At 36.4% G+C, this 205645-nt stretch overlaps 3 protein-coding genes and 1 long non-coding RNA gene across 6 annotated transcripts; 2 read left to right on the forward strand and 2 right to left on the reverse strand.

Annotated features, from left to right (window-relative positions):
- Positions 1–9086: 9086 nt before the first annotated feature.
- On the reverse strand, positions 9087–54494 carry LOC115218023 (aminopeptidase NAALADL1). Of its 2 annotated transcripts, none has more exons than XM_036499477.1 (13): positions 53509–54494; positions 43180–43504; positions 36842–36964; positions 32324–32456; positions 26067–26222; positions 22720–22818; positions 19757–20010; positions 18062–18196; positions 14374–14559; positions 13568–13772; positions 10353–10545; positions 9216–9443; positions 9087–9158 (listed from the first exon to the last, which is right to left on the reverse strand). In XM_036499477.1, exons 1-12 carry the CDS (start codon positions 54162–54164, stop codon positions 9296–9298), a joined length of 2613 nt encoding a protein of 870 aa, XP_036355370.1. In that variant the 5' UTR covers positions 54165–54494; the 3' UTR covers positions 9087–9158; positions 9216–9295. The 2 variants fall into 2 exon arrangements, with proteins under 2 accessions (XP_036355370.1, XP_036355328.1); XM_036499435.1 differs by having other exon boundaries at positions 26067–26240; positions 53509–54493.
- Positions 54495–73463: 18969 nt separating this feature from the next.
- LOC115217406 (60S ribosomal protein L10a-2) lies at positions 73464–77866 on the reverse strand. The gene is made up of 5 exons (XM_029787101.2): positions 77708–77866; positions 77278–77433; positions 75643–75791; positions 75062–75234; positions 73464–73672 (listed from the first exon to the last, which is right to left on the reverse strand). The coding sequence occupies exons 1-5, from the start codon at positions 77710–77712 to the stop codon at positions 73502–73504; spliced, it is 654 nt and encodes a 217-aa protein (XP_029642961.1). The 5' UTR covers positions 77713–77866; the 3' UTR covers positions 73464–73501.
- A 1130-nt stretch (positions 77867–78996) lies between these two features.
- LOC115217393 (ubiquitin carboxyl-terminal hydrolase 47) lies at positions 78997–189849 on the forward strand. 2 transcript variants are annotated; one of them, XM_029787079.2, is made up of 35 exons: positions 78997–79175; positions 80255–80507; positions 120353–120565; positions 130121–130264; positions 132245–132440; positions 135088–135184; positions 138187–138265; positions 141955–142021; positions 142616–142755; positions 144497–144586; positions 146130–146225; positions 146314–146411; positions 147725–147888; positions 149000–149121; positions 150007–150086; positions 150934–150985; positions 154173–154249; positions 154520–154575; positions 157085–157197; positions 159152–159256; positions 160179–160386; positions 163098–163213; positions 164955–165071; positions 166328–166448; positions 166554–167444; positions 171879–171970; positions 173426–173506; positions 175229–175309; positions 177085–177200; positions 179809–179927; positions 181355–181485; positions 182371–182418; positions 183717–183847; positions 184967–185035; positions 186999–189849. In XM_029787079.2, the coding sequence occupies exons 2-35, from the start codon at positions 80469–80471 to the stop codon at positions 187141–187143; spliced, it is 4494 nt and encodes a 1497-aa protein (XP_029642939.1). In that variant the 5' UTR covers positions 78997–79175; positions 80255–80468; the 3' UTR covers positions 187144–189849. The 2 variants fall into 2 exon arrangements, with proteins under 2 accessions (XP_029642939.1, XP_036355462.1); XM_036499569.1 differs by lacking the exon at positions 80255–80507.
- On the forward strand, positions 175607–176774 carry LOC118761580. Its single transcript, XR_004997490.1, has 2 exons — positions 175607–176412; positions 176641–176774. It is a non-coding gene; the product is annotated as an uncharacterized LOC118761580 (long non-coding RNA).
- Positions 189850–205645: the final 15796 nt, after the last annotated feature.

The following is a 205645-nucleotide window of genomic DNA, read 5'->3' on the forward strand; positions in this document are numbered from 1 at the left end:
CTTGGTACTCACTTATTCCAATTGTTCCATATATTTCAGTATTCAATAACACATGTCACACTACAGATGCAACCAGTAGATGCAGCTTATAGGGCAAGCATGGAGCAAACACATTGTAAGACAATCGATAAAAAAAAATAACTGCATATAATTATGTATGGATAATTAATATTTCACATTATACATCAGCCTATGTAATCTATGTATTATATATATAGTTGTACTACAATATATATAATATGTTATTATTGGTAAGAAACTCTCAGAAGAGATGAATAGCAGAAGGGCCTCGGAAAAGAAACAATTCAGGCAAGTGTTTCAGCCCTTAACGTCTTACACTCTAAGGGGGTTGTGTTGCATCCAAGTCATGACACTTGTGTGCCCTTCGGCCAATACTTTTAGCCACTTATGCATTTAAACCATATGGATATTTGACAAGATCTAGCTGGAATTCCTCTCTGTTGCCTCAGCTTTCAAACTTATCTTCTTGGAGTTTAGAAATAACATTGATAGTTATGATAGCTATGAAACATTATTTTAAACTGGAGCATTGGGAAAATACTTTGCAGTATTTGTTCTGGGTCTTTACGTTCTGAATCAAAATCTGCTGAGATCAACTTGCTTTTCATCCTTTCAGGAACAATAAGTAGGAGTTGATATCAACTAATGCCCTCCACTCAAAATTGCTGGCTTTGTGCCTAAATCAGAAACCGTTATTTGCAAACAGGAGCATCAGAAAAATTCTTTGTAGTACTTGTTTTGGCTCTGTACTTTCTGAGCCTAAATTCCATTGAGATCAGCTTTGCTCTTCATCCTTTCAATAAACAATTATTTTCCTCTCATATTAAGTACAACCTCTCATTCTAATTCAATATTTTGAATGACTACATCATCATCATCATCGTTTAACGTCCATTTTCCATGCTAGCATGGGTTGAACGGTTTGACCAGGGTCTGGCTGCACCAGGCTCCAGTCTGATCTGGCAGTGTTTCTACAGCTGGATGCCCTTCCTAACGCCAACCACTCTGTGAATGTAGTGGGTGCTTTTACGTGTCACTGACACGGACGTCAGTCAGGCGGTGCTGGCATCTGCCACGTTCGGACAGTGTTTTTTACGTGTCACCGGCACGGGTATCTTAATTACAATTTCCATTTGATTTTCATTTTCATGTTGGTGTTAACGTACTTGACTCAATAGGTCTCCTCAAGAACAGCGGATCACTCTACGATCCAAGGTTAGCACAGCAGGTCGTCCTGCAAGCCATGAACTCACTTCATTGCTTACAATTTAGAATGTTTTGAAGCAATACATATTATTTATTTCTGGATTTTCATGACAGTCATATTTTGCAGAGAATAAAATGCTTGGTCTGTTTTCATTTTCATTTATTATTAAGTGTATATGCTACTGCTTATTTAGGATAAGAACCATAAGCAAGTCATTGTCAAGCATCATAGTTTTCAGTAACCACCTCAGATTTTTGTAGTCTTACAAGCTGTTACCTTTACTAGTGCCAATGGCACACAAAAAAAAGCACCCAGTACGTGCTGTAAAGTGGTAGATTTTAGAAAGGGCATCCAGCCATTGAAAGCACATGAACACTAGAGCATGATGCAGTTCCTCGGCCCATCAGACCCTGTCAAACTGTCTGACCCATGCCAACAGAGAACATGAGCATTAAATGATGATGATCTTAGAATATGTTGGGATATATTTAGCTATTTAAACTTGTATATAACCTGAATGATTGTATTGTTTTCCAAAACTCTTTTGAAATTAAAGGAGTTTGATCTTTTCTTTTCAAATGTAAAGTGATAAATTTTTTCCATTTATCTTATCTCTATCCAAAATTAAGTATTTTGTCTGAGCAATTCTTTTCCTTCCTATATTAGCCTAAATGTTTTTCTAGTATTTTGTAAATCCTTATACCTCACACCCATTGTGTGTGTATGTGTGTGACTTCCTTCCTCCATAATTTGCAACATGCTTCTTCTTGTTCTTCTTCTTAAAAAGAATTTTTGCTTAATGCAGAGATATCTAAGAAAGGAATTATCACATTACCTATGTCTGTTAAAAGTAGGAAAGTTTAAATATCTGGAAATATTCCAAAAAAAAAAATAAAAGCCTATTTTACTATCTTTCTACCACTTAAACTGTCAGACCATAATTTTGATCCTCTTAACAAATGATACAAACTGCATTGTTCTTGTCTGAGTAAAAGAGAGAATAATTAATAATTTGACTCTTAATATTTAATGTGTTTTTTTTTTTGTTTGTTTGGTTTTGTTTTTTGCTTTTTTGTCTTAGTAGAGAGAGAAAGAAAGGGGAAAGTATAGGCTGGGAAATGGCTTCATCTCTTAAACCATTGCTCTAAATCTTGTATTCTTTATTCAAATCACAAAAATTCTGAAACTTCACCCAGTGACTTTCATTTATATCTGAACATCTAAGTATTATACTCTATTAACCTTACTTCCTACATATTAGGGTATTAGGTCACTGTATACAAGCTGTCTTAAAAGCATATGAATACTTTGCTTTCACTAACCATTAAACAAAAATGTAACTCCTCAGCATTCACAATAATCGCTGTTTATATAACTGTCAATTCTTCCTCTTACGGAACACTAACCACATAAACTTGCAGCTCTTGAAAGTACAAAAGCCTTTGTTCAGAATTAACATGCTTCTGTACATGGTATATATTCCTTCAAATAGCAGCTCATGCATGTACTCACAAAAACGAATCTCACAGTCAATTTTTCTAGTACTCTTTTTATTTTTTCCTCAAATCTTTCATACTCAGATCTTGTATACATTATATATATATATATTTATCTATATACCATCATCCTATGTTAAATATAATCATAAGTGTATGCTCCTGAAAGTTTAAATATAAGGAACACTGACTGCATTTTTATGTATGTTTTTAAACCAATATAAATGTTTACCTTATATTTTTATTTGCAAAAAAAAAAAAGAAAATCACTGCCAGTGAAACTATTAATGACTAAACAATAAGAAATTTAATTCTATAGATGTTATAACACTCAAGGTATCTTGCTATATGGACCTTGTAAAGTTCCATCAAATTATTTTCACCAATGCATACATATAGCCCTTAGCAACCAGGTATGTTGTTATGTTATAACAACATAGCTGGTTTCTAAAGGTTGTACGTATGCATTGGTGAAAATACTAATAAAGCTTTACAGGGTCCAATTATGCTACTAAAGGTTTCAGTTAATGTTAGCTCACACATTTTAAACCATGCTTCAATCTATTTTCCCAAAATAAATGCTCAACAAAGTATGTACTGTAAATTTGAGCATCAGACCCCCTGTATCTAGGTTTATTACAGTAGATTAGTAATATAATTAGATTAAAACTATAGTTGTAATCAGCAGTGATGTGTATTATTTATAACAGTTGTGATTTTTCAGAAATATAAAGTCTGCACCAAAGTTATAAACTAAGATATAGAATTATTGTATATTGACTTAAAGTGAGATCTCAAACATACAACAGTTCTTAAGAGAGATACAATGGGAACCTAATGAAAATATTTATTTCTTTGAACATATAAATAAAACTCACTGCAATAAATAAATATATATATATATATATATATATATATATATAAACTCTGCTACTTCCTACAGTTATGATTGCAAAGCAAATAAAATTGAATACCAATGGATTTTCTAAAACTGCTTTTTAATTGCATTTAAATAGTTTATTTGATGGTACAAATTTTCTCAGAGATAAAATTTTTCCTGCAGCTACTAAACACTTACTTCTAAAGTTTTTTATACATAAAATGATTACCTGTTCATATGCCCTCGTATAGCCACTACATTGTACAACTAGTATTCTAATCTAAATTATATTTCTCACCTTCAGAACTGCTTTCATTTACTATATATTACATATTTACATAATTGTAATGAAATAATCTTCCAGCAAACTAAAGTCATTAAAATATTTCGTATTCCATCCCCCTTAAAATACAGGATTTTGAACCCTGTGGAAAAGAAATCATAGTTATATATATAATATCTATATTGCATAACATTTTTTCTCAATTCTCATTGTAAAAGGCAGGAATACTACAATTTTACATTTCTCTTCATATTTTAACATGTGTTGGAATAACTATTTCAAAATATAGCCATTGCTTCATACCCAATAGATAAGGTACATTAATTTTACATAATCAACTTACCTGGAAGTAATTATCACCTAAGTTGTTACCCAATATTTGGTCAGTTTACATTTTCTCACATAAACTTTTCCATTTATTGGAAAAAATATAAACAGTTTACTTTGTAAGAAATGGAAATGTTGAAACATTTATTCTTTTCTTGTAGGTATTATTATCATCGTAAGTTACTTAGCTTCTGCTGAGAAATTAAATTAGCTCAGTTTTTAAGAAGCCTATGTAATAGTTTTTGAGGTTTATTCTATAATCAAAATCAGTGATCTTGTTTTTTTTTCTGAAGTCCCAAAAACGAGAGTTTACTATTGTCAAAGTAGGACATCCCACATTGACTAAATATCTTCAAATATTTCTAAATCCCATACAAATTAGAAATAGTAGCTTAACAGTTTCTTCCCGAATGTTGATCAAATAAATACAATTACTCAGTATCTGGCATTCAGACACATTCGCCTTACAAGGGAGATCACTCTTTATATACAAAGAAGTCTTTGCAGTTTCCTATTCTTCAATAATTTTTCGAAAGCTAGAACACGGTAATTTATTTAATAGAAGTGTAAACCTGTCTCTGTTGTTTGAACACACAATATATCTCAACGTTTTGAAATCTTTGAGATAATTACAATTCATCGTTCCTTTAATTAAAAACAAAATATATTCTACAAAAAACGTGTTTGAACAGAGTGAAAATTTAAAAGAAAAATTAAATACGTTTGTTTCAAAACTTCCAATAACAAATCTTTCTCACATAGTTTTCATGACCAAATATATGGGTTATATTTCATCCAAATAAATAAATTCGTTTATGCCTTTCAGAACAAAATACATAAAATGTGATGCTCCTTATTGTATGAAGAGTAATCTCCCTTGTGGTGCGAAAGTTTACGTGCATCCAGTATTCTAATCACTATTATGAAGGTTATAATAAGGATAGTGATACCGAAAGTATTCTGAGCTTAACCTATTTGATTATTGATTTATAATGCTAAATGTTCACATGATTTTATGCTACTTTTATAAGTTGAACAAAATATAACAGAAAGATGGTGTATCACTCACTTTACTAACACCACTAAAGAACCAATGCATAATTATCACTAATCACTTAAACAAGATTACATTTTCCTTCCTGAGTTGTTAGTATATGAAAGTATATAAACACTACTGCATTGCTTTTTTTTTTTTTTTTTTTTTTAGGTAATAATAATAAGCGCAGGAGTGGCTGTGTGGTAAGTAGCTTGCTTACCAACCACATGGTTCCGTGTTCAGTCCCACTGCATGGCACCTTGGGCAAGTGTCTTCTACTATAGCCTCGGGCCGACCAAAGCCTTGTGAGTGGATTTGGTAGACAGAAACTGAAAGAAGCCTGTCGTATATATGTATATATATATATATATATGCGTTTGTGTGTCTGTGTTTGTCCCCCTAGCATTGCTTGACAACCGATGCTGGTGTGTTTATGTCCCCGTTTCTTAGCGGTTCGGCAAAAGAGACGGATAGAATAAGTACTAGGCTTACAAAAGAATAAGTCCCAGGGTCGAGTTGCTCGATTAAAGGCGGTGCTCCAGCATGGCCACAGCCAAATGACTGACACAAGTAAAAGAGTAAAAAGGAGTAAAGCTTTGCATTAAAATATTTTTTGCAAATTTTTTTTCTAATTTCTTTTTAAAAATCACTTTTCTATTTCAGTTATGCACGCGTTTTTTTTTAATGTTGTACTGAAATATAGCATGTCTGAGTTAACAATACATTTTTTTTTACACTTTTCACAGTTTTTTAGTTTTTGATAAAATATCAAGACAACTTCATAAAATATATTTTTAAGAAATCTTATATGTTTGAAGACATATTATAACAAATGTATTTTTTATTAAAAGCGAAATGATAAATGTGTTATTATTAGTTTTGTAATTTTTACATTAAATCATTAAATTGATTGATTCATTAGAAAAGTTAAGTATCTATTACTGTAGTGTTTTATAATTTCAGACAATATACAACTCATAATTAGCTTATTTTGATGTCATTCCAATTAAGGCCATCAATTAGACAGTCTAGCAGATTTTAAAACAATCAAGAAAAATAGACTATAAAAATATCTAAGGGTCCTGTGCAGCCCATTATGTAATCCTTGGTACAGAAAAGGACCACTTGTTTTCCACATTCCAAAAACATTCATTGTATCAGACAATCTTCATGGATTACTGGAAAAAAATTGTTAGTTTAATGAGGGTTTTTTTTATGTTTTTATAATACAAATTAGTAGTACATTTATTAACATTATTGTGAAAAAAGTTTCATTTTTTTTTTTTACAAAGGAAATTTTCTAAACTTCTATATTCCATCTGAGTAATTTTAAATGATCAAGAATTTGATAAATTCTTAAAGGACCAATTTATACTTTTTTTGCCCCCCAAAACAATTCTCTAAATGCTTCCTATATGGTTTGTTTTTATTAATTAGAAACAAATACACATTAAAAATATTCTGTGAGTGCTGATGTTGACTCCCTATGTAAATAAAAATTGTTATATTTACTGCTAAACAATTATCCTTTCAGCTGCAGTTAATTTGTAGACCAATTCACTTACCATTGTCTCTTAATGATCACTCTTTGTTTCTTTAAGTTTAGATAACTTTACCCTTCTGTGTCTTGGACTTTAAAACAATTCCATTATAAAATAAAATGCATTAAAAATACTTAACATTATTTCTGATTTTGTTTTGTTTTATTTTTAGTGTTATCTTAAGTTTATTTTGTTTTGAATCTGCATTTACATATTAAACTTGTATTTCTGTTCAACTCCATTTATAATATAATAATGAAATTATTGTATACAGTGCTCAGGTGCACCACAACTTGTCAGAGTATATGCAGTAATGTACAAATGTCTGGAAAGCGAACAATGCATGAGTCAGATACATGCTTGTGTGTGTATGGAGGGGAGAAAATCAGGTGTAGTGTTGGCGAATCTCAGAAAGCATGGAAGTTTTGAAGGATGCAGTGCTCCGACAACTAACAACCGATGCCGGCAGTTTGTTCCACGCCTCAGCAACTCTCAGCGTGAAAAAATGTTTCCTGAAGTCATGGGAGCTGTGCTGTTTTCTTACTTTGTAAATATGTCCACGGGTGTTAGATGGGTGGAGTTTGAAGAGGTGCTCAGTGTTATTGTTTGTGTGATGGTTGATAATTTTATGGGTGTCTGCCAGGTCAGCTGCCAGACGTCGGAGTTTCAATGTGTCCATGCCCAGGGAAGTAAGACGTTCAGGATATGGCAAATGCCTGATGGAGGGTATTCTTTTGGTTGCACGTCGCTGAACAGCTTCCAGACGATTGATGTCCTGGGCAAGATAGGGGTTCCAGACCGGTGATGCAAATTCCAGGTGAGGTCTTACCATAGCTATATAAAGCCGCAGATAGATAGCCGGAGAGCGGCTCACAAAGGATTTGGTGAGTGATGCCAAGACACCCTCAGCCTTCTTGACAATTTTGGCGATGTGTTTTGTCCAACGCAAATCACTGTCGACAATAACACCCAGGTCACATTCACTTGAAGACTTTTTGAGACTAGTGTTGTGGAGGGAGTAGGTGGACGCTGGGTTTCTCCTCCCAAAATGCATGGTGGTACATTTGTCCACAGCCAGCTTGAGTTGCCAGTCCATGATCCACTGCTGCATTGTGTCCAGGTCTGCTTGCAATAGAGATCCATAGTGTATAGGATTTGACCTCTTTATTTCGAGGTACAGCTTGATGTCATCTGCATATTTCAGCACTGTGGCATTCTTTAAGTTGGCATCTATGTCATTAACATATGCAACAAATAAAAGAGGGCCAAGAACAGATCCCTGCGGCACACCAGATGTCATCTCATAGGGCGAAGAGTGCTGTCCTAGAACTGTGACAACCTCTTTTCGGCCGAAAATAAAGGACTTTAACCAGTTATAGAGTTCGTCTCTTACACCCAACACAGAAAGCTTCACCATAAGTTTTTTGTGTGGCACAGAGTTAAAAGCCTTCATGACAATATTTTTAATACACACATAATTTGTATAACAAAATCATTTTTCTAATATATGCTATTAAAAACAGAATCAGTTTTAAAATGCAAATATATTTAATATTTAAAAAAGATATACAATACATATTTTAAAACATTATTACAAAAAGTAAAATTTTTTTTAAGAATGAAAATTTGAATAAGGTAAAGATTATAGTCTTTTCTTAAAATTCAATTATACAGGACTTGAAAGCAAGAATTTAGTTCTTAATTCTCGAAATACGTTTTTATAATAAAAAAAAAATCAGATTCTCTTTTCAGATCTATTGAATGCATAAATGATTTAAAAATTCTTTTTTTAGAGAAAAGAATTTAGAATTATATAAGTCCCAATATATGGGACTTAATACCTGCATCAAGACCCATATATTTTTACACATAAAACATACAATGACATTACAAAATGCTGTCTTGATATTTTTTTTTTTAAGGCACATATTTAAAAGATTTAATATTTGTATTTCAAGTCAATATGTAAAAGTCTTGACTTGATATGGAGAGGATACATTAATTCCACCACACTAATGAGACAATGTTAAACTGTACGAAGTTCGGTTTTAAAGCTGGTGTCATTCGAAATCACAGCTACACCAAATATGGTAGCATTACTACGAAAGGATTTTATGCAAAATGATAAATCATAAACTTTTGAACTGCATCCAACATATTTCAATTACTTTGTGACATTAAAATAAAATCTTTAATTTTGATATTTAAACTTTTGGTGTGATGCAGGTGATTGTGTTTTCTGTTTTGTTCGTTACAGAAATGAAGGTCAACACTAAAATATAATTTGGATTTTTCGCAATCAGATTCAGGTATTCACTTCTGTTTCAGAATCGATTTGCATTGTCTTGTGTAATAAGCCAGTTAAAGCAATTTGTTTTAACGAACATGTTGACCAACAATTAGTGACTTTTTAAAGATGAATGTATGAAGCGTGAGGCAAGTAGATATATTGCATTTAGGAATAAGACTAAATGCCTTCACTAGAATAAAAAGAAATTAAGTTCTCAGTTGGTGAGAGTATTCCAAGCTTGATATAAACGAGTTGTAATGGCCTCTAGAACTGGTTGGGTGCAATGAATAGCCGTGGAACCAGTTTTCAGAGAAGGTGCCAAAGATAGCAGAGATTCCAGAGTGGTAGAAGTATCATTCAACCTGAGAAAATAAATTTGAAGATGCACTTAAAAGAAAACAGCTTTCAAAGGTTCATAAACATGTGTACATTTTAGAATACAATTTTTATAGATTCTATGCAAAAAATTTACACAGGCTGTTGAATCTATGCTGTCAGTGACTCTAAAAAGTGAACATAACACTGCTTTATGTAATCTAGGAGGCTGGTAAATAGTTTTATTCCTACTAGTAAGAAAGAAGGTAATTCAAGACTAATTGTTTCCATTTTATTTTAATAGTATGTGAATGTCCAAAATTGTAGAAATCCTTTATATATACGTCCCCTGCCCAATTCAAGATCACGGCATACATGTACACTGCAACATAATTTCTTTTCCTCAACAGGCCCTACCCCATTTAACATTCTCCTGAAAGAGATCGAAGAGGAAAAGGATCCCATCAACTTTAAACGGAGTCTGGATAGATTCCTTCAAGGAATACCAGATATTCATAATTGGATACAACTCACCCAACAATAACTCACTACTTGAATGGACCATAAACAAAACTTGACTTAAACAGGATTCAAATAATCCTATCAGGTGGTGCTATTAAGTTAGACATGGCCTGGACCAATCTGTGGTCGAAACATATCTAAGTTTTATATCTGAGTGTATAATACAAAATATACTTATACAAGCATATAAGTAAATACAAATCTTGGAACGCTTTGGTTTTGGTAACGTTGAGGAATTTGTATGTTTTTAGTTCATCACTCATAACTGAGTATAGTTCTCTTGATGTCGTAATATAAACTAGAATGGTTTTAGAAAAGGTTAATAAAGGTGAAACAGTTCTATATTACAATTACCAAAGATTTCCCTCTCACCTCTAACTATTTAAACATATTTTTAAAAAAAAGAAAGAAAAAAAATGAATTATTTAGAATACCTGGTGAGTGGAGCCAATATTTTATGCAATACCAATGATTCCTGTTGACAATCTTTTTTTAACCACTGACCATGGGATGATTTTTTATTGAACTTGTTACTCTTCGGTGGAATATTTGAATGTTTAATTGATGCTGGATGATTGATAGTACCAACTAATGACAACATTTTTGACATAGCATCACTAAGGGCATCTGAAAAGAAACAGTTTAGAGTTACTCAACCAAACCAGTTATTGTTCCACTTTTATAAAAATGAAGTTAAGAAAGATGTGGAAGAGAGGGAGGCCCAGGAAGACATGGGACGGAATATCGAAAGCTGATTGCAAGATACTGAGCCTTATGAAGGAGATGTTGTTGTTTGTCCCTACTCGAGCCATGCCTGGCTCATAAGGGCCAGTTTCCCGGTTTCCTTGGCGTATAGGTACCCCACCTGGACGGGACGCAGGTGAGCTGCAAGATGCAGGAGGAAAGAGTGAGAGAAAATTGTGGCGAAAGAGTCAGCAGAAGTTCGCTATTACCTTCTGCCAGAGCCGCGTGGAGCTTAGGTGTTTTACTCATAAACACACACATTGCCCGGTCTGAGATTCGAACCCGCGATCCCTCGACCGCGAGTCCGCTGCTCTAACCACTAAGCCATGTGCCTCCACATGGAGATGGCTAAAGACAGATATCTGGCACATTGCTGTACTCACGAAGGCCTGTCTGCCATAGCAGAACTGATACTACCACTGCTAGTGCCACATAAAAAACAGCCAGTACACTTTGTGGAGTGGTTGGCATTAGGACGGATATCCAGCTATAGAAACCATGCCAGAACAGACAATGGAGCCTGGTGCAGCTCCTAGCCTTACCAGCTCTGGTCAAACAGCCTGAAAAATGGACACTGAATGATGACGATTTTTTAAGAGGTGACGAAATAAAAGTAACAATATTTTAAATCCAAATCACACCAATGACAACTTTGCTTACTCAATAATCCAAAGTCGATAAAATAAACACTAGTCATATAACAGAGAAGAAAGTTAATCAACTATACCCCTTTCTTATAAACATTAGCCTAGTACCTACCAATATAAGAAATCCTTGTTTTACAATGTTTGTGAGGTAGTGCATTTCTTGTTTTTATGTTCCGAATTAAAATGCCGCCGAGGTCGACTTTGCCTTCCATCCTTAAGAAACTGATGAAATAAGTACCAGTTGAATACTGAGGTTGATGTAACTGACTTACCCTTCCCCTGAAACTGCTGGCCTTGAGCCAAAATTTGAAACCAATATTAACTCACACCTCATACATTCCTCTCTCAGAAGTGAATGTGGTAAAAAAAAAACAACCCAGTCTTCAGCAATGACTCAATATTAAAATGTTCTATTACAAGTCTAAGAGACACAAGCACTATAACCCATACATATACATATGATGGACTTTTAGTTCCAACCTACAAAATTTACTCACAGGGTTTTGGTCGACCCAAAGGTGTAGCAGAAGGCATTTGCCTAAGGTACCTTGCAGTGGGACTGAACCCAAAGTAACATGGTTCAGAAGTGAACTTCTTTCCCACACAGCTATGTCCATTTTACAAATAACTGATTTAATTTGGTGCCAGACAGATGCCTTTAATATGTTATCTTCATCTAAGTCAGATATTTCAGTCTTCCAGCTAACCTGCAGCAGCAAACAAGAAATCACTCCCGTGTTGCTCAGTAATGAGAGATCCTGATATTAGCAAAATCACATCTGGTGTAGTTCAGCCTCAGCAAGACACCATCAATAATTTCCTCATCACTCCTTCATGCTGAAGTGGTGATGTCTTTGCTTTTCTGACAAGCCCTAATAAGATCAGAATATGTCCTAGGTTGGTGAAAGTGCATGGCTCAGTGGTTAGAGCGTCGAGCTTACGATCGTGAGGTTTATGAGCTCGAATCCCGGACAAGGCTGCGTGTTGTGTTCTTGAGCAAGACACTTTATTTCACGTTGCTCCAGTTCACTCAGCTGTAGAAATGAGTTGCAATGTTACAGGTGCCAAGCTGTATCGGCCCTTTTGCCTTTCCCTTGGATAACACTGGTGGCGTGGAGAGGGGAGGCCGGTATGCATGAGCGACTGCTGGTCTTCCATAAACAACCTTGCCCGGACTTGTGCCTGGGAGAGTAACTTTCCAGGTGCAATCCCATGGTCAGTGTCGTGACCGAAGTGGGTTTCAGAATGTCCTAGATTATTTCCTTTACTGGCTATAATAATAATAATATCAAGCTTTGTCTGGCATTCGTGTTGGTGGCATGCAAAAAGCACCCACTACACTCATGGAGTGGTTGGCGTTAGGAAGGGCAACCAGCTGTAGAAACACTGCCAGATCAGACTGGGCCTGGTGCAGCCTTCGGGCTTCCCAGACCCCAGTTGAACCGTCCAACCCATGCTAGCATGGAAAGCGGACGTTAAACGATGATGATGATGATGATTGTATATTGTTTCTCCCTCATTGCATAAGTATTTCAAATTAGCTTTTTAATACTCATTTTATTAAACAGGTTAAGACCTGTTGAGGCAAGTGAAAATCAAAATCAAAATCATAATCTATCAACATCAGTGGAATTTGTAGCTGTGATACCAGTGTCGGTGGCACGCAAGAGAACCATCCGAACAGGGCCATAGCCAGCGCTGCCCCGACTGGCCTCTGTGCCGGTGGCACGTAAAAAGCACCATCCGACCGTGGCCGTTGCCAGCCTCATCTGGTCTCCGTGCCGGTGGCACGTAAAAAGCACCATCCTATCGTGACCGTTTGCCAGCCTCGTCTGGCACCTGTGCCGGTGGCACGTAAAAAGCACCCACTACACTCACGGAGTGGTTGGCGTTAGGAAGGGCATCCAGCTGTAGAAACACTGCCAGATCAGACTGGGCCTGCTGCAGCCTTCTGGCTTCACAGACCCCAGTTGAACCGTCCAACCCATGCTAGCATGGAAAGCGGACGTTAAATGATGATGATGATGATGATATAATCTTTAATATTTATGGAGGAATATAATTTTACTATGTTCAATTATGAACTGAAACAAACGAATTGGATCTTAATTTAGAAGTAAATTAATTAGTATTGACAAACAACATGAAGTAATCACCCTCTGAACAGTAAAAAAAGCAGCAACTATATTAATTATTTTGACATTTTCATTTTAAGATGGTGTATAAATACGTGTATATAGGCAAAAAACAAAACTTACTAAATGAAAGAGTGTGGAAAGTACGGCATTTCTCGACAAGAGAACCAACTTGTTGTTCAACAGCAGTCACCAGGTCTAGCAGGCTGTAAGCATTCCCTGGGCCATCAGATAAACTCAACAATACAAGGGAGCTAACTCGAGCTACCGCCGTGTGGTAGCGAAAATGGTGGCTGCTATCAGGTTCTGTTTTTATCTCCTTCGGCTTCTGCAGGAAAAAAAAATAAAATAAAAAAAGCTATCAATATATATTTCCATATTATTGTTATACTCAGGAGAGAATGAGTAATTCAAATATTGAGGCAACATGTTTACAAAGCAATAAACCTTATTTTGCAAGTAAATTCCACATAGTAGGTGCCGGAGTGGCTGTGTGGTAAGTAGCTTGCTTACCAACCACATGGTTCCGGGTTCAGTCCCACTGCGTGGCACCATGGGCAAGTGTCTTCTACTATAGCCTCGGGCCGACCAAAGCCTTGTGAGTGGATTTGGTAGACGGAAACGGAAAGAAGCCTGTCGTATATATGTATATGTGTGTGTGTGTGTGTGTGTGTGTGTGTGTGTGTGCGCGTGTATGTTTGTGTTTGTCCCCCTAGCGTTGCTTGATAACCGATGCTGGTGTGTTTACGTCCCCGTCACTTAGCGGTTCGGCAAAAGAGACTGATAGAATAAGTACTGGGCTTACAAAAGAATAAGTCCCGGGGTCGAGTTGCTCGACTAAAGGCGGTGCTCCAGCATGGCCGCAGTCAACTGACTGAAACAAGTAAAAGAGTAAAAGAGTAAAAGAAAGAGAGTAACTCAAAAAATACCTTAGCAGTTTCAGGTGCATATTTACAGGTGAACTGAATACTGGGAAGCCATTTACTCATAATTTCAGTGTGTGTGTCACTTAATGGCACTAATATACCATTTGAAGTTAAAGGAAGTGGAAGATTGGGTTTCTGGTAGAAAGTGGTAGCTAATATACTCAGTTCTCTTTCGTCAGGATCAGGAACCTGAAATAGAAATTCAGAATGTGATAATATAAGCGTTTCAGTTCTAACCATTGAAATATATAAAATGTTCTGTCAATAAAGAAGAAGAAAAAAACCATTCTGGTGGTAGCTAATATACTCAGTTCTCTTTCATCTTTCATTTTCCCTTTGCAATTTTCAGCACCGAAATGAGTTTCTTTGTGTGTGTGTGTGTGTGCGTGGAGAGAGAGAGAGAGAAAGAGAGATTGACTGAGTGGGTGACGAAGTTTACCTAAACTTTGAATGGTGTAACAATATATCATAATTACATATATCATTATATATCATCATCATTGTTTAACGTCTGCTTTCCATGCTGACATGGGTTGGACGGTTTGACTGAGGATAACATGGAAAAATCACAACAGTGATAAAACTACGATGATGATAAACAAGGAAATTAATCACTACAAACTAAAAGTAATTAATGCCTAGGTCAACTATAAAATACCCGTGTCAAGATCTTTGCTCTTTTATCACAAATTAAAATCCTGGATCATAGGTCAGAAATATTTCTTTAAACCTTATCTCAGTAATGCATCAGATCAATTACAAATTGAAACTAAGTATGTTTTTTTAGTAAACTAGATAAAGGTGTATCAAATCATAAGTACAATTCCCTTTGTCATGTTCTATTGTACTCCTCAAAAAGTTGGTTTCTTTCCTTCAAAGCTTTGATCAGTATATACACAATGCTACAATACATTGTATAACAATGTCAAAACTGTTAAATCATTCTTTTAAAGCTGAACCTGCCAATTGTTGTACGAGGTGGTATCAAAAAGTTCAAGGCGGTGAGCTGGTAGAAACGTTAGCACGCCGGGCGAAATGCTTAGCGGTATTTCGTCTGCCTCTACGTTCTGAGTTCAAATTCCGCCATGGTCGACTTTGCCTTTCATCCTTTCAGGGTCGATAAATTAAATACCAGTTACGCACTGGGGTCGATATAATCGACTTAATACCTATGTCTGTCCTTGTTTGTTCTCTCTGCGTTCAGCCCTTGTGAGTAGTACAGAAATAGGTATTTCGTCTGCCGCTACGTTCTGAGTTCAAATTCCGCCAAGGTCGACTTTTTCTTTCATCCTTTTGGGGTCGATAAATTAAGTACCAGCTACGCACTGGGGTTGATATAATCGACTTAATCTGTTTGTCTGTCCTTGTTTGTCCCTCTGTGTTTGGCCCCTTGTGGGTAATAAAGAAATAGGTATCAAAACGTTTCCGGACTAGTTCTATAGTGTGCCAACAGATGGCAGCACATGCACAGTTGCGTGCACAGTGAAATCTAGCAGTGACCTTCATGAGGCAGTCCGCTGAGTGACATCACTGTGTTTGCAAAGTTGTGAAATTTGTGTTTTTTGTGATCAGGTGTTTGCTGTAGTCTGCGATTTTGACATGGACAGGAACAAAGAACCAACATAAAATTTTGTGTCAAACTTGGGAAGTCTGCTACAGAGACCTTGAGCAAGGGCCTGACTATCAATCAAGAGTTTTACTGTGACATTTTGAAGTGTCTGCAGGGAGGACATTCAGTGAGGAATTGGATTGTTCATGATAACAATACACCCTGTTACCAAGCTCTTCTAACTCATGAGTTTCTCACCAAAATCACCCTGCTGAGAGTTGCTGAAGCATGGAACAAACTGCCGGCATCAATTGTTAGTTGTCGGAGCACTGCATCCTTCAAAACTTCCATGCTTCCTGAGATTCGCCAACACTACACTTGATTTTCTCCCCTCCATACACACACAGACATTTCTACATTACTGCATGTACTTTATATGCACTTTCTGACAAGTTGTGGTGCATCTGAGCACTGTATACAATAATTTCATTATTATTATATATTATTCTATTCACCAGATTTGGCATCTGCAGACGTCCATCTCTTCACCAAGACACCAAGATGAAAATGCAGCTCAAAGGTTGCCATTTTAAAACTGTTGTCAAGATCCAGAGCGACCAGCAGAAAGTCCTCAACTCACTTACAGAAAACAACTTCCAGGTCAGATTCCAAAAGTGGCAGGAATGCTGGGGCCGGTGTATTGCTGTGCAAGGTGACTATTTCGAATGAGATGATGTTAAAACTTAAGTAAACAAGTTATTTTTTTATTAAACATAACTAGTCCTGGAACCTCATATGTGACATTCACAAACTGTTAATATTCAATGTTGTCATTTACCAATGATACTACACGTTTTATTTTTAAAAAATCTATGTGTGGTAAGAAACTTGCTTCCCAACCATGATTCTAGGTTCAGTCCTTCTGCATGGTACCTTGGGCAAGTGTCTTCTACTATAGTCTCAGACTAACCAAATCCTTGTGAGTGGATTTTGTAGACAGAAACTGAAAGAAGACCATTGTGTACGCGTGTGCGTATGTATGTGTGTGTGTATATATATATATATATATATATATATATATATATATACATATACATACACACACATATGTATGTATGTATGTGTGTCTTTGTGTCTGTGTTTGTCACCCCCACCACCACTTGACAATCAGTGATCATGTGTTTACATCTCCATAACTTAGTAGTTCAGCAAAAGAGAGCAATAAAATAAATACCAGGCTGAAAAAAAAAAGTCCTGGGGTCAATTTGTTCAATTAAAACCCTTCAAGATGGTAACCCAGCATGGCCACAGTCAAATGACTGACACAAGTAAAAGATAAAAATATATACTTCATTAGAAAATGTTCTCCCAAAGAAAATGCATCAAGCTAAGATAAACTTCTCAATTCTAACACATCTCGAGTAATCTTCATTTTATAACAGATTCATAGGGTATACAAACCCTTTAGCATTCAGATTATTGTTAAATGTAAAGCTTATTTATTCATATCATTTTGAATTAATCATGCGCTATCTTATAGCTTTGAGACTTCAATGTTGTGCTTGTTTAGTTTTAGGACATTGTAAGGTAGGTGTAAGAGGCTGAATCTAGCCAGTTTGAACACAAAACAACTGGAATATTTGAACTGGATATAGCTGGTTTAACCCTTTCATTACTATATTTATTTTGAGATACTCTGTGTTTCTTTCAATTATTTTAAATATAACAAAGAATTTAGTAAAATAACTTAGTTGTCATTCAGCTAGTTTTAGGAACATAAATTGTGACTAAGATTTGGTGGAAGATTTTAATTCAAAACTTATGAAAACAAGACATTTTACCACAGAACCAGAGCCAGTTTTGGCCGGGTTAGTAACAAAAGGGTTAAGCACTAAAGGGTTAAATGACTGGAATCATCTTTAACTAATCCTGTTATGTTTCTGTTCCCACCACAGAAAGGTGATGAAAATTAACAAATTACTCACTTCGTTTTTGCATTTAACCAAATGAACATAATTGATGAAATGCTTTCATACTGATTCCTTTATCTATTTTTTCTTCTTCTTCTTCAAAACAAAGCCTCCTGTATCAAATAAATTCAAGTAAGTATTCAATGCCCATAGCAAATAATATATAACATACCATATTCATGGCTTTCAGAATGAGAGCTGTTGCCATGTTGTCTGTGTGTGCTGTAAAATGGTTACACCATTTTCCTGCCTTATCCATCAGATCCACATAACCAACACCACGACTATTCAAGATAAAACTGTTTCTCTGCAAAAAAAAAAAAAATAAAAAAATAATAATAATAATAATAATGTTTTGGTATAAAAGATGGGCTACAGCAAATATTCTGCTCAATACCACAGACCTGCTTGTCAGTTGTTTGACCTTAACCAGTTGAGCATGTCCCTTAGTGGGGGAGCATCGTAGCTGTGTGTTGAGAGGAATTGGGAGGGAGGTGAGTAGGAAACATGGGTGTTTTGTTCAACATCCTTAAACAACCCTTATTCAGGGACCTTTTGAGCGGGATGGGTTACTTGCCGGGTGTGTGAGAGAGATAGAGAGAAATAGATGATGCGGGTAGGTATTGGGGTCTATCCACAGGGGACAGGAGAGGGTATAGAGAGAGATGTTCAATGAGAGAGAAGGGGATATGTTTTAGGGATGAGGAAAACATGACTGTAGCAAGTGATGGCGAGGGTAATTGGTGCAGCTGGGAAGGGGGTAGGGAAGATATATGAGGGCATGGGGAGTGTGTGGATAGACATGAGAGTGGAGTGGTCTGCAGCAGGTGAGGTGCATGAGAGGGCGTGAAGAGGGGAAGGTCTGCTGGGAGTTTGACAGAAGTCAAGTAGTGTGTATGTGTGTGTGTGTGTGTGTGTGTGTGAGGTGGAGGGGGGCATGGCCAAAAAGGACATGCATGTGTGCAGGGCCACGATTTCACTTAGCTTGACGTGTTTTCGCAAGCACAACAAATCACCAGAAGTCTCAGTCCTTTGCCATTTCCTCTGTGAGGCTCAACAACTAAAGGTCATATTTCACCAGTCTCTCAAAACACACTTTGTTGTACATGCACACTCACACTGCACATCCAGTGGAACATGTTGGCTTCATTTCTTTCAAGCCTTCGCATGTCCTCTGCAGTCACAGTCCATGTTTCACTGCCATGTAGCATAGTTGTTTGCACACAGGTATCATACAATCTGCCTCTCACTCTGAAGGGTATATATTAGTGTTTATATTGTTCTAATAATTCTTGTAGAAAATTATCTCCACTAAAAAGTCATAGGTGCAGGAGTGGCTGTGTGGTAAGTAGCTTGCTTATGAACCACATGGTTCCGGGTTCAGTCCCACTGCGTAGCACCTTGGGCAAGTGTCTTCTACTATAGCCTTGGGCCAACCAAAGCCTTGTGAGTGGATTTGGTAGACAGAAACTGAAAGAGCCCGTCGTATATATGTATATATATATGTATGTGTGTATGTATATGTTTGTGTGTCTGTGTTTGTCCCACCCCCCACAACATCGCTTGACAACCGATTCTGGTGTGTTTACATCCCCGTAACTTAGCAGTTCGGCCAAAAAAAAACTGATAGAATAAGTACAAGGCTTACAAAGAATAAGTCCTGGGGTCGATTTGCTCGACTAAAGGCGGTGCTCCAGCATGGCCACAGCCAAATGACTGAAACAAGTAAAAGAGAAAGAGAGAAGGAGAGTTGAAAGATTGCTGTCATTAACCAAATATCGAGGTTGATGGATCTTAACATGGAAAAGTTATGTGAAAATTACAACAACAAAAGATAACAAAGAAACAACTTGAATGTTTTGGTTACCTTCAGATATTCTTGGATCCCAACTTCATCGCTGCCTGTAACAGTACCCCATGAATAAAACTTGATGGTTCGCTGTGGATGCCATCCTTCTAATTTGCGAACATGCAAAAGACTGTATATTAACTCCAGTAACATAGCAGTGCTTGACAAACTGGCCATTTGGAAAAGACTGGAAACTGAACTGTTTAAAGTGAGTGAAGTTTCTGATTCAGCCGTTCCATAGAGCCGCTGAGTTCCAACTAATACCATCTCATCTATAGAAATAATGAAAAAAAAACAATAAGGAATCTTCTGTTGTGTCTGGGGAGAGTCATTTTCTTTTTGTGCCTTATAATATAACACACTCACCAGTAAAAGTTTCCACTTATTTCTTATTTTTATTTTCCTAAAATTTTCGTTGCGTCTTGCAACCTTTTCAATAGTCTTGAAATCCAAACACGAAATAAGAAATCTTGTTTCCTCAGAAATGTAGCAAAAGATGTCTGTAACAGTATTTATATATTTGCTGCTTTCTCTGTTGTAGTGCAACTAGAGTTATTTTTTGTATTTCATCCTTTCAGGATGAAAAAGCAAGTACCTGCAGTACACTGGTGTGAAATCAAGTGGTGTTGTACCTCTTCCAACAATTTCTGTTGTTAGTTGTTGGAGCACTGCATCCTTCAAAACTTCTATGCTTCCTGAGATTTGCCAACACTACACCTGATTTCTCCCCTCCATACACACACACAAGCATGTATCTGACTCATGCATTGTTCATTTTCCAGACATTTGTACATTACTGCATATGCTTTATATGCACTTTTGACAAGTTGTGGTGCACCTGAGCACTGTATACAATAATTTCATTATTATAACAAACATCAGCATGTTCCCAAGAGTAGTATGAATCATCATGGTCTACACTAACCTTGCACACACAGCAACATATGTGTGTGTGTGTGAGAGAGAGAGAGAGAGAAAGAGAGAGAGAGAGAGAGAGAGAGAGAGAGAGAGAGAGAGAGAGAGAGAGAGAGAGAGAGAGGAGAGAGAGAGAGAGAGAAAGAGAGAGAGAGAGTTCACAGCTGAGACCCAGTGATGCTCAATGCAGAAAACTCATGGTAATGCTCAGAAGATTTGAACTTACACTTCAAAGTCTTTATCGAGGCAATAAGAGAAATCCAGGTGAGAGAGAGAAGGTACTGTACTTATGACCTTTTATTTTTTTGTCTTTGAGACTAATGGGATGGAGGGAAGTAGCTATTCTGAAACCAAATACCAGGTCTGAATACTTTCAACAGAATGAACTCCACTAAAGGCAAACAAGGACGAGATGGTAGCATTAAACCAGGAGATGAATTAAACCTACCACTCAGGTATATTCGGAATGCAAATTGCCTAAACAAGTACTGAAAGGCATTCCCAATCCAATGCATTTATCAATTCCACTAATCCATCATCCTGGACTGGTATTTTATTTTACTGACTCTAAAAGAATGAAAGATAATGATTGACCTTGCTGAGATTTGAACTCAGAACACAGAAAGTTGGAAGAAATACTGCAAAACATTTTGTCCTATGCTCTAACAACTTTACCAAATTGCTGTCTTAGCCCCCAAAAAAATAATAATAAATAAAAAGTAAAATATAATAAATACTGTTTTCCCCAAAATATGAAATAAAATATAGGTTGTTGTTGTTGTTTAGCACTAGGTTCATGCTAATTAAGCAGAATTTTCATCAAAAGATAGGATGGTTTTGATTGTAATGTCTTTCATTAGAGGCATTCCAACGAAGACCATCCTATCTTTTATTCAAACACTGTATCTAGAACAACATTATCCAATGCCTTGTTCTTATAAGGGATTTATGCAGGTGGTCAATTTGTTAGAAACAGCAGTCAAATATTCCACATATGTCTACACTTGATTTAGCATTTTTAAGATGATACACAACCTATCTGAAAAATATACTAAAATCATGTTTGTGACAGCAAGTAACACTTCATAAACCATTGGGTTGCTGGTGTTTCACTGAAAACATTGTTTCTTCTAATGAAGAAGAATGTTAATTGTAACATTATTTTCATAAATAAATACATCAGAAAGCTAAGACATAACATTGGTCTCCACTTTTTCAAGAGAGAATCAAAGAAAATCACTAATGAAATATCTTCAAGCATGTTTTTTATTATTATTATTATTATTAGCAGCAGCAGTAGTAGTAGTAGTGGTAGTAGTAGTAGTAGTAGTAGTAGTAGTAGTAGTAGTAGTAGTGGTGATGGTGGTGGTGGTGGTGGTGGTGGTGGTGGTAGTAGTAGTAGTAGTAGTAGTAGTAGTAGTAGTAGTAGTAGTAGTTTATTCCTTCAATATTATTTGAAGTACGTTTTCCTGATTGTAGGATTATTTCAAAGTGTACCAAAATTACCATAAGAAAATAACATTTTTGCTTATCGTTCTTCCAGCATTTAATATATATAGGTGCAGGAGTGGCTGTGTGGTAAGTAGCTTGCTAACCAACCACATGGTTCCAGGTTTAGTCCCACTGTGTGGCATCTTGGGCAAGTGCCTTCTGCTATAGACCCGGGCCGACCAATGCCTTGTGAGTGGATTTGGTAGACGGAAACTGAAAGAAGCCTGTCGTATATATGTATATATATATATATATGTATGTGTGTGTGTGTTTGTCCCCCTAGCATTGCTTGACAACCGATGCCTATGTGTTTACGTCCCCGTCACTTAGCGGTTCGGCAAAAAAGAGACCGATAGAATAAGTACTGGGCTTACAAAGAATAAGTCCCGGGGTCGATTTGCTTGACTAAAGGCGGTGCTCCAGCATGGCCGCAGTCAAATGACTGAAACAAGTAAAAGAGTAAAAAGAGAGTATATCTTTCAAAATCAAACAGATTAATCTTAAGGCACAATGATCACTTTTAAGATAACAGTAAGAATCACACTGAATGAAAACATGGGAAGTAATCAAGTTACCTGGTTTGGTTTTTCCATAGAGAGTTCCTTCAACATTGGACACAGTGTGGCTTTTCAAACAAGAATTGAACTTGAGATATAAAGTGTTGTGCCCCTCAACTATAAAAGTAAAACATACATACTTATGGTAATATAACATTAATATAAATTTAACATTTTTCAGTACAAATTTATCAACTACTAGCAGTTGCTCGGGTTTGTAAGGGAAATAACTATATAAGCATTTTTAGAGATGTAAAGTATAATAGCCATCTCAATATGGCTAACCACAAAGGGAGGGAGGTTACTGTAGCTTTTTACGTTCTGAGATTTAATAATACATTTTTAGAGAGTTACTTCCCTTATATAATAGCAAAAAAAATGCATTAAAAATGGGAAAAAATGATGGTAAATTTTTTTTTAAATCGTAGACTCATCGTAGACGCGTGACTAATACCCAGAAGGGCTCGATATGAATCACGACTATACGATACCCGGTTTTGGTTACACTGCTACGCAAAATGTGGGAGTAGTTAGGAATCTAAATCGTAGGAGACAGACACACAACTTCACTTTTATATATAAAGATACTTCAAATCTGGTTATCTTTAATCCTCTATCTTTAGTCTATCTGTTGCCTGATGATTAAGCCATCTACTTGACTTATCAATATCAGAGATTAGTCATCAGTGGATAATCAGTTCTACTGACTTCTAAACAATACTTGTGGAATCCAATTCTTTGTCAAAAAAATAAATAAATGCACCCTTTTAAAGCCTAGCCAGGCTCATGGGCCCGGTTTCCTGGTTTCAATGGCATATGTGTTTCCCAGCTGGACGGGACGCCAGTCCATCGCAGCGTTACTCATTTTTGCCAGCTGAGTGGACTGGAGCAACGTGAAATGAAGTGTTTTGCTCAAGAACACAACGTGTCGCCCGGTCCGGGAATCGAAACCACAATCTGATGATCATGGTGCTAACACCCTAACCACTTCAAACACATTGATACAAGCTAACATAGTAGTTTTATAGTGCAGCCACTACTAAAATAGTGAGTTGTCCTATACTACTATACCTACATTCAGCCAATAGGTTGATTCTTTAGAACGGTGTTTTTCAAGGTGGAGCACAAGTGAATAGAACTTACAATAAAGTTTTCATTAAACTTCTTATTGCCATGACACTGCATCCTTTAAGGCCCTCATGCTTTCCGAAATCCGCCGAAACTACACCTGATTGTCCCCCTTCCATACTCATACACATGTGTATGTCATGACTCATGCACTGTTCTTTTCCTGACGCTTGTACATTACCCTATCTACTATACATACACTTTAGATGAGTTGTAGTGCACCTGAGCACTGTACACAATGTTTTATTGTGCGTGTGTGTGTGTGTGTGTGTGTGTGCACTATATAATAACTTTGTATGCTCCTGGTAGAGTGTATATTTTTAGGAGAAAATCAAAGTGGGACATGGAACAAATAAGGTTGTGAACACTGGTGACTCCAGTGGTGTGGAAATGCTGTCAGCATCATCATTTATGGTTTACATTTGAATACTGAACTGAGTGACTTTGTCCATTAACAATCACCACATAATTAGACTCTTTTATATCTAGAGTAAGAATCAGAACAGATATATCAGGACTGCTAACCAGATATATATTTCTTTACTGCTCACAAGGGGCTAAACACAGAGGGGACAGACGAAGGGATTGAGTCGATTATATCGCCCCCAGTGCGAAACTAGTACTTTATTTATCGACCCCGAAAGGATGAATGGCAAAGTTGACCTCGGCGGAATTTGAACTCAGAACGTAACGACAGACGAAATACCGCTAAGCATTTCGCCCAGCATGCTAACATTTCTGCCAGCGCACTAACGTTTCTGCCGGATATAGACTAGCAACCTCTTCACTGGTTGTCCAATCACATTGTACATGCACTGTATCATGCTAGCAAAGTACCAGTTGAAATTTTAAAAATATTTTAATTTAAAAAAAGTAGTAGTTACACACACACACACACACACACATACACACACACACACACACACATACATGTATATACGACAGGCTTCTTTTAGTTTCTATCAACCAAATCCACTCACAAGTCTTTGGGTAGCCCGAAACTATAGTAGAAGACACTACTTTCTTAAGATACCATGCAGTGGGACTGAACCTGGGAACTTGTGGTTGGGATATATATATATTTGCAGACTAGTCATAAAGACCTGAAGATTTATCTCATCATTGCTGCAGTGGAATCTGTACAGGTTTGAGACTTGGACACTGATCAAGAAACTCAGTCAGATGGTGGATGGGTGCTACAAGAGAATGTTGAGGATGGCTCTGAACATTAATCAGTATAGACTGAGGATGAAGAACTCAGAGTTATACAAAAGCCTCCCAATAGTTAGCTCAAAAATAACACAGAGGAAACTGAGTTCAGCTGGACATGCTTACCGTCATTCAGAGTTGATACTGCACTCAGTGCTCATGTAGGAGCCCCTACACAGACACACTGGAAGAGGGAGACTGAGGATGACATAGACATAGGTTGATGCCCTAAGGTCAGACGCTGGTTTCTGGGAGACACAGGACATGGCAGCAATGATGAGGGACAGAGACCGCTGGAGAGAACTCGTTCATGGATCTTGGGAATTTTACCCACCATAGATAGATACAAGTTGAGCACTGGGGTTGATGTAATCGACTTATGCCCTCCCCTGAAATAGCTGGCCATATGCCGAAATTTGAAACCAATATTTCCCCCAAGACCAGACATGTTATCACAGAAGATTGGAAATGAAGAACACTGCTTGTATGACAGGGACACTCGTTTACAGCTATCATGAAATGTCAAAGGAGAGAGTAACACACACAAATATATACATATAGCAGGAGAGGTTGTGTGGTAAGAAGTTTGCTTCCCAGCCACATGGTTCTGGGTTCAGTCCTACTGTGTGGTACCTTGAGCAAGTGTGTTCAGACTGACCAAAGCCTTGTGAGCAGATTTGGCAGATGGAAACTGAAAGAAGCCTGTTGTATATATATATCTATGTGTGTGTGTGTGTCCATGTTTGTCCCCCGCCATTACCAATTGACAACCGATGTTGGTGTGTTTACATCCCTGTAACTTAGCAGTTCAGCAAAAAAAAAACGATAGAATAAATACCAGGCTTAAAAGATATAAGTACTGAGATCGATTCAGTCAACTAACAATTCAAGGCAGTGCCCCAGCATGGCTGCAGTCTAATGACTGAAACAAGAAAAAGATAAAAGATATACACACACACAATGGGCTTCTTTCAGTTTCCATCTAACAAATCCATAAGAATGTCTATAAAGAAAAAACAATATCATACCTGAGTGGCTGATTCCAATGTTGTATGTAGTGTTTAAACTTCCCCACCATGATATCGGTGCTGCAGTTGTATCAGCAAGAGTGGTAAAAATCCTCAGAGCAAGTGCAGCAGAAATATTGTATACAAGCAAAGACTTATTGCCACTTTCATTCAAATCTGAAAAATTAAATTCATCTGAAATACAAAAATATAAACTTTAAAAGATAGTGAAGCATTGATGCACACACAAAATATAATAATAATAATAATAATAATAATAATAATAATAGTGAAATTATTGTATACAGTGCTCAGGTGCACCACAACTTGTCAAAAGTGCATATAAAGTATATGCAGTAATGTACAAATGTCTGGGAAGCGAACAATGTATGAGTCAGATACATGCTTGTGTGTGTGTATGGAGGGGAGAAAATCAGGTGTAGTGTTGGCAAATCTCAGAAAGCATGGAAGTTTTGAAGGATGCAGTGCTCCGACAACTAACAACTGATGCCAGCAGTTTGTTCCATGCTTCAGCAACTCTTAGCGTGAAAAAATATTTCCGAAAGTTATGGGAGCTGTGCTGTTTTCTGACCCTGTAAACATGTCCACGGGTTTTAGACAGGTGGAGTTTGAAAAGGTGCTCAGAGTTGTTGTTTGGAAGGGTGTTCTGGCAAAATTTTTTAAGGAACAGCTTGATATATTGGTGAACAATCAACAGTATTTGAAAGAATAACTGCCGGCATCAGTTGTTAGGTGTCGGAGCACTGCATCCTTCAAAACTTCCATGCTTCCTGAGATTCGCCAACACTACACCTGATTTTCTCCCCTCCATACACACACAAGCATGTACCTGACTCATACATTGTTCGCTTTCCAGACATTTGTACATTACTGCATATGCTTTATACACACTTTTGACAAGTTGTGGGCCACCTGAGCACTATACAATAATTTCATTATTATTATTATTATTATTATTATTATAAAGATTAATGTTGAAGTTGAGAAAAAGTTAGCTAACAGGGAAGACTAGAAGCCATCTGGATATTGAAAAAGAGTAAACTGTATCATGATGATTCACACCAGATATCAAAATACTGACATTATGACTGCTGTTCAATGCTCTGTGAACACTGTAAAGGCTGTATGTCAGCCGCAATAGAGGATATGAAGCTGTAGCCAACAGGAAGAGACACAGCAGGTATTCTGACTGTGTCTGCGCACCAGGATTCATCCACACATCTTTGAACAGGACTTTAGGCTCAATTCAGAGTTATGCAAAGGTGCTGTAGACTATAGTCAAACCCTAGCTGGAGAGGGTTTCTGTTGGAAGGTCATATGTGTGGAAGCAGAATTCAGCTCTTTGCCATACTTCCAGAAAGAGTCAAAAAATAGCTCTCAGAGAATTTCTATGACTTCACCAAACCCAATTTCTGACTTCTTAATTCTCCCGATTGTAATTCTATACATGACTATGTGTGGGACATGGTTGAAAAGACACCAACTGCTCTGCCTGCAACACCAAAGCTTCCCAGGGATGCAGTGAGAAGCAGATGCACCAGGTTCCAGAACCATCTTGAGGCCGTGGTGGAAGCTGAAGGTGGCTACTTTGAGTAAACTATTACCTCCCATCCATAATCTAGATAATATATTTTGCTCTTTTTGGATGGAATATTGTGCTTTCTTTTCCTTTTATGCAAACTGTCAAATTTAGCCCAAACACCTTGCATATATAAATTAGAATTTATATCACTGATAGATATTCAAATAATGAAAAAGGAACATAATAAAGTATTAGTAGCTTCATACTGAGGAGATGCAACTGAATTAAAATAGTAGATATTATATGATAAAATTTGGTACTTTTACTGCAGAAAGCAGAGATATCTACTCAAATTTCATTACCTTTAACTGCAGAAAGCAATTTATCTTTTGTTGAGAAATGTCTTTTTTGAAACTATTTTTTATTGAGATATTTTAAGTTTATTGAGACAATGTGACTTGGAGAAAATACCAATTCTATTTTTGGTTGAAATAATTAACATCATTATTGGAATAACCATGAAATTTAATTTTGCAGCTAAAGGGCTAAGTATGTTATAACTGAAAAAAAGAAATTTGAATTAAATGCATAAAGGTTATGATATACGGAGATGTACTTGCATAGCGAGTGACTTGATCTGAGATCGTGTGCTGGAACAAAAACAATTGCAGCGTGGAAGGTGTTTATAAGCCATTTAAGAAACACACAAAAACCGTTAGATTCACTTCAACATTTAAGTTTAATTTAAATGTTGAAGTGAATCTAACACTGCAATTGGTTATGATATACTTCATTCCTTTAAGCTTATATTTACTTCATAAATATTAACTTGTGACAAGACAATTCTCTCCCTTACTAGAGGGGGCTCTCTCTATGCAAGGTCTTTCAGGAAAGTGAAATAAAAAAAATGATTTATTCAAAGGTCAAAAATAAGCACTTAATAGTGCAAGGGTGACAAGTTAGAGTTAAGGAACAAAGAATTATGTCACCTGGTTAGAGACATGATGATTGTAGGTCCATCAGACTTACACAAAATTTTAAGTTATGTAGCCCAGTTTGTCTGTGTAATGATTTCTGTCACAATATATCTACACACACACATATATATAGTGCATGTTAGTGTATTGATAATTTTCTTAACAGATGTCAAATTAACACCAGTATGCATATGTATATACTCAAATGTAAATTTAGATGCATTTTCTATTTATATTTAACCATGAACTGGATTTTTTTTCATTGTGGCAATGGTAGTAATTTTATGATCTTCCCTGTGTTACCAACTTACACTTTTTATATTTTTAAGGCTTAGTCAGAAGATGGAGGGTAGTACCTATACTCCTTTTACTAGACTTCTAAGGATGGTATGAGAAAAAGAGGAAGGAACAACTCATTGGATATCCTCAAAATGAGACCTAGTCTGAATGCTTGAAGAAAAATGGACCCTACACAGCTGGTATAACACACTCACTTGATGAAATATCTCAAACACTTTCTTGAGCGAGTCTTTCATGCCTTCATAAGAACATGTGCTATGTGCTAGTTTTTTTCCATTTTCTTCCTTTACAGTGCTGATGCCACATCAAAAGCACTCAGTTCACTCTGCTGGGTAGTTGGTGTTAGGAAGAACATCCAGCTGTAAAAACCCTGCCCAAACAGACACAGAAGTCTGGTGCAGGTTCCTGCCTAGCTGTCTCCTGTCAAACCATCCAACCCATGCCAGCATGGAAGCCAGACTTTAAACGATGACAATGATGATGAAACACTAAAAATACTTGGGTAAAGCAATTTGAAATTATTATAGTTTTTGATAAAGAAATTCATACCAAATGAGAAAATCATTCAAACCTGTACCTGAAATTCTCATATTCTAATCATAAAGGTAAATTTTGCCAAGTTTACGTGTAATAGTCTGACTCCAGAGTCTTTATGAATATCAAAGGATGCTAGGTTGCATAAACATTCACATATGTTGAGAGGCAATGATACGAACACTACAAGTCCATGTTGTGTTCTTGGCAAATCTGTGTAAACTAGCCAAATTTTTACATCTTCCTCCTATTCTGTTAATGATTAGACAAAATCAGTAGTTGTTCACTGAAATCCCCTATTGAATCCAAATGTACAAGCTGCAAGCTGTACTAGAAATAATAATTCTTGTTGTAGGCGCGGGCATGGCATAGGTGTGGGCATGGCTGTGTGGTTAGGGAGCTTGCTTCCTAGCTACATGGTTTCAGGTTCAGTCCCACCACATGGCACTTTGGGAAAGTGTCTTCTGCTATAGCCCCAGGCCGACCAAAGCTTTGTGATTGAATTTGGTAGGTGGAAATAACTGCCATGTGTGTGTAGGTGCTTGTGCCTCTCCGAAAGAGATAGAGGGTTATACTAGAACCAATGGCAATTGCTATCACTGTGAAGGCTCATCACATTATATACACTGCTTTGTCATCATAAACACAGTAATGTTTACAGCAGCCATTTCTATATATAACTAAATGCGTTTATCATGGGGATGGGGTCCAAAAACAAGAGATAAACAAATGAGCAATAAATGAATCGCATCCATATACTTTGTAAATGGAACAAATGATAACTTCATTGACACTAAATTCACAGTCCCAAGAAGGGAAGCTTCCATTGTCGTGTGGTAAGTAGATTGTTTACCAACCACATGGTTCCGGGTTCAGTCCCACTGCGTGTCACCTTGGGCGAGTGTCTTCTGCTATAGCCTTAGGCCGACCAAAGCCTTGTGAGTGGATTTGGTAGATGGAAACTGAAAAGAAGCTCGTCGTATATATGTATCTATATATATGCGTGTGTGTGTTTGTTTGTCTGTGTTTGTCCCCCTAGCATTGCTTGACAACCGATGCTGGTGTGCTTATGTCCCTGTTACTTAACGGTTCGGCAAAAGAGACCGATAGAATAAGTACTAGGCTTACAAAAGAATAAGTCCCGGGGTCGAGTTGCTCGATTAAAGGCGGTGCTCCAGCATGGCCGCAGTCAAATGACTGAAACAAGTAAAAGAGTAAAAGAGAGTAAAGAGTTACTAGTTGAGAATACATTAGTAGCGAGGTACAAAGAAGCCAGCACCATTTTGAAACAGCGAGATCTCACCTGCGACCATTGCCATACATGAGACAAAAACAAGATCTCACCTGCTATCATTATTTAAGGAAAAGACAACATTTTCTCTCTCGTTCTTCTCACGCTGATGCTGAGAAGAAACTTTGAAGCCAGGAGCTCACAGCGGACTTTCGTCATGCTGTGATACCACATGCATTGTCTCCAGAGGTTATTGAACCTCTAGTGTATTGGAGAGAAGGCTAACTATGCACTGCTGTGAAGATGGTTACTGGAAGCAAACCCCTTGTATGAAGCACCTGTGAATAAACGGTTGTTGAATTTACTCCACCTGAGAACTTCATTCTTTGTATTTCCAGCTCCTTGAATCAACAGAATAATTACAATGGAAGATACCCCAAAAGTATCATAAAAACCTTCCTTCCATTATACACTCATCTACATCATTTGTTAGGATCAAGCACCTGTGGGATGACGTCAGCAGCTGGGTGCATTGACCGGAAGCTGGGGCAGCCATCAGGCGTGCGCAGGTGGCGGTGAATTCGGCCTTTCCAACGTGGATCGTCGAGGTGTCAAGACGTGGGAAGACGTCGCTAAGGTTTGGGTGCAGCAGCTGCTATCTTTAGTGTTCGGGTCGGGGCTGTGCCGCAGAGAGCTGTGTTCAAATATGAATGGAGGCACCCGAGCAAAGCGCCGGAGGGTCACAAGGAAGAGAAGGGACCCGTTCGTGTGAAAATAGGGGAGGAAGTCTGGGTCAAGCCACCAAAGGTGCGCTGTACGTCCGAATCACGCACACACCACAGCACCTTTGTATTTTTTCTGTTCATTGGTTCTATGTTGATGGATGAGTAAAAAATCTGTAGAAAAAATAGCTACAGCACAGTCATGTAAGCACAAACAATATTCAGAGTGCATTTTGGGTAGGTGGGCATTGTAGGTGAGTACGAAGAAGGGATGTGCTTTTGTAGAGCAAGCAAAATCTTTGAGTGATTGTCCTTTGTTTATCACAGATCAATTTGCGATATGCATAACATGGTTTACAACTGAATGCACCATGCAATTCTGAATCAGTGATAAATGAGGTTGCATGTGTATATTTCTTTACTACCCACAAGGGGCTAAACACAGAGGGGATAAACAAGGACAGACAAAGGGATTAAGTCGATTACATCGACCCCAGTGCATAACTGGTACTTAATTTATCGACCCCAAAAGGATGAAAGGCAAAGTCGACCTCGGCGGAATTTGAACTCGGAACGTAACGACAGACGAAATATGGCTACGCATTTCGCCCGGCGTGCTAACGTTTCTGCCAGCTCACCGCCTTATGAGGCTGCATGTGTATATGGTTCACTCACCTATGCCAAGGACAACAACTCGTGTTGGCTTTGCAGATACATACAACAAGGAAGCTAATCCAGTAATCTAATAACAGTACTGTCTTGCACTTAACATATTTTGATTCTTTTCTCTAGTTCCTAGCAGGAGTGGCATTACCTTTCATCCTCCATGGATAAAAAAAATAAGTACTCTAAATATAGTCAATATATTCCCTCCAAAAATTGTTTTTGTGCTAACATAAGGCATAAATATCTGAAAATTTATAAAACATATCAAATTTTTATTAGGGCCATAAAAAACAAAATTTTATTACCTGATGAGATATATGAAATAGTATAGCTGTCAGATTTTGGATAGTTTTCAGCAAGCCAACGTGCCTCAGTGTTACTTTCTGGGTCAGTGTATAACAGAACTCCGCGTAGTCCAGCCATTTGAGCATTATATATCTATAATACAAAAAACAAACCTTCGGTTATTATTCTTTATCATATAGACGACTAATAACAATTAAAGTTTTACAGTCAATTTGACTTAAAACTGTGATTTCCAACTCCACTGAAAATCACTAAGCATTTATGAAACCATCTTTATTTCACTAAAGGGGCCAAATCTAAAATGGACAATAGCTACTTTATTTTCATAATATTATTTCAAACAAAGTGAGTTGGCAGGGTCATTAGAATTTTGCTTTAGAATGCCTTGTGATCTGATTCACTGCATTCTGAGTTCAAATCCTGCTAAGTTTAACTTTGCTTTTCATCCTAACATCGTTGATAAATAACGTAGAAGCACAATTCTGGAAGCAATTCTTTTTTTCTTTCTTAGTCTATATGTTCCCTTCATCTCTTTCTCTTGGAATCAGTTATTTTGCCAGGAAATATGGGACATACGCACACACACATATATATATATAACTCCAAGAAAGTTAGGGGTTGTGAGTCCAAATCACTAAGGGATAATATCTATCCAATATACTGATGGTAGAATACCCAATTATTAATACACAAGTGTTTTTTATTGCATTGCAATTAACTTACCTAGTGTATTAAATGGGTGAAGGTAAAGAGATATTTTACCATTAATTTATATCGCAAAATAAGAAAATGGAGGAGAACAATAGTTGGTTCATCAACTTTAGGACATTAAAAATGTTAAGTTATTTATTTATTAAACTGATAATTATAATAACACACATACATATAGTATATTATTCTATGCATATAAAATAAGGATACAAGTAATTATTAAAAAAACATGAATATAAATTAGTAAAATAACTTACAGCTGTTTCAGCCCATAGATAAAAGCATCTCATTCTGCCTATATTAGTCAAGTGTATTGAGATAATAGGCAGTTGAAAATGAGGTACTTGTATATATCTCTAGGCTTCATCAGAGATTATCAAGTACAATCATAATAAATATACATATAAAAAAAAATACACACACATTTGAATATATATATATATATATGTGTGTGTGTGTGTGTGTGTGTGTGTGGAGGCGCAATGGCCCAGTGGTTGGGGCAGCGGACTCGTGGTCGTAGGATTGTGGTTTCGATTCCCAGACCGGACGTTGTGAATGTTTATTCAGCAGAAACATCTAAAGCTCCATGAGGCTCCGGCAGGGGATGGTGGTGACCCCTGCTGTACTCTTTCGCCACAACTTTCTCTCGCTCTTTCTTCTGTTGGCCTGCTCGCTTAGCCAGCGGGGTGGTGTCATTTGAAAGTTAAAACAATGCGAAGCGCATTGTGACTAGCGATGTGTAGCAACATCTGATAGCCTGGTCGGTCACGTGATCACGTCACGTGATATATATATATATATATATATATATATATATATATATATATATATATATATACATACATATATATATATATACATACATATATGGTTATACATAATTAATTATATATACTGAAATATACATACACATCCACAAGTACGTATATAATATTCAGTTATTACTAATATTATCATTATTATTAATATTAGATTATGTGTATTCTGCTATTCACAATACATAGTATATGAAATCTAAAATATAGAATACAATATATAAACACATGTTTATGAAAGATAAAGTATATTAATTTTACAATCAATATTAGTATATCAATATATCATTTATTATAGTTATTTCAATATTATTGTGCATACATATATATATATATATGGGTAACAAACACATGCATATGTATACATACACATATACACAAATATACATAAATACATATATAAATTTTTTTTCCATTTCATCATACTAAAATATACATACATATTATATTTTTAAATGTAATATAGTTCGCAGACTAAGAGAGAAACTTTGTGAGCTTTCTTTTCCGTTATTTATTAATATTTTAGTAGTTTAAATCTTACGGGGATTGGGGAGGGATTATTTTTAATCATTTGCTAAATCTAATTGGTTAACAATTTTGAAATTCTTTGTCTCGGTTACGGTTGGTTGATTGAAAGCCGATGAAGTAAAACAAATTATAAACAGAACATAAATAATTGAAAATGTGAATTCATATGTTTTTATATATACATATACACACATACATACACCTACATATAGATATATATACACAGATAAACATACATATATATACGGACTAATATACAGACATATTAATTAATTTTTAAAGTGATATATTAAGGGGATATTATTTAATATATAAACTTAGTCATAATATGTAAAAGGATAAAATAAAGTTTAGGTCACATCATATATATGAGATCACATTGTATTTAAGTGAATACAGTAATTAAAGATTTAGTATGAACTGGGTAAATATATAAATGGAAATCTGTATGTTGAGGTAAGAACTGTGTTCAGTAGAACTTTTATATCAAAGTACTTTTAAATGTTTACTCAAGAAAATTTGGTTTGGTTGAGTTAAGGCAATATTTATTAAGACTGATTTCTAAATAGAGGAGAAAGTCTAGTTGAGTTTATTGACATACAGAGACATTTATTTAAAAACATGTATTACTTGTTGAAATAATCAGAAAAGGTGTGAAAGTGTTTTGTGTACATATGTAATCAAAAGGTTTTATATGCATGTGTGTGGTGTGTGTGTGTGTGTGTGTGTGTGTGTGTGTGTGTGTGTAGGTGCATAACCTAGTCGTTAGGATGTTGTACTCATGATCACAAGATTGTGGTTTCGATTCCCAGACCAGGTGTTATGTTGAGTTTTTGAGCAAAACACTTCATTTCACATTCTTCTGCAATCATTTTGACTTGCGAAATGTGGGCACACTTGTGCACCTGTACAGGTAATGTTAGTTTGATGAAGGGAGTGAGCTTATGTGAACACAAACATTTGATTTCCATAAACAAGTTATCCAAGTCTATTACTAGATTTCCTCCCTAACCCCTACAAAGAAGAAGATACCTGCTACTCTCTTTAAATTCTTTTCATTTTGCTCTATTTTGTTTAGTTTTTTAAGCTATCTTCTTCTACCTACTCATCCTCTCTCTTATCGTCTTGGCTGCCCCTGTACACCATATTCTGAGACACTACATGCTCATATCCCTTACTTTATCTTAAAGCCAATCCTTAAATTCTTCCTTTCACTTTATCTACCTCTCTTTCTATTTATTTATTTTTCTTTCCTTTTACCACTTGATAGCCACCGCCAATACCATTCTGTTATTGAATGTTGATATGTTCACGTCTTTTTTTATGGATGCTTACAATATCAGGACTTTAAACCACAAGGATCTATGCAGAATTACACCTAAGGACTTATGCACTTATTTCTACAACATCGGAAAGTTGAACTGTGAACTTTTATACTTCTTTTTTTCTTCTCTCTCCTCACCTCCTTATTCCTTTACTCCAGGTCTCTATGCCATCATTTCATTAATCTATACCCTTCTCAATTTCCCTATTTGTCTCTGATGATGGAATATCCCAGAAACAGCTGTAAGACTTAGAATTTTTTCCAGGGAAAATACTGTATATGACTTGAGATGTTTGCCTTGTCTTAACGTTTGTTGTCCTCTTTAACAATTATATATCCACTATATCGAAAATCTGCAATGGCTCCATGACTGCCGTCTTGGCTATAACCTTGGAGCCCTAGTAATCCATTACAGCACTTACCTAGCATACCTAATCATTTAGATCACCTGTGAACTAAACCCCATAATTTGTATGTGTATATATAAAACTTATAATGTAATACATGTCCTTGAAGTAGTAATTGTACGTGGCTGAAGAAGGCTATAGACACACATTTACATCAATTATGCATTGTTATAAACTGTCTAATAAAGGCCCGAAACATATGTACCGCTAAATCCTTTGCATCATGTTTTTATTTTGATAAATATATATATATATATATATATATATATATATATATATACACACACACACACACACACTATAGCATCACGCCAACCAAATCCTTGAGAGTGTATTTCATACATGGAAACTGAAAGAAGACTGTCATATATATGTGTATATTTGTGTGTGTGTGTGTGTGTGTGTGTGTTTGTACCCCCATCATCCTTTGACAACGGATGTTGCTGTGTTTACATCCCCATAACTTAGCAGTTCAGCAAAAAAACACTGATTAATAAGTACTAGGCTTACAAAGAATAAATCCTGGGATCAATTTGATCAACTAAAGGCAGTGCTCCAGCATGGCTGCAGTTAATGGATACCGATAGTATATACGGATACTTTATCCCTCAGTCAGTTATTATAACCACTGACTCTGTTTACACTATACATATACAAACTTACCAAATCATTCTTCAACAACCACACAAACCAATGCACTTTTGTACCTGTTGATTACAAACAGTTCCTTACCTTCTTTGAAATTGGTATCTTGCCTGTTCGTATTATTGCAATCTGGTCATTGAGGGTGACTTTCAGTTTATTTAGGTAAGTAAAGTCAACTGACCTCCCATAATTGGCATAATACAATAAACCCTAAATAAAAACAAAATAGAAAAAAATAGTATTAAATAATTGTGAGAAAACACAAACATGCAACAGAATAACCCTCCACGTCACATTCTGAGTTCAAATCCTGACAGAGCTAGTTTTTTCATAGCAAATTTCAGTTTAACATATAACCATATACAAATGTACATGCGAACAACTTAATGTAACCTTTGTTCATCTATCGCTCTAGGACATGATTCTTTTTACCCTTTGCTTCGGTAAATCATAAAACTCAACTCCAGTTGATCGGTTTATCAGTAGCTTATTTGCTTTTGCGTGGAGGCGCAATGGCCCAGTGGTTAAGGCAGCGGACTCGCGGTCATAGGATTGTGGTTTCGATTCCCAGACTGGGCGTTGTGAGTGTTTATTGAGCGAAAACACCTAAAGCTCCACGAGGCTCCGGCAGGGGATGGTGGTGATCCCCGCTGTACTCTTTCACCACAACTTTCTCTCACTCTTACTTCCTGTTTCTGTTGTACCTGTATTTCAAAGGGCCAGCCTTGTCACTCTCTGTGTCACGCTGAATATCCCCGAGAACTACGTTAAGGGTACACGTGTCTGTGGAGTGCTCAGCCACTTACACGTTAATTTCACGAGCAGGCTGTTCCGTTGATTTGGATCAACCGGAACCCTCGTCGTCGTAACCGACGGAGTGCTTCTATCCATCCATCCATTTGCTTTTGCCCTTCTTTGCATATTTTCATTTAAAGTATGAATTTCAACAAAAAATAACTTACACTGAATCAGCCCGATTTTCACTAATTGATTAAATTTTTAATAGAGAAGGTGATCTATCCCTTGAGAATGAGGATATTATTGTAATGTCGTTCTCTTTGTTTACTCATGCACTGTTCTTTTCCTGATGCTTGTACATTACTCTATGTACTATACATACACTTTAGATGAGTTGTAGTGCACCTGAGCACTGTACACAATGTTTTATTATTATTATTTAACAATTATATATTAACTATATCGGAAATCTGCAATGGCTCCATGACTGCTGTCTTAGCTACAACCAAAGTTGTTAAAGGAACTACAAGTATTCACTGGGGTCAATTCCATCAAATCTAAACATTATCAAACACAAATACTCAATATATGTGCTTTGTTTGTTTTCTGGTAGGCTGCTGTTTAGCACGGTGGAGACAACTCCTTCAGTTCGCCTCCAATTCCTTTCAGGTGTGTGCTGTTGATAAGCTACAAAAATGGTGAAGCATCAATATTTACGTTAATTTGCCAACATCTTCTTTGTTTCACTATAAATAAAATGCACACACACACACATATAGGTGCAGGAGTAGCTGTGTGGTAAGAAGCTTGCTTCCCAACCACATGGTTCAGGGTTCAGTCCCACAGTGTGGCAGGTGTCTTCTACTATAGCCTCAGGCTGACCAAAGCCTGGTGAGTGGATTTGACGGACAGAAACTGAAAGAAGGCGATTTGGGGTGAGCTGCCTCACTTGTTTATGACTTTTGGGTGTTTTAACACCTGCACTTTGAAGGACTCATCTCCGCCACACTATTTTGCAGCCTACAGGTGAACAAGCAAAGCACATACATTGAGTATGTGTGTTCGTTAATGCTTGCAACACTAGTAACTATATCTACTTTATATTTGAATCTATTAAGTTTATTTAATTTCTGGTTTTATAATAACGTCAGGTACTTTTTGGAAGTTTTTCATGCTTGCATATATACAAAATGTTTTTTTTCTTTTGTTACTGGAACCATTCTTTTATCAGCTGGACATTCAGAAACAGACAGCTGAAAACTATTATATAAGAAGTATTGTTGTTTATTAGGTGACCAAAAATATAAATGATACATCAAAATGTAAAGGTTTCTTTTTTACCTAATATACAATGTCTAACAAAATGATAATGAAGTAAGAAGAGCAGAACGCTGGTAATGGAGAGGGAATAAAATGGTAGCTGATAGATAAACACAAGAAAATATCCAAAAAGCCTGCAGGCTTGATCAAACTTGACCACCTATGTCAGACAAAGTATATAAAACAAGAATGAGGAACATAGAGAAATAAATTCATTTTAATTTAGCTTACCAGTGGAAGCTTGTACAAACAAGTAATAGTCAATAGAAATTCAATACTTTGAAAAAAGGAAAGAATTTACTATACAAAGTTACATAATAGAGCTATGTTCAAAAAGTAATGCAAGCGACAACTTTATTTAACATAACACAAAAAATAATTTTTACTAAAAAGAATAACAGTTTTGACCAATAAAATAAAAAGTGTCTGATAGAAATGACAGTAGAATGTTCTTTGACATTTTCTTTACCAAATAAATATTCGGAAAACAGAAATTAATGTGTGAGAGAAAAGTTGGACATAAGAAGCATTAGATGTGGTGTGCAAGAGAGACAACTGCATTGGTATGATCATGTGATGAATATTAGGGGTGTGCAGAGAAGAATATATAAACATGAAGTTTCATTAGTCTTTGTCTGTGTCTATGCTTCATTGGTTTCAGCTAGGGGTCAGAGCAGTTATAGGTTTGTGCCAGGGAGAAACACCACTGATGTTATACTTCTGGTGAGACATCTGCAGAAGAAATTCTTAGCCAAAGATAAACCTTGTACTTGGCTTCTGTTGACTTGGAAAAAGCCTTTGACAGGGTCCCTGATCCCTTAGCTGGTGGTCAATGTAGAAACTAGGGATAGATGAGTGGTTGGAGAGAACTGTACAAGCCACGTATAGGGATGCTGTCAGTAAGGTGAGGTTAGCACAAGTATAGCAAATAATTCAGGGAAGAAGTAGGGGTTCACTAAGAATCAGTCCTCAGCCACCTCTTGTCCATCATAGTCCTCCAGGTAATAACAGAGGAATTCATGACATGGGAGCTCCTTTATTCTGATGACCTTACTTTAATAGCTAAGTCACTACCAGACCTAGAGAAGAAGTTTCAGGTGTGGAAGCAAGGTCTAGCATCAAAGGGCCTTAGAGTTAACTTAGCAAAAATCGAAGTCTTAATAAGTAGGAAGCCGGACAAATCACAAATCCCTTCAGGTAGATGGTCCTGCATATGATGTACCTGGTGTAAGCTATGGACACATAAGAGGTGCAGCAAAATCAAAGGTAGGTAAACTGGGGAGATATATTTGTGTGTGGATGAAGCACATGTGCAACAAACACTGAAAATGTACAGAAAACAAATTTCATCACATGCCAGGGAAAGAAAAACAAGAAGTAGCTGATACTTTCCATTACCGAGGTGAGAAAGTCAGTAGTGGGAGGTAATGCTCTGGGAGAATAAGAATAGCTGCCAGAATAAGAATAGGCTAGGCAAAGTTCAGAGAGCTCCTACCTCTGCTGGTAACAAAGGGCCTCTCGCTCAGAGTGAAAGGCAGATTGTATGATGCACGTGTACGAATAGATATGCTATATGACAGGGAAACATGGGCTGTGACAACTGAGGTCATGCATAGACTTGAAAGAAATGAAGCCAGTATGCTCTACTGGATTTGTAATATCATTGTGCATGCAGGACAGAGAGTAAGCATCCTGAGAGAAAAGTTGGACATAAGAAGCATTAGATGTGGTGTACAAGAGAGACAACTGCACTGGTATGATCATGTGATGAATACTGATGAGGTCAGCTGTGTGGGGAAGTGTCATATCCTAACAGTGGAGGGAACTTGTGGAAGAGGTAGACTTATGAACACACGGGATGAGGTGGTGCAGCACACCTTCAAACGTTGGGCCTCACAGAGGCAATGACAAGGGCCGAGACCTTTGAAGATATGCCGTGCTTGAGAAGACCCAGCAAGCCAAGTGAGATCGTAGTCATGGCTGATGTCAGTGTTGCATAACTGGCCATTCAAACATACCTTCCAATCGTTGGGTGATATGCCATGCTTGCGAAGACATGTTGAACTGAGTCTAATCAATGCTGTGGCCGATGCCAGTGCCACTGTCACATAAAAAGCACCATTTGAGCGTGACAATGCTAGTGCCGCCTGATTAACACCCATGCCAGTGGCATGTAAAAAGCACCTTTCGAGCATGGCTGATGCCAGTGCCGCCCAACTGGCACCTGTGCCAGTGGCACATAAAAAACACCCACCATACTCTCAGAGTGGTTGGCATTAGGAAGGGCATCCAGTTGTAGAAACCTTGCCAAATCAGATTGGGACCTAGTGCAGCCTCTTAGCTTACCAGTTCTCAGTCAAACTGTCCAACCCATGCCAGCATGGAAAACAGATGTTAAATGATGACGTTGATGTTGATGATGAATGCCAATGAATAAGTCATTCACATTTTCTTGTTGGATTCCCATCAACAACTTACTTCTAAGGAGTCTTGTTAGCAGTTGCCACTAAAAGCAACAAGCACACTGTCCAATGCATGTGGCTATATAGTCACTTGACTGGCTAAAAATAGCAGCAAAATTCTATTAAACGAAACCCTATCATCTTAAAAAAATAGGACACCACATTAGTCAGTATAGTCCTAGATGTACAGACAGAATGGACATGGTCTTTGGTCATAAGCCCACTTAATCAAAACTGACCCAAAGTCAGACTAAACATCAACCAACAACTAAACAAGCAAATGAAGAAGCCTCTATGCAGTTACTCAACTTGCTAGAAATAGCAGATAAACTCATGTCCCATCTTCAATAAAGAAAGGACACATTAGACAATGTAGTCCTGAATACCCTAAAAAGATGGGATGGTCATGACTGGAATGCCTGAAGGCAAATAATACAGTGAGCTATAAGAAATTTGACAATGAAGTAGCAAGAATGACCACCAAATTCAAAGGGGACGATGAACAAAAGCTCATGGCAGGATGGTCATTCAACCGATGACATTCATTGATGCTGTATCAAAGAAACCAAAGAACAAAAGGCCAAAGAAAAAAGGAGAAAGAAAAAATGCACTCAACACCAGAGCTGAAGACGCCTCCGAAAGCAAGGGGCCCCACCACATCAAAAACAGTAGAAGAGTAGGGGCCAAAACTAAACGTGGTTCCTCCTGATGATGTCTTTAGCCACTGGATCCTATAAAGAAGCTGTTGAAGTAGCAAACCATGAAATGTAGTTGGAATTCCTCAGATACTGACTGACTGCAGGAAAAGACTTGCTGATAATCCACAAAGCAGAATGACAAAGCAGAGAGATGCTGGACAGTATGACAGTGTAACAAAGGATCAAATGGGCTTGAAGCTCAATCTGGGGTAAAGTTGCAACAAGTAATGATGATGAACCATGTCCCCTTGATCCCAGAGCACAGGGGGAGAATAAAGGATCAAACTGGAACAGAAAAAGGAATGGACCTGGACCAGAAATGGACAATGAGAAAGAAAGTGGTAAAGGAAAGGTAGACGAGGAATTCAGCTGGTGTGGAAAGGTGTTTTCTAGTTACATTGGGCTTAGAATTCACCAAGGGAAGGTGTGTCAGAAGAAAGTGCTTCAACAGTGTGGGTAGAAAAACCAGAAGACATGTGGCTAGAACCGCCTGGAAAGAAACTATAGCAAAGGTCATTCCACAGTTGAATCGAAACAGCCAAGAAAAGAGATAGGCATGAAGAAGCCAAAAATTAAGAGGCCAAAGGCAAATGATGCAGCTAGCTATAAGAAATTTGACAATAAGGTGGCAAGAATGACCACCAAATTCAAAGGGGAAGAGAAACAAAAGCTCATAGCAGAATGGTCATTCACCAGCTGACATTCATTGATGCTGCATCAAAGAAACCAAAAAACGAAAGGCCAAAGAAAAAAAATGCACTCAACACCAGAGCTGAAGTAGGGTGGGCATCACATCAAAAGCAGTAGAGGAATAGGGGCTGAAACCAGATGTGGTTCCTCCTGATGATAGCCACTGGATCCTATAAGGGAGCTGTTGAGGTAGCGAACCACAAAACATGGCTGGAATTCCCCATACATACATACAATGGGCTTCTTTCAGCTTTCATCTACCAAAATTCTATTCACAAGACTTTGGGCAGCCTTTTGGGCAAATTTGGTAGCAGAAGACACTTGCCCAAGGTATCGTACAGTGAGACTGAACCCAGAACAGTCTGTTGGGAACCGCCCTTCTCACTATACATCCATGCCTGTGCCTAACCATGCCTGTGCCTAACCATGCTTGCACCTGCTGAATATAGAAATACTTATAGAAAAATTAGGTAAAAATCAATCTTTCATCATAGGTAAATATTAATTGTTAACTTACTTTGAAGTTATCGCTACTTGTCTCAAACATGTAGCTGTGTTCATCTTGTTCAACATGGTTTGCTTTAGTCTTAGAAGAAATTTTAGGGATGGAACTGCTGTCAGAATTTAAGGTTTTCAATTGGGCACTCAACTGAACTTGTCCTTTCCCATTAACAATCTCCATATAATTAGGTTCTTTTACATCCGGGGTAGTAACTAGAACATTGTATGTAAGAACTTCAACTTTGTCAAGTCCAACTTGGTAAAATTTCTTTTGAATGTAATCCCTGAATTGATTATCATAGTCCTTTCTTGGCTGTTGTGGAAGCTGTTTTGGAAAATCCCTATAACAGAAAGATTTCAAAACAATTATTATATCAATCATTAACATTTTTGCTTTTAATTAACACAGAATAATTTGGTATGTTATAGAAGTAGCCAGAAATATTAATATCAATTACCTCAATTCCTATATTTTTCTTTACTTGTATTCTAACACCAGAAACATTCAAAAACTCTTTCCTCTACTCTACACCAGATCAACCCATACCAGCATGGTAAACACACATTATTTGATGATGATGATGACGATGAAATTAACAAATGCCTCTTCGCAAACAAGGTGGTGGGCTGGCAGAGACGTTAGCACGCCGGGCGAAAATGGCATTAACTGTTTTGTGTATCTAACATTAATATGGAGAAAACGTGGGCAAAATAATTTAGAGAAAGGTATGGCATAAATTTTCTGTCTAGTTTTATATAACAGCTTATCAAAATATAATAAAGAGTAAGATTTCTAAATATAAACATCTGTATAATAAATCTATGACCTGAATATATGTTAAAGAGAGGGAATAAGTTTATTCTTCTTGCCATCTTATATATCTAAAAAGCAAAAACTTTTTCTCCCAGTTAGAGGTCTCAAAAAGCTAGTTAACTGCTTTCGTTTATCTTCAGTCCAGACCTGACCAACCAGATTATTTTTTTTTATCAAAATGATTCCGTCTATGACTATCCTGCCATTCTGTCATTCCACGAGTACAGTTAACCCTGAACTACCTAATCCAATGTGTCTAGATTTTCTAATTGGTAGAGATTTCAAAGAAATTTACTCCCATTACTGCTGGTTGAAATGATTATGTAAAGGCTACCTTGTTGACTTACTTATCTATTTCCTTCTAGCATCAAATCAATGAAAAACATTTTTTTTTTCTCTATCATACGTAAACACTCCAAGTGTTTGGTCACTAGAGTAGACAAAATATATATATATATATATATATATATCACCGTGATCGACCAGGCTATCAGATGTTGCTACACATTGCTGGTCACAATGCACTGCGCATTGTCTTAGCCTTCAAATGACGCCACCCTGCTGACTATGCGAGCAGGCCAACAGAAGAAAGAGTGAGAGAAAGTTTTGGCGAAAGAGTACAGCAGGGATCGCCACCACCCACTGCCAGAGCCTCGTGGAGCTTTAGGTGTTTTTGCTCAATAAACACTCACAACGCCTGGTCTGGGAATCGAAACCGCGATCCTCCGACCGCGATTCCGCTGCCCTAACCACTGGGCCATTGCGCCTCCATATATATATATAAGAGAATCAACTTCAAAAACCACATTGATTAAAAATTGTATGATGTTTGTATTACAGAACAAGTTTGACCACTGGCAAGTGTCAGTGACAATTCCAGATATATTTCAGTCTTATTAGACCTCAGCAAAGCAAGCATACCAGTACTTCAAATTACATATGCAGAGTTGTCATCCTTGCTTTTCTTGACTAGAATTAATAATTAAAGATCATGATTTATTTTTTCTTTTCATTAGGGACAATATTTTGAATGATTAAGTATTTATTTAGACTTACAAAATTAAGTATCCATTTAACTCTATGTGAAATGTATTTTACTTAAGACATAATAGTAATATTAACTAAGAGATTGGTTGCTTGATCACAAAAATATATGAAGCAAATATACAGTATGCTATTTCTCCTTAATTCCACTTTTAATCTAATTACTTCATTGCATATCTTCTTTAATCTATACTACCATATCACTCACTACACTTTCACTCATACTATACACCTTATTTCTGATAAAAAGAAGGGATGGACAAGGTTCAAATGCTCATACTCAATCAAGGCTGTCCTAGGGCTAAACAGAAAGTTTTACCCATGTATGATCCATTTATAAATATTTCATTTGGTTAAGAAGCTTGTTTCTCAAACACATAGTCTTGGGTTCAGTTCCATAGCATGGCACTGTGGGTAAGTGTCTTCTACTATAGATCCTCCAGGTCAATCAAAGCCTTGAGTAGATTTGATGGGTGGAAACTGAACAAAACCCATAGTGTGTGTGTGTTTGCATACACCTTTGTCTAGACATCACATGATGGTTGTAAATGCATATCAACATCATACAAGTGAAGTTGTTCATTTCACAATCTTTCATGATAAACATGTCTTGCTATGGGAGAATAATAATACCTTACCTGAAAACAGGTGAGGGTTGGCAGCTGTAGAAAATTTGCCTCAACAAATTCCATCTGACCCATGCAAGTATGGAAAAGTGGGCATTAAATGATGATGATGATGATGGTAGTACAGTCAATAAAAGGTGGCGAGCTGGCAGAATCGTTAGCACGCCGGGTGAAATGCTTAGCGGTATTTCGTCTGCGTTACGTTGTGAGTTCAAATCCCGCCGAGGTCAACTTTGCCTTTCATCCTTTCGGGGTCCATAAATTAAGTACCAGTTACGCACTGGGGTCGATGTAATCGACTTAATACCTATGTCTGTCCTTGTTTCTCCCCTCTGTGTTTAGCCCCTTGTGGATAATAAAGAAATAGGTATTTCGTCTGCCGTTACGTTGTGAGTTCAAATTCCGCCGAGGTCGACTTTGCCTTTCATCCTTTTGGGGTCGATAAATTAAGTACCAGTTACGCACTGGGGTCAGTGTAATCGACTTAATACCTATGTCTGTCCCCTCTGTGTTTAGCCCCTTGTGGGTAATAAAGAAATAGGTAGTACAGTCAATAGTCTTGTAAATATTGTCACCTAAATGCATTGTCAGTATATATATATATATACATATACACTGAAACTGTCACTCAAACTCAGGAGGTTGTACATGCATCAGACAGGATTTAAAATATTCTGTCTTTGTTGCTGATCTGTTTTCATTCCCCACATTTTAAAGTAATACAACATTAGCAGTAACACTTATCTGATAATCTGTCCTTTGTATCAAAAGAGGTAGCAATTACCTAAACTTCTCAAATATCTTTTTATTCTGCCCAAAACACAACCCTATCACTGATTCCATCCTCAGCATTCATTACACCATCTAAGTAGCATATTTTACTTACTACCTCCAGTTATAAAAATCAAGCAGTTCATATTCTCCACCCCTTGGTTCATCACTCAGCCACACACACACACCTGTACATTTATAATATTTGAGTTGTTGCTATATTTCACACCTCACTGCTGCTTTATTTGCACATTGATTGCTCTCCCTATACAATATTTACTTCATTACTACAAAGAGACGACTATTTTCTTTGCATTGAAAGTATTTACTACTGTGCTGCAGTTGGTCAATATGAATTATTGACTTGTTTCCTGTCACAGACACTATACTGTAATATTTGGCAAAGACAGCTCGTAATGGCTCAATCTACTTAGAGATTAACTACGTACCAAGGGGAGGTACATTTTTACCACTTACAGTAATAAGAATACTTTATAACCGTTGCTTTATTAATTTATAGCACTGGCCTTAAATCCTCCTTTAACCATTGAACATTTAAACAGGCCATGTCTGGCCCAGATATTCTCCTTGCCTTATGTTCAAGCCATACACATCTGGCCTCTCACACTTACACTACAATGTCTTTCGAAAAATGATAATCACATCATAAAAATATCAAAGCTACAAGATAATGCATGATTAATTCAAACCAATATGTTGTTATGTTCTGTTTGATTTTAAAATACACTACACTACCAAACTAAATGACCGCCATACATTTTTATTATTTCATCAGTTGTAATATATACATATATTTTTTTACCACTTAGTCTAGGAGAGAAGGACCTCAAGGACTAGTTGGAGGAAGGTACAAAGTTATCCTAACATCAAATGCTTACTAGAAAATGAACTCACTTTGTTAAAGGTACCCAGGTGATGGTAGTTTAAACTGAGTAACAAATTAAGCCTACAACTGAAGAACTTAGAACCAGATCAAATATTAGAAGTCATCTCATGGAATTCGCTAACATTTCTATCAATCCACTACTTTGAATTGTCATTTTGTTTTATCAACTACCAAAAGAGTGAAAAGAAAAGTTGCCCATGGTAAGATTTGAAATACCTATTTCTTTACTACCCACAAGGGGGCTAAACACAGAGAGGACAAACAAGGACAGACAAATGGATTAAGTCGATTATATCGACCCCAGTGTTTAACTGGTACTTAATTTATCGACCCCGAAAGGATGAAAGGCAAAGTCGACCTCGGCGGAATTTGAACTCAGAACGTAACGGCAGACGAAATACCACCAAGCATTTCACCTGGCGTGCTAACGTTTCTGCCAGCTTGCCTGAACAAATACCACAAGGCATTTTGCCTGAAGGTAACAATTTTGTCACTTTGCTGGCAATGTAACCGGGAACTTATGAGAACAAAGGGATTATAAAAGAAATATTTCCTACCTTTTAAGATAGAAAATAGCTAAGAATAAAGAACTGAAACAAGAGACTAGTCTGCAGAACTAAATGCAATTTGCTAATCTTTGCCACAAACACTACAAATCTTTAAGCAAACACTAACAAACTGGATGGCAAAACAAATGCAACATACTCTGATTATGCTTCTATACTCTGCATGAAAAAAAATTATAGTTTGACCCAGACAAGCATGAAATGTGGCATATCCAAGCATAGTGAGCAATTGGTTGTTCTTAACCATATAACACTTGAATTATCAATGTACAGAAAATTATTTAGTGGTCTTTTTCAACTCAAAGGTAATTAACAATTAAAATTTTCTACATATACTTATGAGAATTATTCAAATCTCTGATAATATAATTGCTTACAAAAAATAATCTTGTTCATTCATAAAGGCTCCTAGCGCTTATCCAATCTTTCAAGTTTGTCATTTTCTTTCCATACCAATGTTATATTTGAATAATAATTATTATTAACAGTAAGTGTAATAAGGTTAAGGATTCAATAAGTTTACATGAATAGAGTTGACAGAGCTAACAATTCTTCACTAAATATATTACCTTGACTTTTAATCCAGCAAATATTCAGATTTTTCTTTTGAATTGTAATACTGTTGAAGTTGTCTGTATTCAATAAAACTAGAAATAAATCCATGCATATCATCATCATCATTTAACGTCCATTGTCCATGCTGGCATGGGTTGGACAGCTTGACCAGGCTGGCACACTGGAAGGTTGCACTAGACTCCAGTCTGATTTGGCATGGTTTTCTATGGCTGGATGCCCTTCCTGATGCCAACCACTCTGAGAGTGTAATGGGTGTTTTGCGTGCCACCGGCACGAGACTAGGGTGCTTTTATGTGCCACCAGCACAGATGCCAATTTGAGTGACACCAGTATCTGCCATGACTGCGATTTTGCTCTGCTTGATGGATCTTCTTCTCAAGTATGACATAATGCCAAAGGTCTCGGTCACTGCCTCCCTGAGGCCCAACACTTGAAAGGAACTCGGCCACTTTGCCTCAAATGAATATCAGGAGAAAGAGATCTGGGTTAGATATTGCTTAAGTAAATACTTGAAAAAAGTGGAAATGAAGTATTAATGGTACAGAATAAATGAAAGTGGTTGTCTCATTTGGCTGCAGACACAATACAGACTGTAAAATGATTCATATTAAGAAATGATGAAAATAGAACATAAAAGTGGAATGTGTTCCCTAACCCACTTATAAGGCCAGTAACTCCAAATAACAACTGATCTCTATCCATCTGGCCCTTCAAACCCATGCTAACATGGTAAAGCAAATATAAATTGTTGATAGATGCACTCAACTTTCATAAATGAAAAACAGGCAAATCGTCAGTTTGAGGAGTTAACCTATATTTAATTAATATAACACATCACATGACCATTACAAGTATCTGAACCCAGTTGAAGACCATTCCCAGATAAAACAGGGTTCAATCTTGTAGCCAATGTAATAGGAAGCTGCCTCATCAATTGGCACTGATGCTGCTGATGTAGAAGTCAAATCTTTTTCCATTGAGGATTGTCTGCATCAGTCAGTATCGTCACCTATCCACAACCCTGATCAATGCACAGACACTCCAAATACTCTTAACTTCTTTCTAACTTTCAAACCCAAATTTTATCCAGCCACCCATTAGATTTGATGACAGCTGCTAAGCCTGGAGTATTCCAAGTTAGCAACTGGTGGGAATTCTGCCAATCTCATACTGACTACTCCAGGCAGTAAATATACTTTGACCTCAACCCATCCAAAGCACATAATGAAAGCCATAAACCTATCAAAATTTACCTGTAACAATAGCAATGAAGAACACTATTTAGAACACCTAGAAGATGTCTCTAACTTCCTACCAACTAGAAGGCTTAATTTTCAATATTCTTATGTCTTCTATTTACAACTTAGACATCTCAAACCAGAACAGCACTGCTTTCATAAATAGAAACCTTAAAAGTTTCCTTCATTTGGAAATTGACAATCTAGTTTCTTTTAACAGCAAAATCACTACACATTATTACGATAATAACATCTAGTTAAAAACAACACACAAACATCTCAGTTTTAGCAAATGCTAGATCTCACATACTTTGAAAATTTCTCATTGTGACTCTCACATAACATTGCCTAAACTACATCCAAAGGACTACAATTCTTCTTTGAGGCAGAAACTACATCAGCCTTGATTAGCGGATGAATCTTGACAAACTCACCACAAACCACATAATTAAGTGTTGTACACATCAGGATGGCTTACTGCTACATACACACACACACAATGTTGATTGCATCCGAACAAGGCTTTTCTTGTACGGGTTCACTTAATGTGTTACAACCTTCTATTTCTATTACAATAGTCTCTGTGACAAAGACTCTGTTCCTCATCCTGATACATTCCCATCTTCCAAGCTTTGCACTAAAGAATTTTCTCAACTCTCCTTCATAAGACTGCTACTCTCTGGAAAACCATCTGTACACACATTCTTCTTGCAGACAGAGATCAAAAGATGTTCAAACTGAATGTCAAGAATATTACTCTTTACTCTTTACTTGTTTCAGTCATTTGACTGCGGCTATGCTGGAGCACTGCCTTTAATCGAGCAACTCGACCCCGGGACTTATTCTTTTGTAAGCCCAGTACTTATTCTATCGGTCTCTTTTACCGAACCGCTAGGTAACGGGGACATAAACACACCAGCATCGGTTGTCAAGCAAAGCTAGGGGAACAAACACACACACACACGTATATATATATATACATATATACGACGGGCTTCTTTCAGTTTCCGTCTACCAAATCCACTCACAAGGCTTTGGTCGGCCCGAGGCTATAGTAGAAGACACTTGCCCAATGTGCCACGCAGTGGGACTGAACCCAGAACCATGTGGTTGGTAAACAAGCTATTTAACACACAGCCACTCCTGGGGGAAAAAAATGTAAAAAAAAAATAAATAAATAAACAGAAGAGGCATGAACTCCACAGGGACAGCAAAGGCGACACATCCTGATGAGTAGTAACTCTGAAAGGAATGAAAAACTATTATACTTCTGTTTTTACATCTACAATGCCTTATAGATCAACCCAGTATTTATCTGGTATTTCATTTTATTGATCGGCGGTGGGGGTGAAAGGTAAAGTTGATCTCAGCTGGATTTAAAATCAGGAGTAAAATGCCATAACTAAATTCCTGGAGACATTTGTCCAATGCTTAAAACACGTCAGCCAATTCACTGCAGACTCTGTGATAGGATAAAATTAATCCCGACCACACTGTAAAATGGTTGGTGATAGGAAAGATATCAAGATGGAAAAACAAATGATAAATGATGATGATGATAAGCGAAAATGACGATCAAAATACAGACGTAGGAAGCAGTCAACAAATTCTCACTAGTTTGCAAATAAAGTTTAAATGACTAAATTCAAATGTTATTGTGATGAATTTGTATCATGCCAATTTTTACATAGTAACAACAAATAATAACTATGGGGATTCGAAGGAAAAACAAGTCTATGACGATTTCCTCGACAGAAGATAAAGCTTCAGGAAATAAAATGCATCTATGAAAATAACCAATCCTAATTTTTTTCATACATAACAAAACATATATATGAGTTGTATAATTTTTCAAAGCGAGTTACTTGCTCATCAAGTTTGTGCCATTATTTGCAATGTTTCAAGAGTTTGGCTATACACACATCTCCAGTTAAATTCAATAGGATAAATCATATATCTGACATGTGGAGAGAGAATGTTGACATGTCACTACAATTTATTCAGTCTAGATTGCAAATTAATATGCACCTGTCAAATTTTTCTCACTGACAGTTGTTATTAAGACGTTTTTGCGAGTATATATTTGTTAGTAGCTAACTACTACTAAAAAATAGCGAATCTGAAGTTCTTTTGTTTTATATGTGTGTCTGTATAACATATATAAACGTTTATGTATATAATTTATCATGTATCTGTCGCCCAACATTGCTTGACAACCGTTGCTGGTGTGTTTACGTCCCCGTAACTTAGAGGTTCGGCAAAAGAGACCGATAGAATAAGTACTGGGCTTACAAAGAATAAGTCATGGGGTTATTTGCTCGACTAAAGGTAGTACCCCAGCATGGCAATATGACCGAAATAAGAAAAAGAATTAAAGAATAAATTCAGGCCTTTAATTCCCCCCATTAAAAATTTCTTTTCAATCATGCTCGTTCTTCCAAAGGAGAGAATGAATTTGACCGACTTTAATAAACATTGCTAAAAGATATTGCTAGTAAAGTTACTTTTTGGAACGGAGACCACAGAGTGTCGCATAACATACTTTTTCTCTTTTCATTTTTCTCCCCCGTAGGAATAGTTCTCTAAATTCCATTTATTTTGGACTCCAGCCAAAATGTTATCTGGAGTTTTATGTTCAACAGTAATTAAACTGTCGAGATAAATCAATAGTTTTTGCAGGAGTCCTTATCACATAGAAAACCCACACCAGTCGTACATTATTATAACATTGAATTGGGAGTACAATGGCAAAATGTCAGGAATTACATTATATTACTCTTCTACTATACAAAATTTTAATTAATTTCATTGGTTTATAATTACTATGAAATTACAATCACGCACAAATGTCTTAGCAGCCCACCAGATTCTAAAATTAAAAATAACCCCACCTGTATAATGCTGTATTCTTCTAATGCAAATCCAAATAAATTATGAACTCTAACAAATTATAGTTCTGATCTCATTTTTCTCACCTTCAGAAGTGGGGAATTAGAGGGGTGTAGAGAATCTTCCAGGTGTATTTTCCTTCTTTGCTTTACAATTGATAAGTGATGACTCGAATGATACAATATGTTGGAATTAATCAGAATTACTTTTGGTTAAAGTATCATAACAGCAAGCCATGTAATGAATTAAGTAAGAGCTGAATCATAATGTTAAAGTTATATCGTATTTTTTATTTTCAATATCCCACCCGTACAAAAAGGGTTATTTATAAATATTCACATTTCAATAAAAGCATATTTCCCTGCCAAAACACTCCAACAAAATGTATAGCTGTGAAAATTAGTAAAAAGAGTTAGGATTTTATTTATAAGAAATATATCACGGGAGCGACACGCTCAATTCAACAGGTTTGTTTAAAACCTGTAAACAATATTAGTACGGTGTGTGCCCTTAAAAAGATATCAAGTCAATTATTTGTGACCTAAATGTTAATTATTATATCTGGTATGAATATCTTAGAGCTTCATTAATTTTGATTTCCCTCATTTTCTCTTTTGTCCATAAAGATTTCTCAGGTACATTACTGAAAATCTTCATGTGGGAATAGAAGCAACGACTCTTTGAATTCTGACACTTTTCATATTTGTATTTGTTTTTTAATAGAAATACAGTTATATATTTTACAGATCCACAAATGATGACTGTTATCATTAAGGCAATTATCAAAATAAAAGAGCGCAAAAAAATAAGCATGAGAACAAATTAGAATGAACTCGTATTTAAGGAAAAGAAGAAAAAAACCAGTAAAGAACAATGAGAAATAGAATGAACTTGAAAAAATTATACTTTCCTACCTAATAAGATCCATCATACGGTTTCCATTAATATAATACATGATATTTCCGTGTATGGACTCGAGATGTCTGTTAGAACAAAGATCGGACAGTTTGGAATCCAGGTGACATTTCTGAAGACAAATCTTTTTATTTTCTGTCGTGTCCAAATAATCCTCGGATGATCCCAAAAGAGGTTGTCTCTCATTTTCAGTGCTATGTGAACCAACGCGAACGTAATAACCGATTAATAATCCCATAAGGAAAATAATTAGAATAGCCAAACCAATTAAAACTAATGTCGAGTTTGAACCACAGGATCCGTGGCGGCTTCGGGTGGTTCGGAAAACATTAGTTGAAAGGGGAAGAGGTGAGTAATTGGCACTTAACAAAGATGAATTGCTGGTTCCGTTACAGTTTTTATCATGAGCACCACTGCAGCTACTGATCCAGTTGTAAGGTCCTTTATAACATAAAGGTATTGAAGAGCTGCTACTGTGAGCTAAAAGCTGTTGAACTTCGTTGTCGTCTTCAGTATGACCCATTGTGGTCGCAGATACTGCACTCCATGGTTCCGATAAATGTTTGTTTGATTCAGTAGAAGTCCTTTTGCAATATATATCTTCATCGAAGTTTACAGTAGCCAAGTCTAAAGACGAGAGCCTATCCGTCGCCATATTTATCACACCTGTATTGTCCTATTAAAGTAATCACAGGTGGAGAAAGGTAAGAGTGATAAGTTGCGCTCACGGTACACACTTCATTGTTCTTTTCCTCCTTCTTCAAAAGAACTTAACATAATCATGCTACATTGAAATGTAAACAATCATAAAAGAAAAAGGAAAGCCTCGTAAATTAAACACGTTCATAGGTAGACGTGTTTGGAAGAACATAAGTAAACAAGAGCAAAGGGCTGACAAGCAAGAGAGCAACTTGCAAATCCGCTCCGTCTAATCTTTTCTAGCGTTGTGAGCCAGGGCTGATTATAAAGTTTTGTTGTCAGCAGTCAATTTGACCGACCACCTGAATATTTCTCTCCCTTCCTGCTTCTTTCGCCTCACACTAATAGAAAACTATATTAGATATTTTATCTCAGTTATGGAGAGAAGTATGTATTTAAAATAACACATACGGGTTTTAAAAGCAAAAAACGACTAAGCAAATTAAAACGAATAATTAAATTAAATTAATCAATAATGAAATTAAAACTAATTCACTGGTTATTTATTAAAAAGAAACAAACTTTTTAGCTGGCAGAATTGATAGCACGCCGGACAAAATGCTTAGCGGCGTTTCGTCCGTCTTTACGTTCCGAGTTCAAATTTCGCCAAATTTTGCCTTTCATCCTTTCGAAGGTCGATAGTAGATTAACCCCCGCCTAAAAAAATTTCAGGCCTTGTGCCTATAGTAGAAAGGATGTAGGCAGCGAGCTGGCAGAATCGTTAGCACGCCAGGCAAAATGCTTAGCGGCATTTAATCCGGCTTTACGTTGAGTTCAAATTCCGCTGAGGTCGACTTTGCCTTTCTTCCTTTCGGGGTCGGTAAAATAAGTACCAGTTTTGCACTCAGGTCGATGTAATCGACTTACCATACTCCATCACCACCACCACCATCAAAAAAAAAATCCAGGCCTTGTGCCTTTAGTAGAAATGATAGATAGAAAGTGTTTAAAATTTACTTTTATTTTTCCACAGAGAGCTAGGACAAATTGCATATAGGCCTAAGGCGAAAACCTCAGTGATTACTACAAAGCTTAATTGATATTTTTAAAGTGGGCATCTTGTCAGTAAATCTATAGGAGAATGAAATTACATCACTTTTATACCTTTCGTTATACAAGTTAATATCCCTTCGCTATTTTTGCACTTGAACGAAAGTAATTTACGTTAGATCGAATCCTATGGACTTTTACGGCAATCAGTATCGATCCTTTCAATTTTATAACATGGAAACTTGCGCTCGAAGTTAAAAACTAACGGAACTTTTACTACATATTAACAGAAATTAATTTATGAATTTACCAATTTATTTTACTGAAAAGTCATCGACTTAATAATGTTCGTGGGGTATCACGTCCGTATTCTGAAGGGATTACTCTAATTAGGTATTAGTCATCATATATTAACATAATTTCAATGCCAGTTTTAGTTAGGAAACAAAAGAGAAAAAAACATTTGTTCACACACACACCTTCTGTGTGTGTGTGTGCGTGCGCGCGTGTGTGTAAGTCGTCTAAAAGTCCATATGTTAGGAAAAAAATGCACTCGTATATGTCAATAGAGTGGGTATATTCTTTTCTACTCTAGGCACAAGGCCCGAAATTTTAGATCGATTCCAGTACGCAACTGGTATTTAATTTCTCGACCCTGAAAGGATGAAAGGCAAAGTCGACCTTGGCAGAATTTGAACTCAGAACGTAACAGCAGACGAAATACCTATTTCTTTACTACCCACAAGAGGCTTAACACAGAGAGGACAAACAAGGACAGACAAACGGATTAAGTCGATTACATCGATCCCCAGTGCTTAACTGGTGCTTAATTTATCGACCCCGAAAGGATGAAAGGCAAAGTCGACCTCGGTAGAATTTGAACTCAGAACATAACAGCAGACGAAATACCGCTAAGCATTTCGCCCGGCGTGCTAACCGTTCTGTCAGCTCACCGCCTTAATAGAGTGGGTATATTATCCGAAAATGGACATATAATACTGTACATTTCGGATAATATATATAAATATATCGTCAGTAGTTCCTATAACCGAAAAAAGAAGCACACTCTAGTACAAAAGAACAGTGATACATTATATATATTTAGTAGATTGTTATGGTTGGTGAGAGGGTGACCATTGATTTTGCACCTATAGCGCTTTATAAGCGCGGAACCAATGGTCACTCTCTGGCTGTACGTGGCTTCCCAACCGCATGGATCCAGGTTCAGTCCCACTGCAAGTTACCTTGGGCAACAGCCTTCTACTAAAGCCTCGGGTCGACCAAAGCTTTGTGAGTGGATTTGACAGGCGGAAACTGAACCAAAAGAATACACACACACACACACACACATATCTTACCAATCGCTTTCGCGCTAGGGGTACCGCGGAGTGTTAGTTAACAATACGATTATATTACCGTACGCTCATCAGATGTAGCCGATTTGGAACGAAATATGACCATTCCATATAGGCTACCTTTGATGAGCATAGGGTTATATAATCGGATTGTTACATAATACTCCGTTGTATTCCTAGCTCGAAACCAATTGGTAATATCATCCGTAATAGATATGTAAAAACTAACACTTCCTTTTTCCGAGCTGAGATTCGACACCGAATCTAAGGATTCTCGCTCGTCTGATCCACCACTGGCCAAACAGGCGCGAAAGAAATTTCTTTGTCCTGTCAAAAAGTGATGGATGGATTTCCCTTCGACTTACGACTTGAGTCATGTTGTTTAAGGTTCAAGTGGACAGGAGACGACCTACATAAGTAATCTGTCCTTCTACCTGTCATGACCATTATAAATACAGCAATCCGTCAAGGGGCTGCGGAGAGAGCCATCACCAAGCAGACAGCCAGCAAGTAACTTGCGCCAGTCAAGCAGCCAACATAGAAGCACATATTCAGCATGAACGATCCAACACAGTAGCAGTCATAGAACATAAACAAATACCATCGGATGACCATAATCACCGAACCTGGAGCTTAACTATGGTCTATCCTTAGCACTTACTCGGCATTACCTGACACCTTTGGGTCTTATTGACACCATTACCTCTCATAACCTATATATATATCAGTTATCGACCAATGGTACCTTTCAGTTTCGCACCTTTAACGATTAGACTGAATGCTTCCCAATTGGCGGTGCCCGTAAAGAAAAAGTTTTCCTACGTAGAATTATGGACAAGAGCAAACAAAACGAAGCAAAATAAGCAAACCAACACTGTGTGATTTAGGACGGTGGACGAGGACAAACAGTTTAACAATATATATATATATACACACACATACATATGCATACTTATATACATACACCGATCAACAAATACATTCATACTTATACATACACGCACATACATTCATTTACATATATGTATGTACATAGGTATATTTTGGGGCACTCCAATATATATATATATATATAGAGAGAGAGAGAGAGATAGATAAGAAAGTTGGTTTGTGAAAGCACGTGGGTGAATATATAGAAAAAAGTAAAGAGTGAAAAAACTACAGAAGGCTTAAATGTTAAAATATATATATATTTGCGTCAATATGTCTGAAGAATATTAGAAAATTTTAAAAAAAAATTTTTTCTCTTATAATGACATAATTTAAAAGAAAGACCGGTTTCGCGTGTAGCTTTTCAAATTTCTTGCGACGTTATGTTTATGTTGAATAGAGTTTTCGTTATATTTAAGTTCAGGAGAGTTCTAAATAAGGGAAGGTAGTGAGTGATTTCTTCCGGTGTAAGGGAGATAATCGCTTAAAAAATTTTCCCTTTCCCTTGGTGTGAATTTCTCTGTATCAGTATGTTCGGATGGTTGAGTCTGGGCTTGTACTTTTCAATGAAGAATGTTCCTTGTTTAGTCTAATTTGTGTTGATGTTCCGAAAGCACATTGGTAAAATGGAAAGATTAAAAATTGTGGTAGTAGTTGCTTTGCGCATTTCTCAATGTGCTCACTAAAGGTATCATTCTATATTCTGGGAATGCAATTTGTTGTCGATGCAGTGTGCATCTACGTCTGAGTGATAGTCCCGTGGAACCCTACATACAACCCCAGAAACAAAGAAGCCTTCACCATCATCACCCAGAATTTACCAATACTTCATAAAGACCCCAAATTAAAGGAAATTCTAAACATACACCAAATCATTAAAAGCTACAAACAGCCTAAATCACTTAAAAAGATTCTCACAAAGGCAAAATTGTCTTCGGAAATTACGGATGCAAGAGTAAAAAAATGTGGTAGATCGAACTGTGCAACATGCCCTTCCTCTTTAAAGAGGGACAGAAATTCAAGATCAAATCTAACTTTACTTGTGCCTCTGAAAACATAATTTATGTCATAAAATGCTCGGGCTGCCACCAAGACTACGTGGGTTCCATGGGACTATCACTCAGACGTAGATGCACACTGCATCGACAACAAATTGCATTCCCAGAATATAGAATGATACCTTTTAATGAGCACATTGAGAAATGCGCAAAGCAACTACTACCACAATTTTTAATCTTTCCATTTTACCAATGTGCTTTCGGAACATCAACACAAATTAGACTAAACAAGGAAACATTCTTCATTGAAAAGTACAAGCTCAGACTCAACCATCCGAACATACTGATACAGAGAAATTCACACCAAGGGAAAGGGAAAATTTTTTAAGCGATTATCTCCCTTACACCGGAAGAAATCACTCACTACCTTCCCTTATTAAGAACTCTCCTGAACTTAAACATAACGAAAACTCTATTCAACATAAACATAACGTCACAAGAAATTTGAAAGGCTACACGCGAAACCGGTCTTTCTTTTAAATTATGTCATCATAAGAGAAAAAAATTTTTTTTTTAATTTTCTAATATTCTTCAGACATATGACGCAAATATATATATTTTTTAACATTTAAGCCTTCTGTAGTTTTTTCACTCTTTACTATTTTCTATATATATATATATATATATATATATATACACGCGGGATGGGAAGGATGTGAGTGGGGTGGGGGAACTGAATTATAATATTTTTATACTCTGTCCCATCTTGAAAATGCTTATTTGGCGCGGTGGTTACACCTTGGAATTTTCTCATCATGCTTGTTTACCAGGTTCTCACTACTCAGCAGAATACTCAATACTTCCTCAAGGCGAAGATCACATTTGCCGGATAGGAATTACATGGGTGTGCATTTTTTTTTTTAATTATTGACCATTTTATTTCGTTTTTCATTTTTGATTTTTTTTCAGTCTCCATATTCGGTCTGCCAGTGAAGTTGCGTATCGTCTGTATATTTTTCGGAAAGACGAAATGTGATTGCGACAACAAACTTTGAATTGGTTTCTCCGAGGCACCTATGTATGGGTATTTATGTTGGGATGTGGAGATTGTACATTTGGATATTATGTTTTTTTTTAGACACATTAGTTCATTAGCGGATTTTTTACGGCATGTGTAGTTATTTGTACTATTATAATTTTCATGTTTATATGTATATGTATGTGTGTGTGTGTGTGTGTGTGTGTGTGTTTTCTGAATGATTATATGTTGTGTATCTTCATCTATAAAATGGTACAGTTTGAGAATGGAAGCCAAGTTTAAATACATCGATTTGCGTTTCAAAATGCAATTTATACCATGAAAGTAGTTTTTTTAATACAAATCTGACGCTTGTGCAGTTTTGTACATATAATATTTCACATTGTAAACGGCGGTGTCCCAGCATGGCCACAGCTCGTGAGCTGAATCTTGATGAAATGAAAAATAATGAAATGAAATGTTTCACCAAAATAAGTACATAGATTATACTTGTCAACCACAGGAAATAGCTACACGTCACTTTCCCTTTTCAGACTTTTGTTTTATGGCTCATCTACACTTCCATTTAAAAAAATAAAACTTTCCGAACATGTTTTTATTATTTTGACCTTGCGGGAATTTCTCATTTGCGACACTTCCCACACTCGTAAAACTTCGGATTTTGAAAAGTTTTCAGAATTTTGGATAAAAACTTATACACGCATACATAATTATAATACATACAAATCAGGTATGGTTTGGCTTTTTAGAACATACACGTATTTCACCAAAATACCATAATAATGACATAACAGTTGTAGAAACATTATGCAATCTTGCACTCCATCATATCAGTGTTCCGCAATAAATATTTTTATTGTGGAACACTGATGAGGTAAAGTGCAAGATAGAATAATGTTTCTACAACTGTTATGTAATTACTACTGATGAGACCTGTATATGTTCTATCAAGCATTAAATACCATACTTGATATATTATTATTACTATTATTTCTTTTTATCACAGGTTTTGTTAGAACTGGAGTCTTGCATGCGCAACAGGCTTGCTGCTTTCTGTTCTTTTCAACTATTTAATACTTTTCTGATTACTCTGGCTGTGCCAAGGAGGCAAACCTTTTGTAACAGTTCTACTAGGCACTCTCTTCCAATTTCCCTTATATTCCTCTTGATGCCTTCTGATACTGTCCCCAAGGACCCAACTGTAACTGGAACCATCTTCACCTTCTTCATTTTTCATAGCTGGTCTATTTCGTACTTAAGAGGATTGTATTTATTAATTTTTTCCCCCCTTTCTTGACTATTCGTGGGTCAAAGGGACATGCAACATCAACTATATAGCACATGTGGTGCATCTTGTCTACCACCACTAGGTCTGGTCTGTTATGCCTTACCACCTGATCTGTTATTCTTATATGTAGCACACGCATACATCCATGCCTATACGCACATACACTTTGTTCTCATGACGGCCTGTCTATTATTCTCTATACATAACGCACACACAAGTTAATATATCAATAAATAGAACTCTCTTAATCATTCTACTCGGTTGCGTCTCTCTCTTTTCCAACTGGCACCTTATATGTATTATTCTAGCCTTTTGAACAGAGTCGTTATTAGATGGTTTCACCACACTTCACCCCGACCATCTACAGAAGCTTTACTTCTTGGACTCACGTTTTTGTGCGCAACAATGTTGTTGAACCTCTGTTAACAGCACCGTATGCAGGTCCTTTCTGTTTTCTTTCACGCGGTTAAGTTTTTCACCATAGACCTTATTGGTCGTAAAGACACTATATCAGGGGATAGACTGAAAAAGGCCTTCTTAGAGAAAACTGTCTGTTCCCACTGCAGACGACAACACACACACAGCATTACAAACACCGCCCGCACATCCACCTTCACGTTCCATGACTACCATTGGGATCGATCAGGTACCGGACAAGGATTCTGGATTATTTTTCCGTTTTTTTTTTCACTTAATTTTTAGTATTCTCGTTTGTGAGAGTAGTCGAGTTTATTTCAGATATTCTTATTTTAAAAGTCATCTCCGGTTAATTGTTGAGAGGACGTTGGTGTTGCGTTCTCTGAGTGCTATTATTATTATTGAGTGAGAGAGCAGTGCATGCCATCAAAGTGACACTGAGGTAAAATATACGAAGCCCAGTCATGACTACCCGTCTGATAAGGGTACACTAGGCACATGCATCACAACCATATGTGCGCGACATGGTGATCTCATATCAAGATAAACAGCACATGACCTCGCAAGTGGGGCCCAGTTAGAATTTTGTTCTGGTCGAGTAACCCATCCCACTCAAAAGGTCCCTGAATAAGGGTTGCTTTAGGATGTTGAACGAAAGACCCCTGTTTCCAGAGGTGAATTATTCAAACCCAAAAGAATCCCTCTCAACACATGGCTATGATACTCCCCCACTACTTCTGCTCGTGATCAGAGATGCACATATCGTCAGCCGCTAAGGGACATGCTCAACTGGTTACGGTCAAACGACTTATTATTATTATTATTATTATTATTATTATTATTATTATTATTATTATTATTATTATTATTATTATTATTACTATTACTATTGAAGGCGGCGAGGTGCCAGAATCGTTAGGACGCTGGGCAAAACTCTTGGCGGTATTTTGTCCTGTCTTTACGTTCTGAGTTCAAATTCTGCTGAGGTGGACTTTGCCTTTCATCCTTACGAGGTCAATAAATTAAGTACCAGTGAAACACTGGGGTCAATGTAATCGACTTATCCCCTTCCCCAAAATGGCTGCCCTTGTGACAAAATTAGAAAGCATTATTATTATATTGCTGTCTTTCGTTTGTTTCTTTTTAAACCACCCTATCCTGACGTTGATGTCTCGCATCGTACTACACTGGATGCTGGATTGGAGTCTGGGACCCACTACTGAGCCTGATCTTCGTTTTGTGCAACGCTTCATATGTATACGAACACACATTCACATATGTGTGTGTATGCGTCTGTCTGTGTATGTCTATGTATACCTCGGTTGTTATTTTTAGATTTTAAACACTCCTAGAGGGTTATTTTATCTACTAATTGCACGAATAGTCTCAGTTAATTGAAGTTTTCAACACACTATAGCAATTATGCGAGACTTTACTGTATGTGTATTTAGTACACAGATCATGACCCTGGGGTACTTTTCGTTAGTTTTGTTGTTGATATAGATCAGTGCTTTTCAACCTTTTTGCTGGAGCGGAACCCCAAGGAAACATTCCACTGGCTCGAGGAACCCCTGTGCAATAACTTAATAGTCTTCTGCACACATATCTGCACAGGAGAATTAAAAATTACTGCCGATTTTAGCAGTTTTGTAACTTCTTACGGAACCCTGGTTGAAAACCACTGATATAGATAACCAACGTCACTACACTCTTTCTATTTCTATATATACTCATCATTTCTGTCTTGCCAACTGAGCTGAATGCGATATTTTGAAGTAATGTAATAAGATAGAAATGTTTGTTATTTTCACTAGTTGACCTTAAAAATACAATCAAGACACACGTTAGTTGTGGCCAATGGTTAGATCATTTGCTTCACAGATTTCCAAAAGTGTTTATCTCTTTTTGTGCATCATATCTGTAGCGTGGTTCAGTGATATCCTCACTGTTTGAGAGATATATTAGAAATGATCTCGTGTTAGATAACAACCATCTTCGGCTATTTTGACCCTGTTGTGTCCACTGCTCTGCTTGGTTGACAGTGGCACAGTTTGTCTCTTGACTTATTTCGCACCAGTGTGTAAGTCAACCAATCACGGCCTTCGGATAAGGTCCTATGACACAGTCTTTTTGGGTTTCACTGGAGCCCACCTCAGGTTATAAAAAAGCCCCAGCATTCACGATTTCTCATCTTTGTGGGACGACCGTGTGGCGTTAAAAAGGAGATGTTTCCGTCACCAACTCCTTTATGTAAGGTCGTATCCCTACATATCCATTGCTTTCATGCACAATGGAATTGCCCAACATGGTCTTTATAGTCTCCAGTCGTGACAATGACGTTGCTGTTGTAGCGGGTATCCAAGACCTAACTGCTAGGTACTTGGTCAGGCACTACGAGTGAACCATCATAATCTCACGAGATTGATCTATAAATTGACAGTCAGCATGAGGCTGTGGCATGATATAGTTTTCTCGAATGTTCACCAATTTAACCTCCTGTCCCCAATAAAAACTGTTTTTGGCACTAAACTAATTATAGAGTGTTGAAGGTGGCTGATTGATTCATGAGCCTCCTCTCTTGCCATGCAAATGGATCTGGACATTTGTGCAGACAACACCAGGTTCTTGGACAGACCATTCTGAACATTCTCACAATGTCTTAGAAATAACGTCTACGGATGCAGGGCAATTTTCTCTCGCTACCCCAGTCGGAAGTTATTAATATTGCTCATTGTAAATAGCCAAATTATGTCCAGCAATAACTAGCGAGTTAAATGTTTGTGAGTTTGCTTCGATTATTATTCTTGCAGCCAAGAATGACCTCTCCATTTACACTACACTATGTTATAATAAAGCCATCCAATTTGGCAATGGTGACACATACTTCTGAAGTATATCAACATTCTTCATGACCAAGTCAAGTGACAAACTTGACACTCTCATTCATTATCAATGTGTCCCGCAAGAGCATCTCATAGAAATAAAAGGTCCTTTTGTTCACCTGCTAGTGGTGTGGTGTATATGCAGAGATCAGTGCATATAACTATTCTAAGATTAATTAGTGATTCACCAACCGTAATAGTTCTGTAGCAAGAACTATTGTCATAGATTATCACATCATTTAGGCTTAAACAGTCAGAAATTGGATCATCCCGCACGTTCCTAATGAATGGTCACATAAACCGGTCATGTGATGGTGTAATACTTGATTGAGTCTGCTTCTTGCGTTGGTCTAGTTTTATGCGGGATACAGTTTTGTATCCAATTGCATTGTACTATAGACCAACCAGCGTGGCAAAATCAAATGCTTGTTTGAACCTGATGGTGTCTTTAAATAGCATAAAGTTTTTCATTTTGGCCAGTGAGGTGAGAATTTTCAGAGAAAGGAGGGAGACTGCCAGGAAGCTTTGTCACATCGTTCTGTTCCTGTTTGCCAAGCACTTATAACCAAGTTTCAACTCATTTGAGAAGCAGACTATGTATATTTACTGCAGACTGTTATATTCATGAGCAGCTTCAAAGCTGCACTCCGTGCGGACTTTTATGCTAGCTCCTGTGGAGGGCTAATTAGGCCTGTGGCTCCAAACCAAGGAGAGCTAAATAGCATTTCTATAGCATGTCTATAATGACTATATGCTCTGGTGGTGTTTGATAAGAGGTTAAGGACAGGTGAGAATTACTTCTGTAATGCAACCGTTCAATTGTTCCTGTCCCAAGTGAATTCCAACTGTTGGCCAATTTGTCCCAAAATTCTTATCTTGACATAAAATTAATGAAGCGAATATCATTTATCTCCCCTTGATCTCTGACGTCATCTGACATGCAAACTAGGATGGCGTGAACCAGCTAATCTTTACCTGCTAGAAATAGCAACCCAAATCCATTTAAATCAGATTCCAATGCTGGATGTTAAAGAACCAAATAAGGGCAGATTTTAAATCCCTGGATCACCTTGATTCCAAGATGGTATATGCCTATGTACAGCAAATGTAGACTGAGATACAGGGGCCCTGGACAGACAGACAGAATTTTAGTTTTATTGATATAGATGTATCCAGCTGGTTTGCAGTACAAATTTATTTAGCGGATGAATAGTGTCGCAGTTCCTTGAAAAGTCGTTTTGTATTTCTTTCCACTACTTTATACAGAACTCATGGAACCAAGAACTTGTAATAATACAAGGGCCAGAGACATGCTTCACACCAGCTAAATTTAATTACTTAGTCTATACAATTTTCTATCAACAATATACTGATTCCACCAAACTTAGCACTGTTATACCAAACAATTTGCGTCTATATTTCTTGGCCTTTGACAGTTTCACTGAGTCTCCCATCAAGTTTATCTTTTGAACACAAAACTCACCCATTCTACATTCATTCTAGTGTTTCTATGATCTTTCCAGATCATATCCTCATTGACACAGTCACCCCTTAGGTTTTGCAACCTGACAGGAAGTGGAGTATTTCAGGTGATGTTTTGGCTATCTGATGTCTGTTTTCTGGATCTGAAAGGAAGAGAGGTGGTGTAATCATTTGATATCAGTCGAGGGATGTTTATTAGTCAGATGTTCACACTCGACCATCCCACTTGTGTAGACCTCAATATACAATTAGTTTTTATTATGATTATCAAGATATTGTTATGGTTTTATTAGCTAAAGCAACTTGCTATAATCATTACTTTACAGCCTGTAGTGTGTACATTTTATTGTACCATAAGTACTAGAAAGGTTATCCAACCAGATTAAAGTGTCCTTTATACATTGTGTCATTTTTTTATTCACAGTTACTGCTTTCTTTAGATAGCTTACGTTTGTCATGAGTTGCAGAGTTCACTTCTCCCTTGTGAGGATTTTATTCAGAGTTTTGGCTCTCCTAGTCAGGCTTCTTTCATAATGGCTGAAGAGCAATGTCTCTCTGCAGCATAGTATGTCAGCAGAAAGTGAAAGAGCTTTATATGTTTATATGTTGTGGTTGTTCGGCTCTGGGTCAACCCCTATGATCCAGTCAAGACCACATGCATGATCTCCTAGAAACTTTCTTGACAAGCTAGTTGAATTAATGACAACAGTTATACAAGGGGCTGCTGAAAGGTTCCTGGCTTTAAGAGTATTGCAAAAGGCCTGGTTGGAGGCCCAACCTTCTGAGTCCTTTTACGGGGTTTAGAAAAACTGAAGGACTGCTGCATTAAGTGTGTGAATCTGAGCAGGGAATATGTTGAATAAAATCATAATCACCTGACCCTCCTGTATTTTCTTTTACCCAAAGTTATGAACTTTACAGCACCCCCCTTGTATTTGTCATCACGAGGAGTGAGGTGGGATAGTTATGACTGCCGTTCTACTGAGCAGACATATTTACTAAACAGGAGGGAAATAAACAAATTTCTTAATAGCAGCAGTAAGAAATTATTTTTCTCTTAGCTTAATTTTATATCTCTTGGTTTCTTTTATTTTCTGTCCATAAAACCAGTAGGAAGGATTGTCCTCTATCCTGGAGTGGTATTTTATTTTTCCCAGTTTGCTGTGAAGAAAGATAAATAAATAAAGGAATTGACAAATGGTTCAATATATCTTCAAAATTTGCGGAGCTTTTTCAGTGAGGTAGCCAATAAGAGAAGAGAAATTTTACAGCCTCGCCTGGCCTCTGTGCCGGTAGCACGTAAAAAGCACCATCCAAGTGTGGCCGTTTGCCAGCCTCGTCTGGCACCTGTGTCGGTGGCACATAAAAAGCACCCACTACACTCATGGAGTGGTTGGCGTTAGGAAGGGCATCCAGCTGTAGAAACACTGCCAGATCTGACTGGCCTGGTGCAGCCTTCGGGGTTCCCAGACCCCAGTTGAACCGTCCAACCCATGCTAGCATGGAAAGCGGACGTTAAACGATGATGATGATAGTAGTAATAAATAATTATCCTTAGTTTAATTTCAGGTTTATGAATATTTATTTCTTTATTGCTCACAAGGACAGATAAAGGGATTAAGTCGATTACATCGATCCCAGTGCATAACTGGTACTTATTTGATCGACCCTGAAAAGATGAAAGGCAAAGCTGACCTCAGCGGAATTTGAACTCAGAACGTGGCGGCAGACGAAATACCGGTAAGCATTTCACCTGGCATGCTAACGATTCTGCCAGCTCGCTGCCTTCTATGAATATTGATAGGAATCACATTAGATATTGTGTGCAGGAGGCAAGACAGCTGGGAGGGTATGTATTGCATATGGAGGATGGCAGTTAACAAAACATAAAAAGCTATCCAAATGGAAGGAATTTGCAGAAGAAAAGGACTGAATATTATATGGAATGAAGTGGTGCAAGTGACTCTCAGAAGAGTAAATCTCACAAAAGAGATGAGAAAGGGCTGCAAAAAGTAGAAAGTGACACTTTGCTAGAGAAGACCTGTTTAATACATGCAAACATAGAAAACAGGTACATGATAACAAAGGTGGCTATGCAATGGCATCAACTGTGCACACACGTGACATCAAATTGGTTGAGTCCTAAAAGAATGTCTTATGGTATTTGTTCCAGCTCTCTCCACTCAAATAGGTAAATTTTGCTTTTCATCCATTTAAGGTTAAGATTAATTAACCAAAGTATCAGTCCAGGAAAGAGCCATGTAGCTAATAATTAGTTAAGCTATGTACATTTGTGCTGAAGCAGTACAGACATGACATATATTTGAAAAGAAGATGCCATTAGTAACTGGAAGCTTTTTACCAATCTCTGCAATATATACAATGCTACCACCACAAAAACACAAAATGTCTTCATGCGATCTAAGAGCTTCCCTGCATTCTTAAGTTCCTTGCAGAACAAGTCTTTATCTACTTGTTGGTTCTCTTAGCTGTAATCCTGCTCAAAAAGCCTTTACATTTTCTACCTTTTTCTCCAATTCTACACAAATCTTGGAACCCCCCCCCCCTACTTTCACCACACACAGTCTCACCTCTATGCTTGAAAATTCCTCTGATCACCCTCAAACAATGCACTTCAGTGCAGCCTTGCCAAACTCCTTCCTACAGGAATCTATTCCAATCTTTGAAAACATGTCAGTGTTTCTAATCCCTAGAAAGGGAACCTCTCTGACTTTGCTAACTACCTTGTCAATCTTAATCCAAACATCTGAAAACAGTTATTTCATAATTAGTCCATGTTCAGCTCTCTTTTGTCACCTTCAGTATAGTTATGAAATTTTTATGTGAAAGTGCATTAGAGAAATGATTGAAGAACAATATTTGCTTGATCATTTCAATATATAAGATATAATATACAACTTCAAGTTGTTTGCAGATCTCTGGTCCATTCTGTATAATTAGTAGTTTCATCTGTGATGCTAGTGAGAAAGACAAAGTAAATGGAATGTATGCAGATAGAGTAACAGTTGTGTTCTCATGCTCTTGACAGGACATAACCGGAGTGAGGGAGTAGCCATGCTTATATTAGTAGGCACTAAGGCGGCGAGCTGGCAGAAACGTTAGCACGTCGGGCGAAATGCGTCGCCGTATTTCGTCTGTCGTTACGTTGTGAGTTCAAATTCTGCCGAGGTCGACTTTGCCTTTCATCCTTTCGAGGTCGATAAATAAAGTACCAGTTACGCACTGGGGTCGATGTAATTGACTTAATCCCTTTGTCTGTCCTTGTTTGTCCCCTCTATGTCTAGCCCCTTGTGGGCAATAAAGAAATATATATTAGTAGGCACTGAATTACCAAAAGAAATCAACTGATATTTGCTTGTGTATTTATAATTTTACTTATTAAAATAGCCCAACTGAGAACCACAGGGTTCTTCCCCGTATCAGTTTTGACCCCTGAATACATTGAAAAATCAACTCTAATCTCTAACATTCTAGCTATGCTTTCTTAATACTACTACAACAGCCTTTACTTTTTTGGAAAGCAGTTGCATCCCATCTCTGGAATATTTCACCCAGGTTTTCCATGTGAGAACTGCAATTTTCTTCACCTGCCATTTTTACTATCTACATATCTTCAAAGCTGAACATTTGGTTTCAGATTTTGACAGAAGGCCAGCAATTTCAAGGGAAAGGTTAAGTCAATTATATCAACCCTAATACTCAACCTGGACGTTATCAAAAAAGCTTGAGAGGTGGTTGGATGGAACCTACACTCCCCTCCGTATGAGAGCTCAAAATCTCTCGTGGATGTGCCATCCAACCAAAATGCAAATATATGGGAAACTACCACCTGTGTCATCTCTTGTGAAAGGTAGGAGAGTCCAGTTTGCTGGACATTGTTGTAGAGCTGAAAAAGAGGTAATTTCTACTCTCCTCTGGAAGCCATCTACTCGCAATACCAGAGGGCGCACACTCTCCTACCCTGATGTAATCTCCAGGGATACAGGCATCCAGCAACAGGACCTCCGTAATGCCATGATGGACCGTGAAGTCTGGCATAGCATGGTAAATTCCATTGTCTCGACCACAGTCGAACAATGATGATGATGAACGACTGGTACTTATTTTATTGAGTCTGAAAGGATGTAAAGCTAAGTCAACCTCAGCAGCATTTGAACTAAGGATATAAAGATGGGTGAAATGCCGCTAAGCATTCTGCCCTCTTCGAGCTGAATATTAGCGACATCAATATCACCAGTCTAGGTGGGGGTTACAATAGCCATAGATAATGCCCCTGCTGTCCTGATTAAAAAAAAAAAAAAAAATTAAGACTTCATATCCTTTAATCTTTAATTCTATCGAATTGTATTTGCTTAATCTATATACTGTTTGAAGTAAGGAGATTATTTTGATCCTTCCATCAGTTACATCTCATTATTTACTGAAGATAGTATTTGAGCTGTCAATATTATATTTTCCAATTCTTTTTTTTTTTTTTTTAACATTAGCAATATCACGGCATAAAAGATAAGAGTAGTGGGTATAGTTATCTCAGAAATTATTTTATTGATCTCACTGTCCAAGTATTTATTAGATTAGTCTTTGTTTCCAATTGCTTCATACTCTTTATAATTATATAAATCATGGTTCCAGGTTCAGTCCCTGAGTAGCAACTTGGGCAAGTGTCTTCAACTCCAGCATTGATCCAACCAAAGCCTTGCAAATATAGATTTGGTAGATGGAAACTGAAAGAAGCCCATCGTGTGCGTCTCCAACCACTGGTGTTTACATCCCTGTGACTTAGCAGTTAGTCGATAGAATAACTATGAAGTTTTAAAAAAATAAGGACTGGGGTGGATTCATTTGACTAAAACCCTTCGAGGTGATGCCATAGCTTTGTAAATGGATTTTTTTTGTGATGGTGTAAGAGCAAAAGATTTGTTCAAAGTTACAACACACACTGTAGCAAACAAGTCAAAGACAAAAGGCATCCACTACATTATCATTTAACCCTTTCATTACTGCATTTATTTCGAGATGCTCTGTGTTTCTTTCAATTAATTTTAAATATAACAAAGAATTTAGTAAAATAACTTAGTTATCATTCAGCCAGTGTTAGGAACATAAATTGTGACTAAGGCTTGGTGGAAGATTTTAATTCAAAACATTTGTACTACAGAGCCAGTTTCAGCATCGAAAGAGTTAACATCCACTTTCCATGCTGGCAAGAGTTAGACTTGAACAAGTAAGGGGAGGGCTACACTTGGTTCCAGTGCAATTAGGCACGATTTCTATGGCTGGATGCCTCTCCTAACACCAGCTACTCCGAGAAGGTAACAGGTGCTATTTACATGACACTGGCAACAGCCATGACTATTTTGGCAAGTGTTGCATATTGCAAAAATGTGAAAAATGTATTTTCGGTGATTCCATGTAACATGGAAGTCAGTCAATAGCAAATGGTTTTCACTTTTATAGAATTCCATGCCACAACAAAGTTTTCAGGAATGCAACAACTTTGTAACATGGAAGAAGCTTGTATTTTCTGCAATACCTACTTTTCTATTATGAGGAATCTTCATCTTCACCTAGCATTTGTTTTCAATGCTGGCATGGGTTGGACACTTTGACTAGAGCTGCCTGTCCTGGCATTGTTTCTATGGCTGTGTCTAGGGAGAGTCATACTGCTTTAATACACACAACAGAATTTTAAACAGACAAAAAGGAACACAGCTCTAATAATGGACAGAGTTAACATCCACTGACAAGGTTGCAAAATCAATGAAAATTTTTGGAAAAAAATAAACAAAAATGGAAATTGAACCGGTGAGTGTGTTAGATACAGACCAAGGTATTCTTGTGGAATGTAACCAGATGAGGCTTACTATTCAACATAGCCCCTCTTGCAGTTTACACACTTCTTCCATCATTGTTGTAACTTTTGGTACCCATTGGTGAATAAGTTTTCATTCTGATGGTCAAAAATAAGTCATCAGTAGTAGATACATCGTTATCACTGCAATGTTGGTTCTCAGCCAAGTAATTTTTCCTATATTGAGAACAGATGATAGGGCCAAATGGGAATAGAGTGATCAATTAGTCTAAAGCCAGTCAGGCACAGTAGCCATTGAAAGCAAGGATCTGTGTTGGGGCATTGCCCTGATGAAACAAGACCCCTTTCATCAATGGATGCAAGTATGATTCAAAAATAAAATAAAAGCAAAGGTGAAAGAGCAACAAATAAAGAGAATTAGTTTTAAATACTCAGGAAAAACAAAAGTCCTGAAGATTTTGAACCTACACTTTTTTACAGAAAGGTTAGACAAACAGAAAAAAAAGTGTCTAAAATGGTCTCAAGGCATGCTGAAACAAATGGAAGATGTTGGTTTGAAGAACATGTGGCAAGGGAGACAACAATGAGCTAATATACATAACATTCAATGTCATTGTTCGAAGCTGGAATGGATTGGATGCTTTGATAGGATCCAACAGGTTCAAGATTGCCCTGATGAAACAAGACTCCTTTCATCAATGGATGCAAGTATGATTCAAAAATAAAATAAAAGCAAAGGTGAAAGAGCAACAAATAAAGAGAATTAGTTTTAAATACTCAGGAAAAACAAAAGTCCTGAAGATTTTGAACCTACACTTTTTTACAGAAAGGTTAGACAAACAGAAAAAAAAGTGTCTAAAATGGTCTCAAGGCATGCTGAAACAAATGGAAGATGTTGGTTTGAAGAACATGTGGCAAGGGAGACAACAATGAGCTAATATACATAACATTCAATGTCATTGTTCGAAGCTGGAATGGATTGGATGCTTTGATAGGATCCAACAGGTTCAAGGACTGCATCATGCCCCACTGTCCAAGGTAGGATTTCTACTGCCTATCATTTAATAGTATGTAGTGGGTGCTGAGTTGCTAAATTATGGGGATGTAAACATACCAACACCAGTTGTCAAGTAGCATTGAGGGACACAAGCATATAAATTTGAAGTGGGTAGGTTTTTCAATATCAGTATATTCCAGTCATTCTGATTCCCCGTTATCTTGATAGTCCTGAGATAAGACCTTACCACTTTCTCCCACACTTTTTGCAAGCTCTATTCACAGTTAAGAAATTAGCAACAGTCATGACTCTGTGACCAGAAGTTCATCTCACCTACATGGTCTCTGCACAGCACACTGGATAAATGCCTTCTACTAAAGACACTCCTGGCCCCTTGGTCAGGAACGACCATGGGACTGTACCTAGAAATATGTCTGTGCAAGGCTGTCTATGGAGCAGTTGCCCATGCATACCAGCTAGGAAAAGGCCGATACAACTTGGCACCGGTGATGTAAACTAATTTCTAGAGCTTTGTGAACTGGGGCAACATGAAATAAAGTATCTTGGTCAAAAACGTAACACAGCCTGGTCTGGGAACCGAAGTCACTACTTCTTGATTGCAAGTCTTGTACTAACCCATCGACAACATGGGTTAACCAAAGTCTTCTGAGTGGATTTGGTAGTTAGAAAATGGAAAGCAGTCCAGTGTATATATTACATATACATGTTAAGAGTGATTATTTCCCTGTCCAGCAATCACACTATTTCCTGTGGATAGCATCTAACTGATTTATTAAAATCTTTCATGCTCTCAAGTTAAATGATTGCCATCAACGTAGTGTAATCTGCTGTGTAAAAGAAGTTTAAGAAACATAGACGGATGGTAAACGATATGCCTGTAACACTTGTAAATAAGCATCAGTAGAATACAAAGTGATGCTTGTTATGCATTTGACAATAATCCGAATGCTAAAGGATTAAACAATGGAAGTGTCCGACAAAGCAGCCTGCTACCATTCAACCAATTAAAAAACAACAACAGAATCTTGGAATTAATATTTATTCTTCTATCTCAAGAATCCCTAATAAAGTCTCTGAGATGGACCCATTGTTGATGTGATATACAGGGCTCGAACATTTTGCCAATTCTTCTTCAGCAACGACACCAAAAAATTGATAGCAAGACTGATGTTGGAGTACAGCTGATCAGGCTTCATCTTCACATGACCAACACACACAGATAGACAAAGTACCTAGCGGAGGAAAAAAAAAAAAATTAATAAACAATCAATATAAAGCACCAACAAAGCCAGAGTCACTCGAGACTCAGCAACACATTTAAATATTGACTCATTTCAATATACAATAGCTATGAACAAAGACTATACAAAAGAATTCTTGGAAGAAAATCTAATATTCTATCCATGAAGTCATAAATATGAGTGAAGACGAAGTTGCTTAAATGGCAGTGATAACAATGTAGTAAAGGAAAAAAAAACTGAAGGAAATGAGATATTGTCAGGGGGAGAGGCAGTGGTGGTGTGTGTGGCAAATTTTTTTTGCATATCCATAATCCCTGACATATCAAATGTAGGAATCTTAAAAAAAAAAAAAAGAATTATTCAAGGAGAGGTATGAAACTGCATTAGCCTCAATGTGTAAATTAAATATACACCACTTTAGGAGAAACAAACGTTTAATAATGTTATAAAGTTTAAAAAAGGGACTCAAATGTACCCCACCTCCAAATTTTAAACTTTTTCAATCCATTTATCCCTATCCATTTATTCATAAGATTTATTTGTCAACTAAATGTGGCGGTCCTATAGAAGACAGCGTTGCTTTTAGCCCTAGGAAGATATATCTATCTCTTTATACACCTATCTATATGCTTATTGAATTTAAAAGCTTCAGAACGTGGTTTCTTGCATATCTGGAATCTGTCATCTAAAACAAAAATAAATTATAAAAAAGTTCTAAATTTAAAATGGGAGGGGGAGAATGACCGTCAACTTTTTGCATATTTGTAGTCTGACATCTAAAATGCAAGAATCTGAAGAAAACAAAAACATTAGCCCCACAAATTCATTGCTTTTGTCATTTTAAAACTTCAGAGTAATAATGAAGTGCTTAACTTTCCATGCTAGCATGGGTCGGACGATCTGACTGAGGACTGGCAAACCAAATGGCCGCACCAGGCTCCAATCTGATCTGGTTGAGTTTCTACAGCCAGATGCCCTTCCTAACGCCAACCACTCTGAGAGCGTAGTGGGTACTTTTACGTGCCACTGGCACGAGGGCAAGCCAGGTTGTATGGGCAACAGCCACACTTAAATGGTGTTTTTCGCATGCCACCAGCACAAGTGCAAGTAAGGCGACGCTGGTAATGGTCATGCCAGGATGGGGCACTTAGCGCCCCACTAGCATGGATGCCAACCATCGAATTTTGATTTCAATTTCACCTGCCTCAACAGGTCTTCGCAAGCAGAGTTTAGTATCCAATGAAGGAAAGGTACGCATAACTGGGCTGGTTACACCCTTGACATAGGCCACGGTCTCACTTGGCTTGCCAAGTCTTCTCAAGCACAGCATATTTAACTGATACAATTAATAAATTGTTACATAAAGAAACACAAACTCACCTTCCTCATTTGGAATTTAATAGTAGCTTTGCAATCCTCAACTTTGGACATTATAGACTCTCCATGGGAGATTGGTGTCGGGAATTTACCAGCTTTGTTCAAACCAGGACCAAGAATTCTTGGAATTTGTTTGATGAGCGAGTCGGAAGCAAGGAAAGCATCATATTTTTTAGCTGAAAAATGAAAAGACAAAAATTTCAGACATTCACAGCCAATCCATTTTGCAATCAAAACCTATAAACATACCCTTGCAATATTGACACAACATCCAAAATAAAGAACACAACTGATATACAGCCATAACCATCTAACAAGAAAAACTTACAGGCCCTTATGCCAACTGCTACAATTCAAATGGTTACTTCACAATGCAATTCCAAGAGGTTTAAGTTCCCATTCAAAGGATGCTAACAATACAGATAGTGTTTTGTAGCGGTGAATAACAATATTTACTAAGATGCATACCCTCAATGAGACCCCACCAGTCTGGTTAAGAATCCCAATAGTTGAGAGAATCAAGCCTCCAATCCAATAGATCTAGGCTGGATCAGTCACCCTACACTACAAGCAATAAGACTCACCCAATTTTTTAACAAGTTTCTTATTCTTGTTCAGCTTCTTCAAAGCGTCGGCATCCATACATTCAACGCTGTTTGCCTTAGCCTCATCAATATGCTGCTGATCACCCAAAAGGCAGACCTTCAACTTGGGACGTGGGATATACTTCAACCTGAAAAAGGAAAGTTATAGCGTAAGTAAAACATACCAGATCGACCGATCACCTTGCATGACCCTCCATATCGAACTCCTATTGGCCCCTTAGTGCACCAGACCACATATGTTTGAAAACCACCGCATCTTGTTTGCCAGGTGCGACATCACTTCTGACAAACTATTTCACTTTTCCTTAAACACCGACGTCCTTTGACACTCACTATACTTTACTCGAGGTGTTTAAAGGATTAGATACAGAAACCCTTTTTCACCATCGGCTATTTCTTTCCAACATATAGACCATATCTAGTTTTAGGCTCGTTAATTTTCTAATCCCCAGCGAATATGGAAACACCATGTCCCTCAACCATCACCGATTTAACCGCGGTTAAATGGCGTATTAAACCCGAAAGGCGTGGATACGATCCATGTCCTTTACCTCGCCCCAAAACCAAAACTAGACGGCAATTTTCATAAGAGAAAAAAACCTACACGTGTCAAATATTGGATTAATCAAGTCATCAACTTTTAAAGAATTTTCGTATTCCGGCAATGCCTAAAAAACGCACGTCAGTTGTGATATCTCATGTCGGATTAAAAAAAAAAGTCCAACAAACGAAACTCATGGAAGTTTGAAATATAAAGACTAGCGGAAAAATTGAATTCTCTAAACTAACTAATCAAACAATATTTGTGGACTATAATTACATGATTTTTCGCACCAGATGCAGGAAAGTAAGTTTTTCACCTACATTCCTCTTAAAGTATTTCGTCCATGCCAACACGTGGCATCCCAGATGGCAACTAGCTCTTCTCGAACGGCAAACAAGTCCCTAACACGACGAAAACTTCTGGTAATTAAGGTCCCTTAATAGCATAGCATCATCATCCAGTGCAACGTAATGAGGTAATGCCACGCACCCGAACAGGTGCACTCTGAGCCCTCCGCTAACTTAATTGTTCTCTCTCATCTCACAGACAAGTAAAGTCTCATCTAAAAACGGTGTACTATAGGGATGGATATACATCATAGAAAGCATATAACAGAAATACCAGCAAGATCAGAGACGGACTCATTTTATGCCAGCATTAAAACAAAAATAATGTACATGGAAACAATTAAGGCTAGATAATTCGTCTACTCACCACAAGTACAAGTTCTGCTATACAGAGCGGTGCTATTTCTTTTAGAAAAAAAGAATAGGACCTCCCCATTTAAATTTAAGACCCTGGGTAAAGGTCCGTAAGGTTTAGAAAAACCCAACTACCTAATAAGTGACTTATAGGAGGCGATCTAACGACTTTCTTTAAAGAAGAAATTGACATAGTGGGTGGTGGGCAAATGAGGGATTTTGCTAGCCTATACATTTGATCATACACATCACATATATAGGTTAGCAATGTTTCTATGATATCAAATAGGATAATTTAACTGTCGTATTGCTCTGCCTCCTAGGAGTCTCTTTTATAGGTCGAATAAATAAAAAGATTGCCGTCCGTACTTTACTGTACCAGAAAACCTCTTATCTTTTTGAGGGTCGTAATTCTTGAGGGCGATTTGTAGATCTACGGATTCGGTAAACCGCCTCTTCTTTCTCTTGGAGAAGGCGAGCATCGCCGCAATTGCTTCCTGCAAAGTATCCTTCGTAATTTTACTACTGCAAAACAAAATAAAAATATATACGTTCAAGTGTTGTAATCTGCATCATTAATTCTATGTAATTATGAACACAAAAACTACGACAAATCGAGACGAGGGATGAATCATGTTCAAACTAAATTATGAAATACAGAAAATCGATTTTTACAATAAATATATAGATATCTATATTAAGAAAAGATATATCAAGACTAAGCAATGACAATTATGAAAAAATTAAGTATTTTTTAAACAAGATGCATGAAATTGAGAGAAGCAATAAATTTACGAACCTCATGGCGAGAAGATGTAGTATCGGAAAGACTGAATTATTGTAAGACCGGCGCAATGATGACTTCCTGTATTTTCGACAAAACTCGGTAAATTCCGGAAGCCGAGAATTATTTAATTCTCTAGAAATTTCTCATTTTGTTTACTTCATTCAATCTCGCATTAATTGGCCTGTTTTGCAATTAGCTTCCTGATTATAGTTATAGAGGAATTTCTAATGGGTGTTTGTTATATATGTATTTATATATATACTTATAACAAAGGCGTGATGTAATTTCAAGAAAGTATGTTTTTATATTTCGAGAAAATTTAAGTAATTTATGCAATTTAAAAAATAAATTCTGATATATATATATATAATTTATAACTTATTGATAACGAGTTACAAGTAAATAAAATATACAGGACTTTAGTTTAATTTTTCTTTATTTTGTATTGTTTAAATTAAGGAAATTGTTTCTGAACTTTGTATACGTAGTTACGTCCCTTTACCTTCTGAGTTCGAATCCCGCTGAAGTAAGACTTCACTTCACGCTTTACAGGGACCAGTGTTGAGGCGATTAATTCCGAACCCCACTAAAAATTCGGGTTTTGTGCCAGTGCTAAAACTTATTTGCGTGATCGAGTGGCAGACAGTATTAGTAGAGCACCGGACGGACAAAATGATTTGCGGTATTTAATTATGTGACCTCTCGTTTTAAAAATCCCCCAAAACTCTGCCCCGGGGTCAAGTTTTCATTATCGTATCTAAGCAATCGATTTGAAATTCTATTAGTCCGGTACTTGGATCGGTAAAAACTGACTGCCCTCGCACTCAAATATATAACCTTGTCTCTAAAACTGTACACTAATTTGTCATTATTGAATGTATGAGCACAAAACAGCAACTCATATTTAATAATCTAAAATTTTACATAAACGTAAACCACATGTCATTTTCATTAATTATACAAATCGAATTTTTCTGCAAATAATCAGTTTTTGTTTTACGGAATTAAATTATTGCGTGAAGAATTTTGAAAATAATTTTTTCTCGATTCATTTTTTTCCAAATTAATTTTTAATTCATTTTTATCGCGAAAAAGAAAAATTTAGGGTTTTATTAAATTATTTAGCAAAAGGTCGCAGATATATGTAAAACATCCTCAAATGTCACTTCCGTATGTGTAATTGCGTGTATATATACACAAGTGTGTGTGTGTATACTTAAGTGTGTGTGTGTATACTTAAGTGTGTGTGTGTATACACAAGTGTGTGTGTGTATACACAAGTGTGTGTGTGTGTATACATAAGTGTGTGTATCCACCACGAGATCTCGCAATTTACCGTTCACTGCATTAGCAGTAGAGTTGATCAGGGACTAAAATACTACTAAAATACCATGATACCTCTGCGAATTTGTCTTCAAACCTGTTTATTCGGGGTCGTTAATTTCCCCCTTACGTCCAAAATCTGTAAAATTGATCGAAGGTAGGAAACACAGAATCTACAACAGCTGACATTTTCGGCTGCATCTTAGTTCCAAACCATGCTTCTTCTATTTGGTAAATTGTTAACCAGCGACTTTGTTGTTATTGCTGCTGCTGCCCGTCGTTGTTCGTCCCTTCAGCTCTTGCCCTCTTCTCAGCCACGGCTTCTGGCTTCTCTTTCTTCCAGTCTCCAACACTCATTTCCTTCAATAACACCTCCCCAATATAAAACAAACTCTTTCTTTCATATTTCTTTGTCTTCGTGTGGTCACACAAACAACAATTCGGTCGTATTACGTCTCTCAGACTAGTTTCCTATGCTTTCATCTTAACGTTTCTTACTAATAATTTAGGTCCCTCCCACGACTCTTACATGATGTTCCTTCGTAAATGTTGGCCAAAGCATTCAGAAAATACATTACCCACTAATCAAAACAAACCATTGCCCAAAACTGATACCCCTTGTGTAAAATTCAATTTATATATTCCTTAATTGTTGTTGATTCTTCTGCCTTTATCCTTACTAATCCTGACTATATTATTTATTCCATGTTGTCCTATAATTCTACGAAAAGCGCTTTCATCCTTCACTAAATAAACTTTGAATTCTGTTCGACAGAAAAGAAAAAGAAAATTAAAACGTAATTTGGAGCCTTTTCACTTTCTATAACCCCTAAGTATTTTAGTTTTCATTATATCCCGAATTATTAAATTAATAATCATTCTACAGTCTTATCCCCAGCTATTTCCCCCTTTGCAATTTATCCCCAAAATTACGTTTTTGTCCATTCTGTTTCTATCGATTTTCCAGTTTTTACCCTCATCTTTATCGTTTCTGTTATATTTACTGTTTCTTCCTAATTCTCCATGAATATTTTAGTAGATTGTACCATTCTTGGTAAACTTATCCTGGGTTTGGTAGTTTGAGTGTAATAATAATAATATGTGTAATAACGTCACTTGTAGCTTAGCCACTGGTTTAATAATAATAATGATGCCCAACATGTAATTAGGAAAATTAAGATAGGGGAAAAAAAAAATTGCTATTGTTGTCAAAATTTCTTCTTTTATAATTCTTAGAGACATGGAAAGATCTATTTTCATCAACTGCATACATTCTGTAAATTGTTTTACCAAAATATAACTATATTAAAAAGAAAGTGAAACAGTATTGTGTAAAAGCATCAAACTTAAATTAACACTCATCAGAAAGCAATTACATTCGATAAGCAGCCACCCGATTACACAGTGGTTTTACAAGTCCAATTAAACGGGGACCTGGTACTAAACAACTATGGTGACTGGAGACAACAGGCAGCTCCTTCCAGCTGACGTGAGTTGATTTTTTTCTGTTTTGTTTTCATTCTTTACTCTTTCTACTTAATTCTTTTATTTTTTCCCCCTATTAATTGTCAATATGGCGATATCTTATTTGACATTCTTCAGAACTGTCTAATTCTATATGAAATTATTGTTTTTTTAATGAATTGGAAATTACACCCATTATGCAAGAAATGTGTAAATATGAAACAGACATTCACGTGCATGTGCGTGTAAAGTTGTAGGTTTTCTTGTGTTTTTGCTCTGAGCTCTTATTAATCTACGTATCAAGATGAAATGTCAATAATCCAAGTTGTGTTTATTTATTCATTACTTCAACTGACAGTGGCATTGCATTTTATCCAGGCCGCAACCATTCTTCTTTTTATTTCATCTACATCTTACCTATATTAAACTTAGTGTTTTCTTAAAAAAAAAACACAAAACCAGCCCCCTTATTCTCAATACATTGTTGACAGTTCTCTTTCCATTCACATGTGGTCATATAGTTTACGACATTTTAAATTCTTTAAGCTCATACTCAGATCCTAATTGTTACTACACTGTATCTGTTGACCTATTAGTTTTCTCATATTACACTTGCTCTTATTGCAAAGTTAATACTAACATGGCTGTGACTAGATTTCATTATATACACACATACATACATACATACATACATATATATATTATGGTAAAAATAATTTTACCTTTGCCCATGTAATACAGTAAATGAATTAATTGCATCGCAGTTCTTAACATTTTATGTATTAACTTTGTTGGGTACTTCACTAGAAGTATATTGGATATATGTTATCCCATGGAGGGTTGAATTTGCAACCCCTATCTCAATTTGTATATATATATATAATATATATATATATATATATACACACATTTTTGTGTATATATGTATTAGTTTCAGTTCCTGTATTCTTTGTCCACCCCTCTTTTATATCGCAAACCTTTACGTCAATATCTGCGAAAATTTTATGATGATCATCTTTATTGCCATAAATGGATGCATTCGTTTTAGTAATTTTTTAAAAACTGTATAAATACATTCATTTTGGTTCGTATCTTTGGTTAAGCGCCTGGTAGAATAAAAAAAAAACGCCTATATTATTCGATATTATTCATTTGTAATAATACTTTCATTTCAGTGGTAATATAGTTCCTGTTTTTTTTTTATATATATTTCATTTTCATTTCATTTAGTTATCTAAGGCTTCTCTTTAGGCCAGAACAAGCAGTATATTTTTGTTGGTTGATGATATTTTAGTCAGCCGACTTTATGGCTATTTCTGTTTTTAGAGAAAGTTCTAAAACCTACCAATTCAGCTTGATATGATGCAATGCGTATTTGGAGAGGAGTTGGCTAAGTCTGCAAATACGTAAAAAAAAATCACGTCTTGGTTCAGGAGTTTCGTGGTCTCCTAGCAACAACACAAAGTACTCTTTTTTTATACTTCTTACTAAAGTGAACTCGTACACAATTATTGTGCCTCTGCACAGATTTATTTTCATCATTTTATGCTATTTAAATTTTTAGATAATTAAAATTTTTTTAGGTATTTCATTTATTCTGTTGGAATGTAGACTTGGTTTATTAATCTAGTATAACGTCTGGAGAGGATAAAATTATTTTTAGCATGAACTGGATTATGATATTTTGTTGTGTCTGGGAAGAGTCATACTGTCTTAATACAGTATTAACACACCGGTTCGATTTCCATTCAATGAAAACATCCATTGACAAGGATATAGATAATGAGTGGAAATCGAACCAGCGGGTGTGTTAAGGCATTATGTCATTCCCCAGACACAACAAAATTTGCTTCAACACAGGAATTCGCATAAAGAACTTGCAAACCAGATACGAAAACGAAGTGGATTATGATATTTTCATTATCAAATGAAAACTTTATACTGTTTTACTGAACTGCCATATATCTACAATAATAACTATAATATATTCGTGAAAAATTAACATGAAACAGTAAAAATAATCTAAATAGCAAATTGTTTTAAAATTTAGTCAGCAAATTTTGGTTTTGAGTTAAGATCTCAGATTCTAGCTTTCAAATTTAAATTCAAGCTCTATAAGTTGATTGTCCAGTATTCAACCCAGTTGATCAGGTTAATCTGGTCCACACTCAGCAATTCATATGAAATATTAGACTATGTATTGGTTGTTCTTTATAATGTGAACTGTTATTATAGAGAATGTAATGTATATTTTACAACAAAGATATTACTCTTTATTTCTAATGGGATAAGAAACAACTAATGTTTAACCCTTTCGTGACCATATTTCTGTTGAGATGCTCTGTGTTTCTTTCAATTAATTTTAAACATAACAAAGAATTTAGCAAAATAATTTTGTTATCATTAAGCTAGTGTTCGAAACATAAATTGTGATTAAGGTTTGGTGGAAGATTTTAATTCAGAACATTTGTACTACAGATCCAGGAGTGGTTTCAGGTGGGCTGATATTAAAAGGTTTAAATCTGTCCACTTCTTTTAACTAGAGGATAACCATTGTCTTAGTTTTCAAGTGATACCAAGTTATATGGTCTTGAGTTTTGAATCTGATTATTTTAAATCTCAGCGAGGTGTATATGTAAAATATATCCAAGCAAGCATAATCCGATGATAATTATGATATATGTTATAAAAAAAACTATGCTTAGTATCATATTGCTTCTTTTAATTTCAAATATTTGTGCTTTATCATGCGAAATGTCTAATTCTTTTTTTGTATGATGTAGGTCCTTTCTGTGCAGATGCCTTTGTTCTTATTTCAGAATCAATTTCTGAGGTGCAGGACAATCTTTTTTGTCCAGTAGCTTGAAGAAAACAGATGTTTGATATCTTGAAAGGGAATAGGTCAGCAATTGATATATGTACAAGCTCTATTACAATCAATAAATGTGAAAGAGTTGTAGTGGAATTTCAGGTAGACTCAGTAAATTGACATTTAAGTACACCAAATGCCTTGATGCAGTTAGTAGTATTAACTATCCGTGTACTGAAAACCATTGGCTATTATAATGGGTCAAGTCTGTGAACTAGGTGATATAATACAACATGAGAAAATAATAACTGGATGAATTTTCAAGATCTGTTTCTTCAAATTCCAAGTAATTGGATCCAACCTGAGAGAATTTTTACAGTTGGATTTGATAATAACAACTAAAGAGATACTAATTATCTCTTCTAAACCATGAAAAATTATACAAACTTAATTATAAGTCTTGCTTAAAGAAGAAATATTACATAATCAATATACTTAGTCTTATAATTTCCTAATTATACTAATTATTTTTGACTGAATAAATTAATAGCCTTCTTGACTTATGTATTATTAGATTTTGGGATTGAAATATCTTCTCACACTCATTCATTCATGGAAGGAAAGTTTCCTTTTCAACTAAGTTCAGTATTTATGTTGAAGTAATGATATATTTCGTTTTTGGATTTGGTTTGCAAGATTCTTTATATGAGTTCATGTGTTGAAGCATATTCTGTTGTGTCTGGGGAGAGTCATTTTCTTTTTGTGCCTTATAATTTAAGACACTCACCGGTAAAATTTCCACTTATTTCTTACTTTTATTTTCCTAAAATGTTTGTTGCGTCTTGCAACCTTTTCATTAGTCTTGAGAGTCAAGTCTATTGAAAAGGTTGCAAGACGCAATGAAAATTTTAAGAAAATAAGGAATAAGTGGAAATTTTGCCGGTGAGTATGTTAAATTATAAGGCACAAAAAGAAAATGACTCTCCCCAGACACAACAGAATAATGGTATATTTTTCCAGACTAAAAAGTTTCTAACATATAATAAAATCCTCTCCATCATTGCAATTTCACCAAACTATCAGTTAGTGTTAATAGATGTGTATTTTCAGAACTGAAGTGATGTACAAGTTTTTTTTGTATTTCTAGCTTTAATTGAATATGAAGAGCATTTATCAAAATGTATCCCATTGTACCAGAAGCTTAATTCCATGCTTATACCATTTGGTTGGCTTAGAGGCAAAAAACATTTCCTGCACACATTTTCAACCACATCCACATTGTTGAACTTCTGTCCATGCAAGAAATGAGCTCAGAAAAGGTGGAAATCTAATGCTGCAAAGTCTAGACTGTATGTAGGGTGAGGCAACACTCCTAACCTATCAATTTCCTCGAGTTTGAGCTTGGTCACATTGGCAGTGTGTGCTGGAGTATAGTCATGCATGTCTTCAACTGACCAATGGTGAGTAGCAAGCTTACACTCTCTTGGAATTCCACCAAACACACAATATGATCTCCTGTTCAAACTGATCTTGTTTGACAAGTTCTGAAGTCTGGCTGGAATGAAACCATTGATTTTTCATCCTCAGTTACAATTTGATGCCAAAAATGGGCCTCTCTAGGATTTGCCAGCATTTGTTTGAAATTGTTCACGCATTGTTGAGTCTGGTCATAGGTCAGTTGGTGAGGAGCTTCTCGACAGCATCTGTTCAAAAGGCCTCATGGAGGTGTCGATTGATGGTGTTTTGTGAAGGGCCAAGTTCTGCCAACAATGTATGAATGCTTGTGCTTGGCTGATGTTTAGCCATTTCAAGCAAGGTCTCATCATCCTCAGAAGGTTTCTCTGACCTTGACTTGTCTTTGAAGTTGTGGTCACTGTCTTTGAAATGTCTGAACTAGTTTTGTGCCACACATTCATTGACTGTTCCTTGGCCTTCCGCATAATTAATTTCTGTTTGCCAATGACCTCGCACTAATTCCTTTTTTCCATAGGTAGTGTAAAATGGCACTTATTGCAATTTTTTCACCACTCATTATCAAAGATGTAAATTAATGAAGAAACAATTAATGTTTGTTATATATGAAAATAAAGAACAAATAATTCAGCATCAATTTGATAACCAGTATCAAATTAATGATATAACATGGTGATACAATTTGCCAAAAATCATCAGTGAAAAACCTTAAAAACTTTTGACTCAACCTGGTATGTATTTGTGTCTGGTCTTTGCGACATTGACTGTGAGCTTGCTAAGAAATATATTAGTTGAGTTTTCAAAAAGAAAGCACAATTATTTCCAGGTAGAAGGTTTTTATTTCTATTTACTGCTATATTTATGTAATTATGTGGAGGCGCAATGGCCTAGTGGTTAGGGCAGCGGACTCGCGGTCATAGGATCGCGGTTTCGATTCCTAGACTGGGCGTTGTGAGTGTTTATTGAGCGAAAACACCTAAAAGCTCCACGAGGCTCCGGCAGGGGGTGGTGATCCCTGCTGTACTCTTTCACCACAACTTTCTCTCACTCTTTCTTCTGTTGGCCTGCTCGCTTAGCCAGCGGGGTGGCGTCATTCGAAGGCTAAAACAATGCGAAGTGCATTGTGACCAGTGATGTGTAGCAACATCTGATAGCCTGGTCGGTCACGGTGATTTATGTAATTTTAAGAACAACTTTTTTTATTTTTACATTTACATTATTTTATGATTTCATGATAAACCTGAATGTTTCTTAAAGGTTAAATGTTGTATTGAACTTGTTCTTCATCAAAGTTGGCAGGTTTTTCCTTTCATAGGTTTTTTTTTTTCCGTATTTTTGATGAGCTTTCCCTTGTTGAAGAAAGGATTTGACATTTTCTTGATCTTGATAGTTAATTGTAAATATGTAAGTTGTTGCCATGGTACTAGGTTAGTACTTTGCTTTTGTAATCACAGTAGATGCTTGGTTTAATTTTGAGGGTTAGTATTTATTTTCAGTGAGATTAAACATTTTTTGTTTTTTCATGTAGTTACATTACTTGTACATCTGTAGTTTTATTGATACCTCTATAGCAATAAATACTAGGAGAATTGAACATTAAAAGTTATCATAGTCCAGTGATTCCCAGTTTTATCTTTAGCCCACATCCCAAGGAAATATTTAATTAATTTTCACACTCCTACAAAAATTATGTCACACTTGAAAATGAAATTGTTAATTTTCCTAATTGCTGATATATATTTTTTAACTGAACAACATACATTTCTTTGGATGAACAAACTGAACTGAGAAAAATATCTTTTGGTTGACTACAGAGCAATTAGAAAAAGCTTTCAGTAGTGAAACCAGTCAATGATGAAGGCTTTCCTTTTGTTGATTTCAGTCACAATTGTCAACATAAAATTCAACGAAGCTTCTCATTCGTGACTTTATCAAAACTCGAGACTTCCTTGTTGGTTGTGGATTACAGGTCTGCTTGTGGATTCTAAGATTTCGTCTTGCTTGACAAAAGGGAACTGAATACAGATTCACGCAAGTATGTCGTTCCATATAGAATGAGGACAAAGGTTTTGGTTAAATAAATCTGCATGTAGGAGCACTCCGCCGGTTATGACGATGAGGGTCCCAGCTGATACGATCAATGGAACAGCTTGCTCGTGGAATTAACGTGCAAGTGGCTGAGCATTCCACAGACACGTGTACCCTTAACGTACTTCTCGAGGAGATTCAGTGTGACACAGAGTGTGACAAGGCTGGCCCTTTGAAATACAGGTACAACAGAAACAGGAAGAAAGAGTGAGAGGAAGTTGTGGTGAAGGAGTACAGCAGGGTTCACCACCACCCCCTGCAGGAGCCTTGTGAAGCTTTAGGTGTTTTCGCTCAATAAACACTCACAATGCCCGGTCTGGGAATCAAAACCGCGACCCTATGACCGCGAGTCCGCTGCCCTAACCACTGGGCCATTGCGCCTCCACAAATCTGCATGTATTGAGTAATGGAGTTCTTAGTTGCTGCCAGAATTTCAAGTTATCTATAATATAATAGGGAATGTTTCCAGTTCATTCTATTGATTACCTGGTTTATCTCTTTTCACTTTTATTAGCCTTTCAGTTCAACTTTCTGACTGTTCTGTCAGTTTTTGTAAACATTTATATCCAAATTTGTATGACATTGCTATCAGCTGTATTGAAGAAACCAGGAAAGAAGGATGTCATGTAACTGATAAAATTTTGAGTTTTTTGACTGAAGTTCTGCATCTGTTGTCTTTCCATTTATTTTGCAGTGTGGTAGGAAGTCATCATCATCATCATCATTTAGCGTCCGTTCTCCATGCTAGCATGGGTTGGACGGTTCAACTGGGGTCTGTGAAGCTGGAAGGCTTCATCAGGCCCAGTCAGATCTGGCAGTGTTTCTACGGCTGGATGCCCTTCCTAACGCCAACCACTCCGTGAGTGTAGTGGGTGCTTTTTACGTGCCACCCACACAGGTGCCAGACAGAGCTGGCAAACGGCCACGAATGGCTGGTGCTTTTACGTGCCACCAACACGGGGGCCAGGCAGAGCTGGCAAACGGCCACGAAACGGATGGTGCTTTTACGTGTCACCGGCACGGGGGCCAGGCGAGGCTGGCAACGGACACGAACAGATGGTGCTTTTACGTTCCACCAACACGGGGGCCAGACAGAGCTGGCAGACGGCCACGAAACGGATGGTGCTTTTACGTGTCACCGGAGATAATCTCAGAGATTATTGCACATTTCAATTAATCAATGATGAAGGCTTTCCTTTTGTTGATTTCAGTTTTAACAGTTTATTCCTGTTTACTATTATATACTATGTCAGTATTTAAAACACTTAGTGCTGATATAAAATGAAGGGCAACAAATAGACACCTTTATATTTACTTTTTATTTTCCACAAAGGATTCAATGTTTGTCCTGTCTTACACTTTCCACTGCCAGTTTTGTCTGATGCTATCATCATCATTGTTCGACCATGGTCGAGACAATGGAATTTACCATGCTACGCCAGACTTCAGTCCATCATGGCATTACGGAGGTCCTGTTGCTGGATGCCTGTATCCCTGGCGATTACATCAGGGTAGGAGAGTGTGTGCCCTCTGGTATTGCGAGTAGATGGCTTCCAGAGGAGAAGAGTAGAAATTGCCTCGTTTTCAGCTCTACAACAATGTCCAGCAAACTGGACTCTCCTACATTTCACAAGAGATGACACAGGTGGTAGTTTCCCATGTATTTGCATTTTGGTTGGATAGTGCTTCCACAAGAGATTTTGAGCTCTCATAAGGAGGCGAGTGTAGGTTCCATCCAACTGCCTCTCAAGCTTCTTTGATAACGTCCAGGTTTCTGAGCCGTATAGTAGAATTGGTTCGACTGTGGCTTTAAAGATTTCAAGTTTGAAGTCTCTACTTAGATTTGATGACCAAGAATCTTTCTGCAGACATCAACTTTCAATATGAAGTTTTTTAGAACTTTCCTATAGTGATCTAATAGCCTTAACTCTTTAGCATTCAGATTATTCTGTCAAGTAATCGTGCATTATTTTGTAGCTTTGAGAGTTTGATGATAAGATTATCTATTTTTAGAATGGTTTTGTAGAGTAAGTGTGAGAGGCCTGATTTGACCAGTTTGAGCATAAAACAAGTGGAATATTTTGGTCAGATATGACCAGTTTAAATGCTAAAAGGTTAAAATGTTAACATGGATTTATATATGCATAAGCTTAATTTTTGGAAGAAGGAACACTCATTCACTTCTTGCATTCTAAACAGTTTCTGACACTCTACAGTGCTTTACAATTGAGTATTGTTCTTGTACTCCTGATAGTATACTAGTTTGGATAATTCAAATCTTATACTGCATCCACAAGGTTATCTATCATTTATCTGTCTTACTGACTTTGTAAATGAATCAAGTATTTACTGTACTCTGTTGCTCTCAAAAATTATTACTGCATACACAGCTCAATACTTTGTCCTACCCGTTCTGTGTTTCAGTGCTAAATTTAATCTTTTTTGAGAACTACTTCAGTATCAACCCTTTAGCATTATTCTGACAAAAGTAATGCTTGTTTATTCACAGTTTTGAATTAATCATGCATTTTCTTGTAGCTTTGAAATTTTGATGTAGTAACTTAATTTTTTTAGAATGAGGTTGTAGGGTTGGTGTAAGAAACCAGACCTGGCCAGTTTGAACATCAAACAGGTAGAATATTTTGGCTGGATATGGCTGGTTTAAATGCTAAAGGATTAAACGTCTTACTATTATTCTAAATACTTAGAAATCTCCAGTGTATGTATTAACACAGACATTTCCTTATCTTCAACTTTCCTTAACATTAACAAATACTTCAAAAATTTTCAGTGTATATCAAATACATACACAGGCACAAATGTGGTTAAGGAATTTGCTTCCCAATGCTGTAGTCCTGGGTTCAGACCTACTATGTGGCTCTTTGGACAAGTATCTTCTACTAAAATACTGGGTCAATCAAAGCCTTGTGAGTGGATTTGGTAGATGGAAACTGAAAGAAACTCATTGTATAATAAATATGTGTGTATGTGCATGTGTTTGAGTGTACCCTTGTCTAGACTTCATTTGAGAGTTATAAATGAGCATCATAGTCATACAAGTTAAGGTGTTCATTTTTCCCAGAAAATCATGTCTGTCCACAGGGGAATATAAATGCATGGAAACAGGTGTTGGTTGGCAAAAGGAAAGGCATCCAGCTGCAGAAAATCTGACTCATGCAAGCATCAAAAAGTGGACATTAAATGATGATGATATATATATACCAACCACATGGTTCCGGGTTCAGTCCCACTGCGTGGCACCTTGGGCAAGTGTCTTCTACTATAGCCTCGGGCCGACTAAAGCTTTGTGAATGGATTTGGTAGACGGAAACTGAAAGAAGCCCGTCATATGTATGTATATATATATATGCGTGTGTGTGTTTGTGTGTCTGTGTTTGTCCCCCTAGCATTGCTTGACAACCGATGCTGGTGTGTTTACGTCCCCGTCACTTAGCGGTTCGGCAAAAGAGACCGATAGAATAAGTACTGGGCTTACAAAAGAATAAGTCCCGGGGTCGAGTTGCTCGATTAAAGGCGGTGCTCCAGCATGGCCGCAGTCAAATGACTGAAACAAGTAAAAGAGTATATATATATATATATATATATTTTGCTTATTAGCCTTTCAACCATTTCATAACTTACTCTCTTTTAAAACTCGGTTTTGAAAGAAAATTGTCTTTGACAGCAGAAGTAACAACCACTTGTTCCTCATTAATTATTGATATAAAAATCAAACTTCTGTTCTAATTATGTCTTTATAAATATGATCCATTTTCATATCACAATGCAGAGTATTGTGTTCTAAGAAGACCAGGAATTTGGATGATACTGTACTATGCAGTAGACTGATAGTATATTTGCATATTGGATGTTGATTCATCTTAACTAGGTAGAGCTTTGTCAATGTGAAAGATGTTTTGGTGAAGAAACTTATTTCAGTTTTGCTATGAACTAGTATTTCTGTGAAAGAATACAAAATCAAGTTGAGTCGTATTGTTTCACAGACAACAGTGCCATTTAGTTCTAAAGTGGTAAGGTTTTTTTTTTGTCTGTGAAAAATAAGTTTTTTAGAAATGTGCTGGTGGCACATAAAAAGCATCATCTGAACGTGGCCGTTGCCAGCCCCGACTCGACTGGCTTCTGTGCTGGTGGCACATAAAAAGCACCATCCGAACGTGGCCGTTGCCAGTGCCGCCTCGACTGGCTTCTGCCGGTGGCACATAAAAGCACATCCGAACGTGGCCGATGCCAGCGCCGCTCGACTGGCTTCTGTGCCGGTGGCACATAAAAAGCACCATCCGAACGTGGTCGATGCCAGTGCCGCTCGACTGGCTTCTGTGCCGGTGGCACATAAAAAGCACCATCCGACGTGGTCGATGCCAGTGCCGCTCGACTGGCTTCTGTGCCGGTGGCACATAAAAAGCACCATCCGAACGTGGCCGATGCCAGCGCAGCCTTGACTGGCTTCCGTGCCGGTGGCACGTTAAAAGCACCAACCAATCGTGGACGATGCTAGATCCCCCCTGGCACCTGTGCTGGTGGCACGTAAAAAGCACGCACTACACTCGCGGAGTGGTTGGCGTTAGGAAGGGCATCCAGCTGTAGAAACACTGCCAGATCGGACTGGAGCCTGGTGCAGCCCCTGGCTTCCCAGACTCTGGTCGAACCGTCCAACCCGTGCTAGCACGGAAAACGAACATTAAACGATGATGATTTCCAGGATGTTACGTTTTTAAAATCTGCAGATCACTTTATTATGTTTATGCTTGTATTGTTTGACATCATCGTCATCATAAGTCTGTTTTCCATGGGTCAGATGGTTTGACAGGATCTGCACCAGGTTCCATTGTCTGTATCGGCATGGTTTCTGCAGCTGGATGCCCTTTCTAATCCCAATCCCTTTACAGAGTGTACTGGGTGCTTTTTATTTTTATGTGGCCCCAACAAATTGTAAAGGGTCTTCATTTAGTGGCAAGTAATATTATATTAATGACTCACTGTAGCAATATTTGTTGGGTATGTAGTGATTTCTTGGGCCAAGTGTCTCTTTTTTTTTATATATAACCCTGAGTTGTCCCATCCATGCCTTGTGAGTGAAACTATGGCTGTCCATCAGCTGGACTCTGCCTGTAGTTCAAGGCCTTGTCTTGCTGATTCAGCTTAAGTATTATATTAAAGATATACATGTCTGTGGAATATTCGGTCACTTCCTAATTCATTCAGACTGTTAGTTCAGTTGATCAAACAACTGATAACATACAGTCTGGCTAGAGCGATTATATAAACTGTTTATAAAACACTTTAAAAAATTTTTTAAGAATTTTTTCTTTAGAAAAAAGCTAGAAATCATTGAAATATTGTTTACATTATTAAACTTGAGCCACTGCTGGTTTTAATTATCACTTCTATTCAGGTATGTGTTAAATTTCTTTGATTCTATTATATATCACTCTATTTATCTGATTATAGAAGCAGTGACTTGAGGTTTAAGATAATCTCCATATAGATTTTACTTTTGTTCTTTTATGTTGTGTGGTTTTTATCAAATTGTTTTGGTGTCAGATAAAACATATACAAGTAGTACATTGGCTTGTCTAGTAAAGCTTTCATTTCTTTTATAAAGTTGGTAACATTGCTGTTTAATTGTCTTATTTTTATTTAATATTGCAATTGGTGAAAAATAACATCATTGATTACAGGTTTCCAATGGGTTAGTTGCTGGTTCACTGCTTGTCTGATGGCGAGAGGTACAAGGGTTGTCTAACTCAGCAAAACAAAATTCACACAGGGTAATTTTCTTTGAAAGCACCTGTTTTTCAGGTTTCCTCACCGATGTTTACACCTTTTGACTAAAAATACATATTTGGATGTCCATATTGATATGTGTGCCCCCCAATATATATATTTTTGTCAATAGATTATTCTTTGTTTGCATTGAGTTCCTTCACATCTAACACCCGGAAATGGATACTGTGGTATACGTTCTGAATGATATTAATATACACCCCAACACATGCACACACTTGTGACCGGTTTCTACAGTGTTTCCTTGTACAGAATGTCACGTTTAAAATGTTAGTCAACCTGGAACCATGTGATTGTATAGTGAACTTCTTAACCACACAGCTATTAATCATTTCACCAAATAGAAAAACTTATCTAGTTCGTTAACTTAATGTTGACACAGATTTTGATATGATTGTTCTATGTTGTCTGAATTGTACCTTCATGATCATTTTGATGTCTGTCTTTCTATCCTGTCACAGGTGAATGCATATAATAATTTGTCTTGGTCTTTCATCATCTCTTCTGTGAAGCTTAACACCCTTAGATCTAAGATTATCACTTCTTCCTAAGTCTTCCTTGGCACTTCTTTTTTCATTGTCCATTCACATTACATGTTCATAAGTGTAACTGGCTTGTTTGAATACATTAGCTGATGTCTGTAATGCCTAGCAACTCTCATCTCACTTCTGTTTTCTCTCTCTCTCTCTCTCATGCAGTTCATTAGATGTTGCTCATTTAGCCTCTTTCAGTTCTCCACTGATTAGCAACATTCAATGCTCAGGTCCTGTTGCTATCAGCATCAGGTTTCATCGATATGCTCCACATAATCTTTCATTATTCACATCATTTATTGTTTTCCTTTAATGTTTGCTTTTCATGCTGGCTTGGGTGGAACAGTTTGATAGGAGCTGGCAAGGCCAGGAGCTGCATCAGGCTCCATTGTCTGTTTTGGCATGGTTTCTAAAGCAGGATGCCCTTCCTTATGCCAATCACTATACAGTGTACTGGGTACTTTCTCTGTGGCACCTACACAGAGAGACAAATTCTTTGTTGTCATTTGAGGTAACGGCTTTCTAAACATACACTGTTTTCTTACTATAACAACTATCCTTTTCATTATAGTCGTCTCCAGAACTAATTAGACCACTTTTCTAACAGAAACTTAACTCCATCTATTGAACCATCTTAAATTTCATGGTCTTCATTGGTGCTCTTACTTTTAAATACTTGAGACCCCCTTCGGTCATAACTAACGATGTGATTGCACCTAGAAAATTACCCTCCCAGGCACAAGTCCGGGCAAGGTTGTTTATGGAAGACCAGCAGTCACCCATGTATACTGGCTGCCTCTCTCCACGCCACCAGTGTTATCCAAGGGAAAAGCAAAGGTCGATACAGCTTGGCACCTGTGACGTCGCAGCTCATTTCTACAGCTGAATGAACTATTGTACATATAATATATTAGTTCTTTGAAGGTATGCCACTGATTTTAGACAACTCTTTGCATAGTTATTTTTTTACCATGACTATGTAGTATCAATGCCTACCTATTCCTTTCCTACGTGTTAAGCAAAATCAGTTTCTTGATGACTCCAAAATTTTTGTACTTTACAATGAATAGTTCTGCAGCTCAATCTATCTATTTTGCATTAAGAACCAGGTCGTCATCTTATGAAAATTCTGGAAGACAAACAATCCTGAACTCTTGTGTTACCACCCCAAGAAATATAATGAAGAGGAAGCTGAGGGAAAAGACAAGAAAGTATTAGTTCAGTAAGATCTGTACTGAACTAATTGCTAACCCTAACATTGTTTACATCATTCCTTGTAATAATGGCTTACACTGTCTTACAAGTCTATATAGACTAGAACTACAAATTGGAGGCTGTGTCAAAAGTGTTCTCATGATTGACAAATGCAAAGTTGTTGTTCTTAAGAACTTCTTTTGCGATTATCTCATTAAAATCTAGCATGTTTTGAAATTTGAATTGTATCTCATCTAAGCTAACCATATCCTGTACTAACTTTGCTAAAACTCTCTCAGCTACTACCAAAATTTGTTGATCTGTTTGAGCTTTCTGTATTTTCACCCTTCTTTATATTGCTTTTGCCCATCAGTTTTTTTTTCTTTCTAAGTTTTGTCTGGAGGAAAAAGCCGTGTCCATGACCATTACATGTCTTTGGAGATAAACACTGTTTACGTGCCACTTGTTGGATACCAAGAGAATGAGAGAAAAAAACATGGAAAGGAATTTCAAAGGGTTGACATTCTGATAAGAAAGGACTAGGAATTGTGTTTAGTGAAGAGCCTAGGCTACATTATACAGGTGACAAGAGGAAGAGAGGTGAATGAGTTGGGAGTATCTGGGTGAGGGCAGAATGTGACCAGCTAAATTTGAGAAGAGGTTGTCATGATCATAGATGTACTGTTGCCAGGTATAAATGTGCTGTCACCTCTGTCAAAGACAGAGGTGGTAACACATCTATGGCTCTGCACCTGGAGTATGTTAGTAAATAACTTCGTACTAATCAATCAAGTGGCCTGTCTATGTTTAGCAACAACAATCTATTGTTGGTTTTAGCTGAACTTTGTAGAAATTAGTTGGAGGATGAGGTATGTTCTGTCTCTGAAGAAGGCCAAGCTTTGTGATGCAGTTTTGGCTACATAGATGCACTTGAATATGAGGTGTAACATTTGTGGCGACTTTGAGGGTTTTGAATGTGTGCTGTTTAGATTTATGAGTGGGGTTGGATACTCTTTTCTTGATGAATGGTAATTGCATCTTTGTGCTGTTGAATGAGACATGATTCCATTGAAAGATGTTTTTAAGGCTTCTGTTCATGGAGCTGATGAAAATTCAGTGTGAGGTATGTGGGTCGCCTGTAGATGACTCTTAGGTGAGGCAGACCACAGGGAAGTAAAGGGTGGCATTATCTGTGCACATGATGGAAGTAGAAGGAGGAAGAGATTTGCCAGTGTGGGAAAACCAGTTGACAAAATGGTACAAATTGATTAGAAATCATTGATTTAAAAGACAAGAGACAGGTGAAGTTGATAGGTAGACTGTTTTGTCAGCTGATTTGTATGCTAGATATAGTTGAAAGCTTTGCTGATGTTGAGGACAACAACAATTTTCTCTAAATTCCTGGTGTGTATGGGAGGAGAGTAGGTCTGTAGTAGATTTAGCTTTATGACAGTAGTATTGATGATCATTAAAGAGGGAAAGAGAATGGAAATATTTGTCACCTGGTTAGGGCCTTGTTCCATCATTATGACTGGCCAGTGCTTTTGAAGCTGTTATAATTCTCTCTCTCTCTCTATCAAAATAAACATCATGTAGTGCTATTTGGAAGTTTCACCTAACCTCTCTTTACTTCCACATTTTCCTTTTGAGGTTCTTCATCTCCCAGACTCTGTTGAGAGAAACCTTCCATTTTCGCATTTACCAGAAAACAAAATGTTTAGTTTTCTGCCAAGTACAAAATCAATAAAGTTCTTGGCATTTGAGTGGCTAGTGTTCGTTTGGTTGACTGGTTTTCTGAAATTAGTGTTGCATTACAGTACTCCAAGGGTCCATATCTTGTACCAGGGTTATAATCTCTGTGTTCACCGGTATACCAATCTGACCCGGCAGGACAAGTGAGTCCATAACCTGTGGCCTTCTACATGGGAAGGAGCCAGCCTACGTATGCATACCTTCCCTTCTTGGGACACAAAACTCTACTTGTGAAGACGTGATGAGGCAAGTGAGGATCAGAATCGAAATCGATCAATGGAAATTGCGGATGTGCTACCAGTGCCAGTGGCATGCCAAAACTCTGCTTGTGAAGACCCGTTGAGGCAAGTGACGATCAGAATCGAAATCGATCAATGGAAATCGATCAATGGAAATTGCAGATGTGTTACCAGTGCCGGTGGCATGTAAGAGAACTTTCCGTTTCGCGACCGTTGCCAGCACCGCCCCGTTTCGTGTCCGTTGCCAGCCTTGCCTGGCCCTCGTGCCGGTGGCACATAAAAAGCACCATCCGTTCGTGGCCGTTTGCCAGCTCTGTCTGGCACCAGTGCGGGTGGCACGTAAAAAGCACCCACTACACTCACGGAGTGGTTGGCGTTAGGAAGGGCATCCAGCCGTAGAAACACTGCCAGATTGACTGGGCCTGATGAAGCCTTCTGGCTTCACAGACCCCAGTAGAACCGTCCAACCCATGCTAGCATGGAAAACGGACGCTAAACGATGATGATGATGATGATGATGATGATAACTATTGAAATTGGCAACCTTGATGCCAGCCTCGCCTGGCCTCCGTGCCAGTGGCACGTAAAAAACACCATCCGAGCGTGGCCGTTTGCCAACCTCGTCTGGCACCTGTGTCCGTGGCACATAAAAAAAAAAAGCACCATCCGAGTGTGGCCATTCGCCAGCCTCATCTGGCACCTGTGTCGGTGGCACATAACAAAAAAACACCATCCGAGCGTGGCCGTTCGCCAGCCTCGTCTGGCACCTGTGTCGGTGGCACATAAAAAGCATCCACTACACTCACGGAGTGGTTGGCATTAGGAAGGGCATCCAGCTGTAGAAACACTGCCAGATCTGACTGGCCTGGTGCAGCCTTCTGGCTTCCCAGACCCCAGTTGAACCGTCCATCCTATGCTAGCATGGAAAGCGGACGTTAAACGATGATGATGATGATGGTATCACTGCTGTTTGTTCTTAAGGCTGACTGAAAAAGTGTGTCTTTGTTCATCTGTCAATCCTGTTCATTTGCATAAGTTGAGGTCATAAATGCTGTCATTTTACCTGTTACTAATCAGAACATTTTAAATTCTATCAATACTTCAACTATGAAGGCACATGGCTCAGTGGTTAGAGCGTTGGACTCAAAATAATGAGGTAGTGAGTTTGATACCTGGACCAGGATATGCATTGTGTTCTTGAGCAAGACACTTTATTTTCATGTTGCTCCTGTTCACTCAGCTGTAGAAATGAGTTGTGACATCACTGGTGCTCAGCTGTATTGGCCTTTGCCTTGAATAACATTGGTGATGTGTAGAGGGGAGGCTGGTATGCATGGGCGACTGCTGGTCTTCCATAAACAACCTTACCTGGACTTGTGCCTCGGAGGGGAACTTTCCTGGTGAAATCCCATGGTCATTCATGACTGAAGTGGGCATTTACCCTTTTACTTCAATTACATTATCTACCTATTTGTAAGAGTAAGCCTGCACTACCTATACTAAATACTGGATACAACTGTTTCCCATCAAAAATAATTTTTATATTTTTGCCTGAGATTTATCTAGTTAAACCCCTCCTCTAGCTCTCTTATCATACACCCTCTGCTTTAACTCTAAAACAGTTCCTGTTAATATCTTCCTTTCTTAGTTTAGTAAGCATTCCACTAAATTTTTCGTCATAGTTCTGTGCTATCATTCCTAATGAGCTGCTTATTTCATAACATAAACTTTTACTCTTAGTGCTGTTCAGTAAGTTGTCTTGGGGCTAATTGTCCTGTCTCCAATACGAACTCTTTATTGTTGTGTCCTACCCTGAATAAGTAATTAATAGTGTTATAGAGAACTAGGTGCTTGTAGATGCATTTTTTCAGTTTCCCTCTATTTGTTCTCCACCTTACTTTCAAGAGATTGTCTTTGTGTACACACGATTTTTGTTTCCCTTTCTGGTCTAGAAGAAGCTGATATAGTTTATGTATAGTTATGCTTAATTAATGGAGAACCAGTTTATTATTATTATTTTTTTTTTTTTCTCCCTAATTTTATTGCAGATAGATTCATTTCTATAACAGACCTTGAAGCTTTCCTTATCTTTCATTATCATCATCATTGTTTAATGTCTGGTCTCCATGCTGGCATAGGTTGGACAGTTTGACATGGAGCTGATTAGCAGGGAGCTGCCTGGACTCCAACTGTCTTTTGTGGCATAGTTACTATGGCTGTATGCCCTTCCTTACGCCAACCACTTAACAGAGTGTGCTGGGTGCTTTTTACATGTCATTGTCACGGGTGCATTTAAACAGCACTGGCTTGGGTGTGTTAACGCAGCACCAGCACCTGAGAGGACAAGCCTGTATGTGTGGAAGACAGTGATGTGTCTTATCAAGTACAGCAAATTGCCACATCTCCAACATTTCATTCTGTATCATAACAGATCTTTAGATGATTTTAGTAACATACTCTTTACTCTTTTACTTGTTTCAGTCATTTGACTGCGGCCATGCTGGAGCACCGCCTTTAATCGAGCAACTCGACCCCAGGACTTATTCTTTGTAAGCCCAGTACTTATTCTATCGGTCTCTTTTGCCGAACCAGCATCGGTTGTCAAGCAATGCTAGGGGGACAAACACACACACACACACACACACAACACACACACACACACATATATATATATATATATATATATATATATATATATATATATATATATATACGACAGGCTTCTTTCAGTTTCCGTCTACCAAATCCACTCACAAGGCATTAGTCGGCCCGGGGCTATAGCAGAAGACACTTGCCCAAGATTCCACGCAGTGGGACTGAACCCGGAACCATGTGGTTGGTTAGCAAGCTACTTACCACACAGCCACTCCTGCATATCAGGTTTTTTTTTTTTTTTTTTTTGAGGATTGCTAGCCCCTCTTTTAATGATTTCCATTTCGGGAGAAGGGTGTTATGAGTAGTCTTCTATGACTTCTCTCACAGTTCAGTTTTTGCTTATTCTGAGAGGACAAGAAGAATTCACTCATGTACTTAAATGGTACTTTATCAACCCCAGAAATTATAAAAGGAAAAATTGTCCTTGGTGAGGTTTGAACTTGGAGAGCAAAGAACTGGAAATACCATAAATCATTCTGCCCAACACTCTGAGTCTGCCAAATTACTTTCATTATGATCTGCATAGATGTTAACTTACCCTTTTATGGCGGAATAAATTTTCACTGAAATTTTAATGTACAAGAATTTTTGTATTGTGTATGGTGTTGTGTAAAAGCTGTTTCCTAGTTTTGGAATCATCACAATATTCTTCCTTGTACTTTTTCTGATATTAAATAGAAGTGAAAAAAGTCAAGGTTTAAGAGACATTTTCGTGGTTATATATATATTCTTATGTTACGTTCTATTGTTATTCACTTAAGTCATTAGCTTTTAAAGAAAAGACAAACAATTCCCATTCCTCTTTCATTAGCTGTGGGGGATCCTCTATTTGCAAATGATGCTGATCAAATATTTAAATGGATCACTAATTGATTTAGCTATATATTTTATTCATTTATTATTTTTACATTTGAATTCGTCTACTTGAGAGAATTAACAACTTAGTGATCTTAGACTGAAATTAAAAAGTTTGTTGATTAGGTTCTGTGAGCTACAATTACTGTATTCTCTCATATTTGAAATGATTGTGGATATTCAAACTATTGTTTATTTTATTTTACTTGCTCTCCTCCCCCCTCAAAACCCCCCCCAAAAAACTATACAAATAACCTTGTAATATACTATTATGGTAGAATTGGAGAAATCTAATTCTGGTTATCAGATGGTTTTTGCTGTTATACAAGTAATTTCACAAATGAACACTTTAAATTTAAGAATAATTTTCTTCTTAATTTTTAAACTTTTTCATTTTGATAGTTAATACAAATTTCTTGAATATACTTAGATTAACTTTACAACCTAATTTTCTCAGTACTTTTAAATTCAGTTAAAACTTTGAGTGGACAGTGGCAGCCAAACACTTGAAGATGACCCATATAACCAAATACACAAGAAGTGTTTTAAGCTATGCAACAGTTGGTCATTTTATTGATTTTTTAAAGAATTTGATTGTCAGGTCAACACTAGCTACATCTGTACTCAAAATTGTAAGTTACTGGGGTGATAACTATATTGCTCATGTTGATTCTTTCTGGCTGGATCACCGTTCTTTTGATAGCTTCACCATTACACATCATCATCATCCACATCATTTTATGTGTTTTTCCATGCTGGCTTGGTTTTGGATGAACTTTCTCCAACATGATGTTTTGCTACTTGCTGCTGTCCTTTGTCACCTTCTTCGTGAAATTCAGCCTTCTCTGTTTTTACCTTCGTTGTTTTTGGGATCTTTTCGGTTTGAACGGCAGTTTTTAAAATAACTTCTAGGTAACTAAAAAATGTTAAACTTCGTATACTGGTAGAATATGTTTATAAAACATCTTTTTCTCTTGGCTTTATTGAGAAAATTCTATAGTTTGTAAGATGTTTGTTGTTTTTTTTTCCTTCAATTTCTGCAATTTCAACCAATCAATGACGCCCATTGAGGTAAAAAAAACATTCTGTGCCATATGAATATGTCCCTTGTTTAAGAAACAGATTGGGTTTATTTACATTTGTGAAGAAAAAAAGATATCCTTCCCCCACCCCTAACCCTAACCAACCATAACTAACCCTAACCCTAAAACAGATTGAAATGCAATAGATCGATACTAGGGTCATAACTATGGGTGACAATTTCATATGACACTGCTAGAAAAAACTGCCGTTCAAACCGAAAAGATCCGTTTTTTGTTGATCTTCTTTAAGGTTCCTTCCACTCAGATAACTTGGTGATTATTTATTCAATTATCACACTCTCTATATACATGTCTCTATCAGTTCATTCTTCTTGCACACTATATCTGGTTTTTGTTTTCTCTTAGCTCATTTGTACCTTGTCATTCATGCACATTAACATTACACATTCAGTAGAGCATGCTCACTTCATTTATTTTACCTAACATTCATGCATCCTTCACATTCAATGCTCTTGTTTTGCTACCATGCAATATTGTACTTCATACATAAGCATTTTACAATCTTCCTTTCACTTGGATAGAGGGCCCTTTTGTTGCCAGCAGGGATTACTTCTCCTTGAACTTTCACTACCCGTTTCTTACATTGTCAACTATGCTTTTGGAAAATCACCCTCCACTGCTGTTTGGTCACCTAGGAAATGGAAGCTTTAAAATTTTTTGTCATCCTTTCTGTAATTCTATTGTATCTCCTGGGTGCTCTGTATGGTATTTCTAATTCTTTTATGCAAATTGAGAACCCCTTTTCCCGATGGCAGCAGTCCCATCTTGTATTCTTTCTTGCTAGCTTAAAACTTTTTGTTTTTTATTCTTGACTATGTTTACTTTCACACCTTGATTCTATGTTTCACTTTTGCATTTTGAATTTCTTCCCAAATTCTTCGTCAGATTAGGTCATTGGCATACGTTCCCATGGACATGACCTGTGCCTATCCACTTTTTATATTTTAAAGCAAATAGGCAGTTTGTAATATATATCCAGTGCAAGCTAAGGACAAGTAAGTGGCGCAGTGGAATCATAGGAAGGTTAAGAGAAAGTAGTCTTTGTGTGTGGCAGATGTACTGGTACTATAATGTATCATCATCATCATCATCATCGTTTAACGTCCGCTTTCCATGCTAGCATGGGTTGGACGGTTCAACTGGGGTCTGGGAAGCCAGAAGGCTGCACCAGGCCCAGTCTGATCTGGCAGTGTTTCTACAGCTGGATGCCCTTCCTAATGCCAACCACTCCGTGAGTGTAGTGGGTGCTTTTTACGTGCCAGACGAGGCTGGCAAACGGGACACGCTCGGATGGTGCTTTTTATGTGCCATCGGCACAGAAACCAGATGAAGCTGGCAATGGCCACGGTCGGATGGTGCTTTTTACATGCCACCGGCACGGAAGCCAGTCAGGGCGGCGCTGGCTACGGCCACGTTCGGATGGTTCTCTTACGTGCCACTGGCACTGGTATCACAGCTACGGAAATAGATTTCTTCAAATGTCCAGGGTAATCCTTAGAGGTAGTAGGTAGTTTTTATTATCTAGGTAACCAAATTAGCAAAGGGTAGTTGCTTGAATGAGAACTGGCTGGGCAAAGTTCCACGTGTTATTGCCTTTGTTAGTAACAAAGAACCTCTTCCTAAGAGTGAAAGACAAATTGTATGATGCCTGTATATGAACAGTTATGCTACATGGCATTGAAATATGGGCTGTGACTACAGAGGACTTGAGAGGTCTTGAAAGAAATGAAACCAGGATACTCTGCTGGTTATGCTAGGTCAGTGTGGATGTACAATAAAGTGTAAATGTTTTGAGGAAAAAAATTAAGTATGAGAGGCATCAGTTGTAGTGTGCGAGAAAAAAGATTGTTCAGGTATTGTCATATGATGCATATGGATGTGGACTATTACATGAAGAAGTGCTGATCTCTAAACGTAGAGGGAAGCTTTGGAAGGGGAAGACCCCAAAAAACATGGGATGAAATGGCAGGAAATGATCTTCAGATGTGGACTCTCCCAGAAGAGATGACAAAGGATCAAGACAGGGAGATTTGCTGTCTCCTCTCCCTCACAAATCTACCTAACACTTCCCCCATGCGCATCACTGCTGTACTCCCCTCCTTCTCCCTCATGTACCTACATGCACACAATATGTCCCTGTTGAATCCCTTCCCACAACATACCCTCCTAGTGCCCACTCATTACATCCTTCCATCAATTCCCACTCTCCTTTTGCAATCTTGTGAATTCACCCACCCACTTATCCTCTCCAATCCTCAGTCGGCTTCACTATTTCACTATATTAGGTATTATATACACCCTGTAACTTGGGTGTATAGCCCCTGTCCTTCCTTGTCACATATTTACCAGCTTCTCTCTTTCCATCTGAGGTAGCCATGTTTCTCTTCTAATTCAAGACACCTTTCTCTCCCTCAATAATCCCCCAACTCCCTATTTGAGGGGTTTTGTCCTGCAAGTTACTTGGTGACCTCACTGCTGCTGGTGCCATGTAAAAAGACACCCAGTACACTCTGTTAAGTGGTTGGCATTAAGAAGGGCATCTAGCCACAGAAACCATACCAAAGCAGACAGCAGAAATTGGTGCAGTATTCTGTCATACTAACTCATGCCAACATAGAAGATGGACGTTAAATGATGTTTGGCTGTATGGTAAGTAGCTTGCTAACCAACCACATGGTTCCGGGTTCAGTCCCACTGCGTGGCATCTTGGGCAAGTGTCTTCTGCTATAGTCCCGGGCCAACCAATGCCTTGTGAGTGGATTTGGTAGACGGAAACTGAAAGAAGCCTGTCGTATATATGTATATATATATATATATATATATATGTATGTGTTTGTGTTTGTCCCCCTAGCATTGCTTGACAACTGATGCTGGTGTGTTTACATCCCCGTCACTTAGCGGTTCGGCAAAAGAGACCGATAGAATAAGTACTGGGCTTACAAAGAATAAGTCCCGGGGTCGTATTGCTCGACTAAAGGCGGTGCTCCAGCATGGCCGCAGTCAAATGACTGAAACAAGTAAAAGAGTATATATATATATATATATAATAAAAGTTATATAAAAGTATATGGCTGAAGGAGTATTACTAAAATGTGCTCCAACAATATTATTATAATTATTGTGAGATAAGCATAATCCATATATTTGTATTCTTGTTATCTACAATAATAATTATAGAATAATTAGTGGGATTGTTCACAGACTAAAATTAAACACTGTTTCCACATCTATTATACATGAAATTAGAACAACATTTGTGAATATTTACTTTTTCCCAAATATTCTAATATTTTTCGACATACTTGTTTAATTAGCTACAGGCTGTCTTCAGATGGTTTTTTTATTAACACCCTAAATTTCAGGCTAAAAATATAAATTCAAGGCTATAACTTATTTTCTAAGAAATGTTTTAAGCTTATTGAAACTTTTAGCTTACACTGGTCTTTGTCTTTCAGCTTTGCTTAGTTTTTCATCTCTTACAATCCTATTATAACATCTGGTCATGCATTTGTGTTGACTAAAAGTTAGTACTTGAGAAGCCCACTTATTGGGCTCAACATTTAGAAACAATGTAGAAAAGAAGATTCTAGAATACATATAGTGATTAATATAGTTTTTCTTTTTTCACACTAATAATTAATTAGATGACTGTTTTAAGTGTAAAAACTGGTTTGCAGGTGAAACAGGTGGAGATGAATTTTGAGACAAAACACAGACAACATTTCAAATGTAGATTAAAAAAAAAAAAAAAAAGACAAATTTTGAAAATAGATAAGATCCTCATATGTTGAGATCTCTGTAAAATTGAATTTCAGTCAGTCTAAGCAAACATGAATAAGCAGGCTTTACTTAGAGAACAGGAACTGCAGTAAATGTGTGAATGTCTGAGATGAGTTGCTAATAAGATTAGAGTGTTTTGGATTATTAATCTCAACTATAGAGATAAAAACTTGGTAAGTTATTTACATCGACACTGCTTCATGTATCAGTTGCTTAGTGGGTAAGAAAGAGCATTACTGCCCTTAGCTTAAATATAAAAGTTCATACTTCAAATCCAACCTAGTACTACATACACATCCAGGAATAAAAAACTGGAAGATGATTGGTGATCAAACTAAAGATGAGGTTTAATAGTAGTTGCTTAGTATTCCATTTTATTTTTCATACATAGGCTATTACTTACATTGTTATGAAATAAAATGTCTCCATATTCTTTTTCTTAGGGGATATAGTTACATTTTATATCTTTATATATAAAAGTGAGGTTGTGTGCTGTCTGTCTCCTACGATTTAGATTCCTAACTACTCCCACATTTTGCGGTGCAGTGTAACCAAAAGCGGGTATCTTATAGTCGTAATTCATATCGAGCTCTTCTGGGTATTAGCGTGCACGTCTACGATGAGTCTACGATTTAAAAAAAAATTTACCATCATTTTTTCCCATTTTTAATGTATTTTTTTGCTATTATAAAAAGGAAGTAACTCTCTAAAAATGTATTATTAAATCTCAGAACGTAAAAAGCTACAATAACACACCCCCCCCCTTTGTGGTTAGCCATATTGAGATGGCTATTATACCTTACATCTCTAAAAATGCTTATATAGTTATTTCCCTTACAAACCCGAGCAACGCCGGGCGATACTGCTAGTTTTATAATAAAATACTTTTCCTGTTTATAAAAAGAAATAAAATTTAGATTTCAACTTTTTTTTTTTTTATTTGGAAGTTAGTTTCCTCCATTTTGAGATATTTTTTTTTTAATATATATTTTATTGAAGCAGATATTTTTGTAATTAGATCTACTTCCTAATGCATCTTACTGAGCTCTTATATCTTTGAGATTGTTAGAATAACACTGTTATACCTTGTTCAGGAATGCAGCAGAAATTCAACACAAGGCCTCATTGGTCAGGAATCTATAATTACAATTAGTTCATATGAACATACTGAATACATGTATATTTATTACTACTAAACACTAACCAAATTTTGGTGTCCAATGCAAACTATGAATACTGATTTCAAAATCGACTTTGTTCAGTTTGAAATTGCAAATTCATAACATTTTTAACCCTATAACATTCTGATTACTCTGTCAAATGTAATGAATATTATTTCTCATTATTTTCAATTAATCATGCATTATCTCATAGCTTCGATATTATTTCAATGATGTTATTGTTTATTCTTAGAATAACATTACAGGGGAGGTGAGAGAGGCCATATCTGGCTGGTTTGAATATAAAACAGAATATCTGGACCAGATATGGTCAGTTTCAATGCTAAAGGGCTAAAAGTTTCTGAGAAAAACAAAGTGTCTGATTCTTCAGAACTCAAAAGCATAATAATAATAATATTGTTTCCTTACTAAGGTACAAGATCCATTGTTTCTTGGAATATGGTTTGTGGATAGGCAAAATTGTTAGTATTGGGCAAAACTCTTTTTGGCATTTGTTCAGGATCTTCATGTTCTCAGTTCAAATCCAGGCAAAGTCAACTTTGCCTCTCATCCTCTCAGGGTTGATAAAATAATGTCAAGTTTTCAGGTTAGTGGTGTTGGGTACCCACTTCCCCCAAATTTCAGACCTAGTGCCTATGCTTGAAAAAACTTTATATTATTGGTCTGGGAAGGATGGGAAATAATGCAGACTTGGGCAAGTCATCATCATCGTTGTTTGATTCTAGACTTTGCTTCCACACCTGAAACTTCTCTGGTTCTGATAGTGACTCAGCTATTAGAGCAGGGTCATCAACATAGAGGTGCATTCTGTCTTGAATTCCTCTGTTAAATATAGAACAGTATTTCCTCTGTTATTGCTTAGAGGACTATGATGAACAAGAGTTATGTAGCACTGGCATCGACCTGGATGACTATGATGAACAAGAGAGGAGTGAGGGCTGATCCTTGGTGAACCCCTACTTCTACCCAGAATTCTTTGCTATACTTATTGCCAACCCTCACCTTACTGACAGCATCTCTGTACATGGCTTGTACATCTCTCATCAACCACTCATCTATCCTTAGTTTCTGCATTAACCACCAGCTAAGGGATCAGGGGTTCCTATCAAAGGCTTTCTCCATGTCAGAAGCCAAGTACAGAGGTTTATCTTTGGCTAGAAATGTAAAGAGAACCATTTAAGCGTCGTTGATGCCAATGCCACCTGACTGGTCTCCTGCTGGTGGCATGTAAAAAACACCATTTGAGTGTGGTCAATGCCAGTGCTGGTGGTATGTAAAAAGCAACATTTGAGCATGGTCATTGCCTGTTCTGGCTGACTGGCTCCCATGCCAGTGGCACATAAAAAGCACCATCCAAGTATGGTCGATGTCAGTACTGCCAGACTGGCCCTAGTGCTGGTGGCACATAAAAAGCACCCACTATACTCTCAGAGTGGTTGGTGTTAGGAAGGGCATCCAGCTGTAGAAACTTTGCCAGATCAGTTTGGAGCCTGTTGCAGCCTTCTGGCTTTCCAGTCCTCAGTCAAACCGTCCAACTTATACCAGCATGGAAAGCGGACGTTAAATGACGACGATGATGATGATATCCTCTTTTTAATCAAAGCTTCAAGTAATATGTCTCTAAATCCCTGTCCATTCAGAGGATCCTTAAGCTTCCAGACCCTTCTTTTCCACACTTGTCTTCTGGGCAACCATTTAGCCCTGATCCTGAAGTTGCTAACTACTAACTTATATTGTGGGGTGCATTCTTCACCTGGGAAAGTTTTGGCGTTTATAAGTAGCCATCCTTTTTGTTTCCTGGTGAGAATGTAGTCAATCTGACTAGTTTACCCACCAGACTGGTAGGTGAACAGGTGACTGGCAGGTTTCCTGAAGTTAGTATTACAGATCATAAGTGTCAATTATATATTATGTATATATATAAATATTGGTGCTTTCTTTTCTTTTTTTTTTTTTTTTGCGTGGCTGTCTTCAATACTTTTATAATACTGAAATTAATATTGGTTTAAAATATTGGCAAAATTGGTGGGAGCAAATTTGGTAGGTGGGAGGGAGTAAGTTGATTACATTGGCCCCCAATACTTGTTTTATGTACCCTGAAAGGATGAGGGGCAAAGTTAACCTTGGCAACTTCTAATTAGTATTAAAGTGGTTATAGTGTATAAATAATTAGGTGTAAATTACTGGGTGCACCAGTTGTAGTGTCGGTGTTAGTAATATTAGTTTCAAATTTTGGCACAAGGCCAGCAATTATAGGAGGGGAGTAAGTCAATTACATTAGCTTAATTATTCAACTGGCACTTATTTTATTAGCACTGAAGGGATGAAAGGTAAAATTGACCTCATCAGAATTTGAACTCAGAATGTGAAGACAGGAAATGCCACAAAGCATTTTTCCTGGCACGCTAGTGATTCTGCCAGCTCACCACCTTAGTAGTAATAGTCAGTAGTAATATTACCGCAGTAAAATAAATTGTTATAATGTTATAGCAAGAGTGGTGGATTAGCAGACTTAGACTAGCAAGCAAAAATGCTGTGCAGCTTTTAGCTACACCTCTCTGGTTTTAAATCTCACCGAGTTCAACTTAGCTTTTCGTCCTGCTGAGGTTGATGAAAGAAGTATCAGTAATTTACTGAGATTGATGTAATCAATGAAATCTTCTCTAACATGTCAATTTATAGCATTGTGCTTGTATTAGAAATCAATATTGTTATCTTTATATATAAAAGTGAGGTTGTGTGCTGTCTGTCTCCTACGATTTAGATTCCTAACTATTCCCACATTTTGCAGTGCAGTTTAACCAAACCGGGTATCTTATAGTCGTGATTCATATCGAGCCCTTCTGGGTATTAGCGCGTGTCTACGATGAGTCTACGATTTAAAAAAAAATTTACCTTCAATTTTTCCCATTTTTAATGCATTTTTGGCATGTATAAGGGAAGTAACTCTTTAAAAAATTATTATTAAATCTCAGAACATAAAAAGCTACAGTAACCCCCCCCCCTTTGTGGTTAGCCATATTGAGATGGCTATTATACTTTACATCTCTAAAAATGCTTATGTAGTTATTTTCCTTACAAACCCGAGCAACGCCGGGCGATACTGCTAGTAGTGAATAAATGTTCTTTGTTAAGATAAGTTATTGACTTGGAAGGATATAATAATGTTTTTTTTTCTTTTTCCTTATTTTGGAACAATAGTGACCATTCTGTTATATGGCAATGGCTAGTTTAAAACTCTGTTTTAAAGTGGCATAAAGTAAAACCTTCCATCAAAATTGCATGTTAATTTATGTTCCTGGCACCAGCTTATTAAAGACAATTCTCCCTGCGACTTCTCCCTGTGGTTACATTAAAATAATTACTAACTCTGATGTTACACCTAGTTTTAATGTGGAAGCACTCCGTCGGTTACGACGATGAGGGTTCCAGTTGATCCGAATCAACGGAACAGCCTGCTCGTGAAATTAACGTGTAAGTGGCTGAGCACTCCACAGACACGTGTACCCTTAACATAGTTCTCGGGGATATTCAGCGTGACACAGAGAGTGACAAGGCCGGCCCTTTGAAATACAGGTACAACAGAAACAGGAAGTAAGAGTGAGAGAAAGTTGTGGTGAAAGAGTACAGCAGGGATCACCACCATCCCCTGCCGGAGCCTCGTGGAGCTTTAGGTGTTTTCGCTCAATAAACACTCACAACGCCCGGTCTGGGAATCGAAACCGCGATCCTATGACCGCGAGTCCACTGCCCTAACCACTGGGCCATTGCGCCTCCACTCCTAGTTTTAATAGTATCCACTTAGAACTTGTCATATATAAAATATTAATTTTCTTATTTTATTACTTTCTTCATCTAAAGATGTTGGGTAGCATTGTGCTTGAAGCGTGAACTCTTGGATTTTTTTTTATTAATTTCACCTAATTTCAGAAGCTTTAAAATACTAATCTTTAAATATAAAATATATACCAAAATTTGATATTGCTAAAATATTGTCAGCAGAAGTAAATATATTTGAAAAATAGTTCCCATTTCAGTTATTATCCCTTTAGTGTTTAAACCGGCCTTATCCGGCCCAAATATGTTAAAACTGCCTAGATTTGGTATCTCACACCAACCTATAATGTCAATCTAAAAGCAGGTGATAACATCATCTAAATCTTAAAGCTACGAAATAATTGCATGATTAGCTTAAAACAATATGGATGAATAAGTATTATATTTGATAGAATAATATGAATGCTAAGGGGTTATATTTGAAAAATTTATTGTAAAAGCTAACCCTGAAAAAGTTTTTTTCTTTCTTTGATACATTTAATCTCAGTGTTAAATTTGGGGTTTTGTAGCCAAAGTTAATTTTACAACTTTTCAACCTCCTGAGTATTGTATATTCGGATGCAAAAGGGAATATGAAATTTCTTTTGGTTTTCTTTCATGAGAATTAGTTTCTACATTTGTAAAATTAAACCTAAGTAAATGCACTGTTGTACCAGGCTGTATTATTTACAATAGAAAACTATTGAGGTTAAAGATAACTTTCTTTAAGCCATTAGTATTTAAACTGGCCACATTTGGCCCAAATGTTCTTCTGGCTTTGTGCTGAAACCAGCCAGATCTGACCTCTTACAACTGCCCTAGAATGTCATTCTAAAAATAAACAGTCACATCATCAAAATCTCAAAGCTACGAGATAATGCTTGATTAATTCAAAGCAATATTGATAAATAAGTGTTACATTTGACAGACTAGTCTGAATACTGAAGGGTTAAGTGAAAGTGGAAATACTTTAAGTCCAATTCATATCACAAATAACATAAACATCATCATCATCGTCTAACTTCCGTGCTAGCGTGGGTTGGACGGTTCAACTGGGGGCTGGGAAGCCAGAAGGCTGCACCAGGCCCAGTCTGATCTGGTAGAGTTTCTACAGCAGGATGCCCTTCCTAACGCCAACCACTCTGAGAGTGTAGTGGGTGCTTTTTACGTGCCACCGGCACAGGTCCCAGACGCGGCTGGCGAACGGCCACGCTCGGATGGTGCTTTTTATGTGCCACATTTATGTTAGAACCTTTTGTTCATCAGAATTGCATGGTATATTTCACAACCTTGATTACTTCAACACCCTGCAAAATGTATTAGCATTTAGTAAATTCTGTGCATTTTATTAAGAAAATTAAAATTGCAAATTACTTACAGTGTTGTGTAAGAAATGTGAATTTAAAGTTCTCAATTATGAATCTCTGAATGCTTGTGGTTATTCTCACAACTTATTTAAGTAATTATTAAACTTGAGCTTTATCTGTTGCTTTTTATCAATTAGTTTGATGCTATGTGACTGAACATTAAATATAACTGGATATACAAGTGTTTTGTTCAGCAGTCTATCTGTTTGGTCATTGCAGCACTGATACATTTCCTAAGTAAACACGTATAAAGTAATATATGCAAATTCAATCATAAATGTATGCTCTGTCATTTGAGTATTTGACACATCTAAATACTTGGGGCTGCTTTGTTTGCATTTGTCTCTCTCTCAGTATTGACTATATCTTTCATTCCATTATTTCTCTGCAGTAGTCTAGCAACATTGATAACAGTATCAGTTTATCTTCATCATTTAATATCTATCATCTGTAAGACTGGGTAAAAAGATTCACTCTTGTGACATTCCTAGTAATTTTTACTTTTATGTTATACTTGGGGATGCTCATATTTTTTTTTTGCCAATTAACGACACAACACCATTCGAGCATGATTGTTACCTGTGTCGCCTCACTGGCACTTGTGCTGGTGGCACGTGAAAAAAACATTCGAGCGAAGTCATTGTCATTGCCACTGGACTGACTCCTGTGCAGGTGGCACCATTTGAGCGTGGCTGTTACCAGTACCGTCTAACTGGCCCTCGTGCTGGTGGCACGTAAAAACACCCGCTACACTCTCAGAGTGGTTGGCGTTAGGAAGGGCATCCTGCTGTAGAAACTCTACCAGATCAGATTGGAGCCTGGTGCAGCCATCTGGTTCGCCAGACCTCAGTCAAAATCATCCAACCCATGCTAGCATGGAAAGCGGACGTTAAACGATGATGATGATGATGATGCCAAAGTTCTTAAGTTTTTAGTATGCTTTAGTATAGCTTTTGCTATTCATCTTTACTTTTATTCAATATCATGATATTTTTTCCTTTCCATTTCTGATTCCAACATTCCAGCCAGGATCATATATTTTCTTATGACAATCTGTAAGTTTACCTCTGAATGTTTTGTTCATTTTTAAGATGGTATATGTCAGTTTAGGGACCTTCCAAAAAAGCTGCTCCTATCATGTGGATATGCAATGGTTATAGTTTAAGTCAGCAGGATCCAGCACGCATGACTTTTGTCACTGTGTGTGTTATCACTCCAGAATATTCACTACTACACCATCATCTGAAGAACACTCCGCCTCTGCATACAACAAATAGTAACTGCATCTATATAACATTATTATCTCCAAACAATGTGCTGGCATGTACACTGCTGGAGATAAGTGCTGGCAACTGTTGCATTCCAACTGAGTCTACTATGACTGCCTCTGCTCTGGCCACTACCAGATTCTGCAGTCATAGAGAAACTGACTGAATAGCGGAGAAAATGCAGCATACCAGACTGCACCCCGTCTTCAAGGTTAAACAACCTAACCTCAGTGTGCAGTTTTATTCTCAACAAGGTTTATAAACATTGTATCAAGTGTACTTGATGTGCGTTATTGTACCTAGTTGTTTTACTTGCTACTTGTATGCTATTGGTTTGTTCAATGGGAACTTTTAGAATTATAAAAATTTAACCTGTTTCTTTAATGAATATAATAAGCTAACTCTTTTACTCTTTTACTTATTTCAGTCATTTGACAGCGGCCATGCTGGAGCACCGCTTTTAGTCGAGCAAATCGACCCCGGGACTTATTCTTTGTAAGCCCAGTACTTATTCTATCGGTCTCTTTTGCTGAATTGCTAAGTGACGGAGACGTAAACACACCAGCATCGGTTGTCAAGCAATGCTAGGGGGACAAACACAGACACACACACATACATATATATATATATATATATACATATATACAACCGGCTTCTTTCAGTTTCCGTCTACCAAATCCACTCACAAGGCATTGGTCGGCCCGGGGCTATAGCAGAAGACACTTGCCCAAGATGCCACGCAGTGGGACTGAACCCAGAACCATGTGGTTGGTTAGCAAGCTACTTACCACACAGCCACTCCTGCGCTTGATGTACTGTATTATATTGGCATGTTAGAAGTTGGTGTTATCACCAAAGATATTGTTTCTAATTTCTTTACAAAGATGCAGCTTCAAGGGCAAAGATTTGAAAATATTTATAGAATTTTAATTTGGTGGGATTCATTACTTTGCTAATTTATATTATATTGGGTATTTTTGTATGGTCTTGTGTGTAATTCTTGGTAGCTCTATTTTGGGCTTAATGGATTGATTGGAAAACATGACTGGGAAAAGGATTTTGGCTTCTCAGTTCAGAGTATGTCTAGTTTAACAGAACCTGATTATGAATATTAAGATTCATCATATTCATCTTTGTTTGATGTCCACTGTCCATGCTGACATGGGTTGGATGGTTTGACTTAGAACTGGCAAGCTGGGAGGCTGCACCAGGCTCTAATCTGATTTGGCAAGATGTCTACTGTTGGATGCCCTTCCTAATGCCAACCACTCCGAGAGTGTAGTGGGTGCCTTTTAGATGCTACTGGTATGGGAGCCAGTCAGGCGGCACTGGCATTGGCCACGCTCGAATGGTGCTGTTTATGTGCCACCAGCATGGGTACCAGTCAGGCAGTACTAGCATTGGTCATGCTCGAATAGTGCTTCTTATGTCCCACTGGACTGGGTGTCAGTGATGTGGCACTGGCTTCATCTACAACTACAATTACTCAGTTCAACCGGTCTTCACAAGCAGGGCCTATTGTCTGACAAGTGAAGGGGCCAGTTATGTGACACTGGCATCAGCCACGACTATTATCTCACTTGGCTTGCTGGGTCTTCTCAAGCACTGCATACCTAGTTTTTCTTACTTTGTTTTGATTGAAGCATATTAAAATCATTGTGGAGGTGCAATGGCCCAGTGGTTAGGGCAGCGGACTCGCGGTCATAGGATCTCGGTTTCGATTCCCAGACCGGGCGTTGTGAGTGTTTATTGAGCGAAAACACCTAAAAGCTCCACGAGAGTCCGGCAGGGGATGGTGGTGATCCCTGCTGTACGCTTTCACCACAACTTTCTCTCACTCTTACTTCCTGTTTCTGTTGTACCTGTATTTCAAAGGGCCGGCCTTGTCACTCTCTGTGTCACGCTGAATATCCCCGAGAACTATGTTAAGGTTACACATGTCTGTGGAGTGCTCAGCCACTTACACGTTAATTTCACGAGCAGGCTGTTCCATTGATCGGATCAACCGGAACCCTCGTCGTAACCGACGGAGTGTTTCCATTCCATTAAAATCATGCACTTTTAGCTGTAGTTTTAAGAATGTGAATATCAAATCTAACTAGTATATAAATTCTTGTGCCGGTGGCACGTAAAAAGCACCCACTACACTCACGGAGTGGTTGGCGTTAGGAAGGTCATCCAGCCGTAGAAACATTGCCAGATCAAGATTGGAGCCTGGCGTAGCCTTCTGGCTTCCCAGACCCCAGTTGAACCGTCCAACCCATGCTAGCATGGAAAGCGGACGCTAAACGATAATGATGATGATTTACTAAGCACATGTCAAATTTTGTTTTTGTTGTAAAGGGAAAATGTATTCATGAGTGGCTGTAAATTGTCAGTGTTGTGTCTGTAAGTAGCTCAACTGAAAATCACGGGCCTCTTGAAATTCTGTTTTTGCTGTGACATCAGTTTTAAATTGGATTAGAAGAGAAAATGGAATTATGCATTAGCCGACAGGTTAGCTTCCTAAAATGTTTGCCACAAACCCAAGATTCCTCCAGCTGTAGGCCTTCTGACTAACTGTAGCCCTATGCAAGAGAAAGTGTAGTTGAAAGTGGCACAGCATGTAAAAGTTACCATTCAACTGATGGTTCATTCCACATGTTTGTAGAAAGCACGAACTCTACTAAAGACATCCAAGGTCAACACTATAGGAGTTGAGTCAAAATGCTTGTTAACCATACCACCCATTAAAAAAAAAAAAAAGATAACTTTAAAATATACCATTTCTGCTTATCTGACAATAATAATAAGTGTTTCTCATAGAGGTGCAAAGCCTGAAATTTGTGAATGACCCTTATTGTTCTTCTGCCGGACGAGATAGTGAAGATGCCGACGACCACTCAGTTCAAAGTCTCCCTTGACCATAAATGGCCTGATCTCTTTGCATGAACACCCTCCCTGTACATAACTCCATGTCCCCCTACATGGCCTTGCTTTTTGCTTTTTGAGCCAAAAAATTAACTTAACTTAACTTAACTATCTCTGCTTAATTAAAAGTAAACCAAAATTCAGAAATATGACATGTCTGTTAGGTGTCTTCTACACTGGACACTAGTATTGACCTTGGTGTTTTATCAGTGTATATTTTGACTTTAAATCTTTCTAGATGTTGATTTTACTTTTCATACATCTGAGTGAGGTTAATAAAATAATTTTATCATTTAGATTTACCATCTAAATAAAAAAATGACAAAATCAAAAATCAAAATCGATCAACATGAATGGAAATTGTTGCTGTGATTCAGTGCTGCTGGCACATAAGAGAACCATCCAAATGTGGCCGTTGCCAGTGCCGACCTGACTGGCTTCCGTGCCGGTGGCACGTAAAAAGCACCATCCGACCGTGGCCGTTTGCCAGACTTGTCTGGCACCTGTGCAGGTGGCAGGTAAAAAGCACCCACTACACTCATGGAGTGGTTGGCGTTAGGAAGGGCATCCAGCCATAGAAACATTGCCAGATCAGACTGAGCCTGGTGCAGCCTTCTGGCTTCCCAGACCCCAGTTGCACCGTCCAACCCATGCCAGCATGGAAAGCGGACGCTACACGATGATGATGATGATGATGATCTCTATGTATTTGATGCTGCTAGTCTGTTTTATAGGTTTCTTTATATTCATAATAGGCTGTATTTTAGCCTGCAGAAAATAGCAAACTTGATTTTAAAGTATTCTTCAATTTTTGCTGACAAACACAATATTAATTTTTTTTTGTGTTTTAAGACTGAATCAATTTGGTTGTTGAAGGAATATATTTTTGCTTGTCTGTTTTCTACAACTTACTAGATATTGAAATTCACATATATATATATATTTATATATATATATAGATTCCATTTGGAGCAGTTTATGACAGCTTTTTGCAATTTTCCTGGGTTTAGCATTTTGCAACTATTGATTGAATGTCTCATATTCACCAATTTCTCTTCATGAAGTTGACATTTGCCAGTTCCTTAGATGTCTATTCTAAATGTTGATTCGGAGCAACTATTAGCAGCTTTCTTTTATGATTTCCAAATCTTGTGCTTAAACTATTTCATTATTTATTTATTTTGCTCCTATCGTTCAAAGATTTATTATTGCTTAATAATAAACAATAAAGCAGAAATGGTTGTTTTTAACCTTTTTCCTTAATTTTATGGGTAATATTACTCTTACTCTTTTACTTGTTTCAGTCATTTGACTGCGGCCATGCTGGAGCACCGCCTTTAGTCGAGCAAATCGACCCCGGGACTTATTCTTTGTAAGCCCAGTACTTATTCTATCGGTCTCTTTTGCCAAACCGCTAAGTGACAAGAACGTAAACACACCAGCATCGGTTGTCAAGCAATGCTAGGGGGACAGACACACAAACATATACACACACACATATATATATATATACATATATATGACAGGCTTCTTTCAGTTTCCGTCTACCAAATCCACTCACAAGGCATTGGTCGGCCCGGGGCTATAGCAGAAGACACTTGCCGAAGATGCCACGCAGTGGGACTGGACCCGGAACCATGTGGCTGGTTAGCAAGCTACTTACCACATAGCCACTCCTGCGCCTAACAAACTACTTGGTTTAACACCACTCTATTGACCTTGGGTATCTAGCATACTTTTCTATGCTGTAAGCATTTAGAACAGATTTCTTAGTTTGTTAATATTCTGCTGCCGTTCTTTTGTGTATTGCTACTGTTTATCAGGGTTACAGGTGGAAAAAGTTTCTGAGTAAAGGCCTACTGCTAGATATCACAAATCGAAGCCCTTGTGTAATATCTTAGGAGAATTCTCTATCAGCTGGTGTATGAATCTGTATCCTCTTCTCAAGCTTGTAACTAGTGCTCTCAGTAAGTACAGGCTTTCAAAGGGCTTTCCTGCATTCCATCTAGGCTACTTATAGGGAGTGAAGTGATGATTTACAGCAGAATGAATTGTGTTCTCTCCTCTTAGAAAATGAAGTTGAAATATATCAGGAATGAAAACAAACCTGCTGGAAAATTCTTCTTAGTTAACCTCTAGGGAGCTTAGGGTAACCTAGATTCCCCTCTCCCCACTAACTAAATACACAAACCACTCATTCTGTTTTTTCTCTTACATAAATCTCTGCTCCAACTCTGCTGTTCAGGCTACACTCTACTCTAAATTTGCTTGAAAAAGTCACGTGTGCATGTAGATAGAATTCACTTTCCCCCCCCACAACCTACCTTTCTCACCTTGATTTCAGCAGCAATGATTTCCAGTTACTCTAGTTCAGCCTTTCTTTTCTATTCTAAATTTATCTGTTATTTCTATCATTCCCAAAACTCAGCCTCACCTCTTTGACTATCTCATCTCTTGTTGCATCTTACCTCAGTCTGGAATCATCATTCTTAGTGACTCAGTATACACAGCTCATGGCTTTCACACGTCTTCCACTGCAACATTGCTGGCATAGGGATCAAATCATTTGTCATCTTTTGCCTGCTCCAATTCCTTCTTGTACCTTCGAGAGACACACACCAAGCATCTTTTGATCTGTTTCTCAAATGGAAACTCAACCTTTACACAGCCATGACAATCTTTGCATCAGTTGGAATGTCTGATCACTGCCTAATCAAAACAAAAGTGTCTGAACACCCTTTTACCCAACAATGCTTTCATTTTCTGAGCTAGATAGCTCTGCCATTTCTATGCCAACTTATAACAGTAAATGTATTTGATTGCTACCCTTCTGAGTGACTGAAACCATCCCCCTTGACATGTTCTTTCACATCCTTCACACAAACAAAGCCTATAAACCCCCAAACCCCAGAAGGGATTTACAGTGTGAGTACAAAACTGCTTACAAACTTTAGAAGTCACCAACCACTATAACTGATGCAAAATTGCCATCAGAAGAGCAAAAGATTATTGTGCAGTTTGTAAGCTTTCCTGGATCCTAAATACCAGTATCTTCTCATCTCTTACCAAGAGTGTCTTCACTAGCTTTTGTGGAATCTTCCTAGCCATCATTTCTTGGCTGTTAGTAGCACCTCTGTTGAGAAAAACACTCCACATTTGCTGTCTTTGTTTCTGACTCAGTACCACACTCTCAACAAAAGTTGTTTGTACATGATCTCAATCTCATCTTCACATACTCATTTTCCTTTAGATGTTGGCCGTTGCCAGCGCCGCCCCGATTGGCCTCCATGCCGGTGGCACGTAAAAAGCACCATCCGATCGTGGCTGTTTGCCAGCCTCGTCTGGCCCCCGTGCCGGTGGCACGTAAAAAGCACCATCCGATCGTGGCTGTTTGCCAGCCTCGTCTGGCACCTGTGCAGGTGGCACATAAAAAGCACCAACTACACTCTCAGAGTGGTTGGCGTTAGGAAAGGCATCCAGCTGTAGAAACACTGCCAGATCAGACTGGAGCCTGGCGCAGCCTTCAGGCTTTCCAGACCCCAGTTGAACCGTCCAACCCATGCTAGCATGGAAAACGGATGTTAAATGATGATGACGATGTTGTCTAAGATGTATAATTCAATTGATTGGCAATAATTCACTGACTATCACTCTTCAACTATTGAGATAACAGCTTGGAGTTCTTTCTTTTTGCATCTTCATTGACCTTAACTTTTCTGAACTAGCTTTTTGCACACCCTCTTCATTTAGGCCCACCCATCCTATGCATCTCTTCTCCTCCCCATATCCTTTACTCTGTTCCATGTCTCTGATCCTCACATTAAACACTTTAATCAGTCCTTATTCCTCAGGATTGCAACTTTTTTCACCCTCACCTAGCTCATGCTTTTCCATCATCATCATCACTTAATGTCCGTTGCCCATGCTGGCATGGGTTGGACGGTTTGACCAGGGCTGGCAAGCTGGAAGGCTACACCAGACTCCAGTCTGATTTGGCATGGTTTCCATAGTTGGAGGCCCTTCCTAACTCCGACCACTCTGAGAGTGTCTGGTGTTCAGATGATACATTGACCTATAAACGTTTAAATTGAAACATTCTTTGCATCAGTCTAGTTTGACTCATTAAATCAAAATGCTAAATTAAATTGCCTTTCTGTATTTAGTTAATTCCTCTCAATGTTCTAAGTTCAAATCTTGCCATGATCAACTGCACTTATCTCTGTTAATACAAATTTTATTCAGTTGTAATATTTCAATGAGAAAAAAGTATGAGTTTCGGAGATGTACTCGCATAGCAAGTGATTTGATCTGAGACCGTGTGCTGAAGCGAAAACAATTGCAGCGTGGAAGGTATTTGTAAGCCATTTAAGAAACACACAAAAGCCGTTCAATTCAGCTAGATGCAGCACGGATTTTGTCAGTAAACAGGTCGCGGTCTTAAAGTGATGAAAATATTTTGACAAATTAAACTTAAATGTTGAAGTGAATTGAACGGCTTTTGTGTGTTTCTTAAATGGCTTACAAACACCTTCCACGCTGCAAAGTATGAGTTAAGTTTCAGAAAACATTAGCATTAATGGTTTAGGATTTACACTTATTTCAATCATGGGGTCTCTATAGTGATAAATGCCTTTAATATCTCACAGTGAATATCATGTACTCACTTATTTCTATAAAAAGCTTTCAATCAATTTAAAATATTCATTCATTATTTATACACCTGAAGGTGTGGCAAGCTGACAATCATTTGTGTGTTGGTCAGAATGCTTAGAAGTATTTCTTATGACTGAATTCTGTATACAAATTTTTATGGGGTTGACTTTGCCTTTCATCCTTTTGTTGTCAATAAAATTGCATCAGATGAATAACGGGGTTCATGTAATCAATCTGCCCTTTCCCCTAAAAATGCCGAATTTATGCTGAAAATATTTATCCATTATTTGTATTCATGATTTGGTTTTAAATTCACAAATGTTATATTTCATCATTATTTCTAATTTCGTTGCCACTTAAAACAAAATTCTCATTGTTTTTTTTTATAGGATGTGTGTATGGCTACCAATAATACAATAGTGTGCATCATTAGAGACTTGGTAGATAAGAAGAATCCAAGGAAGAAACGCAAATTTTACTTGCCAGCTTCTAAAAAGGTAGCAGATATGATTCAAGAGGTAGCAGATACTTGTGGCTACAATGCCAACACTATATCTATGAATTACGAAAAACCATCAGTGTCTGGGTATTACGATGTAAAGGTATTGTTCTTTTTTATTTTTTTCTCATGTTCATTTTCCTCCTTGTATTTTTCAAGAAATGAATTCATGTAAAATATTAAAAAAATTTAACCTTTTAGCATTTAACCCTTTAGTGTTCAGATTATTCTATCAAACAATATGTTTATTGGTTCACACTGATTTGAATTAATCATGCATGATCTCATATCTTCAAGATCTTGATGGTGTAATTACTTAATGTAGAATAACATTGTAGGGTAGGTGTGAGAGCCTGGATCTGGTCAGTTTGAACATAAAACCAAATATTTTGGCCGGATATGGCCGGTTTAAATACTAAAGGGTTAAACCAGCCATATCTGGCCAAAATATTTGGTTTTATGTTCAAGCTGGCCTGATCCTGCCTCTCACATCCATCCTACAGTGTCAGTGTAAGAATAAACAAACATCATCATTGAAGTCTTGAAGTTATCACATAATACATGCTTAATTCAAAAGTATGAATAAATAAAACGGAAATCTGAATGCTAAAGGATTAATGTTAATGATTTAAAAAAAAAATAGTCATTCTATTGTTTAGTGTTTAGCAGTAACTTTAGGCAATTGCATATTGTTGTATGAATTATTTTTGCATTTTGTTGCTTTTCCTGCCATTACCTGTTCAACCCTGAACAATCTGATGCCGAAGAAAACTGAGATGTATGCAAAGAAACAATACAATGGTTACATATAGTTATGCTTTACATGTAGTAATGTCTGAACTCTGAAATTTGTAGTTAGTGGTCCAGCATCATAGTCCTGCAGTCATTGTAGTGTGGTTATAGCCTACTATTTTGTTGAGTTTTCCTCACAGACTGTTCAGCAATATTCAAGGCAATAGTGGATGAGCCAACAAACATCTTGATGAAATACAGTATGTACATTCATCTTACCAACATTCTGAGTTCAAATCTTAGTGTGTTCAGCATTACCTGTTCCTGTTAATAAACATTAATCAGAATGTTACTTTCTGCAATATTTGTATGTTACATTGTTAGTGAAATTTACTTTATTTCAAGCAACTTTTTGTATGTTATAGTATACAGGCAAATATTAAATGTATACTTATCAAGTTTCATGGTTGTGTGGTAGAGATACTAAATTAGGAAAAAAAGATGTTTTATGTGGCTGTGTGGTAAATAGCTTGCTTACCAACCACATGGTTCCGGGTTCATTCCCACTGCGTGGCACCTTGGGCAAGTGTTTTCTACTATAGCCTTGGGCTGACCAAAGCCTTGTGAGTAGATTTGGTAGACAGAAACTGAAAGAAGCCTGTCGTATATATGTATATATATATATATATATATATGTGTGTGTGTGTGTGTATGTTTGTGTGTCTGTGTTTGTCCCCCACAACTTCGCTTGACAACCGATACTGGTGTGTTTATGTCCCCATCACTTAGCAGTTCGGTAAAATAGACCGGTAGAATAAGTACTAGGCTTACAAAGAATAAGTCCCGGGGTCGATTTGCTTGACTAAAAGGCGGTGTTCCAGCATGGTCGCAGTCAAATGACTGAAACAAGTAAAAGAGTAAACAGTCAGATTAAACATTCATGTATGCTTCATGCTTTGATGGATTTTCTCCAATACCTAATAAAACCTTCAAAAATGTCAGTTTAACACATTTAAACTGGCCATATCCAGCCCAAACATTCTACATGTTTTATATTCAAACAGACCAGTTCTGGCCTCTCACACCTACCCTACAGTGTCATTCTCAAAAATTAACTAATCACATCATCAAAATTCCAAAGCTATGAGAGAAGGCATGATTAATTTAAAACAATGTGAATTTAAATGATAATGTTGTAAACTATGCTTCATTCTTTCCTTACTGAGTAACCCCATGAATTTAGTAGATAAGATGGGTTTTTTTTTTGTATAGACATCATTATCTGTTTCTTTATTACCCACAAGGGGCTAAACATAGAGGGGACAAACAAGGACAGACAAACGGATTAAGTCGATTACATCGACCCCCAGTGCATAACTGGTACTTAATTTATCGACCCAGAAAGGATGAAAGCAAAGTCGACCTCGGTGGAATTTGAACTCAGAACGTAATGGCAGACGAAATACGGCTACGCATATCACCCTGCGTGCTAATGGTTCTGCCAGCTCGCTGGCTTTTTAAAATTTTTTTTTTTTGTATAATCATTATCATATAAAAATGCTTATTGTTAATCACGTGCAGGGTTCATTTTTATTTTGCTAATTTTGAAGTGTATTTATTATTGTTTTTTTTTTGTCATTTAAAAAGTTTATCACTAGACTTGAAACTAGGTAATCTCTGGTGTACCTTTTTAATCGTGAGTGCAATTAGAATCAGATGCTTGATGACAAACATGTTAATGCACCAATTTTCAAGATAGAAATGTTATTCTTTTGTTATTGTCAAAGTTAATTTAAGATGAGGAAGTGCACTTATATGCAGTCATGCTCATTTACTGGTCAACAGATTTAAGAACAATCAATATACTCCCAGTAAGAAAGTTTCTGAATTAAACAATTCTTATAGGTTCTTTATTTTGCTTTACCTCTCTCTAATCTGGAATTATTCACCCCCAACTAATTCAGAGGTTTGAAACAAATAGTGGATTTCTTTTCATTGATAAACTGTTGGTAAATTTTTTAAGTATTTTAACATTGTTAAAATACTGAATGGACATAGCATTAAATCACGAAAGAAAATTTTGTATTAGTCATATATTTCTGTGATCATGCAATTTTATAACTGAAATTGTTAAAGCGTAGTTATTCAGCTTTCTGTGATCTAATTCTTTGATGCATTCTTTTGAATTTTCTGATGACCAATTCTGAAAGGTTTCTAGTTTTACATTCAAAGTGTGCATGTGTGTATGCATAATAAACTTATGTGTATTACACATTCATTTGTCTAGGTTTAACTAGTACATACAACCTATGTCTACATAGCGTGGTTTTGCAATGTATTGCATATATATATATATATATATATATATATATATATATATATATATTTTATTATTTTATTTTTTCTTTGTGCTGTTTCATAGTTACACAACCATTGCAGTATTCTCAGTTTAGAGATTAGTAGTACTTATTTACTGCTTGGCAGACCATGCTGTGTACTATTCTGTCTTGCTGGAGGTTTTCAAAAGTTGTTTGAGATGATAACCTTTAGGTTTAACCACCACAAATTAATTTTTAGCAGTGGATTAGTATAATTATCAAGTTCGTTTGTTGATCTACTGCCAGTTTTTAGTGCTTATATTAATTAGCTAATTTCAAGAACTGTTTCCAAATTAAATTTTTAATGAATTCAGTTTTCTGAAATTAGAAACTTCAATTTAATTGTTGTAACATTCAAAGCCTTCCTGTATCATGATTTTTTTTAATGATGTTACTGTGTATTTTAACCTACAGTTATCCTTGAAATTTGCTAACAGAAGCAAGAACCAAAATGCTAATTACTACTGGAAGGAGGCAATTACCTGCCAATTAAATTAGTGATTAGTGGTAGACCACAATATAAGCTTGGTTGTATTGATGATTTTATACAATTAACTATGAATGGTAGTTTTTCTCACATTGAAAATTATTTTACTTCCAGCTTAATGAAGGGTGTTTATTTATATATTCTAACTCCTCTATATACTACTAGATTAGCCTTGTATGTACTGTATATATATATGTATATATATATATATATATATATATATATATTTGTATATGTATATATGTATGGGGATATAATTAATAAATATCCTAGAAACAGCTGTAAGACCTATCTATAAGTGTTTTCATATCTACACAGCCTTGATTTTTTTTATCTCATTGCGCAAAAAATTCTTATATATATATGTGTGTGTGCGTATATATATTTCTCTTTTGTCAGTATATTTATAAATGGTAAATGATTCTTTTCATTAGTATTTTAATGCCATGATGCTAATAAGTTTCAGTCAAAAGTTTTGAAGTTATATAAAGATATATAGCATTTTCTCCATGTTCTTGCATGGGTGGAAAAACTGATTTGACAATTGATGCCCTTTTTTGATGTTAACCATAGCGTTATGAAGTAGGAGTAGAGGCTTGGGGTTTTTTCTTTTCTTTCTTTAACTATTTTGCTGTTCAAGAAACTGAAGCAGAAATTTATTAGCTTTACTTAGAAGCACAAATACAATGCCTGCAGTAAGAGGCAAACTTTAAACATTTTGGCCCATGGTCTTGTATTCTAACCATACAGCTATATTGAACAGAATCAAGATAATGGTAGTAGTAGTAGTGTCACAATGCTTTGTAGCTTTTGTAAACTGGCCTTTGTATGCAGGAAGGTTTTAGGCTGGCCACTAATGTTGCTTTGTCAGTGTAATGAATGAATTAGCAAAACTGAGAAGGAAGCGGAAAGTGTAACCTCTCGAAAGAGCTGTTCTTCACTCCTGCTCCAGAGCGTTGGCTGTGGGGTCACTCTGAAAAGCTCTATCTGCGACGATTTCATCTCAATCGAAGGAGAGGGGCTTTCTCCGTTCGGGTTGTGGATCCGTGGAATAAGCTGCCGGACGAGATGGTGAAGATGCCGACGACCGCTCGGTTCAAAGTCTCCCTCGACCACAAGTGGCCTGAACTCTTTACATGAACACCACCCTGTACATAACTCCATGTCCCCCTACATGGCCTTGCTTTTTGCTTTTTGAGCCAAAATTAACTAACTAACTAATATATTTTTTAGTTGGCTAGTTCGGTGAAAAGGGAGTGAATTCTAGTTAGGCATGGCATGGTTGCTGAAAGTCAGCTTTTGACAAACGACCTGCACAAATAATTTGTTTATAATGATCCAATGTATGTGCTGTACATTAGCTCACTCCTGCCATCGAATTGATGTTGCCTGAACAAGTGGTGAAGCAATCACAGAGCAATCAAGATGAAGTGTTTTACTCAAGAACATAATGCACCACCCATCCTGGGAATTTGAAACAATGATCTCATGATTGTGAGTGTTCTTTATAAAGTAGTGCCATTAATTTTGGAGAATAGAAATGTCTATCAGTTTTGTGGTGTTACAATTCAATTAAGTATTCTTGGGTGGTAGACATAGTCTCTTGTCTGGTTTAGCACCACCACATGGCCCTTGAGCTTTGGGAGCCTTTAACAGAGTTCAATCTATTGCAGACATTCAGACTAGGTTTCTGGTTAAAGGATGTCTTTCTCTCTTTCACTCTCCTACCAGTCTCAAATGTCTTGAAAGAGGCCCTTACTCTTGACTAAATTGTGAATTTTTGTTCAGCAGCTAGCAATAGTCTAGAAAACAGCTCATATAATAAAATACAGCCACCGAGGAACCACTGTATGATTGCTTAACCCTTGTAAATAATAGTCAGATCTTGTTTATTATACTTCACCTTAAAAATAAGTTAAGGACACTTTAGATAATGTGGCCCTAGATATACTGTCTGAAAAGGAGGGGAATATCCATGTTTTCTTTGGACATCAACCCGCAGAAATTGTAACTAAACGTCACTTACATTGACCTCATTTAGGTGTGCATCAAAAGGGTATAGTCCTCTATCATTTCTCTGAAGTGAAAACAATGTAAGTAGAATGGTTTTGAAGGAGCTTGAGCTAGTGGCTTGAGTTCCCTGTAAGTTATCTAGAACAACTTTATCTTTACAGTAGTTCACATACTTGAGAACCTTTCTATACTTGTCATTAGAGATACAATCTTCTTACACAATCTGATTAGCCAGTGTGTTTGCTATGAACCCAACTCAATGACATTAGGAAAGCAGATATATTAGCAATAAGCATGGTAGATACAGACCTAAGGACAGGTAGAAAGTGAAAAGAGTTTAATAAAAGTTTTACACTTGTTTCAATACTCGCAAAAAATTGCAGACTTCCAAATGTTTGTGAATTTGGATTAAGAAACCAATTAGACATTGACATATTAAAGCTTCCATGTATATCAAAAACATTAATTTGGACAAATATTACTTCTTAGAGTTTACAAGTAATAGCATTTGATATTTATGGTTTTGTGCAGCCTTTATGTATTTTTTGGCTTTTACAAGATTGGAGCCTGGTGCAGCCATCTGGTTCGCCAGCCCTCAGTCAAATCGTCCAACCCATGCTAGCATGGAAAGCGGACGTTAAATGATGATGATATATATGTGTGTGTGTTAAAATAAACTTATTTTGGCTTGTCTTCTTTTCCCCTCACCTTTTTCTCACTTGTTTAATGTAATATGTAATGGCTCAAAGACTCTTGATTTATAATTGTAAATTCAGATTTGTCACAAGTGTAGGATTGTCTTCATAGCTTACTTGCAGCCAAACCTGTGCTAGCTACATATCTGTGTAGTGGCAAATCTGAAAGGAGAACTCTTGCAGCATAAACCTTTTAACAAACCACTGTTTCCAAATCAATGTGCTCCATTTTGAACCAAGAAATAGATGGTTGTGTTAAATGTATAGGCCTATGTAAACAGGCAAAATTTAAAAAACAAAAAAAAAAAAAAACTCTATCACAATGGAATTCATTCACTTTTGCATGCTTTCTAAGTGTGTGTGTGTGTGTGTGTGTATGGGGGATTTGTGAGTGTATATGTAGAGAAAAATCAATATTCAGTTAAATAATTTATCAAGTTGTGAATTTGGAATTAGAATGGATTGTGATAGGCTTCAGAGCATTGATATAATAGCTGAAAAGTTGTTGGGAAGAAAATTATGGTGTTGAATATTGTTGCAATGTAATCTCTCTTTCATTCTGAATTTCAAACTCACCTTCCTCTTCACATATTTTGCGAACCATTTTTGTGCATATGCATGCATGCGTGTGCACACACACTCACATACACGCATTCTCCCTTGCACACATACACACACACACATTCTTTCTTGCACACACACATTCTCCCTTGCATACACACACATACTCTCTCTCTCTTGTGCACACACATACTCTCTCGTGTATACACACCCTTTCTCCTGTGCACACATACACACTCTCTGTCATGCACACACTCTCTCTTGCACACACACACACACACACAGTCTCTCTCTCTCTCTCTCTTGCATGCACTCTCTCTTGCACACACACACACACATGCTTTCATGCACACACTCTCTCTCTCTTGCACACACCCACACACTCTCTTGCGCACTCTCTCTCTCTCTTGCACATGCACATACACACACACACACTCTCTTGCACACACACACACCACACACACTCTCTCTCTCTCTTGCACACACATACGCTCTCTCTCTTGCTTCCTCCCCCCTCTCTCTTGCACATACTCTCGCATGCATTCTCACTCTCTCCCTCACAGACATGCACACTCTGACTTTCTTACACTCACATTCTCTCTCTTACATACAAGCTCTCTCTCTCTCTCTCTCTCTCTCTCTCTCTCTCTTACACTCTCACACACTCTGTTTTAAGTTTTCCTTTACCAAACCTCATGATATTGCTTCTAATAAGTCTTGATTTTTATGACTATACCAACTATGATTTCTGTCTGCTCCATCAGCCCTACCCCTAGCAGATACTGCCCCTTTGTTCTCTCAGCATTAGATATACGGAGGTTTTGATAAACTAGTCTATAAATTAAAAACTGACCTCATAAAAACAAAAACTCAGTGACAAGCAGAGCCTGTAACAATGTTCATATTCTTGATACCTTAGTAGCTTCTATGCTAGAGTGAAGGCAGCATGTTCTTTGTCTATCTCCTTAACTTCTTGGAGATTTTAGGTATAATTATACTAATGTGTCCATCTGTTTTAATTTAATTAAATTCTATGTCTTTGTGCAGCTGAGGATTGTTCTGCATTTTAAATTGATGTAATGGCTGCATTGTTCAATTAAATGGAGTTGCATGAAACGATTGTACTGCATTACCTCTGGATGTCCTTGTTGCTTATTTTGAGATATATATATATATACTACACTCTTGGATTGGTTGGCGTTAGGAAGGGCATCGAGCTGTAGAAACTTTGCCAGATCATATTGGAGCCTGGTGCAGCCTTCTGGCTTTCCAGCCCTCAGTCAAACCATCCAACCCATGCTAGCATGGAATGTGGACGTTAAATGATGATGATGATATGTACATAAACGTACATCATCATCATTAAAATCTGTTATCCATGCTGGCATGGCTTGGACGGTTTGACCAGTGCTGGTAAGCTCATGAGCTGCACCAGACTCCAGTATGATTTGGCATGGTTTCTACAGCTGGATGCCCTTTCTAATGCCAGTCACTTTACAGAGTGTGCTGGGTACTTTTATGTGGCACTGCCATGAGTGCTGTTTTAAGTGGCACTTGTACAGGACTCTTGTTGGTCAATCCTCCCCATCAGTGGGACCGGACTTAACAAATCTACTGTGGATCATGAGTATTCTTGAGTACAGCATGGCACCAGGCATCCTCATCCTTTGTCATCTTGCCTGAAATGTTCAGCATCCCGAGGTCATTCTTCAGTACTTTGCTCCATGTCTTCCTGGGTCTCCCACTCTTACATGTTCCATCTACTTTGAGAGATCAACACTTTATGAAGCTGTCGGCATCCATCTGCATCAAATGACCAAACCAACACGGTCTTCTCTCTTGCACACAGCATCTAATACCTCTTATGCTTAACTTCTCTCCCAATACACTAGCACTCTGTTGAACATGAACACTTACATTACAAACCCAGCAGAGCATACTAGCCTCATTCTTCTCTAACATCTGCATGTCCTCAGCATTCAGGTCCCACAGCTCACTATCATATAGAATTGATGTCCATATACATGTATCACACAATCTTTCTTTCACTTGGAGAGAGAAACGTTTTGTGGCCAATAGAGGTAAAAGCTCTCTGAATTTCCTCCATCCTATTCTTATTCTAGCTATCACTCTCTCTCTCTCTGTGCAGCTTCCTTCATTACTAATTTGGTTCCCTAGGTAGCAGAAATTATCTACTACCTCTAATGAGCCACCAGGGCATTTGAGAGAATCAATTTTCTGAGTTTCTATAGTTTTTATGGATCCTGTGCATCTTCCACATACAAACACTATACATTCTCTGATAGTCCTCCTATTAATCCACTGTACTTCTTGTGTGTCCATAGCTTACACTGAGTACACCATATGGAGTTCTTGCCTTCATCTTTCGTACAAATCGAACAGAGCCATCTACTTGAGTAGGGTAGTGTCCTGTCTACTTTATTGCTTACTAGGAACTTAGTCTTGCTATATATACATATGTGTGTGTGTATATATACATATATATATATATATGCTTAGATTTATGTCTATCACTGTTTGAGTTGCATAATAGTGGTTTTATCTCTAATTTATATTTTATATATTTATATTGTGAAATTTGATTTAATACTAAATTGAATTTTTCCCTGTAAGTTTGGAGTTATTTTCCCTATTATTATATTATTATTATTATTATTATTATTATATATATTATTATTTTTATTATTATATATTATTATTATATTACATGTGTGGTGTAATATCTGTTTGCATTATTTACTTTAAATTACATTTTTCCTTATTTATTTCAGGGAATTTTGGATAAGAACAGTACCCAGACTTTGGGAAGTCTTTATAACGAGGATCTCTGCAATGATGACTTTTGCAATGATGACATTCAGATTCTTAATTTTACCATCTATAAATCTGAAAAGCAAACAGCCATGCAGGCAACAGTAAGTTGATTTCATTCTATTTTTGTCTGTTTTAATATTAAAAATGTTAGTGACATTAATTAACAAAAACAAAAGTCGTTAAAATTTTATAGATTTACTATTGGATACTCATTACCTAAATCCTTAAATCCATAAAAATGCTTTAGCCCGAAGGCCGCGACCATGCTGGGGTACCATCACTGGTCTTATTGTTTTAAGTCTGAATTTTTGTCTTAGTTTTTGCCGAGATAGACTTATTCAGTGTAATTTAGATTTCTCAGTATGAAAAAGAGGGTGGAAAAGAAAAAAAAAAGCTTTGAGTTTCAGGTTAAAGTTTTATTTTACTGTCTAAATCATTCATTTTATAAGTAGATTTCACATTCATACCATGCTTTTCATTTGTCTTATATCGTGCATTTTCTAAAACAGTGTTGTTGGTTGTAGGCTTACAACTGGCTAATCAGTGGTTGAGTGTATTTCTGATAGTGAGGGTGAGAAGGGCATGTCTGTACAACTATGATGATTAAATACTTCAAGGTATTTTTGTTGCACCAGTTTATTGTCACTTTTCTTTATTTATATATATATATATATATATATATATATATAACCGTCCGTGTAGCATCTCTTGTATTCCTTCCCATGACTTTCATCACCTACGTTCCTGGCCTCACTTCCACACACGCCAGCTTAATTTAATTCGTCCTTAGTCGAAAGACACCTGTTGTAAATGTCTTGTTGTTTGTATTTGTAATTCTGTTTCATTTCTCTGTTTTTTTTTTCGTCCTTGTTTTTGTATATATTCACTTGCTTTCTTCCAAAGAATCTACTGCTCTTAGATTTTCTTGGGCTGGCCAGATTGGAGCAGTCTTAAGTGTAACTGGCCAAAACTGCAACAATGATCTGGTACTTGATTGATGAAAGAAAGCTCCGAATGACCCATCCTTGTTTTTTTCCTGTCCTTTTTTGTATCGTCTAATTGTCTGGATGTTTTATTGTCACCTGTATGTTCTTGTGTTTTTTTTTCTATATATACATATTGTGGCGTACGTACACTTTTGGTCTCCTGTATGCGTATATATATAGATGTGTGTATGTGTATATATATACACACACATGCTCACATACACACTTACATACATGACATGCTTTTGTGAATTTTTGTCTACGAAATTTCTCTCAAGACAACAGAGAATTTGAGGCCATTATGAAAAATACTGGCTCAAACTACTGCACTGGAATTGAACTCAGAACTGTGCACTTGCAATCTGAAGATTTTAACTACAGAGCCATACCTGTATCCATTTTTGCACAGCATGTTTTCTAAGAGATATTTACCTTTTTTTTTTTTTTTTTAATCTGTTTTCATGGACATCAAAACTGAAATTAAGTAAGTAATGTTAATAAAATATGTTCTAAGTGCTGCTATACTTTAAAGGTGATGTTATTGTGGTGTTACTACCTATTTATTTATTTCAATGACCAATTTTTGATTTCATCCATTCCATCATTATATTCGTTAAATATAATGAGCTGTTGATGAATTGATTAAAGTACCAAATTCACGCCTGGTAAATAAAATCCAGTGAGATGTAGAGGTTTATTTATGAAGGCGCAGTACTTAGCTTAACCCGTCTGACTGAAAAATACTTACACTCTCAAATAATGTAACTTTAGACTTCTTTCTCACTTCAGCAAAGAAAATTTTATAAACTATATGTAACAGTTGTCATCAACATAGATATTAGACAGCTAATTGTCCCAAATTTGTCTGATACTAAACTTGTATCCAGTTAATGAGTTCACTTACAATTTCTGTTGGCAACTAGTTGATGTTAAACAACTTTGACTATTGTGTAAAACTTGATCGGTTACTTCTCTATTTTTAGTATTGTTATGTTTTTTTTGTATAACTGACTAGTTTAAGATTTGGCAAGAATCATTCATTCTAAGCAGTGAAACTTTTGTTTATTTTTCTTTTGCTATTTTCTATTTCTCCAGACTGAAGGTTGTTCTAATATATCATTAATCATCCAAAAACAAGAAACTTCTGAAGCACCAACCACTCATGGATGTGAAACCCAGGATCACGTTGGTTCTGAAGTATCACCAAATTACAGTTGTGAAGTTAAAGAGGAAATACAAGCCAGCTCTATAGACCATAGTTACTATTTGAGTCATCACAAATCAGAAACTGGTGAGCTATGCCACATCAAAAGCTTATTGGGTTTTCTTTTAAATACGTGCTACTTGATGATAATTAAAAAAAAAAAATTCTGAAGAGCAGACATTGTTATAGTTGGATTGGAAGTAGTGAATCATGACTTGTAAGATATGTAGTGAATGGGAATTTCCAAGTTGATCTAACAAGCGGAGCATGACATGGTTCTTTCTTGAAATAATGTTTGCGTTTAGTTTTGTTTCAAATGGGGACCATTTGGTTTTGTTTCATTATTTTCAAAAGGTAATGTGAATGTTTTAGCCTGATAACAGCAGGTAGATACATAGTCGACCCGGGCAGAATTTGAACTCAGAACGTAAAGACAGACGAAATACTGATTGCCTTGTGGAAATTGATTAAAACCCAAAATTCTGAGTAGATGAAACCATCTCATTTTTTTTGTGCCACTAAAATTGGTGGACTGGGTGGGATTTGATGATAAAACTTTCAATCCTGATGATTATTATTGAAGGTGATTCATAGGAAAGAAGTTTGTGTGTTGCACTTTATCATAAAACTTTGCTGGTATTGATTTCTAACTTTGGCATAGATTTCACTGTTTGGAGAAGGGTACAGATTGATCACCAGTAATGATTGGTACTTCAACACTGCAAAGATGAAAGGCAAAATTGAATTCAATGGGATTTGAATTCACAATATTAAGTGCAGAAACTAAGTGCTGTAAGGTGTTTTGCCTGACATCTTACAACCAGTCCATCACCTTTTATAAACTTTACTAATATTGGCTGCAATCATCTTGATTTTACTAAAGGGATTGAATTTAAAGAACCCTTATGGATGGTGGCCAGATGGTGGCCTTATAGATGGTGTAAATTTTTTCCATTTGAGAAGGAGCAAACTATGAAAGGATTTCAAATATTCTTTTCTACTCTAGGCTCAAGGCCCAAAATTTTGAGGAGGGGGCCAGTCAATTAGATGGATTCCAGTATGCAGCTGATACTTAAGTTATCGACCCTGAAAGGATGAAAGGCATAGTCGACCTGGGTGGAATTTGAACGCAGAACGTAAAGACAGACAAAATATTGCTAAGCATTTTGCCCGGCATTCTAACGTTTCTGCTAGCGTGCCACCTTAAAAGGATTTCAAATATTGATAAAAGATGGAAGTTGATATTTAGGTTTTAAAAGCTATTTTCTGTTGTGTAGTAATGTTTTTCTTGGTAAACCATTGTATGGTGCAGAATGTCATTCTGTGAATATCCAAAGGGATGTGAATAGATATTGCCCATAATGTTATAGACATATCTTCATTGTTATTTCAGTATAAAGATAGTCATATCTTTATATATAAAAGAGAGGTTGTGTGCTGTCTGTCTCCTACGATTTAGATTCCTAACTACTCCCACATTTTGCGGTACAGTTTAACCCAAACTGGGTATCTTATAGTCGTGATTCATATCAAGCCCTTCTGGCTATTAGCACGCGTCTACGATGAGTCTACGATTTAAAAAAAAAATTTACCATCAATTTTTCCCATTTTTAATGCATTTTTGGCATATATAAGGGAAGTAACTCTCTAAAAATTTATTATTAAATCTCAGAACGTAAAAAGTTACAGTAACACCCCCACTTTGTGGTTAGCCATATTGAGATGGCTATTATACTTTACATCTCTAAAAATGCTTATATAGTTATTTCCCTTACAAACCCGAGCAACGCCGGGCGATACTGCTAGTTTAATATAAAATGTTTAAGATAGTGATTTAAAACCTTTATAGATTTTATATTAGCATTACATTCACATTGTACTTTGCTATTTTCTTTTTAGTCTGGTTTACTGACAAATTCCTGATTTTATCTGTGTGGAATGTATTACTGTTTATATTTGCAAGTTTGTTGGATTGGGGATGTATAGAATATAAGTTAGAAATGAGAACTACAACAGACTGTAGATAGGAATTACATGCATTTTATATATACTAGCATATAGGACATAATGTCAGTATGATTTGATAAGATACTGCATTAAATTTTAACAAAATACTTCATTAAAAATAATTTTATTTTTTCTTCCGGTGGCATGTAAGAGAACCATCCGAACGTGGCCGTAGCCAGCGCTGCCCTGACTGGCCTCCATGCCGGTGGCACGTAAAGAGCGCCATCCAATTGTGGCCATTGCGAGTTTTGTCTGGTCTCCATGCCGGTGGCACGTAAAAAGCACCATCCGATCATGGCTGTTTGCCAGCTTCATCTGGCACGTAAAAAGCACCCACTACACTCACGGAGTGGTTGGCATTAGGAAGGGCATCCGGCTGTAGAAACACTGCCCGATCAGACTGGGCCTGGTGCAGCTTTCTGGCTTCTCAGACCCCAGTTGAACTGTCCAACCCATGCTAGCATGGAAAGCGGACGTTAAATGATGATGATGATGATTATGATCATTATATTGTTGAGACTAAAAATTAAGTTTTGTCACTTATCTCTTTTATTCTAACAAATAAAATGGTTTATTGTGCTTTTTATTCCGAATCTTCAGTAACCATTATTTGAGATTTTGAGTTGTAAATTTTATAAACTGAATTAAACTGTATAATTTACTAACTTGATGTGTTTTAGGTCTTTGTTTACATTCTTACATTTGGTGCAATGTTATTATTTTCCAGGGTTTGTTGGTCTTGTAAACCAAGCTATGACCTGTTACCTTAATAGCCTGTTGCAGACTTTATTCATGACTCCAGAATTTAGAAATGCCCTATACAGGTATCAGCTCTTTTTGTCATTTGATACTCTTTGTTCTATTATAATAATAATGAAATTTTTGTATACAGTGCTCAGGTGCACCACAACTTGTCAGAAAGTGCATATAAAGCACATGCAGTAATGTAAAAATGTTTGGAAAGCGAACAATGTATGAGTCAGATACATGCTTGTGTGTGTATAGAGGGGAGAAAATCAGGTGTAGTGTTGGCGAATCTCAGGAAGCATGGAAGTTTTGAAGGATGCAGTGCTCCGATACCTAACAACTGATGCCGGCAGTCTGTTCCACGCTTCAGCAACTCTCAGCGCGAAAAAATGTTTCCTGAAGTCATGGTAGCTGTGCTGTTTTCTGACTTTGTAAACATGTCCACGGGTGTTAGATGGGTGGAGTTTGAAAAGGTTATTGTTTGTAAGATGGTTAATAATTTTCTACAAGAGTTATTGTTTGTAAGATGGTTAATAATTTTCTACGAGAGTTATTGTTTGTAAGATGGTTAATAATTTTCTACAAGAGTTATTGTTTGTAAGATGGTTAATAATTTTCTACAAGAGTTATTGTTTGTAAGATGGTTAATAATTTTCTACAAGAGTTATTGTTTGTAAGATGGTTAATAATTTTCTACAAGAGTTATTGTTTGTAAGATGGTTAATAATTTTCTACAAGAGTTATTGTTTGTAAGATGGTTGATAATTTTCTACAAGAGTTATTGTTTGTAAGATGGTTGATAATTTTCTACAAGAGTTATTGTTTGTAAGATGGTTAATAATTTTCTACAAGAGTTATTGTTTGTAAGATGGTTAATAATTTTCTACAAGAGTTATTGTTTGTAAGATGGTTAATAATTTTCTACAAGAGTTATTGTTTGTAAGATGGTTAATAATTTTCTACAAGAGTTATTGTTTGTAAGATGGTTAATAATTTTCTACAAGAGTTATTGTTTGTAAGATGGTTAATATTTTCTACAAGAGTTATTGTTTGTAAGATGGTTAATAATTTTCTACAAGAGTTATTGTTTGTAAGATGGTTAATAATTTTCTACAAGAGTTATTGTTTGTAAGATGGTTAATAATTTTCTACAAGAGTTATTGTTTGTAAGATGGTTAATAATTTTCTACAAGAGTTATTGTTTGTAAGATGGTTAATAATTTTCTACAAGAGTTATTGTTTGTAAGATGGTTAATAATTTTCTACAAGAGTTATTGTTTGTAAGATGGTTAATAATTTTCTACAAGAGTTATTGTTTGTAAGATGGTTGATAATTTTCTACAAGAGTTATTGTTTGTAAGATGGTTAATAATTTTCTACAAGAGTTATTGTTTGTAAGATGTTTGGAATAATTTTCTACAAGAGTTATTGTTTGTAAGATGGTAATAATTTTCTACAAGAGTTATTGTTTGTAAGATGGTTAATAATTTTCTACAAGAGTTATTGTTTGTAAGATGGTAATAATTTTCTACAAGAGTTATTGTTTGTAAGATGGTTAATAATTTTCTAAAGAGTTATTGTTGTAAGATGGTTAATAATTTTCTACAAGAGTAATTGTTTGTAAGATGGTTAATAATTTTCTACAAGAGTAATTGTTTGTAAGATGGTTAATATTTTCTACAAGAGTAATTGTTTGTAAGATGGTAATATTTTCTACAAGAGTTATTGTTTGTAAGATGGTTAATAATTTTCTACAAGAGTTATTGTTTGTAAGATGGTTAATAATTTTCTACAAAGTTATTGTTGTAAGATGGTTAATAATTCTCTACAAGAGTAATGTTTGTAAGATGGTTAATAATTTTATACAAGAGTAATTGTTTGTAAGATGGTTAATAATTTTCTACAAGAGTTATTGTTTGTAAGATGGTTAATAATTTTCTACGAGAGTTATTGTTTGTAAGATGGTTAATAATTTTCTACGAGAGTTATTGTTTGTAAGATGGTTGATAATTTTCTACAAGAGTAATTGTTTGTAAGATGGTTAATAATTTTCTACAAGAGTAATTGTTTGTAAGATGGTTAATAATTTTCTACAAGAGTTATTGTTTGTAAGATGGTTAATAATTTTCTACGAGAGTTATTGTTTGTAAGATGGTTAATAATTTTCTACGAGAGTTATTGTTTGTAAGATGGTTGATAATTTTCTACAAGAGTTATTGTTTGTAAGATGGTTGATAATTTTCTACAAGAGTTATTGTTTGTAAGATGGTTAAAAATTTTCTACAAGAGTTATTGTTTGTAAGATGGTTAATAATTTTCTACAAGAGTTATTGTTTGTAAGATGGTTAATAATTTTCTACAAGAGTAATTGTTTGTAAGATGGTTGATAATTTTCTACAAGAGTTATTGTTTGTAAGATGGTTAATAATTTTCTACGAGAGTTATTGTTTGTAAGATGGTTAATAATTTTCTACAAGAGTTATTATTTGTAAGATGGTTAATAATTTTCTACAAGAGTTATTGTTTGTAAGATGGTTAATAATTTTCTACAAGAGTTATTGTTTGTAAGATGGTTAATAATTTTCTACAAGAGTTATTGTTTGTAAGATGGTTAATAATTTTCTACAAGAGTTATTGTTTGTAAGATGTTAATAATTTTCTACGAGAGTTATTGTTGTAAGATGGTTAATAATTTTCTACAAGAGTAATTGTTGTAAGATGGTTGATAATTTTCTACAAGAGTTATTGTTTGTAAGATGGTTAATAATTTTCTACAAGAGTTATTGTTTGTAAGATGGTTAATAATTTTCTACAAGAGTTATTGTTTGTAAGATGGTTAATAATTTTCTACAAGAGTTATTGTTTGTAAGATGGTTAATAATTTTCTACAAGAGTAATTGTTTGTAAGATGGTTGATAATTTTCTACGAGAGTTATTGTTTGTAAGATGGTTAATAATTTTCTACAAGCTTATGTTTGTTTACTAATTTATGTTTTAACATCGTTTTGTGTATCTGTGGATCTATTATGTTGTTGTTCTAAGCATATAAATGAATGACAATTTTTTTTTTAAATACCAGATGGGAATTTACTGGCAGCAAAGAAGAAGCTGTAAAGAGTATTCCCTACCAGCTTCAGAAACTATTTTTGACTTTACAGGTGAGCTTGTTATTATTCTCTTTTACTCTTTTACTTGTTTCAGTCATTTGACTGCAGCCATGCTGGAGCACCGCCTTTTAGTGGAGCAAATCGACCCCGGGACTTATTCTTTTTTTGTAAGCCCAGTACTTATTCCATCGGTCTCTTTTGCTGAACCGCTAAGTGACGGGGACATAAACACACCAGCATCGGTTGTCAAGCAATGCTAGGGGGACAAACACAGACACACACACACACACACATATATATATATATATAATATATATATATATATATATATATAATATATATATATATATATATATATATATATTGGCCTGCTCGCTTAGCCAGCGGGGTGGAGTCATTCGAAGGCTAAAACAATGCGAACGCATTGTGACCAGCGATGTGTAACAACATCTGATGGTCTGGTCGGTCACGTGATCACGTGATATATACATACATATATACGACGGGCTTCTTTCAGTTTCCGTCTACCAAATCCACTCACAAGGCTTCGGTCGGCCTGAGGCTATAGTAGAAGACACTTGCCCAAGGTGCCACACAGTGGGACTGAACCCGGAACCATGTGGTTGGTAAACAAACTACTTACCACACAGCCACTCCTGCGCCTAGCTTAGCTTAGCTTTTAATTTATTTTAGATTTATTTATTAAAAAAAATTCACATTTAGTTTATTGCTCATTGACAAATATGACCTACTGCTAGTTACTCTTATTCTATTACTGCTGTTGTAATTCATTTAGGTTTGAGAGCTTGTTCTTGGTATGTTTCTGAAACATTTATTCAAAATAACATTTTTCGGATCTTTTCGGTTTGAACGGCAGTTTTTTCTAGCGGTGTCATGAAATTGTCACCCATAATTATGACCCTAGTATCGATCTATTGCATTTCAATCTGTTTTAGGGTTAGGGGTGAGAGGAAGGGTATCTTTTTTCCTTCACAAATGTAAATAAACCCATTCTGTTTCTTAAACGAGGGACATATTCGTATGGCACAGAATGGTTTTTTTTTTTTTTTTACCTCAATAGACACCATTGATTGGTTGAAATTGCAGAAATTGAAGAAGAAAAAAAAAACAACAAATATCTTACAAACTATAGAATTTTCTCAATGAAGCCAAGAGAAAAAGATGTTCGGATCTTTTCGGTTTGAATGGCAGTTTTTTTTCTAGCGGTGTCATGAAATTGTCACCCATAATTATGACCCTAGTATCGATCTATTGCATTTCAATCTGTTTTAGGGTTAGGGGTGAGAGGAAGGGTATCTTTTTTCCTTCACAAATGTAAATAAACCCATTCTGTTTCTTAAACGAGGGACATATTCGTATGGCACAGAATGGTTTTTTTTTTTTTTTTTTTTTACCTCAATAGACACCATTGATTGGTTGAAATTGCAGAAATTGAAGAAGAAAAAAAAAACAACAAATATCTTACAAACTATAGAATTTTCTCAATGAAGCCAAGAGAAAAAGATGTTCGGATCTTTTCGGTTTGAATGGCAGTTTTTTTTCTAGCGGTGTCATATGAAATTGTCACCCATAATTATGACCCTAGTATCGATCTATTGCATTTCAATCTGTTTTAGGGTTAGGGTTGCTTAGGGATTGGGGGAAGGGTATCTTTTTTTCTTCAGAAATGTAAATAAACCCAATCTGTTTCTTAAACGAGGGACATATTCATCCGGCACTGAATGTTTTTGTTTTTAACCTCAATAGACGTCATTGATTGATTGAAATTGCAGAAATTGAAGAAAAAAAAAAAACAAAAAATATCTTACAAACTATAGAATTTTCTCAATAAAGCCAAGAGAAAACGATATTTTATAAACACATTCTACCAGTATACGAAGTTTAAAATTTTTTAGTTACCTAGAAATTGTTAAAAACTGCCATTCAGACCGAAAAGATCCCATTTTTCCGCTTAGGTAGGCATGGTTGCTTCACAACTATATGGTTTTAAGTTCAGTGTTATTGCCTGATATTTACAGTGCAGACTTGTGGAATAAGGAAAACCCTTTATTTGTAAAACAGTAAAGATAGCAACAGGAGGAGCATCTAGCTGTAAAATCCTGCCTCAAAATAAGTCCTCATCTAACCTATGTCAACATGGAAAAGTGGATGTTTAATAAATGAGAAAATGAATATTTTTCATCCTTCCATTTTCAACAAATGATCTCCTCAATCATGCATCTTAATTATTCAGTATTTATGCGGTGTTTGTGGCCATGTTTCGGTGCTGGATGCCATTTCAGATACTAACAGCTGAATTTTAATTTTATAAATGAAAACTCACATCAGAGGCAATCACAATTTTTGTAACATATTTTAAGGTTGGACTTTATTCCAATAAAATTGCTTTTGAAAAACCTTTCAATCCCAAAAGTAGTAACTATCAATTAATCAATCAATCATTATTATCATCATCATTTTAATGTTTATTTCCTATGTGTGCATGGGTCAGATGAGATATGTTGAGGCAGCCAGCCCTTTCTCTTAACTGCTTTCAAGTACTTTAGTATTCCCCCTCTAGTCTGGACATACTTTCCTGGAAAATTGCAGGCTAACCCCTCAGCTTGTTTGGTGGTGATGTGTTTTTTTTAAATTTTTTTTTAATACTTGTTTCAGTCATTTGACTGCGACCATGCTGGAGCACCGCCTTTAGTCGAGCAAATCGACCCCGGGACTTATTCTTTGTAAGCCCAGTACTTATTCTATTGGTCTCTTTTGCCGAAGCGCTAAGTAACTGGAACGTAAACACACCAGCATTGGTTGTCAAGCAATTTGGGGGGGACAAACGCAGACACACACACATATATATACATATATACGACAGGCTTCTTTCAGTTTCCGTCTACCAAATCCACTCACAAGGCATTGGTTGGCCTGAGGCTATAGCAGAAGACACTTGCCCGAGATGCCACGCAGTGGGATTGAACCCAGAACTATGTGGTTGGTAAGGAAGCTACTTACCACACAGCCACTCCTGCGCCTGTTTGTTTACAATTTATGCATGATGTCAAAACAAGGCAACACACTTAGAGCTTCTTTCAGTTTCCCTCTACCAAATCCACTCAAAGGCTTTGGTTGGCTTGGGGCTATAGTAAAAGATCCTATGATAAGGTGCCATGTGCATTAGGACTGAACTTAAAACCACATGGTTGTGAAGTGAACTTCTCAACCTCACAGCCTTTCCTGCACCTATTAAGTGTAAATCACATGATCACGTGACCGACTAGACCATCAGACGTTGTTACACATCGCTGGTCACAATGTGTACGCATTGTTTTAGCCTTTGAATGACGCCACCCCGCTGGCTAAGCGAGCAGGCCAACGGAAGAAAGAGTGGTGAAAGAGTACAGCAGGGATCACCACCCCCTGCCGGAGCCTCGTGGAGCTTTTTTTAGGTGTTTTCGCTCAATAAACACTCACAACGCCCGGTCTGGGAATCGAAACCGCGATCCTACGACCGAGAGTCCGCTGCCCTAACCACTGGGCCATTGCGCCTCCACATTAAGTGTAAATAATAGAGATATCTAATTTACTTATTTGACTTTAAATAGGATATAATGTGAAAGTTGCTAATCTTACTGGCTTATAGTGAAAATCATTTAAAAATTCTGTGTATTTTATTTTATATATCATTCAGTGTTGTATTTACTAATTTGTATGTTTTTCTGTTACCGTTGCAGACTAGTTGTAAAAGAGCCATTGAAACCACTGATTTGACTCTCAGTTTTGGTTGGGATAGCAGTGAAGGTATTAAATCATATAATATATTTTTCTTACTGACGTATCAGTACATATACATACGTTCACATGTACATACACATGTACACACACACACAGACACGTCTATACATTCTCCTAAATACTCACATACATTCGTAAGTACATACATACATACATGCGTATAGGCATGCACACATACATGTACATACATGCATAACCATACATACATACACACACACACACATCATGAACTAACTGTTACTTTCTCAGATGCAGCACAGAATTTTATCAGTGATCAGGTCGCTGTCTCAAAGCGACGAAAATATTTTGACACAAATTAAATTTAAATGTTGAAGTGAATCTAACGGTTTTTGTGTGTTTCTTAAATGGCTTATAAACAGCTTCCACGCTGCAGTTGTTATATTTTTCTTGTTGGATTTAAAATTGTTGGATTTAAAATAAAATTAGACATTTTAATGTGCAATTTCTGAGCTCTATAACTTCATAGGTTATATTCATAACAGCTGTAGTATTTTGTAACTTTATATCTGAGGTGTTATATTTTCTACAAAAGATTTTTCCTTTTTTCTTTTCATTATCTGTCCTGTTTGTTCTCATTAGTGTGGCATCAGCATGACGTGCAAGAATTATGTCGGGTGATGTTTGATGCTCTTGAGCAGAATTGGAAACAGACTGACCAAGCACATCTAATTAACCACTTATACCAAGGCAAACTGAAGGATTATGTCAAATGTCTGCAGGTAGATAACTTCACATTCTCCTTTCTTTTCTTTTTTTTTTTTTTGTGGCATGAAGTAGGGGTGAATGTGTGGGGAGGGTGAGTAAAAAAAAAAAGAAGTTTATTCTAATAATTAAGTAGGTGCAGGAGTGGCTGTGTGGTAAGTAGCTTGCTTACCAACCACACGGTTCCGGGTTCAGTCCCACTGCGTGGCACCCTGGGAAAGTGTCTTCTACTATAGCCTCAGGCCAACCAAAGTCTTGTGAGTGGATTTGGTAGATGGAAACTGAAAGAAGCCTGTCGTATATATGTATATATATATATATGTATGTATGTATATGTATATGTTTGTGTGTCTGTGTTTGTCCCTCTAGCATTGCTTGACAACCGATGCTGGTGTGTTTACTTCCCCGTCACTTAGCGGTTCGGCAAAAGAGACCGATAGAATAAGTACTGGGCTTACAAAAGAATAAGTCCCGGGGTCGATTTGCTCGATTAAAGGCGGTGCTCCAGCATGGCCGCAGTCAAATGACTGAAACAAGTAAAAGAGTACAACTTTAATGTAATGTCATTGATAGTTCTCACTTATCTAGCTCTAGTTCTGTTGCTTACATTAGTGCTATGTAAGACCAGCAAATAGAGAACAGTCCATGGTATTTAGGCACTGACTGTATTACATACACATTGTTACACCATTGAATTAACAATTTGATGATGGATGCAGTGTTATCTGTCAGTCTGCTCAAAGTCTTTCTGCATTCACTTATGTACCCTATACATTGCAATATAGCTTGTGTATATATATATTTCATTACTACCCACAAAGGGCTAAACACAGAGGGGACAAACAAGGACAGACAAATGGGTTAAGTCGATTACATCGATCCCAGTGCGTGACTGGTACTTAATTTATTGACCCCGAAAGGATGAAAGGCAAAGTCGACCTCGGCGGAATTTGAACTCAGAACGTAGCGGCAGACGAAATACGGCTACGCATTTCGCCCGGCGTGCTAACGTTTCTGCCAGCTCACCACCTTGTGTATATATAAATGATTTTAACCATATTTTATAGAAAAAAAGGGAGAAGATTTCTTTTTAATTTATATTTATGTTGCATATTTGACAAGTTGTTTTGTTCATAAACAATTTATAAGCAGAATTTTTAATAAAAGAATTCGAGTAGATTGTGTAAATATTCTGATTAATAAATAAAATTTTCAATTTGAGTATCTGTTTTCTAAAACTGTTGAAACACCTCCATGATTTCACTAACACATACCATCCGATCGTGGCCGTGCCAGCCTCGCCTGGCCTCTGTTCCGGTGGCACGTAAAAAACACCATCCGAGAGTGGCCGTTCGCCAACCTCGTCTGGCACCTGTGTCCGTGGCACATAAAAAAAAAACACCATCCGAGCGTGGCCGTTTGCCAGCCTCGTCTGGCACCTGTGTCGGTGGCACGTAAAAAGCACCCACTACACTCACGGAGTGGTTGGCGTTAGGAAGGGCATCCAGCTGTAGAAACTCTGCCAGATCTGACTGGAGCCTGGTGCAGCCTTCGGGCTTCCCAGACCCCAGTTGAACCGTCCAACCCATGCCAGCATGGAAAGCAGACGTTAAACGACGATGATGATGATGATGATATCAGTTAACCATTGTTATGTTTTTTATTTTATGTATTTATTTTTTTGTATTTCGAATATATTTCACAACTTAAATACTTTTAGAGTTAATCTGTATCTAATGAAGTGCATTTCTGTTGCAGTGCTCTCACGAGAGTGCTCGAATAGATGCTTATCTGGATATACCACTTGTTATTCGCCCATTTGGTGGCAGTCAGGTGTATGGCAGTGTGGTGAGTATTTTCTTCTTTCATCTATCTCCTTCAATGTTTCCTTGCTCAGGTGTGTTTGAAATGAATTTGTGCATCTCTGAATTACTCTTTCCTTACCAAATGTTTACTCGGGAACTGGGTTGAGTATTTCCTTAGATAAGTTTTTGTATATAAAACTCAGTCTAAAATTCTCCAAATGAGGTTTATCAAATTATTGCACTGATAACAGAGAAATCAGTGCAGTGACCTGATAAATATGATCCCATCAAACTTCCTTCATATGTAATAATGTTATTATGAGGCTTCGTGACTCATTGATATGGGGTAATGCAAAGGAAAATGAAAATATCCTGTAGGACTGGAGACAAAAGAAAGACATATATATATATATATATATAGTTGAGTCTGTACAGAAGAGATAAGAAAGTCTGTATACTAGTAGATAACTTTTATTCCATTGGTAGAAATTTTATGAAAAGGTTGGGTATCTGAATTTTTGATAAAAGGCAATCTGGTGAGCTCATAGTAATTCTTGTGAGAGTTTAATCACATCCTTGTAAATTGGAAGTTTGATTGTTAAAATGGTAGCTGTTTTGTGTGGTGACATCTAAGGTGTTGGCAGAAGCTGTATCTGAGTTGATGATTTCATAGCTGGACAGTTAATGGACAGCAGATTTTTCTGTCAGATGTAATACCTGTTCATTCACATTGCTTCAAATTAATTTTGTATCATCTCGTGGCTTCAAGATTTTGATGTAATTGTTTATTTTTAGAATGACATCATAAGGTAGGTGTGAGAAGCCAGACCTGGCTGGTTTGAGCATAAAACAAGAAAAATATTTCGACCAGATATGGCCAGTTTAAATGCTAAAGTGTTAATACTATGTCTGTTGTTTGCTATGATGACAACCAGGAAATGGTGACTCCAAGTCTCGGCTGTGTCAGCTGGTATACCGTGACTCGATACCATGTCTCTGACTTGTTGACTGGCTCTGCCATTCCAGCTTGGGCTTATGTCTGACAGCCAACCAGTTCCAGTTTGGTCAGCCCCTCCACTTACTCTTAGTATCAAAGATGCCCATTAATATAGCATTGGTCTAAATTGCTGATCTGTCCAATAGTCATGAGAAATTGGTCTACTAGCTGGTTGGTTTGAAAGATGATGATGATGGCATATCTGTTACTGCCAGTTTGTCTGAATTGGGGAACAAGCTTTGCACCTGTTGATTGGCTCAAAAAGTGATGACGTAGGCATATCTGTTGTTAAATGATCGTTGATAAAAGAAAACTGCCAATTTGTGGACCTATGTTTCAATTACTGGGGTACTACAAGTATAAGTAACATGAGGTATTTGCTGTACCGGGAAATAATTTGTCTTTTTTTATAGTTCTTTCTTTTCATTTCGTTTTTGGATTTGGTTTGCAAGATTCTTTATATGAGTTGGTGTGTTGAAGCATATTCTGTTGTGTCTGGGGAGAGTCATTTTCTTTTCGTGCCTTATTATTTAACACACTCACCGGTAAAATTTCCCCCTCTTTTTTTTTTTTCATATTGTATTTACAGGAAGACGCTTTGGCAGCTTTTGTACAACCAGAGACATTGGCAGGATCTAATCAGTACTTCTGTGAGAAATGTGGCCGGAAGTGTGATGCTCACAAGGTAAAAAGTCTCATTGAGTTATGTTTTATTGTTTTCTTATAAAACACTGTGGAGATCAATATTGTCATAATTTATTTTCTCTTTTCAGGGCCTCAAATTTGTTTCTTTCCCTTATCTGCTCACCTTGCAACTGAAACGGTTTGACTTTGACTGCAATACAATGCATCGGATTAAATTAAATCATCGGTAGGTATAGAAATGTTAGAAAAAAATTTGCTTCACCGTTACATTTTATAATTAAGTATTAAACCTTTTGTCGAGGTGCGATGGCCCAGTGGTTAGGGCAGTGGACTCGCGGTCGGAGGATCGCGGTTTCGATTCCCAGACCGAGCATTGTGTGTGTTTATTGAGCGAAAACACCTAAAAGGCTCCACAAGGCTCTGGCAGGGGGTGGTGGCGACTCCTGCCCATCTTTCTCTCACTCTTTCTTCTTGTTTCTTGAGTAACGCTGTGATGGACTGGCGTCCCGTCCAGCTGGGGGGAACACATACGCCACAGAAACCGGGAAACTGGGCCTATGAGCCTGGCTAGGCTTGAAAAGGGCGACATTTATTGGTTTTATTAAACCTTTTACTTAGTTTATGATCAATATTAATCATAAACTAAAGACAAACATAATATGTATAGGGTATGACAGTGGTGTAAAGTGTCAAGCCATCCAAATGAAAGTATCTTGTTGAGGATGATACTGAAGCAGTTATGATGTCCAACCCATGCATGCAGAAAAGCAAATTGTGCTGGTTTCTTGCCCCATCTGTTTGTTCCCTCCACTTCTCAACTCCATTTTAACCCTTTTGTTACCAACCTGGCTGAAACCGGCTCTGGCTCTGAGGTACAAATGTTTTGTTTTCATAAGTTTTTGATTAAAATCTTCCACCAAACCTTAGTTACAATTTATGTTCCTAACACTAGCTTTAATGATAACCAAGTTATTTTACTAAATTCTTTCTTATATTTAAAGTAATTGAAAGAAACACAGAGCATCTCAAAATAAATACAGTAACGAAAGGGTTAAACTGCAGCTTGACTTTATAATTCAGCTTGACCTCAAAAAGTCTCCTTTGTCAATTTCATATACTTGACTCGTGTTAATTAAGCTGGTTAATTTGCTAAGTTGTGCATCAATTGTCAGCAGCAAAATTGAAATACTGTGTACATGTATTCAACTCAAGAAAATTAACTTCTTTACAAAAAAATGTTTAAAAGGCCAAATTTGATGGAAAGTGCTGAAATCTTTTGGCTGATGACTACTTTTATCTTTAGTCTGTTCATCAATTATTTAATTATAATTATTTAATTCATAATTAGGTATGTTACCTCAATTGATTTATAATTAGGTATGTTAAGTTTCATGGAGAAGGCATGAGACAAGATAGAAAAAGCTGGAGTGTGTGATAGTGGGTTAATCAAATTATTTTGACATGAAAGTTTGGTGACTTAAAAAAAAAATAAAATGAGAATAATGTCTATAACTATTGAATATGTCTTGTTTTTAACAGGATGACATTCCCTGAAGTCTTGGATATTAATCACATGATAGAAGAGGTTGACTGTAATCTTAGTCATTCTGAAGGGCCCTTAGTTGAGGATATTAGACATCAGGCCATCAAAACCATGGAAACTAATGAACACAGCCAATTGGGTGGAGATATGTCAGATGAAGGTTTGTGCATTGTCTTCAATTTATATCAATTATAAAATGTGCTTTACTTTAATTAGAAAGCAAAACCTGTATATGCCTTTTACTTTTTGAGATAACATGGTTTAGATTTACATAGTTTATTTCTGACAAATTTGGAAAATATAAAAAGGCTTTATGAACTTTTCAATATCATTTCTGTTGACTTGAATTTCTTTTGAAAAATGTACTGAAACTTACTTCCATTAATTAATTTTATCAAAGTAAATAATGAGCCTAAGTTTTAAATTTCCTTTCACCCAGTTCTTCACATTTTGCAATTCCAAACTCATCAGATATTATAAACATTTATCACTGTTGGTAATTTCCAGTTGGCTTCTTGGAAATTCTTGCAAATTTGTTATATCTTTACAAGTACTTTCTCTCATTGCTCATATTCCAGAGACTTAGTTTTATTTCTAACACCAAAAGAATATCTTCTGGTGACTATAAACTCAAATTACAATGCTATCACTCACATTTGCAGAAACTAGAAGAATATTCTTGATTTATGGTTATGGACAGAATCCTCTCATTTAGCAACAGGTGATGAGATAAACAAGATTGATTTTTATGTTTTGGTTATTAGAATGCATATGCACACATTTCGTATATAATCTTCTCTTCAAAAACTGGAAACAAAAATCAATACTAATTACCTAAACTTATTCTGTTCACCTGCTGTTTTCTGAGTTTCTCTGATTAGTCATCATCTATTACCAATAGCTTCTTTCTGCCTATGTTTGTACTTTGAAATATTTCTAAGATCTAATTCTAATGAGAAGCAATAAAATTTTATTTGTTACATGTATTCATACTTGCTTTATTTTTCTCAGAATGAGTTACCTGTTTTATTTTTGAATAATGATCAGCAAAAGAAAACTTTCAGACAACATTTTGCTTTAGAGTATATATTTTTTATTCATTAAGATCATATCTCTTGCAGCAGAGATTAATTAACTAATATAAATGAAGTAAATTTAAGATTCATTATATTAATCTGCTGTGAATTAGCAAAATAAAAGCTTAGTGTTGCAAGCCCATTTAAGGAAAGACAATGTCATGTTTCATTCATTTTTTTAAAATTGATTTTTAGCTATTGATGAAGGGATAGAAATTGAAAGCAGCACGACTGCCACCTTAACCAACAGTGAGTCCTCTAGTCTAAGCAGTGAGTCTGCCACTAATGACAGGAATAGTAAAGAATCTGATGCCAAGGTTTGTTGCTTTTAATTTTAAATAAATTTATTTGATATATTTGAAGACGTTTTATCCTCATCATCATATTCATTTAATATCCGTTTGCCATGCAGGCATGGGTTGGACGGTTCAACTGGGGTCTGGGAAGCCAGAAGGCTGCACCAAGCCCAGTTTGATCTGGCAATGTTTCTACGGCTGGATGCCCTTCATAATCATTTAATATCCATTTGCCATGCAGGCATGGGTTGGACAGTGTAACAGGAGCTAGCAAGCCAGAGAGCTGTACCACACATCAATTGTCTGTTTTGGCATGGTTTCAACAGCTAAATGCCCTTCCCAATGTCAACCATTTTACAAAATGTACTGGGTGCATCCACATGTATGTATGCATGCACATATACGTGCATGCATACATTCGTGCATGCATACATCTATGTTGTTTTCTCTCTCTACCTTTTCTGTTGCTATTATAAAGATATCTACTCTTTCAAACTAGCTATTTGCATTCTATCCATCTAAGCCACTCATTATTCCTCTGCAGACAGTGACTTGACATGTTTTACTTTGAATGTTAATCACATTAATCTCACTAATCTGAGAGTGCTTGCTAATGTCCTCGGTGCTGATCTACCTAGCTTGAGGGTTAAGCAAACAGATTCTTGTTTTATCTTCAGAAAAAAAATGAGAGATGAATCCTATTTGATTTCTCAACACAACAAGAATCAATATATTCTTGAGATTGCTGTGTATTGATTTAGCTGTGGGTTTCTTTTTTTAAACTTTACCGAAAAATTTTACAAGTTATTAATTTCAGTAAAATGTAATATTTGTTTATTTACAATATCAACAAGATATACAATTATTTTAAAACATTTTAAAAATGTACAAAATCTTTCTTTGTAGGGACCATATGTTTATGAATTATTCTCCATTATGATACATTCTGGAAGTGCTGCTGGTGGCCATTATTATGCTTACATAAAGTAAGTTTCAAGTACTTGAATGTCTTCGTATAATCTTCTTCCTAATGTGATTAGCTTTTCATAGAACTTGAATTCTATTGTTATATTAGCCAGTTTTGAGAAAATAGATGAGTGTTGAAATGCTTGTGGTAAAAAAAAAATGTTCTTGTTAATGATAAGAAGTTTCATCATTTTCCAAAGACAAATGTAATTTGGTTTTTGATCCTTGAAGTTTGAGTGAAGATTGTTTATAGCTTAAAATTTCAATGTTAAAATGTTGAGCTACTTTAAAAATAATAATGAAATTATTGTATACAGTGCACCACAACTTGTCAGAAAGTGCGTATAGAGTGTATGCAGTAATGTACAAATGTCTGGAAAGCGAACAATTTATGAGTCGGATACATGCTTGTGTGTGTATGGAGGGGAGAAAATCAGGTGTAGTGTTGGCGAATCTCAGAAAGCATGGAAGTTTTGAAGGATGCGGTGCTCCGACAACTATTAACTGATGCCGGCAGTTTGTTCCACGCTTCAGCAACTCTCAGCGTGAAAAAATGTTTCCTGAAGTCATGGGAGCTGTGCTGTTTTCTGACTTTGTAAATATGTCCACGGGTGTTAGACGGGTGGAGTTTGAAAAGGTGCTCAGAGTTATTGTTTGTAAGATGGTTAATAATTTTCTACAAGCTTATGTTTACTAATTTATGATGCCGACAGTTTGTTCCATGCTTCAGCAACTCTCAAATATTAATTCAGAAATGAAATAGGCTGAATTAAAAACATTAAATTTTTTTTTCTTTGAACATTGAATGCATTGAAAGTGTAATTGAATATTATTTATAACTTGAACATAAATCTTTATGATTTTCAGATCCTTTAAAGATGGCCAATGGTACAGTTTCAATGACCAGCATGTTTCGAAAGTAAGTGGCACCGAAACCATTTGTATGTCTATGCGTTTTCATGACTAATTTTTAATTATTTTTATAACCATACTAAAGAGTATGGAATGCCATTGTCAAGACATGTCCATGGCAGTAACATTTGTGGATGTCACAGCATTTGATTCTGTAAACTGGGAAGTCACATTAGTTATCCTGTGCAATGGCCCAGTGGTTAGGGCAGCGGATTCGCGGTCATAGGATCGCGGTTTCGATCCCAGACCGGGCGTTGTGAGTGTTTATTGAGCGAAAACACCTAAAAGCTCTATGAGGCTCCGCCAGGAGATGGTGGTGATCCCTGCTGTACTCTTTCACCACAACTTTCTCTCACTCTTACTTCCTGTTTCTGTTGTACCTGTATTTCAAAGGGCCGGCCTTGTCACTCTCTGTGTCACGCTGAATATCCCCGAGAACTACGTTAAGGGTACACGTGTCTGTGGAGTGCTCAGCCACTTACACGTTAATTTCACGAGCAGGCTGTTCCGTTGATCGGATCAACCGGAACCCTCATCGTCGTTACTGACGGAGTGCTTCCCCCCCTGTGCTACTGTAGAGTACCAGCAAAAGTTAACAGTCAAAAATATCTATCACAAATGGAAAAGTAGCAGGTCAACTGTAGTTTAAGACTAGCTCTCATGGAAGAACTAATGCTATTTTTATTTAGTCAGTGTTGTATTGTCTCAACCCTTTAGCATTGAGATGACTTGGCCAAACGTAATGCTTGTTTATTCACACTGTTTTGAATTAATCATGCATTATTTTGTAGTCTTGAGATTTTGATGATATTATTTATTTTCAAAATGACATTGTAAGATAGGTGTGAGAGAGGCCACATCTGGCAAAGATCTGAAAGTATATTTGGGCTGGATATAGCCAGTTTGACTACTAAAGCATTAAGTAAAGTTGGGTTGAAATACAGAATCAGAAACAGTGTCACTCTCTTAAAAGACTCACTAACATTAGCGGTTGGGCACAATATCAGAATTTAGTACAAAACATTAGTCATGAGCATTAGTGACCGATTGGATGAAAGTTAAATTGGATCACTTAGTGGTAGAGAATAGAGTTGGATCAACATATGGTTTCAGAGAGCATCTTTTGAAGAATATTTGTTATTCATCTGAAGAAAAATTATAACTTAATTTTGTTTCCTCCTTAAACATGATAAGGTTTATTGAAAAATGTTTAATTGAAAGAGGTGGAAATGTTTGAGAAAACACTAAAGTTTGTAGCCCTGAAGTTGATAAATAGTAGAAATTTAAAGCAAAAAAAAAAATTTACAATCAATAAAAGTAAATATCTAAATATTTAGTTCAAGTCGTATGACATCAGTAGTGCTTTACCATTAGACAAATGTTAAACTTTTCTGATTTGATAACAAATCAAACATTTTTATTTATATTGAAGAAAATAGATTCACAGATTCTCTGTTTTTTAGCATTGAGAATTGGTAAATTTTTGACATATTTTGAAGTGGAAAATACCGAAATTATATCATGGCTTTGACTTGCCAAAATAATTTATGTAGTTACGCCCTATTCAAGTTCTGAGTTATCTTATAGGGAATCATCATTATCGTTTATTATTTGTTTTCCATGCTGGCATGGGTTGGATGGTTTGATAGGAGTTGGCAAGGCTGGAAGCCTCATCAAGTACCATTGTCTGTTTTGGCATAGTTTCTACAGTTGATGCCTTTCCTAATGCCAACCACTCTATAAAGTTTGCTGGGTGCTTTTACATGGCACCAGCACCAGTGCTTTTTACATGACACAAACACCAGTGCTTAAGCGTGGCCATGTTCCAGATTTTTTTTAAAGATAATATATAATTAAATAAACCTTTAGGTGTTTTTACATCAGTCCATGTCAATAAAATGCTGTTTTATCATCATCATCATCATCGTTTAGCATCCGTTTTCCATGCTAGCATGGGTTGTAATCTATTTGTTTTTTTTTTTAACTTATGTAGGTTTGCTTGATTTATTTCTAACAGTTGCTTTAGAAACTTGGTAATTAGTTGGTCAGGAGTGTTGTGCTGTCTCTATCATGGAAAATGTAACCTGACAAGACTTCGGTATTAACATTGCCAGGAAATTGGAGGGTTGTCATATATATTTGTTAGTTGTTTTGCATCAAGGATCTTGTTGCTAAATTCTTTGTTCTTAGATATAGCTTGTTGTTAAAGAATTAATTTATGAATATATATCATCATCATCATCATCTTCGTTTAGCGTCCGCTTTCCATGCTGGCATGGGTTGGACGGTTCAACTGGGGGTCTGGGAAGCCAGAAGGCTGCACCAGGCCCAGTCTGATCTGGCAATGTTTCTACGGCTGGATGCCCTTCCTAACGCCAACCACTCCATGAGTGTAGTGAGTGCTTTTTACGTGCCACCGGCATAGGTGCCAGACGAGGCTGGCAAACGGCCACGATCGGATGGTGCTTTTTACGTGCCACCGGCACGGGGGCCAGGCAAGGCTGGCAATGGCCACAATCGGATGGTGATTTATATATATATATATATATATTATATATATAAAACTGTAGTTGTGTGAGTGTCTGTCTCCTACGATTTAGATTCCTAACTCCTCCCACATTTTGCGGTGCAGTTTAACCAAATTCGGGTATCTTATAGTCGTGATTAATATCGAGCCTGTCTGGCTATTAGCGCACGTCTACGATGAGTCTACGATTTAAAAAATAATTTAACATCATTTTTTATTCCATTTTAATGCATAATTTTTCATGTGTCGATGGCGGCGGAGTTGGCGTCCACGCTCAAACACCTGCACCTGTGTTTGCTTCTCCCCCTTCTTCCCTCCCTCGTGAAGCTGTGGGGAAGGGAGTTTAAGGAAATCAACGTCGTAATGCGTTGTCAAGGAGACCAGCGTTCTTTTAGAACAACGACTTCATGGCTTGAAGACACCAAAACAGAAATGGCTAAGAAAGCCCGAATTGGCATCTATAAAGGAAGTAACTCTCTAAAAATGCTTATATAGTTATTTCCCTTAAAAACTCGAGCAACGCCGGGCGATACTGCTAGTATATATATAAAAATAAAGAAAACTTTTGGGTCTGGAGTGAGACATTACTTTCAAAGATTCCTTGATTAACTAGTTTATTATTTTTTAAAGCCATTGGAGGATGATGATAGTTTTATTTTCATTGTAGATCACTTATGATGATATCCGGAAAACCTATGGAGGTTCAAATACAGGTCGTACTTACTATTCAGCTTCTTACACTAGGTAAATTACTTTTCAAATGTCTTATGGTTTTCCTTTATTTTTTGTAAATGGTACTAAAACAATTCATATTAATTTCAAACTTTTGAAACTTAATATCAAATTTGATTATAGACAAAAATATTATCATGTCCATGTCTTGAAATAATACATTTGTAAGCATATTTTATACTTAGATCTTAATATATTACATCAATTTTTTAAAAAGTACTGCAAATATTTTTGGTGAATTATTCTATCATATACTTTTAAATTCAATATATTTTTTTCCAGCTCTACCAATGCCTACATGTTAATGTACCGGCAAATCGATAAAGAAAGAAATGCAGGTAAATTGATGGAATTTCTTTGAATTTATATTTTAAATATCTTTTACATCAGTTTAGTTTATTCTTTATTTTGTTTAAATTCTCTGCAAACTTAATATGCCATTGATTTTTGAGTCAAGTTGAAATTATGTATAACAAGTGGAGTGCCCTTTTTTCATTTTACTCTTTACTCTTTAACTTATTTCAGTCATTTGACTGCGGCCATGCTGGAGTACCGCCTTTAGTCGAGCAAATCGACCCCGGGACTTATTCTTTGTAAGCCCAGTACTTATTCTATCGGTCTCTTTTGCCGAACCGCTAAGTGATGGGGACGTAAACGCACCAGCATCGGTTGTCAAGCAATGCTAGGGGGACAAACACAGACACACACACACATATATATATATACATATATACGACAGGCTTCTTTCAGTTTCCGTCTACCAGATCCACTCACAAGGCATTGGTCGGCCCGAGGCTATAGCAGAAGACACTTGCCCAAGATGCCACGCAGTGGGACTGAATCCGGAACCATGTGGTTGGTTAGCAAGCTATTTACCACACAGCCACTCCTGCGCCTATATTCTGTATTTTAAAACTGAATATTGCTTATTTTCTTCAGTTAAAGAAAAATATTTCCATTTTTTGGATAGTTCTCTAAATGAAATATTTTGAGCAGATATTCACTAGCTACAAGTAGTCACTGACCAGGCAATTCTTTCTTGATTGTCCTGTTTTTTTTTTCCATCTTGGCCCAAATTGTTTAACTAGATCATCTTCACATCATTGTGTAGGCCTTCAGAGAGGCTTTTTCAGTTCTCTTGGATATTACTTGGCAATTACATAGGTCCATTTATTGTCTGTGATCTTTGCGATGTGTTTGGCACAGTGGAACTTATGCTTTTGGTATTCTGTAATCAATTGTTCACACCACTCCATTCTTAATTACCTCATTTTGGATATGCTCTTGGAATGATTTACGGAGAATTACTTGCATAGCAAGTGATTTGATCTGAGATCGTGTGCTGGAACGAAAACAATTGAAGCGTAGAAGGTATTTATAAGCCATTTAAGAAACACACAAAAGCTGTTCGATTCACTTCAACATTTAAGTTTAATTTGTCAAAATATTCTCATCGCTATAAGACCGCGACCTGTTCACTGACAAAAATCCGTGCTGTGAACAGGTCGCAGTCTTATAGCGATGAAAATATTTTGACAAATTAAACTTAAATGTTGAAGTGAATCGAATGGCTTTTGTGTGTTTTTTGGAATGGTATTTCTTGCATTGGGATCCTACCATGACCCTTTGTGTTGTTGCCAATCAACGTTCTTCCCTCATTGTAGTAGCCTGCGTCTTACTTGAATATAAGAGCACAGATAGGATGGTGCTATTGAAAAGACTGTCATGTAGAATCTTGTCCAGTTTTGCCTTGAGCACATCTTTTATTCCATCCTGCCCCTTATTCTTGAGATTTCAGTATCCATGTCTTGATGCATCTTCACTGTGTGTCCCAAGTAGACATTCTCCTTTACCTCCTTGATTTCATTGCTTCCCACTTCTCTTTGGCTAAGTGCTGTGTTTTTGGACTGCATATATTTCGTTTTCATGTGCGTTTTTCTAGCTGCATGAAAGCTAGATGTTCTATCTTGCTTTTATATATCACTCCAAGCTGTTTATTAGATACTAGCAGTATCGCCCGGCGTTGCTCGGGCTTGTAAGGGAAATAACTATATAAGCATTTTTAGAGAGTTACTTCCCTTATAGATGCCAATTCGGGTTTTCTTAGCCATTTCTGTTTTGGTGTCTTCAAGCCATGAAGTCGTTGTTCTAAAAGAACGCTGGTCTCCTTGACAACGCTTTACGACGTTGATTTCCTTACACTCCCTTCCCCACAGCTTCACGAGGGAAGGAAGAAGGGGGAGAAGCAAACACAGGTGCAGGTGTGACCATGGACGCCAACTCCACCGCCATCGACACACGAAAAATTATGCATTAAAATGGAATAAAAAATGATGTTAAATTATTTTTAAAATCGTAGACTCATCGTAGTGCTAATACTCAGACGGGCTCGATATGAATCACGACTATAAGATACCCGAATTTGGTTAAACTGCACCGTAAAATGTGGGAGTAGTTAGGAATCTAAATCGAAGGGGACAGACACTCACACAACTACAGTTTTATATATATAGATTACCCTCATCCTTTATTCAAGTACAATAAAATTTAGAAACATGGTATATGTATAATCAATTGGTCAGAGGTTTTGTGTTATCTCTATCATGGAATATATCACCAGACATGACTTCAGAATCAAGAGTGCCAAAAATTGGAGAGTTTTTCTTGCATAATCGCTAGTTGTTTTGTATAAGGAATCTTGTTGCTAAAGTCTTTGTTCTTAGGTATGGTTTGTTTAAAATCACGCATAACAGAACTTGATAGAAGTCTCATTTATCTTCTGTTAATGTCAGTTCAGTCCTTATCTGGTGTAAGCCCTATTAAATTATTGTTTTTGTTATCTTGCAGATTTTGTTTCTCCAGAAGATTTCCCACCACATATGAAAGCTCAGTTAGAAGAGTTAAGATCCAGAGAAGAAAACGAAAGGAAGCAGCAAGAAATTGATAAATGTACCTGCAAGGTAAAGTGAAAGTACAACAAATTGAAGTTATTTTGGCTGAACAGTCGAAAGCATATATTTGTATTTAATAGGTGCACATAGGGTCATGTTGAAAAAGTTCACTTTGTATTCAAATGGTTCTGGCTTTCATCTTACTCAATAGCTTCTTTGCTACTATAGCCTTGGGTTAACCTATACCTTATGATTGGAATTTTATTCACAAAAATGGCCCGGTGGCACGTAAAAAGCACCATCCGATTGTGGCCGTTGCTAGCCTCGCCTTGCCCATCGTGCCGGTGGCACGTAAAAAGCACCCACTACACACACTTATGGAGTGGTCGGCGTTAGGAAGGGCATCCAGCTGTAGAAACATTGCCAGATCAGACTGGGCCTGGTGCAGCCTTCTGGCTTCCTAGACCCCAGTTGAACCGTCCAACCCATGCTAGCATGGAAAGAGGATGCTAAACGATGATGATGATGAAAAACTGTGCAGAATCGCATCTCTCTCTCTCTCACATGTATGTTTCTGTGTGTGTGTGTGTGTGTGTTATTTACTTTATTCCAGTTTAAAATCAGTTGTTGTTTGTTTTGTTCTGTAACTTAACAGTTTGACAAACAGAGATCTATAAAACAAGTGTAAGACTGCAATACACTGGGGTTGGCATGGTTGGCTACATCCATGAAGGCAATGCCCCACTAGTGTTTGAAAGGAAGGACAGAATATATTGTTTATATGTAAACTACTCAGTAGGCTGATGGTGTTTATACATAGTCTCTACAATTTAGACACCTCTTTATACATTGATGATATTAATTGAATCTATAATAAAATAATTCTTTTTGATCAATCTTTCATAAAATAATGATGAAATTATTGTATACAGTGCTCAGGTGCACCACAACTTGTCAGAAAGTGCGTATAAAGTACATGCAGTAATGTAAAAATGTTTGGAAAGCGAACAATGTATGAGTCAGATACATGCTTGCGTGTGTATGGAGGGGAGAAAATCAGGTGTAGTGTTGTTGAATCTCAGGAAGCATGGAAGTTTTGAAGGATGCAGTGCTCCGACAACTAACAACTGATGCTGGTAGTTTTTTCCATGCATCAGCAACTCTTAGCATGAAAAAAATGTTTCCTAAAGTCATGGGAGCTGTGCTGTTTTCTGACTTTGTAAACATGTCCACGGGTGTTAGACAGGAGGAGTTTGAAAAGGTGCTCAGAGTTATTGTTAGTAAGATGGTTAATAATTTTATGGGTGTCTGCCAAGTCAGCTGCCAGACGTTCAAGTTTCAATGTTTCTATGCCCAGGGAAGTAAGGCGTTCAGAATATGGCAAATGCCTGATGGAGGGTATTCTCTTGGTTGCACGTCACTGAACGGTTTCCAGACGATTAATATCCTGGGCAAGATAGGGGTTCCAGACCGGTGATGCAAATTCCAGGTGAGGCCGCACCATAGCTATATAAACCCTCAGATAGATAGCTGGAGAGCAGCTCACAAAGGACTTGGTGAGTGATGCCAAGGCACCCTCAGCCTTCTCGGCAATTTTAGCAATGTGTTTTGTCCAACGCAAATCGCTATCAACAATAACGCCCAGGTCACGTTCACAAGAATACTTTTTGAGATTAGTGTTGTGGAGGGAGTAAGTAGACGCTGGGTTTCTCCTCCCAAAATGCATGGTAGTACATTTGTCCACAGCCAGCTTGAGTTGCCAGTCCATGATCCACTGCTGCATTGTGTCCAGGTCTGATTGCAATAAAGATCTATAGTGTACAGGATCTGTCCTCTTTATTTCGCGGTATAACTTGATGTTATCTGCATATTTATTTATATATGTACATTTCTAAAAGTATGCAAAATGATTTCCTTCTTCATGACTAGAAATATTTTTTGTAAATTGTTTTATTGTTACCTTGTTTGAATGTGAATGAATTCTGTAATGCACCCTGAAGAATATTTACTTGTTTTGTTCTAGATAAAGGTCTTTTGTTACAAACCAGGCACTCAAGTGAAAATGGAAAATAAACTTGAGGTGCACAAAGATAAAACCTTACGAGAGACAACAGAAATTGCTTATAATGTAAGTTTTTGAGTTTTGAGACCATTTTTTTCATTTGTCATTTATACTGATTGTAACATTTTGGATGAAAGAATTATTGCTCGAAGGAGAACATTCTCTTAATTGTTATGTTTCGCTAACAGATCCAGAAATGGTGGTTTTTTTTTGTTTTTTTTTTCTGTTTTTTGTCACTTTAATATTTTGTTTTGACTCTTTGAAAATTGATTGTTGATAAGGAGTCTTTCTCTAAAAGTAGGCTGTTTTCCTTTTTCACTACCATTATTCAACCTGTTTGATACCAAGCTACCTCTAACTTCCCTTGGTCCTATGATACAAACTTGATTCAAATGATCTAAATGTGGCATTTGAACTCAGAACATAAGGTCAGAAGAAATGCTGCTAAACATTTTGTTTGGCACAGCAACAATTCTGCCTGCTTGCCATCCTACACCAGAATGATATTGATTGTTATTTTACTATCAAAATTAATTAGAACAAAGGCAGTTCTGAGTTCAAATTCTGCTGAGGTTGATTTTTGCCTTTCACCCTTTTGGGGTCGATAAATTAAGTACCAGTTGCATACTGGGGTCAATCTAACCGACTGCCCCTTTATCCCCAAAAATTTCAAGCCTTGTGCCTAGAGTAGAAAAGAATATACTCTGTATCTGAGGCAGTGAACTAGCAGAATCATTAGCACACCAGGCAAGATACTAAGCAGCATTTTGTCTGTCTTTACATTTGAGTTCATATTCCACCAAAGTTGATTTTACTTATCTTCCTTTTGGGGGCCAATGTAATTGACCTGCTCCCTCTCCTGAACGTGCTGACCTTGTGCTAAAATTTGAGAGCAATATACTCTATATCTGGATTTTAACAGTGTGTTTGAGATCCGTATGTAAGGATATCTTTACATTTTATATAATCCGTGTCAACTCTTTTGTAGTTGTTTCAGTTGAAGGACGTGGCTTCTCTGGACTGTTGTCGATTAGTCAAATATGACGACTATTGTGAGGCTCTAGAGAAATCATTTGAAAATGAAGAAGACAGCCCCATTGAAAAGCTACTGGGAGGAGTCAAGTCAACTTACACATTTGATCTACTATTAGAGATACGGCGCCCTGACCAAACATTTCAAGAGTATAAACCAGGTGGTAAGTAAAATTTTATAAATTTGAGATACATTTTTGCAAATTTTAGATTGCTGAAGAAAAGGAAAATATTAATATGCCCAACATGTTAATTACTTTTATTTATCCATCAATTTATACTTCAAGAAATATAAAAATCTCATGAGTTTCTGCTTCTGAATTGGTTGATATGAGAATGAGATGTTTTAGGGGTAGCCCCTTGGGTACATTATCAGTAAATAGTAGAGACTTTGACATTTGACTAATTGCTTTATTAATTGATTAAATGTAAGCATGTTAAATAATATGTATATTTTATTGGTAGCTAGGTGCCATAGATTCAGCTGTTACTAGGGATCCTGTCAAACCAATAAGAGAGCCTCTACATAGTCACTTGATTTGCTAGAATTAACAGTCAAATTGTCCTAATATAACAATCTTCAAAAGAAGGAAAGGCATCTTTGCTAATGTGGCTATACATACATCATCATCATCATTTAATGTCTAGTTTTCCATGCTTGCATGGGTTAGAGAGAACTTGTTGCAGTAGATTTTCTATGACCAGGTGGCCTTCTCGTTATTAACCTTCACCTGTTTCCAAGCAAAGTAATATTTCCCATGGCCAGAATTGCATTATGTGAAGACAAGAGTGTACACACACACATCAGGTTTCTTTCAGTTTCCACTTGATCAAATCTATTCACAAGGTTTTGGTTGGCCCAGGGCTATAGAAGAAGACACTTGTTCAAGGTGCCTCTCAATGGGACTAAATCCGAGACCATGTCGTTTAGAAGCAATCTTCTTTATTTCAAAATTTTGCCATAAAGGCATGACACAGAGTAGCTTGCAGGCTGGACAAAAACATTAATGAGATGAATGATGAAAAAGGATGATATTGATGAGAGAAGACAAAAAACGCCTGCCGATTTTTTTTGCTTCTCTAATACATTATTTAAAAAAAAAAAAAAACAAAATGAGGTATTAAACCTCTTACTTTAGTTTTTATACTGGTTCCATTACAAAATTTTTTTTGTCTTTTTACAAAAAAAACACACAAAAATGAGGTAGTAAACCTCTTACACAGACTGAGACACCAAGTCTCTTCAACCATCCCCTATCAATTCTCTTTCCGCCTGCAGGCAATCCCTTAGCCTCAAGTCAGGGTCCCAAAAGATATAATTGTAATATTTCTTCAAACAGGACTCCACTATTCAAAAGAACTCTCTTTCTTTCACCACAAGTGCCGCCACCTGCGGTGGCCAATGCTGACTATCAGTACAGGCCGAGTCCATGAGGTCCTGACTTTCAAGACAACTCTCCCCAAAGATAGAATACCACATATTCTTTACTTTCACTGGGAGGGGCCACAGCTTCCTCTGTCAGTGGCATGATTCCCACCGAAGAGGCCTTTCGACATGCCGGTACTTCATTGCAACCCTCCAGCAATGTCCCATTTTTTTTCTTTTTATCTTTGGTGCAAGAGGAGTTGGCTTCTTTGCCATAACCGTAGGAACTCTCTTCTGTTAGTTTTAGGTTAACCCAAACCTTGTAAGTGAAATTGGGTAGATGGAAACTGCAGAGGTTTGTTGGATGAACTGCATGAGTTCTTGTCTGGTAGATTTACCCTGTGTCTGGGTTTAACACAAACACCTAGCTATTAGGTGCATTTAGTGGGATCTACTAGGATTTAGTTCAAACCACTCTCTAGTTTGAGGTGACTCTATTATCTCCCTTCTTCAAACCAGTTTTGAAGATTCTGCAAAAGATCATCAGTACTGTACTTCCTCTTTCAGCCAAAAAGCAAATACAGCAAAGAACATGTCCAAATGTGCTACATGCATATATGTTTGCACAAACTGTATGGTGGGTGGGTGGGTGGGTGGTTAAGGTGCTTGTAAGATATTACACAAATGAATATCTGACATAGATATAGACTGATCATTGTAATAACATTAGTTCTTGCTGGTTTTGAACAGAGCATGTTATATGTGTCATCAATGAATATTCTTCACATGGAAAAGGGATGTTGATGATGATGAAGGATAATGAATTGCAAACAATAACTCTGAGCACCTTTTCAAACTCCACCCATCTAACACCCGTGGACATGTTTACAAAGTCAGAAAACAGCACAGCTCCCATGACTTCAGGAAACATTTTTTCACGCTGAGAGTTGCTGAAGCGTGGAACAAACTGCCGGCATCAGTTGTTAGTTGTCGGAGCACTGCATCCTTCAAAACTTCCATGCTTTCTGAGATTTGCCAACACTACACCTGATTTTCTCAAAACTTCCATGCTTTCTGAGATTTGCCAACACTACACCTGATTTTCTCAAAACTTCCATGCTTTCTGAGATTTGCCAACACTACACCTGATTTTCTCAAAACTTCCATGCTTTCTGAGATTTGCCAACACTACACCTGATTTTCTCAAAACTTCCATGCTTTCTGAGATTCGCCAACACTACACCTGATTTTCTCAAAACTTCCATGCTTTCTGAGATTTGCCAACACTACACCTGATTTTCTCCCCTCCATACACACACAGGCATGTATCTGACTCATACATTGTTCACTTCCCAGACATTTGTACATTACTGCATGTACTTTATACGCACTTTCTGACAAGTTGTGGTGCACCTGAGCACTGTATACAATAATTTCATTATTATTATTATTATTTCAATGTTTGTTTTTTTATTTCTAATAAATCAGCTACTCTCTTTGTCTCTTTAGGTGTGACAATAAAGGTTCATTTGGTAGATCTTGAATCTGAAATCATCCACTCACCAGTCACAGTGCGAGCTTGTAATAGCAATACAGTAGCTGAGTTCAAAGAACTTGTTGCAAAAGTAAGTAATCTTGATATTGCCACTTTTTTTTTTAATTGTATTTTGTATTATTAGCTAAAAAAAACATTGTATATGCAAGGAAAAAATAATCGATTTTTGTGACATGACTTACTAAATTATCTATGAATTTTAATGAAACATGCTTATTAGGCAGTAAAACTCAAGGAAGATCCATATTAACCCTTTCATTACCAACCCGGCTGAAACCGGCTCTGGCTCTTTAGTATAAATGTCTTGTTTTCATAAGTTTTGAATTCAAAATTTCCACCAAATCTTAGTCACAATTTATGTTCCTAACACTAGCTCAATGATAACGATGTTATTTTACTAAATTCTTTGTTATATTTAAAATAATTGGAAGAAACACAGAGCATCTCAAAATAAATACAGTAACGAAAGGGTTAATTGGGATTTATAACCAAAGGAAATCAAAAAGAAAAAAAAACCTTCACTTCATGAATCAATTCAATAATATTATAAGAACATTAAAGTTTAAATACCTTTTCTAATATGCTGAAAGGACTTAAAAATGCACTGGTATTATTATGCTAATAGGCAATCATTAGAATTATATTTACTTTTGCATTTTCACAGGTGATGCATAACTTTCTAAATTCCATTATCTTAACCTCTGTTTTTGCTATCATTTAATCTATCATTTACTCACAATACAATTACTTTATCGTGCTTAAGCAAGTTCCTTATGATTTTCCTAAACAATAGTACTTGACCTTCTGTGGAGGCGCAATGGCCCAGTGGTTAGGGCAGCGGACTCGCGGTCATAGGATCACGGTTTTGATTCCCAGACCGGGCGTTGTGAGTGTTTATTGCGCGAAAACACCTAAAGCTCCACAAGGCTCCGGCAGGGGATGGTGGTGATCCCTGCTGTACTCTTTCACCACAACTTTCTCTCACTCTTACTTCCTGTTTCTGTTGTACCTGTATTTCAAAGGGCCGGCCTTGTCACTCTCTGTGTCACACTGAATATCCCCGAGAATTACGTTAAGGGTACACGTGTCTGTGGAGTGCTCAGCCACTTACATGTTAATTTCACGAGCAGGCTGTTCCGTTCATTCGGATCAACCGGAACCCTTGTCGTCGTAACCGATGGAGTGCTTCCATCCAGTACTTGACCTCTCTAAAGCTTTATCAGTTCAATAGACATTAATGTCCAAGCTAGTTTTACATCATCTGGGTCTTATAATTGCCAATTGTTATTACTTTCTTCCCTACCACTTTCTCTCTATTTTCCATATTGCATTCTTCCTTACGGGCTTAATTTTCTTACTTTCTTGTCACTCTACCTTTTCACATTTCCTCCTTTGCTACTTTCATCTCTTTCTCCTCCCTGAACTCCTCACCCTCTCTTCCATTTATTTCACTCTTGCTGCTCCTCTCCTTCCTAGCTCAACTTTTGCTATTTCTCCCTCTCCCTTGCTCAGCTCCTACTAGTCCTCCTCCTCCTTTGCTTAGCTTCTACTACTCCTCTCTCTTGCTCAACTATTATTCTTTCATTCTCTTGTGCAACTACTGCTTATCTCCCTATCTTTTGGTCAACTGCTGGCTGTCTTTTGCTCTCTCTCCCTCTCTCTCTCTCCTGTTGATTGTCTTTCTCCCTAACTCAACTACTGCTTCTCTCTCTCTCGACTTCTTTTTCTCTTTATATTCTTTCCTTCCTCTTCTAACAGTCTTTGTATATTTGTTGTATGTCTTACTGTATAATCTAACTACTCTTTTATAGACATTGAATGTTCCTGTGACCCATATGCGCTGCTGTCTGGAACTTTACTCAGATCTTCGATTGCTTACCTCACCTGAAGAAACTCTGAAGTCAGAAAATTTTTTCCGTTGCAATAAAGTAATTTCTTGGAGATAATTTTAAATGCTGCCACTTTATAGTAATTCATTGTTACCGAACAATATAAATATCAACTTTTGATTTAATTAGTATGAAGATTTGTTTAAAAATTTTCATGCTAATTACATTTGTCTGTAATTTAAATTCTTCATCATCATCATCGTTTAACGTTTGCTTTCCATGCTGGCATGGGTTGGATGGTTTGACTGGGGACTGGCAAGCCAGGTGGCCACACCAGGCTCCAATCTGATTTGGCAATGTTTCTACAGTTGGATGCCCTTCCTAATGCCAACCACTCCAAGAGTGTAGTGGGTACTTTTTACGTGCCACCGGCGTGGGAGCCAGTCTGGTGGCACTGGCATTGGTCTCATTCAGATTGTGCTTTTTACGTGCCACTGGCACAGGAGCCAGTCGGGGCAATGGGGGCTGGCATCAACCACGTTCGGATGGTGCTTTTTACGTACCACTGGCACGGGGAGCCAGTCAGGCGGCTCTGGCAATGACCTGTGCATGAATAGTGCTTATTGCATGCCACCAGCACTGGTATCAGCCACAACTACAATTTCCATTTGATTTGATTTTGATTTACTTGACTCAATAGGTCTCCTCAAGCCCAGCATGTCGCCTGACGATTCAAAGGTACTTTTTTAAGTGGGCTGGTTATGCAACACTGGGGTAGGCTGCAGCTGTGATCTCACTTTGTTTGTCGAGTTTTCTCAATCACAGCATATCTCTAGAGGTCTCAGTATTTCGTCATTGCCTCTATGAAGCCCAACGTCCGAAGGTCTTGCTTCACTACTTCATCCCGTGTCTTCTTGGGTCTCATTCTTCCATGGGTTCCTTCCACTTTTAGGGAGTTATACTTCTTCACACAGCTCTCCTCATCCATACGTAGCACATGACCATACCAGTGCAGTCATCTCTGTTGCACACCACATTTGATGCTTCTTATATCCAACATTTCACTCAGGGTGCTTACATTCTGTTGTGTGTGCACACTAACATTACACATTCAGCGGATCATACTGGCTTCATTTCTTTCGAGCCTACGCATGTCTTCAGCAGTCATGGCCCAGGTTTCACTACCATGTAGCATGGAAGTTTGCACACATGCATCATACAATCTACCTTAAGTTGTCGGTTTATTATCGATTTAGTAATTTTATCGATTTAAAATTTGACTATTTTAAATTTCTTTTTCTTACACAAGGGCAATACTTTAAATATTGTTTTTTATTTTATTTTTGTTGCAATAGGTTTTCATAGAATATTCTGGTAGTGAAGATTCTGATGTGACATTTACAAGAAGTAAATTCTACAAGTTACTAGACAGACATCAAAACACCATTCGAATTTACATGAATATACCATCCAAAAGTGAGTATTTAACTATTGAGAATGTTCGTCACTACTTGTTCTTAACGAATTTTACTTTTTATGATTTTTATTTAATTTTTCCTTTTTTTTTAATTTGTTTTTAAGTGCAAGTTGGAGACTATAAGAACCACGCCAACTATTTGCCATTCTCCAAAAACAATTCTGCTACCAGCAACGGTGATGATTCCCCTGGATCTCCTGTAAAGAACTTCAAGAACGATTATAGAAAAGAAGAGTATACAAGAGACGTAATTTCTTGCTGTGATGACAATTCGGCTTATCCTGCTGCTGTGATTGGTGCTGACGGAGCGTCCGGCCCTCATGAAATTGATGGCACCACTCCAATCATCAGATCAAATACAGATTTTTCAAATACCTCTTCTACAACGAAATCAAAGACATATTTACCATTAACTACAGGAAGCAATATAATACATACAAAAATGCAGCAATTAAACTTCCGTCTTTCGAAAACAGGTTACACACAAAGTGATAGTGGTAATGTTGTGTCTTATTGTACTGATGACATCGCTAGTCCTTCCACAGGCCGGGAATCAATGGATGAAAGTCCATTAAATTCCCCGATAGTTGATAGCATGCCAGTTATTAGTCCATTGACTCCAAATTACAGAGATGATAACTCTGAGGACATAAATAATTGCAATAAGTTTTCTTCTGACATTACTGGATGGTGCACGATACCCATCCCTCTGGGAAACATGATTATGGATGACTGGGCCAGTGAAATTAGCCAAAGCAATATTGACGTTATAGGCCCTGATAGAGCCAGGAGGGGTGGTGAAGAAGACTTAGTTGCCAATGATGCTTTAAATTTAGAGTCACTAGAAGAGAATTGCGAACTGAACACATCAATTCAATGTGAAAAAGATACTGATAGCATTTGTAACCATGAATGTATTGATAAAGAATTGGACAATGAGGAATACAGACACTATTTTGAAGCAACAGAAAATACAGATGCTCTTGGTCAAAGAAGTAAGTAACTGTTTTAACTCCTTTGCATTCTATGATTGAATAATTAAATTTCAATTAATTTTGCTTTGATAAATATGGCTAAATTATCAATACTTTGTTTTTGTTTGTTCTAATCTCATGCCGTGTTCTTTTTTTCCTTTGTGTATATAATTGAGCAGGATTCATTTCATTAACATATTACAAAACTTACCATGACAGGTGTGGCTGACATTAATTTAGAGACTTCAAACCATGGTAGTTTGGTGTGAAAGCCTAAATTAATAAGTGTATATGATCAATAGTCACTTCAGTTACATGTGCAAAGAATATGCATGTGTCGAAAATTTCAGTGAAGTGGAAGTTATATGTAAAAACAGCAAAAAAGAACCCCATAAATTGTTAACTCTGACTATGTAGATTAATTATTGCAAAAAACAGGAGTGCTATCTGTATAAAAGTGAATGGTGGTTGTTATGTATTTTGACTGTCGGACTTGCATGTATATTATTTGCCATGATTAATTCATCAACATTAGCCTTAAAATTTCTTGAGTTGACTTTTATTGAATTTTGATTAGTAAAATTAACATTCAGAGTAGTTGATTTAAATGACAAAGAAGTGATGCATTATTTTAGATATATATTTCATTATGTAAAAAAAAAAAAGGCAGATTGAGTCTTAGCATTTTTACAGTCTTAAAAAGATATTGAATTTTGTTGGATATATTGAGGTTTCTGTTTCCTTTCTAAGACTATCAAGCTTTGCATAGTTCGAGTTTGTATGTCTGATACGAGTGGACTAAATGTTTTCTTTTTACTACTTCAGATTTACTCACAAATGACTGAAAGCTGATTTCTTAAAATCAACTCAGTTGAAGGTCAGATTGAAGTGTTATTAACCATGTTCATGAATTTAAAATTTGTTCTAGTGATCTGTGTTGTGTCCCCGAGGAAAGCATAACATTGCTTGTGTGATTTTTGTCTTTATGAAGCCTTGCTTTCATTCTCACTTAGTCATTATGTGATGAATGTTAAGAAAGCACATTTGTGAAAAAATAATTTTTTGTTATAGAAAATTAAAAACAACACTTCCATTCCATACTCTTTTTACTCTTTTTACTTGTTTCAGTCATTTGACTGCGGCCATGCTGGAGCACCGCCTTTAGTCGAGCAACTCGACTCCGGGACTTATTCTTTTGTAAGCCCAGTACTTATTCTATCGGTCTCTTTTGCCGAACCGCTAAGTGACGGGGACGTAAACACACCAGCATCGGTTGTCAAGCAATGCTAGGGGGACAAACACAGACACACAAACATATTCACACACACTTATATATATATACATATATACGACGGGCTTCTTTCAGTTTCCGTCTACCAAATCCACTCACAAGGCATTGGTCGGCCCGGTGCTATAGCAGAAGACACTTGCCCAAGATGCCACGCAGTGGGACTGAACCCGGAACCATGTGGTTGGTTAGCAAGCTACTTACCAAACAGCCACTCCTGCGCCATAGATGAAAATATATGTAAACTGCAGAGCAGAAATTTATGATTTGAAACTATACTATTTTTAAATATAAATGTTATCTTTTGTCTCATGTGTAGCAATAACTTTTTTGAACTCAATGCATGATCTGGTCTTACTTTCCAGTTGAATTGTTTTATAAATCTTTCATCATTTTCGGGAAAACAAAACTGTTACAACTTCCTGAATCCCTCTTCCTATAAATGTCATTTTTACATCTGTTTTTGCCTAATGGCATTGACTGAGTTGGTCTTTTCCAGCACAGTGTTTTACTGTTGCACTTCTTTCTCATCTCCTTAAATCTTAACTTCTTTAGGTAAACTTTCACTATTTCTTCTTTGATCTACCTCTTCTGTAGCTTTATTCCACTTAAATCACTTGGTACTATTGTTATTCTCCATATATACTCTTTTACTTGTTTCAGTCATTTGACTGCAGCCATGCTGGAGCACCGCCTTTAATCGAGCAACTCGATCCCGGGACTTATTCTTTTGTAAGCCCAGTACTTATTCTATCGGTCTCTTTTGCCGAACCGCTAAGTGACGGGGACGTGAACACACCAGCATCGGTTGTCAAGCAATGCTAAGGGGACAAACACAAACAGACACGCACACACACATGTACATATACATATATATACATATATACGATGGGCTTCTTTCAGTTTCCGTCTACCAAATGCACTCGCAAGGCTTTGGTCGGCCCGAGGCTATAGTAGAAGACACTTGCCCGAGGTGCCACGCAGTGGGACTGAACCTGGAACCATGTGGTTGGTAAACAAGCTACTTACCACACAGCCACTCTTATATATCAATTATCCATACCTGTGTAGCCTTCTTTGTTTCATGCTACATCTAATTCATCATACATTCAGTTTTCCTTTCAGTTCATTTCTCTTCCGGCATTCATATGCACTTAACATTACACATTCAATGGCGTGTGCTTGTTTTATTTCTTTCTAACCTTTGTAGATCTTGTTCATTTAATGCTCGTTACACTTCGTACATGAGCATCATACTATATATATCCATCACTCAAAGAGTGAATCCCTTTGTTGCTAGCAGATAGCCAGTGAACTCCCTGCCTTTTCTCTCGCTACTAGGTATACCTGCCTCTGCTACTAAGTAGGTTAATGAGTTAACCCTTTCGTTACCAACCCGGCTGAAACCGGCTCGGCTCTGAGTACAAATGTCTTGTTTTCATAAGTTTTGAATTAAAATCTTCCACCAAGCCTTAGTCACAATTTACGTTCCTAACACTAGCTGAATGATAACTAAGTTATTTTACTAAATTCTTTGTTATATTTTAAATAGTTCAAAGAAACACAGAGCATCTCAACAGGAATATGGTAACAAAAAGGTTAAGAGAAGCTATCAACATCTTCTCAGGCTCTTGAAAGAATAATTTATTTTGTGGGTGTGCTTAGTGCTAAATATTCTTGTGCATTTGCTGCAGGTGAATTCTTTCTTTTGTCAGCTTGCCTGTGAAGTTATTGCGTGCACACAGTTTTCATGAATATGACATTCCTACCTATTCTTTCTTTGCATATTGAACATGGCCATCTCCATGACAGCAGCAGTCCTGTCTTCTTTCCCATTAGTAAATTTTTGAAGCTTTTGATTCTAGACTTATTGCCTCACACTAAGACAGTCAGTCACCGGCTGACACTCGCTGACGATACATCGAAGAGGCCAGGGAACAGAAGAAAGAAGACATGCACCCAACACCAGAGCTGAAGACACCTCTGAAAGGGGGGAGAGGCGCCATGTCAAAACAGTAGAAGAGTAGGGGCCGAAACCGGACATGGTTCCTCCTGATGATGTCTTGAGCTAACTGGATCCTATAAAGGAGCTGTTGTGGTAGCAGACCACGAAACACGGTCGTAATTCCTCCTTGAAGCTTTTGATTCTAGACTTATTGCCTCACATTTGGAATTTCTTCTCTAATTCTTTTACATATTCAATGATGAGAACTAAACCATCAAAATAGAGGAGTTCCCCACAAGCAATCAGTTTTGAACTTCTCTGTTATGACCTGGAAACCATGTAATAAATATGCAGAAGCTGATAAATGAACCCTGATGGACAACCACCTTCATTGACAACTATCATTGAACTTGTTGCTAACTCTCACCTTGCTGATAGCATGTCAGTATTTGCATTCACAAGTCAATCAGTGGTAGGTTAACTACCAAATTTGGTACTCTGTGAAAAGCCTTCTTTAGGTTGACAAATGCTAATGCCTTACTTTAAGCTAAGAATGTCAGCAGTTTTTCATTACTAAGAGCATTTGTCTTAGAACAGACTTAATTTGCATCTCCTTCAAATCAGTTTTCTTTCTTACTGCTTCTGGTATAAGTTTATCATGTTACTTTTATAACTGAGTTTTTACTAGTTTGATGGATTGGGTTGTTTCTTCCTTCTAGAGCACCTCCTTTGCCTGTATTGTAGTTGACAATACTGCTAGGCTAGTTATTGGGTATGACATATCTCTTTACAATTTGATTGTCTATGTGAGTGACACATGTGTTACGTTGATGAATATTTTCAACATCTCAGACTATCCCTGGTGGTCCAATTGTTTTCCTCATCTTCATATCCCCCCTCTGTCAATCACATTTTCAATTATATCTATCAAATTCAGTAGCTGTTCTCTCTATTGTGTCTGTGTAATAGTCCTCTTACTCTCTCTACACAACTCATTCAGTAACCCCTTGAGATATTTCTATGCCTCTTCCTTTGTATCAGTAAATGCAAATGTACTATAGATGGGGCCATTTTGCTCATCTGTAAGTACTGATTGTGGTATATACGTAGACAGTGTTGCTGTCCTGTTGCCTATGACCAGTCCATATTTCAAATATTATATCTTTGGTAAAAAAATGCATATACAACAATAATTTATACGTATTTGTTTTTATGTCTCAAGCTTTGATTGTGAATGTCGATAAAAGAATAACTCTTGAGGATTTCAAGAAAGAATTGGAACCTTACATTGGATTATCTTCTGAAAATTTTAAAGTAAGTTTTATAACTTTTTACATTCTTATATTAAGTATTTTGTAGTTTTTCCGACTATATTTTTAAAACACATAATAACTTTATTTTGAAGCTTTGATTTTTAAAGCTGAATATTATATTATCCATCATAAATTTCTCTGACAGTGAGAATTGGGACAGTTAGTAATGGTTTCAATTATTCATTCTATTCTACAGTTAATAAGTAAACCTGAATACATTTACTTACTGCGAAAATGGCATATACCTCTAATTTTAGATTTATGCTAAGAAACACAACTCTGCAGGTTAACATTGTACAGTCAATAACTCTTATGTTTCTTGTTTTTGTACAGTATGGTATTTGTATATAATCTGTACACATGTATAATGTATGCCTCCAATTACGGGCAATAAAATCACAATAAAATCATATTTTACTTTTGCATTATGATGTGTCCCAAAATGAGTTTAGTCAGGTTTATTATAATTGCTGTGGAAAATACATTGAAAATGTTCACAAATCCTAATCAAAACCAAAAGCAATTTTAAAAGTGACCTTTGAACATTATTGATGTCAGCTGCAATTAAATTTTTGAAAGTATGTTCTTAGAGACACCTATATGCACCTATATACAAACAAACTAAATACATTTTGTCCTTTTGCTGTTTCTATTTTGGTTTAGCATATTATGTTTGGACATTTTGATATGTTGTAGGGCATCTGACCACTGTATACAAAAACTCATAATATTATAATAACATAGGACCACTTTGATGGATATGCTCTGGCATAGGTATCATCATCTTCACATTAAAAGATTATCTACTAAACAATACTAATAAAAAGTTGATGGTATATCTTTGAAGTTTCATTCCCTGGTAAAACTCCACCTATATTGTTCTGGCAGAGTTGCCACCTTTAGCTAAAGACCTCAAAATTGTGTGACTTGACCTCATTTTTGAGGTTATGGTTGTAGTAAAAAAGAGTTGTGCAAAAAACGTACTTTATTCGGTAGCTGAAAGGTTACTGAATCTTTTGATTTCTCATTCGTCAAAATCAGCAACTCATTTTTTGAATCCATAGAAGGTGGCGAGCTGGCAGAAACGTTAGCACGTCGGGCGAAATGCTTTGCGGTATTTCGGCTGCCATTACATTGTGAGTTCAAATTCCGCTGAGGTCAACTTTGCCTTTCATCCTTTCGGGGTCGATAAATTAAGTACCAGTTATGCACTGGAGTTGATGTAATCGACTTAATCCGTTTGTCTGTCCTTGCTTGTCCCCTCTGTGTTTAGCTCCTTGTGGGTAGTAAAGAAATAGGTTTTTGAATCCATAAGGAACATATGTGTGCGCACGCACACTCAAACTTACATGTTGTTCTGAAAGTAGATATATTTTAATATTAAGATTGCTGAAAGTATTTTTGCTCTAGTCTATTGTTCTAAAGTAACATCTTATATTTTTTTTCATTTCACCAGGTTTTCAAAGTTTACTCTAACAATCAAGAATTTGAAAGTACACAACTGAACGAGAATTTGTCGTTTCTTGAAGATGGAAAGGTTTATTTATCTATTTATTTTTAAACATTTCTTTGATATTCAGATGTACTTTAGTGTTTGTGAATAATATAAATTTCAGCATTATTTTCATGTTAAAGAAATAATGTTACGGAGATGTACTTGCATAGCAAGTGATTTGATCTGAGATTCTGTGCTGGAATGAAAACAATTGCAGCATGGAAGGTGTTTGTAAGCCATTTAAGAAACACACAAAAGCTGTTCGATTCACTTCAACATTTAAGTTTAATTTGTCAAAATATTTTCGTCGCTATAAGACCGCGACCTGTTCACTGACAAAAATCCGTGCTTTTCAAAATTGCAAATCAAATGTTTAAAGTTTTATAAAAAAAGAAAATGAATAAATGTAGAAGTTAAAATTTATTAAGAAGGTGACTATTAAAGGTTAAATAATTTTGATTTTGGAATCAGTTGCTATTACAACTTATACTGAAAGTTTTATATTCTTGTTTTTGAAATTACCAGAACATCATTTAAGATAATTGGGGGAATAGTACTTTGCTTGGAAATAGGTAAGGACATCTGGCCGTAGAAAATCTACCTCGACAAATTCTGTCTGACCCATGCAAGCATGGGAAAAGTGGGCGTTAAAACGATGTTTTTACCATGGCCCTGTTTGATCTGTAGAAATGGCGTAGGTAGAAACTCCTTAAAATGCACCCAGTGTAAGCTTTGGGCACATTAGAGGTGCAGGAATATCAGAGGAAGGTTAACAGGGAAAATAACTTTTATATGTGGAAGCTGCACAGGTACAATAAACACCGAAAATGTACAGAAAATAGACTCCATCAACTGGCAGGCAGGTAAGCTAGAGGTAGTGAGGGGTTTAGAGTCTTTAGGAATGGGGGAAAGAATTCCAGAGAGTTAAATCAATTGTGGAACAACTGTGCAAAGTATTTAGTGTCAGGCCTAGCGGAGTGAGACACCATAGGCATTAGGAGAATAGAGATGGGTGCGTCAAATGTGCCAAGTCCATCAATCAGGCCAAGTGCAAAGGTGATGTTTAGCTTATTGGCTTGACTATTTGCGATAGACAGAAATGAAACTATCTATGAACCAATAATTGTTGTTTGTTTTTGAATGACATTTTACCACTCAGCTAGATAGCTGCCTTTTGTATGAGTAGGTAATTGGTTGAAGTAGCAGTGCTATTCCAAATATATGAACAGTATTTTGATGTAACTCTTATTTGAACTAATTGTTTTTGAAGTATTTTTATATCTAAACAGGAAGGCTAATTCCAAGGTTTTAGCAGTGTGTATAGAGTCAAATTAGTGACAGCTGATGATAGGGGATTTTTCCTTGTGTAGTATGTCCTGTACTCTGTTTTTCTGTTGTAAAAAAATGTTTTTTCCGTTTTCGTTTCTCATTGAGTTCTACGTCTAGTTGTGGTGTCCTGTACACACGTATATATATTTATATATGCATGTATATATACATTTAGATGTAGGTACGTACATATATGTTTGTATGTATGCATATATTTTATTTATTACACTATATATATATATATATATAAAAAAACAAACAAACACAGATTGTCAGGTTTAGGGATCATAGTTACTATGAGGACCTTAGTAATATATGCAACTATTCAAAGTCATAGTAGGTCAAAGGTATTTTGAATTTTAACTTCATGAGCATTTTTGTTTGCATTTTTTTAATATTTAGAATATTTAAAATGTCTTTTTAATTTCATTTTAGCTGAATATCAAATTAGGTCGTGCCTTACGGCCTGGCGAGTATCGTGTAAAAGTTTATCAGTTATTGGTAGATGAACCTGAGGTAAGTTACTATATATATATATACATTTATACCCAAAAATAAGCAACAAGAATAGATCCGGTAATTTAGTACAATTGTTTCATACTATAACAATTTATTAAAGCTGCAAATATTACAGCAGATATAATATGTCAAGTAATCTTCAGCTAATTTCATATAGGTTTTCCAATAATATAAAGTTCTCAAATCAATTAGTAACATCCTAGAGAAGGTAAATATACCGCTAAAGCTGTAGATATGAATTTCCTGAGTAGCATATTCATTTGAATCTAAATTGTTTTACTGAACTTATATATATTTATATATATCACTTCATATCGTTGAAAAAGGAATTTTCTGTTTATCTCATTTATATATTTCAGATTTTTACTTTGATTTGATATTATTGCAATTTATTTAGTTTATTTAGAAAAAATATTAATTTTAAAAATTAAAGATTTAACTATTTTTTTAAGAAAGACTTATTAATGCTATTCATCTTGAATAAATTCTTATCTGTAAATTCTGTTGTAAATGGATAGCAAAATGTTTTTCTTTTGAAAGTTTCTCTTCTCAGAGGTGCAAAAAAAGATTCTTAGTGGGAGTGAGTTGCAAGCTCTTTAAGCAATTCCTATATCTGAATTTTAATCTAATCAAAAGATATTTGAATCAGATTATTTTGGAAATTAATATTAACAACTCTCTTGGGACACTCAGCCCAATTGATTGGCCCCAGTGATACAAACTGAAAAGACTTTGAGGCCAATTTATCCGACTGATGAAACAAATGTGTTGTGTGTAGCCAATCAGAGATTGTCTTTCAGTAGATATAATATAAAACTATATAATATACATAGTTTTACATACTAATAAAATAGTTTCAGGCACTTTATCCTTTGTTTTCTACATGCATGCATCAATTTCAATCTCAACAGAAAAAGTATTTTGGTCTTTTTGGCTACACATACCAAAACACTGTGTCTCAAAAGGGTTAGAGATTTTGTCAAATAACTTTATATTGCCAGCTAAAATGGCTGCATCCACTTTTAGTTCCCAATGGAAACAGTAATACACTTGCATACAATTAATGATATGTACTCTGTAATGTTACGAGTCAATTGAAGGTGAGCTGGCAGAAACGTTAGCACGCCGGACGATATACTTAGCGGTATTTCGTCTGTCTTTACGTTCTGAGTTCAAATTCCGCCGAGGTCGACTTTGCCTTTCATCCTTTCGGGGTCGATTAAATAAGTACCAGTTACGCACTGGGGTCGATATAATCGACATAATCCGTTTGTCTGTCCTTGTGTGTCCCCTCTGTGTTTAGCCCCTTGTGGGTAGTAAAGAAATAGGTATGACTAGACTGTAGGCTGAAAGGCTATTTGTTTAAACTATTGTCCATTACTCTGCTATATCAAATCTGTCTTGCTGAAATAGGTGATGTTTCTGTTTCATTGTTTACCATTATTTGTTTCACAAGAAGATGGCGAAAATACTCAAAAACCAAAAATACAGATGCAGCTATTCAAAAACTTAGTCCACACTTTTTAACTTTAAAAAAAAAAAACGGTTGTAAAAAGAACTAAAATGTGTAATTCATTGGAAGCCACTTATTGAGATAAGCAACAGATAACTTTAGGCAAAGGATGTAACAATATTCTGTGTGTATTTAGTCCCTGCTAACTTTGATAACAATAACCATTTGATAACATATGATTCTAATAAGTGGTTGTTTCTATTTATCAGTTATAGATTTATTTTCCCAAATAACAATAATATTTTATTCTCTTCATTAGCCTTGTAAATTTCTCATTGAAACAATATTTGCTAAGCGGATGAGTGTTCTTGAATCCAAGAAGCAAATATTAGCTGAACTTAAAGAGCAGTGCAATTTAGACATACCTCTTTCAAGGTAAGACATTTATTTTGTGAGTTCTTCAAAAACTGTTTAAGTCAATGCCAAGTGCTGAAATTTGTGTTCAAATAATCATTAATATTTGTGTAAAGCATAATATTTCTTTCGTTCTAATATTAGTAGGCTGGACATAAGCCATTAAATGCTTATTTCCTAAAATCTTTTGAATGCTTAGTTTTGCAATGTTATTCAACTTGCAGAAATGTGAGGATTAATGTGACAAAATTTCCCTCAGTATATATCCAACCCATGCAAGCATGGAAAGTGGACATTAAGATGAAGATTATGATACGTTTATGATATAATTTCTGGAAACTTATGTTTAAATTTTATATTTTTCTTTTATATCTTCATCTCATATATATCTTCCTTATTAGTCATAGAAATTTTCCATTGAAACAATATTAAGCTTAAGTAATTAAAATCTGTCTATAGATTGGGTAATTTTAGAATCTAGCATTATAATATCAGCTTACTAGTTGACATGTTACGATTGATGAAACCCCATGGAAAATTTAAATGTGTGAAAATCTCAAAATTATTCATAAAAATATAGAAAGTTTTTCAGAACTAGCAGTCATTATTAATCATGACAAGTGACTTTCAAAAGAACTCAGTTATGAAGCATTTGAATTGTTAATGAAAGACAAAGTCAATATCTAACTTTAAAGTTACTCACTTTCCATTTTGTTTTAGTTTCAATAATTTTTCATCTTTGTATTTAAGTCAACTTATACTTTCAATACTGATCATCTACAAAATGTTCTCTGGTGTTTCATTATTTGTGACTAGAAAGTGTTGACGCTGTTGTGTCCCTTGGATTGGTCTAGCTTATTCCAAAATTTTCTCTGGCGAATACAGCAGCGAATTGGTCGGCTTTTTCCTAATCAACTATGTTACTTCGATTCAATATTCTTTTGATAATTGATTAATCACATGAGGAATAGGTGCTCTGCCTTATTTTATACCAGATGTTGAGACCTAGCATTATTAAATGATGATGAAAGTGTTTGACATACAGATCTATTCTTACAATTTATTCAATGAATCAAATATGGAATGTTCAGTGTCCTGAAATTCACAGCAAAATTCCTTCTTTATTGGTATTGCTCTCTTCAGAATTGAGACATTGGTTTGAAAGTTTTCTTGCTACATTCCTAATGGCAACAGACTATATACCCTTGAAAGCATTGTGTCTTACAAAATAATTTAATTTACTGCAGTTTGTGACAATTATGAGGATACAATAAATTAAGTTGTGAATGAGGTTTTTGTGAGACTTCAACTTATGCCTTTCAAACACCAGCCAACTAAATCCCTTAAAACTCCCAAGGAATGTTACTTCAAAGAAGTTACATTCCTTGACTAGAAATTTCAAGGTCTGAAATAAAAGTTCAATAATGACTTTTTTATTTTTGAAATAACATTGATGGTATAAGATTCATTCTCAGAAACAAAATAATGGCTTTGGAATCCGCTGTTTTACAACAAGGACATTGGACTTTAGCTCTAAAGAATATTTGTTTGTTCCTTCTTGAGCCATGCCTGGCTCATAAGGGCTGGTTTCCCGGTTTCCTTGGCGTATAGGTTCCCCACCTGGACGGGATGCCGGTCTGTCGCAGGTGAGCTGCAAGATGCAGGAGGAAAGAGTGAGAGAAAGTTGTGGCATAAGAGTCAGCATAAGTTCACCATTACCTTCTGCCGGAGCTGCGTGGAGCTAAGGTGTTTCGCTCGTAAACACACATCACCCAGTCTGAGATTCGAACCTGCGATCGCTTGACCACGAGTCCACTGCTCTAACCACTAGGCCATGTACCTCCGCAAAGAATATTTGTATAACCTTGAAAAATACTACTGCTGCTATGAAAGAGAATGCTCAGTAGATGCTTTGGAAACTTTTTGTGTTGGGATGTGGGCAACATAGATACAACTGCAGAAATTTTCCAGCTGGAGATGTTGTTAGTGTGAGAAAAATTACCATTTTTCTCAGACGCAAAAATCATGCACAAAATGTCCTTATAAATCAGGTAATAAACCAGTTTGATTTGTTATGATGCCTAGCATCTCCAGGTGAAATAGTTAACTGTGTAGAGTTGGGCTTACCAGTTGCTGGCTCAGTCTTTTATTTCAGTAGCACTTCTTTGGCTGTCATCCTTCATTCCAAGACAATGCTGTTTCTCAAGATGAGGACGCTTTGAATAAAAGAGATAAGGATATTAATTCATTGAACTTGGACAAACTTACTTCTCCTCATTCGAAGATGACTATCAATCCACCTGAAAGATTTAATTTGTGATTCATTATTGTATCAAAATTGCATAAATATAAAAAATCTATATTTACCTGCTTTTTGTTAAACTTTGGGATTTTATAAAATTTTGGCAATCAAGGTTTCTCTATGAACAGTATTGAATGTTCTTATTTTTGATTATGTTTTTCTTTTGTTCTTACTTTTTCTGTCATAGTGGACTAATTTATTTCAAGTAGGATTTTCTTATCTATAAGATATGTATTTATTTTCAAATGCTCATTGAAAAATTTACTTATGCATAAATTTGAACAATTCCTTTCACCAATAATTTTATCCACCATTTGCTATAATCAGGTGCCGTTTACGAAAGAAATCTTGGAAAAATCCTGGTGCTGTTTATTTAGACAATCAATTATATGATGACGACATTTCATTATATACTCACTGGGAAATTTTTCTGGAAGTTTTGGAAGGTAACTTCATAAGTTTAATTCATTCTATTATTCAAAATTGTCTTTCTGTTGCCAACCCTTCTCTGTTTCTAAGCAAAGTAATATTTTCCAATGGTCATTGTTTACAACCAGTGAGCACATGGGCAAGATGAAGGAAAACACACACACACATACACACACACCTTTCAGTTTCCATCTATCAAGTCCACTCATAAGGCTTTGGTTGGCTTGGGTCTATAATGGAAGACACTTACTCAAGGTGACATGCAGTGGGACTAAACCCAAACACTCTAAGTGCTTTGCTGGCAACTTTGTACTTCATGATGCATAAGATTGTGTTGCAAGGCTCACAACCTAATATATTTATGAAGGGTTAATCAATTGTCCAACTTACTTAAAACCATACTCATTTGTTATTTCAAATATTTATTTTTTAAAACAATACATCATCCTTATGAGAAAATTTCTCCTGTAGTTTGAAGGACCATTGTACCAGTATAGCTGCTATATTTTTATGTAGATGAACACTTGAAGTACATCTTTGTAAGCTTATAAAAATGAATATCTGTTGAGTTGGCTATTAAATATTTAAGTCTGCTCCACAAATTATGTTGTTTGATTACTTGACTCTCATAGTTACCCATTTTTACTTGATTTAAGATGCTGCAATTAACATCTGTTTTCATTTTGTTTTCACTTTTGTTTTGAATAAAAACAAATTGATAAGGCTCTGCAGCAAGAAAAATATTTTAACATAAAATTGTTTTAATAAGGATGATTTGCATACTCTTTTACTTGTTTCAGTCATTTGACTGTGGCCATGCTGGAGCACCGCCTTTAATCGAGCAACTCGACTCCGGGACTTATTCTTTTGTAAGCCCAGTACTTATTCTATCGGTCTCTTTTGCCGAACCGCTAAGTGACGGGGACGTAAACACACCAGCATCGGTTGTCAAGCAATGCTAGGGGGGACAAACACAGACACACAAACATACACGCACACACATATATATATACATATATACGACGAGGTTCTTTCAGTTTCCGTCTACCAAATCCACTCACAAGGTATTGGTCGGCTCGAGGCTATAGCAGAAGACACCTGACCAAGGTGCCACGCAGTGGGACTGAACCCAGAACCATGTGGTTGGTTAGCAAGCTACTTACCACACAGCCACTTATTTTTAATACACATTCTGTGAAATTTGAATGCAGCTATGTGAATCCCTATTGTTTTTGTCAAGGGAGAACAACAATTCCCATCTGCAACAATGTGTTTAAGGATGAAGTTGTTCTCCTGTGATGTACACCACAGCGACTAACGTATTTTCATTCAAATCTGCTGGAATGTTGTAAATAATGATTTGCACTGTACACAGTGCAAATAATGATTTTTAATTTGTTTTAATATATATAATTTTAACTATTTTTTAAAAATTGAATAATAGGCCCTGATCAAGTTAAATCTGCTAATGAACTATCACTATTTGCACGGCGATGGCGGACATCTACTTATCGGTTGGATCCCTTCCAAGAAGTTGTTTTATCACAACATACAACAGACCATCTACGAGAGAAAGTAAGCCGCTGAAGAATAATTTTTGTTGTTTCTATTTAGGAAATATTTTTCTTTGTAACATTCTTCATTTAATCTGTTAACTCTGATTTCTTAACATTTCTGAATGCAGTATTTATTTTGGTGGTATAATGTCGGCTTCAGTATTTGCTTTTACATTAGAAAGATAAAAATATTTAAAATCCAAATGGAGACTGTGAAATGTAAACTTTGATGAATAATATTAAATACAATAACCTGAATTTGTACAGTTTGCATAAGAACAATTACCAAAAGCTAACTCTACATCTCTATATATATAAATGGCAAAATGTCTGCGTGTGTGTCCTTTATACAAATCCACAATTTTTCAGTTAGAGGGCTCGCACTTTCTATGGTCATTCAAAACCGTTCAAGGGTGGTCGTGCACATCTTTACATTTCCCCAGTCACCCCACAAAGCAATTAAAAAATCAATAGAAGTGACTTTTTTGTGAATTTTCCATCCAAAACCCAATCAAAATGCTCAAAACTTGATACACCAATTGAATGCCAGCTAGCTGTATGTGATTGGTTGGGGATTTGGACAGTACTCGCGTGTATGTGCACACGCACGCAGCTGTATATGCATGCACTAGCACTATGACCTGGCGTTGTGTAGTATTAATTCAAATATATTTTTGACTTAAAGAATAGAGTTTCTTATTCTGTTCCATTCACTGGAATATGGGTTGGTAGAACTTAGAAAGGAAAATAAAATGAGTACATTTAGTACATATAAAAGAAAGTGTTAACTAAATTTTCTTTTACATGTTTCAGGCTTGAAAGCAGCTAGGGGGTTTGTTCCTTTGTTTGACAATTATTTACTTACTAAATGTTTTATAAAACAAATTTTCTTTCCTACTTTCAGTTACATGAAATTAGTGGTATAGAGAAAGAAAATATTGAATTTGCCAAGGTCAGTAATTTTTCATTTTAATACTTTTTTTTTTTTTTATAACCTACATGCCATCATTAAAAAAAATGCTAGTTTCAAAGTTAATTAGTGATTACAATGGCTGAAATAATTTTCATTTTTGTATTATCTTTGCCTTATCTCTAGCCAAATCCCCTGAGTTCAATTAATCCTTTAGCATTCAGATTTCTTTATCCAATGTATCCACATGGATTTGAGTTAATCATGCATCATCTTGTAGCTTCAAGGTTCCTATGGTATGTTTCTATATTTTTAGAAATGACATTGTAGGGTAGGTGCAAGAGGTTGGATCTAGTCAGTTTCAACACAAATCGGGTAAAATATTTAGGCCAGTTATGCCAGATTAAATTAAGTTGGGCCAGATTAAATGCTTAAGGGTTAAACAATTTGGACATGGATTTATAAATAACTTTATGCTTGAAAGCAGCTAGGGGTTTGTGCCTTTGTTTGAAGAATTCTTATCATCAGTACCTCCTTTTCTGTCTTCTCAACCTCCTTGCCTTCTTCAATGTCATTTCAATTGTTGTTGCTGCTGCCATCTGCATCTCTGAATGTTAGCATGGATTTGTGCTTTTATATGAAAGTGTCATTCCTCCTAAACATTGTGGAGGAAATATATCTTAAATATTGTCCTATGGAAAGGAAAGCTCTGAAAGAAAAGAGATATAAGCACAGTACAATGAGGTATCCCTAATGGTAGTTTGATAATAATGATCAAGATGACATTGCCAAATATTGGTATTATGTAAAATAGTTTTAATTGCAATGAATGGTTGGCGTTAGGAAGGGCATCCAGCTGTAGAAACTCTGCCAGATCAAGATTGGAGCCTGGTACAGCCATCTGGTTCGCCAGTCCTCAGTCAAATCGTCCAACCCATGCTAGCATGGAAAGCGGACGTTAAACGATGATGATGACGATGAATTCAGTTTATAAAACTTCAAAATATTTCTTCAGTTGTTAAATTATGTGTAGAAGCTTTTCAATTTTTGCTTACTGATACAAAAATTATATATACTTAAATGCTTACTTTTTAGAAGTCATTAAATATTTTTGATTGTGATAGTCATAATAACAATTGAAAACATACAGGCATGCTTGTTTCATTTTGTAATAGTGTTATATTCTATTATAATGTGAAAAATGTTCAACATTTGGGATCTGCTCACTGTGGCTGCTTGGAAATATTTGTTACACATACAGAATCTTATTGCTTATTTTTCTTAGCATTTTGTAAAATATTGTTAGAAATTGAAGATTTTTCTTTTATTTCTGTGGACAGGCACGTGGCACATTCCCTTGTGATATTCCTGTGTTGGGGATTCAAACTGAATTGGACTGGAATCCTCAGGTTACCTCCTTTAATATGTGGCCCCAAGCAATGTGTGAACCAGGAAGTGTAATATATTACAGGTTAGTGTCTCTGTTCATTAACTCAAATTGTAAATAAGGATATGGCAAATGTTTTTATTTCAGGTGGGATCAGGCATGGGTGTAAGGTTAAGAAGTTTCACAATCATGTAGTTTCAACTTTGATCCTGTTGCATGGCACTTTGGGCAAGTGTCTTCTTTTAACTTCAGGCTGAGCAAGGCTTTGGTGAGTGGAATTTTGTAAGTGGAAACTGATAGAAGCTTGTCTAATGTGCTTGCACTTGTCTTCATGTGTCTTTGCATTGACACAGCTTAGACAGTAGAGACATTGTTTATGTCTTCCATAAACAAAACATCTTACAGCTGTTTGATGTGCAAAGACATGGAGTAAAGGTATCTTATCTGAAAACAAATAGGAATGGTACCAAGAAGGACGTACATCTGTTGAAAACAGCCTAGAGAAATCTCATTCAACACGTCAGTATAGAAAAAGCAGGCATAAAAAAAACAATGATAAATTGCTTTTCTATATGGAAAAAATGGAATTTGTTCAAAGCAAAGGAAGTTCAGTATTTTCTGTTTTGACTAGTTAGATATTTTATTAGCAAGTGCAAGATCTTGTTTATGTTGAATGGAATTTGTACAGATTACTAAGTAAAATGCATGAATAGAGAATTTCTTAGCATAATGATTTTTCATTGCTCTTTAATCAGTACTACAGTACTGAATTGGATAAAGTTAATGTTATAATGTTTATTATGAATGGTAAGTTAGTATTTGGAAGTTAAAACTTGGATAAGAAGTTTTACTTCTAAGAAGAAGAAGAAATAATCAAAATGTTTATACTGGATTAAAGATCTAATACAAACATTTAATTACTTTAATGTTCTTGTATTATCTTAATTTTTCATTAATGTTTTCATGCAACTCTGTAAACACATTTGGAAAAGGTTCAGTATTTTGTGAAGCCATACCATAAGACTACATGGTCAGATGTTTATGGTTTGACTTGTGGACATTGTTTTGCATAGCAGCTGTTTGATTGGTATTTGTTATGGACATTTCTATTTTTATTTTTTAAAGTTAAGGTTCATATAACTTGATTCATTAACAACTTTTATAAGTTTGGTGTATGAAATTTGAGATTTCTTTTAAATTCAGAGATAAAACAGAAGATCTAATGGAACTGTCCAAAGAAAAGAAGGAAGAACTATCTCAGAAAGAAAACAGGTGAATTAAAAAAAAATTTTTATCATATTTTATTAGCTGATCAATGAATGAATTGTATCCTAAAAATAATTGAACTTTTAAAAATGTATGTATAGTGGCTGAAAAGAGTTAGTTGATGTTCTCTATTAAACTTGTGAAAATAATTGGTAGAAAATCTGGGATATTATTCCAGACAAAGTTCCAAATAGTTATAAGAAAGATGGTGGTAAATCCAAATAGTTTTGGGAAAGTTTGATTCAGAAGTTAGTTTTTGATGGGGTTGGGATGAACTGACAGTTTCATAGAAGCAGAATTTTTTTTGTTGTATGAAACTAAAATAATCAAAAGTAGTTACTAGTGTGAAAATTTTGTCAGAAAGTTTATTATTTTTCTAAAATACAGTACAGTTTATTGCTTTTTCAAGGTCTCTTATATGAAAGCAATTTTTTCATGGTGAAGTAGATTTCATTGCTTACATATTATACTTATTTGTGAATGAGACACATTTCCCCCCCAACATTTTTAAACTTAAAAATTGTGGATGCACGTTATTTATGACACAAGTTACATCCAGTGTCAAAATTAACCAATGTATAATGAAAAGATGAAATCACTAAAATAATGTTACACTTTTCTATATAAGTGATAATATATTAGTCATTCATTTGATATATTAAGTAGACATCACACTAGCATATTGAAACTAGTCAGAGGTAAAATCTGAAACGGCAAAAAGAAAAAAAAAATTTCTATTTATAGTCTGTTATGTACTTCAGTTTGTGTATATGTGTTACAAGAACAAACACTTAAAATTTTGTTTCAATAATCTTTTATAATAGACTTTCCAGCTGTGACCATCAGTCAATATATCATCATCATCTTTCAATATGTTAAACTGATTTGATGAATATATAATTTATATAAAAATATTTTATTCTGCTAAATGATTTTAATGTATTAAACAGTATGTATATCACATAATCGAAAAACATTTTTTTAATTAAAGAAATTGTCAGATCCTAAACTTCTGACAGTTAAAACAAAAAAAAAACAGACAATTTATTTTAAAAAGGAATTTAAAAAAAAGAATTTAAGCTAAAACCTTTAGCATTCAGATTATTCTTTCATATGTAATGCTTATTTATTCACATTGTTTTGAATTATCTCATAGCTTTGAGATTTCACTGTTGTGGTTGTTTATTTTCGGAATAACATGGTAGGGCAGGTATGAGAGGCTAGGACTGGCCAGTTTGAATATAAAACAGAATATTTGGGCCTGATATGTAGTAATATTGACAATATATAGTATTATAAAAATCAAATTGATTTTCTAGATAAAAATATAATTATGAGATTTCTACTACAATGTTGACCTTATTCAACAAATGTACTTTTTATAAAATATTATACAGCAATTATAATAAATCTGGCTAAACTGTTACCAAACATCATAATATTAAATATATATGCATTCAGCATTTCATTGCCTTTAATTAGTGTTCTACATGAATGCATATTATATGCAAATAAATGTAGTACGCTTTTTAAGGAAAAAAACTTTTTACTAAGTAATGCATGAAGAGGGTATTTCTCAGATTTCAAAAGAGTTCTTTCCATTAAGAGTTTGAATGAAATATTAGGTTGTCCCAAAAGTTCGTAAACACTTACGAAAATTGAATTTTTACTCGCCAAGTACTAACAAAAACAACAAAAATTATTCCTCAAAATAAAGACAATTATTTTCCAAGACTTTCTACGAACTTTTGGGACAACCTTATATGTGATTCAGTTTTCAAAACTAAATTTACCTGGGAATAGAACCTCTAAGGAAAATACTCTGAGTTAATGTAAATTTTATTGAATAAGTTTAAAAGTATTTTTTTAACATTTTAAATTGAAAAGTTGTTTTTTTTTATAAAGAAAAAGATTGACTATTAACTGATAATTTGTTAATTATTCTATTTGTTTTTTTTTTTTTTGACAGGGTAACCAACCTGGTGCATAAGATCTCCAATTCTCCCAGGAAAGAAAGAGCTTTGAAAATTTACACCGAAGATTTAAAATCGACCAGACTTTTGCCATCTCCTGTAGTTCCCTCTGCTGCTGGTGCTGCTTCTGGGCTAGACTAGTATAATAATAATATCAATAATAATAATAATGAGTTGCTGATCTTCATTTGTCTGTCTTCTCTTGTGATGTAAATAGAAACAGAATGAGAAGAAAAAAAAAACCGACAGTGTTATAAACTGTTAAAAAGAACATGTTCTGGTTGTTGTGCAATGACTATATTTCCTTCCTTAGCTTTTGAATGGATGTTTCTGCTTCATTTTAAAGAGATTTCTGCCCTTTTGATCTTTCCTCGATTCTTTTCTTTCCTTTTACTCGCAGGGAATGACAATACAACTTTATGAAGCAGTTGCTGTCTTCGCAGCAATAATCCAGTAGTTTATTGTTATATTATAAAGGAAATATCTCTGATGTTTTCGTATCTTTTCCATTGCAAATCCTGATGTACATAGGTTCTATGTGCATTTGAAACTTACTATTAATGAATAGCTTTTATTTGTGAAATCCCATGCCATAATTGAACTCTCAATGAAACAACAAAATAGCAATATTTTAAATGCATGCATACATAATGTGCTAATGTATATGCACACACAAACACACACATTCGTGTGCATGCACACACACACATACTTATGCATAACATTCTTACATCAAACAAGCAAATGTTAATTTTGACCAATAGAAATTAGTTTGTTTCACTTTCACTTTCTGTTGGAATGAACCAGAGGTTGCAAAGAAGTCTGTCCAAGTATCAATGCCTAATTCTTCCCCCCAACAATTATTTATTTTATTTTTCATTAAAAAAAAAAGTTGTCTGTGATTGATTGTATATTAAGAAACAGGCAGATTAACTCTGAGATCATTAGACTCACAGTTGCTTAGCATATTTTTAATAATTTGCAAGGTACAATTGCTTTACAAACCAACTGGTTAATCTGTTATTTAGTAACTGGATTGTGTGATCTTACCTTTATAGGTAATGTTTTAGATTGTCTATTGAGGAAAAAAAACCCCCCCAAAAAACGTGGTAGCTGCTACAGACATTTCAACCTGATTGTTAATCTGTACAGATGAAATTGAATTGCTTTTCCTTTATACTGTATATTTTGTTTTGGTTGCTTTAGCAATGACTGTTGTTGTACTTTTGTTGTTATTAGTTTTACAGTATGTGTTTTAAAGTAAATAAAAACCCACTATTTGAGTACTGCTGCCATTAGTCTAGAAAATTAGACAAATTTATTATTGTTAAATTTTGAGGTGATAGCAACTTTAATATATATTATATTATATATCATTATTTCACCCTCACCTTTTCAACCCGTTCACTTCTCTCTTTCAAATCTGTGTGTGTGTGTACATACATATATACACACATATATATATATATATATATATGTGTGTGCAAATACACATGCAATATGAATTACTGGTGTGTTAAGTGTTCCATTATTTTGTTGCTACAATGCACTGTAGAACTTATAGGTTTTTCAGTCAGCACTGCATGTAATGACAACTGTAAACAGCCTGCCTGTACTATGTGCGTGCGGGCAAAACTGTATATCCCTATCCATTGAAAGCACTTGTATACATATCTATCTAAACATAATCTCTTGTATAACTATTTACATAATGCGAAAGCAAAAGTTCTTATTCAGTTAAATATTTACTGGTGGATGTGCCTGTTAAGCAGCTGTGTGTAACATTTATGAAATCTTCTAGAAGATAAAAAAAAAGTATGGGATTGATTGCTAGGTTGTTGTGAAACGTTGAACTCAATTCGGGATAGACAAATAAATAGGTGAAAAAAAAAAATCCCTCCAGTGAATAAAAAAGGGTTAAATGACATGTTTTACTTCTACATTTGTTTTGAGTCTCTTGTGCCTGTTAGTGTATGTCTTGAATACAACATGACTGTATTACAGAACTGAGATATTGTTATGATTAATGAAGAAAGTAAGATCATTACAGTGGATATAAAATTTTGAAATAATTTGGTTCAAATGTGTTAACCGCTTTGCCAATTACTCTATTGTCTAGTAAATATTATTTGAACTATTAGTTTTGTTGTTGTTTTTTTTTTCCTCTCATTTCAACTGCTGTAATCCCAATCATCCTCATGTTATATTATTATGTTGTATAGTCTCCTGTATTCTACTTTAATTCCAAAATAAATAAAATGAAATATATAGTAAAAATAAAAAAAAAAAAAAGACCCTTATAAACCCGAGACTATTAGGATAAATTTTTATATGAACTTGAGGATAATTGTAAATTGCTCCAGCTGAAATTTGTAACAAAAAACAACAATAAAATGTTAAGTTCACTAATAATCTGAATATTTTCATGCTTTGTTTTTAAAAATTACTCAAATGCAACTCTCTGTTGCCTTAATCTTAGTATAACAACCTTGGCTTTTTCTACAAGGAACCGTTTAATTGATATATGAAATGTTTATGATCAAATTACTATTCACACACTTGATTGGTTAAGAAGACCTCATTGCTTGGCTTTTTTCATATTTCATTGCATAACTTCCTTTCAGAAGAGATTGTGCTCATTGACTGGCATGTATTATTTTGTTCATCTCTGGAAATAGATGGTTGCTGAACACTTATCTAGAGGAACAATGAAGGTGTTGCAAAGGTTTTACAAGTTCAATTCTTGGATCTAGTTATTTAAGTGTATATAAAAATATGGCATCTGAAGATGCTCTGATAGACTAATTGCTACATTTGTGTAAATAAAAATACAAAATATCCACGTAATCTGCTGTATTAAACTTTATTTAATGTATTGTAACAATTTCTGTAACAAAAACAATCTAATGCTCAGAACTTAGCAATATTTAAAAGTTGCTTTTTACCTCACCATATTAATGCTGTGATTTTGTTATTTGGATGATGGAGTCATTTATTATTTCCTTTACATACTGTGTTTCCATCATCTTCTCTCTCTTGTGTGTGATATAATAATTTTCAGGAGATTGTGTGATGATCAAGTGGACTGGGATGTGGAATTTCACCTATTAATTTATTCAAATATTATACCTTTTTAATCACCTTGTGTACGATGCAATTTGTGTGAATTTTACTGTGTATGATAGTCTTCTTGAAGTAAAAACCAACAGAGGCATTGGCCAGTCAAGTTATCAGCAATAAGTCGATAGGGTGATGGAGGATATAAATGCCAGGAAAGTAGCTGACCCATCAGAAATTGTCATTGCGATGCTTAGAATATCTGAAGTAGGACAGAAATAGTTGCAGAAATAGTCAATACTAGCATGGAAGGTGGATGTTAAATGATGATGATGTAATACAGAAAGATATTATATTCAATGACTTATGAGGGAACGCTGGAAAGTTTTGGGTATCACGAAAGGCCTGGCTGGAGGTGCAACCCTCCAAGTTCTTTTACAGGGCTTAGAAAAACTGCAGGAACACTGCAGTAAATGTGTGAACCTGTGAGGGGAATATGTTAAATAAAATCGTGATTAACTGATCCTTCTGTATTTTTTCTTACCCAAAACCAGGAACTTTTCAGCACCCAGTTGTATATAACAGTATTATTGTAAACTGTTACAAAGCTAAAGGAGATGTACTAGAGAAGGAGAACTACAGGAGCATCAAAGTGTTGGACTATGTCATGAAAGTTACAGAAAGTTATTGCAAAATTGATTTAGTTAATATGCTGTTTGGCTTTATACCAAGAAGAGGTACTACCAATGCCATCTTCCTTGTAATCTAACTGTAAGAGAAATACTGCGTCCATGCTGCCAACAAAGCACGCGGAGTTCTGTTCTTGATTTGACGGTCATTCGGAATGCTCATAGCAGCCATATTCCTACCGCTCTATGTCACATATTCCTACCACTCTTTCTTATGAAGAAAGGCTGAAGACGCTCGACCTTTATTCTCTAGAAAAACGACGACGCCGTGGTGATCTCATTCTTGCTCACAACATCATAAGCGGAAAGTGTATCCTCTCGAAAGAGCTGTTCTTCACTCCTGTTCCAGAGCGTCGGCTGCGGGGTCATTCCGAAGCTCTATCTGCAACGATTTCATCTCAATCGAAGGAGAGGGGCTTTCTCCGGCCGGGTTGCGGATCCGTGGAATAAGCTGCCAGACGAGATGGTGAAGATGCAGACGACCGCTCGGTTCAAAGTCTCCCTTGACCACAAGTGGCCTGAACTCTTTGCATGAACACCACCCTGTACATAACTCCATGTCCCTCTACATGGCCTTGCTTTTTGCTTTTTGAACCAAAAAACTAACTAACTAACTAACTTAGCTAGTATCCATAGATTTATTAAAAACCTTTAGTAAAGGCTCACACTCTGACATCTGGTAGGCATGACTGGCTAGTGAGGACCGTACAAGCTATGGACAGAAATGCAGTCAGCAACGGAATGAGTTAACAATACATACAATGATGACTTTGAGCAACGTGAGGGGAGCATCAGTGCTTTGCCCTCAGCTTTCTGCTTATTGTAGTCCTTCAAGCCATAACATAAGTTTAAGGCTAACTGTCTGGGAACACATATGTTGGTAACCTTGATCTTATACCAGAATCTGAGGAAGATTTAGAGAAATTCTAGACATGGAAGCTTCAACTGGAATTGAAAGGCTTTGAAGTAAACTTGGCCAAGATTAAAGTTATGCTGAGTAGAAAAGATGGTTTTGCTGCTATCAAGGAAAGGGATGTGCTCAGCATGCAGTAAAGGAGTAGAAAGAAACTGTACACAGGATGCTTAGTGTAGACAATGGACTCACAAGAGGTGCTGTGGGATTACAGATAGACTAAAAGCAAAGGTGTCCTTGACAAGCATGATGAACACTTGATGAATTGATTCCCTCAACTGCTCAGAAGGATCCTAGAAATAGTTTGTTACTTGGTAACTAACTGATAGGAGGGATGGGTGCTTTGAAAGCATACTAGCTATAGTAAGAATGAGATAGAAAAAGCCAGAGAACTATAAACTACTGCTGGCAAAGAAAGGTTTCTCTTCAGAGTGAAGGACAAAGTGTATGATGTTTGTTTGCAAATGGTAGTGGAATGTGGATGCTGTATTTGTGGAGGTTCGAAAGAAATGAGGCAAGTTTGTTTTGCTGGATGTGTAATGTCAGTGCATGAACAGCATTGTACAAATGACCCGAGAGAAAAGTTATTATAAGAAGAATGAAATCTAGTTTGTAAGGGAGAAGACTGATGGTGTGGGCATGGGAATGACGACAAGCTGCATCAAAAGTGTTAAGGGCTCAAAGTGGATGAAACTTCAGGTAGCACAGCACCTAGAAAGAAATGGAATGAAGTGGTGAAAACTGATTTTGTGATGCTGGACCTCAGAAAAGAGATGTCGGTTGGTGACAGGCAAGCATGGTGGACAGAAAACCAGCCAAGGGAGCGCTGGTGGTTGGGACGCTCTCACTTCACATCCTCTTTGCTTGGTGTGCTTTCGCAGCATTCATCCTCTGTTCTTCCCCTCTACTTCTATGGAACTCTAAAGCCACACTCTTCTCCTTTATGGCCAACCTCCATGACTCCCCACACACCTCTCTTTCCTTCAGTGGTCCTCTCCCCACATCTCTGCAGGTCCACGTTGCTCATTTCTTTTATGCCCCTCTTCCCAACTTCCTGCTCATGATCACCCTACTCAGCCAACCCCGTCACCCTTACTACTCTGTCCCTTTCTCACCCTGCCACACATCCCTCCTGTTTCTTATATACCCTCACATCAGAATATACTTTGTTACCACCCTCTTGCAGTACTAAGTGTGCTCCTCAATACATTAACCTCTCATAACCTTACCTCACCTGCTGCTATTCTCATTTTGATAATGGTGGTTCTTTAGCCTTGTAATTGACGAAGTGACCTTGCTAGTTCTGGTTCCATGCAAAAAGTTTCTAGTACACTCTGTAAAGTGGTTAGCATTAGGAAGGCCATTCAACCATAGAAAGCATGACAAAACAGATATTGGAGCAAGCTGGGGTCCTCTATCCTGTTGGACAATCCAACCCATGCCAGCATGGGAAACGGTTGAAAAATGATGATGATATATAGGTATGTATGAAAACTTCAATAAAAAAATCAGTGCAACTAGGAATGCAAATGAAGTTCAATAAAAGCTATACAGATTCCTGTAGAGTGAATAGTTATATTTTACAGATATAGATTTAGCTATGAATTATTGCTATTAATAATTCCAAAAGCTTTTTGGAAACTGCTGAAACTGTAAATCTGTTATAGGATGATTTAAGTAAGACAAATGCAAGATCTGTGAAGAGGACAAATCCAGTATAGGGACAACTATCTAGCAACTGTGTATGGGACATAGAAATACTTAGGACTGTGAGTGAGTGCACTGTAAGATGACTCGGGGTAGTGATAAGCCATTGGAAGAAGGAAAACCCTGAATTCAAACCCTTGCTATATTGTGGGACTCTTTGAAGGAGTTGGAGTACTCTGGCATAAATCTTGAAATGTTGGTATATGGTTGGTTTATCTTTGTGGCATCAGAAACTCCTTGCCTTACTCAAAAAATGGATTGCATGTAGTACAATCTCAGTTCATTATAAGCAAACTTATGCACAAGTACCTTTTTGGAATGTGTCATGCTCATGTGATTTCCAACTCTAGTGGGATATTTTTTCTCAAGCCCTTTGGCAACAGGGTGGTTTTGATGGTGTGTTTAAATTTAACTGACTAGAAGTATGTAATTAAAACACTGTTCATGGGTGGGCTTGAGAGGTTACCATGCTGTTCAGGAATTGAGGTTATTCACATTTGAAAGTGAACAGACAATCATCACATATATATATATATATATACTAGCAGTATCACCCGGTGTTGCTTGGGTTTGTTTCAACCCTTTAGAATTGGAATTTTTGAAAAGTAAAAATTTTGCATTATGCAACTTGTTATTCTCTTCAAGTGAAAATTTTTCCAGTTGAAATACACTGAAAAATGGTGACACAGCAGTCAAAAATCGTAAAAAATAGGGATTTTCATTGAAAAAAAGTACCTTTTTGATGTAAATAATTTTTGGTGTTAACATGGTCCGATTTGAATTTTATCTTCTACAGAATGAAGAGCAAGCCTTCTTCTATCATACTCTCAATTTTAGTCAACTTGCGCTGGAGGGTCTCGAAGGAGATAGTGTTAGTTGAAGGCTACCAAACCTGCCACACACAGACAACTTCAGCTTTATATATATAGATTTGCTACACACTACTTGCCATCCTTAATAATGAAACTTGGTAGATCCAAAAGTTAAACACACAGACACACACATAGATACACACACAGACACACAAGTTGAGTTTTATATATATAGATTTCTCAACGGGGATTTCAGGGGAGAGTTTCAGGGAGTCGCTGGCGATGTATCGTGATGATCAAAAATCTGGCCTGCTAAAATTTGGTTAAAGTGATTCAAACTGCAGACTCAACGCAAAATGGTCACATTTAATTCAAAGCGTTAAAAATGTTATGAAAACAATTGGTATGTGTTCACAAAGTCCAAACGATTAATACGAAAAAACCCTCCAGGCTACATCCCGAAAATGAATTTCTTTGCCAAATTTCTACAATGTTTACGGCGATTCGTTTTTATATTTTGATTTTTTATTTTTCATGCAATTTACGCATGCTTGCACGCGTGGTGAACACAGTTCACGTCAAACAGCTGACTGAGTAAAGTTCACTATTCAATGCATGGGACAAGGCCTAAACAAACACATTATCGATTTTTGCACTTGCGAGATGAATTTCGGAACAGAAATAGCGCAGTTCTATTTTCATTCGCCTAAACTTTAAGTGACCCATTTTTGGTGGTTCTACGATTTGTTGGCTAGGAGATGTGCCGGGAAGTTAAACACAGACACACAAGTTGAGTTTTATATATATAGATATATATATATATAGTTAATCCAAACATGAAAACACAAAGAGAAAACGCGAAGACGTGGAACAAGTATAGTGTTATTGGATGCTCAGGAAAGGAAAGAAAGAAGGAGGATTTAACATTTTGAGCGGAGCTCTTTGTCAGAAACATAGGAAAAGGAAAGATCCAAGGAAGGGAAGACGGAGGAAAAAAATCGCCAACGGTACACATGCGGTCACATTTTGAATATATATATATAAATAATCTGTGAGTGGAGGCATGTGGCTTAGTGGTTAGGGTGTCAGCATCATGATCATAAGATTGTAGTTTCGATTCCTGGACTGGGCGATGCGTTGTGTTCTTGAGCAAGACGCTTCATTTCACTTTGCTCCAGTCCACTCAGCTGGCAAAAGTGAGTAACACTGCGATGGACTAGCATCTTGTCTAGCTGGGGAACACATACGCCATAGAAACCAGGAAACCATGCCCATGAGCCTGGCTAGGCTTTAAAAAGGGCACATTTATTATTTATATGTATATATGTATATGTATTGTGATGGAAATCAACTCAATAAATAGTATGACCATTGCCTGTTAATGAGCTGCAAAATGAAGATGACATTTTAGTTCAGCTGATGATCTACAGCATTTACCATGACTATGAAATAAATATTTCTTTGTGAAGTACAACATAGAATCATGACATTTGGCATTGTGTACAAACAATTGTCTTGTCAGACAACCAATAGGAAGATAATGCTTATTATATGATTGGCAGATATGCATTCCTTCAGGTGGGAAAGATTTATAATTAGCTTGCTTTAGTTCATGTTCCCTTGAGCTGTTAATAAGACCAGCCTTAGGTAGACAAATCTGGTTACAAATTGAACATTTAAAATTTTTTTTTTTACATCTATGAGGTTGCATTTCCTTGCATCCTGTTTTAATTTTCGGTGTTGAATGTGATACTCTTCAAAATACATGGATGCATTGAGTATAGTTTTTCTTCATGTTGCCTCTTCAATTGCAGTTATTTCCCCACTCTGTGTGGATGTTACCTTTTATTTTTTTTTGTTCAGATCAGATTCAAGGCAGTCTTTGTAGCTTAACTTTGGTTTGTAAAGAAGTTTTTCCCAGAACATAGTTTTCCATAGAGTTGACACTAAGAATTTCTTTCATCTTCCATACAGACTACAAGTAAGCAAAAGATCTCTGCTTACGGTATTGGTTTACCACAAGACCTTGACATCATTCGTATCTTTCCAAGATGTATGCAAAAATTTGCCAAAGACACTTTTGCAGAAAACACTCCCACTGTTTAACATGGGTTGAATATAATGTCCATTTTCCACAGTCATACTACAAAACATGCTTTGAAAATACATATTTGAGTGTCATTATTTTAATATTGATATCATTGAAAATTAATATCTTCACTAAGGTCTTGACAAATATGAAAGATAGGCACAGGAGTGGCTGTGTGGTAAGTAGCTTGTCTACCAACCACATGATTCCGGGTTCAGTCCCACTGCGTGGCACCTTGGGCAAGTGTCTTCTACTATAGCCTTGGGCCGACCAAAGCCTTGTCAGTGGATTTGGTAGACGGAAACTGAAAGAAGCCCGTCGTATATATGCATATATATATATGCATGTGTGTGTTTGTGTGTCTGTGTTTGTCCCCCTAGCAGTGCTTGACAACCGATGCTGGTGTGTTTATGTCCCTGTTACTTAGCGGTTCGGCAAAAGAAACCGATAGAATAAGTACTGGGCTTCCAAAGAATAAGTCCTGGGGTCGAGTTGCTCGACTAAAGGCGGTGCTCCAGCATGGCCACAGTCAAATGACTGAAACAAGTAAAAGAGTAAAGAGTATATACTATCTATTTATCTATCCATCTACTTACCTATCTACTCTCCTATCCATTCAACCATCCATCAATCTGTTGAGTTCCATTATAATGAATATTGACATAATGACTTTATCAATTGTTCAGAGTTGGCAGTGTGGGGCAGGATGTTTATTGTATCACTATTTTAGTAGTATCAAATGTTACCAAATTGTTTGATGAGGGCATTTGAAATTAGTAATCTAAAGAATATTGGATTGGACTTGCTGTCACTTCTAACAATGCCTCTACTCTTCATAATTAGCTAACTGTACACTATTTTTCTTTTTACCTGCTCACATCTATCTATTCTGCTTTTGTCACTTCTATCTCTCCACTATTCACTTTTTCAGATTCTTCCAACCTAGAATGTCGACCCTTCCCCCCCCCCCTATTATTTCTGCAGACATCGGTGTGCAGATGTTCAAACAAACAGTTACAATTTCAATCTTACTTATTAAAAAAACAAAACAAAATGAGGGCCTAAAAAGTTTAGCTGATGAGTATAAGGTCATCAAAGCTGAGCGCCTCTTTACATTTATATCATTTACATAAGTATTGCTTAAAATTCTTTAAAAAAGAGGAGTTGGGATTTATCCAAAGTTAGTGATATTAATGTTTCCTACTAGGAATTGACATTTGGCAATGTATTCAGTTTACATAATCTTAATGTGTAAGAATAGACAAATAGATGTTCATGAATAAAAAGAAATCATTGCTCTTAACTTACTCCATCTCAAAGTAAACAGATTCAAATCTGATGGGCACCAGATAAAAAAGAAAAAAGAGCCCACATTTTTGTTCTCTCATCAATGAAAAGTGCCATTTGATTCTTCTTCCATCACTTCCACCTATTTCTGCTTATTACACTATATTACACTTACTATGTGACAAGAATTTTAACAATATATTTCAGTTGTATTAACCCTTTCGTTACCACCTCAGCTGAAACCGGTTCTGGCTCCAAGTACAAATGTCTTGTTTTCATAAGTTTTGAATAAAAATTTTCAACCAAACCTTAGTCACAATATATGTTCCTAACACTAGCTGAATGATAACTAAGTTATTTTACTAAATCCTTTGTTATATTTAAAGTAATTGAAAGAAACACAGAGCATCTCAAAATAAATACAGTAATGAAAGAGTTTAGGTAGTAAGTTGGCAGAATTTTTAGCATGCCAAACAAAATGCTTTAGTGGTATTTTGGCTGTCTTTATATTCTGAGTTCAAAATCTGCTGAGGTCGACTTTGCCTGTCATCCTTTCAGAGAAATGAAATAAATTACTTGTGGAGTACTGGGGTTGATGTAACCGACTAACACCCTCCCCCAAATTTTTAATTCTATCGGTCTCTTTTGCCGAACCGCTAAGTAACGGGGACATAAACACACCAGCATCGGTTGTCAAGCAATGCTAGGGGGACAAACACAGACACACAAACACACACACACATATATATACATATATACGATGGGCTTCTTTCAGTTTCCATCTACCAAATCCACTCACAAGGCATTGGTCGGCCCGAGGCTATAGTAGAAGACACTTGCCCAATGACCACGCAGTGGGACTGAACCTGGAACCATGTGGTTGGTAAACAAGCTACTTACCTCACAGCCACTCCTGCGCCTATGAAATTATGAACTAATTATTAAAGAGATTCATGTCATACTTTGACAATCACCAAAACAATTTTCTAAGTTTGAATTGAAACCTTGGGAAAGTATCTACTTAGTGCCAAAAGGCATAATTCAATGCTCATGTTCAATATCAATAATATGAGATACCAATGTTCAGTTGCTGAATAAACAAAATCTCCACTCCAGTATATAATCTAATACGTCTAAATTATATAACATTAATCCTGATGAAAAGTTCCTGGCCTTGGATAAGAGAAAATACAGGCGGCTCAGTTAATTATGATTTTATTCAACATATAGACGCAGGAGTGGCTGTGTGGTAAGTAGCTTGTTTACCAACCACATGGTTCCGGGTTCAGTCCCACTGCATGGCACCTTGGGCAAGTGTCTTCTACTATAGCCTTGGGCTGACCAAAGCCTTGTCAGTGGATTTGGTAGACGGAAACTGAAAGAAGCCCGTCGTATGTATATATATATATATATGCGTGTGTGTGTTTGTATGTCTGTGTTTGTCCCCCTAGCATTGCTTGACAACTGATGCTGGTGTGTTTATGTCCCTGTCACTTAGTGGTTCGGCAAAAGAGACCGATAGAATAAGTACTGGGCTTACAAAAGAAAAAGTCCCGGAATCGAGTTGCTCGATTAAAGGCGGTGCTGCAGCATGGCCGCAGTCAAATGACTGAAACAAGTAAAAGAGTAAAAGAGTAAAGAGATATTCCCCTCTTAGATTCACACATTGTTGCAGTGGTCCTTCAGTTTTTCTAAGCCCTGTAAAAGAACTCAGAAGGTTGGGCCTGCAACCAGGCCTTTCATTATACTTTAAACTCAGGAGCTTTTCAGCAGCCCCTCATATATGATATTCATGAAATGTATATTAAGTTCATGCATGGTGCAGACATAGTTATGTGGTTGAGAAACTTGCTTCCCAACCATGTGGTTTCTGATTCAGTCACACTGTGTGGCATCTTGGGTGTCTTCTTCAAAAGTCCTGAGCTGACAAATGTAAGTTTTGTAACAGGATTTAGTGGACAGAAATTCTGTGTGTTTCAATTCCCTAATCTCGATATTGCACGATAGATGTTAATAAACATTATCATTATACAAGTAGTGTCTTTTTTTTGCAGTCTTCTTTGAAAACATGTCCTACTATTATGGTGCTCATGTTCAAAGGACAAGGAGAAATATTACCTCTCTTGGAAACTAGTGAGGGTTGGCAACAGTGAGGGCATCTGGCTTAGGAAATCTGCCTCACTGAATTCTGTTTGACCCACGCAAGCAAGGAAAAGTTGGCATTAAAACAATGATAATGCTGCTACCAGTATTTGAAATTTATTTCATTTGTAACTTTTCCTGTTAATTCCCACAAGTTAGATTTAGTACTAAAAATGAGTTACTGTGATTTTTAATGTCTTCATAAAAGAATTGAAAAACGTATGATTTTAATATTCTTTCCTCAATAACGAGGGAAAGAAACAAGGCCGTAATGTCTGAAAGTTGAAAAAAGACACAATTAACAGCTGTCTGGTATCTCTCCAAGATTTATAAATATAACATTTCTGTCTCTCTCTACCACTTCTTGTAAGTTGGCATCAATTATGAATGTACACATAAATACACTCATAAAACAGAGATGTATGTAAATATGTGTGATTTCATTTCGAAGTTTAAAGAGAGAAATTGACTGATTAGTTAACTCCGGTGTGATTATTCAGCATTGAAAAGTTTATATGATATTAAACCTGAAAAAAAAAATTTTTATTAGGTATCAATAAAAGCAATTTTATGTCATCAAAAAGATGAAACCAAAAAAACAGAAACCAAAATTGTTTTTTTTTTCCAAGGCAATTTCTAATAATTTAATGTATTTAATTTTTCATATTTTAGACCAAAAGAAGCATTAAAATTTCTTATTTCAGACATTCTTTAGGATTCACCAATGAAGAAAATCATCATCATCATCATCATCATCATCATCATAATCGTCGTCGTCGTCATCATCATCATCATCATAATCATCGTCGTCATCATCATCATCATCATCATCAGCAGCAGCAGCAGCAGCAGCAGCGAGGTAACAGAATTGTTAGCACATCAGACAAAATGCTTAGTAACATTTCTGTTGGCTTTTTTACATTCTGAGTTCAAAAATAACTGCAGTTAACTCATCCACCTCCCACCAGACTGCTGCCCTTGTGGCAAAATTTGAAACCATTATTATTATTATTATTATTATCATTATTAATATTCTGCCACTTCGCTTCCCTTAATGGGCAACGGTGTGGCAGAATTGCCAGCATGCTGGATAAAACGCTTCATGGCGTTTCGTCTGTCTGTACGTTCTTAGTTCGAATACCACTGAGGTTGACTTTACCTTTCATCATTTTGGGGTCGATAAAATAAGCATCAATCGAGTACTGGGGTTGATGTGATCAGCTTACCCTCTTCCCATAAATGCTGGCCCTCTGCCAAAATTTGAAACCATCACTATTATTATTATTATTATTATTATTATTATTTGATGAAACCACTCAGCCTATTTTACTGGATGTGATGCAAAGTGTCAGCTATCCACATCCAGCAGACTAAGATAACATGTTTACTGACCGTGCTTCAAGAGCTCTGATTCTTGTAGGCGTTCCATCTTTATCTGGTAACTGAGTGCTGATACTTCCAAGCATGCCTATTAATGTTGGTATCAAATTTATCACTCAAACAAATAAAATTATTATCATTATTATTATTATTATTTTTATTTTTATTATTATTATTATTCGTTTTTGGATTTGGTTTGCAAGATTCTTTATATGAGTTCGTGTGTTGAAGCATATTCTGTTGTGTCTGAGGAGAGTAATTTTCTTTTTGGGCCTTATAATGTAAGGAAAATAAAAATAAGAAAAAAAGTGGAAATTTTACCGGTGAGTGCGTTACATTATAAGGCACAAAAAGAAACTGACTCTCCCCAGAGACAACAGATTATTATTATTATTATTATTATTATTATTATTATTATTATTATTAGGAGAGTATTGTAGTTTGCTTGAAGCATTGTGTATTGTTTGTAAAGAACAAATTTTTTGAATGGCACAACAATGCACTATAATACAAACAATGGTTTATAATAACTTGTAATTTAGTCATCCATAGTCTGATATGATATTTCGGAATAAAATTCCTTTTTCAGATATCCCTAGGAATTGATGGAGTCGCTGGAAAACCGATTATAGTAGCAACTCCATCAATTCCTAGGGATATCCGAAGGAATTTTTATTCCAAAATAACATATCAGACTATGGAGGATTAAATTACAACAGTTATCATAGTCCCTTGTTTGTATTATAGTGCATTGTTGTGTCATTCAAAATATATTATTATTGTTATTATTATTATTCTGTAGTCTTATTTTTATCACATGCTTTCACTGCATCACCAAGCGCAGCTCTGTGTGTCTTGAGTATCTGCTGTGGTTTGTTGTGGTGCTCTTATTTTCACTGTATTGAAAGTGCTTTACACAGGATGTGTGCAGTACCTGGTAGTGCTATTTTCTGAATGTTATATATAGTTGTAAGTCCTAGTGTTTTGGTTACGTATTTGTCTGAATATTTTTTAATCATACCTAATGCATCTATTATCATAGGGATTGTTTCTGCTTTTAGGCTCCATATTTGGGTTACCTCTATTTCCAGATCTTTGTATTTTGAGAGTTTCTCTTTTTCTTTTAGAGATACATTGTCATCTGTTGGTATTAATACATTGATTAGAAGGCATTTTTTTTTCTTGGTGATCTCTGACAGCTATATCCAGTCTATTAGCCTTGATTTCTCTATTATTATTATTATTATTACTGAGTGAGAGAGCAGTGCATGCCATCAAAGTGACACTGGGGTAAAATATACGAAACCTAGTATACCCATCATTACTACACATCTGATAAGGGTACAACAGGCACATGCATCACAACCGGATGTGCATGACATGGTGATCTAATATCAAGATAAACAGCACATGACCTTGCAGGTGGGATTCAGTTAGAATTTTCTTCTGGTCGAGTAACCCATCCCACTCAAAAGGTCCCTGAATAAGGGTTGTTTAAGGATGTTGAACGAAACACCCATGTTTCCAGAGGTGAATTATTCAAACCCCAAAGAATCCCTCTCAACACATGGCTATGATGCTCCCCCACTACTTCTGCTTGTGATCAGAAATGCACATATCGTCAGCCACCAAGGGATATGCTCAACTGGTGAAGGTCAAACAACTGACAAGCAAATCTGTGGTATTGAGCAGAATATTTGCTGTAGCCTATCGTTTATACCAAGACAAAACAATGTACATGATAACACCTCCAATCAGTTAAGATCAGAAGCCATGAGAGCCAATGCCTGGTGCTGCATCAGGGCATTTATTATTATTATTATTATTATTGTTATTATTTAATTTTAAAAATACAAATATTGGGTGGTCTTTTACAATATTTTGTTTGTTCTTTTCTAAATAACTTTATCATCAAATACATTATCATCATCAGTAACTCTGTCTTTCTAACTTGGTGCCATTAGTTGAGAAATCGGTAGAGAATGTATTTCTCTTGCTTTTTTTTGTTCACTCTTTTCAATTGTTCTATAAAGTTTCTTAGACTAGATACAGTTACTACATTCCTCAGCTAACTGTTTGCTACTTTAGTTTCACAACACAGATCCAAGAAATACTTTATTTTACCAGTAATAAAGATCAGGTGCCAAACCATTGTGAAATTTATCTATAGAAAAACCTGTTATCACAAGAAGAGATTATTCTTAGAAGAAAAACACCAGTCATATCATCTGTTTGCTAACACCATTCATACCTTTACTGCAGTCAAAAGAATCTTATCTAATTTTGAATGAGAAGTCTATCTCGTTGCATAGCATGAATGGTAATTACGTAGTTTCTTGCTTAAGAAGTATATGTCCCTAAAAAGTACATGTCTTTGTGTGTATTTCAAAATATAGCTAACTGGAATATTCTACTGGGAGATTATTTGAAATTAAGAATACAAGGGATGAGATATATATATATATATATATATATAATATAATATAATGTAATATCTGGTGCTGGTGCCACATAAAAATCACTCAGTACACTTTGTAAAGTTTTTGGCATTAGGAAGAGCATCCAGCCACAGAAATCATGCCAGACCTGACAATGAAGCCTGGTGTGGCCTCCAGCGTTACCACCTTGAGTCAGATCATTCAACCAAAGCCAGCATGGAAAATGGATGTTAAATGATGGTGATTATATATAAATGTGTGTGTGTATGTATATATATATATGTTCAGCAAAATTTAGATTCAAATGAATATGGTACTTAATTTAGACGCACCAGAATTCTGTATGATGTTATCCATATAAATCCATGGGGTGTTTATAATCAAAATAAGCAACAAGAATAACTTTGGTAATTTAGTACGATCGTTTCACGCTACATCATTTTATTAAACGTTGTAAATATTACACCACTTTTAAAATGTTGAGCAATCATCAGCCATTAATAGAGGTTTTCCATTAATGCATAATTTTCATATCAATTGATAACATTATAGAGAAGGTAGATTTATAGACAAAGATGTCGATTTAAATTTTAAGAACATTAAGGTAGTAGATATATATATATGTAATGATTCCCAATCAAGGTGCAGAAATGGCGTAATCCGAATGAACAGGAACAGTTATCCGAAGGTAGAAGAATTCCGTGAATTAGGTACTCCAAAGTCAGAAGGCTGGGGTCTGTGTGAGCATGCGGTATATAGTGAATACAAACAAAGAAGAACAAACAAGAAAATAACAACGCGAGGACATGGTACAAGTACTGTATTATCAGATGCACAGGAAAGGAAAGAAAGAGGATTTTATGTTTCGAGCAAAGCTCTTCTTCAGAAATAGAACAGCCAAAACCACGCACAGACACACACATACACACATACACATGCTATTATTACATACATGCACACACACAGAACTGCACGCATGCAAATACCTACACATACCTCCTTATCTTGCACTCTCCTGTCTTAGAAATAACTTTTTCTTCACCCATTCCCTTCCAGTCATTTCAAAAATATAACCATGTGTGTATCGTTGGCAATTTTCCTCTTCCGTCTTCCCTTCTTTTGGACTTTCCTCTATTTCTGAAGAAGAGCTTTGCTCGAAATGTAAAACCCCCTTTCTTTCCTTTCCTGAGTGTCTGATAATACAGTACTTGTACCATGTTTTCGCAATGTTTTCTTTTGTTTGTCCTTCTTTGCTTGGATTCACTATATATATATGTATATATATATTATACAATATATATATTAAAATACATATATGAATATAATATGCATGTATACAAATAATATATATATACATACACATACATACATATAAATACACACACACACACACATGATATATATATATATATATATATATATTATATATATATATATATATATATATATATATAATATTAATTAGAGACAAAACCACTATTTTGCAAAACAAACAAGGAAAGACTTAATCAATACATAAAATTTTATAAAAAGTCAAAACATTTTTTGACTTTTTATTAAAATTTTATGTATTGATTAAGTCTTTCCTTGTTTGTTTTGCAAAATAGTGGTTTTGTCTCTAATTAATATTATATAATATTTTACTATAAAATTGGATTTAATCCTAAATCTGATTTTTTTTCCCTGTAAATTTGGATTTATTCCCTAATATTTATTATTATATATATTATATATATATATTATATATATATATTATAGGGTGTGATGGGTAAATTGTCATCATTTTATATTTTTCATTTCATGCATGCGCATTGTTTGTTATTGATTTTGTCGACTACACAGTATAGTAGGGTCAGTTGGGCACCATCTGTGAAAGGAACAGCACCATGACACAATTCACCCTTCCAGAAATTTGGAAATGATATGCTGTACTGCTTGGCATTCATGCCAGAAACTCCAGTACGAACATTTCAGAGTGTTTGGGTGTCAGTCTGAGGACAGTGCAATCTGAAGATATGTACTGAGAATGATAAAAATCAAACATCCAGTCAACATCATGGTGTTTGGAGTGATCACCACACAACTGTCCAATGAATGAGAATGTGACACTCTGAGTAGCAGTTTTTTGC

This window comes from Octopus sinensis, linkage group LG1 (genome assembly GCF_006345805.1).
Source record: "Octopus sinensis linkage group LG1, ASM634580v1, whole genome shotgun sequence".
Taxonomy (NCBI): domain Eukaryota; kingdom Metazoa; phylum Mollusca; class Cephalopoda; order Octopoda; family Octopodidae; genus Octopus; species Octopus sinensis.

Coding starts and splice junctions, on each gene's coding strand:
- LOC115217393 (XM_029787079.2), top strand. CDS start 80,469: ATGGTGACTGGAGACAACAGGCAGCTCCTTCCAGCTGAC. Junction 142,022..142,615: donor TGGTTGGGATAGCAGTGAAG/GTATTAAATCAT, acceptor TGTTCTCATTAG/TGTGGCATCAGCATGACGTG. Junction 183,848..184,966: donor GGAAGTGTAATATATTACAG/GTTAGTGTCTCT, acceptor TTTTAAATTCAG/AGATAAAACAGAAGATCTAA.
- LOC115218023 (XM_036499435.1), bottom strand. CDS start 54,164: ATGGCGACGGATAGGCTCTCGTCTTTAGACTTGGCTACTGTAAACTTC. Junction 26,241..32,323: donor TATTTCATATATCTCATCAG/GTAATAAAATTT, acceptor TTTGTATTTCAG/ATGAATTTAATTTTTCAGAT. Junction 10,546..13,567: donor TTTCCACACTCTTTCATTTA/GTAAGTTTTGTT, acceptor GTTTCTTTTCAG/ATGCCCTTAGTGATGCTATG.
- LOC115217406 (XM_029787101.2), bottom strand. Junction 75,792..77,277: donor AGGTTTTCTGGTACAGTAAA/GTACGGACGGCA, acceptor TTCCTTTTTCAG/GTTGAAGTATATCCCACGTC. Junction 73,673..75,061: donor TTAAATTCCAAATGAGGAAG/GTGAGTTTGTGT, acceptor TTCCTCCGCTAG/GTACTTTGTCTATCTGTGTG.